The 227500-nt window shown below is 45.6% G+C and overlaps 18 protein-coding genes across 30 annotated transcripts in view; 9 read left to right on the plus strand and 9 right to left on the minus strand.

Moving 5' to 3' along the window:
• ndp (norrin cystine knot growth factor NDP) overlaps positions 1-1709 on the plus strand; it is a 5494-nt gene extending 3785 nt beyond the window's left edge. The window contains exon 2 of the mRNA XM_084689746.1: positions 1-1709. This exon is cut by the window's left edge and continues 36 nt beyond it. Coding sequence (XP_084545872.1) covers positions 1-189 — 189 coding nt within the window. The 3' untranslated portion in view covers positions 190-1709.
• Positions 1710-4577: 2868 nt separating this feature from the next.
• mao (monoamine oxidase) lies at positions 4578-25374 on the plus strand. The gene is made up of 15 exons (XM_084689398.1): positions 4578-4647; positions 11397-11491; positions 11673-11810; positions 15996-16100; positions 16381-16472; positions 16590-16731; positions 19754-19903; positions 20417-20576; positions 20710-20806; positions 20893-20946; positions 21109-21166; positions 21536-21633; positions 21753-21864; positions 22053-22115; positions 22231-25374. Exons 1-15 carry the CDS (start codon positions 4593-4595, stop codon positions 22384-22386), a joined length of 1575 nt encoding a protein of 524 aa, XP_084545524.1. The 5' UTR covers positions 4578-4592; the 3' UTR covers positions 22387-25374.
• An 870-nt stretch (positions 25375-26244) lies between these two features.
• asb11 (ankyrin repeat and SOCS box containing 11) lies at positions 26245-29343 on the minus strand. The gene is made up of 7 exons (XM_084689276.1): positions 29229-29343; positions 28596-28675; positions 28338-28445; positions 27908-28058; positions 27066-27200; positions 26776-26964; positions 26245-26672 (listed from the first exon to the last, which is right to left on the minus strand). The coding sequence occupies exons 1-7, from the start codon at positions 29323-29325 to the stop codon at positions 26548-26550; spliced, it is 885 nt and encodes a 294-aa protein (XP_084545402.1). The 5' UTR covers positions 29326-29343; the 3' UTR covers positions 26245-26547.
• A 353-nt stretch (positions 29344-29696) lies between these two features.
• On the minus strand, positions 29697-34849 carry piga (phosphatidylinositol glycan anchor biosynthesis, class A). Its single transcript, XM_084689640.1, has 6 exons — positions 34053-34849; positions 33398-33668; positions 33093-33225; positions 32583-32715; positions 32174-32380; positions 29697-31864 (listed from the first exon to the last, which is right to left on the minus strand). The coding sequence occupies exons 1-6, from the start codon at positions 34500-34502 to the stop codon at positions 31583-31585; spliced, it is 1476 nt and encodes a 491-aa protein (XP_084545766.1). The 5' UTR covers positions 34503-34849; the 3' UTR covers positions 29697-31582.
• A 3438-nt stretch (positions 34850-38287) lies between these two features.
• Positions 38288-42887, minus strand: LOC146234197 (T-lymphocyte activation antigen CD80-like). The gene is made up of 6 exons (XM_084689641.1): positions 42500-42887; positions 42248-42303; positions 41086-41379; positions 40600-40899; positions 39935-40080; positions 38288-39428 (listed from the first exon to the last, which is right to left on the minus strand). Exons 1-6 carry the CDS (start codon positions 42508-42510, stop codon positions 39339-39341), a joined length of 897 nt encoding a protein of 298 aa, XP_084545767.1. The 5' UTR covers positions 42511-42887; the 3' UTR covers positions 38288-39338.
• Positions 42888-54983: 12096 nt separating this feature from the next.
• On the plus strand, positions 54984-66388 carry LOC146234198 (amyloid-beta A4 protein-like). 2 transcript variants are annotated; one of them, XM_084688790.1, is made up of 18 exons: positions 54984-55197; positions 57603-57770; positions 57956-58085; positions 58199-58311; positions 58573-58754; positions 59138-59358; positions 59545-59715; positions 61371-61513; positions 61622-61696; positions 61840-61998; positions 62101-62229; positions 62427-62526; positions 62787-62854; positions 62970-63114; positions 63328-63381; positions 63468-63541; positions 63656-63802; positions 63896-66388. In XM_084688790.1, the coding sequence occupies exons 1-18, from the start codon at positions 55138-55140 to the stop codon at positions 63995-63997; spliced, it is 2241 nt and encodes a 746-aa protein (XP_084544916.1). In that variant the 5' UTR covers positions 54984-55137; the 3' UTR covers positions 63998-66388. The 2 variants fall into 2 exon arrangements, with proteins under 2 accessions (XP_084544916.1, XP_084544917.1); XM_084688791.1 differs by lacking the exon at positions 59545-59715 and having other exon boundaries at positions 54985-55197.
• A 311-nt stretch (positions 66389-66699) lies between these two features.
• On the minus strand, positions 66700-72216 carry gabpa (GA binding protein transcription factor subunit alpha). Its single transcript, XM_084689843.1, has 10 exons — positions 72076-72216; positions 70218-70319; positions 69969-70113; positions 69719-69803; positions 69111-69335; positions 68744-68938; positions 68540-68593; positions 68298-68423; positions 67847-68039; positions 66700-67701 (listed from the first exon to the last, which is right to left on the minus strand). The coding sequence occupies exons 2-10, from the start codon at positions 70292-70294 to the stop codon at positions 67479-67481; spliced, it is 1323 nt and encodes a 440-aa protein (XP_084545969.1). The 5' UTR covers positions 70295-70319; positions 72076-72216; the 3' UTR covers positions 66700-67478.
• A 785-nt stretch (positions 72217-73001) lies between these two features.
• u2af1 (U2 small nuclear RNA auxiliary factor 1) lies at positions 73002-80821 on the plus strand. Its single transcript, XM_084689848.1, has 8 exons — positions 73002-73135; positions 73626-73713; positions 78797-78863; positions 79248-79297; positions 79536-79634; positions 79738-79871; positions 80079-80171; positions 80360-80821. The coding sequence occupies exons 1-8, from the start codon at positions 73092-73094 to the stop codon at positions 80547-80549; spliced, it is 765 nt and encodes a 254-aa protein (XP_084545974.1). The 5' UTR covers positions 73002-73091; the 3' UTR covers positions 80550-80821.
• A 974-nt stretch (positions 80822-81795) lies between these two features.
• Positions 81796-87078, minus strand: LOC146234201 (uncharacterized). 3 transcript variants are annotated; one of them, XM_084689844.1, is made up of 13 exons: positions 85991-87078; positions 85805-85891; positions 85669-85717; positions 85428-85579; positions 85054-85191; positions 84896-84940; positions 84737-84805; positions 84560-84651; positions 84308-84442; positions 83944-84070; positions 83773-83839; positions 83552-83610; positions 81796-83477 (listed from the first exon to the last, which is right to left on the minus strand). In XM_084689844.1, exons 1-13 carry the CDS (start codon positions 86060-86062, stop codon positions 81873-81875), a joined length of 2697 nt encoding a protein of 898 aa, XP_084545970.1. In that variant the 5' UTR covers positions 86063-87078; the 3' UTR covers positions 81796-81872. The 3 variants fall into 3 exon arrangements, with proteins under 3 accessions (XP_084545970.1, XP_084545972.1, XP_084545971.1); XM_084689846.1 differs by lacking the exon at positions 85991-87078 and having other exon boundaries at positions 85805-85961; XM_084689845.1 differs by lacking the exons at positions 85669-85717; positions 85991-87078 and having other exon boundaries at positions 85428-85542; positions 85805-85823.
• Positions 86999-99564, plus strand: cbsb (cystathionine beta-synthase b). The gene is made up of 15 exons (XM_084689847.1): positions 86999-87108; positions 90377-90808; positions 91930-92036; positions 93810-93944; positions 94123-94202; positions 94320-94524; positions 94625-94716; positions 95125-95250; positions 95877-95961; positions 96073-96178; positions 96310-96387; positions 96537-96671; positions 96867-96975; positions 97070-97154; positions 98123-99564. Exons 2-15 carry the CDS (start codon positions 90387-90389, stop codon positions 98266-98268), a joined length of 1911 nt encoding a protein of 636 aa, XP_084545973.1. The 5' UTR covers positions 86999-87108; positions 90377-90386; the 3' UTR covers positions 98269-99564.
• A 9633-nt stretch (positions 99565-109197) lies between these two features.
• sik1 (salt-inducible kinase 1) lies at positions 109198-120518 on the minus strand. The gene is made up of 14 exons (XM_084689273.1): positions 120230-120518; positions 119453-119651; positions 119179-119295; positions 116214-116277; positions 115737-115898; positions 114957-115081; positions 114662-114785; positions 114251-114471; positions 113711-113860; positions 113493-113603; positions 113043-113268; positions 112688-112939; positions 112379-112571; positions 109198-112266 (listed from the first exon to the last, which is right to left on the minus strand). The coding sequence occupies exons 2-14, from the start codon at positions 119603-119605 to the stop codon at positions 111771-111773; spliced, it is 2394 nt and encodes a 797-aa protein (XP_084545399.1). The 5' UTR covers positions 119606-119651; positions 120230-120518; the 3' UTR covers positions 109198-111770.
• Positions 120519-136237: 15719 nt separating this feature from the next.
• Positions 136238-151737, plus strand: ankrd10b (ankyrin repeat domain 10b). 2 transcript variants are annotated; one of them, XM_084688914.1, is made up of 6 exons: positions 136238-136548; positions 137913-138065; positions 139395-139486; positions 147923-148191; positions 149019-149132; positions 151338-151736. In XM_084688914.1, the coding sequence occupies exons 1-6, from the start codon at positions 136351-136353 to the stop codon at positions 151526-151528; spliced, it is 1017 nt and encodes a 338-aa protein (XP_084545040.1). In that variant the 5' UTR covers positions 136238-136350; the 3' UTR covers positions 151529-151736. The 2 variants fall into 2 exon arrangements, with proteins under 2 accessions (XP_084545040.1, XP_084545042.1); XM_084688916.1 differs by having other exon boundaries at positions 136334-136548; positions 151335-151737.
• Positions 151738-152362: 625 nt separating this feature from the next.
• On the plus strand, positions 152363-155225 carry ube2al (ubiquitin conjugating enzyme E2 A, like). The gene is made up of 6 exons (XM_084689487.1): positions 152363-152555; positions 153289-153369; positions 153580-153605; positions 153764-153853; positions 153976-154064; positions 154361-155225. The coding sequence occupies exons 1-6, from the start codon at positions 152512-152514 to the stop codon at positions 154487-154489; spliced, it is 459 nt and encodes a 152-aa protein (XP_084545613.1). The 5' UTR covers positions 152363-152511; the 3' UTR covers positions 154490-155225.
• An 87-nt stretch (positions 155226-155312) lies between these two features.
• Positions 155313-158377, minus strand: ing1 (inhibitor of growth family, member 1). The gene is made up of 4 exons (XM_084688684.1): positions 158257-158377; positions 157552-157714; positions 157112-157260; positions 155313-157008 (listed from the first exon to the last, which is right to left on the minus strand). Exons 2-4 carry the CDS (start codon positions 157688-157690, stop codon positions 156376-156378), a joined length of 921 nt encoding a protein of 306 aa, XP_084544810.1. The 5' UTR covers positions 157691-157714; positions 158257-158377; the 3' UTR covers positions 155313-156375.
• Positions 158378-158730: 353 nt separating this feature from the next.
• Positions 158731-162275, minus strand: naxd (NAD(P)HX dehydratase). 7 transcript variants are annotated; one of them, XM_084688678.1, is made up of 11 exons: positions 162139-162275; positions 161950-162051; positions 160856-160988; positions 160662-160707; positions 160489-160577; positions 160141-160249; positions 159966-160016; positions 159770-159874; positions 159565-159685; positions 159324-159444; positions 158731-159162 (listed from the first exon to the last, which is right to left on the minus strand). In XM_084688678.1, exons 2-11 carry the CDS (start codon positions 162017-162019, stop codon positions 159000-159002), a joined length of 1008 nt encoding a protein of 335 aa, XP_084544804.1. In that variant the 5' UTR covers positions 162020-162051; positions 162139-162275; the 3' UTR covers positions 158731-158999. The 7 variants fall into 7 exon arrangements, with proteins under 7 accessions (XP_084544804.1, XP_084544805.1, XP_084544808.1 ...); XM_084688679.1 differs by having other exon boundaries at positions 161950-162211; XM_084688682.1 differs by lacking the exon at positions 162139-162275 and having other exon boundaries at positions 160939-160988; positions 161950-162084.
• rab20 (RAB20, member RAS oncogene family) lies at positions 162230-166802 on the plus strand. Its single transcript, XM_084688685.1, has 2 exons — positions 162230-162980; positions 165462-166802. Exons 1-2 carry the CDS (start codon positions 162791-162793, stop codon positions 166073-166075), a joined length of 804 nt encoding a protein of 267 aa, XP_084544811.1. The 5' UTR covers positions 162230-162790; the 3' UTR covers positions 166076-166802.
• col4a2 (collagen, type IV, alpha 2) lies at positions 166684-211550 on the minus strand. Of its 3 annotated transcripts, none has more exons than XM_084688674.1 (47): positions 211384-211550; positions 211005-211082; positions 210852-210903; positions 196325-196408; positions 183830-183964; positions 183665-183709; positions 183354-183470; positions 182342-182410; positions 182060-182095; positions 181880-181933; positions 181738-181773; positions 181606-181647; positions 181424-181495; positions 181166-181210; positions 180467-180514; positions 180328-180363; positions 180042-180086; positions 179654-179717; positions 179371-179481; positions 179054-179200; positions 178665-178888; positions 178353-178425; positions 176427-176533; positions 176101-176284; positions 175648-175689; positions 175165-175239; positions 174940-175038; positions 174594-174815; positions 174293-174454; positions 174004-174177; positions 173363-173506; positions 173026-173151; positions 172708-172889; positions 172496-172559; positions 172336-172410; positions 172084-172191; positions 171845-171952; positions 171688-171759; positions 171192-171317; positions 170637-170753; positions 170376-170537; positions 170123-170221; positions 169886-170032; positions 169583-169699; positions 168976-169167; positions 168547-168833; positions 166684-168312 (listed from the first exon to the last, which is right to left on the minus strand). In XM_084688674.1, exons 2-47 carry the CDS (start codon positions 211052-211054, stop codon positions 168058-168060), a joined length of 5031 nt encoding a protein of 1676 aa, XP_084544800.1. In that variant the 5' UTR covers positions 211055-211082; positions 211384-211550; the 3' UTR covers positions 166684-168057. The 3 variants fall into 3 exon arrangements, with proteins under 3 accessions (XP_084544800.1, XP_084544799.1, XP_084544801.1); XM_084688673.1 differs by having other exon boundaries at positions 211005-211127; XM_084688675.1 differs by lacking the exon at positions 175648-175689 and having other exon boundaries at positions 211005-211127; positions 211384-211549.
• A 143-nt stretch (positions 211551-211693) lies between these two features.
• The window catches only part of col4a1 (collagen, type IV, alpha 1), a 30347-nt gene continuing 14540 nt past the window's right edge, over positions 211694-227500 (plus strand). The window contains exons 1-8 of the mRNA XM_084688676.1: positions 211694-211921; positions 224968-225024; positions 226354-226443; positions 226756-226800; positions 226925-226969; positions 227060-227122; positions 227211-227264; positions 227486-227500. The exon at positions 227486-227500 is cut by the window's right edge and continues 12 nt beyond it. Coding sequence (XP_084544802.1) covers positions 211850-211921; positions 224968-225024; positions 226354-226443; positions 226756-226800; positions 226925-226969; positions 227060-227122; positions 227211-227264; positions 227486-227500 — 441 coding nt within the window. The 5' untranslated portion in view covers positions 211694-211849. The remainder of the gene's footprint in view (positions 211922-224967; positions 225025-226353; positions 226444-226755; positions 226801-226924; positions 226970-227059; positions 227123-227210; positions 227265-227485) is intronic.

Here is a 227500-nt window from a genome sequence, read left to right on the forward strand (position 1 = left end):
CACACGTCGCGCTCGGACCCCCTCGTCTCCTTCAGCTCGGTGCTGAAGCAGCCCTTCAAGAGCACCTGCCACTGCTGCCGGCCCCACACCTCCAAGCTGAAGGCGGTGCGCCTGCGCTGCTCGGGGGGCACCCGCATCACGGCCACCTATAGGTACATCCTGGCCTGCTCCTGCGAGGAGTGCAGCTGAGCGCCCCGAGAGAACCCCCCCCCCCCCCTCCGATCGGCTGGAACTCGAGCACCTTGGCCCCACGACCCCTCCATCCATCCGCCCCAGTCCACACCCGGCCAACGGACCCACGGACCTGTTCTTTACCGTTTTTTTTGTGGGGGGGGGGTGACCCGGAGGGACCGCTTGGAAGCTTGGAACCCCTAGAACATTTCAAATCCTGGAACTGCTTCCTTGGAGGTAGAAAGAACATTGTTTCTGCCCCAGGAGTCCCCAAAGACAGAACTGCACTCCCCTCCACTGTTGTTCAAGCTTTAGCCAAAACTAATTACAGACAACCACGCAGCGCATACACACGTACCCTACACACATGGCGCTTGTTACAAGCATCACTGGTATTATGGCAGCTCTATTAAAAACCCAGCAGCAGTCCTCAACAAAACACATACATGATAAAACCCATGCAGTGCGTGTGCGTGTGCGTGTGTGTGGATGTGTGGATGTGTACAAACGTGCAAAGTACATCATCACACCTACTCAGACCCCTGTCTGTCTCCCAGCTTAGAACACTCCACACAATATTTCATCCAGCCCAGTAAAACCTGATGGACACTGGTAGCTAACATCATCACCTGAGGTTCTCTTGGAGGATTTGATCTTGTATCCTATCTTGATTTCACCTCCTATGGCTGACTATAACGCAGAAGGGGGTGGAGGTATAAAATGGATTCTCCGGTGGAACGTCGGGCTGAGGGGAGGACTTCTTTAGAGGGCCTGTGAGTAGGGGATGGGAGTTGGCAGTACAGTACGATCATGTGTGCATAAACTCAATGGCACGTCCAGGATTGTCGATGTCAGTGGTCAATGTATTTTATCTGTACAGTCTGTGCATCTGTAAGTCTCTTCGACTTCTTCACAGTCAACGTCCCTGATGGTGTTATCAAAACTACCATCATTATCATAATCATGACAGAATATGTGAATACTGACCCACTCAGCTACATACCTTACAAAGACTTCAGATATTTGGGATAGGCTTCACTATCCATCTAGTACCACTGCTTACTGAAGTGTGTCCAGATACTGTACCTACTTTAAACTTTTCCAGACATGCCATACTGTAGAAATGATTACTACTACCATCAGTGTTTACCACAGTTTCTTCTGATTTATGGCCCAAGACTAGGTTGTGGCTTAAAGCTTGCATTACGTTTATTAGACAGGTTACACAAAGTTTTGTAGTTGCAGTTAATCACTTATCCGTTTGTCGTACCGATTTTCCACAGTACTACAGTACTACAGTACGTACACACAACTCACACCCATTCTCAGATACACACAAATACATTCAAACACACGTACACAAACTCTCTCACACACACTTCAATGCCTTTGTTGTATGGTGTAGTGAAAAGGTAACCCCTCTCTGTAAAATCCCCCTGTGTGTTTGAGTCCACAGCTGAGCTGACAAGGCATATGGCTGCTTCACGTGAGAACATAATAAACTGCTTTTCTCCACACAGGAGATTAATCTGCCTTTCTCTAGCTGTCTCCTCTGACTGTGTCACTCCTTTTTCACACACACACACACACACACACACACACACACCCGACCCCCACACGAGCACACAGAGGGATAGAGTAACTGTGGCGAGAAAGAGAGAGAGAGAGAGCCAGGGAAGATCCAAAAGAGAGAGCAAGAGTTAGAGGGTACTTTGTGTGACATGAGACAGGGGGTATAATTATATGCGGGACTAATGTGACAGCGTGACAGAGGACTCGCATAATGCCTGTCAAAGTAACGCTAACTGTATTTTTATGGCTGTCCAAAAAGTACGATATGAATGAGCTGTTTGGCAATGTAAGCGGCCGTCACACAGTCCTGTCTCTCTCTTTTTTGGCTCTCCCCCCCCCCCCCACACACACTCACTCCACACGCACACGCACACACATACACTGTAGTTCTAATTAAAGACGCAACATGCTCAAATGCCATCATCAAATATAGCCTTGGTTTCGATCCCTGTGCCCAGCAGCATGACTGGCTCCAGGTGTGAAGCAGCAACACATATGGTGTTTTCACAACCCCTCAAACCCACCATAACATCCATCCCACACATTCTCTCACTGCACAGTGATAATCAGAACCATTCATCATGCCATAAAGATCATAGGGAAAACATGTTTGATCACACATGGCTGTCTATGTGTATTTGTGTTTGCACGTGTTCGGGATGGCTTCCTATATGTGTTTTGTACATGTTTGTTTTCCGGAGGGCTTCTAGAATGTTTACTGTACAATGGGCCTTACAATGGTTTGGATGAGGAAGAAACCATTTAACCAATCACTGGGGGGTTAATACAACAAGTGTGTTCATTGCTAATGTGCTGGATATAAGATGACAAATATCCCTGTCTTTAAAATATTATCCTGAATAAACAATCGCTATTACTTTCAAAGACAGACCAAAGTCCTATACTGTCATAGAGTTTGTGTGTCTCTTTTTTAGGTAGGAGCGTGTCTGTAATTGAAACCTTCCAAGGTCCTCCAAGTCTATGTGTTAGAGGGGATCAATCCATTTCAAAATTAATAACTTCATAACTTGATTTAAATTTTAAGTAAAGAAGAATTTTGTAACTGAAGGCCTGTTTTTGAAAGATTGTTAAGGACCTTAAAGCAGTCAATGTATTTCCATTGTTATAGTTTATTGGAATCACATTTCCCTGTTGACTGAACTGAAACTACTGCAACGCTCATCAGCCAAACGCCGCAGGTAAACCCAGGCAGAGGGGAGGAGCAGGGGAGGAATGTCAGGAAAAAGGGATCCCATTCAACATGAATGAATGATGTACTGTTAGTGCCCTCTGCTGGTTGTCTGAAGCACAAACACTTGTTGATATTCCTTGACAATGCCCTCCTTCACATGCTCCACAGACCTTCTTAGGCAAGCAGAATGCATTTACCTCCTAGTGGTTGCCCTACTCATGTGACAAGGCTACTCGTGGGCCTAAAAGGTTAAGGGTGATCACAATCAATATATCATGCTAAAATATAGCAGATAAAGATATTTCAATGCAACCCAACTTCTTTTGAACAACATAACAGTGTGTCTGCTGGAAACATATATGTAACCCAATGTAGCAGAGCCAGAGACAGACTAACTATCCTGCTGCTATTCTGGTCCCAGTTTCTGGGTTAACAACAACCCTCAAACACACAAATGCACACACACAGTCTGATAGTTTTACACACAAACTTGCTTTCCATGGTTGCAGCAGAGACAGATAAGTGTTAACTGATGTTGTTTGACACCAGCATACCTCGGCTGTGTCCAAGTATCTGCAGTTTGTTCTGCAGTTGGCCAGAGCTAGGACAGATATATGCTAGCGTCGGGCTTTAGTAGATTACCCCATAAATGAGATCCAATCTGGATTAAGATTATCTGCGGTATGCCCATTATGGATCATATACTGTACTGCACTGCATCTTATAGCGAGAGACAGGGATCCATAGATACATCCACAACACACCAACACAACACTCTACACACAACACACATGTACACGCACAAATAACTGCACACACATACACCCATACACACACAGACAAACACACACACACTCAAAGACACACTGAGAACAAGGTATGGATTTGATGAGAAGCTAACACGGCATGTTGAGCGGGCTTCACAAGTTTTTAACCTCATAAGAGTCCAAGTGTAGGACTCAATTTCTTACAATATTATTCATATCCACAAGGGGGCAATACAAACTATAGAATATGAAGGAAGGTATGATCGTGTGTGTCGATGAGAGTGTGAGCCTTCATATGGGATGGTTCTGAGTATCTGGTGCAAGACTGATTATGAAATCCGATTAAAAAATGGTATAGGCTGTCCATAAGAAGCTTTTTAGCATTTTACACAGCCTCGTCTGAACGGTGTTCCTTTGAGTTTTGCATAGCATTTTTTTGCAGGCAGAGGAAAAAATAATTTATGCTTCACAGTTTATCAGACGAGATTATGTTTCAAATTCTTCCTATTAGCTCAGTAGGGTCTACACCAGTAGGGTGGCACACAACAGGAGTTATGAAAGTATATGCTTAATCGAATACATTTCTACTTAACTACTTAAGGCCCCATCTCTCACACATCAAGGTGTTTTGTTAGCCTAGTGCGAGGAGATGACAATAAACGACCTTTGTGTGAAATGTATGATCCATAATGTCACAATAGAATCATGCTGCTTGAGTAGTCTAGTCTACAACTCGTAGGCGGGGCCGGGGGAAAGCGGCCCTGCCTTGACGCTATAATACAGATGCGATCCCCTGTCTTCGACGCGTTCTGCACCGAGCGAGCAGGCGAGCAAACTGCAGCCAGCTGGGGCAGAGAGAGAGAGAGGCAGAGAGAGCGACAAACAACAACATGACAGCACCGAGCAACACATACGATGTAATAGTGGTCGGGGGAGGAATATCAGGTTAGTAGTCAATTTAAACAAAACATTATTGCATGAACTTGTTAAATCAACAAATACTTTAACATTTGCCAGACCGAACATTGAGAAGAACTCTTCTCAATTTAGAGTGATTTCCTGCGAATCTCAGACACCTCGCGCCACTGGCGGCCGTCTAGTGTTTTATATAAGTGAACAACTGTTGCATAGGCAAAATTTGACATTTGCCTCATGTCAAATTACGCAGAAATCATATAGCCTGACTATTCAACCAATTTGAACATGGAGCTTGGAACTACTTCACCCGATTTAACAGCTTGTCCCCCTTTTTTTCTTTTGTCAGTTACCAACGTTGTCCAGTTTATTTCGCTTGGCAGTCTCTTCCGTGAAGCTGCATCTATCGAGTCGTCGCTGTTATCATAGGAGTGTCGGTGTTGCGTAAACTCCGCTGTTGGTTAAATGCAGCATACAGTTGCTTGTAAAGCTGTAAATGGGTATTGTAATGTTGCTACACTTTAAAGCAGTAGCGGGGTTTGTTCAAAGTGATACCTGCAGTGACATTAATACAAACCATATTGTTTCAATATTTTTTGTTTCACCAACATGAGAGGTGGACCAGTAATGGGTGTTGTACAATTGTTGGCACAGATCAACAACTGTCCTTGATAAGAGTAAACTGTAGTGCCCATGTAGCCTATTTACTGCATTGAGCATTGGCCGTTTCACACACACACCCCCCCCCCCCCTTCCCACCTCATAAAGTTTGGACTTAGAGACAGTCCTCTAGAGACTGTCAGTCAGTCTATGTGTTTGTATGTCGATCTGTTTGTCAGATCTCTGAGAGATCGGTAATTTTCTCTTTTCTCTCTTTGGGTCTTCTATTGAATCTCACTTTATTATTGCTCAATTTGTCTGTTGCTCTTTAGAGGGTGGCAATGAGGCCCATACAGTGCAGTCCTTGTCTTCTAATCAAAGGACATCTCTCTCTCTCCAGTCTGTAAATGTAATTGTCATGTTCCAGCCATCAGCCAGTTGGCCTCTCCCTTAGGGGGAGCTAGCACTTTCCAAGAAAACACTAAACATTTCTGACAGCCTGTTACCAAACCATCAGCAGGGAACAAGGAAGGGAGAGAGCGATGGATGGAAAGAGGGGGGAGGGAAGACAAGAAATAACAAGGCAAAAAGAAATATCTCAGTTTTTTTTTAAGGAGAAGGTCCTCGGAGAGACATGAAAGGATGGAGAAAATAAAGCAGATAAGGTTGACGAAATAGGAAGGGAAAAAAGGAAACACGAGGCGGGGGAATAGAGAAGACAGAGCTTTCGAGAAAAGCAAGACAAAATAGATGAATTGCTCACAATTGTACTGCAACCCTGATACAAATAATGGACCAGTTTGGCAGTTCTCTTTCATGAAATGTATGTCAGCCAAAAGTAGTAAATATGTGTGGAGGCCTCTCCCTGAGAACAGAGGTCTTTAAACCCAGCAGGAGTCCCAGCTAACAGACCAACACCTTCACCTCGAGAGCTCGATGATTGTAAAGTCAAATGGCTATGTAATTGCATCACGCTCAATAGGAATTCTGGATCAAGACGCTATTTTCCAACGTTTAAACGAAACAAGGCTCAGCTATCTGGTGTGGATTTCTGTAACTGCTCCTACAGACGCCATGCAGGGGAGTGAGTGTGTGGGGGGGGTCAAACGTAAATGTGTGTCGGCTGTTCCTGGTTCTGACCTGGTGCTGCACATGCTCATGCTGAATGCTGTTGGTATGTCGGGGTGTGGATGGGAGCCAGGCAAGGCAGAACACAGCAGTCCGCTGTCTGTGCAGATGTGCATACACAGCAGCCTGGCGGGGATTGTTCCGGGTCGATCATTCCTTCTCCATCGGTGTATTACAACTATATAAACTCTGCGATTGTCGCCGTCGCCCTTTCTAAGGAGGTAACTAGCAGCTTCTTCATTATGAAAAACCCTGTTGACGAAAAGGGGATTCTTCCCAACTGGAATCCACCGTGTCATATGGATTATCAAAGATCAACGGGGTGGACTCATCCTAAATCTGCCCCCCGGTAAACAGCGGGAGGGCCTGAAATACCACACACTCCATCCAGCTGAGCAAACACCTTGCCCTCCACACCATGCTGTGTGCATGTGTGCGCGTGTGTGTGTGTGTGTGGAGCACCTGATTCAACCTCCCACATATGAATAATAGTGTGGGATATGTCTCCCTGCCATCAGCTGTGCTCATACTCAACCCAAAGACTCCACATGGTCGTGTCAGGCCGGAGAACCAATAGTAACCAAGGGAGCTGGATGCTGTCATCTCCCCCTTTGACTTTTCATTTTTCTTGCGTGGCGGTGCAGTCGCTCTCCTGCCCCTCCCTCCTGTTTGGAATGGCTTTTCAATAGTGCGGCTTTATTTGTTAGACCCGAGGAGGTGATTACTGACGGGTGAGTCGGCCCCACGTCTTGTCAATGCCTCCCCATTCCCAGGTCAGTATACACAATGTTGGCTCGCGACATGGCAGGGATTGGGTTTTGTCTGTGGTGTGTCGCGCGTTTGGTCAAGTGGGAAAGATCACGTGCGATGTTAACAGAGAGACGTGGCAGGTTTGGACTCACCCATGGCGAGACACTTGGAACTTCTCCGTCCAGACGCGCACACGCGCACATACACGCTACATGCTATGAAATGTGTGCATCCTACCTCTTGCTGGTAGTATACGTCTCATAGAGCCGAAAAAGGAAAAGTCAAAGAGAGAGAGTAAGCGATGGTCAGAGCGTGAGAGGGACTTCCAGAGAGAAATGGAGGGAAGATAAGGTGGTCTGGGAGTTAAAGATGCATGTCATCTCCCATCTGGTGGCCCTCTGCTAATAGACAGAAGTGGTCATGTGATTCAGCAAATTAGCACAGACACAGGGGGGGGGGGGGGGGGGGGGTAGGAGCCAGGGGGTGAAGGCACGGAGGTGAGGGAGGGTCAGAGTCCCATGAGATAGGAAGACTGGGTTGCTATGGCCAGAGGAATACAGGGGTTATTAATAAAATAAGAGAGTCAATGAGGTTGGGCTGTAAAACTGTAAAACATTCAGACTTTGATATGAGTAGGCTCGTTGCCCCTTCTGATAAGACTTGCTGTATTCCTTGTTTAATACCGAAAGTTTAGAATGAGTTCATTCTAATAGTGCGAGTTAATTCACCCGTGATCAGGTTCAGAATAAGGCATAGGGGACACTGCTGGATTGGTATGACCTTTGAAAAAGTGTGTGTGCAGAGTGAGTCCAGTTGTGGTGTCTCTGTTCTAGTTATGTCATCTTTGAATAAAGACAAGGCAAGCTGAAGACAAAGGATGCATTCACCCCTGCCAACAACACACACACACACACACTCCTGCCAAGTGGCTTTACATTTACTGTTGTCAGGGAAACTGTGCCTAGCCTTTCAATCTTGTTTCCAGTAATAATCAGCTTTGTATATTGACATTGGGGAAAGGGGAAGATAGGGCTAGTGTCTCTCTCTCTCTCTCTCTCTCTCTCTCTCTGTCTCTCTCTCTGTGGATGTAGGTGTGTGTCCTCATGTGTTTTAACAAGAGGGATGCATCCACACACGACTCTGTGTGCGTGTTCAGAATATAGATGTGTGTGTCCTGATGTGTTATAACAAATGGATGCTTCCAGCCAAAACAAGACATGACAGTATCTCCCCTCTGGCCCAAAGTAGTAGTAGTATGTGTTGACCATTAACGCTTTGGTGTCTGGAATGTTGCAAAGTTTGAAGTATTCCAACACATCAGGAGCAGACGGTGCGTGGGGGGGGTGAAGATGAGGGCTAGTATGGATCTCTACCTCCACAAAGAGGAGAGAGATACACTGACACGATTGCGTCAGCCACTGCCACAAGGTGCGAGCGAGGGAAGAGATGGTGGGCAGGGCGAAGAGAGGAGGAATTAGGATGGATAACAGAGACAGACAAGAGAGTGATAGAAGAGAGGATAAATAGCGACAAGACAGAATGTACGAGAGAGAAACGATCGATTTGGGAAAGTTATTCAGAGATAGAGGGAACCTAACAAAAGAGTGTGAGAGAGAGAGTGAGAGAAAGAGAGAGAGAGAGAAGAGAGAGAGAGAGAGAGAGAGAGAAAGAGAGAGAGAGAGAGAGATATGCTGTAGTAAGACTGAGGCAGCAATCTCCATTCTACCAGAGTAGGCCTTTGATCTAGAAACGTTTCCTTCAAAGCCAGCCTGACCTTTTCCTCCATGATAATCCCTTTAGGGCTCTCCATGGCTGCCGACTCCATGGAGCAGGACTGGTCTCAGCATCAGCACTCTCCTCAGTCAGCCCTGGTTACAGACGACCTTCAACCTCCAAACCTTTACTTAGCATAGCCCTAGTTCAACACATTGCTCCAGCCTCAGTCACGGTATCGCTCCTTGTGCCCAGAACCCCAGCCCCAGAACCCCAGCTACAGCTATAGCTCCCACTCCACCCTCACTCTGGACCCTGTACCAGAGGCTTGTTGCCTCTTATTCTCCACTCTATACACAGGAACAGAAATCTTTTTTTATATCCTTGATATTTCATGCACCTTTTCCCCAATGGTGTTCTATTGTCTCATCCCTTTCTGAATGAAAGCTCGTCATGGAAGCTTCCTATGGCTGATTGCAGCATGTTCATTTTCTTTCTTTTCATCATCGCAATCTCATCGTGGCCCGAACAAACAAGTCCATTATTCAGTAGGGAACCTGATTACAAAATGGTATTATCATCATCATCATCATCATCATCCTCCTTGTCGGATCAAGGCTTTCATTTGCAGAGAACCCCGTCCGTAATTGTTTTTTTTACATTTCAGATCAAAGATCCATGAGCCACTGTGTACTTGCTGGATTCAAGACAGCGGTGGTCATCCACCATTAGCAAGGGTGCAGTCAGAGCTGGTCTTTGTTTAGGACTATTGAGCGGCCGTCTGACCTTTTGAGGAGAGCACACCTAATAGCATCAGAAGACAGGAGAGTAGTATCTGTCAGACGCCCCTCAGTCTCTGGCCAGAGCACTGCAGGGCTGGAAGGAGCGCGGCAGGGTTGTTTACATTGGTGGGGTTGGATAAGTAATACATGATAAAGTATGCTTAAACCAATATAAACTCTGGTAGCCTTCCAGGCTTAGAGGGATCTGGCGAGAGGGGTTGGGGGGGGGGGGGGGGGCGGGTGGGTGGGTGGGTGGGTGGGTGAGTGTGTGTGGGGGGGGGGGGGGGTCATAAAACCACTGCAGATGTGAGTTCCTGTTGAGTGAGTGCTCCACAGAAAACGTGCTTCTTCTGCTTTGTCCCTCTCTTTCGGTTTTCTTCTTCTTCTTCTTCTCTCTCTCTGATTCTCTCTCTTTCCCTCTCTCTTTCTTTCTCTCTCTCTCTCTTTTTCTCTGTCTCTCTCTCTCTGTGTCTCTATCTCTCTTTCTGTCTCTGCCTCTCTCTCTCTTTCTTTCTCTCTCCCTTCCTAACCCTCATTTGACCTGTCTAAGTGAGCACATGCATGTGGTGCATACTTGCTTTTAATGGGTGTGCGAATGTGTGTGTGCGCGCGCGCGTGTGCATGTGTATGTTGGATCTGGCCTTGCTTCATTAAGTGTTCGTGTCTTCTGGGATTAGGGTTGAGACAGAGAGGGCCTGGGGTCAGAGTGGTTCTGCTCTGGTCTGCCTCTGGAGTCTTTCCCCCGCTCGTACTGCTGCGACAAACAGCTCTCATTCAGCTGGTGCCGAAGACCACTTCTACAGGACTGTTGCCGTGGGGCTTGACTTGTTGACTCTGCAGTGCTTTAGTAGTTTAGACAGCTATATTGTCGTTTGCGTTACAATTTTAACACTGTTCAGCCCTGTTGAGCTGGAAGCCCCTGTAAACGTGTCTTCTGAGAGCCTGAGAACTCGTGGTGATCGGGAGCTTCCGGAAGACCTTCCCCTAGCACTGCTTCCTCTCTGGAGCCATGTGAGGATGTGAAATTATGGATGTGAAATTCTCTCTCTCTCTCTCTCTCTCTCTCTCTCTCTCTCTCTCTCTCTCTCTCTCTCTCTCTCTCTCTCTCTCTCTCTCTCTCTCTCTCTCTCTCTCTCTCTCTCTCTCTCTCTCTCTCTCTCTCTCTCTCTCTCTCTCTCTCTCTCTCTCTCTCTCTGTCTCTGTCTCTGTCTCTGTCTCTCTCTGTCTCTCTCTCTCTCTCTCTCTCTCCCTGTATTGTCACATGATGTGCAGATCAGGCGGTGTGTGATCCTCTCTCACACATCCGCAGTGTATACCGTTTTCTCTATTTGCCCTCAATCCCCCCCCAGCTCTTACCTCGACCCCCGCAACCCCCCTGTGTGTGATGTGTTGTTATTTGTTATGTTGTATTGGACAGAACTGCACAGAGAAGGGCAATGCAAAGTCATACAAATCATGTTGTTACATAAAGCACTCAGGCAGAGAGACGGAGCAGAAGTAATTGTTGTGTTGTAGCATAGCATAAAATAACTGGGACGTGTAAGCCAGGCTCAGAAAGCCCAATTTAGTGTCAAATCAACTTGGCCCAGACTTTAAGCCAGTCCCTGACCCTGACCTTAACCCTGACCATCGATGCTCGAAAGGTCCCGCCCTCCGACATAAAACACAAAAGGAACTTGTGTTTACGATACGTTCGTTACACATTTTTCGTCTCGCTCTCATTCTCTCTTGCCTTCACTCCCTCCCTCTCTCTTGACTTCCCACCCTCCCTCCTCTTCTCTCTCTCCCGCTCTGTCTCTTTCTCAGGGTTAAGTGCCGCCAAGCTGTTGAAGGCGAGTGGGCTGAAGCCTGTGGTTCTGGAGGCCAGAGACCGAGTTGGAGGACGGACCTTCACTGTTCGGGTGAGACGTTGGCTCCACCCACAACCTTGAAGAAAACACTGATCTGAGAGTGAATACTTGTCAAAAAAAGGCAGTGGACTTACAAGTTGAAGATGATATGCCATATATGCTGATGATGTATGTTCCTGTGTCCCTGTCTCCCTTTTGCGCTCTCACTCTATCTTGATCTCTGCTATTTTAGAATAAGGAGACCACCTATGTGGACCTGGGAGGGGCTTATATTGGGCCCACTCAGAACCGCATCCTCCGATTGGCCAAGGAATACAATGTCAAAACCTATAAAGTCAACGAGGAAGAGAGCCTGGTGCACTATGTCAAGGTAAGTGTGTGTTAGTGTGTTTGTGTTAGTGTGAACACAGAGAGCCAAGTCAAAGTTGAAAACATCAATAAATTGGTAGTTTGAATCAGTTTTTCTGCCGGGTCTGAAGAGATTCATGTGCAAAGCCAGCCTGAATAGCTGGATCGAGGTAAAGTATACCCAGTCATCCCCCTGACTGAAACAGTTCACTGAACCACGGTGGCCTAGGGCAGGAGTTCTGGTCAGCATTGACCATACTCATCAGATAGACTTCCTGGTCTGTTTCCATCATGGCTCCATGTTGTATCTAGCAACAAACACTAACTCTAAACCCTTGCTGTTGTTCCATAGGATTTTAACAATACATGAACTGATCCTAAACTTGCTATACATCAAGTCTGTAACATGTCCATGAGACTCTTCATGACTTGAGAGCTCTCTCCATGACGACCTACCGCCTTTATGGTGTCCTCCAGAGAGCAAGCCAGCCAGCCTTTCCTATCCCAGCATTAGCGCTAGGTGCTAGGAACTGGAGATGCTCATCTCTCCCTGGGGGCCTCCTTAATCTCTAATGTGGTTTCTCCTGGACAGAGTGGTCAATGAAAGAGAGAGGAGATGGAGAGAGATGTAGGGGAAGAGAACGAAGCAGATGTGGAGGAGCAGCTTCTGCTATCCTTCTCTCCCTCTCTGTGTCTCTCTGTCTCTCTCTCTCTCTCTCTCTCTCTCACACTCTCTCTCTCTCTCACACTCTCTCTCTCTCTCTCTCTCTCTCTCTCTCTCTCTCTCTCTCTCTCTCTCTCTCTCTCTCTCACTCTCTGTTTCTATCTCTCACTCTCTGTCTCTCTCTATTCCCTAACCCCCCCCATACACCACCATCATCTTTCCTCCCTCCATATCGCATTAGGGCAGCCGCACCACTGCCCTTAACGCACGCATGCTGCTTCCTCTGATTTGATTAGGCCTACAGTGACAGCCAAGTCCCCCTGGCAAACCTGCCTGCCACTGTAAATCACAGGCTCTTCCTGCTGGTGAGACTGGCATACGTCTTCCTCTGAAGTACCGGCCATGTAGACAGGACAAACTGCGGGGGGCTGCGCAGACACACTGGGAGGCGTCCCTGGGATGGGAGGCCTCTTAACACACGACCCCACACACACACACACACACACGGGCCACACTTACGGAAGCGCACACACTAACTCTTCCCTTGCCAGCCTCACATACGGTTTCTCCGACACGCATGCGTGCACGCACGCACACTCATTCAGGCCTACTCACATGCACATGTACATGCCAGTTGTCAGTAAATGAGAAGAGACATGTGCAGCCCAGCGTCGACGCAGGTGATGTCAAAGGGTTTCCTTGACTCCCTGAACGACCGAGAAGCATTCCTCTGGAACCCCACCCCTCTGCTCTACTGGGCATGCCCAGACCCTTCCCCCTGGTCTCCAGCTGTACCTTGATCAGAGGGAAGTCTGATATCCCTTCATGTCTCCTCTGCATGGACGATATGAGGATTACATTCAATACAAATCTTGGCAGAGATGAATAGGAGGCATGTCTGAATCCATGTGTCAGTTGGTCCAGGTTCAAGCCTTCTGCTCAAACCACATCAGAAGAGCCTGTTTGCCGTAGGGAGCTCACCCCTGCATTGATTTGCCCATTTTCTGTCATAGATTTATTGGATTGATTCTTACATAATGAACATTAGAAAGGCATTGACGCAGACAGGAACATTTTACAATGTCAAACACGTTTGTGATTTTGGCGGGGGATGTGAAAGATTTATTATCCATAAAGTGTGTGTTGGTTTTGTGTGTGTGTCTGGGGGTGTCTGTGCCTTGTGCTTGCATGCAGCCAAGCAAAGGAAACACTCGTGTGTAAGGAGTAAAGCACAGGAGCCTTGGAAAGAGTGTTTCCCTAGCTACTATCTCTCAGATCCTTTCTCAGAGCTGCACACACATACACACACACACACACAAACGCTTACACACTCCGCTACCCGGTAGCTTCGGCGATGGTTTCCATGGCAGCACGCCTCATCAAAAGCTCCTCACCCAGTATCGCCTTCTCTCAGTGTGGTGTGGGTGTGTGTGTGTGTGTGTCGCTGGCACTATAACATTGCAGCATCCCCAAGGGACCAAACTACTACTCTGGGTCAGTGTGCCGATAGGCAATGCAGTTACAGTTCACATACAGAACCGAACATGCGTGCTGTCCAATCGATGGCTCCTTTAAGTGATGACTCGACCAAACAACCTCTGGGTTCCGACGCAGCATCCACATGAGGAAGAGGTTGTCCGACAACAGCGCATGAGTGACATATTAGTGCAAGAGAAAGATCCTTGTGCACTAGAATGCAGCGTGGACACTTGTCCAGAGAATGTTCTGGACCTCACGACAGGCTCAGGACATGGTGTTGTTTTTGAAAAAAGCACAAAGAATCGATTTCATCGATCTTTGACCATGACCTGAATTTCACCTCGCTGCCACGACGTTTGCGCATCTCCCGACATCTCACGGCTCTGAATGTGAGCATTTTGAGACAATCCCAGCCCCTTAAGAACAACTCCGTTATTCTGTTGTGTATTTTGGCCTTTGTTAATCAAACAGCATAGAAACCTGTTTGTCTGTGGTTTGGGATCTGACCAAATCGGTTCAAATAACTTCTGTTAGCCTTCTAGGATGAGTCAAAGTTATATACATAACGTTGCTTAATATTGCTGTTGTCAGCTACAATGAGCTAAATTTATTTTTTTAAGACCAAAATGTAATTCAAACGAATTGGGCTCAAAGCGTAGGCTATGTGAGTACCTAGAGCAACTCAGAAATAACTTAATGTGAAAAAAGTGTACAAAGGTACAAAAACGATTATATTTCAAATTGGGATTTAAACCTGTATTTCATATTCTTTGTTAAAGGTATGCTGCTATCAGTCATGCCCTTGGCAGCAGAGAGTGTGACTGTTGCCTAACGTGTAACGTAGCATTTAGCATTCACGCTCAACTCCCTGACAGTTTGCCAGTGTTAGTCAATAAGCTCCATGCACACATACATTGGCCCAGTCATTGTGTAATTAGGGTTAGCATCCCAGTGAGCCGCACGGCTAATCAGCTTTCCTTTGGCAGAAGCTAATCCAAAAGGCCAGGCCTAGTTTCCCCTATCAGCAAACTGGTGCCTTAGCCTGGCAGAGCTGCCACCTCAGCATGGTGATTATTAATGAGAAATCACTATCATAAAAATGAAAGAGCTCACTTAGATACCTGTTATCATCTATTGAGAAATGTGTAAGTATTTTTGATCAACAGTTTTTATCAGGGGATTATTTATCAGCAATCATTATGAAACTAAATAATCTGTTACTTTTAGGAATAGTTTTATTTGTTGGCTTGTGTTGTCTTTTCAATTCAAGATTTATTTGAGATATGCACTCAAATATTCTGGTAGTTTACGGCATTCTATAATAGTATAGCAGGAAGCACCCAAGCTTGGTTCTTCCCCTAGAATACTAATGACTAGATAGAACACTCACCTAAATTGTAGAAGATGTAGTGGCTTGTGTTCTACCTAAATGTTTATCTATGCTCTTTATATACTCCCTGTCTCTGTTTAAATCCCTGTTTCTACCCCAGTCTCTGTTTCCATGATTGATGAGTGACCTTTTACAAGGCCTTTGAAAGCCTTGGACTGGAGTCGCAGAGTCCTCCATGGCTCCTCTCTCCTGCTCATGAAGCAGGGGGAGCACAAACACCTGCAGTCAATTTGACTAAATAACTCCATCACTGTCATCACGCTGGGGGAGGATGGGGGTTTAATGGTGGTTTTGTAGGCCGACAAACATTCATTAACCTGTCAAGCAATGTGTGCACACATACACACTCAATGTCCAAAGCTGCACTTGCACACAAACTGTTCTGTGACTTTCACCACAGTTAGGATTGAGAAATTCTGAATAGATGAGATGTGATCTTATCTATAAGGTCGTCTGATATTGTTTATCAGACGTTAAACATTAAGCCTCTTATTGCAGGAAATTGGGAGACAGTTTGCACTCTCACTCTGACTAGGTACTTAAAGAAAAACCCTTTACCTGGAATTAGTTAGGAATTAAACCTCTCTCTGTAGAGATTTGTAAAATGATATGCCTTCAAAAAACAAAAGCCTTACTACTTTTATTATGATGATGATTTTGTTGTGTTCCTTTAGGGGAAGTCATACCCATTCAAGGGCTCCTTCCCACCCATGTGGAACCCCTTTGCCCTCATGGACTACAACAACCTGTGGAGGAAGATGGATGAGATGGGTGCAGAGGTAACACGTCTCTCTCTGTCTCTCTCTCTCTCTCTCTCTCTCTCTCTCTCTCTCTCTCTCTCTCTCTCTCTCTCTCTCTCTCTCTCTCTCTCTCTCTCTCTCTCTCTCTCTCTCTCTCTCTCTCTCTCTCTCTCTCTCTCTCTCTCTCTCTGTAGAGATGTCTGCATCATAGAAAACCTTTATCAAACAAACATGTCACAATGTCGAGAACAACACGTACATTCCAGAACTGGATTTGAGAGCAAGTGAACTACTAAGCGTTCTGTGTTCGATGTTCCAGATCCCCAGAGAGGCCCCTTGGAAGGCCCCCCATGCTGAGGAGTGGGACAAGATGACAATGAAGCAGCTCTTTGACAAGACCTGCTGGACCAGGTACTGCTTAAATACACGCTTAAAACTCTTCATTGGCTTGTACTCGATGACATCATGACTGTGACCAGGTGGTCCTGTGCAGGTCCATGACCTTCTTCCTCCCTCCGTCTCCTCCAGTTCGGCCCGGCGCTTCGCCACGCTGTTTGTGAACGTGAACGTGACCTCGGAACCCCACGAGGTGTCGGCGCTCTGGTTCCTCTGGTACGTCAAGCAGTGTGGAGGAACCATGAGGATCTTCTCTACCACCAATGGAGGACAGGTAGCCCCCCCCCCCCTCCCCCTCCACACACACACACACACGGAGGCAGGCTCCTGTTGACTTTGCTATAACATCGACCCAACTCCAAGGAAATCTCCCCCCTCTCGTCTTCCTCTGACACTCCTCTCTGCAAGAGCTACCTTTGTTAATTGTCTCCCTGTCTTTGTCAGTCTGTCTATCTGTTTGTGTTTTAGCTATCCCACCAAATTTCTCTTGACCTGAGATTCCCCCAAACCAGGACTGAACCAAGGTCCTTGTTCCCTGATTAGTTACTGCCTTCACAAAAGGCTGTTCCTTGGAGCCAGGGGCTGCCCCATTCTCCTACTTCACTTGGGAACGCTGAGTGCCCCATTGCCATGGTTACAAGGAAAAGGGATGTGTTTGGGTAATTATAGGATGTTGATGTGAGGTCCATTGTCATTTCCTGTTTGACTGAGCTGCCCTTCAAAAGACACACACCCTATTGCGCATTCACACTCACAGACACATCAAGGATGCAAGGGGGTCACAGATGATATTGGAAGCACTAGTTGTATTTTGAACATGCCATACACCCTCCCCTGGTCTTGATCACAAGTAGGCCAAATATGAAACTGCAAGATGTATGCTATAATAGCATAGAACCATAGCTTCCCCTAGCAGTTGTTTGTTACATGGTCTGCCAAGCCTTGTTTCCTCTATGAACCCCTCCACCCTCCCCTCCCCATGTGCCTGAATCGCTCTCTGTTCAGCCAGAGGCTGAGGCTCACACTAAACATTCTTCTTCTATGTACCAATGTTTTATTTTTGTTCTAATTCACACACTTGTGGTCTGAAATGCCTTGTACTGTGGAATGAAATGGACATATTTGAGTGAAGTTGATGTGAAATGCAAACGAAGCCTGGGCTGGTTTAGCTGGAACACTTGGCTGAGGGCTGACTTCTCTAAAACCATTCATCACCAGACTGTGAGGGTGGGAGCAGCTTGTCTGAGAATGAGGTCAAGGCATTGCCTGTGAAGCACTCCAGGAAACAGCCTGTAATTCTGTTACTCTGCTTTCCTTTCATCGAACTCAAATAATTCATATATTAAATAGTATCAAATTGAAGGGAGGACTTACAGTTATCAAGGCCAGCTCAGTGTGAAGTTTAGCAGCAATAATCTAATTGATAGATCAGTCTGCAGCATCAAAAACCAAAGGATACTGGTACATGTATCCTCGGGCGCCAAACAGACAGTGACATAACTAAGACACAGATGAGAATCTCACCATGAAAGTGTGTTCAATATTCCGCTGTTAACTCCACTACAAAGACTACAAAGAATGGAGTATACAAAACAAATACAATAAAGTATACAAAACTGACCACCAGTTCATAGGGGCATTTACACATGTGTGTCAACTGAATGGAATATGCACTTAGCGTGGATAACCCTGCTGTAATAGTGACTTACGCCTCGCTCTTTTCTATAGTGCAAAGCGTATCAATATCAACATCATAGCCAAATCAATCACTATGGATAAAAGCATCTTCTAAATGAATCCAATGTTAAAAGAAAACTGAGAGAAACACAGCTTAGACAGAGAAACAACACCAAAAGCAGTTTTTTTGTTTTGTTAATCCCCCATGTCTAATAGTATACTCATTCCTGGCTTAACATATTCTGGTCTTGACTGGCACAATTCTACCAGAAAATGGGCAGCTCGGAATTGTTGTTCCAACATCTAACTGCACACTTACGATCAGCCCCTCTACATAAATGTAATTTAGTAGTCTAAGATTAAACTAATGTAATTGTAAGGAACCATGCAATAATTGGTAAATCTACAAAAACCAAACTAACAGACTGTTATAATAATGCTTCATCCTCAGTTTATTTTCATTACCCCTCAGAGGGTATGGGCAGACAAGTTAGATCAACACTTGTATTATTGTTTTGTTGAGTTTATGTAAAGCACTTTGAGCTCCAATTCTTGTATAAAAATTGTTATATAAATAAAGTCTTACTTATCTACTTACTTACAATGTTAAGAGGGCTATTGAGTTCAATTGTTCCAACAGGGGACAGGGAATTCTCCTGCCCTTGTCACATGGTTACACTCAATAAGATACCCCCCAGTTCAGCCCTGTAGATGTGCCGTACGTCATGGGGTTGTTGCTTGTCTTAACTTCTCTCTGTGCCAGTCTAAACTACCACTAAGGACTCCAGCTGTCTGTATTGGCTCAGGAACCCAGACAGATATGACTTAGTTTGACCTGGATTAAGTTACTGGAACCAAAGGCACCTTAAGTTTAACTTTGTACATGACTTAGTGTGGTATCTGCAAAACTGGTATTCTGTATTTGAGATATTGTTGTAGCTCTGTCATGAAAATACAGACTGTACCTATGTCATTCTACAATGTTGCACTTGAAATAATGTTGTTATACTGCCCAAACTGCAGATTCTACAATACTGAAGTTGAGACGATGTATGGTTGCATTGGGTCAGGTAAAAATACATACCATGGCACTAACCGCTGAAATACTTTAGTGGACTATTTATGGAGCAGAAGGTATAGCTTAGAGCACTTGACTGCAGATCAAGATACACGCCCCCTTCAGGGTCGGGTCCAAGATGGACAATGCCCCCCCCAAATGGAATGCTGTGCCCCTTCAAAAAATTATTTTGTTAAAGTATACATAAGAAATACTGGCATTGGCTATAAATTAAATATCAAGATGGCTACACTTTCCTGCAGAATATGCAGGTCTGCTCTTATTTTGCCTCTCATACGTGCTTTGTAAATGTGCGTCCCTCCTTGTGAAAAAAAATGCCCCCCCCCCATTTAATTTGTTCCGGAAGTCTGGCCCCCTTTCCCCCATACTAAAGGTTGCTTTGAATAAAAGCGTCAGCTTAACGAACACATGTAAATGTACAGATTGAACCGCACCTGAAGTGTGAAGGGGCTCATTAAAGACCAAGAGTCACCATAGCAACTTCACAGATTTACTGCCCTCTTATTTCTAATGTTCCTTGACCCCATGCTGTCCTCTGCAGGAGAGAAAGTTTGTGGGCGGCTCAAGCCAGATCAGCGAGTATATGGCTGCGGAGCTGGGAGACCTGGTGAAGTTGGAGTCTCCGGTGTACAGAGTCGACCAGACCGGAGACAAAGTCGTGGTCGAGACACTTAACAAGGAAACATACAAGGTGAGAGACAGCTGCTGCAACTGATTGTTTTGGGGAGTAGCGTGGACTACATGTTGATTTGAGGGCCGACACACAGGTGTTCTCTGCTGCCATCTAGGGGATTCGAGACGAGCCCGTCAGTGTGACAATACCGATCATAGGGCCTCGTATTTATGTGTGTGTGTGTGTGCGCGCGTGTGTGTATGTGTGGAGGGGTAAGCCAAGGGGGATTGTTGTCCTAAAGCTGCTCTTCATCTCTGTACCCTGGCCTGTTCACATCCTCTTTCTCTGTTAAACCCCATTAACACTGGTCCAGAGCTGCTTAGCACACTGGAGGAAAGGCCAGGGGAGAGATCTGGGCTAGGTCCGTTGAGAGACCTGCCTTCTTGTTACACTCAAATCAGCCCTGCTACAGGATATAGCTCATCTTTTTTTATCAGACTGGCTGAGATAGTCTACACGGGGGAAGCACAAATGTAATTTGTACAATGTAACTTAACCTTTTGTGCGCGCGTTTTTTTATATCTTTCTCAGGCCAAGTATGTGATCCTGGCCACACCCCCTGGTCTGAACATGAAGATGCACTTTAACCCCGAGATGCCCCCTCTCAGGAACCAGCTGATCAGCCGTGTGCCCATGGGCAGTGTGATCAAGTGCATGGTGTACTACAAAGAGAACTTCTGGAGGAAGAAGGGTAGGGACGGATGAACAGATGGCAGAGATTGATCCTTGTTTAACGTTTGTTGGGGGCAGAGTTGATTCATTTGGCTCTTTTGAGCTATAATGAACTCTTGGGTGCTGTGTGTGTGTGTGTGTGTGTGTGTCAGGGTACTGTGGCAGCATGGTGATTGAGGAGGAGGAGGCTCCAATTGGCCTGACCCTAGATGACACCAAGCCTGATGGGACCGTGCCTGCCATTATGGGGTAAGCTCCCGGCTCTCAGTTTCCTGTCCCTCCATAGAATCAGCTCTATTCGTCCTAACTGTGCTTCCTTCATGCATGTGCTCCAGATTCATCCTGGCCCGCAAGTGCAGGAGGCTGGCAGACCTGACCAAAGAGGAGAGGTAAAGACTGTGTGTTTCTATTGTAGATCACTTCAGAGAAACAAGAGATCAAACCTGATCCCAAACAGTATCAGGAGACCCTCCATTCAGAGGCTGTTGGGTTCAGGCTCGGCGGGCCCTGTGCATGTCTGACACCTTTTTCTGGGTCAAATTCCCTTTCAGAAAGAAGAAGATCTGTGAGATCTACTCCAGAGTGCTGGGCTCAGAGGAGGCGCTGCACGTGAGTGATGGATGGATGAACAGATGAGTGGATGGATGGATAGATTACATTTAGTCATTTAGCAGACGCTCTTATCCAGAGCGACTTACAGTAAGTACAGGGACATTCCCCCCGAGGCAAGTAGGGTGAAGTGCCTTGCCCAAGGACACATCTTCATTTGGCACGACGGGGAATCGATCCGGATAGATGAGTGGATGGATGGATGGATGGATGTATCGATGGATAGATGAGAGGATGGATGGATAGTGGCTAAAAGGACAGAGGGATTGGGCGAGACAGACAAATGAATCCTGTGAAAAGACCACCAGAAAAGCGAAGCAGACCGCTACTTCGAGGTATTCCTCACTCCTCCCTTGTCCTCTCCCACAGCCTGTCCACTATGAAGAGAAGAACTGGTGTGAGGAGGAGTACTCTGGAGGCTGCTACACCGCCTACTTCCCTCCTGGGATCCTCACTCAGTATGGCAGGTTGGTGTAACATTCACCTGCAGTCACATACACCTGATATATAGCATGATAGATTAAAGTCTAAAAGATTTTTCACAATTCATCAATTTTTCTGCTGTAATTTCCTCTCCTGTGTGCAGGGTTCTGAGGGAGCCAGTTGGGCGGCTGTACTTTGCGGGCACAGAGACGGCCACAGAGTGGAGCGGGTACATGGAGGGGGCCATCCAGGCCGGCGAGAGGGCTGCCCGAGAGGTCAGGGGTCACACAATCAACACAACAAGACGCCCTCTGTTAAATCCAAACTGTAACCCTGCCCGTTATCTTTAGGAATCGATTCCTGGAGCTTCAAATGAGATCTAAGTCCCATTGACTTCAGTAGACGATAGAAAATGTATGCGAACCTGCCTTTTAGTTATCTCAGTAATGTTTTGTTTTTTTAGATCATGTGTGCAATGGGGAAAATCCCTGCAAGTCAGGTCTGGCAACCTGAGCCTGAGTCTATTGTAAGTGTTCATACAACATGTTAAAAATTGAATGGAATTTCTTGAAATTCGATGTATTCTATGTGAGATACCTCTTACTCCCTTGTGTCTCTCTCTCATTCTCCCACATCAACAGGAAGTTCCAGCCCACCCGTTTGTCACCACGTTTTGGGAGCGAAATCTTCCTTCGGTGGGCGGGTTCCTCAAGTTCATGGGCATTTCTTCCATCCTCTCCTTTGCCACGGCAGCCGGACTGACGGCCTATAAGAAGGGGCTCCTGTCCAGAAGTTAAACCTCGACCCTCCCATCATCCTCCTCTCCAGCATCTTCGACGACACCACACTTCCCCGGTAGTGCACCTCTCACTGCAGCCCCAGGTTCAACACATTGTCCCATAGGAGGCTGAGGTAGAGCTGGTGCCCTCTGTGAGAAAAGGGGCTGTCAGCAACCCTACATGCCATGTCCAAGACTGTTCAGCTCTACACACACCTCAAGCCATCGTTATGGATACACCGTGACACCATCTCCCCTGACCAGACCAGGCCTTGCAACTTCACTAACTCCATTTTCAGTTCCGGTTACGTGATACAGTAACCCCGTTTGTAACATGTCACAGGTCTGTAACATCTGTGTGATGGCAGGTTAGAGTATTGTAGATATGTGTGGAAAAGGGGTTGTCTTAAAGAGATGCGTTTGTGGGGAAGACGGAAAGAAATGCTTATGTGTGAGGGTCCAACTTTGGTTCTTCATCAATGAAACCAAAATAGGTTTACAAACCAACGAAGGCCAAACTAAATTCAAAAGATATTCTGATAGAAATTCAATAGACACATTGACAAATACAGCTTACCTAATTGAACTGATCATTCCTTACACTACCAATACATTTATTGATCTGTATTGGTCTGTTATTTTCATGTTTTCCGTGTATGGGCACTAAGGAGTGTACGAGAATATCTTAGCCTTGTGCTATTACCTCTGCTGATATTAGGTGCTGATTCCTGAAGGTTTAACAACTGTAACCAGCTGAGAAACATGGAACCACGTCAGGACACATACCTGGACACAGCCTGGTTCTGGACTGTACCTAGCCATCAATGCAGATGCTTCAATGAGAGGCGTTTGGTAGGCCTAGGATAGAAGAAGCCTGTGTGGACCACGTGTACATCACATCCTCCTGTGCTGAAACAGAACAGGCAGACATCTCACTCAGTGAAGTCTGTTTGTTCTCTACCAAGCTGCTGTGTAGGGCCCAGCTAGTTCCTGTACACTGAACGAAAGCATTTGAATGTATGGTGATCCAAATTTTCGATATGAATCATCTAGGTCTTTTTTGTTTGAATCGTTTTTGCGATTTGAATCTCTCGCGTATGAATATATTTGAAATATGCATTGTAATGTTTTCCTAGACCCAGACTAGGGGGAAGCACAGAGATGAATCTAAAACTAAAAGCACTCTAATAGCTTATTACTATTTATAGTATTACCAACCAGAGGAGGATGCCCTAAAGACAGTCCTCAAATGTTGAAACTGATGAAAGAATACAAATATAAAGAAATAAAACATAAATTGAACTATCTGACAAGGTCAGTACAGTGGGGACAGTATCACTAACAAATATTCACTGGTGGGAATACTGTCATCTTATTCTGTCCTTGTCAGACAGTGCTGTTTATTTTTTACACCATCTATCTAACAGCCAAACACATTTTCATGACATCATTTACATGAAGTTTCACAAGGCTTTCATCTGACACACCATTTTATCTCCAAATTATTTGGGGGATTATCAAAAAAATGATTGCCGGCTCAGAAAATTCAACCAACCCAGGAAAATGTAGCTGAACCTGAAAATTCACAGCCCAAATTTTTGGATGTCTACTGTCAGTGCATTAAGTCCAGGGAGTGGATCATTGTGTTGTCTTTCCAAAGACACGTGTGTGTGTATGTTCGTCGTGAGTGTAGTCTGTTATTGTGCCTTAATGAAAGTCATGGTGTTTGTTATTTCTCAAGTGCCTGTGTGACTATGACACTATCCTCTCCTCTCTAACGCTGTCCCTGTCTGTCTGTCTGCACTGGAAAGGAAAAGCTCAAATGGACCCGGGGTAGCTCTGTTGTAAAGGTTCATCACCGTCTGGCCACACTGGAAAAGATTCAACTGAAATAGATCTCTTGTCCTTTCTTATATGGCCATGTAGTAATGTATTAGAACGGAACCATACACGCTACAGTACTGTCTGTGTGTGACTAAGCTCATGTAACACTGCTTGGCTTTAACCAGACACTGTAGGATGCCGATCGGGTCGCTTGGGTTAACAGCTGCACCCGCTGCACTTTGAGACTGCATTCGTTACGTTTAAACGACGGGGCCGAGCCTGTCGTGAGCTCGCGTGGAACTCACCCTTTAAAAAAAAAAAGGTTCAGAGATGCGATGAGGGACGTGACCCCCACACATGGCCTGGTTGACACCCACGTGGCGAGGGACCCGTCGGATGCCTCGGCCGTTTGACACCGTCCACCCCCCACTGCAGCACACAAAGAAGCATGAGGACAGGCCTTGTTTTAGGGGCCCTTGTCAAAAAGACCCCCCCCCCCCCCCCCCCCCTCACCTTCAGTGAAGCTAGGTGTGACGTGACATTGTGCTTGCTGTGCTGCTCGGCCTCTCTCTGTGGTCGCCACGCGGGCGGACCTCGCTCTCCCCCGCTGCCTGGCTTTGATGTTCCCGCGTTAGAAATAGCAACGCCTCCGCTCCTGCTCCCTCCACCTCTCTCCAGTCTCCTGACCTCCCGGCCCTGTGGAAGCTGGGTCTCACAACGGGGGTTCACCACTGGTATCACCGAAGGGACAGGAGTGGGCGCTGTGTGTTGTGAAATAGGATGGGTTGTAAGAGGGTGGGAACGATCATGTGACGTGGCTCATGTCTGTCTCCTTGAACTACAGTGCCCCGAACTGCAACAGACGCAACTGAGTAGGACAGGATCTCTGCTCGTTCCAGAACATCTGATCAAAATGCAGGGTTTGTCAGTTCCAGACACAGTACAGTGTGCTATCTAAAGGGATTCAGATAACCTGATTGCTTCCTGTTTACTTACTGTAAGATCTTCATCAGATTCCTTCATCCTTATCAGATTCCTTCATTATCAGGCTCTAGACTGTTCTGTATTCTCTTTTAGCTGTGTGTATGAGTAGTCCTACCTTATTGTCCTGTGATTGCATTCTTTATTGTCTTTGTATGATTCCACTACCAAGCTGGTGATATAAAAAATGGAGTTAACCAAACACCTGTTTAATAGTATTTTTTACTTTTGTTGTGTGTGTGTGTGTGTGTGTGTGTGTGTGTGTGTGTGTGTGTGTGTGTGTGTGTGTGTGTGTGCGTGTGTGTGTGTGTTATAAGTAGAGTACAAAAGCATTGCCCTACTTGCTGTTGACCCAGTTTCCTGTTGATGTTCATCCAGAGCAATAGTTAAATGTGCCACTAAGCACACATACAGGGTCAAAGGATTCGTGGATAAAGCAGATTGCAGTAGCACTGTTCACCCACTTAGTGGCAGCAATGGGTCAAAAAGTATCTTTCCGTTAACTCGAGATGAGTTATCAACGCCATCAAATCAAGTCCAGAATCAAGACTTTCCCTGTCTCTATCTGAAACACGTCCCATTGTGAAAATGTGGAGCACTATAAGTAAATACGGATGGCTTCAGTCTTGTGTGTGTACCCGCATGTGTTTGCATGTGACCTGACCCTGCATCTAACCCTAAACCCTGAAATCTCCACACTCTACCCAACACTCAGCTTTCTAGTCTGATTTCTATAGTGGTATATTGTGCTGGCTAGGCTACAGAATGAGATCCTTATTTTAGACGGAACAAGATCATTTACTTACATACAAGTACATGTCTGTTTGTAATGGTGTTGTGTCCGGTTGTTCAGTCGCCCAGTCCCCTTTGGTTTGAGCTGAGGTTCTGGCAAACTCAAAAATAATCAATTTGAGACATCAAATACTATGTGCATAGCTTTAAGCTCTCTCTCAAGTGTGAACTGATCATTCTTTCATTCACCACTACATGTGGGGGTTGTGCTAAAGAAAGTCATTACTATTGACGATTGAATAAGATATTCTATTTGAGAACATTTTAATTTGTACAATGTTTGAATATGTGTATGATATAATACATTAGAAACAGGAAAAGGCAGATCATGTAGGGGTTATAAATACAATTGGTATGGACAACATTTACAAATATGAATTATGACCATCATTATTGTGAACATCATTTCTCTGAATTGAATGATACAAAACATCATTACCATAACAATCATTGTAATCATCTTGATCATGATCATTAATGTGATGTGAGTTACATGACCACCAACAATGGACTGACAATCAAGAATCGCGACCAACTGTGGTTGTGGGAGGCGCTCTGTGGTTGAGGAGCACTCGAGGGTTGGTCACTGGTAGAGGAGGAAGGCCTGGAGTCTGAGGGGGAGGAAGAGGCCAGAGGCACCATGGAGACGACTCCCACCCAAACGCCGACGGATAGAGATCCGGCATGCCTGGGCCAGAGAACAGGGACCTGAAGAAAGGATGGAGATGGATGGAGTCAAGCACATAATACAACACACGCGCCTGTTGATGGAGGCTTTCTGCTGCGGTCGAAGGTGTGAGTCAGCGCGTACCTCTGCTCAGCAGTGTCGTTCTGACAGGGCTGTTGGCTGCTGCAAGGTCCAAAGGGGTCTTCCTGTCTGCGTTCCTACAACTCCCATCAGCCCCGTAGTCCATCAGAAGCTCCACCACTCTCACGCCACCTTCTCGCACTGCCACATGTAACGGTGAGTCCGGGCCACACCCCAACTGGACATCAGCACCTGGAGCAAAAGCGCAGCACAGGCACACAGGGTGAAGCTAAATATAGGCTCAAATACATAACTGAGGCATTTGATACACAGTCTAGTGTCCTGACCCTTACCTAAGTACAGCAGCCTCTCCACACATTCTGCCGACCGGGCCAAGCAGGCTGAGTACAGTGGTGTCCCCTGCCCAGGTAGCTGCAGGTCTATGTGGGCCCCGTGAGTCAGAAGCACCTCCACACACTCGCTGTGGCCTGGAGATGAGATAAGATTCACACATACCTCTTTTCCAACCAAGGTAGTTTGACGGCTCGAATAAACAGTTTTCTTCACATTTCAAAGCAACCAAAGGGTTTTGGTTGGGTATCAAAACATGTTGATACCCATCAGAATGTGCTACCAGCAGGTAGGATACTGTGCATGCACACAGCAAGGTCACGGTTGAGATTTGTGATAAGTTACCCCGTATTAATAGCATGGAAGAGAAAAACTAAAAATAGCTGAAAAAGTGCCAAAAAGTCCACGAACTGACTTCTGTCATGTTGTGTAATTTCAGTCTATAGCTGTTTTTATCTGGGTCCAACTGTAATAACAAGCAAATACACATATGACAGGAGACATATGACAGGAGACATTTCATGCCCGTGGAAATAGCACAGTCCCACAGCTTGATTTCAAAATGGTGGAAAGGGGGGTTTCACTCAGAAATTGAGTCCTGTTTTCATGGGAACAGAGTGACCACAGACATACACACGTAGTCATTTAGCAGACACTCTTATCCAGAGCGACTCACAGTAAGTACAGGGACATTCCCCCTGAGGCAAGTAGGGTGAAGTGCCATGCTCAAAGACACATTTGGCATGGCTGGGAATCGAACCGGCAACCTTCTGATTAATAGCCCGTTTCTCTAACCGCTCAGCCATCTGACCCCCTGCCCATACACAAACATCTGTGCGCATACCTTTTCTGGCCGCCTCATGGAGGGGTGATGCCAGCTGGTGTGAGAAGTGGAGGACGGGGCTGTACTGCAGGATCAGCCTCACACACGCAGCGCTGCCACTGCTGCAGGCACTGGACAGTGGCGTGGCCCCGTCAGCAGTGACCGCCTCCGCCTTCAGAGGTGGACAGACACAGGTAGGGGGCCAATCACAAAGCAGAACCATGAATTATTCATCCTGGGTTGGAGCCCTTCAGCTGCCTTTCAGCAAACGATCAGACCAATTGTCTTTGAAACGCATTCAAATGCAGAATGAGATGAGTTGAACCCCTCAAACCTGATGGGCAAACCATCCCTTGGCTCCATCGCAACTGCTGTAATGCAGTTAGACCAGTTTGCATGTGAAACAAAATGCCTCATCAGGCTTGCTCTCGCCATGAGAGGGTGTTCTTACGTTGGCCCCACTCTCCAAGAGGAGCTTGACGCAAGCGTAGTGTCCACCCAGACATGCTTCATGGAGGGGAGAGACTCTGTCCATGGTCAGCGTGTCCACACAGTACCCCTGGAGAGAGGAGAAAGAAAAGAGAGAAGGATGGGGGGAGAGAAAGGACACAAAGACCGTCACAGATGTCGTTGTGTGAGCCAGTAACATGTGAGAGTTCAGATGTTCAGCAGTCTGGCCTGGTGGGTTTGTGTGCGCGTGCGTGCGTACCTGTGAGAGCAGAGTTCGGAGGTTTAGCAGTCTACCCTGACATGCGGCATCGTGGAGGGGAGTCCTGTCTGACCACCAGTCTGACAAAAACAGACAAGCTTAGAAGCCAGTAACATCACACATCTCCTAGTGTGGCTCATCCATTTCCAGCCATTTCCTCCCCAACTTGCAGCAGGCTTGTAAGCTTTGAACAGTATTGTGGTTCAATGTTGCAGTGGAGGAGTTGGACATGCCTTCCCAGGATTATACTTCAAAAAACCACATCCGAACATAAATGGTGGCACTCACCAACATTGAGGTGACAAACAAGAACAGTATCTTTGTTTCACCAATTCTTTTTGGCCATCAAACAAAGCATGCAAACCTTTCAGTCTAGTCGGTCTTCAACAGAGCATCTGAGACTGTCCCTGCTCTCTTTTTCTCAGAGTTGGTGAGCGCTAGCATGCATCTTTGGATGTTGTTTATTGAAAATATTGGAGATCCTTTTGGGGGAAACAATTCGAATCATTTCAATGGTGGGTCTAGTATAACAAAAACAAGAGTGTTGAGCACAACTACTTTTACAATTCTTACTAATCAAACAGAGCAAAGTTGGCACATGCAGAAGTAAGGGGAAAGAAAGAACAGGCCTACCAGCCATGAGCGAGTTGCATCCGAGTCGTCCAAATATGCGGTGGGACCCCATCCAAGGACGAAAACACAGGGCCATCTCGGTCTGAACACCAGCCATGGTCAAACAACAACAGCCTTGGAAGTTCCAGACTGGCTGAGTCTATCTGTACTGGATACACAACCTTTCCTTCCTCCCCCACCTCTGGTTTCCTCCTCCCACACCTCCGGCCTTCTCCTCCCCCACCCCTAAACGACTGCTCCGGCCCCTGCACTCTAACCTCCTCAAGCCTCTGGCCCAGCACAAAAGAGGTATCACTTGTTTATATTCATTTTTATAGTTGGGGCTTACACAAAGACAACTCTCGACACTTTCTATTTATAATAATAATAATAAACGGTATTTGTAATGTGCCTTTCTTGCACAGTACAGTAAAAATTTGAATCACAAAACATGATATACAATAAGAACAGACACAAAAAAAATCCCGATTGAAAAGGTACTTTAAGTTTTAATCCAATTCTCAAAATTGGCCGAGCAAAGGAACATTTCTGATGGAACCAGATAGTGAGTTCCCCAGTTTAGGAGCAGTGCATGAGAAGGCCCTTTCACCCATGGTTTTTAATTTGCAGAGAAGCTGGTACAGTGATAGTCAAATGACCGAAGAGGTTGGGTGTAACCAGATCACAATCATCTTCTTATCTATGTATCTGTCTGACACACACACCTAAGTAATACATTCTGATGTGGCAGTGAGATTCAGTTTCATAATCAATCTTACTTGGATAATGGGATCAAACGTACACAGAAATACAGCAGTTTGTAGCACGTGTAGCACATCACTGTAACCTGTCCAATGTTTTTCTTGAGAGCTGATGTTATTGTTGCCCTATCTGTGGGATTAACATTGTTATTGTAGCACTGTCTCATAAAAGACAGGCCGTTCCTTAGATCTAATCACTGTAATACGGTTACAACTATGCACGTTTAGTCCTTGATTATCTGCTGCACTTCGTATATCCTGTATATTATGTTGACAACATAATTCAAACAAAAGCTCATTCTATAAATCCCAAATATCCCTCGAGCAAATCGTAAGTGAAAACGTACTTGACGACAAACCAGTATCTGGTTGGAAATTCATGTCTGCACACATACTTGTTTTTACAGTCACTGGCTCATTCATATTACAGAGATAAAAGTATGAATGAGCCCCATTCCATTGGCTTATAATGCCAATGTTATGCTGTATGTTTGTTTTTCCCAGGACAACGGATGCTGAAAGATGGCATGTACATGAAGGTCTCATCTTCATGAGGGTTGACATTAGTAACTTGGCAAAGCAACTCAGAAATCTGTGCCAAAGACTATATCTGGATACATCTTCCAATAATATGACCTTACACCCACCACTATTAAAACCAATGTGACAGATGGTACGTTATTTGATTTCCCAAAAGAAAATATAAAACAGATTTTTCCCTCATTTCACACAGACCGAAAAGCCTTGATTTGCATAAAGTTATCCATACATGAGGCCTAAACAAAGATGCCTCCTGAGTTGGGGATCCCTCTCCCTCTCAAGGTTTCTTCCATTTTTACTCCCGTTGGGAGTTTTCTGGGAGTTTTTTCTTGTCTTCCTTGAGGGTTTAGGTTGTTTGAGGGGCAGTTCTATGGGCGTATGTGAAGCTCTCTGTGACATGCTTGCATGTAAAAAGGGCTATACAAATAAATTTGATTTCGATTTTTTTCTTTCTGACAAACATCAGTGAAATCATAAAATCTGACTTATCCAAGTTGTATCAATGAGAGATGGAAACTTTGCAAATATATGAAACACCAAAATAGGAACATTGTAAAGAGTACAAACACGAATGATCTTGAATTCCTGTTGTAGCAAACACTAAGAGTGCTTCTTCCTTGGTCTCTGAATGGCAAGTATCCTTTCCTTCCTTTCTCACTAGATGATCCAGTACTGTCACCACCCCCCCCCCCTTCTTTATTCAGTGCAGTCACCCAAAAAAAGGAATCTAAAAATAAAGTATACAAATATTTCCAGGGTTAAAGCAAGGGTTTCAAAAAGTTGGATCTCTGTGTGATGTGTAAGTCCTAACCTTATCCACACCCATCTTTACCTGAGCAAGACAAACTGGCATTGCTTTCAATGTGAGAAGCAATCGACAGATGGTCCTTAAACTGGTCCTCTATTGATATGCAACACCAGTGGTCTGAACACAGTTGAATGCTTGTGAAGCACCTACAGATCATAACAGTTAGCTACACTTACACTCCTACTAGTAGGGGTAGTAGTGTCTGGAGATGTCAGTAGGATTGTTGAGGAGGAGTGTGTGGCTGTGCTGCAGGTCGGCCAATGTCATCATCTGGTCTGGCCCACTGAGTCCTTCATCATGGCACTTTTCGAAGTAATACTTTTCCTACAATCCAATTCCCTCCGCCACCGCCCCTGGGGGCCTGTGGCGTCCATGGCAACGTCCATGACACGGTCTGGGCGAAGCCACTGAAGGAGGAGCAGGAAGAGGAAGTCAAGGATGGCCACGAAGGAGAAGATGGCGCCGGCCACGGGGCCACAGTGAGACCTCAATCGGAACAACCTTCTGTCCAGGGGAAGGACCTCCTGTCTCACCACCTTGTCATAGACCTATGGGAGAGGAGGAAACCGTTTAGTCTCATACAGTCACCATCTCAGTCGCATTGGAGGGAGCAGGAAACTACCTTTTAGCAGCACCATAGAAAGCTTAGTTTGCCCCTGGCTAGACGACGTAGCCCCGTTTATATACTTAACACGTCTCCCTCCTTTCCCTTTCTTCGGTAAGAAATCTCTGACACAACACGGTCGAACAGGTCAACGCGAGTGCTCCTCAACACCGCTGACGCACGTCCGATCACATCAAATCAGTGATTCCCTACAGGCACAGGAGGCAAGATGATGTTCAAGAAGGGGCCATGCCTTTTCCGTCCGCTCGGCCACGTTCCTCCAGGTGTAAAGGGTGCACACCCGGGCGTGAATGGAGGCAGGCGAGGGGACCGCGCCCGCCCGTTGCCTGGCGATGACGCTCTCCAGGCCTTCGCACAGAGAACGCACGTTGGGCTCGCAGAGGGTGATCAGATCCTCCGGCAGAACCTCCGGGATGCCCCCTACTCGGGTACTGACCACCTAGTCACACACACACACACATACACACACACACACACACAGACACACACAAGGGTTTGATCCAAGTCATACACGACTTCAAGAAAGTCATCGTACCACAGCTGCACCAGGCGCTTCCATGGATCCAATTGGATCTTTGATCCACCAACGCCAAGACATTGTCTAGTCGGTTCCACAGTCGGTGCTGTGAGAGGAGACCCACCTGTAGACCACAGCTGGCCCCCTCCACTATGGCCATGCAGAAGGCCTCTGTCAAGGAGGTGTTGAGGAAGATGTGGCCTTGCACCAGAACGCCTCGCACGTCTTTGTGTTCCAGAGCCCCGAGCAGACGGACCCTGGGGGGGGGGCAAACACATTACATTTAGCAGACGCTCTTATCCAGAGCAACTTACAGTAAGTACAGGGACATTCCCCCGGGGCAAGTAGGGTGAAGTGCCTTGCCTAAGGACACAACATCATTCGGCCGGCCCGGAATCGAACCGGCAACCATCTGATGAATAACCCGATTTCCTAACTGCTCAGGCATCAGACCCACATAACATCAATAACACAGAGCGGGGCAATGCAGGTTAACTCACCCACACACAGAAACTCAAACTGTGCCAAAAAGCCTAAACAGGTACCAAACAAACAGGTACCAAACATTCCTCTGTGTCAGTTTTTTGAAACAGACCATTGCCAGCGGGCAAAGCAGTTACTTAACATGACCTACCTGTCGTGGAGCTGGTATTTCTCTCTCACTTCCTCCAACACAATCCTCTTAGGCCCCTCTCCCCCAATGAGGAAATGTAGATCAGGGTGTTTGAGACAGAGTTTGGGAATAATACCACCGAGGAGATCAATACCTGCAGGTTAACATGGGAACCCGTTGGTGAACACACACATTCCTTTGCAATGTCTCCAATCCACGACATCACCACTCGAGTCCTGTCATCCTTCTCGGATCTGAAGTATCAAAACGGCATCCCTCATATCGATCCAAAACACACACGGACACACAGTCATCCACTCGCTTACCTTTGCGGTAGACGAGGCGGCTGACCACCACTATGGTGATGGACTCTTCTTGGCGTTGGGATGGGTCGGGGGTGAAGTCTGTGGGCTCCACAGCGTTGGGGACGACCGAGACGATCTCGGGGTTGAGGCCCGCTCTCAGCACGGTGTTCTCCTTGCTGGTGTACGACACACACACAATGTGATTGGTGTCGCACAGCGTCACCGTCAGTAGCTTATTGGTCAGCACGGAGCTCACGTCAGCGAATCCGAAGAGAGAGTGGTCGGTGAACACCTGAAAAACATAGAAAGGTCCCACACTTGAAGCATCTACATCAACCAGACATAGATAGCCAAGTGGAAGAGCGGGGGAACGTATATATAGGGACGTTTTAAAAACATAACAATGTTATCAGTAGTACCATGACACAGAGGCTCCTGGAGACTGAGGGCACTGGGCACAAAGACTGACTTACATCCCTCTGTTCATTAACCCTCTGTTCCCTATGAGACCTCCATTCATCCAGTCTCCATCTCATTCATTCTTTTCTCTCTGGTATCCATTCTTCCTACTACAAATGTGTTCATATCACCACTTGGAACAAGGTCATCAGGGAAGACCTGGATAGGATTAGAATAACTACTGAGTTCAACTTAATCGTCACAGAAAGCCACTCACGGTGTTGATACCCATGGTCTTGGCGTGGAACAGTGCATCATGGGCCATGGCGGAGAAGGAACTGTGCGCATGCACCACAGAGATGCGCTCCCTTACAAACACACAGCGCAGCAAAGGCAGGCTGTGGAGGCAGGTGGTGATGGTAGATTGGTTGTACATCACCTGGAGGGGCAGGTAGTACACCTTGAGCCCATTGGTCAGGTAGCGAATACCTGTCCTGTTGCCATAAGCATGGGTGGCCACAACCACCTTGTGCCCTTTATCAATGAGACACTGGGAGAGCTCGTATATGTGGCTCTCCACTCCGCCCATATTAGGATAGAAGAAGTCCGACACCATGCAAATGTTGTGTTTGGCAGGTCCGCGAAAAGTGGTCGTAGCGGTGGGGACGTCGGAGCCTTTGCTTGTGGTGGGGAGGTGCACAGCCACCCCTCTTCTTCTTTGGCCCATAGTGGAGGCTACAGGTGGGATTATGTACGTCCGTCATTCAAGCGGAAGACATCTAGCATGACTGGTGAATGCACCAAAACATATGACGTACACAAACAGGAAGAAGAATGGCATACTTTGCTTGAGTTAATTGCTAAATCCAACCTGGATACATAACTAATTACTTATGTAGCAGCACACTACTAGGCTGGCTAACAACAGCGCCCAAATAATATTGCTCGACAAACCAGTTGGTTTTGTGATGATTATCTTATCTTCCAAACAAAGCCAAATTGAATATTCGGAGTTCGGAGTTCAAAGTTTTCGTCACTCGATCTTCATTGCTAGCAAGCATTTAGCTCGCTATAAAACACAATACAAAGCCAGGGAAAACACTTCCTGCTCCGCGTCAGATTACTCACTTCCTCCTGTTTTCAAAAGCCCCAAGACGTATCCAGCATTTACCATGTCAAGTCTTAATCAATTAATAATTATTGCATGGTCCTTTACATTTAACCCTGTAAGACCCCTGCTTGTAAAATTACAACGTCACTTTTCAATTAGCTCTCTAATTGCTCATATCTTTTTTTTAAAGACCACATTTATCCAAAAGCATCTTGTCAGGCAAGACATTAGGACCCATCCTGGTCCTCGTCGCCATGTTTTAGACGTTTCCCTGCTCCAACACACCTTGAATGGGCCATTCATTTGAATCAGGTGTGTTGGAGCAGGGAAATATCTAAAACATGCAGGGCAGGGGGTCCCGACCCGAGGACCAGGATTGAGAACCACTGGGCTATGTAAATGTCTTTCAAAATGTGTTTTTTTGAGAGCTTAAAGTGACGTTGTAATTTTACAACCGGGTCTTACAGGGTTAAATTGGTTAAACGTTAGATAATTAAATTGACATTCATTTAGAAATGTTATTGTCTGGTTTGTTTGAAGCTGTAACTACAGACTACAGGTTTCCGCAGAATTATAGAAAGTCATAGCTTTAAGTGTCAGAGCATTTTATCTACTGTACTCCATTAATAGCCTGCTTTTTTAACCCTCACCCACAACTTTTCATTAGAAAGCATTTTTTTTATATAAAGGGACGACTATTTGTATCGGAAGTAGCCTACTTGCCTTACCTCAATGAAGTTTGAAAATAAATGTTAAAAGATTGGAAACTAACTAGCTTTTATCCAGTCAGTATTAGTTGTCTATATGTAAAGCATAAGTAGGCCTATATATTCCAATCTATAACAGTTACTAATTTAATTAATGCATCCTAAATATTTATTATACTTATGATACAGTTATTTTTTTATGATACAGTCATGTGTTTTTGTTCAGTATTTGCAAAAGGAAATTGAATTTTCAAGTACAACTTTAATCTCAAATGGTTATAAGATAATGAAAATCCCATGTTGAAGGACGGTGATTTCAGGTAATGTGGGACACGTCTTGGTATGGGCTCCATAGACTTACAAAATAACCGTTAACTCGCCCCAGTGGTGTGTCTGTAAATCGTTTTAGGGCTTGGGAACATGTTCATGTTGGAATGAAATGGGAATACACAATATTTTAGAAGGTACACACTTTCAAACATAACATGACCCCCTCTCTCACTCAGGCAGCATTTTCAGGTAATGTGGGACAGCTTGTCTGGTAAAGTGGGGCAGTCATTGTCTGTCAGCCTAGTCTGCTAATATAATAATAATTAGTTTAAATATAACAAAGCTAGGTGCAAGGGTGTGGCAAGATCCATTTAGTTGTGGGAGGGTGACTTATACAATAGAAGTTTAACTGATGTAAACCTTTGTGATTTGCAGTCTATGTGCTAGCTATAGTCCCGCTGCGTTAGCATTTTGTTGGACTAGCGTTTGCGGTCACGCTGACAAGTCTGAAAGCGCTGGTTCGATGACAGTGTTAGTTGTTATTTAGTTGGGTACTTAAGTGCAGTATGATGCATTGGTATTAAACATTTGAGAACTGTTGAATAAAATTATTTTATAGCATAAACACAGCATTACTAGATGTCCCACTTTACCTGAAAAATGCTGTCCCATACCTGACATGATCAGGTAATGTGGGACAGTCACATAAAATGTTTTTTTCTTCTTCTAACAAAGCATTATTTTACACATTTTTGTGTGTGTTTCAATCAGTGGTTTAAACCCCTGAAATATTCTGCCAAAGTACTCATTGTAACTTCATTTAAATTCCTTTACCAGCCTTATGATTTAGAAATGTAATAAGCCTATGCCGCTAAAATTTGGGTCAGTTTTTTGTGTAGCCTATTAGACCTCTTGTCAAGCCAGATCACACCTACTCTGATGATGTCAGACAAATAAAAACCACTTCATAGTGACTAGAAGTGTTGTATTTACGAGTCAAGATCAGCTCTGGTGATTGGATGTCAGTTTTGCACATTAAATCATCAAAATGTATCACTATTCCACTTTACCTGATGTCCCACATGACCTGAACCCACCCTATAACAGACAAAACTGGATTTGTTGAAACAGATGTTGGGAAACATTTTCTCCGGTCATCACGGAAACTCCCAAATAGCATTGCCGAAACAACCAGCCAACACGCAACTTTCCATTGAGCTCTAATGTGAGCAAACTGGTTTAGAGATTATTTTCTGCTTTTGAAACCGAGAAGGGGGATTGAATAAACAAGTTAAGTTTTGATGTTCAGAGCACTACATGATTATGTGATGGTCTTCTGGTCAAATATATAGGGGACCAGTGCAGGTCCTCCATATAGGAGGTCACTGGACCTGCACTTACAAACATTTCAGTATTTTATGAATGCCTACATTCATTCAACTATAGAAACTGTTATCAAAGCATTACTCACATGACTAAACGTAGAAAATTAACACAATGCTCCACACCTGTGTTAGCTGAAAATACATAATTTGCTCAATTGGTATTAGTTATCAGTTCTTAAGATTCTTGCCTGCTGATGTTGGGGAGGTTAAACTATAATACAATAAAATGATAATACACTTATACAATACTCTATGGGAATTTCCCTTCTATTCACAATGGCAAGGAGGGAAAAACCAGAGATATTCCTTCTCCACAAATACTAAAGATAGACTGAATAAGGAGACATGTTTTGGGAAACGAAAGTTTGGCAAGTTTAACAGAGATCTGAAGACTTTCAGTTCTCAACTGTCACATGACTGACTATAGCTGATATCCCATGATTGAGCCGTCAGTGAAAGTGCTCTTTGCTCTGGTTGGAACACATCCAGGAAATAGTTAGTCATTTAACAGATTCTTTAATCACAGTTCATTATTGTTGCATCAATGGTGGATGAAAAAGTAGGAAAGGGTATGAGTCAACATGAAATGTAAGAGTTTATAGTCTAGTTTTATATGCACTTGTAGAATTTTAAATGACACTGTTACAGATTTTGTCTATCTAACGATACAGTTCACTATATCTGCCATCTTAGTGTCATTTGAAACCATTTTGCAGGGCATTGTGTATACGATTGTATAAAATGATTGAATCAGTAGGAGCGTAACAACATACTGCACATGTTTCTGATCTTTGATAGAGTATCTCAAGAGATTATGAATATACATAATTGTTGAATGGGTCACAATTTGGTGGAGTACAGTCTACGTTATACTGTATGCAAAGTAGCACAGTGCACTAGTTTATGATGACACATCAGGTCTCAAGCTGGGGAGCTCAACCCATGCCACAACAGTAACTGGCATTTTATTTGGAATTGATAACATAATTTATACTTAATAAAATACATGATGGAGGAACATGACCACAGAAAACGAATATTCTTTAGCAAAGTACAGTTTAATCAGCTTTTAAGATTGAGAACATATTTACAAACCTTTTGTAATTGTGGTAATAATGTTCATTACAAAGTACCACTAATTTGATCACTTTTCACAACATTATTGCTCTCAGACTTAGAATAGAGTGAAAGAGTAGGAAGTACATCTTAAATCAAAATTTCTATTTGATTTAAGCCTAAATCTAGACCACCCAGAGGACTAACGAGAGAGCACAGCCTAACTTTCAGCCTTGTACTAGCCATACAGTGTCCGTTTCCTCACTTCAACCGGCCCAATAGACAAGCTCTCTTAGAACTCGGAGAGCTCAGTCTGTACAATTTCTTACCATTTCCACATGACCATATAGTTTGGGCCGGTCCAATGACAAAAAGTATATTGCACCTTTAATATCACTACTTTTCTTGTACAGCAGGCTGTCTGGATGACGTGTTTTTTGACAGCATGGTTAAAGACATGGCGAGACATCGCTCTGGATAAGAGCGTCTGCTAAATGACTAAATGAGACCACTTCCATGCACTGCTTCCTCATTCAAAAGCACTTAACAAAAAATAAGCTAAATCTATGAATTGCTCAAAGGGCTGTCAGTGACTATTGCTACAGTTTCTTAGTTCCTCAACAAACAAAAAAGCACCACACCATTATTTCTTATATCCTGTATTTAGTACTGCTTTTTTCTTACCCTGACGTGTAATTCCATTTGTCTTTCAGGTGTATCTTGACCCGTGTACCGATTGGTGCCATTTTTATCACTCCCTCAGAGGCTAGGGGGCTAGGGGGCAGAATGTCTCTGACCACACAGTGGACCACTGTCTGTGTCTCTGACCACACTGTGTGGTTGTATCTATTGCTTCCCAGGGAGATCCAAATATGGAAGATGCTGCTTTGTTCCCGAGTCTCGATTCAAACAACGTCACAACGTTGCTCTTCTCTAATAAAACAAGCATTGGCTCAAGTAGCTGTGTCATTTCCTCTTATTCAGTGATAAGCCCTCCAGTTTGTCTTCCATAAATTGATGGACAATTGAACAACTCATAAGCACAAATTTCCTGGCGTGCCTGGCAGGAAGGGATCGATCGGGTCTTTTTCTTGGTGACGTCTTGTCTTCTTGATGCATGAATGCTGATGATACAAAACATCATATGGAGCCAGATCAATCAGAATACTCTATTACACAATACACCGGCCATAGGAATGACTCGGGATTAACCTGTTTACTTGTTATGACTGTGCCCAGGTGCTGGAGTGTGTCATCATAGTTTATCTCGTATTGTTTCTACACAGAACAACCTTGTGTTTAGTCTTTGGTGCTAATGAGTTCAAAAGGTCATTGCAAATAGTCTAATAATATTGTGTTTATGTCTAACTCATTACTCAGCTTTATTGGACCAAATAAGGTTTTGGCAACGACAAGATATCATTATCATTGGATCCACCTCACAGACACACAATCACAATCAGTTAAATGGCTGCTAATAAATACAACTATTACAAATGAAGTACTAGTTCATGGCTGAGCAGGGTAAGAGAGTAATTTAAATAGTTCTGCTTCAACCAACCACATCCTCATTTTAAGATATGAGTCAATAACATCTTGTGTAGAATAAATAATAATGGACATGCCTCACCTTTCTTATCTGTTGCCGCAATACCACCAGTGCCAACCCAACCAGGAGCAGCACCAACACACATACAGGAACAGAGACACTGGCAGCCATGACAGTTGAAGTGTCAGTGTTTCCCTGGGACTTCCCTTGGGAAGATTCTGGAAGATCTAATTGGAAGATTGGAAGGAGGAGAGGTCAAAAAGCAGTTTGTACGTACAGTCCTCAAGTAGGAGTGATCATTGGGTGTCAGTCTGACATCTTCGTCCCAATGAGACCCTGCTCTTCATTTTTCAGTGTGTTAAACCAGAAATCCCTAAAGGTTAAGGAAGGCTATGGTGTGGACTTCACTACATGGGTTGTAAGATGTCAGTACTATATCTAGCATCTGTTTGCAGAGTTCGCTGAAGGATCCTACACTTATCTTACAACAAAACAATATAAATAAAAAAAGTGGTTCCAAGAAAATCGAAAATTGAAAAAAAATCATTCACAGCAGTTTTTCTGTAGCTCAGGGACAGGTAAATTTCACTATTTTGTTGTATCTTGTTTTTTGGGGGCAGAGGAATCGAGTGCCAAAGGCATGGCGAGGGTTATGGTTAAGGATGAATGTATTCTAGGATCCAGATAAGGACTGTTGAGAGGCACTATTTACTTTTCAAGCTTTTAGGACAAATATATCCACTCACCACTGCTGCAGCTGGATGTGTCTGACAAGCCTTGGGTCTCAATCCCACATGTGATCTGCCGGTCTGCACTTCCATTCAGCTCTATAGTCAGGTGGCTGCCCAGGTGGAAAAGTCCAGTGAAATTGTCCTGTCTGCTTCTGTCTGTCCTGGAGCAGTTGTGGAGAGGCTTTTTATTCATGTACCATTGAATCTTGCTCTCTGGGTAGCCTCCTGAAGCCTGACACTGAAACATCTTGGGTCCTCCTTTGGAGACCTCCAGAGTCTCCTCTGAGACCTGGTCCATACACACATGGTAGCTCGCTGGGCAGAAAAGAGGGATCCAATAAATAACAAACATGCAGACTTAAACATTAAACAAATTGCCTCCGAGTATAGTTATTACAATATGATTTGTAATGAATAGTCATTTATGATACATTTGTGATGTGGATGGATGAATGAATGGTTGGGTACATTAAGAATGAACTAATGATGGCAAAGACTCACCAGAGACACTGAGATTAATTTCTATATAATATGGAATTCGGGGTGGCTTGTATAACCAGCACTTGTAAGTCCCCTGGTCTGCCACCCTGATGTTAGAGATAAGGAGGGAGCAGTTTTCGGAAGAGGTAAGGTTCACTCTGCCAGTGTACCTCTCCTCAACTTCGTATTTTCCTGTTTGGTTATGGAGTACTAAAGTGTTGTCCAGCTGCCAGGAAATAAACTCGTCTTGAACTCTGTTGCAGGAGCAGTTAAGCAGGACACTCCCACCTACACTGCCTTTGACTTTCACTGCTCCTGTGGAGACAGAAAACAAGTAGCATAGAATTAGGTCCAAAAGACTTGTCTACAACAGTGGTGGGGGCTTGGTGTAGTCCTACCATGCCGGTGTCCTAATATTTGATCCTACTCATCAGATTTTCCCAAACCCGCACCTCTCATTCCTCGGCTTGAGGCCAAGGCCGTGATGGATCTTGTGTGACAAGATGCCACTTAACACATTCCATAGAAACTAATAGGATGTTATCCTTAAACAGCTTTGATGCTTTGTCTACTTAATAATAAGTGCACCAAGCACACACACACACACACACACACACAGTGAAACAAAAACAAATCTTCTGCATATCTGAATCACTGACAGTGTGCACTGAGTGATGACTTAATGACAGCCTTTTTACACTAAGGCTATGTAAACAAATCCAACAAGACCTGCTACCTTGAAAAGAGAGACAATAGCTCAACAATGTAGAAGTTTAGTATTTTCTGTGAACAGTTTGCTCATATAGGCTACATACGAAAGAGTATGTGGCTCTCATTGACAAACAATCTATACTGTAAATGGTCATGGCAGACTATCGCTTCACGCCTCGGAAAACAACAATGTGTCTGGATTTAGGATTCTGAAGACATGATCTAACAACCTAGTCTAACCACAAACTTTTGGACTTTAGAGTTCACTTAAGAGTTCACTAACAACTAAAATGTATGGAATGACACTTCCGTGGAGTACAAGAAATAATCAAATTTAATATGCCCTGACAGCCCCGGGAGAGGGCTCATGCCAGGCAGCGCTATGTCAACTCTGCATAGTGTAAAACGCTATGGGCAAGCCTGGTTTGGGCAGACTGCTTACGGTTACACTGACTGTCCAAAACCAACTTACCTGCAATTGTTAGAAGTTTAGCCAACATCAGGATGGCTTGACAGGCAAATTGTGCTCTGCAGGTGAGAATACACGGATAGCGAGAACAGACAGTCAATCCACCGGAATTTGATCAGATATAGGCTTTCAAATGTGGAAAATCATGGTTAATGTTTAATAAAGTTTTGATTAAATTATGAGCCTCTTCATACCCCATCACTAACTTTTGTGTTAATCCCTAAATGTAGGCTGTTCTTTATTTATTTATCTTACCCGTTAGTCATTTTTCAAATTTTCTACCGGAGCAAATGCGCCGATCTTTCTCTTCGAGCTGGGAGGATCGAGTGTTAACTAAAAAGGAGAAGTTGAATATAGCCGAAGAAAGTCCCTTAGGCTATTGACGCTCTCACAAGCACCCTCCCACACACTTGACACACTTCCGACGCTTATATGGTTCAGCTAGTAAGGAGGGACCCTCTGCTCTGTTGCAGGTCAGACCTGATTTGCGTGACAATGCGGAAACACGAGAGATAACTTTATGAGCGTGGTGAATAATTGATCATATAGGCCTAAGATGTATTTTTGCAGTGATGTTAACATGCTACCCCCAAAGACCTCAAGGTTTGTTTTGAGATTTGGACTTGTAGCCTAATGCGAGCGTGCGCTTGAAAACCTTACGCATTTAATATGACCGCAAACTTGATTTCGGAGTTATATGTCGGCTAATATAAACATGACCTTGGACTGGACACATTGTTACATTTGCCGAAAATGACAAGCCAAATTTTAACCTAAAAGATTCTGGGCTTTTGGGAAAACATTCAGCGCTCAAGCCCTTGAAGCCAACCCCCGCTCCATCCCGCAAAATGCGGGACAGGTGGCCTAGTAGGTATAGTCATCAACATTCCACATTTTATAGGCAAAGCCTAGATTCGTTTTACTCGTTTAAGAGTACAAAATCCAGTTTGACCAAAAAATAATGAAAAATATAACTGCAAGCAGTAATGGCGGATTCCTCCAAACACTGCGAACCATTGAAAAATGTTTATTTTTGACAAATTGTAACTGTATAGAAAAATGTATGCTGCAGAATTACCAATGGCATACCAAATCTGAAATGCAATACCATCAAGATCCACAAGGGCCTTTATTTCAAGCCAGTAAGTGAAGGAAGGGGGCTTGGTGAGCTTATCCATTCCAGAAAGCCTTGTATCTTTATGCATTAAGGCGTGGCCTGTAGCGCCACCTATGGGTAATGGTGGACCATTTGTGGTGTGGTAGTTACTCTTGGCCTATACTATTAATGTTTCAGGATTTTAAAAACTTTTTACCATTGCATATAAAATCGGAAATGCAATACCAACAGGATCCACATGGGCTTTGGGTAAAGTGTGGTAGTTACTCTTGGCCTGTACTGTCAATGTGTCAGGATTTGGAGACCTTTTTACTATTGCATACAAAGTAGGAAATGCAATGACACCAAGGTCCTCAAGGGCCTATGCTGATATTCAAGGAATGAGTGGGGGCTTGGTCAGCCCACACAGTCCTGATATGTTGCGTGTGTGTCTTGCCAAGCCCGCGCGTGTCAAGGGAAGAATGAGTGTCTGAGAATTTGGAGTATGCGCGGGGAGGAGCAGGGGACACATTTCATTGTAAATTTCCCTAGAAATTTGCCAAGCATGCATGTTTCAAAGATTCACCAAAAATCGACCTTTCATCTTAGAGTCAACTTTTTCTCAGATTTGTGTACTAAACATTCTCAAGAGTCTTCATATGAACTTGTTTGACTGGCTTACGTGTAAAGCATTGCGAACCATTGAAAAATGTATATTCTTGACAAATTGTAACTGTATAGAAAAATCAATGCTGCAGAATTTCCAATGGGATACCAAATCTGAAATGCAATAACATCAACATCCACAAGGGCCTTTATTTCAAGCCAAGAAGTGAAGCGCTTTAATCTTCACAAGAAGTGAAGTGCTTTGTGCTTTAGGGCGTGGCCTGTAGCGACACCTATTGGTAATGGTGGGCCATTTGTGGTGTGGTAGTTACTCTTGGCCTATACTATCAATGTTTCAGGATGTTTTTAACTTTTTACCATTGCATACAAAATCGGAAATGCAATACCAACAAGATCCACATGGGCTTTTGTTAAAGTGTTGTTGTTACTCTTGGCCTTTACTATCAATGTTTCAGGATTTGGAGAACTTTTTACCATGGCAAACAAAATCTGAAATGCAATACCATCAAGATCCACATGGCCTTTGCAAAAGACCAAGGAACACTCTCCTGAAATGTTGCGTGTGCGTCTTGCCAAGCCCGCGCGTGTGTCAAGGGAAGACCTATGGGTAATAGTGGGCCATTTGTGGTGTGGTAGTTACTCTTGGTCTATACTATCAATGTTTCAGGATTTTTATAACTTTTTACCATTGTATACAAAATCGGAAAAGCAATACCAACAAGATCCACATGGGCTTTTTGTTAAAGTGTTTCTTTGCCTATACTATCTATGTTCAGGATTTTGAGACCTTTTTACCATTGCATACAAAATCGGAAATGCAATACCATCAAGAGCCACATGGGCCTTTTTTTCAAGCCAATAAGTGAAGGGAGGGGGCTTGGTGAGCCTATCCATTCCAGAAAGCCTTGTATATTTGTGCTTTTTGGCGTGGCCTGTAGCGCCACCTATGGGTAATGGTGGGCCATTTGTGGTGTGGTAGTTACTCTTGGTCTATACTATCAATGTTTCAGGATTTTAAAAACTTACCATCAAGAGCCACATGGGCCTTTGCTAAAGACCAAGGAATGAGTGGGGGCTTGGTCAGCCCACACTCTCCTGAAATGTTGCGTGTGCGTCTTGGCCGCGCGTGTGTCAAGGGAAGGCTGAGTGTGTGTGAGATTTTGGAGCACGCGCGGGGAGGAGCAAGGGAGACATTCATTGGAAATTTGCCTAGAAATTAGCCAAGCAAGCATGTTTCAAATATTCACCAAAAATCGACCTTTCATCTTACAGTCAACTTTTTCACAGATTTGTGTTATGAACATTCTCAAGAGTTTTCATATGAACTTGTGATTGAATCAGAGTATCAGTTTTTGAATGGCTGATGTGTAAAGCATAATTTTAGCGTTAGCGATAAGTTCAATTTGCTTTATATCAATCATTTTTTGAGATATGAATTTGCCTTTGCACATGGTAACATGTTGTAGTGTCTTCCTCCGATCTACCAAGTTTAGTGTTGATATCTCAAAAGATTTGCTGAGACATGACTTCACATCCTGTTTGGCGGCTTTTCTGATGAATTTGATTGGCTGTACCGGACAGACGGTTATGAGGATCAAAATTCCTTTGATAACTTTTGTGAGGCTTGGTCTGAAGATCATCTCTGGTGATTTTGAAGAAGATATGACAAAAATTGTAGGAGGAGTAGGCTTTCAAAGGTTTTTGATAAAACCGGAAATGGCGGGAAATCTATATAACCGGAAATTAACGCCATGGTGTGCGTTGAACTCGGCTTGATCCAGGGAATCCAATGGTACCTCATTTTTGAAAATGAGTCATACGGTTCAAAAGTTGCGTGTGTAAACACAAGTCCAACTTTGACCCATTGGTGGCGCTAGAGTGGTCTAATGGGAGACATGAAACTTGGTGTAGGTATAGAAGAAACTGTCCTTAATGAGTGTGCCAAATTTCACAAAAAGTTGTCGATGGGGTCTAGGGGCTGCCATTGACTCCCATGGTACAAGAATTACAAAATATAACTGCAAGCAGTAATGGCGGATTCCTCCAAACACTGCAAACCATTGAACAATGTTTATTCTTGACAAATTGTAACTGTATAGAAGAATGTATGCTGCAGAATTACCAATGGCATACCAAATCTGAAATGCAATACCATCAAGATCCACAAGGGCCTTTATTTCAAGCCAGTAAGTGAAGGAAGGGGGCTTGGTGAGCTTATCCATTCCAGAAAGCCTTGTATCTTTATGCATTAAGGCGTGGCCTGTAGCGCCACCTATGGGTAATGGTGGGCCATTTGTGGTGTGGTAGTTACTCTTGGCCTATACTATTAATGTTTCAGGATTTTAAAAACTTTTTACCACTGCATATAAAATCGAAAATGCAATACCAACAGGATCCACATGGGCTTTGGGTAAAGTGTGGTAGTTACTCTTGGCCTGTACTGTCAATGTGTCAGGATTTGGAGACCTTTTTACTATTGCATACAAAGTAGGAAATGCAATGACACCAAGGTCCTCAAGGGCCTATGCTGATATTCAAGGAATGAGTTGGGGCTTGGTCAGCCCACACAGTCCTGATATGTTGCGTGTATGTCTTGCCAAGCCCGCGCGTGTCAAGGGAAGAATGAGTGTGTGAGAATTTGGAGCATGCGCGGGGAGGAGCAGGGGACACATTTCATTGTAAATTTCCCTAGAAATTAGCCAAGCATGCATGTTTCAAAGATTCACCAAAAATCGACCTTTCATCTTAGAGTCAACTTTTTCTCAGATTTGTGTACTAAACATTCTCAAGAGTCTTCATATGAACTTGTTTGACTGGCTTACATGTAAAGCATTGCGAACCATTGAAAAATGTATATTCTTGACAAATTGTAACTGTATAGAAAAATCAATGCTGCAGAATTTCCAATGGGATACCAAATCTGAAATGCAATAACATCAAGATCCACAAGGGCCTTTATTTCAAGCCAAGAAGTGAAGTGCTTTAATCTTCACAAGAAGTGAAGTGCTTTGTGCTTTAAGGCGTGGCCTGTAGCGACACCTATTGGTAATGGTGGGCCATTTGTGGTGTGGTAGTTACTCTTGGCCTATACTATCAATGTTTCAGGATGTTTTTAACTTTTTACCATTGCATACAAAATCGGAAAAATAGACCAACAATATCCACATGGGCTTTTGTTAAAGTGTTGTTGTTACTGTTGGCCTTTACTATCAATGTTTCAGGATTTGGAGAACTTTTTACCATGGCAAACAAAATCTGAAATGCAATACCATCAAGATCCACAAGGCCTTTGCAAAAGACCAAGGAATGAGTGGGGGCTTGGTAAGCCCACACTCTCCTGAAATGTTGCGTGTGCGTCTTGCCAAGCCCGCGCGTGTGTCAAGGGAAGACCTATGGGTAATAGTGGGCCATTTGTGGTGTGGTAGTTACTCTTGGTCTATACTATCAATGTTTCAGGATTTTTATAACTTTTTACCATTGTATACAAAATCGGAAAAGCAATACCAACAAGATCCACATGGGCTTTTTGTTAAACTGTTTCTTTGCCTATACTATCTATGTTTCAGGATTTTGAGACCTTTTTACCATTGCATACAAAATCGGAAATGCAATACCATCAAGATCCACATGGGCCTTTTTTCAAGCCAATACGTGAAGGGAGGGGGCTTGGTGAACCTATCCATTCCAGAAAGCCTTGTATCTTTGTGCTTTTGGGCGTGGCCTATAGCGCCACCTATGGGTAATGGTGGGCCATTTGAGGTGTGGTATTTACTCTTGGTCTATACTATCAATGTTTCAGGATTTGAGACCTTTTTACCATTGCATACAAAATCGGAAATGCAATACCATCAAGAGCCACATGGGCCTTTGCTAAAGACCAAGGAATGAGTGGGGGCTTGGTCAGCCCACACTCTCCTGAAATGTTGCGTGTGCGTCTTGGCCGCGCGTGTGTCAAGGGAAGGCTGAGTGTGTGTGAGATTTTGGAGCACGCGCGGGGAGGAGCAGGGGAGACATTCATTGGAAATTTGCCTAGAAATTAGCCAAGCAAGCATGTTTCAAATATTCACCAAAAATCTACCTTTCATCTTACAGTCAACTTTTTCACAGATTTGTGTTATGAACATTCTCAAGAGTCTTCATATGAACTTGTGATTGAATCAGAGTATCAGTTTTTGACTGGCTGATGTGTAAAGCATTATTTTAGCGTTAGCGATAAGTTCAATTTGATTTATATCAATCATTTTTAGAGATATGAATTTGCCTTTGCACATGGTAATATGTTGTAGTGTCTTTCTCCGATCTACCAAGTTTAGTGTTGATATCTCAAAGATTTGCTGAGACATGACTTCACATCCTGTTTGGCGGCTTTTCTGATGAATTTGATTGGCTGTACCGGACAGACGGTTATGAGGATCAAAATTCCATTGATAACTTTTGTGAGGCTTGGTCTGAAGATTATCTCTGGTGATTTTGAAGAAGATATGACAAAAATTGTAGGAGGAGTAGGCTTTCAAAGGTTTTTGATAAAACCGGAAATGGCGGGAAATCTATATAACCGGAAATTAACGCCATGGTGTGCGTTGAACTCGGCTTGATCCAGGGAATCCAATGGTACTTCATTTTTGAAAATGAGTCATACGGTTCAAAAGTTGCGTGTGTAAACACAAGTCCAACTTTGACCCATTGGTGGCGCTAGAGTGGTCTAATGGGAGACATGAAACTTGGTGTAGGTATAGAAGAAACTGTCCTTAATGAGTGTGCCAAATTTCACAAAAAGTTGTCGATGGGGTCTAGGGGCTGCCATTGACTCCCATGGTACAAGAATTACAAAATATAACTGCAAGCAGTAATGGCGGATTCCTCCAAACACTGCGAACCATTGAAAAATGTTTATTTTTGACAAATTGTAACTGTATAGAAAAATGTATGCTGCAGAATTACCAATGGCATACCAAATCTGAAATGCAATACCATCAAGATCCACAAGGGCCTTTATTTCAAGCCAGTAAGTGAAGGAAGGGGGCTTGGTGAGCTTATCCATTCCAGAAAGCCTTGTATCTTTATGCATTAAGGCGTGGCCTGTAGCGCCACCTATGGGTAATGGTGGACCATTTGTGGTGTGGTAGTTACTCTTGGCCTATACTATTAATGTTTCAGGATTTTAAAAACTTTTTACCATTGCATATAAAATCGGAAATGCAATACCAACAGGATCCACATGGGCTTTGGGTAAAGTGTGGTAGTTACTCTTGGCCTGTACTGTCAATGTGTCAGGATTTGGAGACCTTTTTACTATTGCATACAAAGTAGGAAATGCAATGACACCAAGGTCCTCAAGGGCCTATGCTGATATTCAAGGAATGAGTGGGGGCTTGGTCAGCCCACACAGTCCTGATATGTTGCGTGTGTGTCTTGCCAAGCCCGCGCGTGTCAAGGGAAGAATGAGTGTGTGAGAATTTGGAGCATGCGCGGGGAGGAGCAGGGGACACATTTCATTGTAAATTTCCCTAGAAATTAGCCAAGCATGCATGTTTCAAAGATTCACCAAAAATCGACCTTTCATCTTAGAGTCAACTTTTTCTCAGATTTGTGTACTAAACATTCTCAAGAGTCTTCATATGAACTTGTTTGACTGGCTTACGTGTAAAGCATTGCGAACCATTGAAAAATGTATATTCTTGACAAATTGTAACTGTATAGAAAAATCAATGCTGCAGAATTTCCAATGGGATACCAAATCTGAAATGCAATAACATCAACATCCACAAGGGCCTTTATTTCAAGCCAAGAAGTGAAGCGCTTTAATCTTCACAAGAAGTGAAGTGCTTTGTGCTTTAGGGCGTGGCCTGTAGCGACACCTATTGGTAATGGTGGGCCATTTGTGGTGTGGTAGTTACTCTTGGCCTATACTATCAATGTTTCAGGATGTTTTTAACTTTTTACCATTGCATACAAAATCGGAAATGCAATACCAACAAGATCCACATGGGCTTTTGTTAAAGTGTTGTTGTTACTCTTGGCCTTTACTATCAATGTTTCAGGATTTGGATAACTTTTTACCATGGCAAACAAAATCTGAAATGCAATACCATCAAGATCCACATGGCCTTTGCAAAAGACCAAGGAACACTCTCCTGAAATGTTGCGTGTGCGTCTTGCCAAGCCCGCGCGTGTGTCAAGGGAAGACCTATGGGTAATAGTGGGCCATTTGTGGTGTGGTAGTTACTCTTGGTCTATACTATCAATGTTTCAGGATTTTTATAACTTTTTACCATTGTATACAAAATCGGAAAAGCAATACCAACAAGATCCACATGGGCTTTTTGTTAAAGTGTTTCTTTGCCTATACTATCTATGTTTCAGGATTTTGAGACCTTTTTACCATTGCATACAAAATCGGAAATGCAATACCATCAAGAGCCACATGGGCCTTTTTTTCAAGCCAATAAGTGAAGGGAGGGGGCTTGGTGAGCCTATCCATTCCAGAAAGCCTTGTATATTTGTGCTTTTTGGCGTGGCCTGTAGCGCCACCTATGGGTAATGGTGGGCCATTTGTGGTGTGGTAGTTACTCTTGGTCTATACTATCAATGTTTCAGGATTTTTATAACTTTTTACCATTGCATACAAAATCGGAAATGCAATACCAACAAGATCCACATGGGCTTTTGTTAAAGTGTTTCTCGGCCTACACTATCAATGTTTCAGGATTTGAGACCTTTTTACCATTGCATACAAAATCGAAAATGCAATACCATCAAGAGCCACATGGGCCTTTGCTAAAGACCAAGGAATGAGTGGGGGCTTGGTCAGCCCACACTCTCCTGAAATGTTGCGTGTGCGTCTTGGCCGCGCGTGTGTCAAGGGAAGGCTGAGTGTGTGTGAGATTTTGGAGCACGCGCGGGGAGGAGCAAGGGAGACATTCATTGGAAATTTGCCTAGAAATTAGCCAAGCAAGCATGTTTCAAATATTCACCAAAAATCGACCTTTCATCTTACAGTCAACTTTTTCACAGATTTGTGTTATGAACATTCTCAAGAGTTTTCATATGAACTTGTGATTGAATCAGAGTATCAGTTTTTGAATGGCTGATGTGTAAAGCATAATTTTAGCGTTAGCGATAAGTTCAATTTGCTTTATATCAATCATTTTTTGAGATATGAATTTGCCTTTGCACATGGTAACATGTTGTAGTGTCTTCCTCCGATCTACCAAGTTTAGTGTTGATATCTCAAAGATTTGCTGAGACATGACTTCACATCCTGTTTTGCGGCTTTTCTGATGAATTTGATTGGCTGTACCGGACAGACGGTTATGAGGATCAAAATTCCTTTGATAACTTTTGTGAGGCTTGGTCTGAAGATCATCTCTGGTGATTTTGAAGAAGATATGACAAAAATTGTAGGAGGAGTAGGCTTTCAAAGGTTTTTGATAAAACCGGAAATGGCGGGAAATCTATATAACCGGAAATTAACGCCATGGTGTGCGTTGAACTCGGCTTGATCCAGGGAATCCAATGGTACCTCATTTTTGAAAATGAGTCATACGGTTCAAAAGTTGCGTGTGTAAACACAAGTCCAACTTTGACCCATTGGTGGCGCTAGAGTGGTCTAATGGGAGACATGAAACTTGGTGTAGGTATAGAAGAAACTGTCCTTAATGAGTGTGCCAAATTTCACAAAAAGTTGTCGATGGGGTCTAGGGGCTGCCATTGACTCCCATGGTACAAGAATTACAAATAATAAAACCACCAATAACAATAGGTTTCCTCCTTACGGAGGAATCCTAAATATAACTGCAAGCAGTAATGGCGGATTCCTCCAAACACTGCAAACCATTGAACAATGTTTATTCTTGACAAATTGTAACTGTATAGAAGAATGTATGCTGCAGAATTACCAATGGCATACCAAATCTGAAATGCAATACCATCAAGATCCACAAGGGCCTTTATTTCAAGCCAGTAAGTGAAGGAAGGGGGCTTGGTGAGCTTATCCATTCCAGAAAGCCTTGTATCTTTATGCATTAAGGCGTGGCCTGTAGCGCCACCTATGGGTAATGGTGGGCCATTTGTGGTGTGGTAGTTACTCTTGGCCTATACTATTAATGTTTCAGGATTTTAAAAACTTTTTACCACTGCATATAAAATCGAAAATGCAATACCAACAGGATCCACATGGGCTTTGGGTAAAGTGTGGTAGTTACTCTTGGCCTGTACTGTCAATGTGTCAGGATTTGGAGACCTTTTTACTATTGCATACAAAGTAGGAAATGCAATGACACCAAGGTCCTCAAGGGCCTATGCTGATATTCAAGGAATGAGTTGGGGCTTGGTCAGCCCGCACAGTCCTGATATGTTGCGTGTATGTCTTGCCGCGCGTGTCAAGGGAAGAATGAGTGTGTGAGAATTTGGAGCATGCGCGGGGAGGAGCAGGGGACACATTTCATTGTAAATTTCCCTAGAAATTAGCCAAGCATGCATGTTTCAAAGATTCACCAAAAATCGACCTTTCATCTTAGAGTCAACTTTTTCTCAGATTTGTGTACTAAACATTCTCAAGAGTCTTCATATGAACTTGTTTGACTGGCTTACATGTAAAGCATTGCGAACCATTGAAAAATGTATATTCTTGACAAATTGTAACTGTATAGAAAAATCAATGCTGCAGAATTTCCAATGGGATACCAAATCTGAAATGCAATAACATCAAGATCCACAAGGGCCTTTATTTCAAGCCAAGAAGTGAAGTGCTTTAATCTTCACAAGAAGTGAAGTGCTTTGTGCTTTAAGGCGTGGCCTGTAGCGACACCTATTGGTAATGGTGGGCCATTTGTGGTGTGGTAGTTACTCTTGGCCTATACTATCAATGTTTCAGGATGTTTTTAACTTTTTACCATTGCATACAAAATCGGAAAAATATACCAACAATATCCACATGGGCTTTTGTTAAAGTGTTGTTGTTACTGTTGGCCTTTACTATCAATGTTTCAGGATTTGGAGAACTTTTTACCATGGCAAACAAAATCTGAAATGCAATACCATCAAGATCCACAAGGCCTTTGCAAAAGACCAAGGAATGAGTGGGGGCTTGGTAAGCCCACACTCTCCTGAAATGTTGCGTGTGCGTCTTGCCAAGCCCGCGCGTGTGTCAAGGGAAGACCTATGGGTAATAGTGGGCCATTTGTGGTGTGGTAGTTACTCTTGGTCTATACTATCAATGTTTCAGGATTTTTATAACTTTTTACCATTGTATACAAAATCGGAAAAGCAATACCAACAAGATCCACATGGGCTTTTTGTTAAACTGTTTCTTTGCCTATACTATCTATGTTTCAGGATTTTGAGACCTTTTTACCATTGCATACAAAATCGGAAATGCAATACCATCAAGATCCACATGGGCCTTTTTTCAAGCCAATACGTGAAGGGAGGGGGCTTGGTGAACCTATCCATTCCAGAAAGCCTTGTATCTTTGTGCTTTTGGGCGTGGCCTATAGCGCCACCTATGGGTAATGGTGGGCCATTTGAGGTGTGGTATTTACTCTTGGTCTATACTATCAATGTTTCAGGATTTGAGACCTTTTTACCATTGCATACAAAATCGGAAATGCAATACCATCAAGAGCCACATGGGCCTTTGCTAAAGACCAAGGAATGAGTGGGGGCTTGGTCAGCCCACACTCTCCTGAAATGTTGCGTGTGCGTCTTGGCCGCGCGTGTGTCAAGGGAAGGCTGAGTGTGTGTGAGATTTTGGAGCACGCGCGGGGAGGAGCAGGGGAGACATTCATTGGAAATTTGCCTAGAAATTAGCCAAGCAAGCATGTTTCAAATATTCACCAAAAATCGACCTTTCATCTTACAGTCAACTTTTTCACAGATTTGTGTTATGAACATTCTCAAGAGTCTTCATATGAACTTGTGATTGAATCAGAGTATCAGTTTTTGACTGGCTGATGTGCAAAGCATTATTTTAGCGTTAGCGATAAGTTCAATTTGATTTATATCAATCATTTTTAGAGATATGAATTTGCCTTTGCACATGGTAATATGTTGTAGTGTCTTCCTCCGATTTACCAAGTTTAGTGTTGATATCTCAAAGATTTGCTGAGACATGACTTCACATCCTGTTTGGCGGCTTTTCTGATGAATTTGATTGGCTGTACCGGACAGACGGTTATGAGGATCAAAATTCCTTTGATAACTTTTGTGAGGCTTGGTTTGAAGATCATCTCTGGTGATTTTGAAGAATATATGACAAAAATTGTAGGAGGAGTAGGCTTTCAAAGGTTTTTGATAAAACCGGAAATGGCGGGAAATCTATATAACCGGAAATTAACGCCATGGTGTGCGTTGAACTCGGCTTGATCCAGGGAATCCAATGGTACCTCATTTTTGAAAATTAGTCATACGGTTCAAAAGTTGCGTGTGTAAACACAAGTCCAACTTTGACCCATTGGTGGCGCTAGAGTGGTCTAATGGGAGACATGAAACTTGGTGTAGGTATAGAAGAAACTGTCCTTAATGAGTGTGCCAAATTTCACAAAAAGTTGTCGATGGGGTCTAGGGGCTGCCATTGACTCCCATGGTACAAGAATTACAAATAATAAAACCACCAATAACAATAGGTTTCCTCCTTACGGAGGAATCCTAATAATAAAACCACCAATAACAATAGGTTTCCTCCTTACGGAGGAATCCTAATAATAAAACCACCAATAACAATAGGTTTCCTCCTTACGGAGGAATCCTAATTAAGATATCGATAGATGGCAGCACATGCACCAAGTTGCTCTTTAATCTTCGCTTATCCAAGCCATATATTCCAGTGCCTAACGCAAAACTAGGCTAGACTTATAGCAGGCCTAATAAATATATAAACATTTTCATACCAGATTATTTAATAATACATAGCCTATGGAACATTGTTTATGTAAATCACACACCATTTGTTCTCACTTTTATCATCCCTATTCTGTATGACCGTGCAAGCCCAGTCAGGTGACAGGCTTCGGAGCAGCTGGCCAGCCTCGATCTCATTTTCCATCATCACACAAACACAGCAGGCTACACATACACACATAGGATAGGCTACGATACCGGGATAACGCCTGAGCACAACGGATTTTACGGAAAATTTCATAATATTGGCCAATCTAACAGAGTTATCGCTATGGGGAAACGAACGGCATATTTGCTGTTATTGCTTGCGACCTTGACGCTGTCTTCTGAGGTGAGAATTTAACCCACTAGCCCAAATAAATGCGTAGCCTACTTCATGTGCAACCGCTAACGTCCATAATCCATTTTCATTCTCTTTCAACGAAGCCATTCTTTCAAAGGCAAGGTCAAATTAAGACCAAAAAGTAGACAAAAGCGACGCTTGACTAGTTTCTTATTCTTAGAATGCAGTACTAGGCTACTGGCCAAGGACAGAAATGCGAATTGCAAACAATCCCGAATGCGACCAAATTGCCAGGTTTGTTCATTTTAAACGATCTGCATCATTCGGGTCCTCAAGTTGGTTATGTTGACTTAATATGGCTCAATTAAACAAGATCTAGGTTACAATTTTCTACGTCAGTTATTAAACATGGCACATTAAAGGCCTACAGTAGCAGTTCACCAATATTTTCAATAGGCAAGCTGTCAGGTCACTGTGATTAGTAGCCTAGCCTGCATGCATTATTTCACTGATAGCCTACCATTAATGTGTTAAAACCCCTTCCTTTGTTGATACGTCTCCAATTATTTATGTTGATTGGCCTTGTCAATAACACCTTAACTAAGCTCCCAAACTAATTGAACCTCAAGCCTAGTCTACTCTCAGGATTTTCGTTTCCCAGTCCTTGAAGGCAAAATATGCCCGTTATAGTGTTGCACCTTTGCAGCAAACGAGTCCTAGACTTTCCAGGACGAAAGGATGGTTTGACATCAGCAAGATGGCGTCAGTGAACGGTGGCTAAGAAGCGGCACAGTTGCTCACACACAGTGAAAGCTAGCAATTTGCCGCAAGTAGTCAAAACCTGAAGCTGGTCGCAAAGCCTATCATTTCCATTCCTAGAGTGTCTGCATCAGATCTAAGACTGCTCAGCTTGCTTGAACATAACAACATGCCAATTAATTCACAATCCCGTGTTAAACCAGTGGTGTGTGGCAAAAATATGTAGCTGCCAGCATAAAGACTAACACGTAGGCTCCGCATAATATCAACACGATAACTAGAGACAGCTTAACAGAAGTTAAACACGCTTGCAAATCACTCAAGCACCACAGATGAGCAGAGATTCCAATGCGAGTTAATAGCGCATTAATTTTGAATAGCGTGACAGACACTTGACCACTTAACAACTGAGTGTAGTCCACATACTTAGGGATGTTGTACGGTTGATCAATGGGGAACTGTTGTAGTCAAAGTATTGTACTGATAGCACAGACGGTGTGCACTTTGACGTTCCTGGATGTAGACACTTCCTTCCCCAAGCAGACACGCCCAGGGGAGGTGGTATGGATCTTCTTTAAGGTTAAGCAAGGCTACTTAATTGGAAAAGGTCAACACCCAGTTTTAAAGTACCTGGCTGGTCTTAATACTTACGTAGATGAGTAAGTAGATCATTTGTTGTTACAATACAACTCATGTTAAATCAGTGTTGAGATAGTGATGAGGTTTATAGAATATACACTTGAATGTTGTATTTGTTTTGAATGTACAAATGTCAAGCACAAATTATCTCGAGCCTACAGGTAGTGTGGTGGCTTTACCAACAGAACAATACCAGAGGGCTTGTGAGGATATGGTTTGTTTGTTACAAGCAAAAGTCTTTTCCTATGTTTTGTAGAGAAAGGAGTAACAAGGCGGAAAGACACTTCCTCCGATTCTCAGCCTGAACAAAGGGAGAGGAAAAAACAGTGATCCCAGAATTCTATGCAAGGGGAGAGAGAGTTGTCTTCTAAAGTCAGGGCCAAGAAATGACAGTCAGTGAGAAGAACTTCAGTAGCCGTTTTACACCAAGTGTTTGTAATTTTAAACATGCATAATAAAAAAATAAAAATTAAAAAAAAATTACAGGGAGCACAGGGTCAGCCCTGGAGCATTGAGCAGTGAACATTGTTGACCCCTCCAACCCATTTGCTGAACTGTTTTTCTCTTTTCTCTCCCCCTCCAATGTTTGGTGAATGTGAACAGAATCCCCCATGAAATTGTATCACGAGAGATTATGCACGCACACTGTTTTAAGTGCTGTGCGGTGGTTTTGTGTCTCTGGCAACTTCCAGATCTGCGAGCTGTGATTCTGTAAAGTGCTGTCTGGCTCAGGGGCTTAACTGCACTGTTTAATCATTTTTAATCAGAACTGAAATGGACCGCAACGTTACACAATGGAATACAGAGGCTGCGGCCTTCTAGAACACCCTAATCCTTGTTGTCTGTAAAGGGGAATAGAAGAGTATAAAGGTGTTTTAGCGTGAGAGAACTGCACGTCAACTTACTCCGGACGACCAAGATCCGTTTCTGCTCAGTTGATTGTAAATCCTTTTCAAGGGACCGAAAACATTACTTGCTGACGCAGCCTGATTTTTTTGGGCACCTGTTTATGAACTGGGTATCGTCTTTTTTTGCCCCCCTGAATGTCCCCCCAGGTACCGGAGGATGACTCCGTGGGCCTGCTGGCCGAGCCCCAGGTGGCCATGTTCTGCGGGAAGGTCAACATGCACGTCAACGTCCAGAGCGGCAGGTGGGAGTCGGATCCCTCCGGTACGAAGAGCTGCATCGGAACCAAAGAGGGCATCCTGCAGTACTGCCAGGAGGTGAGAGGGGGAGGGGAATGGAGGAATAGAGAATGTGTGTTGGAGAGTTGATTCGGAGTACCGAAAGGCTAAACCTACCCTGTTCCTAGGTGTAGTAACTCCAGTCCTACCCTTTCCCGAGGTATACCAACTCTAGCCCTACCCTGTTCCTAGGTGTAGTAAGTCTAGCTCTGCCTTGTTCCTAGGTTTATCCTGAGCTTCAGATAACTAATATGGTGGAGGCCAACCAGCCCGTCAGCATCCAGAATTGGTGCAAGAAGGGACGCAAACAGTGTCGCAGCCACACACACATCGTGGTGCCCTACCGCTGCCTGGGTAAGCAGTGTATTGTTAGTACACAAGTGTGTAACTCGTTATGTTGTGTTTTTATGTGTGTCCATCTGCTAATGTGCACGCACAACAACAAACTTGCTGTGTGTGCATTGTAGTGGGCGAGTTTGTGAGTGACGCCCTGCTGGTTCCTGACAAGTGTAAGTTCCTGCACCAGGAGCGCATGGACCAGTGTGAGAGCCACCTGCACTGGCACACTGTGGCCAAGGAGGTAAGAGGAAAAACACACTGTTTTTATGTTTTCTCTGCTCCCACTATGTATGGGGTAGACCTTGCTGTAGTGACTCAGCACTATTTCAGTCTGCACTCTGCTCTCCACAGCCTGTTAATGGCTACAACCTGATTTCCCTCACCCAGTGGTACTTAGTAGTGTGTAAATATGTTTGTGATGGTCTCAACTATCTGTCTCCATAAACCAGCAATAAGGAAAAGGGCCATGCTGTCGCTAACTCGTTGTTTTCATGATAACTAGTCTTGTGGAGACCGCACCATGAATCTTCACGACTATGGGATGTTGCTGCCTTGTGGCATCGACCGTTTCCGTGGGGTGGAGTTTGTGTGCTGCCCGGCGGAGCAAGAGGACAGCGTGGCCCAGGAGGGGGAGGAGTCAGACGTGTGGTGGGGTGGAGCTGAGACAGAATACACAGACAACAGGTATGGATGTAAACACACAACACTGACACACAAATTAAACAGAGGCAAAATAAAGAATAAATCCCACCCCCTCGCTTAAAAGACTACTGTAGAGGAGCTGTAGACAGACAGAAAAGTAGCCCGTCCAATCACTGCATTCGGTCCGAATGCTGTCCAATCAGTAGTGCCGGTTCCGCCCTTAACGATTGGTCATGGTTATTACAGTCCTGCAACCCCCACAGATATCGGACTGATTTCATTTTGCTGTGAGATCTTTAGACTTATTGGTCGCAATCATGATGTCAAATATATTTCAGAAAATATTATTATTATTATTAATTTTTTAAGTGCTTCTCAACAACATGACCTACCCTGCCTTTAAATTCCCTTTTTCTGACCCCCAGCATGCCTCGCCAGGCTGAGCCAGAGCCCACCACAGCTGAGGAAGTTGAAGAGGAGGAGGAGGAAGAGTCCTTCGACAGGGACGAGGACGGAGACGGCGACGAAGACGAAGACGTTGACGAGGACGTGACGGAGGAACGGGACAGTGGTGAACGTGTCTCTAACGTCGCCATGACCACCACAACCACCACCACCACCGAGTCGGTAGAGGAGGTTGTGAGAGGTGAGAGAGGGAACTGCTGATCGTCATATGAATCTACACACTTTCTGATTGGTCGGAAGTGAGAAAAAAAGCGGACAGTTGCCCCCCGCCAGTTGAGATGTGGAGACTTGTAAAATAGCACCCATTATCAGTCATGTTTTTTTTTTTAATGTTTTGGTGCTGTATATGTCCTTATCTCTCTCTCAGAGGTGTGTTGGGCGCGTGCTGAGTCCGGCCCATGCCATGCCATGTTGGAGCGTTGGTACTTTGTGCCAGAGAAGGGCCACTGTGCCCCCTTCCTGTTTGGGGGCTGTGGGGGCAACAGGAATAACTTTGACTCGGAGGAGTACTGCTTGTCTGTCTGCAGCAGCAGTGTGTGTAAGTCCCAGGACTGGAGCTGCCCTCCCCATGTGCCCCATGTGCGCCCCTCTCACCAGGGTACTTTTCCTCAATTGCCCCTGACTCCCCCCCCCCCCCCCCGCGCGCTGTGTGATGGCTCACTTACTCACTCATTCACTGAACTAGCTTTGTAACACCTGCAGGTGTGTTTGTGTGTCTTGTCTTTCTGTGAATGGAACATGTATGCTACAGTGTGCCTGCCAGAATGCCATTAGTTACTAACACTCAACACTGGTCGAGCCATAGAGAGTATGTTTGGAGTTCATCCATATGAATTGGAACTTTGGCTGTCATTTTAAAATCTTGGATCGTCAGCAGGTCAAGGCTTCGGTTTCCCAGTAGACGGATGCTCTGTCCTGGCACTTTCCAGTTAATCCTTAGTCAGAGAGCATGAGTCAGCACTGCCCAAAAGAAGAGAGGAATGTTAGTTTGTTAGTTTGACATCAGTGACACACGCACACGCAGGAAGTTGTCACAAATACGGCTCAAAGGTTGCAACAAAAAAACAAAACAGGAAGCATACACCAAAGTCAATTGAAGTTATTTATTAAATGACGAAAGAAAAAAATGCACAAACCTAACTGCCGAGGTGTGCGAATCAGTAGGTCAGTAGGTCTGGTCTCTGCGCACGCCGTCTCTTAAAGGGGAAGGAACACACTGGACCCAGGTGTATCCACACAGTGTAACGACTTCCTCACCTCTGCCCCCAATCTTGCAACAAAAGAAACGAGGCAAGGCAGAGGGAGGAGGCCTTCCCGGGGTGTCAGACGAAAGCATTCTCGCTTTTGTTTGTCCCATCCTGTTGCCTGACCTCCAATGGCAGCCAGGAGCAGTGGTCAGCCCCATTAACAGCCACCGAGTCCCAGTACTCACCCATGTCCTGGCTAGGGACATGGGAGAAGAGCAATCTGTGCTGCATGTTGTCATTGGGGGGGGGGCGGGGTTTGAGCAGGAAACCCTTGCACTGAACAATGACCCATGCGGGAATTGAACTGTGGACCTTCTTGCTCTGGCACTGCGCCAGCGCGACGGGACGGGATTCCCCTTATCTCTTCGGCTCTCACGCACACACACTCGAGCAATATGCACACACATGTATTGCTCGGTGAGGCTTGTCCTAATCTGCCACTGACTCAAAAGTTCATTGCACCGCTCGTCAGGTTCTCTCCCTCTCTCGCTCGCCTGTCTGGGGGTTGATCTCGGGGCCTGTAACTCAAGCATGTGCCTGCCCACTTCTCACAGACACCACTCAATCCAGCTATGCTACTGAAAGACCAGCACATTGGATGGCGTGGCTGGGCAGTATTTATGTGAGAGACTTGAACCAATTCAACTCTGTTACACCAGCCTGTCTTCTCTGTCTGTTTCAGTCTGCCCGTCTGACCTTAATTCCCCAACCAGAGACCAATGTATAACAGCCTCTCACCCCCCCCCCCCCTCTCCCTGTCTAATCCATTCACTCCCCTACCTTTCCTCTTTTTTTTCTGTTTAATCCTCTTCCTTTTCATCTTCCATCACTCCTTCTGTCCACCCCCCCCCCTCTCTCTCTCGCTCGCTCTGGCTCTCTGTGTTCGGATGGCTGTTCATCCATTATGACCACGTGTTGTCTGTTCCCCTCCTCCCCACCTCTCCAGTGCCCACCCTGGCCCCCGGCCTCCCTGACACGGTGGATGCTGTGGACCACTACCTGGAGGCCCCCGGAGACGACAACGAGCATGCTGACTTCCAGAAGGCCAAAGAGAGTCTGGAGGCCAAGCACCGCGACAGGATGGCCCAGGTGTGTGCGTGTGTGTTTGTGTGAGGGCATGCCTGTTTGCATGCAAACTCATTAACACATCTAGGTGCGCCTCAATAAACGGGTGACTCAATGTCCCTTGTTGCCTAGGTGATGAGGGAGTGGGAAGAAGCAGAGAGGGAAGCCAAGAGCCTGCCTCGTGCCGACAAGAAGGCAGTCATCCAGGTAACACACACACACACACCCTCTGTTTCTAGACATGTGTACGCTCGTGTTGATTGTGTGCTTGTCGGTGCATGTACTGAACACGGGCAGCACGAGTGTGGCGTGGGTGTACTGACTTGTGTGTGTGTGTGTGTGTGTGTCAGCACTTCCAGGAGAAGGTAGAGGCTCTGGAGCAGGAGGCAGCAGGGGAGAGGCAGCAGCTGGTTGAAACCCACATGGCCCGGGTAGAGGCTCTGCTCAACAGCCGGCGCCGTCTGGCCTTGGAGAGCTACCTTAGCAGCCTGCAGGCCAGCCCGCCCCGGGTAAAAAAAAAAAAACACTCATTCAAAAAGTCATTCAAAACATTGGCAACTTGGAACCGATTTCTTTAAAAAAATAAACACTCTCCGTCACCTCCCCCCCAGCCTCGCCAGGTGTTAAGTCTGCTGAGGAAGTACGTGCGTGCCGAGCAGAAGGACAGACAGCATACGCTGAAACACTACGAACACGTCCGCATGGTCGACCCCAAGAAGGCCTCTCAGATCCGACTGCAGGTAGGAACCCCCGGGGAGAACCGCACCGCGCTCCCGGCCTGTGGCCTCACCACCACCACCGTGCACTCACGGGAACGTTGTCTGCTTTTGACAGCTGGCTGTTTCGAGATGGTTTTCGATGTGATTTCACTGTGTTTATCGCGCCCCCGCCCCCCCCCCTTGTGGTTTGAACCTGTTTGAACTCTGCCTCATCCAAGGTCTTGACCCACCTGCATGTGATTGACGAGAGAATGAACCAATCAGTGGGGCTGATCGAGAACGTGCCTAGCGTGGCCGATGAAATTCAAGACCAAGTTTGTGAGTGCCCACCTCAATCCCATCCACCTAGTTTTAAGAATACGTAGAACCATGCACATATTCTAGTCAGCAGTTTTACAATAACTCGTCTCCCAAATGCTGTGCTATTTGCAGTAGCCTGGCAATTTCTTCCTGTACGAAGCATACATTACTCAGCATCTGTCTCTCCCTCTTACTATCTATCTTTCTATCTCTCTCTTAATCCCTCTCTCTTGAACAATCTGTCTTTCTCTGACTCTAAACTACCCCTCTCTCTCTAGCTGTCCTCATGCAGAAGGTTCAGTCAGAGCTGTCTCAGCAAGTCTCTTCCCTGCAGAGCGATGGGAGAGTGAGTTACACACACACAAACAGTAAATCGCAAACATTGCAAGTCCTGTCGGGAGAATTTAAACCGAGCGCTCACACACACACTGGGCCAACTGTGCGCGTATTTATGCTTACAGACTGACAGTAGGGTGAGCTATGGGAACGATGCCCTGATGCCAGACCAGGCCTACAGCTCGGCCCCACTGGATCCCAGCTTCGGAGTGGACCGCCTGGGATTCATCCACCCCGAGAGCTTCAACCAGCCCAACACGGAGAACCACGGTAAGACGCGCGCACACAAGTTTGTATCACTATTCTTGTGGGGACTCACAATTCAGTCTCACTCAAAATGCTGTTTTCCTCTAAACCCTGAGGGGGGGGGGGGGTTCTAGTCTCCTCCCCCTCACAAGACAAGTTAAACAAGTCCACACACACACGCTATCTGAAGGGGTAGTCATCTTGGTAATCAGAGCTTTTTGTCGATGTGACCCACAGTGGAGCCTGTTGATGCTCGTCCGGCCCCTGACCGTGGTCTCCCCACGCGACCTGGTGAGTCCGTCTGTGCGTTTGTCTGAGTGGGAGAGTGAGCAGAGTTTTTGGTTCCTCTGACTCCGTTTGTCCTCCTGAAAAACCAGAGGGATTCCCCGAGGTGAGGATCGACACTGAGGAGAGGCAGAGCACCAGCTACGAAGTCCATCACCAGAAACTGGTAACCAAAGCCACATCGACGCGCAACCGATCGTCCCCCAGGTTGACCGACAGCTCGTGTCCTGAGTGACAGCCGGCGTCGCCGCTGACAGCGGGTGTTGTGGTGTTTTGACAGGTGTTCTTTGCAGAGGATGGGGGCAACAACAAGGGCGCCATCATTGGACTGATGGTGGGCGGGGTCGTCATAGCGACCGTCATCGTCATCACCCTGGTGATGCTGAGGAAGAAGCAGTACACTTCCATCCACCACGGAGTCATCGAGGTGAGAAGGGAGAATATGGGTGTGCGCGTTCATGTGTATATTCTGTGTGTGTGTGTGTGTGTGTGTATTGAGCTGTGTGTGGGCTTGTTTCAGGTGGATGCTGCAGTAACACCCGAGGAACGTCACCTGACCAAGATGCAGCAGAACGGCTATGAGAACCCCACCTACAAATTCTTTGAGCAGATGCAGAATTAAGGAGCCACCCGTTCACCTCGCTCCCTCTTCTCCTTACCCCCATCTCTTTGTCACCTGTCGGCCTGGTTCCATTCTGGTCTGTTAGACCCTTTCTCCGTAGCTTCCGATTGTTTTGACATGTCGAATTGAACAGGATAGGTGGATACAGAAGTGTGGATGAGAATGCTGTTTACCCTGTTTTAAAGGCAAGGTGAAGCCATCGCCATATTGCCTAGCCTACCCCAGACGGAGGGTAGGGGAAGGTGGCTAGAGAACTAAATGGAACAAAGCCACAATGCTTGTATAATATCTCCCCTGTAGAGGTAGATCCTCTCATTGCCACAGCTGCTACTGCTCAGACAAGGGTATTTGTCTTCACCTGCATTCCGTCCGATTTAAACCTATATTTGTGTTTCTACAGAGAATCGACACAAATCTGTTTTTTTTTGGGGGGGGGGGGGGGGGGTTTCTTTCTCAGAAGTCAGCCCTTGTCCCCCGGTAAAATAATGTTTACCAGAAACCCATCTGACCCCTATCACAAATCCTTCTTATCCTCTTTCTACATCTCGTTCTGTCTCTCTTTCTCTCTGGCCCTATCCATCCCCCCATCTCTCCCACGCACATCTCTCAGATGACAGCTGTGTGGTGTATTTGGTGACATAACAGCTCTTAGAGCTAGCGATGAGGGGATGAGGACGGGGAGGATGGAGGGAGGGAGGGGTGGGAGCTTCTCTGATCTGTTCTCTCTCTGCAGGATTACGCCCAATGGTTCAGGTTTTGTTTTTCAAAAAAAAAAAAAAAAAACGACGAAAATAAACCACAAAAAAAATCTAAAAAATTCAACAAAATATATTTACATGATCAGAATAAGGATGAAGAATATTGAATGTTTTGTTTTCAGTTTTTCATTATTTTGTGTGTAATGTATTGAATTAAAGCCAGACATTAGCTGTAAGTTTATTGTAGTGCATGGCAATATTGATGGGAGATAAGCTGTCTGTACATGGCCATGGTGAGCCTGTGCCCTAGCCCTCTGCAGACCTGCCCTCCCGTTTAGCAGGATTGTACATTTCTAGTGTCTTCTTTGTGATCTTGTGATATGAAGAAGAAAAAGATTATTTAGAACCTGGTCTGCTTTGTTGTCACAGAGACTTTACACAATGTCTACTTTCATTTGAATTAGTGCCCCCCTCATGCCTCACTTTGTGTCCGTTGCATGGGCAGAATGCTCTATATATGTAATATAATAATATGAAATGTAACAGAGGAAGTGGGTGACTGTGTTAATGTTTGCGTTCTATGCACTTTAAGTTTCATGTAGAGTCCGGTGTACTTCTGTTGCCCCATCTCTGTTCCCTGTTTCGTAACTAGTATAGCACACGTGGGACTAGAACCGAGGATGAGTGATACTGAAGAGAAAGAGGTCACACAGGGTTCCAGTCCTCATCTCGGGATTGAGAAACCCGACGGTTGTGATTCTCGCATTCCAGGTTCCGTTCCCTTCGGGACACGACGGCATGCCACTCTACCTCTTATGTCACTCTGGATGGTTCACCGACGTGAAACCTCATCCATCAGCTACTTTTTTCAAGTGCACCGACTCTATACATTCCACCTCTTGTCCTCGTCACTCCGTGCGGTGTCTGCACACTGCGTGTAGCATTTAGAAGTCGTGGGAGCGTCCGAGTGAGAGGGGGAAATCGACAAGAGACTGAGTATGGAACAGGGTGTTTACATCTATCATCCCGTGTTCTTTTTTCCACGGTCTGAGTCGTTCCCACACACTCTCCCCTGCCACATCCATTTCCTATATATCACGATATGTCTCAAACACTCAACTATTTTTCTATCTTTTGTCGTTTATACATTTGCAGTGTATGTGTCTGTCCTGTGGTGGATTAGCAACTGCTTGCCTGTCGTCGGATATTTTCTTTATTTATCTCACCTCCTGGCTTCCAAAGCTGAGGCTTATGCTGATCTCAGACCAGTCAATGTAGGGTAGAATAGCTTGTTCATGGATCCCCGACCTACACATTGTAGGAGGGAGCTAGGGCACTGCTCTCAGATCAGTATTACAGGACTGTACAAATGTGACATTTCTCCCGAAATAATTTAAACAGTACAACCTCCAGTGAACAAGAATGTGACATTCATATTGTGCAATTATCTCAGATCTACACACTACCCAACATGGCGACACTGAGACACAAACTGAAGCTCTTAAATCAGGTGAATGTTTTGATGTTGTGAGGACAAGCGAGTCGGCATCTTCAAATATTAATGGTGAAAATGAAGGCTTGCTTTCATACACTTGCTGACAAGTTTCCCGTGTGGCGCTGCATTTTGCTTCTAATGCTTAAGAGAAAAAGCTTTCTACACTATCCCATCAATAAAGTTTTGAATGTACATACAGCTCTCTGGTCTGTGTGATGTTTATATCCGCACGCATTATTGATAGGTCTAAGTGTGGGGAGGGGGCGTCGTGTGCTACATGGAAGGGCAACTAGGACAAAGTGGAGAGAGGGGGGTGGGGTGAAGAGAAAGACCATGTTCTCATGGCCTTTTTTGTGCCTTGATCTGTTTGGTAGAATCTATTTGATAGTGGACGACTGAGTGTGCATGGGTTGATGCCATTTCCTTGTCGTTACTGCCAAAGGCACACTTCTGATACGTTTACGAGAGTGTAGCAAACAGACGCTGAATGAGAAAGAGATTCTCCGAGCTTTATAGGAACATTTGCCACTTTATTACTCCCCCTGCTGGACAGAAAAGGCCCAGCTCAAGAGAGACACTAAATAAAATACAAAACAGATCCTTTAGAAATGGAAAATATGAAAATACACTGCCCTTTGAGGCTATCAAAAACATGGATAAGCGGTATATACAATGGTAACCCCACTTGACTACAAGAAGGAACCAATGATGCGAAGCGCATATACGTTCACAATTTTGTCTCTTAAACAGACATATGCACACACAAGAGACTTCGGGTCTCAATCATTTCACACGACCATACGCACTCAAAGAAAGCATCTCTCCCTGGTTAGGATAAAATGAAAATAAAAAAACAAACAGCGTCCCTGCCCCCAAAGTTGGCCATAGACACTGATTATTTAGGGCAGGTTCCCCAGGTTAGGCCTGGTCCTAGACTAGAACAACTCTCCACTGGAAGGACTTCAGTTCTAGAACAGGCTTAATCTGTGTCTGGGAAGCAGGTCCGGAGGGTCTGTTTAATGTTCACCCCTCACGGCAAAGGCTATGATTGGGGTACAGAAAACTGATCTTAAATCAGTCTTGAGGACAACTTCTCTCAGGTCCCATCCCAAATCAACCCCATGCCCCTTTGGAGATCTGAGCAGGTTGGAAAGGTAAAACCAGGGGTGACAGTTTCAATCAGCTAATTTGCAGCTACAATCACACCCTTTCCACCCATTAGGTTTCCACAGATCTTCACTGGCATCCAATGTTGATTTCGGAGAGATCCAAAAATGACCCCCGACCCTCAGCTGTCCTTATCCAATGCGGTTGTGGCCAGCGTTACTGTGGTGATGGGCTGACCAATCCCATGCATTTGCATGCGTGCCAGCTTCTTCTGCTCGCACTCTGTGACCAGGGTGTTGAGATCGGCGGCGCTGTAGCCTATGAGAGTCCTCAGGTCGCACACAAACTTGTAGACAAAGCGCTTGCCCTGCACCTTGCTGATCATGTCCCCGTCATAGTAATACCTGAGGAGAGAACAGGCTATGGTCACAATCTGTTGAATGGATGGCTGACGACCCCCCCAAAAAAAGAACAAAATGCATGTTTTGTTGAGGAAACGCCCCCGCGCGCAAGGCAAGCGCCCCCGCGCGCAGAGGCAGCGCCACGGACCTGAGGGCTCGACTGAGTTTCTCGTAGTTCATGGTGGGCTTGTTCTTGCGCTGGCCCCACTTCTGGGCCACCAGTTCGGGCTGGTTCAGCTTGAACTCGCCCTCTTCGCCCACCCAGGAGATGCAGTCCCGGGCGTCCTTGTCCGTCAGCAGCTCCAGCAGGAACTGCCAGAGCTGGATCTGACCGTTGTTACCTAAGGACAAGCACGCGCACGGTGAAGCACTTCAATGCGTGTGAATGATTTCGACTTGTACTTTTGATATGTTCAAGATTCGCAACATGTTTATCGTATGCACCTTCCCGCCACAGCCCATTCCTCGTTTGTGCGAACTTACGGGGCGAGTAAAGCTTGTTCTGTTTCTATGGAACATTTGATTCGGCATGGTCACGGGCACCTTTGGTGTCTGAAGTCAGAGACAGAAATGCCCGCCGAGGCCTGGCGATAACCTACCCGTGCGGTTGCCAGGTGAGCTGCGTTCCTCCCCCCCTGAGATGCGTGGGGTCCTGGCACCACGGCTCTGCTTCATGACCTTGATGGTGGTGGGCGTGGCCACCGGGGCTGGGATGATCTGGACCGCTGGAGGGTGGGGGTTGGGGTTATAATTTTTTTTTTTTTTTAAGGCAGTGCATGAGCCGTTTCCCTGAGTACATCGTTGATGAAAACCTCAGTTTGTTCCGAGTCTGTCCACTTACGTTGGTCAATGGTGACCGTGGCCTCGCCAGATTGGTCTTGACTGGCCAATACATCTGGGAGAACACAAAGCAACATTACAATGTTTCTTCAACTGTTAAGACTGTTTCGTGTATAAAGTAGTTCGTGTGTTCTCTTTCTGTCATTCATGTGTATATGCGTTTATGTTGAACAGTGTCTCCAAACACACACTCCTGGGGACTCACATTTGCGCAGCAGCTCCAAGTGGCTCCATAGGATCTCTCCACTGGGGACCCTCTGCAAGAACTCTTCCTGGTTGAAGGAGCAGAGGTCACGACCTTGGATGTGAATCCCTCCTACCTCCATCTCATCAATGTTGAACTCCTTCATCACCCACACAGCCCAGTGGATAACCTGGTCTGCTGTCCACTGCACTGGGTCTTAGGGGAAGAGAAGAACAAGGCATATGTTCTCAAATATGTGCACTCACTTAAAAACAAGACACAAAATGGACCACACAGAGATATATTCAGACACATTTGAAGGTCATGGTCCAAGGCTAAAGACGTCCGTTTCCTTAACATACCACATACATATGGGGTTGTGTCTCACCATAGGGGATGCCCAGACGGACCTGCTCCTTGCGGTAGCCTTCCAGGGCGGCCGCCCAGCGGGTCACCTGCTCCGAGGTGTCATCCGCCAGGGTGGAGCGCTCCATGGCGATCAGCTGACCCTCCTCCACCAGAGTCCCCTCCTCCCCTGCGGCGTCGGGGTCGATGACCACCTCCACCGTCTCCACCGGCTTCACGATCTCCAGGATGTTGAGCTTCTCCTCGCCTGGAGCAGAGCCAAGTGCAGGACAGGAGAGGGGGGAGGTGAGAAGCAGGAGAGGGCGGAAAGAGAAAGGACGATGAAGACAAAAGGAGAGGGTGCGGTGGTGCTTTAAGAGTCTTACACTTTGAGGGTGGGAAAGTTGACCTTCGATAATCTAGTGACTCCATTTGATAACTAGATTTCTGTACTTTGTACACCTCCACACATAACAAAACTATAGAGGTTCAATGTTGACAGTTTGGTCTTCTTTAGGATATTTCATGTGAACATTTGCTTACATCTTTGTGAGGTCTTGGTCTTCTGTCTGTCTGTCGCTCTGGATAAGAGCGTCTGCTAAATGACTAAATGTCTGTCTGTCTGTGTGGGTGTGTGTGTGCATCAAGTACCTGGCTTTGTGACGATATGTAGGCTGAGCTGCACAGTGCCATCTGTCTTTACTCCCTGGTCAAACAGGCTCTGATCAGGATGTAGCTGAGAGAGAAAAAGATGAAGAAAGAGAGTTTGGTGAGAATTAGCAGTGGAAAATCTAAATTGACTTTAAAATGGGAAATACTGTGGAAGACAGAAAGATAGGAACAAACTAAACACAGGCCGATATCACTATGAGAACAGAGAGGCTACTTCTTCCATTTCTACCTGCATGTCCTGCAGACAGATGTCATAGCCGTCCAGAGACACCTGGATACGGGGTTCTAGAAGCTTTTTCAGGTTGCCAATTGGCTCGTTGATGTCAATGTCCTGCTGGATCAAGTCGGCCGATGTGATGGTTGTTTCTTCCACCCTGAAGATAACAGCGACAGAAGCATGAGTGGTGACGGGGGGAGACAGTTCCAGTCACTGCTTTTGGTTTGTTGACCAAATCATGTCAAAGGTCCATTTACTCACCCTTCCTCCAGACATCCCTGTTTCTCCTGTCCATCGATCTCAATCTCTATCATCTCCTCTGTCTCACTTTTAGACATGGTTGATCTCCCTCCCAAGAGTTACCTGGCACAACAATTAAATAGGGTAATATAGTGTAATTATGATAACAACTTATCTTCAAGAGTTATATTAACTCACATTTGTGTGATAAACATTTTAAAGACAAACAAGCTTTACAATTATAACAACCATTAAATAGCATTTAATTGCACATAATATCAAGTACTGTACATTTATATGTAAGTTGTTATTTAAGTATATTTATGTATTTAACGTTTAATCTGTAAAAAATATTTGTATTTATAATGGGAATGTCCTTATTTTCAAAGAATTTTCAGAATTTAGTTATTGAAATTGAGACTAGCGAAATACACCATTGGATATCTTTCGTGGTCTAAAAGTCATTCTAAATTGGGAAAAGAAAAGCGCTTTTTAGTGGCTTTAACAGCACTATACATAGGCTACTTCAGAATTATGTTATGGTGAAAGCCTCGATTTCTCATTGGGCGAGTGAGACTTTAGTGTGAGCTCAAAGTACTAATACTTGCCCACTCGAGGGCGAGGCCTAGCAAATGTATACAGGCCTTGCAATAGGCCATAGCTTAATAAATCTATACTTTTTTTTAAATCACCAAGCAAAGTACATTAGCGCATATATTTTGGTCGTGCTCGTGACTGAAATGCCTATAGAATAGGTGTAAGATAGTTGTGCTTTGTTTATGGAAATATGACCGCGATCAGACATAATTCGGTCCGAGAATACGCAGAGGGGCGAGGCACTACAGACCTCGAGTCTCATATGAACCACACAACTGTATTTGACGATAACAATTCATTTCGACAACAACTTGTTTGCGTTTCGATTACAATTCCCTTGGAAAGTTAGAATCTTGAAAACTTTAAAACGGAAATGGAATAAACGGAAACAAAACAGCATAGGGCAAATGGAAGGAGCCGGAAATCCTGGCTAAGTTTACAGACTTCCGAGAGCTGTCAAGGGAAATACCTGCGTAATTTGCTCGTTCAAAATAGAATACAAATACAGGATTTGCGGTGTATAACTTACAATCAGCTCTACTTATTTTCAACTAAGCGCACAACGTACCAAAGCCTCGAAGAACTGGACACAGGGAGACAACACTTCGGCGTTTGCATCGACCAGACAGAGAATACATGTAACCAGTCAGCTTAGCTCGTGTTTGCGTTAGCCAGCGGTTAGCCAGCAGTAGCATCCTGACTGACTGAGTGCATTATTGGGATGTGCTACCAAGCATCACAAGGAGTGGAAGATAATTAGCAAATAGTGGATCATTTTGTGAAACTTGAAAGTTTGAGAAAATGTTAAGTCCGCGGGTGAACTAGTGATGTGAGACGATGCAGCATATTGCTAATGCATGGTTTACCAACCCACGCAGAACCAAGATGTTAGCCTAAATGGTTAGATTGCACATTTGTACTATTTAGAAAGGTTTGGATTACTAACTTGTTAGTTAGGTATTCTTACCAGATTCTTTTTAAACCAATAAATCAGTCATCTGTTAAGCTCGATGTACAGTAACTACCTACCTAAGTTAGTTGACAATAATTGTGATCAAGCTAACTAGCTAGTTGGCTCTACGCTAAACTATGAAGACAGCTTGCTAGTCAATTAGCTAGCATATGAGTTGTAACTTTGTTAGCTATGATAGCTAGCAAGTCGTTCAATACAAAATAGCGGGAAGATTGACGAGGCACAATAGCAGACACTCATAAGCAAAGCGTTCACCCTCTTTGTTATGAACTTATTTACTACATATTAATAGTTATCAAATAAACATACCTCCTTTGATTTTGTTTTCAAACCTCCAAGATTCTGTACTTCGTACGAGTCCCGTTGGGTAGCAAGAAGGCCTGCCTTCAAATCGAATTCATGCAAGTTTTTGGTCAACAAGAGAAGGGGCGGGGACTAGTTTTGGAGACAGATTTTGCTACTCTGGTAAATCTGTTGTTGACCATGTGATAATGTGGGATTTCTCTAGATATTATAATTGATATACTTTCCCAGATTAAATCCATTTAATTTATTGTCCTGATAAATATAAGGGATTTATCCTGCACGGAAAAGTGTAATAAGTTTAGCTTATTTTTATGTATTGATATGTTCACTACCTTTTATGTAACTCCTTAATGTACGTTAATAATACAGAACTGTATTGCTCCTGGAAAAGGGTGTCCACTCAAGGGAAATGTTAACAGGCCTATGATGTTATAATGTACTGTAGCCTGTTTGCTATTGGTTCTGGCAACTATAATAAAGCATGGTGTAACATGATGGGCACCTTTAAGTATTTAGTCCCTTTCAACTTTTGTTATCACATCAAAACACATGATCCCATCCCTATTAGATGTCTTGTGCAGATTGATCGAGTTGAATACGTACATTGTAGTAGCGCAAGAAACAGATAATTGGAGTCTATCATTCCATGATTTTTTGTAATTAATCATGTACTCACAATGAGGGAAAATGAGAGATCCTGACATGCAAACGAGTCTGACTTAATTTTTTTAATGTTTGAGATGCATGAGTTATGTAGCCTATGTTATTTTACTGTTTGGGATAATTTGGAACTAGACTCTACAATGGGTTTAGTTCAACCCCAAAACATTTACTCATGGCCAACAATGCCATGCATGTATTGACCTAAAAGCATGTATGTTGCACACCAAGTATCAGTAGATGTGAACAAAGAACCAATGAGAAGAAGAACCAATGAGATTGATGTTAAGTGAGAAATTCGAGGAGCCACTTTTGGCCTAACACCGGAAGTGTTTGCAGAAAGGTTAACGGAATCGAAAATGGCTGAGTACCTGGCGTCCATCTTCGGAACAGAGAAAGACAAGTGAGTAAATATTTTAATTTAACTTACTATTGATACAAAACCAACAAACACTTTCAATGCACTTTCCTCAGAATACCAGCTAGCAAATACTGCACACGATGGATGTTTACCTAAAAACGATGCAGACCAAACTGCGGTTCTGTGAGGGCTGTGCTAGCTAGCTCAATATGCACATCAGAATGGGCTCTGACTGGCGCGCGTGATACAAAACATTTGAACAGACAATTTACGCATGATTGAAAGTAAATACGTAAATCTTATTTTCGCTAATATATACAAAGTTAAATGCTGGTATTTTGGTGGGCAACAAATTGTAAAATCTAAACAGCAATTTATATTCAAGATTTTAGAACATCAACTGAAAAGTTACAACGTGAGCTAGTTAGCCTAGATAGCTTAGCTAGGCTATCTTTGGCTAATGGTGAACTAGCGGCTAACCATGCTTCGTTCACTGACGCGACCATCCATTTGTTTCCTTCCCCAATTCTAGGGTCAACTGTTCTTTCTATTTCAAAATTGGAGCCTGTCGCCATGGGGACCGCTGCTCCAGACTACACAATAAACCAACATTCAGTCAGGTAAGTGTGTAAATATACTTCGGCAATATATTTTTTAAATCGTTGACTATATATGTCCATAATCGGTCTTTACTGTGCTTCCAAGTGATTCTGATGGGACCTGAGGGGAGACACTGGAATAGATGCTACCTTAATTATGCTAGCAGCAGACTTTGATTAATGTGATGACCTATTGATGTTCAGTGAGTGGTCTAGCTACATAGCCTTTAATGTGCAATGCCGTTTCCTTTCTCTGTGCATCTCAAGTTTCCAGCATATAGCCTACAATTCGCCAGAACATCAACCCAGAAGATTGTGTTAGAGCACACACGGCAGTGCTAGAAGTATTGTTAAAATAATAGGCTTCAGCTTTGGGATGGCGGAAAACACTCATGCTGCCGTATGGCTTAACTAAGTGAAACTAAACATTTATCTGCAACTAACTGCTCTTTACAGTAGGGCACAATTACTCCTGAACGCAAACATAGTTCTAGTTTAGTGTGCAGTGCAGGTTCAATCTTGAACCCTCTAAAGGCAAAGCCGCTTGGCCACTACATGGTACAGGTGTCCTGACAATTCATCCTGCCCGTCAGATTGTCCTACCAGTGCTTACTGGGTCATTTTTGTCACCCTGTAAAATCCTCCTACTCCTTTGTTTTAGAAGGACAATCTTATTAGGTTGGCTATTTTGCACTGTCAAATTATTCCTCCAGTTTATTATAGACTGCTAGGACAATCTGAAGTATTTTGCAATGTAAAATCATAGCCTACCACCAGGATTATTTTGATGTGGTAAGATTGATCAATGGATATATTGATCAATATATCGATAGATACTGCTTTGATTTTGCAAATGCTATGGAAGGACAATCAGACAAGGTAAGACAAATCAACAGAACATCGACTCGATTTACCTCCACATACTTCATTTTCCACGACACTGCCACACTGGTTGTTGAAGCCACTTCGACATGTATTTTTCAACACTGGATCCCTTTTTTTTTTCTGCAACACAGAGGAAAAACTGCAGTCTTCTAAATTGATCAGAGCTTGGTTTTGCGGTTTGTGTCAAGTCAGTGTGAAAATTTGCGGCTGCTGTTCGACATTGGCCGCTTTGTTGGCCACTACAATTTTATAGTCGCCATAAAAAAATTGCGGCCTTAGGCAGGACCTCCCGTGTCGCATTTCTCTTATCGATCTGCAGTATTTTCACTGCACGTTTTTGGCATTGTCTCGGCTCACTTGGAACCACAACGGAGGTGCTACCAAAAAACCCAGAGGATATCAGATTTGCCAGATGGAAATTCAAAGAAGGTAGGTCAAGCCGGTAGCATAGTGGAAGAGAACCGGTTTGCTTTTCCAGGGCCGAGAGAGCCACCGTGTTACGTCCCAGTGTACAATATGTCTCCCCCTATGGGGCATTGACACTAACAGCGACGTGATGCAATGTGAAAGCGGGTGTTGGGGGAGGAGCCGAGGATCCGAACGCAATGGTCGGATTCCAGCAATGAAGAGGTCGGAAAGTTGAGAAATATTCAACTTTTTTGTGACGCTGAGGCACATCCACCAATCAACCGACCCTATTTAGAAACACGTGGTTGTGTGAATACCCCATTAACAAGCAACAGCACTCGAAGAGCTATGTGCAGCAAGATGTTATGTTTGTTAGCTATTACATCCTTGAAGATGATTTTGTGATTGACGTATACCAATGGTCACGATAATCCCAGCCCCTGACGTAATTGGAACGGACACAAAAATGTGTTTTAGCTAGTGATATGCCAATGCTGAACCATTTTAACGTGTCATGTGAAACAAATTAATGCAGCCGCCATTTTGGATTTAACTTGAAGGTGTACAAAATGTTCCCAGGCCACTAATCTTCGGATCAAGCTTCACAAAATTAGTTATCAAACAGAATTTCGATTTTCGAAACTGCTTGTCTGGTAGAGCTGATCAAAATTAGCCTGGCTGCCAGCTCAACTTCTCCCCGCCCACAAAAAAATTTGGTCAGGAAGTTGTGTCGGGAGGGTCTCGTATTGGGAACAACTACATAAAACCAGGATCTGGGCGGACCAATGCAACTGCCAGGGCGGATTTTATACGATGATGGACAGATGATCAACAGTAACATAATCAACAACGTCACGAAAGAGCCCTTGGGTTGAATTCGTTTTCAACAAACATATTACGTGTCTCTGATTGGTTGTTGGTCTATCCAATTGAGCGTAGAGGCATTTGTTTTACGAGTTCGGTTGAAACACGCCCCATAGTCACAGCCAAACGGAGAGTTTTCAAACTTATATTCTGACTAGAATTATGAGTATGACAATGTCAGGCTAGATCAAAATGGCCGATGGCTGCAAACAGGTATTTGGGTAATATCTTAGCAATTCTTTGAATTCAGCAATTCTTTGATGCATTCACACCAAACTTTGGAGATTTACTCTGAACCCTGTTGTGAGGATGCCAAAAAAGATTTGAGTCATTTGACCTGCTTGGCCCCCTCATTGCTGCTTGAAGCTACATTTGCAAGCCTTTGACGTTTTGCTGAAAAATGTAGGCTCTTACCCCTAGTGGTCAAAATAAATTAATTCAAATAGTGGTGGTGTTTGATAATTGGCTATAGCGTTTGATATATGTTGTGGTGTTGTTTGATAATTGGGTGGTGGTGTTTTATAATCGGCTATAGCTTTTGATAAATGACATCCATTTTATTACACCATTACTACTCTCCGGCATTAAGTACATTGTCTATTGTATTAGCTCTCTAAAGAACCAGGGAAAACTCGGACATATCCACTCTAAAGTTCAGATTTCAGCACCCTGTTTTGCTGCAGTTGCTGTTTTAAGATCCTGATGACGGCACATCCTTTGCGTGGTGATCTTGTACCTTAATCAAAATCTCTTACTGCTCCCTTACCACTTTAACCTCCCATAAGAGGACACGCCAAACACCCAGCTCGTCCAATCCTGCTTAGCTTTGTTCCTTTGTCTGCCTGTTAAATCTATCCAGGCCATATCTTCACTTGTAAATTACCATAGGGCACAAGATGTCTTTGATGGAAGTATTTAATGTCCGGGTTCAATTTTTTCTTGGTTCCCTTGTGTCCTTGGATTTGGCCCAGGGATTTGCGGTGGTTTTAGATTATTATAGTTCCAGGGATGTCCCTGGTTCCATTTCTAGGTTTCTATAGGTCCAGGGACTTGCCCCGTTCCTTTTCTAGGTTCCAATAGGTCCAGGGACTTGCCTGGTTCTATTTCTAGGTTCCTATAGGTCCAGAGATTTCCCCGGTTCCATTTCTAGGTTCCTATAGGTCAAGCGACTTGCCCCAGTTCCTTTTCTAGGTTCCAATAGGTCCAGGGACTTGCCTGGCTCCTTTTCTAGGTTCCAATAGGACCAGGTACCTGCCTTCTTTTCCAGGTTCCTATAGGTCCAGGGATTTGGCTCGTCTACTTTCCTGCAGATTCTAGGTTCCAGTAGGTCTGGGGATTCGGACCACCCAATTTCCTGCTGATTTTAGGTTCCTATTGGTCCAGAGATTTGACCCACCTACTTTCCTGTAGGTTCTAGGTTCCTATTGGTCCTGGAATTTGGCGGACTTCCTTCCTAAAATGTGTAGGTTCCTTTAGGTCCAGGGATGTTGCCCTTCCCCCTCTTAGGTTCCTATAGGATTCTTTTTTGTTGAAGATTTTTTGAAGGTTTTAGGAACAAACCAAACACCTCCACCTTCAACATGATCTGCATTACTTAGTGCAACATTTATGGGGGAAAATAGTCTATTTTTTTTATATATTTTTATTTTTCCCTCTGCAGACCATCTTGATTCAAAACATCTACCGTAACCCCCAAAACAGTGCACAGACGGCCGACGGCTCACACTGTAAGTGCATCCGCTCTAGTCCTCTCATAGTCTCTAAATCTCAAACCAGTCTCTTAAGCCCACACCCATATGTATTTGTTGAGATCAGGGTTTATAAAAAGAATATACATACAAAAATGGGCGTAAGGAATGTGCCAATGGCTCCAGTTTGGCGTCTGAGTGGCTTATTGGAATTCACCTTCCTGACCATCTCAAATCTGCACATGGGTGTAGCGGAGGATGTTGGACGGGCGTTAGCCCTTTACGTCTCCTCTTTAGTTTGCTCCCCGTTCCCCATATTTTTGTTTCTGCAGGCTTCTTGACATGCTTGTGAGGTCTTGTTTGTCTCACCACTTGTAGCAGGAGAAGCCATAACCCCTCTATGGTAGCAAAGGATGCCTCATTTGACAACGGTATCAGGATACCCCAATATATATATATATATTTTTTTTTTCAATGGCAGGCTGGAAATCTTTTGAGCTGTGAGGATTCTAGACTAGCTCTGCGTGACCCCCCTCCCCCTCTTACTGATCTCCTACCTTTTTTAGAACTTTTTTTAGTTCTGCGTTAAACCATAAAAAGGTTTTTAGCTTTGAGGTCTTATAAAAGACAGCCTCTTAGACCACACAGACAGGCTATTTGAACAGGCGTTATATTTGCTAATTGGTGTGAAGTTGGTGTGCATGGGTTGTGTTAAACCTAGTGTTGAGGTCCAGGTAGCATGTTAAATGGTGCATTTGGTTGTAAATACATTTGGCCTATGGTTGACTTAACTTGTACAGCTGGTCTACTGCTGCACTCTTCAGGTAAGTTAGGGATGGTGGTCTGACTGCCATGTATTGTTTCCTGAGTGTCTCAGAATGACTGACAAACAGCCACATAACGCTCTGTATTTCTTACCATTAGCCTCACGACTTGTTTTGTTGATCTAAAATAATGACTCAGTGTTGGCTTGTCACAAATGGTATCCTTTTATTTCCATTGTTTTCAATGTCATTCTGAGACTCTCACCGACTTCCCCTGCTCCTGCAGCTCGGACCAGTGCACTGGTGCACCCTCCTAACCTCTCTTTCAGTCCTTTGCAAGCTCCCACTGGGGCCCATTTGTACACCAGAACTCAAATATTGATCAGCTAGTTATTGATTGCTGGGGTTGGGTAGGACAGTTAATAATGCTATTAAAAACAAACCTTTGTAGAAAACCTGCTTGAAAATATCTCAATGTATGTTTTTGTATTTCAGACTATTGCCCTGTTGAACATTTACCGTAACCCTCAAAACACTGCCCAGTCTGCTGATGGTTTGCGCTGTAAGTTTTCCACCCCCTAACAGGGATCTGGTACTTTTAAGTCATTCTCTCTTTTGTTTTCTGTCACTCTCACCTTCATATCATGCTGTAGGCCCACACTGTCATTCTCCTATGTGTCTGACATTATCCATCCCCTTAACCCTTGGTCACACATGGTCCGCTCTCTGGTTGAGTGCTTTTGATAGTCCAATAAAACTAGACCCAGTTTTATACATGTATGAAGACTGTTAGAATGTCACAGCTATAGATTTAAGGTGACCACATTTTAATAGTAAATAGACATTCTATGTCCCGCCCCGTCCCCCCTTTGCAAGTTGTGCTGACCTTGAAAGGTATGTTCTCAGGTTTGCTTGACTCTGATGTCTTTTCCCCCGTCACCACTAGGTGCCGTCAGCGATGTGGAGATGCAGGAGCACTACGATGAGTTCTTCGAGGTGGTTATCTATAACACATTACCTGTAAATGGTGGTTCACTTCCACCAGTATCCAGTAATTGTTTACTCAATCAGCCTCAACGGAGTGGGAGCTGTATTTCAGTCCAGCTCTGCACATAATCATGCCATTATTTTAAAAAGCTTAAATCTTTTTTTTTTTAATTTTATTTATGGTTGTGCATGATGTACCACTGAGTAAAAAAAATCACACTGTACTGTAAAATGTTTTTTGCTCCAGGAAGTCTTTGCTGAGATGGAGGAAAAGTATGGAGAGGTGGAAGAGATGAATGTGTGTGACAACCTCGGAGACCATCTGGTGGGAAATGTCTATGTGAAGGTGGGTGAGGATGATGTTGTGAGAGGGTGAACTTTGCATTCGGCGTCTCTTGAATTGTAATCAGTTGACCTCCAATCCTTTCTCTTTCTCTCTCTCTGTCCAGTTCCGTCGTGAGGAGGATGCTGAGAAGGCTGTGATGGATCTGAATAATCGATGGTTTAATGGGCAGCCCATCCAAGCCGAGCTTTCCCCCGTAACAGACTTCAGAGAAGCCTGCTGTCGCCAGTATGAAATGGGGTCAGTGCTATTGACACTATATGGCATATTGTTTAATATTCCAAGGTTAATTGTCCTTAATCTTCAGTATAATAGGTAATAGTATAAATGTTTTAGGCCTTTTGTCTGTTGGCTTAACGTGTACACGGGACATCCTCTAAAAAGTAACGTGAACTCTGCTGCAGTGCTGCTCTCTTACTCCACTAACTCCAGCACCCCTCTCCACAGTGAGTGCACTCGTGGGGGCTTCTGCAACTTCATGCACCTGAAGCCCATCTCCAGGGAACTGAGGAGGGAGCTTTATGGACGACGCAGGAAGAGGTACTGCTGGTTTACCTCTGTTTCTGATTCCAAGGCCCATATTCACAAAGTATAGATACGCCAATTTGAATTAATTAACCAACCTACTCTCGGAGAACACAAGGAAAACTCCCCCAAAAACCTGAGAAAGTAAATGGATGAAACATGTTATGGTAAACCTGACTGACATGTCCTTCTCCCCATTGCAGCAGACATCGCTCACGGTCGAGGGAACGCCGCTCGCGTTCGCGTGAACGGGGGGACCGAGGAGATAGAGGAGAACGAGGCCGCGGAGGAGGAGGAGGTGGTGGTGGTGGTGGAGGAGGTGGTGGTGGAGGAGGCGGAAGGGATCGGGAGAGGCGTCGGTCAAGAGACCGAGAACGTTCTGGAAGATTTTGAGCCACAACTGATGATCCATGACCGCACCCTCCCCTTCCTCTTGTTTCTCCTTTTGCCTTGTCTGTTCTCCTATCTCCTCTTTATACTTTTAGCCATTCTTCTCATGTACACCTCCCCAATCCCTACCCTCTCACTCACCCTCTCCCAGACCCAACAAAGAAAGGTGTCGACCAAAACGAATTTGAAATTTTGACCTTGTTTATTGTTCTCTCTTTTGAGCATTTTTATTCAGTCATATGAAGTATTGTCTTCACAATAAAAAAATAAAAGGATTTGTCTAGTTTCTTCATGTAAGTAGAGACTGGGAGTCACATTACTTGGATTTCTATGTGCACTAAGATGAAGTGTTTGACTGGAGTCTTGCTGAACAAGCAGAGGCGGAGCTTCTAGATTCCTTCCTCAAATTTGCACAAGTTAAAAGGCTTGGGGTTCAGATTGACATTCTTTTGAGAACTATTCAGTTCATACAGTACTTCAGATCACAAGAGAATAAGTAAATCAATCTCTCATATCCTCCAACCAAATCAGTTTTTACCGTTTCATTACTGAAGTCTCATTACTGGCGTTGAAAGGGTAATCTCACACAGGATAGTGTGGAGGAGGACTGATGTCTGCTAGCCTGAGTACTTTTTCCCTCCATCTGGTCCTAGATATCAAATGGAATTAAATATTTTGCTAACTTGGGATGGTGGTGTAAACTAGCAGCTCTCCTTAACCCATATTAAGTAGGAGGCTGTACAAATCACAACTACTGCTTATCAACTAAAAACAAACTGTCTTGTTTTCTCAAATGCAATTGTGTTGAAAACAACTGCGTCTTTTCTACGTTCAGTTCCCTCCAAATCCCCCAAGACTACTGTTCACAACACTGAATACTCATTTCATTAACCATTACACTGAATTATTTCACCGAAAAGACTTGACATTTTACATGTATACACATATTTCAGACAAATTTCACTTGTTCATATTTCACAGACACATTTCACTTGCATACAAAGCAGTTTGTATAAACCTTGGAAACATTCCAAACAATCTTAAAATTTTGCTAGTGGAGAGTACAATAAAAAATAAAAATGCCGTACATTTTATTTGAATTATAAATCATCACAGATACATGGGCATGTTAAGGGCATCAAATATGAATTACTGAGGCTGAAAACCAATTCATGCTATACAATCTAGCACCCATGCTAAAAAGTTTCCACGTTGCCATGCAAAAAAACAAAGTGACAAAATGTCATGATTGTTTTGACTCATTTTTAATACTTAGAAAGTCAGTCACACAGGCAACTTCAAAAAATAAGCAAGAAGACTTTAGGTCTACATTTTCTCATAGTAATCTTTGTCTCTGTTGGGTCTTTGGTAAGGGATTGAGCCATGAGGTGTATCCACAATCTTGGGCCTCTCTTTCCCTAGCTTGTTGGCTTTAGTTCGTCCAGGGGAAGTGTTGACTTGCGTAGAGGGACTGGCGGAGAGGGTCGGGATGGGAGCGAGAGGAGAGGAAACCAGGCCGCTGCGTAGGCTTGGTATATCAGCCTTGGAGCAAAGGGACCACGGTCCTGAACTAGCAGTGCCTGTCAGATTATCGTGGCTCAGCCGGGAGGAGAGAGATGCACTCTCATTACTGGTGCTCAATGTCCCAAGCCTAGGGCCCAGCCTGTCAGTCCTGCTGCTGCCAAGATCCTCCATTTGTAAAGATGGGTGATTGGTTCCATCCATCCAGGGAGAGGGGTCCAAGGTCAGGGTCTTGATGTCAGGAAATGTAGCTGAAGCACCAAGAGGTGGTAGGGGGAGTTGAGAGCTGGTCTGGAGATTGCTGCTCCAGAAGTTGGAAGGTGGGATGGTTGGGCGTGAGAAGAGCGTGGTGGGGGTTACAAGCAGCTGGTGAAGGGTGGAGCTGGGCCATAGGGCAGCGGGGAGACCCCGGTCCAGCCCCCACATGGAGCTGGGCTCAGGGGAGCGGTACTCAGTCCACGTTACAGTGGACTTTCGGACCTTCGTGCAGCAAAGAGGATCCTTTTTCGCTCCAGACTTCCCTAAGGTGAGCTGTTCCACTTCACCGCTGGCTTTCCTCGTGCTGCTTGTTCCAACAGCATCTCTTTGGTTCCAACCCAGCTCTCCATCACTTGGCCTCTCAGCAGGGCTCTCCTGCCTGGACTCAGCAGGGGTCTCCTGCCTGGACTCAGCAGGGTTCTCCTGCCTGGATTTGGCAGGGTTCTCCTGTCGGAACTCAGCAGGGTTCTCATGCCTGGACTTAGCAGAGGTCTCATACCTGGACTCAGCAGGGTTCTCCTGCCTGGACTCAGCAGGGGTCTCCTGCCTGGACTCGGCAGGGGTCTCCTGGCTGGACTCAGCAGAGCGCTCCTGGCTGGGCTCAGCAGGATCAGACTGCACATGCTTCTGTGTGGGTGCATGGATGAGCGATGACAGCGGAGCGACAACCTCCCTCTGCTTCTCCCATTTCTCTCCCTCCTCCTCTTCTTTTTCCACAACAGTGATACAGTATGGGGAGGTGGGGTGGACAGGTAGAGAGGTCTCCATGGTTGGTTTGGGGGTTTCATTGGTAGGAGCAGGGACAACAATAGGATTCTCAGGCAGGACACTGGGTACGTGTCTGGGGGGAGATGTGGACTCGGCCTGGGGAGGATCCGGGGATTGGGATGAACTAGCCACAGCACTTTGGAGAGCTGGTTTAGGGGTAGTAATTGATTTAAGTGCTATGGTTTGTTGAACCTCAATGGGTGGTGGGGTTGTAGGGGGCGGGTCAGAGTGCACAGCTTCAGGTGTGCTCGTGGCTGAAGACTGCTCAGGGGTTATTTTGGGAGGGTTCTTTTTGAGGGGAGACTGAGGCTTCTCGGTTGTGTCTTCCATCTTGGCTTTTGGTGGAGAGTCCTGTCTCCTATCCTCATAGGATATGTATGTGTCCTGTAGGGATAGGTTATTGAATTCAATGTTTATCATCGTGCGGTTTAATGACCTCTTGCCTTTCAGCAGTTTACCTGTAAAGTGGGGGCGAGCGTCATCGGAGCTGAAGTTGTAACTGTTGTGGGGATTTGATCTGCAAATGAAATCAGTATCATTACTGCCTTGGTGTATGGAAGATACTCCCAACCCCAGGAGTGAAGCAATAGTAATGTCCTTCATTTTCGTATTTTTTTTTATTTTTAAAGCCTCAATTTGACGAGAACAAGCGATATCTACAAAGGAATACTCCGCCCACCTGCAGACACGTGCTGTTTGGTAACGACAGTCAAATTCATCCGAGTAGGGATCAAGGCTGACATGTTCTTTCATTTAGAAAGAACCGGAATGGGAAAGCACATGCAGTATTATTAATCTATTACCCACAAGCATCCAGGCAAATACAAACATATATGCTAAACCTTTTTACCTTGGCTTTCTTGTTCTTCCTCCAAGGGCTTTCAGATTGAGGTCCCTTCCTCATCACCAACTTTTCCAGGAAATGGACTGCCTCCTCAGACGTGTAGTCCTCCATAGTTTCGTGCATCTCCAGCAGCCTGGGAGGTTGGGTGACATGGAAGACCAAAGAACCCTGATTTACTGTAGGAACACAAGCTATGGTTTCTAAACGCTTCAACACTCTAAACACTGCTTATAGAGAAAGAACGACTCTATTTCTATCACGTCTCTTGTTCTTATGACGTCTCAATTTTTTCTCTTTTCAAATGTATAACTCGTTAAAACAACGCCTAATATCTGTGACAGACATATTTGACCCGTGACTGCAGACTTACCTGCCCCTTTTCTCCATCATGTCCAGGACAAGGGAAGGGACTCTGGGCAGGCCGCTGCTAAGACCAGTGGCGTCCCTTTGCAACAAGGCTCCTATAAAGTCAGTGTATGGCACTGGTTCCGGGGTGATCACATTACTGTGGGCAGAGAAAGAGGAGGGAACACATTTGGGCGTGCTAAGCGTAGCAATGAAGGATCAGTAGATCAATGGCGACAAAGAGTTGATGTGAGAAAGAACTGCAACTGGATCTCACAAATGGGAATTTTTGCGATTCTCTGGAGGAGGACAGCGTAGAAAGGTAGACCGCTCCACCACCGCCTCCAATGTCTTCTTTGGGTGATGCAACTACAGGTGTCCAAAGTAGAGGAATGGTTCTCATCATCATTGACCCTTTGGTCATTTAAATAACTTAAATCTCAGTTCCTCTGACCTGATGCGAGTATCCATAACCTAGACTTCCATAGGTTATCACCAAATCCAACTGAAGCTTACATATGACCTAAATTGGAAGTTCAACAACACTGGTGTATGCAAACACACATTATAAATCAAATTTAAATACGTAATAGGAGTCTAATTTTGTTTTTACCTGTCGTTTAAGTCTCAGATCCACCTGGTGGGCCACTGCTGTTTTCTAAGGCAGGAAAAATAAACAAGATTTGTTGAGTTGTTCATTCTGGCTTAAAATATGAGTCATTAGTTCTGCCTTCATTAGGGGTATGAGCATTGGGTTCAAACTTCACTCACATTGAGGATTTCCAGGAGTTTGATGCAGTTCTTGCCAATGAGTTTGGGAACTCGAGTGTTTTTCTCGAAGAAAACCAACTCCAAAGCAAGCAGCTGAACATCACTGGCCTCGACAGAGTTTTTAATACTGTTTGGAATCTGACCAACCCCCCAAAACATAACACAAGGTTATATGGTGAAGATGCATGCCCAAAGACAGACTGTTGTAGAATGTTGTCTTAGTGATAATACTGGCATCCATTAAAACATTGATAATACATTATCAATGTGTAGACTATACATGCCTTGTTAAAAATACATGTAAAAGATGAATAATCCCTTGCACTGAACATATGTATTATGGACAAGCAGGTTGTAGGCCGACAGTAGCCTACCCTTATGGAGAAGTACTTCCATTCATTGAAGATGAGGGGGAGCGTTAAGTTTTCGGCATTTGGGTCTTTGTAGAGCTGGAGCATGGTGCACTTCATCCTTGATCCTATACTCAACCTGATGAAGCCATGGGTGCCTTTCTGTATAACAATAGCTGAATACCACTCAGAAAAAAAGTATATTCTCGTATCAAATGCTATTATAATAAAGTTATTTTTATTCCATATCAACGCTAAAGGATACCGTTCTTGAAATCCCAGCAGTGTTTGATATGAATTGTCAAACACCCTGCCTATGGACAGAATAAGATGCTCTACATTTAATGAAATCTCTCCCAGTTTACTAATGTTAATCTCTAAAACCTTAAATTCAAATTCACCAGTGGGCAATTTGGAATCCCATGTGATTGAATATCCTCCGATGTTTCTTTATGCTCTTTTTTCTCAGTCCGCCCGCTTGTTGTAACCTGTAAGAGTGATTAGTAGCCTTCTCGATCAGTTTAAACAGAACGTGATGCATTTTAAATAACAACAAATAAAAACGATTAGCTTTGAATGGCATTAACCTTCGCAATGGCATGTCCAGATTTTGAGGAGGTATGTGATTTCTCGTTGTCGTTGACCGGAGCTCTGTCCATCGCAACAATAAACCCAAATTATTGACCCTCGAACATTTTGGTCATGGGGCATACGCTACATTTTTCTACTTTTCTAATGCAAGAACGTTCAACGCGTTGTGTTTGCGTGTAGGCTACTTTGAAGAATATCTAGCAAGTGATGAGCTATAGCACTTTTACATCACATTTTCGAGCGAATTAACGCTGGAATAGACGTAACGTTGAGTGATATAAGGAGCCCTAAAACGTTTTCCTTAAACATAGGCCTATTTATCACTTACATTACGTCATAATGACAATCAGAGCGTGCTTGACATTTCTGAAGGAAAAGTTGCCTTTCCACGGAGAAATAAAAAGCTTAATTTATGTTAACCATCAAGCCATCGTACGGTGCAATGCAGCCTTGTATGCCATCATGCCCCAACCCCCGTGCGTCGTTGTTTACAACCATATTTGGAAACCAGGACCGATTACACAAAATTGCCGACTGGCCGCATTAGGCTGAAACAGATTTGTCTTCACTAAATTAACGGTGATGATAGTTGTGGAAAATAAGAACACGCTTGACATGAGGACGAGAGTATTCCCGCTTTACATTTGAACTCCCTGGCGTATGAGCATGTGCGACATTGTATCGTTTTAATGTTTTTCCATAACATCCGAATCAACCACCTCCTTTCCTTAACCAATCCCCCTCTTGCAAGCAAATTAATTCAGCGTGTCACATTTTGTTCTACATCGCTGTGATTAGTTTTCCACCATCGCAGTAACTTTCTGATGCGCATCAATTTCTAGATAAATAAAATTCTAATAATAAAGCTGTTGAAACAAGACACCAAGAAGGCCCGACAAGTGTATAAGTGCTGATTGGATGACAACTAAACTTCACGCCCCCGCTCTAGCCAATCAGTATTGACGCAGAAACAAGCATGCACCAACCAGATCGCACCATGTTGTCTCTTTAAAGTAGCCTACGAGAGAAGTGTCTGGCCATAGCAGTCGAGCAGTGTTTGAAATTGGATCACATTCATACCAGCCACATCGCTGCTAGCCTACTCAACGCAACGGTGAGTGAACATGTCTGCAGGCTACTAAAAACTCGAGAAGGCAAACCTTTAAAAGTTTTCTATCTTTAGATATGTTTATGTTACAGCGGGATTCAGAATAGCGGCTACGTAATCCCCAAAACGGTTTTTTCCCAATATTCGTCATATATCTCTCTATTTTTATTTTTATTTTTTACAGATGTTTGAGTTAATGTAACATGTAGTAGCCCACTAACGTTTGGGTAGTTGCGGTTTGTAACTTGAAAACATGTAAAAGCACCTGAAGCCGGTGTATCATGAACAAGTATGATGAAATACCTTTTACGTCACAGCATCCACCAGTTTTCAATGCGGCTATTGCATCATATAGCCTACGACTATTTATATGAGTTATGTTATGTGAGTTACATATGAGTTATGTTATGACACGTTTTCTTTGCAGTTTTGTGTACTTCAATTAGGCGCATAGCCTACAGTGTCCACAACGATACGAGAATGTTGTTTTACCGGTCAAAAGATCTAGCAAGCATCTCTTTCTCTGAAAAACGTTTTGATAACTGATGGTTCAGTCGGCTACTATAAATAGGCTATATGAAAATAATATAGATCATGAGGTAATCGGTAATAAATAATAATAACATAATTATAACCTTTGCTTTAAAGTGTATTTTCAGTCCTTTCATAGGTTATATAGTCTAACCTACGGCAGGGGTCGTTTCTATGTGTTATGTTACATGTGCTGCTTAGTTTTCTTTGTAAAAGTTGCCAACCTAAATAGCCTATAACTTAGATTGATGGAGATCATTTGTGTTTTACAGTTGGCTAAGAGTAAGATATATTTTGTTAGGAGAAGATATGTGTTTACTGGACCACAAATATGTGGTGCAATATTAATAAACGATTTGAAAAATAAATCTAGTTAGCCTATATGTTTCCATGCATTTTAAGTATAAATGGAAATTACTCTAATTAAAAATGTCATTTCGATGTCTTCATTCTCCTTACCGACAGAGCTCACAAATGTAGTTTACCTAGTTCAGAGAGTGAAGGGATGACGTGCCTTTATCCACTCCTTTCACCTACAGGTTTTCTCAAGCAGAGTTCATTTTCCTTTTAAAGCAACAAACAAAGAAAACTTTAGCACAAACTTAGCGTTGGACCGTCAGAACACATTCACATGTATACATGTATATACATCTGACAAACTAAACCAACATAGCCTATCATGACTAGCTGGATTCAATACCGTAAATAATTGACCCTATAAACTACATTTGTAGTTAGGGGATATAGTCTATACCTCCCAACCCCAACCCCCACTGTGCCCTAAGAGGGAGGGGGGTAACAAAGATAACTTGCCCACTAAGCTGACTCCAGGAGGTGTGTCTATTACAGTAGTTTATGGTCCGCCCATTGAAGGCCGCGATCCCACTCCTCATGTTGCCTGTTTAGTGTTTATTAGGACAAGATTTTTTTTCTTCTACTCTTAGAAATGACACGTAGCCTTTTCTCAATCCATGCCTCATAGTTTGGAGCTAAATGCCTTCAGGCTTACCCTATACTACATTTGGGACGGGTGTGTCTGTTATGATACAGACGCATGGTGTATCACTTTCGGCACGTGGTGTTTCCCCTTCCAGGAGGAGTGGTAGAGGGACAAGCCTCATGCCTCATCCACATGCGGTCTCACCCCCAGAGCATACGTTTCAGAGATCAGGCTGTCAAATAACTGAGCTATTCATAGTGTCGTAGTAAAAGGTAGCGTTTGGGGGATTGAGACTCCAATGCTCCTGGCAGTAACTTAAACTGTTAACCAAACCTAAGCTCGATCTATGATTCCTTTTGGAGAGCCTTAATGTTTTAGCCAAGGACAAGGCTTGATGAATATTCTGGAAACCAAGAGGAGCCCACAGTAGAAAGCGGCCTCTCCTGGTAAACAAGACAAGGGGGCAGTTCCTCCTTGTCATCGCTTTAACGTCCAACCAGAGCGTGTCGTGGTTGGGTGTGTTTTCCTGCCTCCGATATCTTAAAACGGCTGCTTTCGCTTAAAAGTATGACTGCGTGCGTGTGCGTGTGTTACGTAAGAGCCATCCTGGCAATGTTATCAAACAACATCTTGCCTGGAAGAAGTGGTGTGGCTGTATGCTGCTCTCCTCTATTGACCCAGATTAGGGGAAAGAGGTGTGTGTTTCATAAGGCAAGACTTTCATATAGGCTATTAGGGAATACGGCTGCTCTTTCGGCTGTTTCATGCACAGTCATGCACAAATGTAGCTCTAATTCACTGGTTTAAATTACCCTTAAAGTTCCAATGGTTAAACTGTGTATTTGAATTCTGTGTTAGCATCTCAGTGCTGAAAGAATAAAATCGGCCTCTGTAATATATTGTTTTTCTAAGTACAAATGTAGGTTTATTTGACTCCACTGACTCCACCATGGTAAGAGGAACAGCATGGTACATCTGTGACGGTGACTGCTTCTTTTACTTCAGGGGTTTTCTGTTGTTAGGGACAATGAATAGTTGTTACAGGAAATGTTAACTGTGGTGTGGTGTGTGTTCTGGCTTAGAGGTTTTCTGTTTTAGTCCCTTGAGCTACCATAAAAGGATTTCTTTCCCATCCTCCGACTCTTGAAGAGAAACCTGTTACACCCAGTGGTTGACACGTTTTATGGGATCTGTCACAGAAATGGAACGTGAAGACTTAAAATCGACCCGTTCACTTTGGTATCTTGGGAAACGGGTTTTGTTTTGCCAAGTTGTTTTATTTTTAACTGTAGCAAAGTCAGTCCTAACTGATTTCCCAGGTGGACTGTTGACCATGCAGAGCAGATAGCATACCTAAAATAGCACATTTTCAAATAAGAAAATAGTGCATCTTGTTATTGGACTTCCTATCTCTCTAATGTTCTACCCAGAAGCCTGGCCTTGTAGTCCATTGTAAGGTATGTACATGTAGTGTATATCTTGACGCAACTTGTTCTTGACTTATCTTATCTTTTTAGCGAAAAGATAATAGAAGGAAAGAGTTTTATCATTTACATCCCGGCCTCTGGAAAGCAATTTGAGTCATTTGAGCCTGTAAGAGATTTCTCCTTGGGAAAACCTTCTCGTTGTTGACATCTGAAGAGGACTGAGCACGAGACGTAGCTGCCTGCGATATATTAGGGGCTATTTCGCGAGTGTAAAATGAACTAACTTGGGTTTGTTCCACGGCCTTGTACATCTCCCTTTCTCTTTGACTCTTTCCTGACTCTTTCTCGGCCTCCTTCTCTCCCTCCTCCTCCTCAGGTGAGCCATCATGCCCTCCGGTCTCTCCAGTAAAGATGTGGTGGTGGGCCCGGCTCCTTCCGGCTGCCCTTACACTGCCAAGCTCCACAGCATACACCTCAATAGGGACGGCAACCCCAACGGTACCGGAGTCTTGGTCCCAGGCTCCAACGGTGAGAGCCAGACGAGCGCCGAGGGCAAACCCAGCGGCGAGGCCAACGGAGGGGCCGCTTTGAACGGCAACGGCCCCCACAAGTTCCCCTCGAGCGGGGAGCAAGTCAGCCACAAGGTCCAGAACGGGTCGGCCCTCGTGAACGGGAATGGCGTGGAGAACGACCTGGAGAGTGGGGAGGCCAGCCTGGAGAGGAACTGGATCCGTCCGGACCTGCCCAGCAGATGCACCTGGAGGCTGGGCGTGTCTCACGCCGATTCGCCCCACAGCCACCCTGAACGGTGAATACACATGCCACAGACCCACACGTGCACCAATGCTCGTGACTCTGAGCTCATCTTTCAGATAGAGAAAGGTCCTGATCGTACGACACACTCTGGGATAAAGACCAACCCATGGTTTACATTGTTGTGTGTTGACACTGGCAGAAAGCTCCCGTGTCCTTGGATGACGTGCGTCTCTGGAGGAGGGGATCCATCTCTGATCTCCTCCTCCCACGGTTTCTTCCATTTTTTTCTGGGAGTTTTTCCTTGTCTTCCTTGAGGGATTAGGTTGGTTGAGGGGCAGTTCTATGGGCGTATGTGAAGCCCTCTGTGACATGCTTGCGTGTAAAAAGGGCTATATACAAATACATTTGATTTGACTTGAATTGGCACACTGTCCAATAATAAAGAGTAACTTTATCCTAGAAGAGACTACAGTTACTTGTCTGGGCTTGATGGACTGCCAAACTGTCCTTTCTAATAGAGCAGCAGACTCCTCTATTACCCTTTATCACTTCCCTGGCAGGCCTTAGCATGTGACTAAGAGGGTGGGGCAATGTTTGTGTGTGTGCAGAGAAAGGGAGCGAAGGAAGTTAGGCACCCCCTTAAAAAGTTTTTGGCGTTTCACCATGACGTTTCAATTTTTGTCTGTCATTTGAGAACCATGACTGTGCACATTTGCAGTTAGCAGACACTCTTATCCAGAGCGACTTACAGTAAGTACAGGGACATTCCCCCCCGAGGCAAGTAGGGTGAAGTCCCTTGCCCAAGGACACAACATAATTTGGCAGAGCCGGGAATCGAACTGGCAACCTTCTGATTACTAGCCCGATTCCCTCACCGCTCAGCCACCTGACTCCCCCGCACAGAGACAGAGTGGGTGTTTTGTTGCCGTATCACTTCAATCATAGTTGATGTCATAATCAATAAACGTGTCGCAACACGTGCCAAATGTTTTCATTGGCCTTGCATCAGAGCAGGAAGCTGCTGCCACATCAAAGTGTCCCTAGTAAAAATGTAAAAAGCAAAGGTTTCCAAATTAAAAGTGTGCATTTTTGGGTGAGCTACTAAGATCTTTCCCATTGTTGGATGTGTGTGTGTGTGTACAGTGTATAACTGGTCCCTCTGCGCCCCCTCAGGACCAAACCCCCTGGCATCCTGCCCAACATCCTGCGCCGAATTGGTGACACGCCTCTGGTCCGCATGAACAAGGTCAACAAAGCCTTCGGCCTCAAGTGTGAGCTCTGTGAGTACCTGTCTAGCTGTTGAACGAACACGCGCGCACAGACACACTCGCACAGCACGACTCACTCACCCAGATTCAATGACATATGGCTGTGTTTGCGGTGTGTGAGTAACAGGTGATTGCTACTCAAACCGCAAACGGAGAACGCAACACTGCCCAAATGTAAAGAGATATTTAAAAGAAGTCTTAAGTGTTGGCCTAGTGTTTCCATTTGATCAAGTGGCTCGGTATTACGTCCCTTAGCTGGGACTAGGACTAGGACTAGAATAGGCGTCTGAAACTAGAAAACGTGTGTGTGTTTTAAGGGGGGGGTTTGTGCATGATTTTGATATATTGATGGATCAGCTGTATGTCAGTCAGCTGTGTTGGCATCAACCCACAGGTGTCACCGACGCCACAAAGCCTGTGTTGGGTGTGTGGAGGGAAGGACCGTTTCAATATTTGGCCGCAGTTTGAGTAGTAGTTGTATTGATCTCCAACGGAAAATTGCATGTAGAGGGGAGGGAAGGAGGAGGAAGCGAGCGATTCGGCCCAGTGGGCTGACGAAAGACTGGAACGGGGTGATTAAGACCAGGCCGAGGGTAAACAGACATGACCACGTGATGTACTTTACTGGTGCCCTCAACGGTCATGGTTTGCTGTTTGCTGACCTTTTTATTGCACACCACACACACACACACACACACACACACGCACACGCACACTTTTCAGCCGTTCAGAGGGAACATTGAGGTATCACATAGCTTTCCTTCCTCTCATTACCTCTCCCCGGGCTCCAGGACTGTAGTACCTCTATCTCTGATGTGTCAGCGTGCCTGTGTTTGAGAGAGAGAGAGAGAGAGAGAGAGATAGAAAGAGAAAGACTTGCTGTGTTTAACGGAAGGCAAGAGTCCAAGGAGTCACCCAGGATAAGGTTGGTCCAGAGAAAGGCCTAGGTACAGTGCAGTGCAGGCCTGTCTTCGCATGGTTCCCTAGCGACCATGCAGTTCTACCTTAGCCCCCCCCCCCCCTTGTCCAGGGGTCCGTAGGTTCATCACGCCAGCAGGCTGAACTCTCCGGCATGACATAAAGCCGCTTTACTGGCGAGTGTTTTTTACCACGCCTGATTGGAGAGTCAACCTCCAGTTGATTCCCAGGGCTTAGCGGGACAAAGGGGCCCGTTTCTGCCCGTCTCTGGTTCTCACGTGATGGCTTTACCCTGCTCTGTCTGATCCAGCACCAATCTGGTTGGATATGGACCCGGTGCCAGACTGGAGTTGTGGGGCTATACATGAGTACCGAAGAGTGTGTGTGTGTGTGTGTCTTGCTCATGTTAGGTGGGTGCTGAATGTGTGTGTGTGTGTGTGTGTATAGTGTACACACTCCTGAGAAGGTATAAGCACTAAACCAGGGTGGGAGGGTTTGTTTGTGCGCACGGCTGTGGGAAACTGTGGACCTTTGATCGACCCTTACCTGAATCCCCCAAATCGGCTCCCGTGGGCATAGCCCGTTCTCCTGACCCCTGGGCTCAGGCAGCTTTAAGCTCCATTAATTCGACCACTCAGACATTTGTTTGATTGCGTGCACAATCCGTCTCAAGGGTTCTACCAAGAGTTGTTTTGACAGGACGAGGCCGGACAAACCAGTTTACCAAGCGACACATAAGCGCTACAATCATTTCCACTTCCGTTTTCTTTTTTTTGCTGCTCACCGATGTTGTGTACCAACTATTTTCCTGTTATCGACACTGGGTTTTCTTTAAACGTTTGTGTGCGTGTATGTGTTTGTGTGTAGTGGCCAAGTGTGAGTTCTTTAACGCGGGGGGCAGTGTGAAGGACCGCATCAGCCTGAGGATGGTGGAGGATGCCGAGAAAGCGGGCCTCCTCAAGCCCGGAGACACCATCATCGAGCCCACCTCTGGCAACACGGGTACGGACGCCACACACACACACACACACACACACACACATACACACACACACAAAAGGCTCTGGGATACTTGGGCCTGCTCGTGATGAGCTTACAACTGTCCCGAAAGTCCACACTGAAACGTGTTCAAAGGATAGAGAGTGAGGATGGCTGCCGGAGAGTCCTCTGTGTGCTGCAGGTATCGGCCTGGCTCTGGCCTCGGCTGTGAAGGGCTACCGCTGCATCATCGTCATGCCTGAGAAGATGAGCATGGAGAAGGTATGGAGACGCGTGGGCCTGGAGAGATTTCCACGTGTATTGTGTGTGTGTGTGTGTACACAGTGGAACCGTGACCGACATCTCGACTTGCCGCTCTCCCCCCCCCCCCCCCCGCAGGTCGACGTGCTTCGAGCCCTGGGGGCGGAGATCGTGCGCACGCCCACCGCCGCCCGCTTCGACTCGCCCGAGTCGCACGTGGGCGTGGCCTGGCGCCTGAAGAACGAGATCCCCAACTCGCACATCCTGGACCAGTACCGCAATCCCAGCAACCCCTTGGCCCACTACGACACCACGGCCGAGGAGATTTTGGAGCAGTGTGGCGGTAGGCGGACGGACCGATGCGTGGGCGGAGGGCAGCACTGCCAGATCGTTGGCCTCATGGGAATAAGTGTCACGTGGTTGATGTCCGTTGTCCCTCCTAGGTAAAGTGGACATGCTGGTGGCCGGAGCTGGCACAGGGGGAACCATCACTGGAGTTGCACGCAAGCTGAAGGAGAAATGCCCCAATATCAAGGTGAGGGACCCCCTGACCTCATCATCCAGCCCACACTCGTTTACTGCACGGCTCCCGCTGAATCAGAAGGGATTTTATTCGCCATGAATGTTTGCACAAACAAGGAATTTACTTTGGCAGGGAGGTGCATACAATAAACATATAGGAATATTGAAACTTAAATATGTGGACTAACTATACAAAAGGAGCAAAGTCTACCTAATACTAAGGGGGGTCTAGCTAATACTAAGGGGAATAAAAAATAAAATATAAGTTGCCATAATTTACAATCTAACCTAAAAAAACAGATAGTGCAAGAGAACGATACAGTAGTGCAAATTGCAGTGTTCCAGAATGATCCTGAATGCCACTCAGCCGTCAAGCCACGAATGCGAAAGTCCTGACCGAGCTTTGTGTGCGTTTCCCCAGATCGTGGGGGTGGACCCGGAGGGCTCCATCCTCGCTGAGCCAGAAGACCTCAACAAGACCGATAAGACCCAATACGAGGTGGAGGGCATTGGATACGACTTCATCCCAACCGTCCTCGATAGATCTGTGAGTAGCGCGTGGGGCGGTGGGCGTCACTCTTTTTGGGGATGTGTGGCGTTCAGTGCTGCATTTTGATTCTGAGGGTTCCTCCCTGTCTTCCGCCCCTGACGAAAGGAAATATGACGAGCTCAAATTAAAGCTTCCAAATGTTGAATGGAGAGTAAAAAAAAAAAATAAATATTATTATGAAAGTGAAAGTTCAACGAAGCCGGCAAGTGCATACAGCCTAGTCATGTGGGTGTGCGCAGTACAGCAGTGACAAAAGCCACAAGTATGTAGGTGATGAGGCAAAGAAGCCACGGCTGGAGGACGTTCCAGGCCGCACTGGCCTTGCGGGGGACGGAGAACAAAGGAAGGAGACCCAAATCTCCGAAGGGAGCCCAGATCAGAGATGATTGCAGGTTGCGAGACAGGCACACGTCGGGAGGAGAGCACAAGGCCCCGTTTGTTCATTTATAAAAGTTGCAACCCTATTCAATGATGAAGTTTAGCTGCCGCCTAGTACTGCAAAGATTATTATTGCAAGAAGAAGTCCGTCCGAAGTTTCTTAGCAAGACTGACACGCACCCATTTGAACTAAGAGGGCCCTCGATCTAAAAATGGATCTACTTCCCTGCCTTGCCCTTTACCAGGTGATTGACAGCTGGTACAAGTCCAATGACGAGGACTCTTTCGCCATGTCGCGCATGCTGATCAAGGAGGAGGGGCTTCTGTGCGGTACGTTCTCACAGTCACACACACACACCGTATAGCGTATTTTTCCGAGGGCATGTTTGCTCCAGTATTCAGTCAATCTGACCGAATTCCTCTCTCTCGACTGTCCACCAGGGGGCAGCTCTGGCACAGCCATGGCCGCCGCAGTGAGGGTGGCCCAGGAGCTGAAGGAGGGCCAGCGTTGTGTGGTCATCCTGCCGGACTCCATCCGCAACTACATGTAAGAAGAAGAAGAAGAAGAAGAGGAGAGGGGGGGCTGGGAGGGGAATGGATAGAGATGGGGAGGAGGGGTTTTATGTGTGCCTCGGGCATGGAGCTCCCGAGAGACTGACCTGATTCCCTCACCTGTAGGTCGAAGTTCCTGAGTGACAAGTGGATGTGTGAGAAGGGCTTCCTCAGCCCAGAGGACCTGATGGTCTCCAAACCCTGGTGAGATACTGACCACAGTTGGGAAGCCTGTCTGACACCACATGCCTAAGTCGTAAAAAGGACGACTGATCTGTCATAGTTACCCCTCCCCAACATGACGACCGATCTGTTCTGACCCCCCCCCCCCGCCACCATTTCTCTCCCGCCAGGTGGTGGAACCTGACTCTGCAGGGTCTGAACCTGTGCGCCCCCCTCACTGTCCTCCCCTCCGTGACCTGCCAGAAGACCATCAGGATCCTGAAGGAGAAGGCCTTTGACCAGGCCCCCGTGGTGGACGAGTCTGGGTGGGTGTCTTGTCTATCTGTTTGTCTGCATGCCTGTCCGTCTGTCTGTTTGTCTGCGCGCCTTGTCTGTCTGCCTGTCTGTCTGTCTGCTTGTCTGTATACCTATTTGCCTGCTTGTCTGTCTGCCCGTCTGTCTGTCTGCCTCATACCTGCACCTCTGTCAGTGAAGCTGAAGGCCTGTCTCTCCCCCTCTAGTCTGATCCTGGGGATGGTGACTCTGGGTAACATGCTGTCCTCTGTCCTGGCTGGGAAGATCAAGCCTTCTGACCCCGTTAGCAAGGTGCTCTACAAGCAGTTCAAACAGGTGAGACGTAGTAACCAGCACTTGTGCACTTGTGCGCGCACACACACAACCGGCTACACACACATGCCGTTCTGACCTCCTGTTTCGCTCCTAGGTGCGACTGACAGACAACCTGGGCAAGCTGTCGCGTATCCTAGAGACGGACCATTTTGCCCTGGTGGTGCACGAGCAGATGCAGTGTAAGTCCTCTCATCTGTTCCCCGTCATGTTTCCACTCAGTCAGGAAGTAGCGAAACGCGCGTCTTGTTCTGTGGGCCAGGCGACCCTCCGCTCTCCACCAATAGAAACGCAGAGCTGCCAGGGTCAGAGGGTGTTGGTAACGTAAGCCCTGGCCTCTACCCAGGTAACTCCCCGCCGGGGTTGTTTTTCATCTTTGCTCCAGTGTTTTTCCTAAAGTCAGCTTGACGACATAGGCAGTCTATCTCAGACAGATAAGCGTTTGGCTGACAGACAATTTGAACAGACAGACACACACACGCTACACAGTACACACACTCATTTTTCCCATAGCCTTGAACACCAGCTGCAATTGATGTGCCGTGACGGTGGGATTTATCTGCTATCCTGCTGGTGCGTTTGTCCCTGGCAGTGCAATATCACACGGGTATGTCATAAGGTGTCGTGTATGGTCGATGAAATGAATACCCTTTACTAGTATCCACAAAAAGTTAGTCCGTCAATCAGACCTTCCCCATCCCATCTCTATCCAGTTCCATATCCCCTTTTTCTAAAACGTTAAGTCTATTCTGGCTGATTTTAAGCAATACACACACAGGATAAACCTTGGTTTTATAACTATTTTTTTTTTGTATGTTCTCCATTGCTGTATCCTGCCAAAGACTCCTCCTGAAAAGGTTTCCCATTCCTATGTCACCTGAGTAATCCCAGATTCAACCCTGTCTAAATGGTGGCAGCTGCTATAAGCACCAGCCATCATTTGGAGTAGAGGGTTTATCATTTAATGTGGCGAAATGTTTCTTTGACGTCTCCACTTCCCTATCTGTCTCTTTTTAGCAGCGTCTCTGATGCCCTCTCGACTTCTCGCCGTCACCCTTTCTCCAGCAGCTATATTGGCACGGTTGATACAGTGACTACGACTATTATTCATAAGTTCTCTGTGTCCCCCCCCCTCTTCTTTTGTTTTTAGACATGGCTGACGGCTCTGTCTGCACCCGGCAGATGGTGTTTGGCGTGGTGACAGCCATCGACCTCCTCAACTACATCACCACGCGCGAGAGGCGGGAGCGCACGCTGTCCGAGTGCTCGCTGTCCTCGCTCACCGACGAGATGTGACAACTTCCTGTTGAGGGCACGAGGAGGAGGAGGAGGTGGCCAACCAGTCACCGAGACGCAACCCTCAAGCATCAGCGAGAGGGATGGTGTTGATGTGGCTGGTCTTGGGGTGTATTTGTGTTTGCCATCCATTTGGGCTACTTCTGTCTCTTGTTTATCTGGCTGTCGATAAGGATATGCTGCCGGTGAGGTGCTTAACTGCGCTTTTTTCAAAAGCTTTACAGTAGTTTTTTCTGCTCGCATTTCAAATGGAGAAGTGACACCACAGGACAGTGCGTCTTCAAAGACACTATAGGTCTTTTGAGTGGACTGATTTCATCAAATCTGTTGTTTACTTGAACTCATAATTACCGAGATCAGGATTTACCCTTTTCTTTTCAAAGTATAAAATCGCAATGAACATCTAAGTATTTGATCACTTATACAGCTGCCATTAAGAGGTGATGACTTCATGTACATAAATTATACTAACCGTTTCCGTTCTGTCTGTTTGCTTTAGTTTAGGGTTGTTTTCTGACACACTATTAGATTCGCTGCACCCCTTAGTCGTGGATCAGTGTGTTGCAGAAGCCAAAATAACTGGAAATTATACCATCTTAATTCAGTATTCTACGGGAGATTATTTTGCTAACATCCAATCAGGTGGATTGTCCATGTCACTGGGAAAGGAACACCAACCTATTCTCTGTTAGTGAGAGAGATTGAGATGATTGGTCTAAAGAGAGTTCTGCTTTGTGGGTAGAGAGGGAGAGAATTGTATTTATTTCATTTTCCATTTCCGAGCACACCTGGTAGAGCAGGCTTAGGTGGGTTTGGCTAGCAACCAAACTGCAACCCACACAGTGGCAGTTGTGTTGGGGGATTTATTTTTCTTGTATTAAAGCAAGATTTCTAAGTATGTGTTAGACAGTAGGGGGAGGATGTTTGAGGAGGAGGCTTGGCCAGCTGTCAGAGCAGGTCTTTTATAGAGGCTTGCCCTGACCAAATGTTGGGTTTGACTTGGTTCTAATTGTGACTTGTTTTTGCTATTCTCTGTACTTTAAGTTAATATGATCATCATTACTGTAATGCTTGGCAATGGATCCCGAGTGCTGGTTTGAAACCATGATAGTGGAGATGGGTGTGCATAGACACAGAATGTCCAGAAACCAAATGAGCACTGTCGGTTCCCTTTCAAATCTTGGCTTTGGGTCCATGTCGAGTGAATTTCTTAATCTTGATTTTATGTTGATTCAGGTTCTATTATGTAATTATAGTACTGCTGGCTTTCAATAAAGATGACCTCTTTTTCTGCCATATGTGCTTTTATTGTGAGTCCAGTGTTGGTCAGTCTTTATTTTCTTCACATGGTGGCAGTGCTTATGCACATGTAGACCACTTCTTCATCCGGTTATTGTTTCCCTATTTCTCCATTTAAGAAGATGAGAAGTGAGATTTTGAAAAGCTTTGTCTATGCTGACTGAGTTGGGACAACACAAACACACACTCACACACACAAACACACTCACACACACACACAAATGGTGTGAGTGGTTGCCTAAGTAGCCCAAAAGAAGTAGGAGGTTCGAAGTGGTTAAGCCCTGTTTGACCCCTGGGTCATAATATCCAGTCATTCTGTATGTCCATCCCCTCCCACACATCCGTACTGATCTGTTCTGTTCCTGGTTGTGCTAAGCCGCTCTTGTCTAAAGATGGGGAGTGTGAATCAGTCCGTGCTCTGTCAACGTCTCTGTAGACTGTACGTGTGGCGGACCGCAAGACTAAACACCCACACAACACTCAGTGATGATTACGTCCACAGTAGTGATTACAATGGATCTTGTTTTAAGTTTGTTTTGTTTTGACTTGGTCCAATTGAATTGGAGGATAAATTGTTTACTAAGCGCCTGGGCTAACGATCAAGGCAGCAGAACACACTGTCAAGTGAGAAAACGTTTCAACATTTCGTGTGAACACATAACACACTTGTTTAATGCTGAAGGACTTTGACATATTCCGATGTTCCTATGTAATTGTTTAGACTCATCTGGGATTGGATTCATTGCGAGGTGACAATGGATTCACAGTAAATTGGGTGTAAGTGTTTCAAATCCCACACAGTAAGCCATGGTCTATTGAAGAAATGGAATGTGCTGATCATTTAGTCTCTTCCTCTGACGTCATTGTCTTCGACTTCTTCCTCTCATTCTCCCTGTTCTTCCTCCATTTCGCACGCAATGGGAACACCCTGGAAGCCATAACCCATTAGAGTCCAGCACCCATGAACACTCACCACATCTCAAAAATGACACAAGAACACATCTCCCCAGTACATTTAACACTTAAAGGGGACAGACAAAGAAAAAACTTGAAGGCGTGAACAAGAAAGAGAGAAAAAAGAACAATAGATAAAGCGAGAGACATAAGGGGGGGGGGGGGGGTCGATAGAGATACATCGATAGAGAGAGCATCGAAAGGCAGGGAGAGTAAAAGAGCGAGCGAGAGAAAGAGCTAGAGAGAAAGAGTGGGGAACAAGCGCAGGCAGAGTGGAAGTGCCTTGTTCCTGGGAGGCTCTGTGGTCCTAATTGAGCCCTCTCAGGTGTCCAGACAGTGCACGCCATGACGGGGGACACTTGTCACCTTGCCCAACCTCGCCTGCGGTCACATCGCTGTGTGAGGCTCAGGCCATCTGCCTCTTGAGTGTCAGTATATACGCATCCATCCAACTCTCTCCATCCATCAAACCCTCCCTTCATCCATCTATGACTGAAGTTAATATCATTACATTGAGTCATTGAGCAGACGCTCTTATCCAGAGCGACTTACAGTAAGTACAGGGACATTCCCCCCCGAGGCAAGTAGGGTGAAGTGCCTTGCCCAAGGACACAACGTCATTTGGCACGGTGGGGAATCGATCCGGCAACCTTCTGATTGCAAGCCCGACTACTTTTATGAACGGTGTCTTTAGGACAATGGTTTTTGTATTGATTCGTTTGTTCGGTCATTTCATAATTTTTTCTTCATTAATCAGTCCATCCACCCACACATCCACTGACCCAGTGACCCCCCCATCACACATTTCCTGCCTCTGACGTCTTTGTCTGAGCTAATGCCTTTAACTGGGTGTGTATGCATGTATGTATGCGTATGTCTATATTGGCTGTGGTCAGTTTTTACATGTTACGTATGTGCTGCATTGTGTAAGCTCAAGGTCAGGTCGTTGCAACAGCTTTGTCCCTTCTCTTCCTGCCTCCAGCTCTGTAGCATCCACTGTGTCCATCCAAACACATGCATGTGCAAACACACACACAGAACACTGTAGAAAGGGTCCAGGAACATTTAAGTGTTTTGTCTCCCGTGGTTTTAGAGCAGAATGGAGCTACTGTGCGTGCGCAGGAAGGGAGCACGCCTGGGTTTAAATGTTCTACGTTTGCGTCATTCCCCTCCCATACAGATTAATCATAGACCTGACATCTCATGCAATCCAAGACCACCTCCTTCTCCCTCCCTGCACCTCCCTGCCCCTTTGCACCTCCCTTCCCCCCACACACACTGTTTTTCTTGAACCCTTGCACTTTTAGAAACGCTTCAGGAAGATTTGGAGTGAAAAAGAACTGAAAAAAGACTGGAGCAAAATAGACAGGAAATTAAAAAGTGGGGAGAGAGAGAGAGAGAGAGAGAGAGAGAGAGAGAGAGGAGGGAGGGAGGGAGGGAGGGAGGGAGAGAGAGAGAGAGAGGGAGAGAGAGAGAGAGAGAGAGAGAGAGAGAGAGAGAGAGAGGGAGGGAGGGAGGGAGGGAGGGAGGGAGGGAGGGAGGGAGGGAGGGAGAGAGGGAGAGAGGGAGAGAGAAAGAGAGGGAGAGAGAGAGAGAGAGAGAGAGAGAGAGAGAGAGAGGGAGAGAGGGAGAGAGAGAGAGAGAGAGAGAGAGAGAGAGAGAGAGAGAGAGAGAGAGAGAGAGAGAGAGAGAGAGAGAGAGAGAGAGAGAGAGAGAGAGAGAGGGAGAGAGAGAGATGAGCAGCTGTTCTATCATTTGCATGAACATTTGCGTCACCCACAGGCCCTCTGGGAGGACGAGAACAGTTTGGAACTAACCTCTGAACTTGACAGTCGGAGAGACATGGTGACTGTTTGTTTGGCAGACCTGTACACCTCTCCCCTTACCTCTCATCTGCCTGTCCGCTTGTTTGCCTGTCCACCTGTGTGCATTGCTGTGACTGTGTTCCTCTCTCTCTCTCTCTCTCTCTCTCTCTCTCTCTCTCTCTCTCTCTCTGTCTCTGTCTCTCACTCACTCTCTCTCTCTGTCTGTCTGTCTCTCGGTCTTATTCTTGTCACGTTGTCCCCTACGGGGGTTTACATGCTCGCCTCCCACATCTGTTTCTCTACATCTCTGTCTGGAATTCAAAGTCTGGCTGCTTCATCCTGTTTACTCGGCTGTTAGCCTGTAGCATTGCCCCCATTATTTGTGAAACTTGTGAACAAAATGTGTTTGGTGTGTTTGTTGCACATGTACGTACGTGTGTGTCACTGACTGCATGAACAATCCTGGCTGTTTGTTCTAAGGGACGGATGTAGACTGTGTTCATAAGTTCTTTTTAGTAGAACTTAGGAGTTTTAATTTATCATTCGTCTTGTTGTATTTTGTATTGATGTTCTTACTTTTTTTACAATCTTAACTGTAGCTCTTTGAGATTTGTTTCAAATATAAGTGCGTTACAAATAAAACATCGATTATTTTTATTGTTACAGTAGCCTCACAGAGATCCCTGACCCCCTTGACCCCAGCAACATGACCCGAACTAGGATTAAACAAGGTCAGATGACTAACGTTTCAAAAGGAGGAGTGCGCTCTTTCATCAGGTGTGCAGACAAGTGAATGATGTTTGCATGGGAATAATAGCTCCCTGGTATCTGTACAGACTGCCTGTCAAAGTAGGCTATGCTCATAAAAAAACTGGCAAACAAACCCATAGGAACAAACACGTGCACACAAACGCACACAAAGACACACACAGAGACACGCGTCTGTGGACGTTTGACGGGGATGTGCAGTGAAAGGCAGAGGTGGTGGATTAGAGAGTTTAGCTGCCGTGAGTCAGACTCTGTCTACAGAGGCTGCTCTCAGGGACAAGCCCTGCTCTGTGTGTGTGTGTGTGTGTGTGTGTGTGTTTGGTGTTATGAAACCTCGAGTTTGTGGCATCTGTTCTCTCCCCAGCACTGACTGGCCGAGGCTTCAATTCTCTTTCCCTGGGCTTTGAACTCCATAGGTTTCCAACACACTGTAATAGTTACAGTAAACAGGACAATACAGGAGTAAACCTAGACATATTGGAATTGTTAAGTGGTAATTATTGTCTGTTAGTTGTCTGTTGGCTGTCTACTCTCCAGATATAGACATAGTTCAGCTAGTTGAAAGACAGCTGGGTCAGTGTATGCTGTGTCTAGTATTACAGAGGTGTGTCTATCGCCAAGGTTACAGCAGTTTCGTCAGAACAACCATTGACCGTCACTGCCCCTGTGGTTAGGCTGTTGGTAACTTTGTAGGTATACGGTTGTGTATTATGTAACTCTCTCTTATTCTCTTCCTAGGTTATCAGGGGATCAGATGTCTATCAGTCACCAGATTATCAAGTTTCCACAGAACCCTTTGTGTGTGTGTGTGTGTGTGTGGGGGGGGGGGGGGAGGGGGGGGGTGAGTGTGTGGTTGGGCCTCAGACCTACTTCCTTCTCCTCCCCTCCCCCCTTCTTTATCTCCTGTACCGGGCCAACTCAGCAGTAGGCAATGCCCCTTGGAAGCATGGTAAGCCATGGGATGTGTGTATTGCTTATGGATGAGTGTGAGGAAAAAGACAGAAACAGTGTGTGTGGGTGTGTAGTGACAGTAAGTGGATAGTGTCGTTCAACCAAGTGTTCTGTCATTTGGGGAGCTCCCAACCTGTCCACCTACTTAGCTCTTTGACGTCCAAAATCCAACCGCACCATCACGTCACCACCCAGTCCTCCAATGGAGGACTGAGTGTGGATGTGTGTGTACGTGAGATGCAACACCGGCTTTTAGGTAGGCGGGATATGGCCGAACCCTAAAAACATTTGTATGTGACAGTGGATGATGTCACTACATTCAGCAGGTACACCAGCGGCTGAATGTCCGTAGGGCCAGAGACGACACCCCTACCAACCCTCCTGCTTTCCCACCAATCAGACGCTCCGGTGCCCCCACCCTTGCCCCCCATAAATGACCTAATTGCTTGTCTTCTCCAGCTGCTTGTGCAAATAGAGACTATCCTCTTAAGACTATTGACCTCGTCGGTTTGTTGACGGACACACAAAAGTCAACCATGCCTGAATTAACTTGTCTACAACCAACTGAAAAACTAAAGCACAAAAGTAAGATGGTGAGAGAGAGAGAGAGAGAGAGAGAGAGAGAGAGAGAGAGAGAGAGAGAGAGAGAGAGAGAGGGAAAGGGTTCCAGTGGATGTAAAGAGATCTAGGGAAAGCAGTGTAGAGAAATGGTTGTGGACATAGCTGCCAAAGCATGAAAGGGAAAAAAATAGATGAAAATGACTGTGAGGGACTTAAACATTTACTACCTTTGATCCAACTGGTGGGAATTACCTTGGAATTCTGAGTCTAGGTCAGTCATTACAATCTTACTTTCAGCTCCTGTATTGATACAGAAAACTAAGCTTTCCAAGAATATTTGCTCAAAAGTAGGAAGAAATCGACCCCACTAGTGAGGCTCTCCACGCCCTTCCCCCCTCTCCTATCCCTTCTTTGTAAAGCTAATATTCACTGAGCAAATAGAGAGGAGATAATGTACTTGACATCATGCGTCATAGCTATTCTCACATCTCTTCTACAGGGATAAATCATCACCAGTGTCTCTCCCCACTTCTCTCTCTCTCTCTCTCTCTCTCTGTCTCTCACACACACACACACGCACGCACGCACGCACGCAAGCAAGCACATACAATGGCGAGAATAGGAAGCAACGCCTGTTCCGTGTGCCTGTGTGTAGAAGTTTGAGCACTAATTGACGATGATGGGGCTATTAGTCAGCACGCGAAGATTGTACTTCTCCCTCATCGATAGTCCGATAAGGCGTAGACTATGTCCAACTCTTGATTGCTAGAAAGACTAGTGCTAGTAGCTCAAAAATATGTTTAACTGTAATTTGGGAATCATAAGGAAACCTAATGTTTACAGTTGCAAGCTAGCTGAAAAACAGCGACAGTGACGACACTACTGAGTTCTGAGATGTTCAACAATTAGTGTCTCAGCGGCCACAAAAAAGACGGGTGCACCCATATTTCTCAAAAAGGCTGCGTAGGGACTCTTCAAAAAGACAGTCGAACTCAGAAAAAAACGCTGTGTATGCTATAAATACGACGACATTAGCCTACGTTGATCCAGATCGGGTTTGTTTTTCCCCTCACACATTAATAAGGCCAACCGGGTCACTTTTCTCAGTCAAAACTCATACATTTAGGAGACTGCGGTGATGTAAATAAACCATGTCTCGTGATCAAAACGACCATTTTGGTGTGTTAGTCCCCAGTATTAAGTGTAACGGAAGTGTAACCGCAGCTAACTAGTCGTCGACGTAACCAACAGGGCCTCTGACAATGACGCAGACCGGTTGCTCTGCTCGCTCCTCACGCCACACCATCCAAGTTTCCATTCAGACGTCCTGGAGCATGTTAGAGACCGTTACAGAAGCGTGTTACTCTGAAGAGCTAACGGAGATCACCAATAATATCAGCTAGCCAACTTTTGAAATTTTGTGAGGAAAATAAAAGTTACACTGTGACAATAGTTTCTTAAACATAAAAGGGTTCCTTTGTTGTAGGATCGTTCACCAGCACCATTTTGCATTTTTGCAAAATGAATTGAGATACTGTGCATATGTAGACATCAGATTGTGTACAACAGTTTTACCTCCAAAGGTTAGGTTTATTTGGGAGCTCGTGGCTTTGCAGCTGAGAATCTCAGTACTAAACTGTACCAACTGGGTCGACACAGCGCGATTGGGACACACACTCGGGTCATAGACGCGCACATACACAACCACACAGACAAGCAGTTGACCGGAATCTTATGTGATTTTTCTATAGCAATTTTGGATTCATGGAATATTGCTATCATGTTAGCAATGATTTATTTGAAAAGATTTAGTTTTGAAGTAAGCTTTTAGAACCTAAACAGTAAGATGAATAGAGACAGGCTGAAAATAGTGAGAGATTAAAAGGATGAAAAACAAGCAGCGATAGAAAAGAGAAAGAGAGAGAGAGCTAATTCTGCATAGGCCTACAGCTGCTTAGTGAACTTGGTGTATGAGACCTGTAATGGAATGCTCACGCAGATGCCAGAACCCCCTGTACAATATTAACAGAGCCCAATGTGCGTCATAGCACTCACAGATGACCCAGTGAGTGTGTGTGTGTGTGAGGAGGACACTCTTTTGCTTTCTTTCTTTCTGTGTCTCTCTTGCCTCTCACGCTGTCACTCTCTCTCTCTCTCTCTCTCTCTCTCTCTCTCTCTCTCTCTCTCTCTCTCTCTCTCTCTCTCACTGGATTAGTCAGTTGAACATTGTTTGCCTCCTGCAATCTTTCCAATCCTCTGGTATTCACACAAACTTTGACCTGATTAGGAGTAACAACTCATTATTCCTTTTTCTGTGGGTTTCTCACACACGCAATCGGAAATCTTAGTTTATCTCAACATGGGGGATGTGTAATGTTCTATTGATTTGGATTTCTTTGCATTTCACTGGGAAACTGGACAAATCTATCTTACCTATTTCCCCCATCTGCCATCCCTGTGAGAACAGAGTTACTTATTCAGAGCACTCTGAATGTTTTATGATAGGTTGTGTCTGGAATCTAGTTTGAAAACGTATTTTGGGGAAGAGGACAGGTCCATCTAAGTGCTATTCACACTGAAATGCGCAGACGTGAGGTCCTATATCCCCGAGGCTTTTGCAGCAGGGTTCATCTGACCTTCTGCCAGGGATTCTAGGGACTTTCCAGATATTGCTCTCTCATTACATTCTTTGTTTAACTCTTGACTGTGTCTCTCTCTTAAACTGACTTCTGAGGTTCCCCTTTCTCCCTCCTACTCTTTATGAACTTGTCTGACTTCTTTTATGTGTTTATTTGATCTGAGTTGGGCTGTGTCTATCCTGACTCATCCTATCTGCACTGGTTGACCTGGACAGAATGATCACAGCTCAGCTTACACACGAGACACACCGTGTTCCCACAAAAACGACAAACAGATCTCACATCCAACTCTCTTAGACACAGAGGGTATATCACACATGTACATGCAAATACACATACACACACACACATACCTACACGCACACACACAGACACACACACACACAAACAGTGTTTTGGGGATAGTTTGGTACAGAGAATTCAGAGCATGGTTGTGTGTACAGCTGGCTAGAGCTTGTGATTAATGTGTTTGTGACAGCCGTAACTCTACTGCATAGTATTGCTCGGTCTTTCTGTCTATCTTCTTACCATTCCCTTACTTACCTCTCTCTTTGTCTCTCGCTATCAGAACTCAGGCTAGACCAAAATGCAGACCAAATCGCAGAACCAAGTTAGCGAGTCTTAGATTTATTTGAGGAACAAAAGGACAAGCAGGCTCGACGTCAAGGCAGGCAGAAGGTTCTCTCATAAGACGAGACAAACTGGCAATATACAAGCAAAAAGTACAGGGTTAAATGCACCGTGGTTAATGAGGAAGATGGGAGACAGACAAGTGTAATCAGGCTGTGACACTCTCCATTGCTTTCTTTTTCAGTTGGGGAGAATTTGGCGCACTAGGCCCGATTTATCACCAGCAACCCCCCCCCGCGCGGTTGGCGCCCTTTGCTGGTGGTGCGGGAGGGTTAATTAATGGATGCACTTCGAAAAATGCCGCCCCTCTCGTCATGCCTATGTCGCCTATAGGAAGGTCCGGCCCTGAATACAAGGAACATTATCCTGGGGCCTGTTCCATAAAGCTAGTTTACCAAAGAAGACTGGCTTAGGTCTGGGAAAGCTCCACTAAACTACATATAAAAGGTTTTCTCATTTTATTATTTAAATAGTTAAAGCAAACATGTTCGTTTTCGTGACTATACCAAAGTAAAGAACACATGCATCTAAACACACATGCATCAGTGCTAGTCATTTTATAAAGGATTTGTTTAAAGTCTTTTCACCAGCCAGAACTATAGAGTGAATATATAAGTGAAGTTTGTAATGAATCATAGGGTGTTGTAGTGAGGGTAGACGAGGGCATGGAGCTGCTATTGTGTCTCCATTCATTCCAAACTTTCATCCCCGTCATCGATATAACCCCTGTCCTAACCCCTCCCTCTCTCAATCCCTCCCTCTCTCCATCATGACTAATACACTTTAGGGTCACTAGGTTTATCACGTCATCAAATTGCGTCATAGCGTCATCTTAGCAGGCAGCAGTCATCCCCATGCATCAGCAGCAGGTGTGGTGGGACAGTCATATTTTGGTCCTCTCCAATCAACCCAGACCCAGATCAAGGGACTAACAAAAGAATATTCTTGATTAGAAGCTCTTTGTTGGGCAAAGCCCGTTTCACGTTTAGCGTGGTTCTTGGTTTTCCCTGCCCTTGTGTTTCTCTGCCTGATTGCCTACACCTGCATCTTGTTAGGTTGTTTCAGTTTGCTCGTTAGTATGATTCCTTTCACCTGTGTCTTGTTTTTGGTTTTGTATTTAATTGCCTGTTTTGTGCTCGCTCCTTGTTGGAATGTGAGTGTCCCTGCTGTGTTCTTGTTTACCAAATAAAGTCCTTGCTATTGAATCCTGTTTCCTCTGCATCCTCTCCACCCCCCACCCACTCATCCCTGACAGCTGTCATCCCTCTCTACGAACATAAATCATGTCATTGTCTCTGAATGGACTCAAGGGATGCAAAAAGTTTGAGAAGTGAATTTTATTCAAATAAATAGCCACATAAATAAACCTTTTCTCCGTACTTAACATTCATACAAACACACATATAGTCAAGTAGCAAATCAGAAGAACATAGTATTTACTATTATCCAAAAATGTTTACTAGGACATCCTCGATAACTTTGTTAGTGTTTCAATAGTTCACTAGTTCAGTCTGATGACCTCGGAAAATTTGAACCCACCAAGTAAACAAATCTCAAACATAGCAAAATAAAGTGCAACACTTGCTCTTTTCTCAATACAGCAAGTTCAACCTAAGTGAAAAAAATGCTTAGTGAGTCTGTTCTCTTTATGTGATGACCAATGGATAATATCCAGAGCCTCATTCTAATCTAAGTTTGTTCAGATAAAGGCACAAGCATTGGTGGTGCAAATGCAATCAAATCAAACAAAAACAAAAACAACTGTTTGAAACACTGCTCATTTCAAGAAACAAATCATAAAAAAAAAAATCATTTTACACTAGGCATTCCCAAACATTTTCCCTCGTTCCAGCATGTTGTTCATAGAGAGACCACTTCACAGATATGCAAGAGTTTAACTAAGTACTGGTGCACAGCCATCATCATACAGGACACACAGCTGAATATATTGTCTTGAAATATCGACCCAACACACATATGATGGCAAACATCCAGCTATTGCTACCATTCTACCAATTGATTTCAAGAAAAGTCACATTTCAGCTAAAATAGTATTGCTACAAGTTGTTGTTTTCTTATATTCTTAAATTCATTTCTTTATATAGAAAAATACAAAAACAACATATAGGCTAAAGCCGTGGTCTAGGAGCCCAACCTACCATCAGTTGACTCAGCAGACAGCAGTAGCGTTAGCTATTAGCATTAGCATCTGGTGGCAGAAGTAGAATCTCAAAGTAGAATCTCTCAGCAGGAGCAGAGAAGACAAAAGTGACAAGTGTTTATAGCTAGCAAGCTACGCTGAGCCCAAAGGAGCTCAGAGAGAGAAGCCTTAGCATGTCTTTCTCTGATCTGTGTCGGATTCTTCTTCTGCTATTACTACATGGAAACCACTCAGGACACAAAGGCAATTGTTTTGTTATGAGAAACAACATATTTTCTCTCTAATACAAATTCATATTCATGTATTCTTGTTGAATAAAAACATAGATCTACTGTAGTACCTGCAATACTTTGCCAACACCTCTCCCTCTGAAGATATCAAACCATTGTACATTTAAACAGAAATGAACTAAAAAAAGAAAGAAAAGAAAACTACAAAACATGACCATACAGGTGTACGAGCCTGGCTTCTCTACCTTTCTCCTTTCCTCTGCATTTCAACGTGAAATATTGCACTAGTCCCACAGTCTTTGTTCTGTGCACATGAAAGCATTAGATCACATATTCATAAACTGTATTATGCAAAAAGAGAGACGTATTACACTTGTGGATTGTAGAGGAAGAAGTAATGCTTATATATGGACAATGTTTGCAAATGTTCCACATTTTCAGACATGAACTTGAGGAGGTAGAAATAAAACAGAAGCATTGAAAGCTTTGGTGATCTCCAACTGAAGGTCGGTTTCTGCGGTGAGAGTCATTGACGATGGGTTCGAGCCTACGAAAATGTCAGGCGCCAACGGGCGCACGCACAAACGCACAGAGTTGCTTGGACATGGCTGTACCTATGCTGTGCTTAAGTCGACTACGTTTCGTTCTTCAGTGTCCGCAGATAAAGATCAAGCAGCGGGACGTGAGCTACATTCTAACACATCACAGTTTGTCAAATCACAATCATGTACACTCACTGAAGGTTGGAAGCTTCGGATACTGCATGTTCAAAAGTCTGCTACAATGTCATATAACAAAGTCAAATCAAATAAATAATGTGGAAACGCTATTGGACCAACAAAAAAAAGACAACTTTGGTTTCTCTGACAGAGTGAATCGTCAAAATCATCGTTGGGAAATGTGCAGACATGGAAATCCGTTAAAGTGACGTAAAAAGTCACATTGAAGATCCTCTCATCTCTAAATTGATTGAGAAAACAAAATTGTGAATGAAACACGATCTAGTCATGGACTGGCAGGTGAATACCAGTTTTTCAAGTGAATTTGTCCCTCCTCCTTGTAGCATGAGAGTGGAAGGAGGCTTTTCTCTGGGCAGTGAGGGGCACAGGGACCCCAAAGTCCATTATTGCTTCTCTCGGGGAGGGTGGGATCTGAAAAGGATCCTAGGCCTTGTCCAGGGTTTGGTTATTGCTTATTCTTCAGCTTAGATGCGCACACAAAAGCCTCACAGGTGGACACACGACAGTTTGGATGTTGTTCAACACACCGTTTGTTTGGAGTCTCCTGTATTTGTCTCTGGCATGTTTCTTCACCTGTCCGTTCAGTGCTCAGGTTGACAGAGGGGCTCCTCTCTGTTCAGACCAGAGAGCACTCTACCAGTGACCGGGTAATCAGACTCAATTGTTCTGCTAAAATGTTCCAAACTCACCCTGCTTGTCAGTGGTGAATTCACACTCATGTTTTTGAGTATGGAGGAGGAGAGCTAGAACCATTTTCCACACCATTATTTCACCATCACACAGCTGCTGATTTGCTGTTTGTCACCCCGCCCCAGCTCCTGCATCTCATTCTCTGGGCTACTCATTGACCCCAGGTTCCACACACCTGGCCCGGTCATGAAGGGGACCTGGGCCTGGACTGGGACCTGGTGCTGGGGGTGAAGATGAGGCCGCTGGCTGATGTGCAGACGGGCCTCCAGGAGGCATGCGGCCGAAGCCACAGGAGAGAGGGAGGGGGAGCAGGGGGAGGAGGAGACCCCCAGTGGGGTCTGCCAGAGGGTGTGATGGAATGCCATGGTGTTCTGAGAGGGGGTCAGAGGGCTGGGGGAAGGTTCTCCCTGCAGGAGGGAGGAGATGGGGGTGTCAAACAGGGTGGAGGGGGTGAAAATGGAGGTTGGGGGAGGGGAGGCAGGTTGCTGCTGGGGCAGGAAGATCAGGGGGTTCTGGGTAGGCCCAGTGTTAACGGGCTGAGGTTGAGGCTGATGCTGGATCTGCAACATCCTGGAGAGAGAGACAGAGTACAACTGTTACTACAGAGACAACTGGTCTGTGTGTTTGTGCGCGTGCATGTGCGTGTGTTTGTGTGTGTGCTTGTGTGTGTGTGAATGTGTACCTTTGCTGGTGCAGCACTTCCTCCAGCATGCTACGGCGCTCGCTAAGGGCTGGGCCCAGGGACCCCCGGCTGCCACGGTTACAGACGGTCGGAGGGCAAACCTGCCGCGCCAACCCCTTAATCTTGTTCAGTCCCAGAAACCCTTTGGTGCGGGTGTTCTTTCCTCTCAGCTGTTGGCGGAGGGCTTTAAGGCCTGGAGGGCAAAGGTTGTGTGCATTAGCTACACATGTTTATATATAGAGAGAGAGCAAACGGCACAAGAGAGATCGACTGAACATCTGTGTCATCCTAGACATGAGGGTGGCCTACCTTGCGTGAGCGAGGTGTCAGAGGCCCTGCGTCCTTCCTGAAAGTTGGCTGCGGGCAGGGAGCCCTGGGTCTTGGGCAGAAGGTGTGAGGAGAGGGTCAGGAAGGCCCCAGAGGGCGCGAAGGGACCAGGGGTCCTTGCGGACCCCAGAAAGGCCGACAGGCCCCTGGGAGGGACCAACGGGGCGGGGCCGAGCGAGGAGGACTCCAGACAGCCGTCGGAGGAGGCACCCTCTGAGGGGCTGACTTTGACGCCTGGCGAGGAAGAGGAGGGAGAAGGTTAACATGGGCGTGTGCCCCGCGTGTGGCCGTGTGGCCCGCCCGTGGGCGCGTGCGCGTGCCTTTCCGTTGTACTCACAAGGGGGGTGGCACTGGTGAATGTGGGCGGAGACCTCCGCCAGCGTGTGTCTGCGGGGGGCGGTGGTCGGGGGGAGGGGAGGGGTGGCGCTGTGCGTGGCTTCCTCCTCCTCCAGGTCTGTCGGACGAACCTCCTCGCTGATGCTGGTCTCCAGCAGGCTGTTGGGGGAGATGGAGCGACTCCAGAGCAGCCGGTTCAGACTGGCCTCCACAGGGAACACCACGCGCTGGAAACAGGGGGAGGAGCGCTACACATTAGCCGCTGACAGATAGGAGACAGATAGAGGAGTGCCAACGGTTATAAAGCTAACTATTTCCTGTAATAGTTACAGTGTGTGCAAGCATAGTTCTATGTAGCTTCTATCAAGCTAACTGCTGGCATATCTACCCGTAATACGCGTACACAACAAGCGACATATCTGTGGACGGATGGTTCCGTTTTTTTGCTCACCTGGAAGAGAGCACCCTGGTCACAATCCATCTCTGCGTGAACTGGAGGAGTGCTCTTGGCTGGGAGAGGAAACCCTGTGGTTCTGAAGCTGTCAGAGGATTCCATAATGACCTGAAAGAGACAACAAAGGGGGCAGACATAAGAACAGATGCAAGACAGCCAGGCAAAAGAGCTCCAGGTGCAGGGGCATGGGCATCCAAGCCAGCCATAGCTCTCACCTCTGGGGTGGTGGAGTCAGACGTGCTCCTGGGTCTCTGGCCCCAGGTTCCACACTGTCTGCTGAGCTGCTGGGCCCGATGCTCCCTGACTCTCTCCAGTAGAAGGTAGTAGATGGCTGAGAAGTGGTTGTAGCTGCTGCTCTGAAGAGACTGGATAGCGGAAGGACAGAACAAAAGCAAGGGGCGGTTCGTTGAGATGACTTGACACACACCAACACACAAACAAGGGTCTGTATCCTGTTCTCGGGCTAAGCTCCTTAGAGGCTGCCATTGCGGCTCCACGCTCAGGGTGTCAGCTTTCAAAAGCAGATGCTAGTTATCCCTTTAATTCTTCTACACAACAGGCGGTAAGCCACCTGACACAGATGGGTTTATCTGTGGCGGCATAGAGATAGTATATCTTCTGACTACACACACACACACACTGCATTTGCCCAGCATTTCCCCACCGGCGCATATGATCAACAGCACATCAATCCAACCTCCCACTTTCCTCCAACCCTCCTTCCCCTCTGTCCCTCCATCCCTTCCTCCCCTCACCTCAATGGTCCTCTGACGGTCAATGCCCAGCGTGTTCATGATGCTGAGGACTGGCTGGCTGTAGTCGCCCAGATTGGAGTTGTAGTCGGTCAGGCTAAGGCTGACGGTGTGCTGGGGAGCTGCGGGGTCCGCCAGCATCCAGCGGTGCTGCTTGATCTGGGCCATGCTGATTCTCTTGGCTGGGTCCACAGCCAGCATCTTCCGGATCAGGTTCTCACAGTCTGGATGGGGAGGAGAGGAGACTTCAGATCAACCATTTGACATGAGTTCCGTGACAATAAGAGTTTTAGCAGAATAAGCCCTGAAGTAGACGATGTTTCCGTTATTTGCCATCCTGTGTTATTTGCCAATCCGGGTTAGCTAGCTGTTGAGGTTCATTGATAGTAGGTTGCCTTGGCGATGCCAACCTACCTTGGGACATATAGAAGGGGATTCTGAAGCGTCCTTCCGTGACCCTCTGTCTGAGGGCTGGCAAGCTGGACCCGTCAAAGGGCAGGGTCCCACACACCAGAACGTAGAGAACTACACCCAGGCTCTGCACAGGACCAGGAAAAACACACAGAGCAGGAGAACGTTTAGATGTTTGCCCATTTGAAGTTTCCCCAAAATCATTTTGTTGACGTGAATCTATTTTGTAATCGGTTTCTTTTGTGGGCATTTCTTATTGGGATGTTGTTCTCTACAGCGTGATGTGACGTCCACTTACCCAGATGTCGAGTTGAGGACCCTCATACTCCTTGCCCTCAAACACCTCTGGGGCAGCATAGGGGGGACTTCCACAGTATGTAGACAGGGGCTCGCCAGCATTGTAGAAATTCCCAAATCCAAAGTCTAGAGGGGAAAGAGGTGAAGGAGGGAGGGGGAGGAGAGGGGGATAAGGAGTTGGCTCGTTAACGTAACTCATGATTGTTTGCTTGAAACTTCCACTGAACCATGACTGCTGCTCCAGCCAGGAGAATCAAGGTTCTGTTCAACAGGGCGTGCTAGTGATGTAATCCTCTCCAAAGGAATGTAAGAAAAAGGATCATATCGAAGCTGTAATAAACCTGAGCTTCAACAACAACAACTTTACTGCTAGGAGACAGCTTTAAGATTTTGATGTTTTTGGTTTGTCACGTTGCCAGGCATTTCTGTGTCTGTTTTCATGTGTGTGTCAGTGTGTGTGTGTCAGTGTGTGTGTCTGTGAGGGTTTCCTATTGATGTGGGCAAACGTCCTCTCTGAGACACACTATCTCACCTTGCCCAATGTTCATGTTCATTGCACTATATCACTGTATTAGTAGGAACTTTGTAAATAACAGCTATTCATCTACTTTTTAGGATGGATGTTATGCTTAAAAAGATACAGGTACAAGTGCTATTGGTGAAAACATTTCTTCATGGTTTACTAAGACAGTAATATCTGACACCGCTTCCATGTTCTCTATGTATGTAGGTTTAGTACTGTACACCTCTCCGTCTTCAGTCAAGTCCAGGTTGTACGTACCGGCCAGCTTAATGTTCATATTGGCATCCAGCAGTAGATTCTCAGTCTTCAGGTCTCTGTGAACTATGTGGTGTCGGTGGCAATAATCGACCGCCGTCAGGATCTGCCAAAACTTCCTCCTGGCCTCATCCTCACTCATACGGCCATTAGAGGTTAGGTAGTCTAAGAGAGAGAAAGAGAGAGAGAGGAACACAGGAGGGAGAGAATAGAAAAAATCAAGTTAGGTTTAGATATTCACAGAAACTACAATGGGATGGTGCGGTGTGTGTGTGTGTGTGAGGCGTAGGGGGGGGGGGGATTAATAGATCAGGTGTCAGGGAGAACAGAGTGATGGTTTGCGTCAGAGGAGGATAATATTCCTGTCTGCTATAAATCCCAGGTGACAGACAGATTAAATATCGCTGTGACCCTTTTATTACATAAAACAAACAGCGTCACAACGCACTTTGCTACAAAGGAGGTGAACATGAAACTCACCAAACATCTCTCCATTTTTGGCGTACTCTGTGACAATGTACAGCATGTCTTTTGTCTCCATGACCTGTCGGACACACAGAAAAGAAACAGGAGTTGGTTAGAAGAGAAGTGGGGCAGAAGTAGCCTGTGACGACGACAGGAGATTTGACTTTCCACTGAGAGACCTGGTTAAGTGGTGGAGCAGAGACAAAATTTGGCACTAGCCACCTCTCTCTATAGCTCTCTCTCCTTTCTCTCTTTCTCTCTTTCTCTCTTTCTTTCCCTCTTCTGAGTACACATCCCACAGTAACTGCTATCTCTCTCACACTAAAAACACACACACAGATATGCAAATACACAAGCAGTGACTTTCCATGATATATCCAGTTGCATAAGAAAGCTGACAGGCACTTCCTGCATGGTCATTATTTATAGAATATGAACACATCCACACACATATCCAAATGTCTAAATCCCAGCATTAACCAGTGTTTCTAACCAGACAAAGCCTGTAACCACACACATTTTTCATTTTTTGTGAGGGGAACCCATGGGACCTCATCTTTACAAGATTTTACATATAATTACACACACACACACACACACACACACACAGTACACACACAGCACACACACAGCACACACAACCTGAGGTGTGTGTATCAAAAACGCTATGAGCAGAATCAGTCATAAACCACCGCCACCGACAAAGCAAGGGAAAAAAACGTATATCCCCATCCTGGAACAGTGGAAACCTTCCCACACACAAAGGGCCTTAGGGGACCCATGGTGTTATACAACACATTAAAAAAAAACGGTTTGGGAAACAAACTGTAATCAATGAAACTCTTGTTTTTGCAAGCCTGCCTGTCATGACGAGAACTGCGCGTCAGAGGAATGATGTTATTGCATTACCAGAAGCCCTGCCTTTCTGACCTTCACTGTAGCACCTCTATTCTTTCTAAAGTGAACTGGAACGGGTCTCGTAAACAGACAAACATGGGGAAAGGAAGACTGACAGACAGACAGACAGACCGACCGACAGACAGGAAGAAAGGCCAATAGACTGAGAAAGAGGTGTGGATGTTGAGAGAGCGTCGGAGAGCACTTCAGGGAAGTACACAAGGCAGTCTTTATCTGGGAGATGGAGGCTGCTCTCTCAGCCTGGAGGTGAGGCTGACGTCAGGAGAGGCCCTAACACCCCGAAAGGGAGATAAAAAAGAAGAGAGGGAGAGAGATCGAGGGAGGTGTGAGACTGATAGTGGCTTGGGAATGAGTGTGGAGGACAGCGAAAGTGAGAGGAACAAACAGCATAGAGAGGCAGTTGTTCATGGGGACAGAAAGAAAGAGAGGTGGGGTGGCTGACGTAAATGTGATGCTCACCAGAGCTCCAAAGTGACATACTGTTCACCGAGGGCCAGTGAGCAAACGGAACGGAAAGAGCTTTTCATCACAAGGGTCAGGGGTCAATGACTGTTATCCCTCTTTCCTGTACTCCAGCAAACTTCCTGTCCTACAGGAACCGGGCTAACGGGACAGAGACGACTGGGGAAACAGGGAGGACAGAGCCTGCAGATCACAAGGCTGCTGTTGCAGGCGGGTGGGGGTGGGGGTGTGGGTGAGGGATGGGGGAAAGGAGTCCCTAAGGCGAAGGAAAAAACCTGCTCATCCCTTCGTCAAATGGGTCCCACCTGACTGGCCTCACCTCACACAGCCCAAGGACAAGGGGGAAAGATTCAAGGATAGGCTGTGTGTCTGTGTGTGTTTTCGAGAATGCAACAATGCGACAGAGCGGTACGGTCATGACCTCACTTTAACCACCTCTCAGTATTTTACCAGTGATAAATATCACTTATTCAATTAAAGCTACTCTTTCAGCGGCGAAATTGAATGCAAAGATTCTGTTTACAGACATACAGTACGCGTATGTCTTTTTTATGTGTGTGTGTGTGTGCATCAGTGTTTTAACGTGACATTATCAGCATCTGTGCCACAGTGCCAGGCAAGCATACGTATGTGTGTGTGTTTGTGTGCGTCTGTGTGTGTGTGTTTAGTGTGTGCGTGTGTTTGTGTGTTTGTTTGTGTGTGTGTGTCTAAGGTAAAAAGCGGATTGCTGCTCCTAAATCTTGTGTGTGATTAGCTACTCGAGCCACGCTTGGCAGTCTGACCTCCACGTGAGGGAGAGACACATTTCACTAACGCTAACTGATCCTGACAGTCAGACATGTGAATCCCTAAGACCATTCCCTGCCCTCCTCCCCCTGATCAGCCAGCCCACTCTCGCTGCCCATCACACTTGCTATCTCGCTCTGCGACTCGTTATTCCGTCGTTCTTTTACATCTCTTCATAAACATGATCACTAACACATGCAGATGCATTGTGTTCTTGCATGTACTCCCATTCCACTGGTGCCCACACACACACACACACAAACAAACACACACACTCACTCACTTACACACACACAAGCACACACATGCAAGCGGGCATGCACATATGCTAACGGAGAAGGTCAAAGGGGATTGAGCTAATACTCTTGTGCGGAATATATGTTTGCAATGTGTTTCTGGGAGTGATCACTTCAGTCAAGTAGATAACACACCAGTAAGATAAGAATACACCCCAACCCTCACACCAACAGAAGGAACAAGAGATGCACCTGTGCAATCACAGTGCTGTGATATTGAAAAGAACAAAGCACCAAAATATCCACCCTCGGGCGTGTCCTCTCCTCGTCTATCTCTCTATCTTTCTGTCTTTCTATCTCTCCGTCTTTCTGTCTTTCTATCTCTCTATCTTTCTATCACTACCCCGATTCTGCTCAGCTCCAGTGTCTCAGCAAACACATAGCAACACACCACAGCCAACTGCTCTCGTGTAGAATATCAGGCAGTGCCAGTCACACCTAAAATAACACACTCGCATACGAGCACACACACTTCCTTGGTCAAATGTAGAACAGCAACATGAGGACACGGCACACACCTGGTACAGTTTGATGATGTGTGGGTGGTTGAGCAGCTTCATGATCTGAACTTCTCGGTAGATCTTTTCCAGGTTGGAGGGATTCAGTCTGGTCTTGTCTATGATCTTAATAGCCACCTGCAAGCACATAATAAACTCCTCAGTAAACGATGTGTGTATATATTTCAATTTAATTGCGTTTTATATATAATAATATAATATTCACAAAATGTAAAATTATGAATAGCTATGGATTTGGATTTCATTGATAGAGATAAAGATTATAATAAAATACCTGTGTCTTGGTGACTTTGTGCCTCGCCAGTTTCACCACAGCGAAGTTTCCTTTCCCTAGCGTACGGATGATCTCATAGAAGCCGACCTGGAGAGGCCTTCCCTGGGCAGGGCTGGTCTGAGGAGCCGGGCAGCTCTCCGTCATGATCACCATGGCGCACACTTTGGTTGGCCTTGTATAGTCCAGAGAGCAGTTAATTCTGCAATATAAAATAAATATAGTGTGAGGCAATTGTCTGACATTATAATGAATTCCATTTGTCGTATCTGATATGGGCACATGTTTGTATTCGTGTGTTTTATTGTGCGGATTGCCTTGACATGCAAATAGCAAACCAAGTAAATATACTAAACAATGATGATAGTAAATTAACGCAAAATAAGCATTTACAACACAGTTTACAACACGGTGGAGAAGAGAAACCTTGCAATGCAACATGTATGCTATGCGAAGCACGCTTTTTCAGCGGTAAGGCACGACTAAACATCCAAGGTTAATGTATTATATTGTTGACACGGAATTATTTGCGAAATACCCTTGTGTTTTAAATAATTGGGAAGTAGTTTTTTGTGTAAGGGCAGACAAAATTGACAAAACCATAAATCATATAATTACCAAGGGCTTAAAAGTGAAAGTTAGGTAGGTTAGTCAACGCATGAAAATTCGACTAAATTGTGAATTTAAATAAATAGATAGGGAAAAATACTGTGTGCCACAAGATTAAAATTCAAATATAATTGCAAGCCACCATTTCGAAGGACAGTTAGAGTTTCTTACCTTACTGAACGAATGCAAACCACCTCCTTTGGCAGCTCAATGTATTTCAAAAGCAATACAAGTCATTCCATACACATATTGTATTTGCTGCAGCACTAATAGAAGAAACGTTAACGAAAAAAAGTTTTTTGTATGCTCTTTTATATACATAAATCTACACTTGTACAGTGAGTGCGAGCCGTATGAACAAGAACTATTTACAGTGTGACAGCGGGTCACATTAGCGGCTGCCGCACCAGTCTGCTGCGCGCTCCTCTGGAATGCAGAGGGCTAGAGTGCTAAGAGGGGAACTCCTCCTCTCGCACTGCCATAACAAATTGATACCTACCTCATTTACGTCACACGCGCGTCAGAGCTTCGAGCGGGCCGCAAGGCCGGGCTCGAGCGCAAGGCACAAGTTGCTGGGCAACGGTGCAGCTCAGAGAGCGGTGACGTAAGTGCTGATGGAGGGTTGCTTAGAGATGGGGATGGTGACGTCAGTCCTAGAGATGTGTCACCACGTGATGTTTCCTCACAAGCTGTTGTAGCGGAACTCGGCTCCTAGACGCACTGCCTGTGCCGCTCTGGGTATTTCAGTCGCTAAGACATGCTCGACTTTCAGGTGCCTTCCTTTTCTTTGAAAAGAAAGTCGAACGGAAAGTGAATCCCCTTGGTTCTAGATTAGCATTACACTATTTCCATTAGTCAAAACGGATAGGTCACATAATTCATAGCATATATTTGGCTATGACTGATTTCTTGCATTCTACCATGCATAAAGGTGATGAATACATGTATGCATGTCTATTTACCCGCTGCAGGAGCACTGAGGATGATTCTAAGTTTCTCTTTGTAATTTTTGTCAGTGACCACAAGAACAGAGGGAGATAGCGAAGAGCAAAGGGACATGGGGAAGGAAAGAGGGTAGGAGAGGAGTTGGAGATTGGATTTTGAAATAATCCCATCATTAGATGAGCTATAAGAGATAAGAAAATACAGGGATTGTACTGAAGGGGTATGTGTATGTGTGTGATTGTGTGAGTGTGTGTGTATCCATCCCCCTTTATGAGAAAAAACTGCTTTGATCTCATGTCTCACATCGCAAAACTATACACAAGAGAACAAATGCCTAGATACACACACATGCATACACACACACAAACATGCAGACTTGTGAGCACGGATGCTAAATGTCTCATAATAAGCCCAGAAGCAGTGGGGTGGAGCAGGGTTCAATCTCAGAGCCACCCGTCACACAACAGCCACAAGCAAGAACTCTCAACTTATTGACCATGACTTGACAGAACAGCGTCAACTGGAGGACATGCTTTCCTTTTTACAACATCAGTCAGGCCTCCTTTTTTTTCGGTCGCATATCAAAACGACTCTTCTGGTTGTCTGAACCTGCATCCCCTCTCTCTGCTCCCCCACTGTCTCTGTCTGTCCTCACGTCTGATCGATGTGACTAGACAGCAGAGGCCTCTGTAGTTCATATTGATGCATGCTGTTGTTGATCTACATGCAGATCCTCCCTCTCTGTCAGCCTGTCGGTGATTCCGGTAATGCGGAATCATCCGGCACGACGTTGACAAAGGGTTGTGGAGTGGAAGTAGGGCACGCAGTGGAGGAAGTGAGGGTTTCCCCTTGCTAACACTTCAGGCAACCAGAGCAGTACGCTGACAGTAACTGGGGGAGGGGGGGGGGGGTGTCCCATCATCCCTGCAAAGGTTATTAATGACAACAATGAGAGTGTGTGTGTGTGTGTGTGTGAGAGAGAAAGAGTGGTGGGAAAAGAATGAAAGAAAAAGAGAGAGCTGTATTCAACAGAAACAACAAGCGGCAATGGGAGTCTTCTGGGGTTGCTGGACTCAAGATGACGAGCTGAGTCAGGAAGAATCAGGCGGTAAGACTGACAGCCAGAGAGAGGAATGCAAACTATATGCAAATCAATATTTTCAAAAGGCCATGGAGCCTTTCAGAACCCACAGAACACAAACCACACCTCCTTATTCGTCGCATTCGCTTTCCCTCTGTCTCTGTCTCTCTCTCTCTCTCTGTCGCTCTCTATCTCTCTCTCTCTCTTCTGTCGCTCTCTCTCTCTTTCTCTAACCCCCTTTCACAGGTTCTATCCCTCTCTGTCTTATGCTCTCGTTGTTTTCATATACAAATGTGTCCCATTGCATGTGGTATCTGACTATTTTCTCATATTTGCAAACTGGGAAGTATCTTTGCATTCCCTCAGAACACACAGGAACGCGTACACACACATCCACCTCCCACACACGCAAGTGCCCAAACAGGCATACCCAGCACACACATCATTGTGCACTGTGAGAGAACAGTGAAGTTGAAATGAGTTCACTCGTAGGTATTGTAATGGTACACATCACATAATCCCAGCATTGTAGTTGCAAAACAGGAAAGGTGGATACAAGTATTTTTGTCTTTCATATCCTCCATACCCCCACTGCAAATCCGTCACACAGAGTTTGTTCCATTTGTGTTGGAACAACAACAACAAAAACGTCTCTCCGTCATTCAAGTGTGATAACTCTTTTCCCCATTGCAGAGCAATCACCTGACTGATCCCAGAAACAGCATTACTCATCTCTCATAATTTCCTGAAAAGCTGACGCGTGGACTGCTGAGTGTATATGTCAACATCCCCCTCTCTATCTCTCTCACACATACAAGTTCAAAAATAATTATATATATATTTTTTTTTTTGAACTTGTATGTGTTTTTGGGGCCTTTTTTGCTTTATTTATCTCGATAGAGACATTCAGAGAGAGACAGGAGAGCAGGGAGAAAAAAAGGGAAGGACATCCAAAACATGACCCAGGCTGGAATTAAACCTGGGCCCCTGCTGTGAGGCCTCAGCCTATGTGGCACCAATCTACCCACTGAGCCATCTAGGCGCCACCACAAATGTCCCACTTTGATGCTATCTATTAATGTTGACTGTAAACACCGCCCTGCAAGCATTAGTCCTGTCTCCTATCTGCACATCCTGGTTCATGCAGGAATGCTGCCCTCTAAAACGGGTCCGCCTCACTGTGACATCATCACTGACCCCTCTCCCCAGGTTATTGTTGCAGACACCTGTAAGTAAGTGGGACGCTGTTACAAATCACGCAATCACAGGTGACCTAGGAAAGGGAAGCTGACAGTAATCAACACAGAACACGCGGACGTTATGCCGCATTCGAACCCCTGTCACCTCTCTCACCGCTCAATAAGGAAGTGAAACTCCGATTCAAATACCTCTCCTGCCATGCGCCACAAAGTGGTAGGTTGGCCCTAAAGAGGGTGTCTGGTCTTCAGACTGCAGATGTAGACAGGGGGTGACATTGGGGCTCATCTTGGGTTCCTGTCATGTCACCTCAGGTCACATTGTGCTCCCGTTGTACAAAGGTCAGACGTCTAACCTCTGGTCAACCCAGGTGTGGACCGTTCAGGCGGCTCAATGGCTATTTCAGGTGCTGTTTGGCTGCCTGTAAATCTGGTTAAATCCATGGTAAACATGTCTGATCCGTGTTTGAATATGCAACATGTTTGCACATGAACCTTTGGGATTTGGAGAGGGAACAGTCAGTCTAGTTCCTTTGATAACACAATATCCCGACACCTGTCGCACGCAGGGACACACGCTCAAGTGCGTGCACACACGTGAGGCGCGCGCACACACACACACACACACATACATTCACACTCCAACCTCCACCAAGCAAGAGGAGTGTGTGTTTCTGACTATGGTGGCAGAAACTCTCCCTTGTGCTTGACCCCTCTCTCTCTCTCTTTCTCTCTCTCTCTCTCTCTCTCTCTCTCTCTCTCTCTCTCTCTCTCTCTCTCTCTCTCTCTCTCTCTCTCTCTCTCTCTCTCTCTCTCTCTCTCTCTCTCTCTCTCTCTCTCTCTCTCTCTCTCTCTCTCTCTCTCTCTGTCTTTGACCTCAGTCCATCCATCTGCTCTCTTCCCAAGCTTTGCACTGTGCTTCAGACCCTTAAAAGCTCCTTTGTGTGAGTATGTTTACAACCATGTCATCCCAGACTGGACAGAGCCTCTTTTCTCTCTGTTAATTAGCTGCTCTCTCTCTGCTTGTTGACTTTGGCAGACTGCTGCTGTCCTCGTGAGGTTGTGCGTCAAGCCACCGCCCCCCCCACCCTACACACACACACACACACACAAACGCATGTACAAACATCCACACACACACACACGGACATTCACAACATTTTACATTTTACAATGTACATTTTTGTATTTGGGTCCCTCACAAACAGTTACACACACCCACACCCACACACACACATGTATGCCCACACCCTACACTCCCCATATCATAAGCGGCCCTCACATACGTGCACAGACCCAAAGATACACAGAGACACCAGAGACACAGACAAAGACACAAACACACATGCACAACACACAAACACAGACAAACCACACACATACAGCACCCTATTATGGTTTTTCTGAGAAAAGGACTGTCAGTTCAGGTCACACTAATAAAGGGAAGTGAGTGAGTCCCCGCCTCATCAGCTCCCCTCTCTAACAACTCTTTGTGTGCGTATGTGTGTGCATCTGTATGTGTATGTCTGTGTGCGTGTCTGTGTGTGTTTTCGTATGCATGCACGTAATAAAGCAATTCAGTCTCCCCAAGAACAAGCAGATACGTGATGACATATTCAGATGGTGTAAAAGTGGTGAGGTCATCAAGTCTGAATCTCCAGACAGACAGCCCCAACTCAATGTTATCTTTCTCTCGACCCTTCTGGCTGACTGGAGATCCCAAACGACAAATGTTTGCCTCCAATCTGAAGAATTCCTCCATGGTCAATGTTTCTGCTCCCGAGCATAAGGTTTGGATTCAAATCTGTCATGCAAGGTGGCAAACACCCTGAGCCTTGTCTACGCTGGTATTCTGGGTCTTCTGAGAGAGAAAACAAGAGGGCGGGGGCGAGAGAGAGCGAGAGACAGAGAGAGACAGAGAGAGAGAGAGAGAGAGAGAGAGAGAGAGAGAGAGAGAGAGAGAGAGAGAGAGAGAGAAAGAGAGAGAGAGAGAGAGAGAGAGAGAAAGAAAGAAAGAAAGAAAGAAAGAAAGAAAGAAAGAAAGAAAGAAAGAAAGAAAGAAAGAAAGAAAAAAGGGAGAGAAAGGCCCTCAGGAAACACGTCTGCTTGCGTCATACCACAGAAGAGTCCATTTTCCCCGAGGTAAGGCTCAGGAGAGACCAGAGCAGAAAGGAGAGGGGGACATAAACACAGTGAGAAGTGATTGGTAAGGAAGCACTGAAGTACTTAGTTTGAGAAAATGGGACAGGGGCATGGTTGTGGCAGGAGGAAGACAGGGGAGGAGAGATGTGAAGAGAGACTGAGCAGAAGGGTGGAAAGAGCGGCTATAACAAGAGGGGGAAGGAGTGGGTAAAGGAGAGAGAAGAAAGAAAGAAGTGAAGACAGATAGGGAAGAGAGTCGAGTCGGTATCCTCTCTGTGATGTTGTTCTCTCGAAATATGGTACCAAGCATACAATTACATACAAACACACACACACACACACACACACACATAAACACTCACACATGTGCTCATTGTGAAAACAATATGACACATACGAGAGTGGGACTGGAAAGAGACTGGAGAAACCAACGCACCAATCAGAGTCCTTCATGGCTGAGTGACAGAGGAGAGAGGCCAGGTCGACCGACATTCACAAACACAGGGAAGATGCTTGTTGGACAAATGAAGGGAAAAGGCAAATTCATAATATGGAAAGGTGTTATAGGATATTGAAGAGACATCTGTGTGTTGTGGATCCTCTTGGTGTTTGGGGAAATGAAGCCTCACACTGATTTGAGTGGGCCCTGCACTTTTACACACCTAACAGCAGGCCATTGTACATCTCGAACATCAGAACAGTTTCTTCCAGCTTGGTGACGCTGTAGGGTTGTGGGATGCACACACACACACACACACAGAAATACAGAGACACGCACAGAGAGACACACTGCCACTCGTTGGTGGCAGTGAGGAGAGTGTGCATGCCAGACATATGCACCGACTTATCAGGAAGACGTCACCGGGAGAGAAACAGGGAGCTGGGTGACGCACAGAACTGCTCATTCTTTTACCTGGTCTCTCTCTCTCTCTCTCTCTCTCTCTCTCTCTCTCTCTCTCTGTGCGTGCGTGTGTGTGACGCTGCATCACTTTTTGGTTTTGGTCCCTGAAGATAAGCAGAGACCGAGGGGGAAAGGAAAGCACATCCCTCTCTCCCACAGACCCCTTCCTCCCATCCCTCCCTTCACTCCACCACCTACGTACCTTTTTCCTCCTCTCCGCCTCCCGCCTCCTGTCCTCTCCTTCACCACGTCTACCGCCTCTGTGAAAGTGTTGCCGCAGGAGCAGGTTCAGCTTGTCATGCAGTCAGACATCCAGCTCCAAATCTGGATGTCGGTGTGCCAGCAGCCTCTCCCACACGCGTGGCTTGACAGAGCTGGCGCCCTCAGCCTCCGCTGGGTGTAATTAGTGGGGGCCGCTCTGCTGGAGGGGCTGCAGAGCAGGTAATGATAGATCAGGTGAGGGGGAGAGGTGGTTAGGGTAGGTCTGCCTCCCAGTTGGATACCAGGTATAAATATCCCCACCTCCCTCACAAACGGACAGTCATTCTTCAAATGAACTTGAGATCAAAACGTAGGCTCTCCTACTTCCTGGTTTCATACACTGCTTCATGAGCTCTTCCTGGAAGGCTGATACCATCGCTTTGCTTCTCTTTTCTCTACTGATTTCCTTTGTACTCTTAGAGTGCATTTCTGTTGCTCTGTCTCTAAGGATTGAGATGCAATTCCCCCCCCCCCCCTCTCTCTTTCTCAGTTTCTCTCTCTCTCTCACCTCCTCTTTTTCTCTCTGTCTCTTTCTTTCTTCTGGTGAAACTGGTCCAGAAACGATATGGGAAGTGATGTCACCAACTTGCATCAGAGACTCCAGAGACCTGAACGGGACCTTGAATTGCACAAAATCGAAATTTGCTCTGTGTGTTTGTGTGCAAGTCTCACAATTCCAAACTTGAGAAACTCTCAGTTCCTCCTCGTAGGATAGATTCGTAGAAATGACAAGTGACCGGCTAGTAGAAATGACTGCATTCTCATCAGGGCTGCTGATCCCCTGACGGGAGGAGAGGTTGCGGAGGGCATTAGCTGGCTAGGGCCGCGGAGGCTGTGCTCACACAAGCAAACTGAGCAGTTGTATTCCATTTGTGTCAGACAGCAGTTGTGCTAAGCCGCCCTCCCCCACCCTGGCGCTGTGTGTGAGTGTGCGTGCTAATGAGTGTGTTTGTGTGTGTTCACCTTATGTGTGTAATGAGAGAATGATGTATTTACATTGTCCAGCACATGAAGGATTAAGGGTGAATGAATATGAGATGGGTGCACTTGGTCATAGTCATCGCAATATATCACATTGCATCCAGCTATACATTTGGAAAACACACACAGACGCATCCACATACACACCTGTAAAGGCTATATAATCCATGTGATGTGATCTGCTTTGGTCCTGCGTCATTTTTTGTGCCTGTGTGTGTTTGCAGTGATCATGACAGCTGTGGAATCAATGGGTCTAGGACAAGCTTATGATATCTGGTGTGTGTGTATCTATGTCAGGGGTCTGGAAATTGCAAATCTGTCCCCCCACGTTTTATGAACAAAATAAGCAGGAGCCACATCCTCACTTATTAAAAACAGCTGTCGCACCCGCATTTAAAAGCAAGCCCACATGCCCTGATGAAGTCGTTCTTTTTCCTTGAAAAGAAAAAGGAAATACAGTTTAAAGAGAGAGGGAGGAGGGGATCGTCTCTGACGTCAAAGGCTCCACAAGGTGTGTGTGTACGTTTGAGTGTGTGTAAGTAGTGGAGGTTGAGCCCTATTTTAAGCCGGAGCTCACAAAGGCAGCTGCAGTAAGCGGCGCTTATTATACTGTTTCCGACAGTCTGTGTGTGTGTGTGTGTGTGTACATGCGTACGTCTGTGCGTGACAGAGTGCGTACCGTCTGTGTGGGTGTGCGCATTGTACTTGCACTCGTGTTTGCATTTGTATAAATGTGTGTGTGCATGCGTGGGTTGGTATTTATCATGTTGTCTGAGACATGTAGCAGGAATGAAGCACATATGACACATTCCTGTACAGTTCCTGTACATGACAGCCTTCATCCAGAACCCTAACCAAGCTTCTTTTTTTCTGACTGGCCACAATTACAGATGACATCGGATGCCACTGAGACAAATCACTTCAGACTTCACTTTGTGACACAACTCTGTAGTCTAATATTTCTCATGACCAAACTCTCTGCCTGCATACATTCATTCCCTCTCAATTATTTGGGTTTATACCTCCCAGATGACCCTCTTATCTTAAGAACATGACCCTCTTATCTTAAGTGTCTATGTCTTAAACATGTTGCCATGGTGGGGGTTGGGGATATGCAGTCAGGGAGCATGTGATTTGTGGAACAGAGAGTGAGAGGAAAGAAAGGCTGCGCATTGGATTTGTACCCTGGTATGTCCCAGGTTAGTGAGATTTGGGGGCTCTGCTCCACGAGGGAACAATTAACTTCTCTGACATACAGCAATTAGAATGTGCCCAAAGTAGTGTGGTCCCTTCACTGAAGCATACAGTTCAATGTTTTGTTGATTTGGTACTTCCCAGTTAGATTATACAAGACATTCTACATGACCTTGTATATATACACTGGAGGGCAAAAGTTTGGAATAAGAAATAAATTGATACTTGTATTCAACAAAGTGGCATGCAACTGAACACAATGTACAGTAAGGACATTAATAAAGTGAAAAGTATTTTACAAGTAGTATTTTGTTTTTAGAACTTCTTAAACATCCACACGTAGCAAAGACAGCTTTGCAGATCCTTGACATTCAAGCTGTCAGTTTGTCCAGACACTCAGGTGACATTTCACTCAACACTTCTTCTCCTGCTTGCCTTATGTGGTTGGCTTGCTGAACACTTCTCACGCGGTGGTTGATCCCACAAAAGCTCATCGGGGGTTAAGACCGGGCGATGGTGCCAGCCAGTTCATCATTGTCAGTGCAGTACTCCTGACAGGGTCTGGTTCTTTGGCCATTCTAACCTTTCTTTTTGTTTTTCAGCTTCAAAAACAGCTTTTTCTTTGAAATTCTTCCCATAAGGCCTGCACCCCTGTCACTTCCCTTTACTGTTGTACATGAAACCGATGGTGAGCGGGCAGAATTCAATGAAGCTGTCAGCTGACGTCATGGCAGACATCTATTTCTCCAACTAAAGACATTGATGTATTTATCTCTTTGTTTAGTTGTAAATCTGGGCCTGCGAAATCTCTTTCTGTCCTGAGAGCCAGCTGTCCTTTGTCTTTGAAGACTGTAGTGTATACCTTTTGTATGAAATATTCGGACAATTTCAAGCATTGCATAGCCTTCATTTCTCAAAATGATGATTGATAGACACATTTCTAGAGAAAGATATTTATTGTAAGCCATTTTTTCCCCCAATATTGTTTCGCATTTGTTTTAAATTCAACTCTTCCAACATTTCTGGTTTGTGGTGGTGTGATGTGGCCGAGTCTTGATTTAAAATGAACAACTGTGGATCCTGTGTCTTGATCACAACCGGGCTAAGACTTCTGTCAGACAGCTGGCTCAGCTTCTGGTCAACATGCCATGTCTGTTCGTATGTGTGTGGGAGAGAGAGAGAGAGAGAGAGAGAGAGAGAGAGAGAGAGAGAAGTGGTGTCGAGAAGATGCACGCTGCTCTTAATCATCCTCTCCACGTGACAGAGGCAGAGCTGCAGCTGTGCTAGCGTCAGAGCTCTCCCAATGCCACCTCCAGAGCTTGGGAGCAATACCCAGCCCCCTCTCTCCCTAAACCCAGCCATAGTGCTTACTCCTGGGATCACTGCGAGCCATGGCCCTGCTGCTGCCCCGTCAGGCATCATGGACACACAAACAAACACTGAGAGGATTTCTCTTAACCACACAGCCAGCAAGGTTAATGCACTTAGCCTTAAGGCACACTTGATCCTACTACCCACAACTACTTATGTCCCACACACACACACAAACACACACACTTTCATTCATGTAAGTGAGTGAGTTATGTCTCTTATGACAGACTGCACGGATCACAAGGCTAGTGAAGACGTTTTAGTGGGTGCGTGCGTGTGTAAATGTTTAATCATTTTGAACATAGAAAGTGGGAAAGAGAGAGAGAGAGAGTGAACGAGAGGAGGAGAAGAACTCCCATGCCCCAGTGGGACGAGCGACGTCAGGACCTGCGGGGCTGAGATAAGCTCAACAAACAGACAGCAGAGAGGGAGGGAGAGACAGAACAGCCATGTGACGGAACGCCATAAGGCACTGCTTTGCTTACATGCAGACAGAGGTGACTTCACGCACGCGCGCGCGCGCGAGAGAGAGATAGCAGAGGATAAACTGGGATGTCGTGGCCAGAGTGCCTCCTGCGAGGCCTCCAGACTGGAGAAGGGCTAACCCTAGCCCCCAAGGCTCTTCAGCCATGCGGAAGTCGGAGGGGCGAACAGAGTCTGCGTCTCTGGGTCGCTGTCCCTCGTACATGCCATGCACATGCACTCTTGATCTCGCAAATCCACCTATCCCGCAAGGTTGCCATAAGCAGGATATTCTGTGATAAAAGCAGGAGTATGGTGGGATGACAGAGAAGCCGTTTGACACCAAAGACACTCAGCCTATGAAGGGAGTGTGGCCAATTCACTGTTGGACTCAAGTACCGATATTTTCTACCTAAATACTCCCCACTCACTAATATAATTTTAGTCTACGGTTGATATGTATGCCCAGGTATCTGCAAGAGTTAACCTGGGCTATGTTCTGTTTATGGATAACCACTGGTGAGAGGCCTCCAATGACTCATGTGACATGAGGCGTTCATTGTGCCGTGTGTTCCATACCGGTGAAACATCCATCAAACTGGGTCAGCCTGTCATCGTGTTTGAGGGTTATGTGATCTTTGAGTTTTTACCTTTGACCTTCATAGCCAAGAATAGGAGACAGAGGCATGTGATGTGTGTCTGCCTGTATGCATGTGTCTGAGTGTGTGTATGTGTTCCCTTCGTGTGCTTCATATGTGTGTTCTACGTTCCAGTCTTGGTATTTATAAATACAGACATAAATGTTGCCAATGTGCTCTAAGACATTACAGCAGTGTTTCAAAACACATCTAATCTACATACCAACACATTTGGAACACCACAGGGGTAACTGTATATGTCAGCAATCTGCAGGGCTGGTTACATGATATTATGACATGTTATTATTACCATGTAACTATCACTATAACCGTGCGTTTGACATTCACAGTCACAACAAAGCATATGCACAAGTACATACATCACCGAGCACCATTTCAAATACGCGTGTACAAACTGGCAAACAAATAAACAATGACATTTGCTAAAGACAAGCCAGCCAAGCAAACCAGGAGTTGCTCGGTCTTAGGTTCCTGGCTCAACCCTGTCTGTTGAGTCAAACCTCTTCCTGTCTCCTAATCCCTTCATACCCCCCCCCCCCCCCCCCACACACACACACAACTCATGTGCGTGAGCGGCTGATGGCTTTGCGTCATCCTCCTTTCATCAGGGAGGGAGCAGTCCCAGACAGAAGCAAGGTGTGTGTGTGTGTGTGTGTGTGCAGATGAAGCAAACGCACACACTTCTTTGTTGCCCTGAACAGTAATCTGTTTCTGCCATATAAGGTTAAAAAAAAAAGGTCATTATCACACACACACACACACACACCAATCTATATTTTTCATGCAATGGCAGTAAAGTAGGATAACAAGGTAGGTGGGATATTCAAGCACCTCCTGGAGCAGAGGAGAAAGGGGTGGAGAAGAGGGAATGTGAACGTACAGTTAATACGGCCCAGGGTCAGGTGGGATGTTGACACAGTCCAATAACCTACTAGAACATTCCAGAGTGGCTGTCTAGTCAAGGTCAGAGATGAGGACAGGGACTCATTATCTTACGTCAGACAGCACATCGACTCAGATCGAACCACTTTGTCAGCACTCGGTAGACTATCCAGTGCCAAGCAGGGATGTCAAATACAATACCTACATAAAGGAGATGTCTCAACAAAGGATCTTTCTTGCTAGCAGAGGTTGTTGGGTTAACATAGTAAATACTAAGATCTAACAGGCATGCTATACTCCATGCCACATTGTGTGCCATCCTGATCCTACGGATCTCCTTGGGAATTCCCCAGGTTCACTCCTTTGGTATCCACTCTCCACACCTTCTATATAAATACAGATTTTCCAAAAAAGAAAAACACATGACCTCAGAGAAGAAAGAGAGAAAGCAGTTTATGTCTAAACAAATGTACTTTAAGACCATAAAGGTTTTGGCCTGTCTGTCGAATATTCCCTCACATTTTTGACCTGTATTGTAGCACTGACGCAGAATACATTAGCCACCCCCCCCCCACACACACACACACACACAAACACACACCAACAGTTGAGGATTAAACCTGTTTCCAGAGCAGAGCTGTTAATATGAAATCGATTCCAATAAAAGAGAAAAGGAAAATATCATAAACCATTTCAAAGTAGTCATTTAGCATCATCATGACCATCATAAAAAAGCAGACAGTACATCAAATGAGGCAAAAAGCATTTAAAGAGTATTCCAAGTGAAGTTGATGATGTCATCAGCATGGCCTATTAGTTCTCCCCGGTGTGTCTAGAGAGCTCATTAGACAGAAGAGTGATAGGCTGAGGCTGATGGGCAGAGAGAGAGAGAGAGAGAGCTCAGTATTGCATAGGTGAGATGGAGACAATATGTGCATATCAACAAGGCCTATGTGTGTGAGCATCTCTCTCTCGGTATTTAGTACCGTAGAGTACTCATCGAGTAGCATCAATGTTTAGAACTGTTCATTCCCTTAGTTGTCTGAATAAGAAGGGAAAATACGGACCCCATGTCTGTAAGAACAGGTCAGCTCTGTTAAGGATGTCCCACTGGGCTACACAGCCAACCCAAATGCCTTATCTTGCCTTCATCCATTTCCTTGTTTAAGTGTCTTGGAATGGGCAATTGGCCATCGCAACTGAACACATTTATAAACCTGCTTGAAGAAACAGAGCCCCCTCTACTGCAAGGAAAGGTGGAGAGAAAGAGCGAGAGAGAATACAATAGAGAGAGGAAGTCACGGAAAGTGAAGAGTATTTATTATGATTGAGTCAGATGCTAACAAAACAGTCAAGCTGTTAGTTGGCAGCTGTGTTAGCACACAGCTAGTACATTTAGTCATTTAGCAGACGCTCTTATCCAGCGCGACTTACAGTAAGTACAGGGACAGTCCCCCTGAGGCAAGTAGGGTGAAGTGCCTTGCCCAAGGACACAACGTCATGTGGCACAGCCGGGAATCGAACTGGCGACCTTCTGATTACTAGCCCGACTCCCTCACCGTTCAGCCACCTGACTCCCACTAGCTAGTAACACCACCTCAGTTCTACTCACCTCACCTGCACGTATGAGACGAGGGGACCACGAGGATGGAACAGAGAGAATGAAAGAGAATATTTACAGGGTCTAGAACTATGGAAAATAAGTTACTATCCTAGACAATAGGTTTTCTGGTAGATGTTCATTTTCAAATGCATTAAAGTCAATTACAATTTGTGCTGTTTTATTGTAAATGTTCCTCCAAAAATGATATGCTACTTCAAATAACCATGCTCTGGAGGTCATGACCCCCCTCCTAATATAGCCAGTCTGACGCACTCCAAGAGCCTTCATTAACATTCCTCACATTCTCATCCCATTCTCACCAGACGGATCCTCCCTGCAGTGTTGTGAGGAGCACCATTATAATCATATAATGATTGTGTTATGTTTGTACATCATTATCAATATATATATATATATATATATATATATACTATCTGTTATCATGTTTCTTACATGTTTAGTAATTGCTTTGAGATGGGTCATCAGTGTCAGTATGGCAATTCTGAATCAAAACAATTTTACTGGTTTGCATTAGGTGTAAATGGAAGATAAACAGCAGTCTCTCCCCCTTCTTTCTGTGTTTATAGAACAACAACTGTGTCTGGGTCGTTGGTGTACTCACACTCTTATCATACCTTTATATGCAACCACATACACGCACACAGGTCCTAACTAAAATGTTCTTTATCTTATCACAGTGTAGTGTAGTTGTCAACGAAAGAAGATACTGAATGTTAAGCATTCTGTGGCACAATTCTGATCTGGAGAACATGGAGGTCCTATTCTGTTTCAAGCGGACACCCTATCCCCTACACTGGATGACTGCGTCCCGATACTTACAGTATACCCCAATACTATTTAGTCAGAGACCTACTGTATTTAGAATGCAAGAAACATATTGTGTGTATTTCTACATCCGGTAGCATTTTGCAGTGTGCAAGCATGCTTTTCTGGCTATCTGACCCTTTGCGCAGCGGAAGAGGCGTATAGCGTCAACTGCGGATTCCATAGTGGACAGCGGACGGAAACAAACCTGTCTGCGCCAGTTCAAGGCGCTGCTATATGACTATTTGCCCAAATTGCATGCATACTGCATGCAACGGTAAGTACTTCACGACGGCAGCTGCAATACCTACTAAAAGTAACAATCTGCGATTCGGCAGTATGCGCAGCCGAACCACTAATCGACGTGATTGGATGTTCCACACAGCTGCTGACGATCCATGCATGTTGGTGATTTGGGCAGGAAGAAAGATTGTGTTGAGATCATGGGTTTAGATCCTATGGACAGTCTGGTTTCAACAGACAATAGCTCCCTCTAGTGGAGAATTATGGTGCTTTACCATGAGTATGGGAGTGTGTTCGCCAACACAAGGGTAGGGGTTCGATTTCAATAGTAGCTTCGTTCATTAAAACAAATATTCCATGATTGATCGTGTATGTCTGGGCATAACTTTACCAGCTCTCTACCATAAGTGTAGGCTTGAACTCACAGTCCCAGTAGTGTAAGAAATTGTGGGAGTAGAATGCTGAAACTGTACACTTTCCTTGGCCTTTTCACCGTGTCCATGAGTACACTCATGGAAAATGAGTGTACTTTGTATTATGTAAAGCGTACTTTGTATTATGTAAAATTATAAGGACGTCTGCCTCACACTATTACTTTCTTGCGTCTGCGTAACCCCCAATACCTTTAATGTGATGTGAAGTCGTGACCTTTGCATTTGAAAATGAAACATTTGAAGAGGAAATGAACGCTATGCAGCCCACAACAAGTTTCAGGACAGCTAACGTTTCTGTTGTTAGCAATGCTCTCCAGTGGACAAAATGGGTATTACAGAAAGACAAAACGGCAACCGAAATTACTTTGACACTTTTCAAGCCTTTACTCAGGCGCTAGCAAGTAGTTGCTCGATAATCTACTTTTTCTGATTACCTTGAGCTAGGTGCTCTCCATAAGTGCACAACTAAAGCATGTCTACGTATATAGGTCATTAAGGGGTAGCCTACTGTTAATGGAGACTTGTTAGATTTACCAGGAACTCTCATATTACATTTTCAAAAAGGCTGAACAGGAAGCTCGTTGAACTCCTTTCTGGTTGCCAGGTTTGGAAGGATGCTCTCCAACAGACGGAATAATCTTCACCATTAACTCGTTTTGCAGCCCCGAATCTGCCTATACTGTGCATATCATGTTTGTTGTATTTTGCAGCATGGGTTTGCTTGGAGCTGGGTGTAATTTGAAATAATATCATAGTTTAAGACTTATTGCCCAATAACAGAACAATAATTCTGTAAATCAGTGTTTGGACTTCATGTACACTTCACGTGTTGGAACGTTCTTTGAAGTCACATTGCTTTCTTTAAGCAATGTGACTAGTTGTTTTAGTTGAATTGCCTAATTTAAATTAAGAGTTTTCTATGTATGGCTACAATTGTCGGAAGGGTTGGAGGGGGGGATATTTGATTTGATACTTGGCAACCCCGCTTTTAATAGTGCCTTGAGCTCGTAGAAATTATCTGCCTGAGCCACATTGATTGAGAACAAAGGATTCGTTCGTTGATTCTTTTGTCAATTCCTTGATGCATTTTGTCGTTTAAAACTTGCGTGATAATGTCCGTCGGCATCGAGTCAGGATTCTCAAGTGAAGAGGTGTTGAACGTTCGTTTCCCTCTCCATCGCGCGTGTAGGGATGGAGATGTCGGTGCGTTGTGCTCGCTCCTCCAGTGCATTAGCAACCCGGCCGACCTGGCTGTAGAAGACTCGTTTTACGGCTGGACTCCCATACACTGGGCGGCTCACTTTGGAAAGGTAACGTTACAGTAGTTTCGCCATATAAAGTGTATTTTCTCTGTCATTATTGCCAGATATTTCTTATCTAATCTTTTTTGAAACTGGTAATATTTCGATCAACACGATTTTTTCCCCGAAATCCAAGATTTAAAGCTTGTGTAGTTTAGTCAATTGACACAAAACAAGATATGTATAGTAAGCCTACTGTATTGGCAACTGAATGATATATCGAATTAATCCGCTTTCGTATAAATCTCCAATGTTCATAAATATAACTTATTAAGTAGACTACATTCTCGGTTTATAAGAAAAAATGTCGTTGCTGCCATGCTTAAAATGAATATTTACTTCTTGAAAGGAAGCTGGTATATCAATGGGTTGTACTGCAAGCCAAACTGCGACGCGCCCAACGGTTATTTATAAAGACAGTTGTTTATAAAGACCGGGAACCCGCCTTTTTTCCATGTTTAGCACAGGTAGACGTCGGCCTTTCTGTGCTGTTAATTGACCATTCACTTAGGGCGAAAGGATATAATTAACCATATCGACTTTTTATTTTCATAGGCCTACTACTGGATACAAGTTATACACTTTAGTACTGTCGAAATGTGCATAAACTTGTCAATTTTTCATTTGATTGAATTGATTTGAAGAGAACACATTCCTATTTTTCTGATATAGGATGGTCAAAGTGAACTTAATTTTCAATCAGACCTTACAAGGAGAGCTAATTACACAGACGATCGAAATTGCGTTTCCCCATACTCCAAATGTGCATAATAGCCTACAACGTTGACATAATATTGCAAACAGACATCAACAGGTTAAAAAACTACATACACGATAAGACCAACATATAGGACCAAAGTGCAAAGTGTTGAATAGCAGCATGGATACTATATGTTATTTTGCATATGAAGTGCAAAGTTCAGACATTGAGCTTACAGAGTTAAAAAGAAAAGAAATAAAAAAGAAATAATTTAGCAGTCCTTAGTGGGTGTATGTGGTGCAGGATCACCTGTTCATGAGATTTTCTTGAATGTGTTAAGTAGTCTGACGGCCTTGTTGAGTAGTCTAATGGCCTACTCCTGTTAAATGCAGCCAGATGCTATGGCCCTGGGTCAGGTGACATGCTTGATGTGATTTTATTGACTGTATTGTCAAAGGAGGAAGTACCAGGTGATAAATAGTTTCTGCAGGCTTGGTATCAAGATGTAAAGTTTAACAGAGCTATTACTGAAGCTTTAAGGTGTGGTTTCAACTGTCAAGCAGAAATGTGTCATAGGCTAAAGGATTGATGCACTGTAACTTAAAGTCCCTTTCATCAACATTCCTTCCCTCCTCCCTTTTTCTCCGTGCCTCTCTCCCTCTCTCTTTGTCAGTTGGACTGTGTGATGCGTCTTGTCCAGGTGGGCAGTGGCGTTAACTCTGTGACCTCCAGGTTTGCCCAGACGCCCACCCACATTGCTGCGTTTGGTGGTCACCCTGAGTGCCTGCTGTGGCTGCTGCAAGCTGGCGCAGACGTCAACAGACAGGTAGGTGTCAGTCTTACTAGCAGACTGAAAAGCCACACAGTCATGCTCAGACACAGTAGCGGGGCGGCTGCAATGGAAGTGGATGAGCAGCCGCTGTGAAGGTCTTAAGCACAGACTGATCCAATCAGAGGGATGATTCTGGCTTTGGCCCGACCTCCGACTCCTGCAAGCCAGGCTGGTTACTTCTGCTCACACTCGCATGCAGAAAACAAACAGCCTCTCTGAAGCCCCATCTCTCATTGTCTAGATACATACTCTGAGGTCACATAGACTGAAAACGCTGTCCGAGCCCAGGACCTGCACTCTCCCACACCACATTTACGCTGTCTTACTGCACATGGCAGAGAAATCAGATTAGTAGGTCGGGATTACATAACTCCTCTTCTGTCTGGTTATTATGTCACCGTTTATCATTCTACAATAGTTCCATCCTCTTTGTCCGTCATCAGTAACAGATACTCAGTATGGCCATAGTATTTAGGAATCCAGTACACGTTCACCCTTTCAGATTTTTTACCGGTTTCCCCCGTTCATCTCTCTGTGGCCTTTTGACCTTTCTGTGTCAGTAGTCATGGCTGGAGGACTAGGCTTGCTTTCCAAAAACAAATCCCTCTTTTAAAATCCTTCTCATTCACTCGCTCTTTTCCTTCTGCCACTTTAGTCCTCTGTGTGTGTCTGTAACAGTGGTGGGTTAAACAGTTCAGCCTTTACACTGGAAATCCACCCTGTGTGCCAGACCTCATCACAGAGGGAAGGAGCCGTAGACGAGAAAAGAGACAGAGTCTGGTGGAAGGGAATGGCAGTAAAGTGGACGAGGGGTGGGAGGGTTAGGGTTGATGACTACACTTTGTTTCATTTCTAGTGAAGCCGAGCCTCCTCACATTACATCACTTTGGCTCTCGGGTCGCTTCAGGTTTCGGCTGTAGTTCCTGCCTGAACAACAGCATTGTGTTGCTTTAACCGTCCATCGGTCTTTCTCTCTCTCTCTCTCTCTCTCTCTCTCTCTCTCTCTCTCTCTCTCTCTCTCTCTCTCTCTCTCTCTCTCTCTCTCTCTCTCTCTCTCTGTGTCTCTCTCTCTCTCTGTGTTTTTCTCTCTCTCTCTCTCTCTCTCTCTCTCTCTCTCTCTCTCTCTCTCTCTCTTTGTGTTTTTCTCTCTCTCTCTCTCTCTCTCTCTCTCTCTCTCTCTCTCTCCCTCCCTCTGTCTCTCCCTCTGTCTCTCTCTCTGCCTCCCTCTCTGTCTCTCTCTCTGCCTCCCTCTCTGTCTCTCTCTCTCTCTCTCTCAACGCCCCCACTCTTGGAACCCCCCCTGCCTTTCCTCTGCTCCTCCAGGACTATGTTGGTGAGACCCCAATCCACAAGGCAGCTCGTGCGGGCAGTGTCCCATGTGTCCAGGCTCTGCTGGTTCAAGGGGCCACAGCTGAGTAAGTGGTGCTGCAGCACTCCTGTGTCTCCTGAGCTCTCCTCCCATCTCTTTACTGACCCCCCTCCTCCTGTCAAAGACCCCAGCAGAGACCAGATGCGGGTCGAAATACTGTTTGAAACCGTTGCCTTAAAACCGGCCTGGACCAGGTGCATGGGGGGAGGGGGGGGTTGATCATTTTGGGGCGAAGCTCATTGGTTCAGTTGCACAATGCAACATTAATCAGATACACAGGGGTTTCGTGCAGTATTTCGACCCCGGTCTGGCAAAGACACAGTTACAGGAGAACTCCAACACCCATAGGCTGCGCTGTTTAATCATGACAGGACACATGTTGATATTTAGCTGTTATTATTTGAGCATGTCTGGTATTTCAGAGATGTCATGACCCGACCCTATTTAAGCCTGTTAATGTAGAAAAATCTATTTTTAATTTAGAAAGGCACATTTGAGTCATTCAGGTTCTGTTAGTCAGTACAGGGTCAAACCCTTACTTTATTTGACAGGCTAAACCTCTAGTTAATGGGTCCTCTATATTAACCGAGTTGCTGTACCTCTAAAGCTAAGCCTACTGCTTGTAAGGTGTCTCCCTACTTCATTAGCAGATGTTTAAAACAAAGCAGGGTTGTTTTAGGAGGAAACACAAAGTTTCAAATGCCTAGATGGGGTTCTCCTGGAAACACTGCCTGTCTTGATTTGATAAACCATCTTGACTGTTGAATTTGAACTACTTTCCTAGGCTTGTATACTGCATGATCTTTGTAAAGGTCTCTGCTGTCATTCTTTGTTCATGTTCGCTTTGGTAAGTGTCTTATTCCCTTGACTGTGGAAGCTGACCAAATGCACATTCTCTTATCATCTGAAGAAAGCTGGGCAACTAAAGGTAGGAACTTAATGACTTAAAATCAAGATTAATTTTATATATTAATATTTAATTGTATTTGAATTGGCTGCAGTGCTAATGAAATCCCCATTTACTTGCTTGAAGACACACACACGCATTCATACAAACACACGTAGACCTAATACGTAGACCTCAAAGAAGATTGCATAGCTTGGTGATAGAATGTCTTGGGAACACTTCACATTAAGGCACATTAAAGAACTGTGTAATTACATAGCAATACAGAATTGACGGTATTAAAGTTGGGATGCTACACTTCTTTTGACAACATTACAGTTGACATTTGAATAAGGCATGTCTGAACAAATACACCACCTCCAGCGCTAATTCCTTAGTTCCACAAAGTAGACAGATGGTTTACCAGAGGTGAACATGTCCAATCACACAGACATGCGTCCCACTTGATATGGACATATCTCCTCATGCTAAGCTATTCTCTATATTACACCCAATATGTTGTGAGATGAGTAACAGATTATTCCAAGCATTCAGAACCCCTCCTTCTGAACCTGTTTCTCAAGAACTACAGTATGAACGAGATAATGCTTCTGTAGCGACAGGTTAATCACTAATGTGAAAACTTGCCATGAATCCAAGATCAGTTTGCCTACGTTTGCCAACCCCTCCCTTTGCACACACTCAAGTAGCAATATTTTAGAAAGCCTCTTTAGGACATTCTAAACAAATATTTATTTTTACATACTATACAGATGTCACTAACAGTGCATCTCCATTCAAGTAAATGGGATCAGTTTCTCTTCAGACAAGAACAAAATCTTCATATTCTTCAGAGGGTATATCTGTTGTGTCTTATTTCCAATGTGGATGAACTGGACTACCAAAAGTACATACTAGCTACAGGGAGCTTAGGGCAGTCTACTATCAGTAAATCCCACTAGCTAACATAACCTCAGGGCCATAGTAGAGTGTGCAGACTTTGGCTTGCACCATTAGAGCCTTACTTGCCGTTTTCAAACAAAAGTAAGCCAATGTACACAACCAATACAGAACGCCATACGTGTGTATGTATGAAGGACCAATTGTTTTGTGTTGGAAGAGAATTCCCTGTGTAAACCAATTCCACACTGAAGAAAATTGTCATTCTATCCATCTATCTTGGATGTCCTCCTATCAAATAGTGTATGCTTCTTTGAGCTAGCTAGTCTTTTGTCCTTCTATTATATTATCTATGTTTTACAAAGTTAACTATCTTCAATGTCCTTTTAGATCCAAGACAACCAGCAGATATACCCTCCCAGCGTTAAGTCTGATAGAATTTTGAACCCACATCTGAAACTCAACACCACCAAGATTGATATGCCATGAAAGTAGTCTATTTAATCTCCCGGTATCATACAGTTACTGGTACAGTATCATAACCGAGGCTACTTTTCAGAATGATTGAATCTAGTTTAGGAGGTAAACAAGATCCGTTACTTTTGAAGGTCTCACTACCAGATACCAGATATCACATCAAACGTTGACTGTGTATTTCCAACATGGTACTGTATATGAGAGTAAATGCATGGATAGCTTTTTTTTCTGCAAACCAAATCTAGCTACTTACAGTTTTAATCTCTTTAATACTTATTTTAGCTCAGTTTACACTTATAAAATATTGTCTTTTACTGAGTTTAACACAGGTGAGTCAGGCTAGGTTTACATACACATTTATTCATTCAGCAGACGCTTTAAGTTGAACTTTTACCGTCTCCCTTGCATCTGTAAAGTGTATGGAATAAGGTTTTGCTTCTTTGTGTAACAAATAGTTACAGTAAACTTGTAGACTCAGGTAGGGTTTAAAAGTATTCATTTTCATGGCATATCAAAACCCTTGGCTGTTGAAGTCAGATACTTGGCAACAATTCACTGGATGGATTAAATGTGCATTTGGTCATTAACTGCAGAATACTTTTGATTGTCTTTCCCTCATGTTTTCCCCCACAGCTCAGATATGTTACTGATAGTGAATGACATGTTTTCTTTGTCAGGCACCTCAGCTTTACTGTAGAGACAGATGGGGAGATTCCAAGAAGAACTAGAAATGAGGAAGAGGCTCATGACAATCAAACAAAAGTTTTTGGGGTTGTTGCTGAAAATCAAATTCAAATTATACCCAATCAAAGCCATTGAAACTCTGTATTTTTGTTGATATGGTCTCTGACTAGTCTCTGTTCTGAAAGCTTCCATCAAGGGATTTAAAGATATTAGCCTACCCAAAGCTTATTGCGAAATGAGGCCCTGAATTTGTCTCATAAAATAGTTGTAATATCAGTTTTGTAGATGTGATGTAGACAGTTTGATAAAAACTGATTAGTCTTGAAATATGACCTTTAACTGAGAAAGGTGAGAAAAGACGCATGTGGGTGTAATAATTGCATAATTGAGTAAGTGTTTAGGACTAATTAGGGGTTTAGGACTAATCAATTGTCCAACCGTTCAAAATGCAGGGTTGTGTGCTAAAATATGTGAGTAGGCTAACTACGCAGATATGTAAGACAACCTAAATTCAGGAAGCTGAGATGGAAGTTCGCCGACGTAGAGATCTCCCATTGGAAAGGTTTTTTCATGCAGCCAAATATTCTTTCTATTATAACTTGGGAGGTTGACAGCATTAATTGGGTGCAAATTTGTCACAGGGGGACTATAATTATGACATTATGGACCAGGTCTTGAACCATCAGTTTCCTATTGGTGACTCGTCCATAGCTTCACTCTGATTAGTTTCGATATTTTTAATATAAAATAATTCTGTGCTGAGCCAAGGTAATGCAATTGACATGAGTGAGTTAATCTCTTCTGTTGCAAACAACCTTTATGCAATGGAAGCCCTTGCAATTTAAATGGCACATTATATGGCTGATCGATGGCCTTTATTTGAATTGTGGTTTTGGAAATAGATCATAATAGTCTGAAAGAGGTACGTATGTTGGAAGAAGGAGCAGCACTGATCTAGGCCTCGCTCCTCCTCCAGACACGTGCTGCCGACACCCAAAACATTCGACCACTACTTCGTGGTACATTCTGCGGAATGTACGCAAACATACCTCATGTAGCGTGAAAAATATCAAATTCTCGGGAGTGTTACTAATTTGACTGCTGCAATAGACTAAATTGGCAAGTATATTGTGCTTTTTACTGGGTCAAGATCAAAGATCAAGATCAGATCAAATCCTTAGAATGCATTCTTACGTTGATAAAAAAAAGGGATATTTTAAAGATTCTTTCCAAATTGGCTATGCATTTTCACAAACTAAGGTTCTATGAAATGGGTAGAGCAAATTTCATAGCTTTAAACTAAGAATTATTAAAACATCTACATTGACTTTGAGAATTGTTTGTTTTATTGTCACGAGCCTCAAGTAGGACGATCCAGTCGTTTTTCTTTAGTGGGAAAACTGTCAGGGAGAAGATGCAGCACGGACAGTAGGTAGTGGAGTGCACAGAAAAGGGTTCAGTGTAGAGCAGTGCCAGACCTAGTTTACTGTTTCATGCCTTATAATATTGTTTTTGTTACAATGGTTCTTAACTGTCATTAACATAGAAAGTTTTTTTGCTACGTATAAAATATAACTGTTTGATTTGAAATGTGAGCTGCAGTACTAACCTTTTATTATGATGAGACTTGTTTGAATTACCTAATCTCCTGTCACCTTTTCCCTTATGAGAGTGACAATACGATAAGCATAAACTGCAGACAGAACTCTTCTTTTTTTGTACTGTTAACAAACAAGCACCACAAACGTATACGTCTCAATGTTTTGCAGCCATTGAATTTGAAATGACTTTTTTCAAGTAACCCTTGAAAAGGGGGAGAATAGCCACTGCAGAGTCTGGCCCGTTCCTGGGATAGCCGTACTGTTGTGCCATTGAGTGTTCTCACTATCGCTTCCTATCTTCACACTGGCAAACTGTTGAGGTATTTCTTGCGGTGATTGGTTTTAATGATAGGCAATTATGATAATGAATTGAAGTAAATAATGTTATCATTTTAGACATGTCTAGACCTGCATGCTTTGCTTATTTATTATTATTTATGATTGTTTAGACTTCTTGTATTAGTTTTTTTAGTTGTTCCTATAATACGAAACCATAGGAGGTGTCAGTGAGGGAAGGGTTAATGACATGAGGGAAGGGTTAATGACATGAGAAACAGGCTAGATGCTGGCTAGAATGGTCTTGGGTTCTCTCTCCTGTGGGTTAGTAGGCCAGACAGGCAAGAAAGTGGTGGTGACCTTAGAACATAAAAAGCAAAGCATTCCAAGGCCTCATGAAGAGAAATCAATGCTTCCTTTATATTTATGTCATGAACAAGTCAAATTATGCCAAGTATGTTGTTTTCATACCCAAAGTTATTCATGCCCAGATGATGGGTCTCACTAACCGATGTAAAGAAATTATGTAGTGCAAAAAAACTCTCAGTAATATTTTCAGAGATTGCTAGATTTGGACACTTAAGAACTCAGTGAATTTCCCACCACTTAATTAAATGTGGAATTGTATTGGTTCGTACACTGAGCTGGGCGTTCAGTGTAGTCTGGAACGCTCTAGTAAAGTCTGTTAACTGCAATATTAAGAGTTGGCTTGACATTTGCTTGGTTGTTTTTATTTGACAAGGGACTGCTGTCACTAGTCCTCCAGGGGAAACTTGAAAGTTGAGAATCTATACATAATCGACTAAGGGCGTCAGAAACACTGAATAAGGCCTATGCTACATATGCGTAAACAGGTTTGACAGATGTGCATATTCAAAGCATCTAAAAAAGACTTGAGTTCTCAAAATAGATCAGTAACCATAAAAAGTAGTAAGAAGAAGGAACCTTACCTTCCCCAGTTATCTGCGATGTGAAGTCCTAGATAGCAACATTTGATTTAAAATGATTTTAGTATGTACCTAAATGTCAATTAGTCTGATTACAGACTACATTGTATAGAGCCACACAATTTGGACATTTAAAGAAAATGTGATGCTGTAGGTAACTTTGACAGTACAGACTGATCTTACAAATCACATTTGTCAAATATGTCCATGGGGGGTAGTATTTCTTTTGACAACATAATGTAACATTAATATATGTAATATTAAATATGTCACACAACAAAATGTATAATGTGTTCCCAATAGTCATTTTAAATTGTCACACTATGCCAACAAAAAACAAAAAACAATGACAAAATAATAAAATGTTACTGTTCCTAAAGTAAGGCACCTCTTTCTCCAACAGTAAGCATCTTTACTCGTAACTAGTGGGACCCTACATCTGACAACATCCATATTCACGCTCAATTCAGCATTACTTGGAAGCATTTATTTTTCTTAAAATTGCAAAAGATGGGGTGGGGGGGCTTTGATATGTTTGCAAGTTGATGTGTTTTTTGTTTTGATTCAGAATATTAATATATGCACATCGTGTTTTCTTTGTTGTTTGATTCTGTGTACTGCTATTTAGGTAGGGATTCAAAGAAAGCATAATCAATGAATGAGTTGACAGTATTCTATTATTTTAGCTATATCTAATCATATTGAAACGACTCAATTCATGTATGGACAGGGTGTCACTGGGTTGATACATTAAATGGTTGCTAACGCTCATCTTTTGTTTTAACCATTTACAACATACACCATCATCATAATACAATTCTTTAAAAAAAAAATAAAAAAAAAATATATATATATATATATATATATATAAACTTTAGAATGTATTTTTCATTCCTGCATGATAGTTTAGATAGCTTAGTGTTTTGATGGAAGTGTAAACCCTTATGGGCCAGAGGGCTTCTCTTCCTCTCACAAGGATTTGATTGTTTCCCTTCAACTCACTTGCAGCATAACTCACAGACTCGGGCTTTGCTTACTCTGAATATTTTCCCCACATCTCCTGGACATGGAGTGAAGCAGATCCCTCACAGCCGTCCTCCGTCCTACATCCAAATAAGGGAATGTTCTTTGCCTTAGGTAGTCCATGCCAGGCAACATATCCCAGTCAGCTTTATAGTGGTTCTGACCCATTTAAATCTTTGTATTCTTATTGTTTGTGATAGAAAAGTCTAACTTATTATGTATATTTGAATAGACACTAATCATTGTCTAAAATCATTGTCAAATTGTGTCCAATAACCTCAAGTATTAGCTAGTTTAAAAATGTAACAATCCATTAAGTTTCTTTTTGTCACACCAAAGTGGACACCCAGTGACATTCTATTCTTATGTGAATGCTTATTAAAGAAATGACATCACACAATACAGCCTTAATGATGTGGTAGAAAAACGAGCAGCCTTTGCTGTTGACTCATTCATTAATTCTTACAGTAGGACAACAAGTAAACTGCGGCATCAGGACATGATGGGGTTGACTGTCTGTGTAGCATTGTGTTGTGATAACCCTGTCCAGAGACAACTGGTCCTGTCGAACCGGCATAGGTTTACATGCCCATTATTTATTCTTGTGAAATTCCATTGTTAAACTTTGGCCCTGTTCAGCTACGTCTTCCAAGAGCAGCACTGTGTGACTATTCCTTCACACACGAGAAAAGTCCTCCACGACGGTTCTGCTGTTCATTGAATATCTCTCCCAACTCTTACAGCCTTGCTGTTCTACTCTACTTTGCTTTTCTTCTCTCTTTTTTTCTCTCCCGTCTTCTTCATGCCACTTTGACATATCCGGAATCTGCATTTCCTCGAGGACTTCCTTGAATTCAACTCCAGAGTATGCTAGGAGCCACTTATAAATTATAATTTAAAATACCAACCATGAAGAATATCCTTCAGGCTTATCGGATCACCAACTTTTTCCAGATCTCAATCCATTATACATACATAGTAATAGTTCATGTTAACCTTTATCTTAGCAGGTGAACTTGGTAGCAAAGGCATACACTTCACACACTTATATTAGGGACACCATCTCAAATGCTTTCTGTTGAAAGACTTGCCAAGGTCTACTTCCTGGGTCACTGCGTGTTGCCTGAGTGCCATTTTGCTGGAGTATTCCATGCAACTTCCTTGTGACTTCCTGATTCCAATTCCAGTATCGTTAACGTCAGAACACTGACTTGAAGTCTTTGTGATGCTTATGGACCTTCTGGATATCAACTGTTCAGCTTCAGTAAAGGGACATCTTTTGAAGACTGAACACCTATCAGTCAAGCAAATGCTTGAAACTTATTTTGAGTGTGTGGAATATGGTTTCCTATCATGGCAATACTAACAAGTATGCACGCAGTCAGCTGACTCCATCATGTCCTTCTGTAACAGTTCTTTCATATAATTTGATTGAAAAATGTTTTATGACTTTGTATTTTCGTTCCTAAATTGATTTAAGACAATTGTTCCCCAAGGATTAGTCGTCATATCTTCCTCAAGATGACGAAGATGTGAGAGGATAGGCTAGCACAGGCAGCTAGGGACTGTGTGTGTGTACGTGTGCGCGTGTCTGTACATAAGCAAATGGTAACGTGTGAGTGTTTGTGTGCCTTGCATCTGACAGTGGCATTGTCAGGGTCTCTAATGCTCTGCTCTCCTGTTACCAGTGTGAGAAATGCCAGTGGGTTGACGGCCGCAGACCTGGCCCATGCCCAGGGTTTCGGGGACTGTGCCGAGATCCTTTCCAATGCCCAGAACCTACAACTGAACCAGGCGCAGACCAATGGGTTCTGCTTGAATGGTGGTGCCCCTGGCCAAAACGGAGGCCCCTCCCTCCCAATCATCCAGGGTCGGAGCCTCCTTAATGGGGCGCCGAATCGAAAACGTTCGTTTGATAGCATGGAAGCCAATCAAATCAAGAAGGCGAGAACTGACGGTAGTGTTATTTATTATCACATTTATTTGTGATGACCTTGTATATTATATCTTATTCTAGCAAGGTTTTAAACATCCTGCTCAGGAGAACAGGCGGTATGTCCTGGAAGTGCTAACCCATTGTCCGACTATTTACTATTGACCTCACCCTATTAGCATTACAACAGAGTGTACTGTATCTGAGGAACTATGGGGGCAGGATGGTCAGTCTAGCCTTGGCTGCAAGCCAGTCTTCGGGGCCTCATTGGTACAGCTGACTGCAAACTCTGGACTGGAGTCCCAATAGTGTATCAGGAGGAAGCGGAAAAGAATCCATGACTTATTGTAGTTCTGGATCATGTACATGCTGAATTTGCTTGTACATATTTTTATTTTAACATACTCCTGTCTGACCCATAACGTCTGGTGTACCTACTGTAAACCCTTAAAGTGACAGTTCACCAAACTTGGCAACTCACACCAAAACAATCTAGAAGGATAAATAGCTCTACAGATATTTTAGATTTGGGTTAACTGTTCATCAACAGACTTGGTCAGCAGCGTGTACCACAAACAGGAACCAGATCATTTGTGATCATGATTATAACAGATATTGGATTAGTCTCTCAGACACAGACGAAGACGACTTTACTGTGACGCGCATTCACTGGAGAGTCTTAGATTAAGCTTAATCTCTGTCTGAGAATTCAATTCTGACATATAGTTGAGGGTTTCCTCAGACCGACAGCTCTATTGGAAGGTTTTCTCTCAGAAACCTAGCCTATTTAAGCCAGGGTGATATCATACGTCAGCTTCTCTGACCCCAACTATGTTTCTGCTGGTCCCCAGGTCTGGGCCTGCCACAGGGGGTACTGAATGGAAACGGGTCGTCCTGCAGCACTGGGGCTGACCTGATGGAGGGCGTGCAGGAGGAGTTGTCACCAGCGGAGGTCTGGTGTTCAGGTGGGCCAGGACCATTTACATTTGGGCTGAGTGGCTGGGATCCCGCACTTAACCAAGGTCCGTTGGATCAACCTGGTCAGAACCCGGGGTGTGAGGAGGTGGGCAGCCATGCCCCAAAGGAGCTGGAGATCATCACCGTGACGACCATGCAGATCCCCTGTCGCTGCACCAACTCCTATGCCTACCTGTAGAGACCTGTGGCGTGTGTGTGCATGCACATGTGTGCGTGTATTTGTGTGCTTGCTAACGCCGACTGCTTTCGTTTCCATTTTCTTTTTCCTCGGATTGCACTGTTGGCACTGGGCTGACATGTTTGGCTTGTGTGAAGGGGACTGCGGACACACAGTTGTCCTCGAGGTTGATTTGTAATTGCATTTCCTGGCAGTGTCCCATTCATGTCACAAAGGTGTGGTGTGATTCTGAATCATTGGCAAAATTATCGTACGATCATTAGATCATACTCATGAGATTACTGGGTTCAAACCTTTTAATGAATCTGAAGGGGTGAGTTTTGTTTTGCACACTTATCCTGCTCCAGCCCTAGATGCACATAATAACCAAATGACTGTTGTGGGATGAACTGCATTCCTTCTGCTCCGGCCTGTACACTGGGACAATGTGCTGAGATAAGCCTTGATAGCTTTAGGGTCCAGTGAGACCAGTGACTAATCAGAGCCTTCACTGGTGTTCCCCAGTGCACCATCTAATACCTATAGATGGTAGAGATGTCCAGTGATTTCTGGAAAATACTGGACTCACTGTCTAGTAATGAATTCAGTATAGCCCGTCTCCTGATTAGATGGGGTGAAACCATAAAATGGTTTATAATTGAAAGTGACCGTGAAATGTGCTTTCTCAGTAAGTTGGGAGTTAAATATGTATTTTCTATATTATGTTTTGTTTTTAGAGGATCTGTTTTGAAATGTTTAGCCTAGCCTTAGCCTACATCAAAACATCTGTTGTAATACTGTTTTTGTGTGTGTTTTTGTCAGAGAATTTTTGCCAAAGCATATCTTTACATATTAAGTTCTGAATGTATTAAGTATAGATATCTGTGCAGCTTTTCTGTATTAGCTTTTAGGTGAATCTGGGGTGCTACTTAGCTCGCCTGGGACGTTTGGTATTTTGGTCTTAGGAAACTCTTAAGATGTTTAACTTCGCTGTACTTACAATATATGTTACCTATTTTTAAAATATTTTTCAGCTCATGGGGATTTATAGATTTTAACAGGCAGAATAATTATTAATACAAATTTGATACATACTCCTGATGCTTAGTAGTACTAGTTTTGTTTTATGTAATCTCATTAAATGTCCAATCATCTGAACAACATGATGGTGGTGGTTATGATTTTGTACTTGTGTGTTGATGTGAAGTTCAGTCTTTGGAATTCTCTGCAAAGATGAGTAGTTTATTGCCCTCTAGTGCTTTTCTGAGATCAATTGACTATCGTTATAACAACCAGAGTGGTGCAAGGAAGTAATAATAGTTCAACATGACATTGTTTTAAACAGCATCATTTTGGAGGATTGCCAATCAAAGACTAGATATATAAACAATAAGCATTGATTGAAATAACACTCTTAAAATAAGAACATAAAAAAGGAATATATATATATATTATATAGTCACCTATATAATAGCTAATTTGATCAAATTATAATTATATCTTTGTGACCATGGCATGGAGCTATAGATCTATGGGCAAATGTGAATAGTTGTTGTGGTCAAAAACTTTAACAGAAAAGACTAAATTGATTTAACCTTTGACAAATATAAATGCATCACATTATGTGATTATGCATCATGCCAATGCCTTTCCATAATATTATGTAGGAAATGTGAACAAAAATATTCTATAATGACAAATCATAATGAGGTTGTCAGATATAGAGTGCTGGTCTGCCTGTGACGCATAATCACCTGTTGAGAACTTTGGATTCTCATCGTGGTGTGATGGAAGTAGGCTAGTGTGTTGATAAAGTGCATTACCCACTGTGACAAAATTATAAAAGATCTGTAGAACCTATAAATGCAACCGATAGATTTGATGACGTTTTGAAGCAGATACATGTGTTGGAAAAAGTTGTGCAAAACAAAATTCATCACAACCATTGCTTTTATGGTCTCCGGTTTGTTTGACATTATTTTGTAGTTAAATTCTTGCTGATTCTCACCAGTTGTCTAATCTCTTCTGGCAGCAGGTATGGGAGTGGGTATCTCTTCCAATAGTCAGCATCTGACCCATCACCTCGGCTACAGGGATACAACAACTGAGACTGTGGTGGCCAATGGCAATGCAGTCAGCCAGGTGGAGCACCAGACATCAGTGAAGATGGAGCAACAGTACGACCATGCCCTCTACAGCACCTTGATGCTCTACCATGGCTCCTAACCTTGACCCTTGGGTTATTTGAATGCCTGCATGACACTATGCTCAGTGAGATAGTGTCGTGCAGGAAATTGACATGGATAGAATTTATGGATCAGAATAAATATTGTTGATTTCTAATATGGTTCTGTCACCCTGGTGAGAAGTAGAATTATTGTCAATACTCATTGCCTGTGATTATTCTGAATATAAATACAACTATGATTAATGTTTAATTGTTCTGAATATGAGGTTAAACTATATCCCTTTAGTTTGAGTTTTAAGCAAGTTTGATTGTTGCCTTATTTCATAACCGTGAACTTCTGAACTGTTCACAGACCACACAAACAACTGCAATATGGAGTGGGGGATCTAATTTGAGGGCCCAAGTCTGTATTAGACTTCAAAAATACAATAATAACTGAATAGTTCTACAATTAATAGTATACCACCATAAACACAGTAAACTTGTGTCAACCACAGACCACCCCACCTTCACGTGTATGTACACCCGATTGTCTCCTGTCACCAGCTCAAACCACGGCCGACCTTGGTCGTTGGACACTGACCTCACTGCAAAAATAGAAACGTCACGATAACCACTCCCCCTCCGGTCTAAGAAAATAATTTGAGTGGGATGAGAGCTGCGAAGTGTACAGTGGTTGTATGTTCATCTCCCTGCCAACTATACACTATTATGTTAAAGATGTCTAAACACTACACCAATAATTCAAATATGTCTGGGCTCAAATAGAAAATTTGTTTGTGACATTTATCTGGCCATACACTGGAGTGGTGTCCCCTATTTGCAGAAGTGGTATTGCCGAATATACCGAGGGATTTACCAATTGCCAGGAGCTAAGGTAGAATCGCATTTTCCTGTTGTCGGGGGAAGGGGGAAGAGGAACTGAATACTTTAGTAAACACTAGTTAGCTGCCAACAACGAATCTCCCTAGCCATAAGTCCTTTGTCCTAAATAAAACAATTATCCATCACACATTAGACAATGTCGACACCGGCAAGAAGACGGCTTATGAGAGACTTTAAGCGGTGAGTAGATCAAGAATGGTCGTGTCACTGTTAACGCTTGATGTTGGTTCGTGTTAAGCTAGCTCATTGCTACACCACCACAAGTGCTAGATAGCAGCTACTACAGCTATGGCTAAACACAGTCGCTATCTTAGTAAGTGCAGGCAGACTCAATTCACCGTCGATTAACTTCAGACTCATAAGTTAATCAACATTTGCTAGATATCAAATGATTAGTGGAATGCTCTTTATCTACTTGTCCTATGACGATCACAGTACGATTATTTGCCACTGCAGCCAGGGCAAACCACCGCCAGGCTACGTCTGACGACTTTTTCGCTTGAACGTGCTAGCCTGGCAAGCTAGTACTGTACCTCTGGTGTTGAAATAATGTTCTGGTAATGTTGCGACGTGGGACGGTTTTATTTAGCTACCTATCTAGACTAGCCAGTTGGCGTTCGAGCCTAGCCGCTATCCACTCGCTGTAAACCACTGTATATATTAGCCACTAGTTAGATTTCATTGAATGTAGCTAGACTACACAGTGATACGTAAATAGTAGCGAACATGGCTAGTGCTACATTAAAAAGCATATATAACTCCTACTTATGTAGCTATTGACGCTACCATACGACTAAACAAAATCTTAGCCTTTGGAAAGTTGATTAGAAATCATGTAGTTACTCGCATGTACATGTAGCTAACGAGCTGTTTGACACGTGGAACTGAGATTTCCAATGACCCCCCACTGCAGGCTACAGGAGGACCCACCAGCTGGTGTTAGCGGTGCCCCATCAGAAAACAACATCATGGTGTGGAATGCGGTCATTTTCGGGTAAGATGGCAAGGCATACTTGGTGTATGGTCGAATAACTTGACGGTGGAGTGCACCTTGGCATGATTATACTGTACAGCATAGAGAGTAAGAATGCACAGGCACTAACTTGCTTCAATACATGAAACTGTATACGAATATTATGATACAACAGTCTTGCAACTTATAACCGAACAGAAGTCTGATGTGTCCTTTTATTTCTGTTTACAGCCCTGAAGGGACACCTTTTGAGGACGGTGAGACTACAATACTTATTATTATTATTATTATTATTATTATTATTGTCATACATACTACCTGAATCCACGTGTGCTTAATGTACATGAATATGAACATTAATTCAGTACTATAGCACAGTCTTTACTTGTTTTATGCTCCATCTTTTCTGTCACAGGGACATTCAAGCTTACTGTAGAGTTTACGGAAGAATACCCAAACAAGCCTCCAACAGTCAGATTTGTGTCAAAGATGTTTCATCCAAATGGTAATTGAACTGCAGTTCTGCATTATATTTTATAATTAAAGAGGAGGAAGAACATCATGGTGTTTAGAAAGGAGGACTATGGTTTACAATTGTGTTCTATGCATTTTGTGTTGTATTTACAGTTTACGCAGATGGCAGTATATGCTTGGATATCCTACAGAACCGATGGAGTCCAACCTATGATGTATCCTCCATTCTTACTTCTATCCAGGTAGGCTACGGTTAAAAGTTGTCTGGCCCCTTAGAAAGACTACTTGTAGTTCCTGCAAAAGCCATTAATGTTACCAGTAAATGCGCCACCTACTAGAAAATTCATACTATTTAAGCACTGGTTAATAAAGCATTGTTTTACAGTAGGACATACTTACCAGAGCTCAAACTCTTAAAATACCTATGGTCATTCATGCTTGGTAAACCTGTCATATTTGTAGCTGTTTTGTATGTACATTGTTAGCATCTCTGTCCCTCCTGACCCATCCCTTATCACATCTCCCTACTTCATCCCAGTCCTTGCTGGATGAGCCCAACCCCAACAGCCCGGCCAACAGCCAGGCGGCACAGCTGTATCAAGAGAACAAGAGGGAGTACGAGAAGCGTGTGTCAGCCATCGTAGAACAGAGCTGGAGGGACAGTTGACCACATACACATCTATAGCCTTTCCTGGCTCTGTTGCCCTCTGTCTCCAACTCTGCTGTGTGTAACGCGAGTTTTAGAGGAGTACATCTTCATTTGGATTTTTTCCCCCCCCAATCTCCCCCTTTTCAGATTTTAAGCTTTTTATGCACTTTACTTTTTCCCCTCTTCCCTGACTCGCTATTTCTTTTTTCTTTTCTTTTTTTAGCCCTGGGTGATTTTTTTAATTTTTTTAAAATTTCTTTCTATCCTTCCTTCTTGTGTTGGTCTATAATTGGACATTATGTGCTGAATCTCAATAAGGATGGATAATCTTCAATGACTTTGCCCCCTTTAAACTGTCTAGCTGAATGAAATGAGGTGGACTGATTTGTGTTATGTTTGGAAGAAATATCAAATAATCATGATAATCTGATATATCTTTGTATGCCCTCCCACACCCTGTATCCCCCCCCCCCCACCCAGTATATCAATAGATACCCTGTCCAAATGCCAATATTGGACTTTACTTTCATTCACCAGAACACAAACTAGACCCAAACCACATGATTAACCCATGGTCTTGCTGTGTTGTGAGCTCTGTTACATGCATGACAGCAAGAGTGTTCTCATGTTCTTGTTCTATTGTTCAGTCCTCATGTATATAGGAAACACATTTATGTACAGATTTTGCACTGGTTGTCCACCATTTCTTTTTTCAGCACTTGTAAATAAAAAAGGCAAAGTCTTTACTATGAAAGGACCAGTGTTGGTTGGTCATTTCCTCATGTCACATACATTTTCTGAAGTTGTTTATTAAGCTGGAACAACCACACATACAACAATCTCATATCAAGAATTTATCAATACTTTATTGGCAAAGATCATACATAAACACATTCCTTGTACACAGAAACACATGACAACATTCATTGGAGACATGGATAGTCCAGCCATGATCCTGGGTGACACCTGATAGAACACGTGATGGGTTGCTGCTATGCTATTTTTGAGTGTGACAGTCGGGGTGCAGGCAGGTGGAGTTGAAGTATGGAGAGGAACCCTTTGGCACTTGGGATTTCATAATAGACACATGGCTGGCAGGGCTCATGAATGTTATCAGACTGAAGGGTGAGTCAGACTGCACAACATACATACAATTTTCACAATGCCAGGTGAAACATTTTATCATCAGCTATGGAAGCAGACTGAAGCAATTGTTTGGGTTAAGCACCTAGACTGTTAAGAATTGAAAACAAAAACTGCATGTTGAAGTCCCTGCAGCCTAGATACATAATCTACCATAACAATATTTCAGTCGTCACTGCCCCAGGTCATAGGCATTTTGTTGAACACACTTAAAAAACCATGTGTTAATCATTACATTTTCTAGTAGACTAATGCCATTAGGCAGGTTTACAAAATTAATGGCACTTTAAGCATATGGACAGTCACTAAACACAGGTCAGAATTAATACAAATATGTTAAACATATTAATGTCTCCAAAGAGCAATTCTGTCTACCTGTATGTTTAAATAACTTCACACTCTTGATTTCAATGTTTTATTTGTTGAATGAAGCATGGTAACAGAATATGGCTAGTGGCAAGGATGCATGCATGATGTAGCAGTCAATATGAATCATAGGTGTGTAAGTGCAGGGCAGTTTTCATTCACGTGGGGTTGCATTGCATTTTGTTAACTACACGTATGATGACCAGAGGGAGAACAATTTCAGTCACCGAATAGCAACTTCAGATGTACAAAAATAACATTTGTCAAGACGTCCCTCTCTTTTCCAATTCGTAACTTTTGCCATCCAACAGCATTGATAGTAAATTGGAGTAGAAAAATACAATAAACACAGAACTGACAAGACAACAGATTGTCCAAAGGCCCAGACAAAGTAGCTACCTGTTGTAGGCTTTCTCCTTTTTAGCCCTCTCCAGGGCTTTGTCCATGGTCTTCTCATTCTCCCCCCGACACTTGGGACAGAACCACTTCCCTTTGGGCTTGTGATGCAGTCCCACGCAGGAGAAGTGGAACCACTCTATTGGACACTCATCATTATCACAGCCAATCATTTCGCCGTACGACACTTGTTCACACAAGCAGTATGTGGGCTCATCGGGGTCGATAGGCAGGTCTGGCGGCGACACCTCCCTCTCTGACTTGCCCTTTGACCTCTTTTTCTTCTTGTTCGAGGTCTTGGCCCTCTTCTCCCTGGAGGCCCCCATACCTGCCTCTTCGCTGGGATCCAGACCACCGTAGCTCTCCCTGTTCTCGCCGTTCTTCTGCCGCCTGGAACGTTTACCGCTGGACTTGTCCACGCTGCCTGAACTCGGCGTGACTTCATCGCGGCGCTTGTCGTGGTGTCCTGCCTTGCCCGGGGTGATGGTGGCACAGGACGGTGACATCAAGGATGCCGTGGGAGTTGTTACAGATGTTGCCGTGGGGATGTTACTTTCAGGGGTCTCCTGGGTGGTGTGCAGGAGTTCTGAGTGCCAGTCCACCTGGCGGGACCTATTTTCTACAAGCTCCACCTGGGACAAGATGACGCACATGATATTACACCATCAAGGAATGTGTTTGCACACCAAATGTGTCCATTCTTTAGGTCAATAAGCCTAAACATATGTCACCTACCATCTGACCAGCTATCTGGATCTTCTCATCTCCCAGCTCCTGGCTGCGGATCAGAGCTCTCTGAATAGCCAGCTGTAGTCGGCGCCGCTGCTGAGGGTCAGTCTCCCGACGGTAACGTTCATAGGCATCATCCAGCTCTTGCAGCACATCTGAGAAAAAAAGAACGTGTCTGTGAGAACAGTACTGTCAAACAACCTGCTTATTGGGCTTTGTTTACGATAGAATAATGGGCAATTAGATATTATTGCGAGTTTGTAAACGATTCGTCAAGACAGTTAGATTAATTCTGTATTAAGTCCATCTCTAAATAATACCCTGAAATGGTACTGTACGCATGTACGTATATATGGCTAATAATTTAAAAAAAAGTTTACACCTTGGTAGCTTAGCTACCTAACTGAACAGTTGTTGAGGTAGCACGGGTAGCTAACTTCAGTTACCTTGATATTTGGCATCGATTTCCTTCATTAGAGACACACTCCTCTGCAGGTCGAAAGGCAGTGACTCGACCAAGTCCAGATATTCCTCCACATAGTTTGTGACGACGTGGACGGGGTCTCCATTTGCCGGGTTCAACATCTTCAGCCGGGAGACCCGCAAAGCCTGACAACAGACAAGATCAAACAAGGCCTATAAATTACATTAACACGGTGCTTGAACCAAGCACTGCATAACCATAAAACTGTGCACAACCTATTTTAGCTAACTACTAACAACTACAGTGCCGGGATCGGAACTGACATCTGAAGAGGTCGACTAGCCAATCTAGCTAGCTTGGTAGCAATCCATATAGCTAGCCATAGCCTAAACTGTAATCAAATTTACTTTAATTCCAAACAAGCAGCATACTGTAGGACTACATAAAGTTACCAAACTGTCTAGTCTAAATATACCTTGCTAACGATATTAACCTTCATAGACATTTAGTGCGAAAATCCACTGCCTGTTGATCATTTGAATAATGTTAACAAGCTTCCCAGCTAACGCGTTAGCTGACAGAGTATTATCTTGCTAAGCTAGCCTAGCTCTGGTTTGCTGGCTAGAAGTTAACGTTAGCTACTGACTGACTCAAGTAGCGTATGTCAGAACGGTAATTAAATAATTGCATGAAAGCCAATGGTAGTTTGATATCTACCGATCGGTACCTTTCAAATAGTACTTCAAAGTTGTTTACAGCTACGATACATCCAGTCCATAAATCCGGTGAAGGTGCATCAACCCTGCGTCCCTCGTTCAGCGTGGACGGAGGATGGCACTAGTGGGTGACCAAGTACGCAAGCGCTTGAACTGGTTTGTTTATCCGATGTCCCCCTCTGGTGGTTGATGAAAAACAAATAATGAAATGTCCGTAAAGTGCTGCAGTAATAAAGCTCGATGGAAAATGAACTCCGGGTGAAATAATTTTATGGATGCCAATGTCATAATTAAAGGGAATACAACGTTTCACAGACGACACTTTGAATGTGATCACCCGTCGATTGCTATATTATGTTCATGATAAAGAGTATGACGATGCTTTGTGGAACATATTTGACAATCTCTGAAGTTAACAATGAGAATTGTCAACAAAGACAGATATCAAACACATTGCCAAGTGCTTATTGATACAGATTCAGGCATTTGGGTGCAGGAAAATAGCTTTATTTTGTTAATTTCAATTATATAAACAAAACAAAAAAACAGAAACTTGCTCTGGGTTACTTGTAAGAGCTGTGTCTTATATTGTTAATTTAAACAACGTACCACTTTTTCTGATCAAGACGGTCCTAACCCTATCTTATCTGAACAGCGAGAAAAGGTTTAGAGTTCCCATAGAAGGTGAGTGTGTGTTTGTTGTGCAGTGTATGGACGTATAAATGTGAGACTTTACAGTCTGTACACTGGACGCTCAGTACTCTCCCTCAAAGAGAACTCTAAAGGCTGGGCTGATTTCCTGCAACATGTCCGAGGTGGTGGTGGAACGGCCATGTTTGAGGAAGGCCTGTCTGTTACACTGCCTGGTCAGAGTAGTGGCCCCCCAGGCTGCCACAAGAGAAGGGCTGAATCTGGTGCTGAGGGGAGAAGGGCAGGGGAAGAAGATAAAAAGGAAACATTAGAGAACCAGAAAGATTTTTTTTTTTTACTGATGCTTTCGCAAAAATAAAATGTACATGTATTAAACGAGACACAAACAATTTCAAGCACTAAGTGCTCCGTCTTGTCAAAACTGTACCTTGTGGAAAGGTTTGCAGAATTGGCGTAGGCCCAGTGTGCCAGCACACCCAGTGACCCGGACAAGAGGTCCCCTTGGCCCCCACACCTCCTCCCACTGCCCTCCTGGCTGCAGGAAATCACTAACCACACGTACACACACAGGACAGTCAGACCCCTACAGTATTGTGTATGTGCGTTTGAGTGAGGTTGTGAGTATGACGTGCAAGCGAGAGACTGGTTACACGTCTAGCACGACTGACCCTGGCTGCCGTCTGTGATGAGATCCTCCTCTCCTTTCAACACCACTGTGAGGTTGCCCATAGCAACACTGAGTTGCCTGGCAGTCAACAGAAGATCACTGGCGTTTAGGGGCTGATGGATCTGTGGACACAAACACATGTTGACCACCGAGATTTGCTTTTGCAAGGCCACTGCGATTGACTGAATCATGCTACCTTAACCCACCATAGCCTCGTACAGCCTAGTAAACTCCATGTAGTTGGGTGTGAGAATGCCCTTCTGGTAACCATGGATCACAGATGGATACTCAGTAACCAGCCACAGTCCATCCTGTTGGAGGCAAACACCTTCAATCAAACGCCTTAGACAACATATAGAAATGACCCCTTTTTATAAAAGCAGGATTTGAAGGTGCACCTACGGCATCAATGATTATGGGGATATCTCTTGCCTTGGACTTTTCTATAACTTCCTAAATATGAAGGGAAAAAAAACAGTTAGGGGCAATTTAACATATGACATTGAGCATGTATCCTACAATAACGTGTCACTTGACAGAAAAGAGTGTACAGTATGTATATGAGTCAATCCCATACCCTGGCAGCGCTTAACAACATGGGATCCCTCCCCAGCCCTGGGCCCACCACCAGGGCATGCAATCTGGGCAGCCACTTCTCAATCTCCTCTACAACATTGGGACTGTCTCTGCAAACACACAGACGTACAGGCTTCATTTAAAACTACACTAAGAAACACGCATGCGCGCGCACACACACTGCAGCGATAACCTCAATTTAACCCCCCCCCCCTCACATTTTTTTTGCACTAAATCATGAAAAACTGTTATAATTCAAGTGTGATTAAAATGGGGCATTTGGACAAATGATCATATTTTATCCACACCATATCTTGGCTGTCGCAGTGTTGTTCCTTGTTATACTTACAGGACAGGGTGGACTATGAGCTCTGGGCTGTAGGATTTGATGACAGTGGCAGCATCTTTGGAGCAGAATACATGAGACAGGTCAGCCCCCTAAAGGCACATAGAAAAAGAAGCAATTAGCAGAGTAACATGGTCAACACATAAATATAACAGCGTGTGTATGTATGCACTTACCACTTTGAGTGCAGAGATGGCAGCAAAATATGGCGCACCTGTGTACCTTTATATGACGTTTACATGAGAGGGGTTGGAAAGAGTTTGAGGAAAGATAAGCAAATAAGATGTCAGGAATCTCAGATTGGGACTTTATTTAAGAAAAAAACTCAAGATACACGTTATCTAATATTCTGAGATATGACATAGCCTACTCTTGGCAACCTCCGATAATCCCTATTCGACCGTCCTGGCCTTTGTGCTTTTTAGACGTCAATGGAGGAACTATACTCTTTACCAAGGGAAGAATTTCATCCATGCTTCTGTGTGGTGTGGACACAAAGGTGCCTGAGAAGAAAGGGAGTCATATGTTCAGAGGTCAGTGGTGGGTCAAATCTAGGTATCCGTTTTTGATGTAGACCCTTAATTTGGGAAATTAGACTCTTATCATAGAGGCCTAGGTAATCGGTTTCTGAAAAATGGGTTGTTATTTCCATTGTAAAGACAAAAAAAATGCTGATTGCCTCATCACTCCGTTTGACCGGATGGCCACACCTAGGAACCCTGGTGGTTCCAAACTTCTTCCATTTCACAATTACTGAGGTCACTTTGCCTCAACTGTGCAAACGCAGTGTGAATAAAACTTCCGGTGCCTCGCCTGATCACGCCGGCGGCGTGTCGCTATCCTTGCTTACTGTCTCGTGATTTTCGGCGTCTGTCTCTTGGTAAATGGGAAAACACGCAATTGCATGGTCTTAGAACTTTTAAAAATAATTTCGTCTGCTCTTGACGTCCCTTGCCATGAACTTTACACAGTCATGATGAAATAGAGAGACTGTTGCCAGCTGCAGAGCCTGTCCTTGTTGACTTCGTGATTGAAAACATTAGTTTCGCTTGGTCACCATTCCTATTAGTTCGTGTAGCCTCGGAATGCAGTGGTTTATGAATCTTGTGGCGGGTCACATACTACTAGCCTACAGTACAGAAGCCTCAGACACGGGTCGTTTAAAATGCATTCCCAGGCAGGGGTCCTCCGTGGACCGTCGACCAGATTTTAGGCATAGCCTACCTGCCATTGGGTAGTGCTGTAGCACGCAATTTATTTAACGTCATATAAATTATAACCTAGTTGTTAGCAATAATCTACCAGTAGTTTGATCAGATAATGGCGGACTCTACTTTACCTTTCTCATTAATATAAACAAGTGTCACAGCAATCAACAAAAACATGGAGGAAACCATCCAAGTCCCGTGTTGCATGCTGCCATAAGCGGTTTCTATTGCTGCTGGCTATTGAAACAGATCTTACCTACACCAAATCTGCTAGTTATTGAAACGAGGGCACACCGACTTAAACGCTTCAGCTTTTGTAGAATCATGCGGCTGCTGGCCTGCTGCAAAGACGGGATAACTGATAGGGCAAAAAGGGGTGCATTCCATTAGAGATGGAAGATTTGTTAATCTAGCCTACAAATTAAAAGGATGCAACAATGTATACTTTATCACTTTCTCAGTAGCTTCCCTATTGTTCTTTGAAAGCGCTTTTTTTTTATGGATGTCCTCTCAAATACTCAATCACGATGTCATTTCTATGGATTAGGGGGTGAACGAGGGAACAGTTTTCTGAAATGGAAGATTTCCCAGAACATGACGCGTTGTCACGTGGTCCTTAAAGATACAGATTAGTAAAATACATGATCAATTCTACACGTAGGCTTTCACCGATTTGATTTAAATGAGCCAACATTGTTGCCGATGTGTAAAAAGGACGATTCAAGTCAAAACTCAATTATTCCATCCTTATTTTTATTAAAGGTGTGTTTAGTTCCACACTATACAGCAACTTGTCATAAGGCTACTTAAGTTCAACAAGTGGAACTGGAATCGAATGGACAGACCAACTCAACGTGGGTGGACAGAGGACCAGTTAAATCAAAAGGGGAAGTACCTCATTTAGACAAGGTGGCTTGCTAGCCACTGAAACTACTTTTGATTGTTTTGCGTTGTTAGACAATATACATTTTAAGTAACGTTAACAATCTAAACTAACATGTTTTTTTACTGGCGGCTTAAACACTCACTTTCCGAGGTTGCTATAGTAAGCTAAGGCTAAGAAAGAGGAGTGAGTTCGTATCACCGCAGAGAGAACCATGCCCGAGCTATCTAAGATGAAGAAGCCCGACGTTAAGGTTGTCATCCTGGGGGACATGAACGTCGGGAAAACGTCTCTTCTTCACAGGTACACGGAGAGGCGGTTTAAAGACACAATCAGCACTGTTGGAGGGGCTTTCTTTCTCAAACAGTGGGGACCCTACAACATCTCCATATGGGACACCGCAGGTAGTTATTGTTATAGAACAAGTTGCACAACTTTGATGAACATTCGTCTTCCATATTTTTTGCAACCTAAACATTAAGTGACGTTACCATATAGCTTTAGGCTAACCTTGGTGTAGCCTACACATATAATATGCCATCGATGTCCTGTTTACGTAGAGCCCGTGACTTTTGTGGAGTTGCTGTTTTACATGGTTAGTTTGGCTGAATAGGACAACAACAAATATTATTCTCCATTTACTTGTAGGCCTATAACATGTTGTGTTTCTTATTGTTGCCTTTAGATGTTTGAAACCACAAACATTCCAGTAAAGTTAGGCATTAGAGTTTAAGTGTGAATACAAGTGTGAGTACTACCTTTTTTTTGGGGGGGGGGGGGGGGGGGGAATACAGACATTCTGTATTAGCCATACTGGTATTCCATACTTGGGCTACTCAACCACGAAAGATAACTTGAGACATTGTTTGAAAGTAGATGCAATGAGGGTGTTATGTGTTAACTCGGATTTACCCACGATTTATGTAGGCTGTCACGAAGTCAATAGCCCTTTTCAACCCACATGGCCAAAAGTGACCTTTTAGTTTTCTGAAATACATTTCATTTGACATTTATATGAATTAAACTATGGCAATGTGGCCCTCTGCCATAGACTAGGTCATAGTAAGATAGACTAGTCATTATAAGCTTTTGTCGAACACTAGTGGCAGGTATTGTTTTGTTTTGCTGTGAAATTGGCACTTTGTATCAGAAAAAACTACTCAAACCGGTTTATTGACTGCTATTTGAACAGATTTCCAGCCCCTTCACATATTTGGGGTAATTGGCCTTGCTAGTAAGCTAGTAACCTATAATAACTTGTTATCTCAATTCAGTCTTTGGACTGGGCTAAACTTAATCAACATTTGTCAAATAACACAACAGGCCAGGACAGTAGTAGGCATATGCCTAGTCAATGCTTTTTTGCTGAGTTTGCTCACATTACTATTGGGCCTAACCTCATGGGAAACTATTATTGTTAACCACATGGGAAACTATTGGGCCTAACCACATAGCCTAGTCAGTGAGTACACCCATAGGTCATTGGCATCAGTCAGTGGCCATGTTGGTGAGAGATAGAATAATATAGTAAGATAGATAAATAGGAACTGAGTCACCAGAGCAACATTTCCCGTCTGTGCTCCACATCCCCCTGACCTGCTCGATGCTGCTATAGCACTTTTGCCTACTTCACTGCTATTAGCATTAACATAGCATAGAGTCACTGGGTCAAAGCACAATAGGCAAGATCTCTGAGTGAACCAGTCAAAGGCTCTTGTCCTGTTGTTATCTAGCCACTAGTCTTACATCCCCTTATTGTGTTAGTTCCTTATTGTAAATGAACATAAATGCTACCAGTATCATAGTAAATGGTTGTTTTCAATGTTTTTGTCAAAACCTGTATTTGGTCCCAATTTATCTAATATACAGTATGTCCTGTGCCATCAGTCCTGTGATCCAATCACTGACGTTGATTCTCTCTCAGCTGATTGGGTCAGCAGATGTCACATGATCAGTCACACGACAAGACTATGATCGTCACCACAGCAACATTTCCTGTCTTTTCCCTTTCCATAGTTTCACCAGTGCTTATTTACTGATAAGGGAGTGTTTTTCTGGCTTGCTGACCCTGTCTAATTCTGTTGATTGCACTGCAGTACTGAATTACAACTAATGACTCGTGGGAGTCAGGTGGCTGAGCAGTTAGGGAATTGGGCTAGTGATCCGAAGGTTTCTGGTTCAATTCCCGGCCGTGCAAAATAACGTTGTGTTCTTGGGCAAGGCACTTAACCCTACCTGCCTCTGGGGAATGTCCCTGTACGTACTGTAAGTCGCTCTGGATAAGAGCGTGCTGACTAAATGTAAATGTAACCATGGGTCACATCCTAGCTTCACACACAACTTCTCACCCTCACATAACCTCAAAGCTCACAAATTCCCACAAACAATTTGCTTCGCATCTTTCTGGCTTATCCTTCTTGATTTGACTGGGTTTACATTTTCAAACTGGTCCTAAACATTTAAATGATTCAATTGCATTGGGACCTGTGAACCTGTGAATTAGATTTTGAGCAATGTCCCATGTACCTTGGGAATTCTGCACATACTATGGCTGCTGTAAACAGCGAGAACAATGGTTTCTCTGAGTTGGTCTTCCCCCAGACCAGACTGGTCTCTTCTGACACATGAGGTCACTACAGAACTCAGAAACAATGACTTCCTCTATGTTTGAACCACTGGCTCACACTGCATATTCTTCCTTTATTTCTGCATTTTGCCTCTGTTTCATTCCACCTCAAAATGTTCTTTACTATGTCTACCTTTATTAACATGCAAATCTTTCCAAGGATTGATCTAAATAGATAATGTAAACCCTTTTGTATAACCTTTTGCTCGAAAGAATAATGCAGTACATTGGCATTTATCGGTGTGTTTTCGTGTCCCAGGTCGAGAGCAGTTCCACGGCCTGGGCTCGATGTACTGTCGCGGTGCAGCAGCCGTCATATTGACATACGATGTTACCAACTGGCAGAGCCTGGCCGAATTAGAGGAGCGCTTCCTGTCGCTCACAGACACCGCCAACCACGACTGCCTCTATGCCATTGTCGGAAACAAAGCCGACCTCACCGACCCCAGGGCCCAGTTTGTACAGGCCACAGATGGCAGGAGGGAGGGTCAGGACCAGGGGGAAGGTGGGGAGATGGACCCCAGGGTTCCCTCTGCATGTCCCACCCCTCCAGCCTCCCCACCCGCCTCCCCTGCCTCCCTCCCAGGTGCGGCGGGCCACGAGCAGGTGAGCCGGGATGACGCCCTGGCTCTGTATGGGAGGGTTCTGCGGTATAAAGGCCTGGATGAAAAGAGCAGCCTGCCTGCAGAAAAGATGTGTTTTGAAACCAGTGCTAAGACTGGCTACAATGTAGACTTGCTGTTTGAGACACTGTTTGACCTGGTGCTGCCCTCCATCCTGAGGAAGAGAAACGAGGCTCAGGTATCGCCCACCGTCGACCTGGAGGACTCTGGTGGTTCCAACAGCAAGAGAGCCAGGTCGTCCTGCTGCTAATGACATCCCACCTTCATCTCCGGAGGTTTTGGGACTGTCAGGAAAGGGAGACTGTTGGAAATAGTCTAGAAATGCATCCTGCTTTCCACCCTACCTAGAGGTAATGATCTCCAAAATGACATGACTGCGACAACAGACGAGCTACTTCTCGACAGCGCTCTTTGAAATCCAGTCCTATCTGATCAGCGGTTACTCCATTGGCAGGATGGATGCAGAATGCACCAGAGCGAGGCTGTTTCCTTGGACTGAGAAGAGAGTGAAATCTGTTCGGCTTTCTGAAGATTTGCCAATTTTTATAAAATTACAGACCAATCAAACATAATCAAAGCAACATATTTTGTTAATGTTCAAACATAATCAAAGCAACATATTTTGTTCATGTCCAGCACTAGAAAGTGTTTAGAGGGGAATGGGAAATATGCTACTGATACATGTGTAAGAATGACGCATATAAAAATAAATCACTGTAAAGTTTGTTGATGTTGTAAGGTCTTTAAATGAGAATGTTATAGGTTCCTTTGTAACCGTAATTGCACATGGCTCTGTTACTTTGGTCGGCACACCTAAGAATCCTATTTTCTGGATGAGTAAATGCATACCAATCATGATTTATTGTATTGATTCCTTTTATACATTTATTTTACAGCTAATATGCAAAGTTTGCAATGTTTGAATCACATTGTCATGTCTTATTATCACAGATTCATAATAAAGGTTTTTAAGTGACGTTTCATTTTTTCTATATGGAGATGAAAAGTAAATCAAAATACCCAAACAACATTTATTTATTCATAAACATACATTTATTTTGTTATTGTTAAATTACTGTAAAACGTCAATGGATTCATAGCACTATGGGAATTAAACAATATTTAATGAAACAAATGGGCATGTGAATCTGCTCGGTACAACACTGTACTCATACATAAGTGTTAAAAGCTATATAGAGTTAAATATGTAAACTAAAGTTTTAAGTGGCAACAATTCAACAACTTCTGACATTTTAGAAAAGTATGCTGAACTGGATCAGGGCTGCTGACAAAGCAAAGCACAGCTTTAATCACAAATCGGAGATTAGACCTTTGATCAAGCTTGTTTACACTCTCGTGTGCTGTTTCAGCTCTCACTGTTTGTAGAAGACGAGTTGCAAACGGGACAGAAGTCATGTGGTGTACGTTTGTGGGCAGGACTGGGTCTCATGAACGTTTCTGGTTCTGAGCATGAAAATAAAATCAAGTTCATTTAGAAGATATAAATACAGGACAATCAGTGCATTTTGCATGTGAAAAAAAAGTATAAATGCGAAGGTTACAAAATTAAGATCAGTGTATCTTTTTGAGAGTTCTTCCTGCTTCAAGTGATTATAAACAAACAAAAGGTTGCAGTTTGTTAGTGGTTTTGTCTAATGCATTACACCTGAAGAAAACATCAGCAAACTATATAAAAGAGTAGTGTTCAAAGCAGTGCGTACACATGGGCATCTTTGGTTTATTCAGCTGTATGTTCTAAATGTGATCAGTTAAACATTGTTGGTGTATAACATAGTTGCTGAGGTAATAAGTTAGAGAGTAAGCACCATCTCAAACATATATATATATATATATAAAATAAAAAAAACACTAGCAAAAACATTAATTTTGTATTTCTGTTGTTGACTTCATGTTGGAGTTTGTATCTACAGGGGACTAAGGCTCTGCAAGCCTCATCACTTACACAGTCCTGGGGTCTACATGCAGTGTTGGAGGAGCAGGGTGGAAATTTTCCCCAGTCACTGACCTCAGCCCAGCTTTCAGACCTCCCTCTAATTGATAGGCACAGATCTAGGATCTAGGATCTGATTTAGTCCTAACAAACTAGTCCCTAGGGCAAAAACCTGCCCAGAAGGATACACAGTCACAAGAAATCATATCACTAAGGTTCTCTCACAGCTGCTGACATCACAGGGTCAAATGTTTAGATAGGAGGTGCGGATAAGTCTTAGGTCACAGGTTCTTCATGCAGACCTGGCAACGGCTGATGCGAGACAGCAGCTGGCCCGCTTTTAAGGTCTCAGGGGCTGGTTTCTCCTGGAAGGACTGGTCTATGGAGGTCATCCAGAAGCTCTGCTTGTTGGCAAAGTAATGACAGGTGCCCTTGGCACCGTTACACTCGATGAACGGCGTGGTGCGGAAGTCCTCCAGGCAGGAGCCAGGAGATGACAGGGACTGGCCTCCACCCTGGTTACCCGACGCTGTGTGCTGGGAGGACAAAGTGGGTTCATGAGATGGATGAAGGGGCGATAGAATGAGGAGAGAGAGACAGAGGGAGATGAATTAGAACAAACATGGCATAAGAAACCATAGACACGCCGGTATTACCGTAAACATCAGTCAAGTTGCGCATGTGCTATTCAGTAGTTGTTTAGACTCTAGAATCTATGCTGAAATCAGCTAGTATTTTTGTTCCTTCCATACAGGAAGCAGAAAACGTACCAATACGAAGGAGTAGCCAATCCAAAGGCTGCGCCAGCCCACAGGGCATTGTGGGATGGTGATGTCCTGGCTGTGGACAGCAATGGCGACCGACGGCGCTTCGCACACTGTACAGCGGCTGATATAAGGCTTGATCCCCTCCTCCTCCACCGGCATCATGGGCAGAGGCGCGGTGGTGGACAGCCAATAGGATTTGTCGTTTCGGCTGGCATAATAGCATACGTCTCCAGGGTTACAGTACAGGAATGGCATGGTGTTAAACCGAGGCAAGCAGGAGCCAGCCAGACCTGCAATTGAATCAACCATTCACTGAATCATTTGATTTAATCAAGATAATAAATTGATACAATCTGAATAGGTACGAGTTGCAATCGGATAGAAGACAATGGCTTTTGTCATGCGTTTGGCGTAAGTGTGTTCTCGACTAACCCAGGTCCTGATTGTGGGCCTGCTCCTGGCCTTCGAAGTATAGCAGACTGTACCCATCCCACAGCTTGGCCATGCCGTCCGGACACATAGTTGTCGTATCTGATTGGCTGTGCTTCACCAGCAGGTAACCAACACTCACGCTGCGACCAGGCATGCCGGGTAACCCAGTGATACCAGGGATGCCACGGTAACCTGAAGATGAGAAAGGAGTTTGTGTGTCTCTCAAAAGGTTCATTTGGATTGTAAAGCTATCCTCAGCAGACCCGGGTCATATACAGAGATGATTTATGTTGTGTCAATCTATTATAGTTTAGTTCATGAGTTGAGTTTTGATTTAATTTGTCTCAGTGTGAACAGTTTGGATGGGCCCATTTGCTTCACTGGAAGGGTGAGACGAATCACTTGCACCACCATGACACAACAGTAGTAAGACACACCCAGGCGTTGTCCTCAGATTCCAATCTACTCTGAATCCTCATCTAAATAACTGTGACCCAAACCCAAGCCTAGACACAAGCTCCCTGCCCTCCTCTCCCAAAATCGTAATCTGGCCGTAATTCCACTAATCCTGGTATGCCCTGCAGCACAGGCACCAGTCGGAACCTACCTTCCTGGCCCTGCAGACCAGGGCGTCCTGGCGGACCAAACTCTCCACGGAACCCCGGGATACCTGGTCGACCCCCCACTCCTGGCATGCCTCTTTGCCCCTGGGGACCTACGAGCCCTGGAGCGAGACATTAAAAAAGAGAGCGAGAGAGAGACACACAGAGAGGTTATGGTAAGGAATGAGGCTGATCTGTAAGCTTATGGGATGAAATAACACATCTGTGGGTGGGAATACCTGATTTACTGGGTTACATTCATTACACATGAACTAATAGACCTATGAGGCATCACCAGGTGAACTAACCAGGATTTCCAGGGGGTCCCTTTGGCCCTGAATCCCCATGTGGCCCCTGTGGCCCCCGGATGCCTTTTGGCCCTGGGGGGCCTCTCTCTCCTGGCATTCTAGGGGGCAGCGGGGCGGGGCCCTGGTTACCTTGGGCACCAGGGAAACCTGTAGAGCCAGAACAGAACAGTTTCAGTAGTCAGTTATAAATAAGTATAGAATACTGTGTTTTTTTTCATGGTAAGTGACATCATTTACCAGTGGGTCCAGTGTTTCCTTTCGGGCCGCTTGGCCCTGGGTTTCCCTGGGTACCTGACCTACCAGGAAGTCCCATCATTCCTTGCTCTCCTTTGACTCCTGCAGGACAAGAGGATGTCATTGATTACTAGATTAGTCATTTACAATCTTGATTTGAGTTACTGTACAAGAGATACATTTCAACTGGAAAACACCCAAGACGTTGAGAAATGATCCATATAACCAGAGGACTGTATGAACTGCGTGTACCCACCTTTCTTGCCAGAAATGCCACTCGGCCCCCTGTATCCATGTGGTCCTGGGTCTCCTTTGTTGCCTTTATGACCAGGGAACCCTGGGAATCCACTCTGACCAAGAACACCTTTCTCTCCCAGTGGGGGGGACTGGCCCGGAACACCTCTCTGGCCTGGGAAACCTGATAGACAGACATCATAGGAAGTGTTCAGTTCCTGAGGGCTGGCAACACTACTAAGGAACTGTGCTTCCAAAGCCTTCTTCAGGGTTACACTGTCACCTGGGAAGCCCTGTCGGCCAGGGAAACCAGGATCTCCAGAGGGTCCGAGTCTGCCTGGGGTCCCCTCTGGACCTTGGGGCCCACTGAAACCAGGGACACCAGGCTGGCCCTCGTCACCTGAAAAGGGGGCGGGGACAAGGACAGGTCATTCAAGACACCTGACACAGATCATCTTCTTAACAAGGCAGTAAAGGTATCAGGGAAGACATTTTGAGATGTTGTTGTAAACCTGTAGTCGAGGAACTGTAGTATTATTGTAGTATTGTAGTACACTGTAGTATTATTCCTCTACCTGTTAGCTGAGGTGTGGTTATTTTGTGATGTTGCTAGTGAACACAGACTGTTCCTTGATTTTGACCACTGAAATATTCTAGAACCATACACTTCTGATCCTTGATCTTCTGCTGTATTTTCTATATTTGTATGTTGCTTTGGATTATACTGGTAAAATTGTCCCAGACAATTCGCACATTTACATCCTGGTTCTGTACTAGGATGAACTGATGTCTGGATCTCTGGGCTACGAAGGTCACAGATGGAGGAGTGAAGACAAACCTGGTGGTCCTTGGACGCCCTTCAGGCCTACAGTGCCAGGAACACCCACTTCTGTGTTGGGATCTCCTGTCTCTCCTCTCTCCCCACTGGGCCCAGGGTTGCCAGCTGGTCCGTACGTATCCAGACCTGACATAGAACAACAAACTCACTGGTGAAGGAGAAGCATCGCCTCTCATGTTTCCTAATACATTTCTCCTCGAGCAATAACTGTAATCACACCCAGTACGTCTGTGGGTATTTGTTAGGTTGAGCTATAGTTACATACACTTCTCACCTGTGCAGAGAAACTTGATAGAAAAGTCCATGAAAATAAATGTATGTCTAAGTACTGGCTGATTTAACACACACACACACACACACACATATACATCTATAAACAATGTACATGAACGCTGTTGTTTCTCTGTACATGCAGCATAATGTATAAAGTATGTGTATAAAGTATACTAGTATAGTCTGGGTTGTTTCCATTAACACTGGGAGTATGGAGTTCTACCTGCGATGCCAGGAATGCCCTTCTGGCCCTTCAGACCGTCCAATCCAAATATCCCTTTGATACCAGGGAAACCTGCAGACCACAAAGTGCGGTCAGACATACACACACCGGACAGTGTTGTACAGGGGGTGCATTTGACCGTGTTTGTGCGTGTTACCTCTCTGTCCGGTGAAGCCAGGTGCTCCATGTGTCCCAGGATCTCCGGGAACACCTGGCCAGCCTTTCTGACCTTGGTTACCAGGGGAACCAAGCTGCCCGTCAGAGCCTGAAAACAACAACAAGAGATGGATTGCAGCAACAGTCAATTAAGTTACAAAAAAGGCTCAGGTTAGAACAAAGGTCATTTGAACTGCCAGTCTTCCTGGGTGTTATGATGAAAGAAAATCCTAGTCATACCATGCACTCCTCCTTCACCAGGCTCCCCCGGGCCCCCCTTTTTGCCCTCGATGCCATGGAAACCAGGGCTTCCCCTGTCACCTGTCTGTCCACCAAAACCCTTCTGGCCTACAGAGGAAGACAGAGAGCATCAGCTACAGTCTTTTTAAATGTATGCCAACCTCAGTGATTTCCTGTGGAAAAAAGGCTACAAAAACAAGATCATTGGGCAGGATGGGCCTTTGTCTCTCCTGCATGGTGAAGTAAACGTACCTTTTGACCCCTTGAAACCGAGCTCTCCTCTCAGTCCCGTAGATCCAGGAAGATCTATACGAAGGCCATCCTCACCTGGAAAAGACGATTTAGATAGCAAACATCAACAAACAGTCCTGACTGTTTGTGTGTTTTGTGTGTTTGGAGGAAGGTTTTGTACCTTTGACACCCTTTACACCTGAATCTCCCGTGTGTCCATAGGAACCAGTGTGTCCTTTATCTCCCTGAGAACAAACATAACAAGGCAGGTGAGTTGGTTTGTGTGTAACAGATTAGCTGGTTAACTGCTTCACAAGCTAGCTTGTCAACAGGTTCTGTGAAATATCCAAAGCCAACCAGGTAGTTTAACCCAGTACCCATGCCTCCTCTTACCCTGTGGCCAGGCATGCCTTGGAAGCCTGAAATTCCTGGGGGTCCAGGTGTTCCGGGCAATCCCTTGGGACCAGGAAGTCCCTGTGCCCCCGGGTCGCCCTGGTGACCCTTTACATCACTGGGATCTCCAGGGAGACCGTAGTAGCCATCGCGCCCTGGAACTCCGAGAGCACCTTTTGGACCTACGAAGGAGAGGAAGACAGAAGAGGTAGATGAGTGGGGGGGAGAGGGGAGAGAAGGCGTATGAAATATGGAAGAGGAGGAGGTGGTGAGACAGAGAGAGAAGTGTGTGTGTGCGTGCATTTGCGCGAGACCAACCTCTGGATCCAATGAAGCCTGGAACTCCATCTTCTCCAAGGTCTCCCTTGGCTCCCTTCATGTCTTGAATGATTTGGCGAGGAATGTGAGGCTTGTCGCCTGGCGGCCCAACTAGACCTCGGTCACCTAGGAGATGCACAGGATAGAGGAACAGTCATTCATACAGTATGTACGGGGAACAGAAAGACGTGTAGGTCTCTTCATTTACACAGTCTATGAATTCATTATCAATCTCACACGATTAGAAAGTACACAACCCTAAGCATTATCCATGATGTCAGGCAGGAGGTAAAGGGATCTGACAGTATTGAAACAGGGCCGTGAAGTTCTGACTGACCTTTGATTCCAGACTGGCCTTTGCTGCCCTTGTAGCCTGTCTGCCCAGGTACACCTGGCTCTCCCTTATTCCCAGAGAAACCCTTCTGCCCCAGGTTGCCTGGCATGCCTCCGAACCCAGGCATGCCACGGGACCCCTTGATACCTGGAAAAGAAGACAACACCACCAGTGTCATTCACTGCCTTGCACTGCCGCCTCGCAGCAAGAAGGGCCTGGGTTCGATTTCCGCTTGTGGCCTTTTCGGCATTCAGGTAGGCTATCTCCTGGGCCTTTCTGATTGGAGTTTGCGTGTTCTTCCCATGCTTGCATGGCTTTCCTCAGCAAAGAACCCTGCATGAAAACATGTAGAACAGATCGCTCTCCTGCCCATGTCCAGGTGAGCGCTTGGACTTGGCCCCCTCTAGAGGAAGGACAATCAAGATGGGAAAAATGCAGAAGTACATTTCTCTGGCGTGTGTGTGCTCCACCGCTCCCTACATGTGTGTGTTCTATTCCTCTTTGTCTTCAGTCCAAGTCCAAACCCACAGGTCCGATCCCAAACCCAATAAACTGCTTTTTCTGTAAGTGATTTTCAGATGGTTTTTTTTTCAGAGAATATTGTCGTATGGTACCTTGCTTCCAGTATAAGGGCCGGAACCTACCCTTGTATCCTGGCAGACCTGGATTCCCAGAGTGGCCTGGATTTCCCGGGTCCCCCTGGGGCCCATCCTGGCCCTTGGGCCCCTCTTCTCCAAAACCCCCTGGGGTCCCTTTCTGTCCTCTTGAAAGTCCTGGGCTTCCAGGATCCCCTTGAGTACCCCTCTCACCCGTCACACCTGTGAACAAAAACAGACAGACGTCCACATCCATACATTGGGTGTTAGTTGTATGGCTTAGAACCATTGAAGACCGTGTGGCAGTATATATATATATGTGTGTTCTTGTTTTCACCTGGCTGTCCAGAGACTCCAGAGGGCCCGGGGAGGCCTGGTTGTCCTGGAAAACCAGGAAATCCATACGTCCCAGCAGGGCCCGGTCTGCCCTCCTCCCCCTGCAGGCCTGGAGGACCTGTCTGTCCCTTAAAGCCAATCATGCCCGGCATGCCACCCATCCCTTTAAGGAAGCGAGAAGGAGGAGGGGAGGGCGGGGTTAACTGTACTTTACTCAGCACTATAACATACATATCCAGTACACCTGCGTAGCTAAGGACATAACCAAAAAGTCAGTGGCATGTTTCCATGATGATGCTGACCTGAGAACCCCTTGGTGCCAGGGTCTCCTGGGAAGCCTATGAGCCCCTGCTGGCCGGGCTGGCCTGGCTCTCCAGGGGATCCAGTGGAAGCCCCAAAGATCTCCCCGTGAGAACCCTTCTCCCCGGGATCCCCGTCCCGACCTGTACGGCCTGACAACCCCGGCGATCCCACTGCGCCCTTTGACCCGGGCTGGCCCAGGTCCCCACGGGGGCCAACAAAACCTGAGGGTCCAAACCAATAGGAGAATGGTCAAAAAGGTCAAATCTGGACTAAGATGGCCAGTGGAATGGGCTAAAACACATGCAGTTGTATTGTTCTGTTTCTTGAATGTTCCGTCTGCTATACCTGGTCTTCCTTGTAGCCCTCCTCTGCCTTGCTCTCCTGCCTCACCCTTGGATCCATCCGGCCCAAAAGCCCCCCCTGAGCCCTTCTGTCCTGGAGGGCCTGTGTTAGGAGGAATGCAGTTGAATACAGATGTAGATGCTTCCTTGTTTAATATACCATTAGTATTATTATTAATTTATTCATATTTCTTTTTTCAGGAAATGTGCCTGCTCTTGCTCATATTACCTGTGATACCTTCCAACCCGATTGGTCCAGGCTGTCCACGTGGTCCGGGAGGACCCGGGACAGCGTCACAGTCGCCTGAGTAAAAAAGAAGAAGAAGAAAACAAGATGAGATGCAATGAACAGACAATGCAAGTTGTTTCTATGGTTCCCAGTCGTTCCGACTGTCACCGCAGCAGTCGTGGGAGGGTTGCTTGACGGCCGTCTCAATGAAGCTCAACTCCACATCACATTGTGCTCTGTGGAACAGTGGGAGTGCCCGCTTGGTTGAGGGAAGTTCTGTTGCCTTGTGTGTGTGGTAGCGTGTACAGCAAAGCAAAGCAATACCATTTACCAATACAGATCAAACCACAAGTAACCTTACAAACCGGACAGGAGGGAGACACACAGAGTACATGTCGTGCACTAGACTCAAACACGGTTAAAGTTTACGACAAAGACTCGCTGAGGGGTTCTGAAATAATGAATGGCTGTTCTTCCAGCTACCTGTTGCATTCTGTCCTCCACCTCCTCTGGGTACACAGCTTCCTTTCAATGTCAAATAAGAGAATGAAGGAGGGCGAGAGGGAGGGAGGGAGAGAAAGGGAGAGCCAGAGAGAGAGGCATTCAAGACAGGTTAGGGAAAGCAGAAGCATGAACTCAAACAAGATCCCATCTTGGCTGGTTTTGGTGGACGCAGAGAACACATCAGGGTCATCATGGAGAGAGACAAGCAAAGACAGAAAGACAGACAGACAGAAAGAGACAGAGAGAGAGAGGGCAACAAATATAGAAAGACAGAGAGAGAGAGAGACAGGGAGAGAGCTAGGGACAGAGCTTACACGTGTGGTCAATGATCCTGCTGTTTACGAAACGATGAAAACATGTCAAAGAAAGACAGAGGAAGTGAGAAAGAATAAGAAAGAGAGCGTGAGTGAGGAGGGTGTGACTGACACACACCTGGGATTCCAGGAAGTCCAGGAACACCGTTAAAACCCGGTTCTCCAGCATCGCCTGGCAACCCTGCGATGCCTTTAGAGGACCCTAAAACCCTTCCAGGTTCTCCAGCCGGCCCTGGCAGACCAGGTGGACCCGGCTGGCCTTGGAAGCCTTTAGCTCCCAGTTCTCCAACTGGACCTTCGCCCTAGGACACAGAATAGACACACACTCAGGCCTAGCTCCCATTGGCCCAGAGTGCAGATGTGTGTTTATGTGTATGTACAGTATGTGTATGAGAGTGTATATGTGCGTGTGTATCTATAAAAATGTGTGCTGAAACTACTCACCGGAGCACCTGGAACCCCAGGGAAGCCAGGACTTCCACTCCGCCCCGGAACCCCTTGGAACCCTGTCTGGCCAGCGGGGCCTGGATCCCCAGGTTCACCAGGATAACCTGGTAAGAGGGCAACACAGATTCTGCTGAGGTCCAGGCCTATAATCTGCATGGTGTCTCATACCTCCAATATTTGTGGAAACCATTGACAAAGAACAATTATATAAAGTTCCCTTGTATAGTGAAATAATTCCAAGTATCGAAGTTCAGAAAGTCCTGACAAGTCAAAAATAAGGCTAAGACTAAACGTTGAAAATGATTGTAAGTGTTAAGGTGCATAGATCCTAAGTCCTAAACAGACGCACTGGAACTCAGAGTCTGATGCAAAAGTTAATTCAGACACAAACGTATCTAAACAAGTGAGTGTGTTCCGGGGAGCAGACTGGAATTTTTCTCTGGACATTTGTATTTTATATATAAACCTTATCAGCTCTGTAATTTTGCTTGATACAATATTTGTTTGTCGTAAAGCATTACACACTTTATTGGCCTCTCTCTCTAAAGGCTTCAGATTACGGGTGCATAGAAAATTCATCAATTTTTTGTAGGCCTTGACGGCCAGTCACACTAAGCTCCGGGCCTTGGGCCGTAAATTTGCCTCATTTTTTGTAGTTTTTCTATGGTAGGAGCCTGCTCACAGAGCCTTCTCTCACACCCAGCCCCAATCATCCAGATTTTCCACTTTAGGCTTAATATCTTCTACATATTAGTGGCAATACTAATCAGTCAACAGCTTTGCATCTGGTTTTTAGTAATATAGCAAATAAAGGTAAAAAGTGATTAAGAGGTTCATTTTCAATCATATAATCCATAATCATTACCCATGTTCATGGGTAATGAACAACAGTGTCAATTACAACAGTGTGATGTTTTTCTACAACACTGTTTAAGACCTTTCAATCTTTCAATCGGTTAAGCGAGCGTATTCCATTGAGAGGCCTGGCTAAAGGGGCTCCAGTTGAGACGGTTGTTGAGTTACAACAGATCAACCTTCGTCGAGAGCACAACCATTGTTCTCTCACATATATATTATTTATCTTCTTTCTTTTCCCACCCGTTAGGATCCCTCAATATTTGGGCTACATACACAACGTCGGTGTCAAAAGGTTCATCTTGTTAGCGATTGCGTTGCTTGTATTTTTATTTACGTTCCGTTGCACAGTTTAGGATGAAATTACGTTTTGGGGCCAAAAGGTGCCTTGTGTCAACAAAGGGAACTCAGTGCTAACGTCAATATGTCAGCACACGTTAGCAACGACGCATGGATACAACGTGCATAGATGTGCTGTTGCACTGCAAGTATTGTGCCGTGTCATACATTTACATTTCAGCAAATCAAGACTTGCATGTACAGTAAGTAATGTCACGTTAAATAAGGTATTTAAACTCAAGCTTGTGTGGTGTGTCGCTGTCTTCAACGCCACAGCCTAAACTTTATGTCAAAAGAAACATTTCTCATTTCTGGCACATTCAAACAATCCCCTCAGTTAAATTTGGCTAGCAACAGCAGCTAGCTTGAGGCAGCAAACATCTTTTGAATTAGCCAGTTCCCCCTAAATAAATGTCAAGCTTATTTACGTTTTTGGGGGCATATTTTCAGTTAGCATATGGTATTGTTTGAATCGAGATACCATCTCAAATACTGCCAGTGACAACGTTGTTACAATCGCTTGTTTCAAAGGTTGTTCAGCTTGTTTTAAAGGGGGTTTAGCTTGTTTCAAAGGGGGTTCTTAATGAATTATGCAATTTGAGTAGGCTAAATGCTTAAATATCACTAGAATGGAAAAACTTAAGGGGACAGACCCACCTGCTGCAACCAACGCAAGCAAGCAGACCCTACAACGATGCATGGTCAGTGAGAGGGGGCATGGAGGTGTACCTTTTAGTTTGGCCTCTGTAGTTGGGCCCTTTTTGCCCTTTGTCCCTGGCAATCCAGAGATCCCTGGGAACCCCTGTAAGAAAGAGAGACAGAGATAGAGAGATAGATAGAGAGAGAGAGAGAGAGAGAGAGAGAGAGAGAGAGAGAGAGAGAGAGAGAGAGAGAGAGAGAGAGAGAGAGAGAGAGAGAGAGAGAGAGAGAGAGAGAGAGAAAGGAGGACAGTGGGGACAGTTTGAGATGTGGAGTGGTGGACGATGAGCAATGTCCAGGTTTTGGGAAAAGATGAGAAAAGGTGGCAGCTGTTGATCTTACAGGAAGTCCTGCTCCACCTCGGGGTCCAGGATCCCCTGAGTCGCCCTGCTGACCAAACTCGCCCCTCATCCCGGGGTCGCCACGGTTACCAGCAGGGCCCGGCCGGCCCGGGGGAGAGCTGGCAATACTGCACTCACACTGCCCATGGTCACCTTTATGTCCTTTAATGCCAGCAAAACCTGGACGCCCTCTTCCCCCTGGGGGTCCTCTGAAGTGCTCTTCCCCTGAAGACACACAGGTACACGGTACAGTATTTCCAGTCTAGGCCTCAAAACAAACTGCATTTTTGACTCATCCAAATAAACACTTGAGGTGATCGCTTGATAAGATTCTTATTATCAATGTTGGCCCAAAGCCCTCGTGTTTTGGTCCAGTTCGAGCGCACTCACATGACCCCTTGGGTCCTTGAGGCCCTCTGATCCCAGGAAAGCCATCCAAGCCTCGAGGTCCCGGTTTGGAGGCTGGGATTCCTGACTCTCCATCTGGGCCTCCCTCTCCTTGAAAGCCCTTGGGTCCAAACGCACCAAACAGATTCACTACAGGGTGAGAGGGGGAGAGGGAAAGGGGCAGGAATGAGGGCCGTTTCGAAGGAGAGAGAAGAAGACTGCAAAGTGTTGATGTGAGAAAAAGCATTACAGCATTATAGCCGTAGACTGTAGCTCCTTTCTTCATGCTCCTCAGTAAACACAGTTGTCTGGTTACTGACCTTGCTGTTGACCACTGGCTGGCCTTCCCGGGCGACCAGGCAGGCCCTTTTCCCCCATCTGCCCCTTCTCCCCCTGTGGACCCAGCTCCCCAGGGGGGCCTGCGGGACCAGCTATGCACCAACAACATCCCCACAGACAGACCATTAATGAACATCAAAATGTAAAACCTGCTGTTAGGCTTTGTGAAACCAGCTAACAAGAAAATATCCTGGGTAAGTTGAACTTGCTTTGTTGTACAGGGCCAGCGGTGTGATTACAGGATTGTTTACGTAGTTACAGTACCTTGCTCACGCCCCCAGTTGAAAAGTCCACTTGAGATCACTGGTCCGGGATCGCCGGTGGCCCCCTGAGGAAACACAAACACACACACAGACACGCACACACACACACACCGAGTGTAGTTAGAGAGAGGAACTTCAGGATTGAGGCTGTGTGGTAGGAGCCTCTGTTCTGTTAATTGCTCTACTCACTTGTTTTTTACTGTGGCCAGCAAAGTCCTTCACTCAAAAATGGTATCACTGGTGTCTTATGGTAGACTTATGGTATTTATAGTCATGGCATCAGCAGTTAGAGTTACTGTACTGATGTTGAACCAGAGCTTTTATTTATCAGCTCTGCTCCGATGTGTTACCTATTTAGTAAGGGTGACAGTTGAGCTAGTAGGACTTACCTTCTGACCATCTATCCCATGATAGCCTGGTTCACCTGAGTCACCCTGGTGGAGAAATAAGTAATCAATTAGAGGGAGAGAGAGAGAGAGAGAGAGAGAGAGAGAGAGAGAGAGAGAGAGAGAGAGAGAGAGAGAGAGAGAGAGAGAGAGAGAGAGAGAGAGAGAGAGAGAGAGAGAGAGAGAGAGAGAGAGAGAGAGAGAGAGGGAGAATAAGTAATAGAAAGAGAGAGAGAGTTGAGAAGAGACTGTCACCAAGCAACACAAAAACATCTAAACACAAACATACCCTGGGCCCGGGTTGTCCATTTTGACCGGGGAGACCCTAAAACAAGACACACCCAGTGAGATTACACACATACACATCTCTCAGCAAGGCTCAGAGACTCGTGGAAGATACAGCTGTGTGAGGCAGTGAGCGAGCTAACCCGTGTTCCAGGAAACCCCATGACACCCACTTCTCCTTGGTTGTCAGCCTGAGAGAGAACAGGGATCATCCAATCACTCTCAGTATTCGCGTGTCAGACATTCAGAAATGTGTCTATTACCTTGGGAGGAATCAACCATGTATGGGACTATGGGAGGAATCCGATCTGTGTATTGGACCCTTAACAAAATGTTAAGGGTGTGTTCACACTTGTCAGGTTTGGTTCGATTAAAACAAACTCTGGTGCGATTGCTGTGCAGTGTTAATGCGGTCCGTTTGAACAAATGTGAACGCTTCCATCCGGACCTTGGTGCACAACGAACCACCGGGCCGAGACCACCTGAATAGTGGGTCTTGGCCCGCTCCCAAATGAACTCTGGTGCGGTTCAATTGATATATGAGTGCAACTTGGACCAAAGATGTTGCAACGCCTGAGCTGTCCAATCAGGTTTGGACCTTATCCTTATATGCCTTTTGTTTAGGTTCTGTGTAAGCGTAAACATGCCAGTGTGAACGCTAAGTGAACCACGACTAAATGTGTAATTGTATTTTTTGTTCCAGACCAAGAGAAGCAAGACAATCAAACTACCAAGTGTGAACACACCCTAAAACAATCTTGCTGGTGTGCCTCAGAACTGTGCATATGGCACTGAAGGAATCGGATCTTTTTACATCTCTCTCTGGTTGGAATTTCTCTTACCAGATCACCTCTTTCACCTTTCAGTCCCTTCTCACCCTTTCTTCCCTGGAAGAACACGACAAGCACATCGTTACACATCAAATGGACCGGAACATGGAAGGTTGAAACATATCTCTTTTTGACCTGAACAGGGCCTTATGGTTGTTCGGCATTGCACATGTAAACACATTTGAACTTCAGCGATGCGATGAGACTAGACAGGTGTCACTTCCTCCCTTCTGGTCAGAGAGGAGGACTGTGTGGTGTGAAGAGACTGACGCGGTTCTCGTCGGTGGGCCGGATCAGTTCGTGGGTGGAGTTGCCTGGAGGTCCTTGATCCCCGTTTTCCCCCTGTGGCCAGAGAGGGAAGTGCAGTCAGAGTTAAGCCACACCCATTCAGAAGGCAGAGGCCACCGCCGCCACACCACCTGACGCCTTCAGAGATCATCACAGCTACTCACCGACTCTCCCTTCACTCCTTTCAGCACTGTGGTCATGGGGCCCTAGAACACAAACACACACACACAGCAGGTTAACATTGTGCAGCAAGTCGTGTTTTTTTCCCCGTGACGGTAGGTGAGAGAGGCTGTTACCTTGACTCCTTTGGGGCCTTGGACACCTAGGGGGCCCTGGGGGCAGGCGGGGGGGATGGAGGTGGGGGTGCAAAGAAACAACAGTCAGTATCACATATAGGTTATATGAGCAGCACACGCAAACACACATACACACACTAACCTGTGGTCCTATAAAGCCCTTGGAGCCTGGATAGCCGGGAACACCCAGAGGACCCTAAAAACCAAGGAGGGACCGAGGTGAGAAGAAGGGGTGGACCGGAGGAGGAGAGAAACATCAACACTGGAGCAGCCTAAAACAGAGCACTGAGATTGGAGGAGTGAAGACGGGGTTCACACTTACAATCAAGCCAGGAAAACCCGGTTGTCCTGGGTCTCCCTGTAGAGAAGAGAGGAAAAAAGCAATGAGGTTGGATGGGCTGAATTCTTTGTATACACACCGCCTGTGCAGTGATTCAAAATAAGGCACTAAAACGTAAAAATAAAACCTGTTCAGATTAACATCTGAAAAACAGGCCTTCCTGCCAAGAGAAGAGTTTAAGAGAGAGAGAGCCCTTAAACTGAGTGAGAAGTTTCTTTATCTTCCTTCTTCAGTTATCAAGTCCCTTTGCCCTTCCCTCCTCACCCTGAAACGCTCCATAGCGTCCCTCCGATTTGGGGGTTCTCCCGTTTCTCCCTTCCTCCCCAGCTGGCCCTGTGAGGAGGGGGAGAGAGAGAGAGAGAGAGAGAGAGAGAGAGAGAGAGAGAGAGAGAGAGAGAGAGAGAGAAAGAGAGAGAGAGAGAGAGAGAGAGAGAGAGAGAGAGAGAGAGAGAGAGAGAGAGAGAGAGAGAGAGAGAGAGAGAGAGAGAGAGAGAGAGAGAGAGAGAGAGAGAGAGAGAGAGAGAGAGAGAGAGAGAGAGAGAGAGAGAAAGAGAGAGAGATAGGGAGAGGGAGAGGGAGAGGGCGAGAGAGAGAGAGATAGGGAGAGGGAGAGGGAGAGGGAGAGAGAGAGAGAGAGAGAGAGAGAGAGAGAGAGAGAGAGAGAGAGAGAGAGAGAGTGAGACCAGGGGCCTCGTCAGACCCAGTATACATCTGCTGTGCCCCAGTAAAATCTAAAGTTTGAGTTTGAACCATTTACTTCCTTAGTCAGTGCATTCATTCCGCCACACAAGTCAGAATTGAGGTAGGCTAAAAAAACATTACTAAACTAAAGAACGTTTCTGAATGGGAGGCCTACCAATCATCATATTTTGACTAAAACATAAAAACAATATTACTTTTGACACTCAAAAAAACAGTAGGCTATTTGCGCCCAAATGAATGCCATGAAATGAAATAAATGTACATGCTCGCATTAACTATTGATGTCCCTGCCAAAGCTGATATCAAACTTGTGTTCCTGAACTGTTGTATAGTGGGTTAAGCAAGGGGAGTTTCTATAGCCGAGTAGTGCATTGTGCGCAGCAAGCTTGAAAGAAAAAAAAAAGGGATATGAATAGGGGCCTGTGCCCCAGTAGAGTTTGATGTCTAACAACGCCTCTAAATGAGACAGACAGAGATAAAGAGAGAAAGGTAGGGGCGAATGAAAGGCGATCCATCCGTTCAAAGTGATTGCGGGGGTGTTTCGTCTCGAGTCTGTCTTCAACGTCACACGTACGTTATATCCCGGTGATCCGTTGTTGCCTGGTTGCCCCAACGTTCCAGAGTCTCCGCGTGTTCCGTTGCAGCCGTCCGCACCAGGCTTCCCCCTCGGCCCTGCCTGCCCCGGGTGACCCTGCCAGAACAGGGCGCCACAGCGACATCACACACATCAGACAGGTACATCACACATGTCCAGGTTCACCCGTATTGTACTTACGGTAAGTCGCTCTGGATAAGAGCGTCTGCTAAATGACTAAATGTAAATGTCAATTGTAGCTATGACGATCCAGTGTCGAGGTAGGAGCGAAGAAAGTTACTCCAACTCACGGGAATGCCGTCGTTACCGGAAAACCCTGGGACACCTGTCATGCCCTGGAGAGAGGAGAGGATCGATGCGGTGAGCTAAGAACATTTTCAGTGACCCCATAAATACAGCATTTATTCACGTGCAACCCAATGCACGAGCTGTCAAGGTGAACGTCTCTCTCTCACCACAGATCCTTTGGGCCCGATGAAGCCTCCTCGTCCGCGGTCTCCCTTTTCCCCCTTGGGACCCTCGACGCCAGCCTCCCCTACTCTACCCGGCGGCCCCGGGAACCCCTGGGGGCCGAGAGGGCCAGGCATGCCCTGGAGTACAGAACACAGACATCCAGTCAACCAGAGAACTCAGGAAGGGGAAGTGGGGTAGGGGAATGAAAAGTATCAAATTATTATAATAGTACATAGTAAAATGTAATATAACGGTAGTAAAAAAATAAAGAATTTGAGGAAAGGGTGGGTGTGGGTGGGTGATGGGCAGGGGACCGATACTCACCTGTGGATGTAGAGAAAGACGGCAAGAGTTAACCAGACAACCAGTAAAGCAGGTAGAGAAGAGCACCATAACAATGCAACTACATCCGGTACTGTGATCAATAACGTTAATCAATATTACTACCTTTCAGCCGTCGGTCTCTAATCTCCTCCACCAGAGGGAGCCATTCATCCGATTCTTGCTATAGTGAACCCACGGTACGCCACCAGTGGTCGAGCTCTCTGGCTCCACCCAGTGGCTGCTGACAGACTGACATGACAGCTACACCGGGAGCAGCTAGGTCACTTCAGACAGAGTACTAAAGTTAGACAGGGGGTTCAGACAAGTTCATAGATAAAGGAACGGTTGGCCAGACGGAGAACGATTGGCCAGACGGAGAACGATTAGCCAGACAGACACTCCGTCTAGGTTCATGTGCAGAAGCAAACTTAAGACCCAGATCAAGGTTAAAAAAACCCCCATCAGGCTAGAAGTAGTTGTCAATCCACACCCAGACATGTCTGCTCTGCCGTGGTCTTAAGTAGCTCTAATACAGGGGGGAGATAGAGACTGACTAAATATAACAGAGAGATGGAGATAGACCCGTGTGTGGTGAGAGAGAACACAGAGAGATGGGGAGAGACCCCGCATCGTCCAGGAGGGGAAGCAGGTTGAGATTTCTCTCTCTCTCTCTCTCTCTCTCTCTCTCTCTCTCTCTCTCTCTCTCTCTCTCCCCCTCTCTCTCCTCGCCCTTTCCTCAAACGCGCGCACACAAACAAACCTGCGGAGCGGATTTGGCCTCTGTGAGGGCTTCCACTTGTACGTGTGTGTGAGAGAGGTCAAGGGAGTCAAGTGCAGCAGGCCTGAGGGCCACAGATCATGTGGCACACCATGGGAGGGCGTTAGCTACCACTGACTTCAAACACACACAGACGCACAGACGCACAGACGCACACAAGTCCATCCTTTCCTAAATGCAGCACGCACCTTTAGCCTCGGAATGGGAGAGAGGAGAGAGAGACGGGGGCGAAGGGGTTACAGAGGGCGAGAGACGACTCCACTGAAAGGGGTTCGTGGGGTTCACGTGACATGAGAGGTCAAGGCTTTCCTGGGAAGATAACACGCGGGGGGTGGAGGTCCGAAAAGTCTTGGGGACCCCTGTGGTTTAGGCCTGACCATGTTCCTGTGAGAACACACGGTCTTCCACCCCCTCCTGCCTCGACGCACACACATAGTGACGATGTTTGTCTGTCCCAGTAGTATGAGGCTGGAGAGACCCATGGTCATCAAGAGGAAATACTGTATTATGAACCCCAAGAGAACATACACACATTCCGGAACTCTACCCCCTGGATGGGAAGATGGAAACACCATGATAGATCATCTAAACCCAAACAAGAATACATTCCGGAAGAAAGAGGAGTAGAGAAAGAGGAGAGATGAGCAGGAGAGGAAAGGAGAGAAGAGAGGAGAGAGAGGGGGGATGGACTTGACCCAATAACAATATATAAGAGTTATGTACGTATCAAGCTGAACACTATATAAGAGTTATGTTCGTTCAAGCTGACCTTCTGATCTCCTTCTCCTCTCATCCTTCTCTACCCACTCCGCTCTTCTTTCCTCTCATTTCCCGTCTGATTTACCCTCCTCTGATCTAAATCTCCCTCCATCTCCTCACCGCATCTCCTTTCATCCTGCTGGCCAACACTCCACCTGTCCCATCCTCTCTAACTCACACAACCTCTTTGTTGCAGCCCTCTCTCTGTCTGTCTCCTTCATTTTCCTTCTCTCTCCTCTCCTTCCGCCTGCAGACGAGCAGGCCTCCTAACCCAGCCGGGATCTCAGCTCGAGCAACAGAGACATATAAGGTTGAAAGGAGAAGATGCGGAGGGGAGGAGGGGAGAATTTCTTTGAATGACACTCGGACAACCATAGCAAATGCGTTGGAAAGCGCAATCGAATCGCGTGTGCGTGAGAGTGTGTGTCAGGGTTCTTACAGGTGGAAAGGTGCCTGCTGTGCTCAATTACAAATTATAGATGTCAGTAGAGAGGCCATGGACAGAGAGATCAAGGAAGAGGGAAGGAAAGAGGGTGTGTGTCAGAAGGGGAGAGAGAGGGGAAGAGAGAGAGAGAGACAGATAGAAAGAAACATAGATCCTTTTGATTATTATTTAGTCCCATAAACCATTGAACCTAGACAAACACAATCAGAAATACAAATCTGCGGCGAACCGCAAACATCCTGACGCCTTCTCCGGTTAACGCAAGACATGGTTCCCTGTAATTGTGTGTGTGTACACACACTTGTGTGTGGGGGTGTGTATGGGGGGGGGGGGGGGTGCAGAGGAGAAAGAGCTCGGCTTTCCGTCTCTTTGAAGGTGTCTAACGGGTTAACAAACAAGCCCCTTCAGGGGAGCACACGGGCAACACGGTGAGACGAGCTGCCCTGCTCCTCTTTCGGCTTCCTCCTCGTCTTTCTCCCGTCCGTCCATCCTACGCTTGCTCACCCCGAGTCCCGACCCACATGGTCTTCTCTCACGGGAGATCGACATAACAAGACACGACGGGCCATCCATCAACAGACAGATCTAATCAGAAAGAGAGCTAGCGAATAGGGAGGAGCGGGATTGGCAAAAGAGGAGAAGAGAGGACAGGGAGGAAGGGGGGGGGGGTGAAAGGGCTGACGGAGGGCCGATTAGAAATCCTGTCCAACCGCATGTTCTTTGACGTGGTATTATGAGATATCATTCGTTTCTTTCTATCTGTCCTCCGCCTCCTTTTGACTTCACTTCCATGTTCAGGCCTTCGCAGATTTGGGGGATCTGGAGAGTGTACGTGCATTGGATGTGTGTGGGCGTGCATGTGTGAGTGAGAGAGAGTGAGAAAAATGTGCGTGTCGAATGTAACTGATCCTATGACTGATGGGGGGGGGGGTGCACACACATACACATTGATACACACATACACACACACACACACACACTGAGATCCTTCTTGTAAGCACATGTCATCTGGCGTTTTAGTAAGGAGGTGATGAAGAAAGTATTCCAGGCAAACACTGGAACATTTGGAACGCTAAGACAGAGTGAACGAGAGGAGACATTGATGGATGGAGTGAATTCCTCGTCCAAACTCGATGAAAGTGATATTCATGTGTAATGTGAGGAAGTCCACTTCACGACTCCATAATGACCAACAGTCACAAATGTGAGGCTGGAGTGGCTAGACACCTCACAAACCACTGCCACACACACCTTGCAGACACACACACACACACACAATCACACACAGACTACATACAGTACACACAGACAGAACACAAACAGGAATGACATTGAGCGACTCAATTGTGTTCGTCACTAAGACATGCAACCCGGTCTGTTGAAGGCCTGTTGATAACGTCAGCATACTTATCAGCACATGCTGGCTCTGTGGGTTTATGCTTATGTGGCTTTCGTTTGTATTAGTGCTGGCTCTGGCATTCTTCAAACCATAGTCTATGTGTGTGTGCATGTCTGATCCCTCGCTCTGTCTCCTAGTGTTTACTGGCAACCATTGTTTCCAAGAAGGAGGCAAAGCTCACGCGTACCTTTTAAAGCAAAAGACAGGCTGGCTGGATGTGTGTGTGTGTGCTGGGCCAGAGCCATGGCCAGGTTTAGACACTGAGGTAAGTGAAGTGACGCATTTCTGGGTGAAGTGCAGAGCCCCCCCCCCCCCCCCGTCCCCCGTCATGTCCTGGTTGGAGCAAGACCAGACACACCTCGCAGGCCCGAATTCAGCCTGAACTCAGCCTGAACTCAGCCTTCTCAGGACAGAGACCTGCATCTCTTGTGTGCCCTAGATTAAAGCAGGGGACAGCTCTATCAACCCATGTCTAATAGGAAACTATTCTGGGACTGGACCTCTCTTCAGGGACAGACAGTTCTGGAATGATCCACACAGCGCGCCCTGGGAAAACACAGACCGCAACCCTGACCCTTGACCTCTGAGGCAAAACGACCAAACAACCAACGTCTGTCTGTTTGATGTCTGTCCTGCTCCCGCCGGTTGTGTGCCTGCCTGCCTCCCTGCCTCCCTGCCCGTGTGTCCCGCTGCCTCTCTGATATCGGTCCTGTTCCAGTCCGCCTCTATAATGTCTGTCCTGTTCCAGTCTGTAGTCTGCTTGAATCTGCATTAGCTTTGTTTTTCCGGTGTTATAGTCTTTCCCTAAGGACCTTGAGATATTGTTTAGTTTATGACTGAGCCTTGCTATAACATTTCCCCGGTCCTTGGGAAACAGTGACACACACACACACAAACACACACACTGCTTCAAGTTCTCACACATAAGTCTGAGCTATTTATTCCATCCTGTATTTACTTAGCATCAGGTCGGCCTGCTGTCATCATTTACAGTGTTAACAATCCTGTCCCTCTGCCTGGATATACACACATACTCACACAAACAAACAATACACACACACACACACAAACAAACAATACACACACACACACACACACACAGAAGTCTAAACAGGAAAATAGGTAGAATACAGAGGGATAGTTCTTGCCTGGGAGAGTGTGCCATTGCCTGTTGGTGTCTTATAGATGACACAAAGCACTGACGACCTCACAGCTCTCTATGACATGCACACACACACACACAGAGATCTGTAACACCAAAGCACATGTGGTGTTGGATATGTCACATGGATGTGGGACATTACCTGTGACAAAGGCGATACAAATCCAATTGGAATGTCATTGTGTGGAGGGCTGTTACAGCTTCGTCCCTTCCATACGAGCCTACACTTACACACTTACTTAGGTACATACCTACATGGCTGTGTGTATAAACCAGTGGTGTCAGTCCTTGTCCTAGTCGGTGTGAGTGTCCCCCGCCCGCCCCCTGGAGGGGGTCTACAGAGGTGATGTTCAGATAGGAGAACGTGTTTAGACACAGGCTTAATCCGCTTGCCTTTTTCTGACCTGGATCCAAGGCCCAGGTATGAAAACCCGTGAGTGGATTTCTGAGAAAACGAATAAATACATCTGAATGATAAGACGGGATCCCTATTACACGCAGAGGGGTGGGAGACTGGAGAGGGGTATGGGGGAGGGGGTGTGACAACGGGCGAGGACAGTGTCTTTTTCCCTCTCGGTTTCTCAGTCTCTCTTCTACAGGATAGCTTTGCGTTGCTTTAGTCTGCCACTTTTCCCTCTCGAATTTTCCCTCCCTCCCTCCCTCCCTCCCTCCCTCCCTCCCTCCCTCCCTCCCTCCCTCCCTCCCTCCCTCCCTCCCTCCCTCCCTCCCTCCCTCCCTCCCTCCCTCCCTCCCTCCCTCCCTCCCTCCCTCCCTCCCTCCCTCCCTCCCTCCCTCCCCATCCATCTCTCATCATCCACTCTTCCTTGGGCTTGGGCTTCAGGTCTAAGGTTTACATTGGCCCTAATGTGTTTAGACTGGAGCTAATATCTCCAGATATCCAGACATCATCTGTACTCGGTAGAGCACGTGCACCCCGACAAACGTGTCTCTGGCCTAACACTGAGGGCCCACAGAGAGTGGAAAGAAGGATTGAGAAATGAGTGTGTGTGTGTGTGTGTGTGTGTGTGAATGTGTTGAGCCTCAAGACTCAGGGGGTTCCTAGGCTGAGAACAGAACCGTTTAGACCTCCGGTATCCCAGAGATCTTGGGGGCCCCACACCTGTGTGATTGCCTCACACTGCAAGAATGACACTTGTAGGGGCTGAGCTTGAGTCATGTGTGCTTGAGAGCAGGACCCAGCTGCAGTCTCTGTGTGTGTGTGTGTGTGTGTGTGTGTGTGTAAGGGGACCTTGAAAGTGTGTTTTCTAAAACCCAATCTACCATCACTTATCACCATTTGGAGTTTATAACAGTTCACACCCCGCCAAACTGCTCGGAACCAATGGCCTCACGTCCTTCTGTTTGTGCACGTCCGTTCGACATCCACACCCGCACACTCCTCCGCAGGCTACTCTGACCAGGACACCCCCCGAGTATAGACTTACATCTATTAAATGGACTCTAAGGAACTGACTGGTACTTTCTAAAGGACTTGAGACGAAGGTTCACACTGGACGATTGGAGACTGGATTATCCGTGCATTCACATAGAATTATTCACACATAGTTGAGATTGCGATCTCAATTTCGTGAAAGGGTCAGACAATTTGAATGTTGTGACCCTCCTTCCTCCTCTATTTGCTTTAATGTACGAGACGTTTAAGTTAATGGGCGAATAACAACTGAAAACAGCATCGACAGCCGTAGCGGGACCAGAGACCTCACATTAATCACATTAGAGTAACGACGTGAGATCTAATCCACTGTGACCAGTCTCTGGCCAACTCATCCAACTGGACAATCAGAATCCTGGAATGACCCTGGCGTCCTGGCTCCAGACCGCCCCGTGGTTTCCCACGGCGGGATGCAGGCCACGCCTACATCATCTGCGACAAGCATTCCTGCAGTGTTGCACAGCACATGGATCAGCCAATCAGGGCAGGGTGCCAAGCAAGTGCAGATGATACTGAATGTATGGCCTCTCTGAGATATCACAGAGCTCAGTCAAGGGAAGTCGAGGGTTCTCAACCTGGTCTTATCCTGGTCTAAATCAGGTTTAAACCTGGTCTGGTCTAAATCAGGTCTAAACCTGGTCTACATCTGGCCTGGTCTAAACCTGGTTTGGTCTGAACATGGCCTGGTCTAAGCCTGGCCTGGTCTAAACCTGGCCTGGTCTGAACATGGCCTGGGCTAAACCTGGTCTGGTCTGAACATGGTCTGGGCTAAACCTGACCTGGTGTGAACCTGGCTTGGTCTGAACCTTGCCTGGTCTAAACCTGGCCTGGTCTAAAGCTGGTCTAGATGTGACCTGAATCTCAACATACACACTGCTGAATATCTTATGCTTTGATACTAGACTTATATTTTGACTTAAATGTTTTGGTAGTCTCCTGACAGTCCATCTGCAATGCTTCTGTGCTCTCTCTCTCTCTCTCTCTCTCTCTCTCTCTCTCTCTCTCTCTCTCTCTCTCTTTCTCTCTTTCTCTCTCTCTCGGAAGGGAGTATCGAATGCCCTAATCACTTCCTCTGCAGCTGTAGACTGCTCCAAAGGCCAGGCCTGATTGGAAACACATGGCACTGCCGTTGGGAACAGCAAACTTTTCTGTTCCATGGTTTCCATGGTTACCTCTGGATACCGTGCCTACCTGCTGAACACTACTACCCAAGGCACACTGCAACATAGTAAGAGACTATTGTAACACACATCCTAGAAGATTAGGGTCAAATAAGACCTTGACTACCCCCTGACAGAATGGGAGGCTCACTCAGTCTGTGTATGTGTGTGCGCAACCATGTATGTGTGTGCGAGAGAGAGAGTGAGAGAGAGAGAGAGAGAGAGAGAGAGAGAGAGAGAGAGAGAGAGAGAGAGAGGAGAGAGAGAGAGAGGGGATGTTTGTGAGTGAGTGTCTGTCTGACTAACAAAGTGAGTCTCTCAAAGGAGAAAAAACAGGAGTGGATGACAATAGGTATCGACAGGGGGGAAATGATGTCATAAGAGGGAGGGAGGACGGGAGGGGAAAGGGTGAGCTGCTCCGGGATGCCACTCCAGGCTCCGGAGACAGTACTGGACTACACGTGCACCTGGTTTGTGATGGACAGATGCAGGTGGAGAGAAGGAGAAAGTGGTGGCCATTTGATCGGTCCCAAAGTAGCATAAACAGAATCAGCCTATTGATAATAATAATACATTTGATTTATGTAGCGCTTTTCAAGGAACTCAAAGTCGCTATTGATACAAATGTTTAAGTAGATATGAAACAAGGACCCACCCTGCTACTATGGCTTGTATCAATGCAACTCCAAAGGAGCTCCACTGGATCTGTGTGGAGGGTCATCGTGCTTCTGAGCGGGGGGGCGGGGGGGCGGGGGGGATTCCCTTGTAGCAGCTTCACACAGACCACGGTTGCTATGATGTGCTGCTGCTGCTACAATTTGGGCAGTGGCAGACATAATAATGGGTGTGCGTGTGTGTGCATGTCTCTCAGCACTCTTTAAGAGATGTTCCTCTGTCTCAGGGTAACAAAGCTCCCTTGTCCGACCGACGCCGGCGTCTTTGCATGTGGTGAGGGTGAGGCCCCCTGACAGCCTGTTCAAGATGGCGCCAGCTGGAGGGTCAAGGGCTGCTTTGGCGAGGAGGGAACAAAGAAGAAGAAGAAACGTTTCTAAGGAGACACCGTCAGAGAAATATGAGCCGTGATCTTGTGACATCCATTTTGGGAGAAATTGTGTGTTAGAATGCGCCGCTTTGTGTGAGCCGGCTACGCGCAACAGGTCGGACCACACAACAGATGACTTTGAATGCAGAGGGGTTTAGGATCCACAGCCCTCTTGAGGAATGGAGAAGTGTGAGGAGTTAACAGGCAGGTTAAGAGTCTCTCCCCACCTGGCTGCTCCCAGTCTGAGCAAGGGTCTTACAGGACTGGGTCACGACTGGGAATCCACAGCCCCTGACCCTCGCTAACGGTTGGTGGCAGTGTTTCCCCCCCCCCTCTGGCTATTGCCTTGGTTACAGAGCACAGCTTTTGAGGACTTGACACGCTAATAAGACACGGGTGGGGTCTGGGCTGTGCGCGCACACACAGCTGCGCGCTGTCTGTCTGAAGCACTCTTCACCAAGGAATGTTTCATTTCACAAGTTGAGCGTGCTCACGCAGAAACTTCTGCCCCGTCTCGGAAGATGCAGTCAAAATGGTGTCAAAACCGTGTGTGCTGAGGTTTCTGTCTGTCTGTCTGTCTGTCTGTACAAAGTGGGGTCATATGGATGAGCGGTTAGGGAGTCGGTCTATTAATTAGAAGGTTGTTGGTTCGATTCCCGGCCGTGCAAAATGACATTGTGTCCTTGGGCAAGGCACTTCACTCTACTTGCCTTGGGAAGAATGTCCCTGTACTTACTGTAAGTCGCTCTGGATGAGAGCGTCTGCTAAATGACTAAATGTAATGTACATTTGTACAGACAAATGTACGGACAGCCACCCCCCCCTGCCTCCCCCCGCCCCCAGAACCATGCTGTAAATAGAACTGTGTTCTCAGAGGGCTGGACCCCCACATTCCAGACTGTTCCGTTATCCTGTCCCCATGGAGACAGGATGGTCCATGATGAGGAGGGGACTTCTGAAGGTATATTTGGTCTTGTTTTCATGGAACAAGGAAATCACACCATTTATAGCAGGCAAACACACACGATTTCTGTTCCCACACAAACACGTCACTGTCTTTCTAGAAAGATATGTGGAACGTCATTGTGCTCCACTTTCTGTGACGCGTGTCACTTGTTGTTCCACATCTAAAGCAACCTTTCCCAGGAGGAAGTGGGGAATAAACTGATCTTTTCCAAAAACTGATCTTTTCTTTAAGTGTTTTCTATACTTCTGTCCATTTGACTGATGGACTGACTGACTTGATTTATGCAATGGAAACTCTTGAGATTTACATAGATGTGATATTGCTACATCAAATAACGTACTTGATGGACAGATTGTCTTCATTCGTATTGTTGTTTCGGAATAAATGACATGAAGTAAGAAATCACTGATAAAGAGGCCATATGGAGGATTTCTCTTCCTCCTGATAACCTCCTTACATTTCACGTAGTATCTCTGACTCTCTTGTGCTTCAACCGTCTGTCTCTTTCTCTCTCTTCATGAGAGGAGGCGAGGTGAAGAGGTCAACTCCTGATTGCTCTTTGTATCAAGCCCAATCCCAGCCCCTTCCTGTCCCTGTGTACTGGGAGAGAAGAGGAGCGGAGAGGGAGAAGTTGGAACTGAGAGGAGAAAAGACTGGACAAGCGGAGGGGATAGCAGAGGAGAAGAGAGGAGTGTGATATTTGTCTTTGGCCTCCAAAGTCTAAACACTTGCGCTGGTGCCAGGGATGTGGGTGGTGGCAGGGCGCAGAAGCTGTTGACTGCCAGACTCTCCAGCCCCCAATTTGAGCATCTACGGAACTCAACTCATGCGCACACAATCAGCTCCATTCTTCCTCTATTGCAAAAACAGCCTGTCTCTTTCTCCTTCTGTGTCGTCTTTGTTTCAAGATCTTTCTCGTCGTCTCGGTCTCTGCATCCCCATCTCCCTTCTGTCCCTTTTGCTTCTCCGGATCTCACCAGATCTTTCTGGATCCAACCTACATTGAGTCCGAACAACACGCCGGTGGAAAGGGAAGATCATCGCGAGTCTCCGGAACCGAGCGGGAGACGGCCGTATATCGAAACGGTTGTCAGCCTGATAGATCAGCTCCAGTGACAGATGGAGATGACACCCCTCGTTTGCTCCAGCCTCGCCCAGGCACATCCAGAACATGTCTGGATCGTATAAACATGGAACACCATGTGACCCCTCTGGAGAGGTTGGTCTGAACGATTGCAAGCAAAACCACCAATTCGAATGTCATCCAATCAGCACAGCTGTGAGTGTGTGTGTCTGTGTGTCGGGGTCTGAGTCGGGCCAAGTCGGGGTCCTGAGAAAGATCTGCGGATATATATATGAGTCTAAGCAGTGTATGCTGGTTATGGAATGGTATTCCTTGGAGGGGGAAATGGAGAGAGGGAGACAGAGACAAGGAGAGAGATGGAGGGAAGAAGGAGGAAGAGATGGATGATATACATCTGGATGAATGCACTCTTGCATCTTATCGTCAAGGGCAAAAAACTGAGGGAAGAGATAGATGGGGAGATGGAGGTAGGGGGAGGTGACAAGAGGATGTAGGGTTGGTTCAATAATATCGCCATCGACTCATAGGACAGAAGGAATTTACGGCTACAATATGTAAGCAATAAAACTGAGCAGTAAATAGGAGACGTGGTCTTCTGCCATTCCAGGAGAGACTGTAGACTCTCGGGACAAAAACGTGAAACTAAGAAACACACGAGTAGTGTTTGTATCCCAGCATTCTACTGGATTTTGTCGTGTAAATAGGCAGTGACTGTGATGGAGTGAGGATGAAGAGGATGAGGAAGACGGAGGAGGGGTGAATGAGAGGATGTTTCCATTTCCCTTTGTTTGTTGAAACAAAGGTCAGGGTAACAAATGTGCCCAAGTGCCAAGGTGCTAGAGAGAGAAAGACAGAGAGATACAGAGAGATACAGAGAGAGACAAGAGAGAGAGACAGAGAGACAGAGAGAGATAAGAGAGAGAGAGACATAGAGAGACAGAGAGACAGACAGACAGACAGAGAGAAAGCCTCTCACAACCTTGGCCCTGACATTATAATGCCTCAGAGAACAATCAGGAGAGAGAGGAAGCCCAGCTGAAGGTCTGACCTCTCTCTCCCATAGTCTAAGCATCCTCTGGAATGCGAGGGAATGGACTTCCTCTCCTCCCCTCGCTCCCCTTCCATTTCCCTCTCGACTTCTTCGTTTAGGGTTTCCTGTCAACGCAGCGAGTGCGTAGGTCAGAGGTGGAGAAGATTGTAAAACCTCAGAACCGGAGAGGCCTTGTGTTTTGCTGTTCCTTAGCCTCCCCCCCCTAACATCACTCAGGCTTCACTCTGCCCGCGTGCGGGTGATGGTGGTTTCCTGGGGACCGAGCCCTCCTCTACCGGCTGGGCGTGGGGATCGCTCTGGTTCCCTGCAGGGCCATTAGCTCTCTGTACACCTCTATCTGTTTTCTCTCTGGCGTATTTTGGTTTACGTGTCATGCGCTGTTTCTTTTCCCTCTACTTCTCCAATATTCCTCCCTCTGTCCTTCCTGTTCCTTCTTTGTTCTGTTCCCTCTCTCTTCTACTTCTCAACCACTTCCCACCCCCGGACAACACACAACCTGTCCTCTTTCATCCTCCCGGTGTTCATTTCTCCAGTTTCACCACCAAGAGGGGCAAGGGGGAGAGGCCCACGAGAGAGCTGGGTCTGAGGGTCACGGTGCCAAGGGTCAGGAGTCAAGGGTCGCACAATAGGTAGCTGTCATGTCATCTACCGATAGAATCAAGTCAACGAGCCCACAACCCGTCATGGCGCTGCCGATGTTGCATTGCATTGTTGTGGTGCTGTAGTCTCCTGGAGAGCCAAATGGGAGAGAGTTGTTCTGGTACCCGAGGTTGAGGCTGCAGGGGATAGTGACTGGGGTATGGAGGCTACAGAGGCTACAGAGGCAGAGGGTGAGGGGGGTGTGTGGGTGGGGGAAAGAAAAAAGTGACTTACCCTGGCGCCCTTCTCCGGGAAGCATTTGCACCCTCCTCCGCTGCAGTCCCTCCCTCCACAAGGGCCGCTGTGCTTCTCACCACCCTGCAACACAGCAGCAACACCAGGTCGGACATCAAAACATGGGCTTCATGACTAATCGGCTCGCTGCTTGACAAGATGATTGGTTCTATGAATAGTCGTGTGTTTCTCTTTCTGTATGTGTGTGTGTGTGAGTCCTGGATGTGTGAGTCTGTCTTTACGTGTGTGTATGGGGACTTTGTTTGTCTGGTAATCGGTTGTTCTGATGTGGTCGGTCTGACTCATGCTCGACTCCAAATATTCCGCAGACATCCGGACGGACGAAACACAGACGTGAAACACACTGGGAGCCAAGGGCATCAACTGTGGGCCTTCATACCAGAAACACTGCATGTCAATTAGCTGTTCGAACACGAGCCCATTCATCTGGACGGCCACAGGCGGTCGACACATCCTCCCCAACAACACACAGAGCTACTCACACACGCAATATCCATGAGTAGATATTCCCATTACCATACTATACCGTCGCTGGACATGCAAACCGTGATCTCTGACACCTAGCCTGAGGCTGTGACCACCACTAGTGCACATTCTGCATCAGTAGTCTCTCTGTCTCTGTCTCTCTCTCTGTCGACACTTGAATGAGCACAATCTCCACAAATCCACATTATCATTCACACCTCATTAGTGAGCCAACGATCCTAGAGGTTTTGCAACTCAGAGCCTGAGAGAGAATAGTAATGATCAGAGAGCAGGAGCTCGTATGCGCAATTCACCACACTCCCAAGTTCCCTCTGAGAAAACTGTGTACTGCCCAGAACAGGCCCCTCAGCGAGTATGGACACACTGCGTGCTTGTGTATGGGAAAATGTGTGTCTGTGTTAGTGTGTGTGTGTGTGTGTGTGTGTGTGCCATCTTCACGGCTGGAGTCTTATCTCCAGACGTCACTGGACTCTCCCAGCCCACGTGCCCCTCCTCCACAGTCATACCACAGGCAGCATACACGTCAACAGTCTGACAGGGGTCCTCCCTCGCTGTGGGACCCCCCCCCCCCCCTCCCTGACGGACCCCCCCCGCCCTCTCCCTCCCTGACGGACCCCCCCCCGCCCCCCCCCTCCCTGCTCCCACTTCATAATGAAACTCCCGAAATGGACTACCAATGCCACGGGACGGAGGCATGAACCAGAGGAATTCTCTCTCTCTCTCCTCGCTCTCCCATCCCTCATCTTTTCCTCGGCCTAAGGCCTGGGGTCTGACAAAGGCCACATTGAGACCCTCCCTCCAGTAAGGGCATATTGAGACCCCCCCCCCCCCCCCGCAGTAGGACAAAGAGCCTCAGTCTCCCTGTCCTTTCTTGATCCCCTATCTCTCCGACACAAAGGCCCTCTTCCCCTCGGCTCTGCGGAATGCGTTGGGCTCAGTTTCCCCCTCAGCTCTATTTGATCGCCGCTGTCCGTCTGCCAGGGCGAGGCTGCGTTCACCGCTTCTGTTCGAAGTTGAGACACCGAGATGATCGGATAAGTGTCATCGCCGGGGAGCTTAACGAACAGCCATTGTTTTACAGAGCGAACTCGAGTCCTGCATCCTAGCGGTCTTGGGTGTATTGGGGTATCTCCTCTGGTAGTCTGGTTAGGGTGCTTGACATCTCCTCTGGTCTACAGTGTATTCTGTCTACTCTGGTTAGAGGGCTTGCTTTATCCCAGGTGGTCCAGGCCTATAGTGTTAGTCTAGGCTGCAGGACAGCCAGGGGTCAGTGGGGGCATCCCCATACTGGAAAGGAAAAAAGGGAGGGAAGCCTCACCACAGGATTTGAGACACACCCCTACAGGACCGAGAGGGAATCACCGTTTCACACACTGGGACATGTCACCTCTGGCCAGACACAAAGAACAAAAGAGAATTCCCCCTAAAACGCAGACAAGTGCGTGATACGGTGGCTGAGTGGAATTTATTTAGACTTGATCTAACCGTCGGGCCCAAAATAGATAATGAGAATTCAACTTGAAGACAATGCCATTGTGTTACAGTATCCTGTTTTCCTGACGACAATTCTTCCAGTCTTTACCTCCTCCAAGCTTGACAAACTAATGACTTTACCTCCATTCTGGGGACACTTAGGGAAATGTATGTGTGTGTGTTCGCTTGTGCGCAACTCCCACCAGGATAGCGAGGTCAAAAGCTAATCAAATAAGAATGAGACACCAGACTCCTGTGTCCTTACGTTTTCTCCGAAAAGATTTGTGTGTGTTTCTTTAAATATAGGTGGTCTCCAGTCTGGGGTAGATTGATGTCTGTCTTTAATGAAGAAAGCTGAGGCCATGCAGACTCTTGTACTCCCTTTCTGTGTGACTGCACTAAAGCCTCCCTCCCTGTCACAAGTACTCCCATACGGCCCATACGGTAAATCTTGCTGTGTAGGCAACATACAAACCCACAGTCTGACAGAGAGAGACACATACACACACACCCTGCAGTATATCACGTTTATCTCATCAGCGAATGTCTTTAAGGAGGTATGGTTGAATAGACTTCTGGTGATCAACCACACACATACATACACACACCAATTCATATAATTATATAACAGTAAGATAACAATCAGGAGAGTGTAGTATATCTTCCAGTTGGTTCATTTAAAGATTTGCTGTGTCTGTGTGTGTGTATGTGCCAGTGTGATATGTACAGAAAGGCAATGAGCATAACTGAAAACATGACGTTCAGATGTTAGTGGGAGAGTAACATAACACTCAGAGTATGGTCCTGTGTCCAGACATAACAAGCCCTGTCCAAATGATGATGCTTTGGTTGGTTACTGTGGTCAATGAGTCATGGTGGGGTTTCACCCAGATCTAAGAACTTATAAAACCGCAGACATATCTATAGCATACCACAAGCTCACAAACTGACATTCAACCGGGATCAGACATGTCAATATCAAACCATAACCACGTCCCACAACCATTAAACAGAAGTACAAACACTGTGACTAATCTCAATGGTCCATTCCCTGTATATCAGCCAGACTAAGCTATACACAACTCAAGATACTAAATTACACACCACAGACTCAACAACACAACCCAGACCTAACTCTAACTACAGACCTCCTATGAGGAAAGAACAGTTGTGTGGGAAAAGCTGAATCGAGGAGTGTCCTCTCTTTTAAAACACACACATACATATACACAGAGCTGACACACTGTACAGTACACTCATGTCAACCCACAGCTGCGCTCTGCTGTTTACTGCTTGGACATCCCATAATGTCCCTTGGTGAATCCCTTCCTGCCCCTGGATGTAAACCCCACAGATCATTATTCTGTCTGCTCCTAAAAAAGTTAGAAAGACGCGTATGGCTGGAAGGGGCCTACGTGGAGATAGCCGTGTCCACTAGGGAGGGCAGGGGGGTGGAGGAGCGCTGCATATTTGAAAATTCACTGGGTGGATCTCCTGTGTCCAGCTGAGAGCCCAGCTCATCTTCAAATTCCGGATAAAAGTGTGTGTGGGTGGGTGGAAGACTTTGAAGAAGAAGAGAGTCTTTAAAACGGCGGTTATTAAGTTTCCAAGCCTCCCCAGGTCACAACCCCCCATGTCAACATGGAAGCGACCATAAACAGCCATCAGTCTGTAACCCCGCCTGAAGTGATGGATACGACAGATCGGTCCTCGAGGATGGCCTCTCGGTTTACACACATGAAACAGCCTCGGCTCCTCACATCACCTCCCGCCCACCTCCTCTGCTCCTGGGGATCAGAAAACATCTGTCACCCCTACCCTAACTCACCCCCGACCCCTAAAGGGATGCTCACGTGAGATGCGTACGTTTGTCGGTGTCGAGCGCAGGCTTGTTCGTCTCCCGCGTGAACGCACTGCGGCTGACACGTTAATCGTTGATACATGTGACTGTTGTTTTTTGGGGAGCTTTCAGCACTGTTATAGTACAGCTGAGGGAGATTGCATCCACACACAGAAATCACAGAACATTCAAGCTTTTTTCGAAATACTCTGTGATGTGTATAAAATGAAAACCCCCACTTCACACCTATTGGTTGACACATCAATTCCTGCAGTCAATTTACTGGGACTTTGAGGACGAGGTTTACATTTACATTTAGCAGACACTCTTATCCAGAGCGACTTACAGTAAGTACAGGGACAGACCCCCAGAGGCAAGTAGGGTGAAGTGCCTTGCCCGAGGACACAACGTCATTTGGCACAGCCGGGAATCGAACCAGTGACCTTCTGATTACAAGCCGATTCCCTATCCGCTCAGCTATCTGACTCCCCTAGGTTTGCATGCAAATTCACCTCAAGGTTGCGCGTAAACTCTCCCACGAGCAGTGAGGCTACATTCATTGCAAAAAGAATGGACGGCCTCACATAAAAAAGGACCCCTTAACTTACTCCTGCCCCAGCTCTCCCCTCTCCTAACTCACCCTTAGTGCCTCTCAGGGCATATGAAGCACACAGTCAAATAAGGCTGCTCTGATCACTGCCGCTGAGGGTCTCAGGACCTGTGGAATCCACACTAACCAGAAGCCAGTGAACCACATTAGGGTGAGTGAATAACACACACGATGGCCTGTGGTTTGACTGCTGGGCTCCCCCCCCCCCCCCACCATCGCTGCTAACACTCAGTGGGGGTGCTCAGCCCTGACCTCTGACCCTGGTCCAAAGGAAAGCCCCTCGCTGGATCCCACTAATCATCTTCGTCCTGGAGGACCCTTCCTGCCTGGGGGTCTTCGTCACAGCAGTGAAGCGTCGAGGCACACGTTTACTGTGTAAATACACTTCACGGCAGTGCAGCGGAGCAAGGCTTAGTCCTTCTACTCTATGACACAGCTGCTGCCTGGCTTGTCAATGGGTTATTTATCTCCATAGGACCGCGACGGATGACACGAGCCCTAACTCCATTTCCTGTCTATTTATGGTGCGAGTGCGTGTATGAGAATGTGTATTTGTTCTGCGTCCACATGGACGTAGGCATGGCGAAAGCCGAGGAATGGCAGTCTCCCACACGGGAGTGTGAGGGATGGAGAGACCTGTCCACAGAGAGAGCTCTTAATGAGATGGAATGTGCGTGCGCGTGTGTTCCAGGGAGCGACTCCGGCAGACAATTAACCAGACCGTTTTAGGGCCGTGACAGGGGCATGATTCTGACCATGCTGGGTTTTTTTTTGTTTGTTGCTCCAGCAGATGTGGTATCTCACTTCATACCGGTGTCAGCATGTGTGAGCCCGAACTGTATCTACATCCGTGTGCGCGTATCACCGCGGCTTGTTAATCGTGGAACTGCTATGTTAGACTCTCCTCTGACATGGGCTGATTCAAAATAATCACACAGGCTGTGTCGAACGTACGTGAAAAGCTGTCTTCAGTTTGTGTGAGGCATGTCCTCAGTCTGTGTGTGTGTGTGTGTGTGTGTGTGGGGGGGTCTTTACTGTGTGGGTGCAAGAAAGGTGTCCTTAGTGTGTGTAAGCTGTTGCCAAGGCTACATGACACTTAAATCTGTAGATAGAGGAACACAGTGACCTACTTGTCCATGTGTCTGCCTGCTAACTGGCTGGACTTGAGGCAGAAGATTACAGAGCAGGAAACACTAAGGCTTTGTTGTGGCTGTTATCAGTGTTTGGCTCTCTTTTCTGCAAGAAGGAGTGCATCTTGAACCTTCAAGAAACCGCAACATGAACCGTATGGTACGAGTACGACTGGTGCTGTGTTTGTTTTAGACGTGAACGACTATAACTCATGGTTTCCCTCTGCATATGGGGCTGAGCATGTCAGTCTGAGGTCGAGTTGGTTTACAGTATGGATTTGATAGACAGTCTGTCAGTGGTGTAAGGGCTGTTTTGAGGTTGGGTTTTTATCTTTTTGGATTATCATGCTGTCCTTTCTTCACCTGCCGAGTCCGTGCACACAAAGACACACACACACACACACATGCGTATCAGAGGTCTTTGCGCAGCACATCAGTCTTCCCAATCTTTCCCCTCACTGGTACTTGAACTCGGAACCTCTGACTTACAAGTGCGACTACTTACCAGCTATGCCAACAAAAAGGTAGCGCTTTGCTGGCGCGGGTGGACTGTATTTACCTGAGGAGTGAGTTTCACCAATTCCCATCGGCTACACACACACATAGTTAACGTCATCTCTCAGAGTAGAACAATTGGAGGAAGGGTGAGGGTGCTGTTGTTGTAAAGTACAATACAACAGAGAAGATTGTCTTAACAGCACATATGGCTCCAAATCATAATCTAACTCTTAACCCGCAATTTAACACAAAAAGTGATCCTAAACCCTAAACCTAATCCTGGCTCCTAATCCCTAAACTATTTTAACACTTAATCTCAAAACCTTAATGTCATTCTAACTGTATTTCTAACCCAGACCCATAAAAAAAACAACTGAAATAACAGTAACTTGCGAGGACCAAGAACACAAGAAAACATGTTCCTTCTTTTAATATTCTTGAGGGGACTTCTGGTTTAACCCTAACCCACACACACACATACTCACACACACACACACACACACACAAACACACACGTTCACACAGCTAGGTTCAGTTGAAAACCAAATGATGTTGTTCCAGCATAACTGCCAACCACAAGACAAGTCAAACCCTCAGTATCTGAGGGCAGTCTGTTTGTCTTGGCATGGGTGTTGTTTTGGGAGCATATCTAGAAAAAGGAACGTAGCTCCTCTTCAAAAGTCCTTCACTAAAGATATGAGAATACTTCCTCAAAGCCTCTCTACTGACGGAGACTAGGGTGGTGGCCATTTTGGATCTCCCAGTTGCCTTGTATCCAATCTGTCGCCCCATCAATGTTTTTCTGAGAGATTGCTCCATCACCAGCCACTTCCTGTGGTGACCCAGCAGTGTCGGACAGCCACACCCTCTCAACACCCCAGAGACACCAACACACACAGACCTGGATCAAAACATGCGGTGCATGGATGATCACCACACATAAGAATGACAAATGGATGCAGATAGAGGACACAGAGCGTAGAGAAAAGGAAGACTGGAGGATAGAGTGAAAACAAGGCAGTGGGACCCGAAAAAAAGAGCTAGATCATGAGAACAGCTGTGTGACTGGACACAGGAAGTGGTTATTTCCCATATCCCTCTGGGACAACCCTGGAAACCAGAAGAAAAAAAAACGGAAAGAGAAAGAAAGTCTCTCCTCTGGCTGAGCTCCAGGGTAAACAGGGTTCTGGTTTCTGCCTCGGCCCGGCCCAGCTGATCCTGCCTCAGGTCACACACACACTGAACTCTAACTCCCAGGGGGCCACACTCCTAATCAGAATTTCCTGTCTCTGACAGAGGTAAATAGAGGTGGGATTAGGGCCAATGGTAAACCTTATAAAGCTAACCTGTCCCCGCCCCACCTCTAATCAGATATCCAATGAGCTCCAGATGGCGCAGATTCCTTCCAACGCAATACTAAACCTGAGAGTTCTGGGAACTGTGTGTGGGTGAGATTGTGTATGTGTGTTCAACTAGACCCGCCCAACATGGATACCCCACCAAAGTAATCAGGGCCTCTGATTGGTCAAAAGGGACAGGTTAAAATGGATCAACATTACAGTAGTAAGGAAGCAGCTTCAGACAAGATTCTAGTCTCCTAACTGACGTCATCTTCACATGACTCCTGACACACCATGACTAATTTAACAAATTACAAAAAATTGACATTGTGGGACACATCTCTGCAGAAAGTACTGCCTTCAACGCGAACATCAGGCACAGACTAAGTATGTGTATATGTGCGTGTGCGACTTCCAAATCTAAACACAGCTGAAACAATCCTTCCGTCTGAGCTCATTCACCAGCATCACTGAGGAGAGACAGACGACCTGGGACTCACGTGCCGGAGGAGCGAGAGACAGACAGAAGAAGAAAGAAAGAAAAAGATAGATGGTAGAGAGAGTCAGAGAGAAAGAGAGAGATTGAGACTGGGACAAACATACCCTGTGCCAAGCTTATGCCCTCTCCAAAGATAAATAGATTGGAAGGCGAGGTCAGAAAGAAGAGGGGAAGACAAGAGGGAGAGATGTGTCTATAAAAGGAAGAGAGGAGGAATGGTGAGATAGAGAGAGAGAGGAAGAAATGAAAGGAGGAGGGAATTCTAAATGAGGAAAGGTCTTGGCATTCACTCTGTTTAGCCTGATGAGTCCCCGCCTGCCTCCAGTGGGAGACAGAAAGAGAGAGAGAGAGAGAGAGAGAGAGAGAGAGAGAGAGAGAGAGAGAGAGAGAGAGAGAGAGAGAGAGAGAGAGAGAGAGAGAGAGAGAGAGAGAGAGAGAGAGAGAGAGAGACAGAGAGAGAGAGACAGAGAAAGACGGAGAGAGACAGAGAAAGAGAGAGAGACGGAGAGAGACAGAGAGAAAGAGGGACGGAGAGAGACAGAGAGATAGAGACAGAGAAAGAGAGAGACGGAGAGAGACAGAGAGAGAGAGAGACGGAGAGAGAGAGAGAGATAGAAAGAGGGAATTTCCAGGAAATTCGAACATACTAAATTGCATTCAAGCATAAACAAGTATAAATTCAAAAAACCTCTCATTCCCTTGCTTTCAGTAGACAATGTTTTGTTGTGTAACTGTTCAATCATTTGACATTCAGTTTCTAGGTGCTTCCATGATACCATGTTCCATGTTACCAAAAGATGGGATGAGACTGTGGAAGCGTAAAACTAGAAACAACTTTAAATATCTCTCTCACCGTGAGGCGAACATGAACCTACACCAACAATGACGGATCATTTCTACGCTAGCTCTATTCCTCCTCCTTGACAAGCCAGATAACTGCTAACTTTATAGTAAGTCACAGTAGTCTACTAATGCTCCTCGAGTGACTTGATGCAAAAAAACTTGAAGAGAAAACCAGACAACAAGAAAAGGTCAGCACACATGTAGAGAAGATTCAATAGACAGATGATAGAAAAGAAAGAAGAGTATGGGCCTTTGAACCCTTTTTTTCTTTCTTTATTGAATGCTGTGGTAAAGGAACCTGCATCTGAACTCCATAGGGGCTGATAATATCATGTCTCGCGTCTGTGTGTGTGTGTGTGTGCGTGTGTGTGCGTGTGGTCGGGTTTGTTACACAAGACTGACGTTGAAAATGGGGCATTAAGCAGAGCAGTTATCCATGGAATCGAACATTCTTGACATTTTCACCATCTCTTTTAACGCTGACAGAGAGAGAGCATACTTCATCCTCTCCCACCCCATACCCCTCGACTAATGTTCCTCATCCTTCCAGACACAAATACAGGTGTCTATCCCAGATGGTACTATACAGTGCAGTGTGTTTACAGTGTTTTTGTATGTAGCGCCCTCACAGAAGTGGGGGATCTTCTGCTTCATGTCCGCTCAGATGCTTCCTGTCACGCACACCATTCACACTGGACCGGGCGCTTCTTCCTCCGTAGTCCACAGCTTTACGGTATTGCATCACCTATATGTACCGTTAGCGCTAACATGATCGCTGGCCTGGATACATTTCTGCTCCGAGCCACTTCTCTTGATCGAGCACGACGAATGATTGTTGTGTCCCAGCAAAGGTTAAGAGGTTACCATGTTTCTTCCCAGTCGGACTGACATTCCGGAAGGAAGAGGAAGTTAACCCCGGAGCTGTATCTGTCTGCTAGCCATGAGTGAATGGGAACAGGATACTAGAAGGTTTATTGAAAGCACTGGTTTAATCAAGCTTTCCACTGCATTCGTGACCCAATTCTGCAACTCCGTAGTAGTCCGTCTCAAGACCGTCTCACTGTAGGTTTGAAAACCAGAGACCGAGTATGTTTACACACAGTGTACACAACACAACAAACAGGTCTAAAACACTCAACCGAACCAAGTGGGTCTCTCCAGTGGACTTGGCTACAGGCACAAGGGGAAAGGTGGTGTGGGCCCAAATGAATCCCTCACACATTTGGCATCCTCTCCGTTCCTCTTCCTGTTCAGGAGAGCTCTGTTTCTTCACCCCCCCCCCCAGATGCATGCAGTATGACATAAACAAGACACAGACAAACACCGTGGCTACCTGGGAACGGAGGCGCTGCCTCAGCCAAGTCAGCACCATGGACAGCCGCACAGACCGGCGCAACGGCGTGTCATAGACAGCGTCTTGGTTCCCTTCCTGCGTCCCACTCAGCAGGGCAGTGACACGGCAAGGGCACCGGACACCGGCTGAGAAAATTCCCATTTGTGAATGAACCTCGCTCTGCTTATTGTTGTGGACCGCTGCTGACAACGGCGGAGAGTAAGATAAACTCACTGCAACGGCAGTCAAACACATGACAAAACATACACGCACGCACACACACCTGCAGACAAGCATCACTTTGAAAGGGGAGACAAATAAGGTCAGCTAATCATCAAACTGTATCGCCCGGTTACTAAGTACTCCCTCCCTTTTAAATGCTCTCTCTCTCTCTCTACTCCTTCCTTCCCCCATAAAACAGTAATAACAAGTGAAGGGGAAGGAGGGAGGTCCTGTCACTGAAGTGGCCGCAACATTTTTTCTGCTTCTTGTTAGGTTTAATGGACTTTTAGAAAATGCTAACAAAATTCCTCAAACTCTCTTTGGTCTACCCTTCCTATTGGCTCATGTACAGCGTGTGTGTGCGAGCCTGTCAGTATACATTTGTACTAATAACCAGAATGTATTCCAGTCCTCCCTAGCCATGTGACTGCATGTCTTTTAGGTTCCATTTAGCAGCAAGGAAAAGCCTGTGGATAACTCCTATACTGTTTGTGTTCCTCTGATCAGACAGATACTCAGGTAAACCTAAGCTGAGGAGCCAGATCACAGTCCCTTCCTTGGTGTCTGTTTAACTTCCCTTTGTACATGATTCACATCCGGCGCAAATATTCAGTTGCAAACGTCCACTCTGTAGAGTATTATGCGAGGAAACAATGCTTACAAAACACACACTATCAGACACACACACACACACTCCATCTGAGAGCTGAAACCTAGCATCCGCCTTGGCCACATGCCTCTATTGGAATCTTGGAGCCCTTTGAGACCTAGTGAATGTGTGTGTATGTGTGTGTGTATGTGTGTGTGTGTGTGGACGTGTGTGTGTATGTCAGAGGGGGTCCTAAGATCCATGAACACTGTGCCCCTAGAGGTCAGGGGGTTTGGGAGAGTCAATAAGAGGGGACCTCATTTATGATTGCACACATACACATACACACACACAAACACACACTTCCTGCCATGCTTCCTAAGGGGCAGCACAATGGACCCTTCCCCTGATTGTCACGCACAAACACTCTTTATAACAGAGTAGATTATCTTGGCAAGGAATGTGTTCCACTTATCGCCAGCAGACATCGTCACCTCGCCCCGGACACAAACTCTCCTCGTTCACAGAAAGGGCCTTGATGAGGTCACTCACACGCTGCCAAATTCCCTGTAGGTGACCCAGTGTTCATGCACGCACGCATGCACACGCATATTCATATTTCTAGCTATAAAGCAAAAAGTATTATACTGCTACTGACAGGCAGAATTTGTGGTCATGTCCAAACTACAAAGGGATTCAGTACTAGGGCAGTTGTGTCTGACCGGGCCTCGGGTTAAATCTGTATTCACAGATATCAGACAGACTTCCCTTCCCTCAGACCCCACTAGATCACAAACTGGCCCACAAACATCACACATCCGCAAGCAGCACTATCTCCTCGGCCCACCCAGCTCAAATACACATCTTGAAATATATTCTAGACCCGGGGAATCTGATTGGACTTGGCTGCTGCACCAAACATCCTGTTAATATTAAAGCTTCACAACCTTTCCTTCCTTCTTCTTCCCTGCCGCTCAGACTGATAACCCCTGTGTGTGTGTGTGTGTGTGTGTGTGTGTGTGTGTGTCTGCATGCATGTACTGTATGTGTCTGTTCAAATAATAACGCCAGGAGGTTATATTTCCCCCCTAATTTGCATGGCATCTCCATGGAGACCATGAACAGGAAATTATAACAAAATATGATCCCCCCGATGCATTTTGGTCTATGTCCCTGAGGCCCTGTCCTGTGGTTTGGGAAGGGTCAGAGGTCACTGCGCCTGACTGAGAAGGACTACCCGGGTTACTTTGTCTGTCTTTAAGACCCCTGGATAACTTAATTACAGACAGAGAACAACATTCCTTGTCCTACATGTAGCCTGGTCTATGTTTGGCCACTGAGGAACATAAAATAAAGAAAATAAAGAATAAAATCGAACTGCCAAACATCTTAACAAGGACCCAGTGGGATGCAGGGGATTTCCAGAGTGGAGCCTTGGTGTGTGGACAGATGAACGTGTGGGAAAGAGTTTTATAGTCCGAAAAAATGGGTTCCAGTGATCGGATGAGGAGTTGATAGAGGAATGGTCCAGCCTCCGTGGTAAATGGTTTGAAATTAAATGTGGCTGGTGAATTAAACTGTGTGAGGTCTGGGTCTGAATGTTGCTTGTGAGCAGCTGTGGCGGTTAGTGGCTGCTGAATGGGTGAGGAGGAGGTGAATTCAATGGAAGGACACTGACCGCTGAATTAACAAACCGACCGCCTGAAAACAGGCCGCTTCACATTGCCTGGCAAAACCAGTTATGTTGCAGAGGAGACACTCAACGTGAGATCCATCCATTTCATCGGATCCTTCCATACATGTGTGACGTTTATCACTCATCTAAACGACGATGGGAACCCTTAGGTTGTCAGAGTTTATGGAGCTCCTTATAGACACAGCAGGTAGGCCAGTAGGTTGCTCGTCTATAGGATGAGCCTGTGTTTCAGGATATCTGCTGTGGTGCAGCACAATGCACAGAGAGGCCGCGAACCTTGTCACACGCTTTTCATCAGGCCACAGCTAAATCTGATAAGAGCTGCGTACAACGAGGCCTCTTCTTCTGCGCCGGAAAATCACTTTAAGTCCCCGAAGCCCGAGTATGATATTAAATATCTTATTATAGAGCCTCAGGACCTCCTGACAGTGAGTACACACATTCCTGAACTGGGCCAAAACAGGAATACACACACACACACACAAACATATTCACACACACACAAAAAAGTAAGTAAGGTAATGCAGGGACCAGAACAAGCGTGTGGGAACTAGGGAGGAAGTTGAACAGTAAAATGCTCCATGTAAAACGAGCGTGTCCAGAGAGACAAGGCTTAAGACAGTATCAAAACAATACATGCTGTTATTCCCTGACTATTAACTATGTCTCATGGTATAAGCGTTCTAACTGAACAGGCTCTTCCTATATCCTAATAAAACACTTTAAAGGCTTTATGACATCTTACAACTCTGGGTTGAAGGCCAAAACAAAGACAAAAAAGAAAGAAAGAGAGAAAGAGAGAGCTGGAGGAGGGCGAGTAAAGGAGTAAATGATACAGTATGCTTCAGCCAACAGTGTGTAACACATTTCCTTGTGCTCATGAGAACCTAAAGCAGACTGACATCACTGCTGCAGATTGGAAAACACTGTTCCACTGTGGCCTAGCTGGGCTGCCTCACCTACTGACAGCTGACACAGACTGGTCTGACCCAGTAGGAGATAGCAGTGAATCTACAGGACAAACAACTGAGACCCCAAAAGGAGGGATACAGTATCTGTCTCACTGTTCTTCTTTATTATAGTATCTCTCTTTTGTTCTCTCGCTTTCTTTCACCCTTTAACACACACACACCTACACACACACCAGAAGTGTAGCCACAAGCCCCCCCCCCCACACACACACACACGCACAAATTTCCAACTGCTTACAATAAAAATGAAGGAATTGTTGATTTGTTTTTATTTTGTCTCCCATGATGAGACCCCCCCACCCAAACCAAAAATCTGGCTATGCTTCTGGGACACACAACACTCCAGGAACTACTAGTTAACAGGTAATGACAAACACACTTTTCACATTAAGCAGATTAGGAGCAGGGATGAGGGTGGTTCTATCAGCTGCTGATAGCCATGACAAATCAATGAGGGAGTTATGACATTTAACACAGGGGTCAGGTTACCTCACCCTATTCCAGGGGTCACTACCCCTCCCTTCGACCCACCCATGTCAGAGGGTCAAAACTAGTGCAACATAGTATATGTAAATCTGAATTTCAGAGTAAGGAAAATGAGAGAGTTTCTGCTCTAATGTGCTGTAAACAGATAACCACCCAAGACTGTTCTTCGAGTTGCCGTGTTCTAACACTTTTGGATGAGAGGCTATCCAGATAATCCTATTGCATTCTTGCATGTGTCAGCATATGACAACCCACCACTCCATCAAGGGTTAATACTTCCCCCTGAGAAACTCTTCCTGTTCAAGCCCACCCTTTACTCAGATCTTTTCAAATGCAAATCACATTACAGCTGTCTGGTCAGGTTATATATGTTCTAATTTACTTTCACCACAGTGTCAAAAGTTTAAATTGACACCAAGTCAAAACAAATAAATATATAAGGTTATGCAAAATCATTTTCATACAAAAGAGGAGAGGAATGGGAACTTACTGCGTCTACTCTTGGTGCAAGGATGACCACTGCGAGGCATAAGAGTAGAAACCTGGAATAGAACATTTTATTAATATCACTTAGACGTTGCGCAAATTTATTTTGGGTCAATCTCACAGTTGTTCAACGTGACTTTCTCTGAGACTGGCTTACCTTAGGTTCCTCTGGGTTTTGTCGTGCCGTGGCCGCATCGCCTCAGTCATCCGAACCTCAAACTTCTTTCCTACTCAGCTGTCAGCAGAAACAGAACTAGATCATGTCTGTTAAACACTAAACCTGTGACAGCAACAAACACAATCATACGACATAATCAGCGTTGTTCAATTGAAGTGCATCTGTCTCGGATTTGATTAATTCGATTGCAATGAAATGAAAATGCCAGAAGTGATTACTGATGTGACTTCGACTCTTGAATTGCCATGTTCCAACACACATTCCGCATTCCACATTTAGTCCGATTAATAGAATTGCCACTAAAATAGCAATAAATAATGTTTCGCATATGTCTGACTTAAGAATTGAAAAGTCTTACCCTTCGTCTTGTGCGCTCTGTCCAGCTATATGTGACCGTGATCATGGAGCGTTAATCGGGGACCGAAACGCCCCTGTGCTTGAGTTTACACGTGTCCCGGTTGTTTCAAGAATATCGAACTTTTCAAATATTGTCACAAAATCACCAAAAGCCAGTGAGCAGTTTCACCCCTGACGATGAAAACTGAAGTGATGTTTAGAAATAAAGGGGTTGTATTCGTTTGCATTGACAAGGGTGGTCGTACCAGGGGGTGGGGTGGACAAGAAACAAGACCAAGTTACATTGATCAGAAGCTCACAACGTCGCGGGCAAAGATGCAGCCCAACGGGATGCACATGCTCTGCTAATGAAACTGAACTTTACTTAAAAGAAACATAGGAAGAGTCTATCGACAGGTGGTTGTTGTGGGGCTTTTGCACAGTTGTAGACTACATAGCCCCCATACTTTTCACTGTGCGCCGTCGCAATGATGTTGCCCTGTGGAACTTTGGTTCTACTTGTGGCTCTCTACTCTAACTTCGACCTTTCTGAGGCTAAGGTAAGTACAAACTTTAGACAAGCTTGACGTTAAACAGTTTTCAATTGCGGTGTTGTCCGTTGCATGTAATTTAGAATGGAAAAACAGGTCTTGTCTCTAACGTGTGCACCTGGAGAGCGCACCCTAACGCATCACTATTTGCAACAGAGTTGTGTGTACAAAGGATTGGGTTGATGATTTGTGTCATGATTTGCAGTTTTTGTGATGTGAATTACAGTCCAAGTTGACATTTGACTGACATTGATAATTAATGGAAGTTGGAGGCAATAGCATGTCACAAACTGCGAAGCACTGAGCCCATGGAATCACCTGACCCAGCTAAAAAGTGACGTTGATTCATTTAAACTAAAAACATGTTATAAGACATCATGTCCCAGCATGTCCCATACTATGTTCACAGTTGTTATATTGTTATATTCCAGAGTATTGGTGGTATTGGAGCTCGTGTTGTGTGGAACACTGTGCTTTGAGTCTGACGACGTACTGTAAGACATAGGACCATCCTTCTCACGAGGGAGGGCGAGTGAGGGTGGGGCAGGGTGAATTAGATGTGTGTGTGTGTGCGTGTGTGTGTTAGTGTGTATGAAATGTTTCTCTTTCTCACAGATGTATATATATTTTTTTTTCTGTCAATGGTTCATATATGTCACCTGTGTAACATCATTATCTCAAGTGTGTCCTGACCTGAATTTATATCACTGGCTGTGCTCTCTTCTCCTTTCTTTTCTTTACCTTTTGTGTGTGTGTGTGTGTGTGTGGCAGGGTGCAGGGTAGTGGTTCATGGGTGTCCTTTTACCGTATAAATGATTTATGTCTGAAATACTGGGACTGCCCAGAGGTGTCCGTTAACAAAACGACCAATGCTGTGGAAGGTTGTCTCCAGTTACCTCCTCTTTGGAACTCTCAGGACTGTGGAATGAGGTAAAATAACTGGCGGGAGAGAAACCACTCAAACACTTGTGCTTTCAATCATCACTGTTTAGGTGATGTTTCTTAACAGTTGGAATAAAAAATGGTGTGTGACTCACAAGCCATAGATGGGTTTTTGAAGCATTGGGAAATCTTTCACTCGCTCTTTCTCTCTCTCAATTTTTCGCTCTCTCTATCCCCCCTCTGTTTCAGTTTCTTAGCAACATTTCCTTTGGTTGTGATGTCATATCCCTCCTGGGGACAGAATACTAGCTCTGACATAGGTCGACGGAAGATGGAAAGGGCAGACAGGAGGAGGAAGGCGAGACAGGTGGAAAATGGAAAAGAAATCTTTCTTTGTGCGAATATCGAGTAAGAGCTGTGAGCCATTTGGAGGGGCAGCCATTTCTGCTTGTTTGTAACCGAGACAATACATCTGGATCGACAACCCCTCATAGGGAGCGAGGGAGAGAGAAAGGGGTGGGAGGATAGGTGAGGGGGGGGTGAGCGAACGTTTGGCAGGACTTCTTGTGCTTCTGGTTGGATGACACGGTAGTAGAACAAGAGTGGGCGGAAGAGAGCAAGGACACATTGTAGCCCCTCAGGATCTACTGTTCAGATCGGCGTGTTTCCCGACCACCCCCCCTTTGGGAGCAGTGGTTGGTTCCGCAACAGGATGTTTGGGAACCTCAAAGATGTGTGGGGAGAACACAGCGCACGCATAAACAGCCTGGAGAACTCTCAAAGTTGAGGAATGTCATAACGGCGTCTCTTCCTCTTTGATATCCCTAGGACATCTGAGGTCCGATCTCCTGATCAGATCTCTAACACTGAGTATGGTGATGGGGCAGGTCAACCTGTGGAGCTTAGGACAACGTGCTCACAGACACCCAAGGTTGCCAATGCTACTCACATCCGCTGGTCCCCATAACATCCCTGTCAGGTCATTAAGACCACTGGGAGATAGGGTACTTGGCCTAATTGTTCTGGAGGCATGTAAGACTTCCTTTCAGAGATTGGGTTGCCTTACTCTGTGAGGAACTATGTTGAGCTGTGCTACGTGGGAAAAGAACGGGAGCAGTTTGAACGGCCATGACATATTTCACTGACCTCCTCTCTGGTGAGCCTCAGACCATGGTAATCCTCTCCGTACTGAGCAGGGACAGACCACACACACATAGAAACACACACACACATAGAAACAAGTGCACACACACACACATTCACACAAAGCGGGCATACCTGCCACACACTTTCTGAATGAGATTGGTTTTGGGTGCCGAAGGACATCAGTTTGGGCCCACCCAGGAATGCAGAACAGCTTTCCCAAATGGTGGCGTTTACAACCAGAGTCAAATGTCTGGGAGGTTGTGCTTTCCCAGGGTGCATCGCTTGTTTGGTGGCCTGTCAAGGTGTCGGGCTCAGCTGTCGTGCCAGAAGGGGGCTCAGAAAGACCAGCCCTAAACTGACTTCCGGTCAACCCTCTGCACTGCTAATCAACCCCGGCTGGGAATCATGTCAATGTTAGGTTGTAAATATCTGGGCAATAACTGGGGATGGAAGATCTCTCGGCCTCTCTTTCTCCCCCCGCTGTCCTGTAGATTGACATTGATGGTGTTAATGATATGTGTGTCTGACACCGTCGGAGACACCCCCCTGCTGGGAGGGGTCAGAGGGCAGGGAGGGAGGGAGGGAGGGAGGGAGGGAGGGAGGGAGGGAGGCAGGCAGGGAGGTAGGTAGGTAGGGAGGGAAGGAGGGAGGGAGGGAGGGAGGGAGGGAGGGAGGGAGGGAGGGAGGGAGGGAGGGAGGCAGGCAGGGAGGTAGGTAGGTAGGGAGGGAAGGAGGGAGGGAGGGAGGGAAGGAAGGAAGGAAGGAAGGAAGGAAGGAAGGAAGGAAGGAAGGAAGGAAGGAAGGAAGGAAGGAAGGAAGGAAGGAAGGAAGGAAGGAAGGAGGGAGGGAGGGAGGGAGGGAGGGAGGGAAAGAAGGAAGGAAGGAGGGAGGGAGGGAGGGAGGGATGGGAGGGAGGGAGGGAGGGAGGGAGGGAGGGAGGGAGGGAGGGAGGGAGGGAGGGAGGGAGGGAGGGAGGGAGGGAGGGAGGGAGGGAGGGAGGGAGGGAGGGAGGGAGGACAGCAAGGGTGGGAGAGAGGGTACAGGAGAGGGGTAGAACGAGTCTTGGAATCATCTGTGTTGTAGCGTTAGGAATGCTTGACAGAGCCAGACAGAGATACACTGTAGACAAGTCGTCAGATTCCCACCACACAGAAACACTCCACCCCCCATCCCACAAACTCTCCACCCCTAGTTGGGCTTGTATAAAAAACCATGAATCACACTCAATTATTTATTTCATTCCCTCTAACACTGTATCCTTCTATCTTTCATTCCATCGACTGTATCTTGAATTCAAGCATTCATTCTTCTGTTTATGCATCCCTCTGTGAGTACTTACCCAAGCCTGTAAAGCCTCTTAATCCTACTCGGGCCTACAGCTTCAAGATGTCACGTTGGTGACCAGGACAGGCTATTAGCCCACTGCTTACAGTTTGTGGAAGTGGGTGTGTGTTTATGTGCCAGTATGCAAGTGTGTCAGTGTTTGTGTGTTCTTTCCAGACAGAGAGTCAGATGTTTGAAGGCCAGCTAGAAGGCTAACATTGTCCCCATCTCTAAAATAATCCAAGCTATCCCCATGGCAACAATTAAATAGTGACATAGGTCATTAGCCGTTTTCTATTTTTGTTAAAAAGCTCCCTCTGTACTGTCTACTGGTCTGTGTTTCGTCCAGCCAGGCTGAGACAAACAGCCGTTCTAGTTTTCCCTCTGAGGAAGAAGGATAGCCACAGAGCTTTGAGTCATGACCGATCGGACTATAAATATCTACCTTCCAAATCAAATCAGATCAATCAGGCCTGGGCTCAATGGTCCCGGTGTCTATGCAAGACAGGCTGTTCTGCTGCAGTGTAGTGGAGATGTCAGTCTGTCTGCCTGTCTGTATGTCTGGCTGTTTCTGTCCGTCTGTTTGTTAGTTTGGCTGTCTGTCTGTCTTGCTGCAACAACAAGCTATCTAGCCCACATCTGCTGTCCTGGAACAAACTCCCATTAGAGTTATCCAGCCAGAGTCTGGGGCGGTGCTGAGTGGGTTAGCTGCATGATGGGAGTCTGTGTTTTTGTTTACCTTTTTGGAGTTGTTGTTGTTGCTTCAGCCGGCTCATAGAATTGAGTAAATGCAAACACACAAATGAACCCACACACACCGACGAACACACACACACACACGGGGCACACACACACGTGTACTGTGGGGTCAGAGTGCGAGCTCAGGGATGGTGAGCTCATGGGGCGGGGTCTGGCGGCTGCAGTTCAGGTTCAGTTTGGGGGGGACCCCTGACTTCCTTCTCCACATCTCCCCAGATACACATATTTCCTGTCCTCAAGAGAACAGCCCCCTTGACCTCCTCTGCGGCCCCCCCCCCACTCCCACCCCCCTCCACCCCCACAAGCACAGATGAACGTCTCCTTTGTGCGTAGACTCCTGGAGAAACTTTTTCACCAACATGACAAGATAAAGGAGGAGAGGAGGAGGAGAGGAAGAGGAGGACAAGGGACAAGAAGAGACTAACTGTTAACAGTTACTGTTCAGTGTACCGGCCATGTGAAAGCACCAAAACTGGAGTAGTCATGGACAGATGGCAGATCCTCTCTCTCTCTCTCTCTCTCTCTCTCTCTCTCTCTCTCTCTCTCTCTCTCTCTCTCTCTCTCTCTCTCTCTCTCTCTCTCTCTCTCTCTCTCTCTCTCTCTCTCTCTCTCTCTCTCTCACACTCTCTCTCTCTCTCACACTCTCTCTCTCTCTCTCTCTCTCTCTCTCTCTCTCTCACTCAACCCGAATCTGCTGTCTCCCTCTCGGCCCTTCTCCACGTCATGTGAGCTGTAATTCTCATGACATGAAAGCGGTCTCGTGTCCATGGCTACATGTTGAGACTTCCTGTGGAAGTGAACAGATGAAGGATTCATCTTAGCGTGGACTTTCTCTAAGCTCTCCTCCAGAACTTGAACCCGGTCGTCTGATGGGACAAGGACAAATTCCACTCATCTCAGTCCAATGTTATTTTATCTTGGATTTCTATAATAGTGTTTGGTTTGATCTGATAGACACAAACACAAAGTTGCCTAGTATGCTCATGTGACAAACACAGTCATTGTATGTCTGCCCGTGGGGAAACATATCGAGCCTTGTCCTGCTGATTTGTGCATTGTCAGGTCTTGTCAGGGCAGGGGCAGGTCTGGGTAGGAGGCCTGATCCCAGATCAGCTCTATAGTTCTGCTCCTCCATCTCTGTTATCTGCAGCAACTAGCGCAAGCCACAAATCAGCAGCACTTGCTGCTTAGTCTGACGTCAAACAGAGAGACTGAATCCTCTGGGTGGCTGGCTATTCGTCTGAATTGGCGTCAAGGTATGCGGTACATATTGAGAACAAATGGTGCAGGGGGGGAGTGCCCTTCTGCCTGGTCATTGGCGACTGGGAACATAAACATGGGTGTTGGTGGTGACATCACTTCCGACCTAGTCCTTCCTGTTTGGGGAGATAATGTAGGAGACTTCCTTTCTGTCAGAAACACAAACACCCACTCCACCCCGTGATCAGAGAAGAACAGAGAGAGAGAGAGAGACAGAGAGAGAGAGAGAGAGAGAGAGAGAGAGAGAGAGAGAGAGAGAGAGAGAGAGAGAGAGAGAATGTTGCAGACTTGTTTGACAGACACTGTGAGTGGTGAAATGTAAAAGGGAGAGAGGGCAAAAGTAGCAACAATTGGCGTGGGTTGGGGGGAGTGCGGGGGTCAGTCTTCCCAAGTGCTGACCCAGATTCCAGAACTCCCAGCGAAAGCTGGACCCAGCCTTTTTTCAGCTTTAAAGGGAAGGAAAATACCTTCCCACTTAAAGGAAGACAGGTTTCCTCTTTCTTAAAGCCAATATCCTGCTGAAGAGTATTCAGAGAGAGAGAGAGCGTTAGAGAGAGAGAGCGATAGAGAGAGAGAGCAATAGAGAGAAGATGAGAAAAATACTGTATGTACACTCTTTTTGTGCAGTTGTACTCTCCCAGATTTAAAAAAATTGAAGTAACATGTGACTAAGTGATAACTGACTTACTGTAAGTTGCACTACACCCTTGTCTCCAATACGTTTCTGAGCACACAGGGAGGAGACACATTTGTAAGAGTGATTTGTTTGCGTGTGTGGATGTGTGAGTATGTGTGTGCGGTGTGTTGTGTTGTGTTCCTGTGGGATTGTTGAGGAATGCACTTTTTTACTGAGTGGAACAATAACCGTCCAGAGAAGCAGTGATGTGTGGGCATGCAGACAGAGGTCTGGAGAACATTCTAGAACCTCCTCTACACACTCTCGCTCTCAACGTTACGGCTCGGAGAGACCAAGTACTAGCTGCCTCTACCTCAGTGTTTTCTGGCTTTATTGAGGACAAATCTGATGTTACAGATCACATCTGTTGTTGTCATCTGAAGGAAACAACAGATGTGAGGGCTAGACTCGGTACAAATCGGTAATTTGGTTGTTGTTCGTGTGTCATAGCGCCACAAGGATAAAATTGTCTATTCATTTGCTAACAGGGTAACCTCTCACCTTGGAGTGCTTTGGACATTCTTGGGAAACACACAAACACAATAAACACCACACACACGCAAACTGCCTGTTTATCAAGATGACCCCGATGCTTTAGAAAACATCGACTCACCGTCTCCTCTACGGACATGCCCAAAGGTCAGAGGTCAGACTCTGGTCATATAAATGACCTGCTGATGTCAGACAACACGCCTATGACATGTCATGTGACCTCTCGCTCACACTCTCCTCCCTTGCTGTGTTGAGTGAAGGTGTGTTACCGAGCTGTATTTTGTACCAGCTAAACTTCTTTTGGCATCTGGCTAACACATGAGAATCACTCAACACTAAAGTTCTACACACACACACACACACACACACAAACACACACACACACACAGACACACACACACATCCCCCCACACACACACTCAATCACACACTCAAACACATGGCTATGTTTAAATGACATTAAACAGGCCAGAAGGCCTGAGAATTTCTCTAAAACAATTTTCCCATTTTGTCTACAGGGACCAGAGGGTTATTTAGCATGTGAGAATTCCTCTCTGGCCACAGAGCTGCTTGCAGCACTAGACTGCTCCTGGTGTGCACCACAGCAAGCACCAAGGACATGCCCGTCAAAACGGGTCTCCTTGGAAACAGGCATGCTAGTATGCATGTTGTAAAGTCCTACTATGGAACACTTTGGTCTTAATGTGTTTGTGTGGGTGTGCGTGTGGTATTTTCGCTGTGTCACAGTGTCTTCCCTGGTCTCCCTGCTGTTCCTCATGTTCAATATGAAGCACTTACAGATGACTGACTTAAGTCTTTATTTAACTTGCGGTGTGGGTGCTCGTGTGTGTGTGTGTGGAGGAGGGGACGGGGGTATGGTCCTTGTGTCTTCACTGAAGCTGGCACATTGCAGAGTGTTTGTGTGTGTAAGGGTGTTTGTATGATTTGCATGTGTGTGTGTGTGTGTGTATTTTCATCTGTGTGTCTGTGTGATGCAGATGCATCTGGTCCGGTTCAAAGAACAATAAATTATGTCAGCAGTCAGTGCAGATGACTGCCTCCAGCTACATGTTTACATGTCCTACTGGCAAGGCAGTAGACAGACAGACAGACAGACAGACAGACAGACAGGCAGGCAGGCAGGCAGGCAGGCAGGCAGGCAGGCAGGCAGGCAGACAGATACACAGACAGACAGACAGACAGACAGACAGACAGACAGACAGGCAGGCAGGCAGGCAGGCAGGCAGGCAGGCAGGCAGGCAGGCAGGCAGGCAGGCAGGCAGGCAGGCAGGCAGGCAGGCAGGCAGGCAGGCAGGCAGGCAGGCAGGCAGGCAGGCAGGCAGGCAGGCAGGCAGATAACAGTCAGGCAGGACACTTAACTGAAGGAAGCACTTGTTTATTCCCTGTTTATTCCGTGCCCTGCTGTATACACCACTGGCATTGTGTGTGGATGGGTGCCTGTGTATTTCTGTTCTATGATCTAGATCTAGGGGAAACAAGAGGAATCAAGAGCTACTACAAAGAGAGAGAGAGAGGTCTTCCTTTCGTTGTTTATTATCATTATTATATATATATTAAGAACTTAGGGTGCCATGTATGGTATGGTATGGTACAGTTCGACATTTCTCTCTGCCTACCTATTTCTTTCCCTTTCTCTTTCTCTCTTCCTCCTTTCAGCCAGATCCAGAGAAGGTTAGGAATGCCGGCACATAGTTCAGCTCAGCTACTTATCTAACTGGGAGGCGAGGAAAAGAGAGGAGGAGGCCGAGGGAGGCAGAGGAGGAGAGCTTGACACTTATATCCATCCTCTCTCTATTTTGTTGTCAACATGGTTGCATTGTGGCTGCCGGTCAGTGAGATCATACCACTTATCCCACGAACCACACAGCTACCACAACACAGAGAACATGAAAATAAGTACCCCAAACCACAGGATGCGTGTGTGTGGGTGTGGCTGGGGGGGTGTTTTATGATGGGATTGATTGGTATAGAGCCTGTGCAACTGGGCCTGTAAAACGCACAGTACAAACACACAGCGCTCTGGCTCCGAAAGGCCTCAGCGGCCGTACCTGTTATACACACAAGCCTAATGAGTCTGGGAGCAGTCAGGTCTTTACGACATGATGTTTCGAGAGTAAGAAATACCCGATTGGTCCCCATATGGAAGTCCTGATGTGCGGTTTAGCACCATGAGTACACATTCATGAGCCAGCTGGCCTGTGTGCTATAGCGTTCAAGACCTGCTTGCCAGTTAGAGTCGAAGCCAGCTAACCATCTAGCATTGAAGCCGGTTAGCCTGCAACATGGCCAGCCTTTTAGGCACCTACACCTTTCTCCCCTAAGCCATAGACCATGTCAATTATTCGGTGCTAATCTGATGAAAAGATGCAGTTTGGACGTGTGCTCTGTGGGGTGACTCAGCCGTGCGTGGTGTGTCCAGTCTTCGGGGCGTCCTTCTGTGGAGCCCTAATGGTGAGGAGGAGGCAGAACCGGTTCTCCTCAGGAGTTATTTGGAACATTCGGATTGCCAATCCTTCTGGAAACTGCACGTCCTCGACACAGCGGAGGGAGTAAACACACCGAGGAGTTGTGCAACACGGCGAGCAGACGACTGAGTGTGGTCTCTGCTGGCTCCAGTGGAAGGGCCGGCAGCCTTTTGGCTGCCGGTTGCAGCACACACTGACAACGACCCGGCCGGACTGCGTTTGGCTCTGCAGTCAAGACATGCTATGAGGACATGTATGTGGTTGTATGTGGAGAGTTATGAGGCTTATCTAATCACGGTTCCCCCCCCTCAGTGATATCCCTATCGGAGGGAAGGAAGTCCACTCCGTCCTCCCCCTCTCTCATCCCTCGCCCACTCCTCATCCTCCTTCAGAATTGAAAGGGTAGAGAGAGGACAGACGTCTTGTCAGGCTGACCCCATACAGGTCTGCTCTCTCTTAGGCATGTGTACTGTAAGGTACCAGGTACCTGCCTGTTGGTACCAGGAGCTAAGAGGCTTGTATATGTTTGTGTGTGTGAGTGTGTGTTTGGTCAGAGAGAGAGCTGGAATGACAGACGTGTCCTCCCACCTGCCAGACCCGGGATGGGATGAGGTCATGCTGAGGGATTCTGGGATACACCAGGGCTCGTGGGATTAGGATACGTCAGAGGTGGGCGGTCATGGATGGAATGTTGAGGGGATGTTATGGAAACGTGAGAATGTGGTGGTTTTCTACAGAAGTGTTTCTGGTACTGGCAGTGAGTTGCTGGAACAGAACCCTAACCAGATGATTGCGAAATGTAAGTAAAGGCTGCTTGACACACACGCAATCCCACACACAGTCACGCATACATCCATGTCGTACAGAAGGCACAACAGGTACAATCAGGACAGCAAAAAATATGCCAGAAAGATCGCTTCATGTTCCTTTTTCCTTTCCCTGTCTCCTGAGTGAGAGACACACACACTCAGAGTGCCTGGGAGCCAGGTGTGTCCTTGGTGTAACCTACTACGGTCCTACTGTATCCACAACTCACCTAAGGTCAGGGGTCAGAGCTCAGGGTCTCTCGTTTGTGGTGACCTCTGTGGGTGGGGTCCTGGTACACTTCTGAGTAAGGTGGGAGGACGGCTTGGCAGTCACACTAATGATCCCTCTAGCCACTTAACCAATGAGTAATGGTGTCTAGGAAGGCCAGTACTTAAGCGGCCTGATTGGCTTGCCTAGGCATGCACAGAAACATAATCCTCCCTGGTGCCTTCTTCTCTTGCTCTCCCTGGACTGTAGGGTTTATTTGAACATCAAGACCGTTAGTATCCCTACTCTCTCTTCCAAACGTAAGTAGTGTGCAATAGCGTAACGCATAATCCCCTCTCCACCTCTCCTCTCTCTCCTTGTTTGTCCGCAAGCTTCCCACTCTTCCCTCCATCCCTCCCTCTCGGTTGTCATTATAAGATGCTATCTGATACTGTTCCCAAACAAACATTTAAGATGGAAGCCCAGGGGTCCAGTCTCGTTACAGCCTCAGAACAAACACAAGCTGACCGTACGTCCTCTAAATATTTACTCACACATTTGCATTGCAAATCTCCGTCCTCCTTACTGGACATGAGATGTTTACTAGGTCTGTTATTCACTGAGGATTGACTATACTCTCTCTGGGTCGTTGTGTGGGTCTGGTGTCTGTCAGTGAGCATGGGGTGCCGTCCCATTGTTAGGGTGGCTAGGAGGGGGAGGGGGGGTAAGCTATGACTCTGTATCTGGATCCACACTCGCACACACGCACACAGATAAATATGCACACATCCACAGACACACGTACACACGCCCATGTAGACGGAAAAACCCCACAGACACACCGACAGGCAATTGCACACATCCCAATATGGTTTACATATCTACCGACCGACACTCACAATAGCTCCCGCAGTCCTGTTGAAGAGAGAATCTGACATCCTTTCAACATCCCCTTTTCTCCTCGCGTAGATACCACATCAGACACAAACCCTCTATGGCTGCTCTGCTCATTAGCACTCGCATCTTATTGTGTGTCTCCGTTTGGTCTGTGCATCGTCTTTGCATCTGGTGTTTGGGTTAAACAGAGATGTGTAACGGGCCGAACAGGAAGACAAAACAAACGCGCGCTATCCTTTCATCATCCTTCAGATTGGAGCGCTGCGGTTGTAGACCACCTGATAGACACCGATGAGTGGCAGAGTGTGGGAACAGCACAGGAGATAACTCACACGCATGAGTGTACACACACACACACACACACACACACACACTGGGTGATGCCCTTGTCAAGCGTGTCAAGTGGGTGTCGGGCAGCAGGGTCTTCATGCGTTCTCGTTATGCTTGGGGCCAACTGGAATGTCTGATCAGTTGAAGTTGTGTCTACAGGGGCGAGGAGGGCGGAGGGAGCAACAGACGGAAGGAGAGAGGGGAAAAGGGGTGCAGGATAAATGCTGTGCTTTAACGGGTACTCGCTTAAGGCCAATGGTCTGTTTACCTCGATTGGCAGGGCCGCGCCGATGATTACCTAGAGACGGGGCTACGTTCACCATCCAGTAGCATGCCACGCTCTCTCTAATGAACCTCCCTCTGTTTTGCCACCTCTCTATCCTTCTGTCTCGCTTTCTCTCTCTCTCTCTCTCTCTCTCTCTCTCTCTCTCTCTCTCTCTCTCTCTCTCTCTCTCTCTCTCTCTCTCTCTCTCTCTCTCTCTCTCTCTCTCTCTCTCGCTCGCTCGCTCGCTCTCCGGCAGCAGCTGAGAGGGTGTGAGGCAGCAGATACATTGTAATGAGTCACATATGTTGCTGGTTCTCCCCCCCTCTCAGTCGTATCCCCCCTGCATCTGGTCTCTCTGGTCTCTCTGGCCTCTCTGGCCTGTGATAGTGATCTGATCTAGAACAGGTGCTCACTCCTCTGTGTTACAGTAATGGAGTCCTGCTCTGGTGTGTAGGACGCTCCAGTAACATGTTCATGGAAGCCATGTGAGAACCAGGGATTGAGAGAGAGAGAGACAGAGAGAGAAAGAGAGAAGATGATGAAAAAGGATTACATGTAAGAGCTAGAGGGGGGGAGAAGAGATAAGGAAGGGAGAGAGAGAAGAAGAAGGGCTGGCGTACCTGGCTACACAGGGCTAGTGCGTGGAGAGGCCGACAGGATGAGGAGAAACGTCTGGTTTCATTTCTTCTTCCCCCAGTTTCCCAGGCCTCTCAGCAGCACATGCTGCTTCGGTTATCTTGACCATGAGGTGGAGCACGGAAGTTTGTTTGTTTGTGTGCAATAGGAAGAGACTGAGGAAGAGAGTGAGAGCAGGAATGCTGTGTGGATATCGAGTGTGGAATTTGAAGAGAAGGGAGTAGATAGTATACATACGGAAGATTGATATGAGGGATTTCAACATACAAACGTACTGTATTCCTACCGATATGCAAGACTTTAGTTTGATTGACGAGAGCGAGAGGCTGTGTGTGCACTTGTGTGTCTGTATGTGTGTGTGTATGTGTTTGCGTGAGTCGGGGAGATCTGTGTACTCTCCAGCCTAGCCCCCAGCGTCCTGTGGGCTCTGACAAGCTTTTGGCTGGACGCCTTGCACGTGAGCGGATCAACAGCTGGTGGAGAGAGAGAAGAAGGGAGGAAGAGAGGAAAGGAGAAGGGTTTAGGTCAGTTCCCAGGCTCTGGTCCCTGGTCAGAGGAGAGGAGAGGAAAGACAAGGAGGGGTAAGGGTCTTGAGAAAGACAGGGGCCAGCTGCTAGCTTAGGATGTTCTGTGTTGGGGTTCCAAGGGAGGTGCACCCTCTAGTGGTGGAAGGTTGTGTGTGTCTCCATGCGACATGTGGCTAATTTGACTGTATCATGATTAGTCAGCTCTAATGCCCTCTCTTTCTCTCTCCCCCCTCTCTCTCTCTCTCTCTCTCTCTCTCTCTCTCTCTCTCTCTCTCTCTCTCTCTCTCTCTCTCTCTCTCTCTCTCTCTCTCTCTCTCTCTCTCTCTCTCTCTCTCTCTCTCTCTCTCTCTCTCTCTCTATAGGGATGCTCAGGCTCATCCTGTGGGGATTGTGACTGCAGTGGTGTGAAAGGAGGAAAGGTAAGCATTCTCTCCATCAACTTTGCTCCCTCTTCATCTTATTTTCTTTTCATCCTCCTGTCACAACTCACTCCGAAAAATAAGCCCCTCTCTCCCTGGTTTCAAGCCATGTCAGCATGCACTGGTCTTTGCACCTCGCCAAAGGTACATGAACAAACGTTTAGTCGAGAGTTCAGGCTCCCAGTGTCCCATGTGGACATTAGGTGCGTGTGTGTGTGTGTGTTTGCGTGTGTGTGTGTTTGCGTGTGTGAGGGGCGGGGGTTCAGCGGGCCTCGGAGGACCGGAGGAAGAGCATCATGCATCAGAAAGGGAAGAGAGGATCGCATAGAATTAGAGCATGTCTGCTGCTCACACAGCTGGGCTTGAGACTGCCTCCCCAGCAGAAAGTCTCTCTCTCTCACACACACACACACACACACACACAATGTCCCTTTCTGTCTATCTTAATTTCACATTTTCTTGCCAAACTCGCTCACACAGGCATCAGGAGGTTTGGACGCAGGCGTACTCAGCTGTTACTGTAAGCTTGCACAAGCTTGTCTACTATGGACACTATGAAGAACGCTAGCCCCACAGAACAAAGTCGGTTGTCCATTCAGTTACAATATATGAAACAGCCAAAGAAATGCATTCTGTCCTACACAAAAAATACAGCAGACGCTGAGATGCCAGATGTGTACCTACAAGCAGATCACCACAATCTACTTCTACAGTCTACAATCGATTCCCACAGTCCACTACGGTCCACTATGCGCTAGTCTAAAACCTTCATGGCTTACTGCTGGGAGACCAGTAGCCAGACAGCTGAGTTCACTGTGAAATAGCTGTGTGCTCATTGGACCTAACCTTTTAAAGGCTTGTTCTATGTAGTTTTGGTTTTGATGACTTCACTTCCTCTCTCCCATGAGAAGAGTTTGGTTCCTTTGGCAATGGTCATTGTCCTGATTCCCATGGTCTGGACCAATAAGTGGATCCAGAAGAGTGGCTAAGAGGGAATGGTTCAAAACTTTCTGTACCCCACTGTTTCTCTCTCTCTCTCTTTCTCTCTCTCTCTCCCTCTCTCTCCCTCTCTCTCTCTCTCTCCCTCCCTCCTGTCTAGCTCATATTGTAGTTCATTGGGCTTTAGTGGAACAAACCCACTGCATTCGCAAGTCTCCATCTTGTGGCAAACAAATGAAATGACATTCTTCAGTGTTGGCATGTTATCATCCTATTCTCAATCCCTACTAAATCAGATCCCAAGAAGATCTTCTGTAAAGCTTTTACCTCACATTTAATCTTCTTGTGAAACTTGAACCTTGTCTCTTTCCATCTCTCTCTGTTCTGTAGGGTGAGCGGGGATTTCCTGGTCTCCAAGGCAACATGGGTTTTCCAGGGAATCAGGGCCATGAGGGGCCCCCTGGGCCGATGGGCCCCAAGGTGGGTGACAGGGCTAGGCCGCACCCCTTCAATCAATCAACCAACCAATCAGTCACTCAATCAGGAATTCAATGAAACCTTCTTCACAGCAAATTGAATCCAAACTATTCAGTACAGTGTACCGTGAAGCATTCATTTGATGGCGGAGTATTGAAATAGGCAATACACCTTCATTTTCTAGTGTCCTTTTGATTATTGTTCATGAAAGAAAATCGAACAATAATATAAAAGTATATTATTATTCCTGTCATCTTCGCAGTCGTTACCCCTGTCCTACCCTAATGTTGTCTTATGTTCTGTGGTGCTTCTTAGGGAGACTACGGTGAGTCTGGGTCTCCTGGACAGAAAGGAAGCCGTGTGAGTACAACTGTGTCTCAGCGTGTCTGTCTCATCTGGCCCACCCTCCTTACAGTGGGCTAGGTCGCCATGGTGAAGAAGCCCATTGTCATGGTGATAACTGTATTTTTGTTATCTCCTGCAGGGCCCTCCTGGTCTAGCCGGTTTCCCAGGAAACGCGGGCCTTCCGGTATGTTCTGACCAGTCCTCTACATATGCCACTACACTCTGCCGGACAATGTTATATGTGCATGTGTTTGAACATGTGTGTCCTCCTCAGGGTATTCCTGGACAAGATGGCCCTCCAGGATCACAAGGTATCCCAGGGTGCAATGGGACCAAGGTAAAGCATGGGGTCTGTTGCCTGGCTTTAGATGGGACCAAATCAGGCTTTTCAATGTCTGACAGTGTTGTGTTTGTGTGTGTTCCAGGGAGAACGAGGAACTGATGGGAGTCCTGGCTTACGTGGCCTGCAGGGTCCACCTGTAAGCAGTCACATGACCAATGGTTTTAATTCCACAGTCATATGACCAATGTTTTGATTCCACAGTCACATGACCGACTGCTCACTCTGTAGTTACCCGGAGCAGTTGATCAGTTTCCCCTCCATGCTCCAGACATCACAGACCTCACCATTAGGATGATATGATTACAATCGTGTTACACTGTGTCACTACCATCCATTTGAACTGTTGTCTCTCCCCAGGGTCTGCCTGGACTC

The sequence above is a fragment of the Hypomesus nipponensis genome, chromosome 23, assembly GCF_054491055.1.
Source record: "Hypomesus nipponensis isolate SF chromosome 23, ASM5449105v1, whole genome shotgun sequence".
Lineage (NCBI taxonomy): Eukaryota > Metazoa > Chordata > Actinopteri > Osmeriformes > Osmeridae > Hypomesus > Hypomesus nipponensis.

Bases quoted from the DNA above. Each gene is read 5' to 3' on its own strand.
- mao (XM_084689398.1), top strand. From the start codon at position 4,593: ATGACAGCACCGAGCAACACATACGATGTAATAGTGGTCGGGGGAGGA. The intron at 4,648-11,396 runs GTTAGTAGTCAA...TCTCTTTCTCAG, and splicing joins GGTCGGGGGAGGAATATCAG to GGTTAAGTGCCGCCAAGCTG. The intron at 21,167-21,535 runs GTGAGTGATGGA...CCTCTCCCACAG, and splicing joins GCTCAGAGGAGGCGCTGCAC to CCTGTCCACTATGAAGAGAA.
- asb11 (XM_084689276.1), bottom strand. From the start codon at position 29,325: ATGGCTGGTGTTCAGACCGAGATGGCCCTGTGTTTTCGTCCTTGGATG. The intron at 28,676-29,228 runs GTAGGCCTGTTC...TGTTTTTGTCAG, and splicing joins ATGCAACTCGCTCATGGCTG to ACTGGTGGTCAGACAGGACT. The intron at 28,059-28,337 runs GTAAGAACACCC...CCACCTCTGAAG, and splicing joins TCTTGGAGAGTGGGGCCAAC to GCGGAGGCGGTCACTGCTGA.
- piga (XM_084689640.1), bottom strand. From the start codon at position 34,502: ATGGGCCAAAGAAGAAGAGGGGTGGCTGTGCACCTCCCCACCACAAGC. The intron at 33,226-33,397 runs GTAAGCGAGTGG...GTTAACCTGCAG, and splicing joins CCGCCTCGTCTACCGCAAAG to GTATTGATCTCCTCGGTGGT. The intron at 32,716-33,092 runs GTAGGTCATGTT...CCCCCCCCCCAG, and splicing joins AAATACCAGCTCCACGACAG to GGTCCGTCTGCTCGGGGCTC.
- LOC146234197 (XM_084689641.1), bottom strand. The intron at 41,380-42,247 runs GTAAGTTGGTTT...CTGTCTCCACAG, and splicing joins TAAACTTCTAACAATTGCAG to GAGCAGTGAAAGTCAAAGGC. The intron at 39,429-39,934 runs GTGAGGCATGTC...TTGTATCATCAG, and splicing joins TGCGGCAACAGATAAGAAAG to CATTCATGCATCAAGAAGAC.
- LOC146234198 (XM_084688790.1), top strand. From the start codon at position 55,138: ATGGGGAAACGAACGGCATATTTGCTGTTATTGCTTGCGACCTTGACG. The intron at 62,230-62,426 runs GTAGGAACCCCC...GCCTCATCCAAG, and splicing joins CCTCTCAGATCCGACTGCAG to GTCTTGACCCACCTGCATGT. The intron at 62,527-62,786 runs GTGAGTGCCCAC...CTCTCTCTCTAG, and splicing joins TGAAATTCAAGACCAAGTTT to CTGTCCTCATGCAGAAGGTT.
- gabpa (XM_084689843.1), bottom strand. From the start codon at position 70,294: ATGTCTAAAAGTGAGACAGAGGAGATGATAGAGATTGAGATCGATGGA. The intron at 70,114-70,217 runs GTGAGTAAATGG...TGTTATCTTCAG, and splicing joins CAGGGATGTCTGGAGGAAGG to GGTGGAAGAAACAACCATCA. The intron at 68,424-68,539 runs GTAAGTGGACAG...CCCACCCTCCAG, and splicing joins CACGGTCACCATTGACCAAC to CGGTCCAGATCATCCCAGCC.
- u2af1 (XM_084689848.1), top strand. From the start codon at position 73,092: ATGGCTGAGTACCTGGCGTCCATCTTCGGAACAGAGAAAGACAA. The intron at 73,714-78,796 runs GTAAGTGTGTAA...TTTGTATTTCAG, and splicing joins ATAAACCAACATTCAGTCAG to ACTATTGCCCTGTTGAACAT. The intron at 79,635-79,737 runs GTGGGTGAGGAT...CTCTCTGTCCAG, and splicing joins TGGGAAATGTCTATGTGAAG to TTCCGTCGTGAGGAGGATGC.
- LOC146234201 (XM_084689844.1), bottom strand. From the start codon at position 86,062: ATGGACAGAGCTCCGGTCAACGACAACGAGAAATCACATACCTCCTCA. The intron at 84,071-84,307 runs GTAAGTCTGCAG...CCAACCTCCCAG, and splicing joins ATGATGGAGAAAAGGGGCAG to GCTGCTGGAGATGCACGAAA. The intron at 83,840-83,943 runs GTAAAAAGGTTT...TCTAAATGAAAG, and splicing joins GGAAGAACAAGAAAGCCAAG to AACATGTCAGCCTTGATCCC.
- cbsb (XM_084689847.1), top strand. From the start codon at position 90,387: ATGCCCTCCGGTCTCTCCAGTAAAGATGTGGTGGTGGGCCCGGCTCCT. The intron at 90,809-91,929 runs GTGAATACACAT...GCGCCCCCTCAG, and splicing joins CCCCACAGCCACCCTGAACG to GACCAAACCCCCTGGCATCC. The intron at 94,525-94,624 runs GTAGGCGGACGG...TGTCCCTCCTAG, and splicing joins GATTTTGGAGCAGTGTGGCG to GTAAAGTGGACATGCTGGTG.
- sik1 (XM_084689273.1), bottom strand. From the start codon at position 119,605: ATGGTGATCATGACGGAGAGCTGCCCGGCTCCTCAGACCAGCCCTGCC. The intron at 119,296-119,452 runs GTATTTTATTAT...ATGTGCTTGCAG, and splicing joins ACAAAGTCACCAAGACACAG to GTGGCTATTAAGATCATAGA. The intron at 116,278-119,178 runs GTGTGTGCCGTG...TGTGTCCGACAG, and splicing joins ACATCATCAAACTGTACCAG to GTCATGGAGACAAAAGACAT.
- ankrd10b (XM_084688916.1), top strand. From the start codon at position 136,351: ATGTCCGTCGGCATCGAGTCAGGATTCTCAAGTGAAGAGGTGTTGAAC. The intron at 136,549-137,912 runs GTAACGTTACAG...TCTCTTTGTCAG, and splicing joins GGGCGGCTCACTTTGGAAAG to TTGGACTGTGTGATGCGTCT. The intron at 138,066-139,394 runs GTAGGTGTCAGT...CTGCTCCTCCAG, and splicing joins GCGCAGACGTCAACAGACAG to GACTATGTTGGTGAGACCCC.
- ube2al (XM_084689487.1), top strand. From the start codon at position 152,512: ATGTCGACACCGGCAAGAAGACGGCTTATGAGAGACTTTAAGCG. The intron at 153,370-153,579 runs GTAAGATGGCAA...TTCTGTTTACAG, and splicing joins TGGAATGCGGTCATTTTCGG to CCCTGAAGGGACACCTTTTG. The intron at 153,606-153,763 runs GTGAGACTACAA...TTTCTGTCACAG, and splicing joins AGGGACACCTTTTGAGGACG to GGACATTCAAGCTTACTGTA.
- ing1 (XM_084688684.1), bottom strand. From the start codon at position 157,690: ATGTTGAACCCGGCAAATGGAGACCCCGTCCACGTCGTCACAAACTAT. The intron at 157,261-157,551 runs GTAACTGAAGTT...TTTTTTTCTCAG, and splicing joins AATCGATGCCAAATATCAAG to ATGTGCTGCAAGAGCTGGAT. The intron at 157,009-157,111 runs GTAGGTGACATA...ATCTTGTCCCAG, and splicing joins TCCAGATAGCTGGTCAGATG to GTGGAGCTTGTAGAAAATAG.
- naxd (XM_084688677.1), bottom strand. From the start codon at position 161,900: ATGCAACACGGGACTTGGATGGTTTCCTCCATGTTTTTGTTGATTGCT. The intron at 160,708-160,855 runs GTAGGCTATGTC...CGTCATATAAAG, and splicing joins ATTATCGGAGGTTGCCAAGA to GTACACAGGTGCGCCATATT. The intron at 159,686-159,769 runs GTGGGTTAAGGT...TTGTGTCCACAG, and splicing joins CTAGGCTGTACGAGGCTATG to ATCCATCAGCCCCTAAACGC.
- rab20 (XM_084688685.1), top strand. From the start codon at position 162,791: ATGCCCGAGCTATCTAAGATGAAGAAGCCCGACGTTAAGGTTGTCATC. The intron at 162,981-165,461 runs GTAGTTATTGTT...TTCGTGTCCCAG, and splicing joins CTCCATATGGGACACCGCAG to GTCGAGAGCAGTTCCACGGC.
- col4a2 (XM_084688674.1), bottom strand. From the start codon at position 211,054: ATGACTGAGGCGATGCGGCCACGGCACGACAAAACCCAGAGGAACCTA. The intron at 210,904-211,004 runs GTAAGCCAGTCT...GTTCTATTCCAG, and splicing joins AAAACCCAGAGGAACCTAAG to GTTTCTACTCTTATGCCTCG. The intron at 174,455-174,593 runs GTCAGCATCATC...GCTTCCTTAAAG, and splicing joins TGGCACCAAGGGGTTCTCAG to GGATGGGTGGCATGCCGGGC.